The 244243-nt window shown below is 41.3% G+C and overlaps 2 protein-coding genes and 1 pseudogene across 8 annotated transcripts in view; 2 read left to right on the top strand and 1 right to left on the bottom strand.

Moving 5' to 3' along the window:
• The first annotated feature begins 5425 nt into the window (after window positions 1-5425).
• Window positions 5426-5544, top strand: LOC145342769 (U6atac minor spliceosomal RNA; annotated as a pseudogene).
• A 115-nt stretch (window positions 5545-5659) lies between these two features.
• thoc2 (THO complex 2) lies at window positions 5660-138914 on the top strand. 3 transcript variants are annotated; one of them, XM_080187410.1, is made up of 39 exons: window positions 5660-5765; window positions 24285-24343; window positions 29295-29386; window positions 34054-34105; window positions 34535-34605; window positions 46241-46362; window positions 48459-48592; window positions 49286-49452; window positions 50832-50924; window positions 57354-57509; window positions 59913-60085; window positions 67135-67330; window positions 69793-69834; window positions 71132-71262; window positions 71350-71451; window positions 77264-77348; window positions 78519-78612; window positions 80048-80128; window positions 80741-80837; window positions 81654-81771; window positions 82479-82658; window positions 83281-83445; window positions 86612-86887; window positions 87298-87439; window positions 90067-90224; window positions 90309-90437; window positions 90560-90691; window positions 93166-93350; window positions 97406-97587; window positions 101396-101498; window positions 105186-105640; window positions 107477-107535; window positions 108965-109000; window positions 128899-129048; window positions 129411-129477; window positions 131846-132015; window positions 133044-133114; window positions 133427-133475; window positions 138214-138914. In XM_080187410.1, exons 1-38 carry the CDS (start codon window positions 5701-5703, stop codon window positions 133452-133454), a joined length of 4818 nt encoding a protein of 1605 aa, XP_080043536.1. In that variant the 5' UTR covers window positions 5660-5700; the 3' UTR covers window positions 133455-133475; window positions 138214-138914. The 3 variants fall into 3 exon arrangements, 1 of the variants encoding a protein (XP_080043536.1); XR_013886515.1 differs by lacking the exons at window positions 129411-129477; window positions 131846-132015; window positions 133044-133114; window positions 133427-133475; window positions 138214-138914 and having other exon boundaries at window positions 107477-108352; window positions 128899-128953; XR_013886516.1 differs by lacking the exons at window positions 128899-129048; window positions 129411-129477; window positions 131846-132015; ... (1 more) ...; window positions 133427-133475; window positions 138214-138914 and having other exon boundaries at window positions 107477-108230; window positions 108965-108983.
• Window positions 138915-233462: 94548 nt separating this feature from the next.
• gria3b (glutamate receptor, ionotropic, AMPA 3b) overlaps window positions 233463-244243 on the bottom strand; it is a 374879-nt gene continuing 364098 nt past the window's right edge. For 2 of the 5 annotated variants that reach the window (XM_080187405.1, XM_080187406.1), the window contains exon 16: window positions 233463-234796. In XM_080187405.1, coding sequence (XP_080043531.1) covers window positions 234632-234796 — 165 coding nt within the window. In that variant the 3' untranslated portion in view covers window positions 233463-234631. The remainder of the gene's footprint in view (window positions 234797-244243) is intronic. The other 3 variants (XM_080187407.1, XM_080187409.1, XM_080187408.1) reach the window with 2 other exon arrangements.

Below are 244243 nucleotides of genomic sequence, written 5' to 3'. Positions count from 1 at the left end.
TTCTATTCTACATGTCTGCTGCCCTTGTAGTTCTAGATGGTACAGGTTGTGCATTTGGTACATGCAGTCTATGAAGCTTTAGTAGGATCCTACAGTGCATATTTATAGATGGCACACGCCCCTGTGCATTTGAAGTGGAGGGAGTGGATGTTTGTGGATGTAGTGTCAATCATGCTGTCTGTTTGTCCTGGATGGTGTCAAGCTTCTTGAGTGTTGAAACTGCACTCGTCCAGGCAAGCGGAGAGTATTTCAGCACACTCTTTTCCTCATATCACTTTTGCATTTTTTTGAATGACTTTAAATCTGTGCCCTCACGTTCATGATCCTTTCACGATTGTGAACAGTTTCTCCCTATCTACTTTATCCAGACCTCTCCACTCACTTGATGAAGGAGCAGTACTCCAAAAGCTCATGATTCCAAATAAATCTGTTGGACTTTAACCTGGTGTTGTGAGACTTCTTACTGCACTCACCCTCGTCCAATGCTGGCAAATCCATATCATCTCATGATTTTGAATAGCTCTGTCAAATCTTCTTTCAGTCTTCTTTTCTCTAAGGAAAGCTGTCCTAACTTCTCCAAACTATTTTCCAACTGAATTCCTCATTCCTGGAGTCATTATCATGAGTCTTTTCTGCATGATCTTTGATGCCATCACATCCTTCCTAATGAGTGGTGTCCAGTACTGGACACAATACTCTAGCTGAGGCCAACTGATGACTTACACAAGTTCAACATATTTCTACTTCATGCCCCTATTAATAGAGCCCAGAATACTGCATGCTATATTTACTGCTCTCTCAACATGTCCTGTCACCTTTAGTGATTTATGCACATTTATACACAGGCCTCTATGCCTCTGCACCCCTTTTAGAGTTGTACCCTGTATTTTATATTGTTTCTCCAATCACTTCACATTTCTCTGCACTGAACTTCATCTGCCATTAGTCAGCCCATTTCACTAACTTGTCTGTGTTCTTTTGAAACTCGACATTATCCTCCTCACAGTCTAAAATTCTTCCATGGTTTGTATCATCTGCAAAATTTGAAATTATGCACAGTGGCACAGTGATTAGCACTGCTGCCTCACAGTGCCAGGAACCTGGGTTCGATCATGGCTTGGGTCACTGTATGTGCAGAGTCTGCACATTCTCCCTGCGTCTGCATGGGTCTCCTCTGGGTGCTCTGGTTTCCTCCAAAAGTCTGAAAGACATGCTGGTTAGGTGCATTGGCCATGCTAAATTCTCCCTCAGTGTACCCAAACAAACACAGGAGTGTGGCGATTAGGGGGTCTTCTGTTAATGTAAGCCTACTTGTGACACAAATAAATAAAACAAATAATATACATCAGGAAAAGCAAGAGACCAGCACTGACCTCAGGGGAACTCCACTACAAACCTTCCTCCAGCACTGAAAACATACATTAACCACTACACTTTGTTTTCTTTTGCTCATCCAATTTTGTACCAATGTTGCTACTGTTACTTTTATTTCATAAGCTTCAATTTTGCCCACAAAACTGTTGTGTGGCACTGTGACAAACACTTTTTGGATCAATGTACACATTCATAGCATTGTCCTCATCCACCCTCTTTGTTACTTCTTCAAAGAATTTCCAGCAAGATTTTTTTTCATTCATTCAAACGACATGGGCATCGCTACCAGCCAACATTTATTGCCCATCACTAGTTGCCCTTGAGAAGATGGTGGTGAGCTGCCTTCTTTAATCACTGCAGTCCATGTTTTGTGGGTTGACCCATAATACCATTGGGGAGGGAATTCCAGGATTTTGACCCAGCGAATGTGAAGGAATTGCAATGTATTTCCAAGTCAGGATGGAGAGTGGCTTGGAGGGGAACTTTCAGGTCGTGGTATTCCCTTGTCCTTCAAGATGGAAGTGGCCGTGAGTTTGGAAGGTGAAGTCTAAGGATCTTTGGTGAATTGCTGCAGTGCATCTTGTAGATAATACATACTACTGCTTTGAGCGTTGGTGGTGGAGGGAGTGGATGTGGTGCCAATTAAGCAGGCTGCTTTGTCCTGGATCGTGTCAAGCTTCTTGCGTATTGTTGGAGCTGCACCCATTCAAGTAAGTGGGGAATATTCCATCACACTCCTAACCTGTGCCTTGTAGATGGTGGATAGGCTTTGAGGAGTCAGGAAGTGAGTTACTTGCCGCAGTATTTTTAGCCTCTGACCTGCTCTTGTAACCACTGTGTTTGGTTGGTGAGTTTCTGGTCAATGGTAACCCCAAGGATGTTGACAGTGGGGGATTCAGTGATGGTAACACCATTGAATGTCAAGAGGTGGTGGTTAGAGTGTCTCTTATTGATGATGGTCATTGCCTGGCATTTGTGTGGCATGAATGTTACTTGCAACTTGTCAGTCCAAGCCTGAGTATTGTCCAGATCTTGTTGCATTAGAATGTTGACCGTTTTAGTATCTGAGGAATCATGAATGGTGCTGAACATCGTGCAATCATTGGCAAACATCCCCACTTCAGACATATGACGGACAGAAGGTCATTGATGAAGCAGCTGAAGATTATTGGGCTTAGGGCACTACCCTGAGGGACTCCTGCGGAGATGTCCTGGAGCTGAGATGACTGATCCTCCACAACCACAACTATGTTCCTATGTACCAGGTATGACTTCAAGCAGCAGAGAATTTTCCGCCTGATACCCACTGATTTCAGTTTTGCTAGGGCTCCTTAATGCCACACTCAGTAGAATGCAGCCTTGATGTCAAAGGTTGTCATTCTCACCTCACCTCACCTCTAGAATTTAGCTCTTTCGTCCATTTTACTTAAACATGATTTTTTCTTAAGAAATTCATGCTGGCTTTCATTAATTAACTCACATTTGTCAAGGTGACTGTTAATTTTGTCCCAAAATATGATTTCTATAAGGTTCCCCAGTACAAAGTTCACCTTTATAAGGGCAAAATGCTGCCGATGCTGGAAATTGGAAATAAAAACAAAAATGCGGGATGAACCGCAGATTTCTCTCCCATGTACTTTTAACCATAGTTTGAAAATAAAGAAACATCTTTAACCAGAGAACTGTCTCCATGACAAACTGTATTTATGTTAGCTAAGCTGTAATTTTGTGAAATGCAGCTTAATACGTGGTCTCTGATGTGTTTCTCTCTTCACAGATGCTGCCAGACTATATGATCCTTTGTCAGAGCTGTCGAGGGGTCCTCTCTACTCGAAGTGTTGGCTCTATTCTCTCCCCACGGATGCTGTCAGATCTGCTAAGATTTTCCAGATTATTCTGTTTTTGCTTGGGAAGTGAATATTCTGTTCATTAGAATCATCTAGAGACACCAATAAGAATTGATTTTCCTTTCACTCAGTAGCTGCATTGTTCTGAGGAATGTGGTTCTTTCTACTTGACTACATTTCATCATGCCTTAGAGGTGCTACTGACCAAGGTATACACTTTTAACACAGGATATTGAAAAATACATGTCTAAATTCTCTAATGATATGGAGATGCCGATGTTGGACTGGAGCGGGCACATGTCTCACAACACCAGGTTAAAGTCCAACAGGTTTATTTGGTATCATGAGCTTTCAGAGCGCTGCTCTTTCATCAGGTGAGTGATGGACTCACCTGATGAAGGAGCAGTGCTCCAAAAGCTCATCATACCAAATAAACCTGTTGGACTTTAACCTGCTGTTGTGAGACTTCTTCTTATTAAATTGTCTAACATTGGTTATATGTGTCTCTATGCAAATAGTACCTTTGTAAACTATATTCCAGGCACCTTGTGACTTTTCTATCATCTATTCACTCTAATATGTTAGTCTTTCAGCCCGAGTCATTCTAAACTCCCTTTTACAATAACTCTTCTACAATTCTGTAGAATTCTGTTGAAGGGCCATTTGGGCTTCAAATGTGAACTCTGTTTCTCTCTCCAGAGATGCTACCAGACCTGCTGGGTGTATCCCGCATTTTCTATTTTTATTTCAGATTTATCAGACCTTGATAACCTCATCTCTCACATACAACAAAAGTTGGGCAAATATAGAAACTCCCCTGAGAAATTAGTTTGATTCACCTCGAAATGTGCTGACTTACTTCTTTTCCCAAAAAGAGAATATCTTTGAAATGATGCAGTTAAATACAGGTTTATCTCTTTTTGCAGGATCCCAAACTGCACCCCTCTCAACAAAGCCTGGAGAACTGAAAAATATACTGCAGTTTTGCTGCTGACTAAAGTTGTCAACTGTAATTAATATATATACAATAGGTAACTCATGACTTGCCTCCACACTCCAGCCATCAGTCTGCCAACACATATTTATGATGCACTGTCTCCTTACGCCAACTGGAAAGCAAAATATCAGCAGGTCTGACATCATCTGTGGAGAGAATAGAACCAAGAGTCATCCAAACTTAGAACAGTGACCCTATTCTCTCCCCACAGACACTGTCAGATCAGTTGAGTTTTTCCAGCATTTTCTATTTTTGTTTCAGATTCTGGTATCCTCAGTATTTTGCCTTTATCTGAGGAAAAAGACTCATTGCCCAATTGGATTACGCTTGGCCAACAGCCAGCATTTTACTTCCCACCCCTTCCCCCCTTCCATTTTCAAATCTTAGGGAGGCACAGTTAGCATTGCTGCCTCCCAGTACCAGGGACCCAGGTTCGATTCCCGGCTTGGGTTAGTTTGTGGGGAGTCTGTACCTTCTCCCCTTTTAAAGTTTATTAATGTCACAATCAGGCTTACATTGACACTGCAATGAAGTTACTGTGAAAATTTAGCATGGCCAATGCACTTAACCAGCACGTCTTTCAGACTGTGGGAGGAAACCGGAGCACCCATAGGAAACTCACAGATATGGGAGAATGTGCAAACTCCACACAGTTACTGTCTTCCAACACCAACTGGAAAGCAAATTGCCCAATTGGATTATGCTTGGCCAAGAGCTGAACAGCCTTTTACTCTTTGCACCTCCATTTTCAATACTTTTACATTTAGTTAAAAAAAAGCATCGAACGAAACAAAAACAAATATTTTGTTTTTAAATGTGCAGGTAATTTTTTCACAGGATTGCACCAAAGTGACTGATCTTCAAGTGTAAGAGGCTCTGGAGGCCCAATCTTGTGGGATGAGTGGTTAGCACTGCTGCCTCACAGTGTCAGGGATTTGGGTTCGATTCCCGGCTTGGGTGACGTCTGTGTGGGAGTGTGCTCGCTCCCCCGTACGTGCGTGGGTTTCCTCCGGGAGCTCCGAGTGCACTGGCCATCTCCCTCACCGTACCCCGAACAGGTAAAAGTCCCGGAGTGTGGTGACTCGGGGATTTTCACAGTAGCTTCATTGCAGTGTGAATGTAAGCCTACTTGTGACACCTAATAAATCAACTCAAAAAAAAGTAGACAACCCTGCCACTGGCCTGTGGACATCTCCCAACGCTGCTAGTTCCGTATGAAAGGAGAGAAGGTTAGCACTCCCCTTGATAAGGATGGCAGGTGGCTTTACAACGCGCAAATGGTTAAGGCATTGCCATCTACGTGGTGGCATCTGACCATGTTTTTCTCCAAGCACTCTCCCCATCACTACCGCCAACAACCACAACGACAATGGGCCTGCCCTCACCCTCCCGGCATGCAGCGGGCAGCATTGACCTCTGAACCGCAGGCGGCTCACCGGGCGACACATCCGGGCTCTGAGTGCAGAATGGTGTGCAGCTAAGATGGCGGTGATGGTGTTCAATGGCGACTGGTTGAAGAACTGGGAGAAAGGGGGCAAATCCGACTTGTAAGTTCTGACGCGTCGGAGAAAAATAAAAGACAGAGTCCCCACGAGCGGCGCACTCGGTGCCGGAATATTTATATTTTTTGAGCGGAGCGTGTGTGGAAGCCGATCGGCCCGCGTAGCGTCTTGTGTGTGTGAGCTTTGTGTAATTTTACATCATGTCAAAAACGTGGTGCTGTTTAATTCGGCGGCGGCCTAATTTTTTAATCCAGAAAAGGTTTCCCAGCAAACTTGACTGTTTCTCGTCCGAAATCTTGTGGCCCTTTGTACCACAGCTTTATTGTAAGCTGCCCCCTTTTTTGCCGGAAAAGTCACCAGACAAATGTGTTATTTTGAATAGTAAATAGACTTCTAATATTCCTTTTTTTCTTATAAAACTACTATTTGTCGTTCATTGTCCTCACAGTGGAGTCTAAATTTAGGTTGAAAGCGACAATACAACGTCTCTCTTACAGTTTAGCTCATGATCAATTTATCAAGGAAAAGTAGTGATTGGTGTTAAATTATTTTGCAGCAGATTGCCATATTTTACAAAGTAGTATTATGGCTATATTAAAATGTATTGAACTGCCCAATTTTAAATCTCAACACCATAAAATGTCGGCACCGAATTAGGCCATTTGGTCCTTTGAGTCTGTTCCACCATTCATTTATGGCTAATACAATTCTCATCCCCATACTCCTGTCTTTTTCCCCCATAATCCTTGATCCCTTTATTGATGAAGAACCTATCCATTAAAGACACTCTATGACCTGGCCTCCACAGCCCTCTGTGACAATGAGTTCCACAGATTCACCACCCTCTGGCTGAAGAAATGCTGCCTTGTCTTAGTTGTAAAGCAGCATCCCTTCACTCTAACGTTGTGCTCTCGAGTTCTGGAGTGTCCCACTAGTGGAAACATCCTCTCCACGTCCACTCCATCTAGGCCTCTCAGTATTCTGTAAGTTTCAATTAGATCTCTCTTCCCCCCCCCCCCCCCCCCCACACACACACACACACACACACACACACCTCCATCTAAACTCAATCGAGTATAGACCCAAACCATTCCTCATAAGTCAGACCTGGGATCATTCTTGTGAATCTCCTCTGGACCCTCTCCAAGGCCAGCAAATCCTGCTAAAATTTATGTTATGCACCCAAACCTGCATAGTGTAAATGGATGAGTAGAGCCCAAACTGATTTCAGAGTCGTATGGAGCAAGATTTCTTCCTCCAGAAAGTTGTGATCTGTTTTGCTGTATTGTCAGGCTGGTTACGCTAACTGCACTACTGTAGCAAAGCAACAGCTCTTTACATCCTGTCTTGGTTACAGTGTAAATGGATTACTTACATTTTACATCTCAATTTGTTTATTTTGTAGTTGAACAATTATGAAGTATCTTATTTATAAAATCCTTGCTGTAAAGTTATTAAAATACTGTACTTCATCAAATCAGAAACTGAAGCACAAGTATTCTGAAATTTCAATTGTCATAGGAGAGAATCTTTGAATGAACTGTTTTTAAAAAATAGTCAATACAATCTGATAAAGCATTGGTAGCATTGTTATAACAATTAGATTTCTGTGTAATATTATTGAAAACTTCAAGTTTAGAATGGTGCCGAATAGAATTTTGCTTTAATTTGTGTTTTCTTCAGACCATTAAGTACACGAATAAAATACACGTCAGCTTTCCACAAGAAAGCTTATGCTATGGTTGTGGTAACATCACTACCAACTTATGCAGTGCCTTTAATGTGACAGAACATCCCAAGGTGCTTCACAAGAGTCTTATGAAACAATATCACAGAAACGCATTAGGCAATGTTAGGTCAAAAGCCCAAAGCTTGGTCAAATATATGCATTTTTAATAGTGTCTTAAAGGAGCTAAATGAAGTGGACTGGTGTTGGGAGGGAATTTCAGATATTGAGGCCTGGAGATCTGAAGATATGGCCACCAATTGTGGAACAATTATGTTAGGGAAAACACGAGGGGTCAGAATTAGATAAGCATACATATCTTGTCACCTGGTTGAGGAGGTGGAGAGGGGCAAGGCTGTTGAGAGATTTGAAGACAAGGTGAGAATTTTAAAATCAAAACATTGCTTGACCTAAGGTAACGGGAATTGTGGCACATTAAGACATGGGCAGAAAAGTTTTGGGTGACCTCAAGTTCATGGATTATTGAAGATGGGAATATATTGAAGCCAGTGGTGTGGTGGGATGTCAAGGTTAGTGATAATAAAGGCATGGATGAAAGTTCCAGAAAAGATGAGCTGAGACAGAGGTAAAGTCGAGTGATGTAACAGACATGAAAATAGTATCAGAGATGACACATGTGAGTTTGAAGCTCATCTCAGGATCAAATGTGACACCACATTGGTTCTTGGAAATATGGGACAGGATTTGGGAGGTGACAACATCTTTAAGGAAGAAGAGGTTGGAGACAGGATGATAGTGTGCAAGGATAGAGAAATCAAGGTTTCTTTAAGTGGAAAGGTGATGTCAGATTTAAAGAAGATAGGGACAACATCTGAGGACAGAACCATTCACAACATTGGCTAAAATATAATCATAGAATCATAGAACCTTGCAGTGCAGAAAGAGGCCCTTCGGCCTATCGAGTCTGCACCGAACACAATCCCACCCTGCCCTACCCCCATATCCCTACATATTATACCCACTAATCCCTCTAACCTACGCATCCCTGGACACTAAGGGGGCAATTTCTTAGCATAGCCAATCAACCTAACCCGCACATCTTTGGACTGTGGGAGGAAACCAGAGTACCCAGAGGAAACCCACGCAGACATGAGGAGAATGTGCAAACCCCCAGTAGACAGTGACCTGAGCCGGGAATTGAACCCAGGACCCTGGAGCTGTGAAGTAGCAGTGCTAACCACTGTGCTATTGTGCTGCCCAAATAGGGACCTAGTAAGGAGGTTCAGTGATCAGTTTAGTCGGTATAGGATTGAGGGAGCAGGAGATGGGTCTCGTAGACAAGATAAATTCAGAGAGGACATGGGGGAAGTTGGGAGAGAAATTAGAGAAAGTTAAGAGTTTAGGGCTTGGACAAAGAGGAGCATTAAAGGAAGTTTGGCCATGATTTAGAGCTCTGTTAAGAACATGAGATTTGGCCTTTTACAAAATAAGGCGGTCATGATATCTATGCATTTTAGCAATTGCATTTTTACTTTTGCAATAAATGAAATACCTTTTTCATAGGTATGTATTTATACAGTCATAACATTTTACAACATGGGACGTCATTCTGTATTTTTTTGAAAGAGCAGCCCAATGTAATGTCTTACCCCAGCTTTTCTCTATAGCTTTGCAAGTTAGACTTTTTCAACTATATGTCAAAATTTAAAAGCTCTTATGGAATCCACTTCCACTGCCCTTTCAGGTGATGCATTCCAAATCATAACCCTCCTTTTGGGGAAAAATACTCCTAATTTCACCTCTATTTCAGTTTCCAATTATTTTAAATCAGTGCCCTTTGGTTACACGGCGGAGAAAATAGTTTCCTCCTATGTACTCTTTGTAAAAACTCACATCTATTCGGTCCCCGTTAGCACTCTGCTTCAAGAGTACGTAGTTGAATGGTTATGTTATTGGACTAGTAATCTAAGCACCTGGACTGATTCAAAGCTGCGAGTTTAAATTCCACCGTGGCAGCTGCATGATTTAAATTCAATGAATTAAGTTAGTCTCGAATTAAAAAGCAAATGTCAGGGTGACTCAAGAACTACAGGATGGTTGTATTAAAAAAATACGGTTCACTAGTGTTCTTTAGCGAAGGAAATCTATTGATCTTACCGGTTTGACCTTTGCATATTTTCAGATCCACAACAACGTAGTTGATTCTTAACTGCCCTCTGAAATAAGAAATTAAGAATAAGAACCGCAAACAGGAGTAGACAGCATAACCTGTCCAGCTTGCTCCATCATTCAATATGTTCATGGCTTATCCTTGGCTTCGACTATTTCTTGCCCTCTCTCCATATGCCTTGATTCCCTGAGACACCAAATGTCTCTGTCCTAGCCTTAATGATATTCAATGATGGATCATCCACAGCCCTCTGGATTAGAGAATTCCAAAAATTCACAACCACCCGAGTGAAGAAATTTCTCCACGTTGCATCCCAGTCCTAAATGATTGGCTACATTTCTGAAGACTGTGGTCCTGTGTCCTTGATTCCCCAGCCAAGGGAAACAACATTTTAATATCTACCCCTCAAGTATCTTCACAGTTTGTACGTTTCATTGAAATCGCTCCTCATTCTTTTAAAGTTCACGGAATGTAGACCCAATTTACTCGACCTGACAGCATAAGACAACCCCCTCATCCCAGAGACCAACTGAGTGAACCTTTGCTGTACCATCTCCAATGCAAGTATATCCTTCCTTAAATATGGAGACCAAAACTGCACACACAATTCCAGTTGTTTTCTCCTCAAAGCCTGTAATTGTTGCTTGATCAGCCACTTGTTTGTAATCAATAGTTGGCTCACAACCAACTTCTCGGGCAGTTTTCGATTGGCAGTAAATCTTCCCTGAGCCAGCAACACCCACATCCTATGAATGAATAAATAAAAAAGTCCCAGTTTCTCCAATCTCTCCACCTAACTGACTGCTCATCCCTGTGAAATGTTCTTGTTCCCTTCTGTTGTCCAAATGTCCAAAGAGGTAAACTCATTAAATAGATGATTTCTTATAGGAAGAAGTCTGACAACACCAGGTTTAAGTACAACCGATTTCCCGATTACAGACGCTTAGTCATCAAAATTTGGACTAGATGATAATCCATCAATCACATAAACGTGCTAATTTGTAATTAAATGCAGATGTGAACCACCTGCAAAATTGATAACTGATAGCTTACAGTACTTAAATTCAGAAGATAACATTTGAGATACTACTGAAAGACTCAAGCAAAGGATTCTGCATTGTTAAATATCACAACAAACAGAAATATTTCAATTTTGGTGACAATTTTAAAAACAAATACACATATTCTCATGTAGTTTAAAGTGAGAGGGGAGAGATACAGAAGGGTCCAGAGGGGCAATTTTTTCACAGAGGGTGGTGAGCAACTGGAACAAGCTGCCAGAGGTAGAAGAGGCGGGTACAATTTTGGCTTTTAAAAAGCATTTAGACAGTTGCATGGTTAAGATGGATATAAAGGGACATGGGCCAAGCGCAGGCAATTGGAACTAGCTTAGGGATTTAAAAAAAGGGTGGTATGGACAAGTTGGGCCGCAGAGATTTACGCATTGAAACAGGCTCTTCGGCCCAACTTGTCCATACCACCCTTTTTTTAAATCCCTAAGCTAGTTCCAATTGCCTGCGCTTGGCCCATGTCCCTTTATATCCATCTTAACCATGCAACTGTCTAAATGCTTTTTAAAAGCCAAAATTGTACCCGCCTCTTCTACCTCTGGCAGCTTGTTCCAGTTGCTCACCACCCTCTGTGAAAAAATTGCCCCTCTGGACCCTTCTGTATCTCTCCCCTCTCACTTTAAACTACATGAGAATATGTGTATTTGTTTTTAAAATTGTCACCAAAATTGAAATATTTCTGTTTGTTGTGATATTTAACAATGCAGAATCCTTTGCTTGAGTCTTTCAGTAGTATCTCAAATGTTGTTTTCTGAATTTAAGTATTGTAGCTATCAGTTATCAGTTTTGCAGGTGGTTCACATCTGCATTTAATTATAAATTAGCATGTTTATATGATTGATGGATTATCATCTAGTCCAAATTTTGATGACTAAGCGTCTGTACACAGTTTAATTTCAATACCAGTATCAGCTTGTCTTCTAGTACCAAAATTAACTCTCAAAGAAATTGCCTCCTGTTAGATTTGCTATAGCTTTTTGATAGTACTTCTGAGTATTGAGGGGAAGCAGGTGCCGCTTGGTGAGTACTTTTTACTCCTGGTTCTCGTTTTTCAAAATGGGAAAAAAATGTTTTTTTATTCAGTTGAATGCCAATGAAATCACACTCTTGCATCTATTAAGTATTTTCTGAGATCTTGTTGAATGTAATAGTTTTCTGATATATGATGTGAAGGCAGGCCTAGTCTTGCATGCTGGAAGAGTCAAATATAAACATTGGTTGATGTTTTATCTTTCTGAAATACATGAGTTGTGTGTGTGAGAAATAATCTTTCCTGCAGTTATCTTTTTTTCCTGGATTTGTTATCTCCCCAAACCAGAACAAAAGTGATTGCACACTGAACACCCTACATGCACTTGCTTCCGTCTTTAAACGTAATTTTTCTGGCATTATGTTACTCAAAAGTTCAACAGAGAAACTGTGGCAAGTTCAAAATAGGATAATTTGTTCATACAATTCTTGTCCCATAAGGCAAGCTGATACTTGAATTGAAATTGATTCCTCTCAGTTTGTGCAAGGTTGAATCTGCTTCCAGTCGGCAAGATTAGGATTGGAGGATAATCCATTGATATTATACACATTGCTCATCATCTTTCCATTTTAAAAATCTGAATATTTTCTCCACGATTGAATTGTTTTAATGGTTTATTTCTGCAGCAGCAATCAGCCAAGACATAATGTTTAGCCTGCTGGAAACAGTCTTACAAAAAATGCCAGAAAAATAACTTGAAACTTGCATGACCTTTGGTACAATTTATTAAAATAAACAATTGCTCAGTCCTGACACAAAATTCATGTACAACGAGTGCTGCGGTAGCAAATTTTCATTTATGTCTTGATAAGCCATGTCTCTTAAGTTTATGTTTTCCTCTCATAATCCAACAGTGGTAGATTTCTAGTTAAATCCTCATGAGAACAGAAGTAAAGAAATAGCTTGAAGCAAGGTGCAGGAGGGAGGGCAACAGAGTCTTTGGGTGTTCATACAAGTTCTGGACAGGTGGCAGACATTTAAAAGGGACAGGCTGTACCTCAACAAGATTGGGACCAGTGATGTTATAGGAGGTTGGAAGGGTTTGAACTAAGTTAATAGAGGATGGACACCAGCATAAACAAGTAGAAAAAAAGAATAAGATACATAAGATGAGAATGTTGGACAGGATAGAAAAGGAGTAGTTCCAAGTTCGATAGAAGTGAATGAAGAAGGTCTGCAAGGAATCTAAAGACAGTTTATAATGCATTCTGTAAATGCGCGAAGTGTGGTGAATAAGGTTCATGAGCTATAAGCACAAACAGCCACGTGAGAATCTTATGATGTGGTAATCTTGGAAGTATTCCTTAAAAATGGCAAGAACTGAGCAGTTAAGATTGAAGGATGGAAGGTGTTCAGAAAACATAGCAAAAGGAAAAAGGGATTTGGAGTTACAGGACTGACCAGAGAAGACATTGTAGTGTTTGAAAGTGGGAATGTCCTTGGGCAAGGACAGAATTCACGTGCTCTGAGTTCAGAGGCAAAAAGAATGTGATCATGCTACAAGGGTATTCTGTCTGCTTTAAAATAGTGTGAGAGAGATAGCTAGACAAGCAAATCTGCAGGAAAATCACGGAGATGGACAAGAGCTATAAAGTGGCAAACTTTAATTACCCAAGATGGACAAGAGCTATAAAGTGGCAAACTTTAATTACCCAAATGTTAATTGGGAAAGTGTTTAAAAAGTAAGGAGGGGGATGAATTTCTGAAATGTGTTCAGGAAAACTTACTCGATGAGTACATTCTTGGTTCAACTGGAAAACAGACGTTGTGAGATATGGTGCGAGGAATGGGGTAGCCGAGTGAATCAAGTGCATTTGGTTGTGAGTTCACGTCACATCCCAAGGTTTAGAATACTATACAGAAGGCAAGGAACAATTTAGCCAGGGAAAAGTTGAACCCAAATTATAGAATCCCTACAGTGCAGAAGGATACCATTCGGCCCACCAAGTATGCACCGACACTCCCAACAGAGCATGTTATGCAAGCCCTATCCCTGTAACTCCATGTATTTATCCCAATAATCCCTCTACTCTCCAATTTTTGTGTAACAGTAAGAGGCAATTTAGCATGGCCAGTCCACCTAACCTGCACATCTTTGGATGAGGGGAGGAAACTGGAGCACCTGGAGGAAGCTCACACAGACATGGGGAGAACATGCAAACTCCATGTGGACAGTCACGCTAAGCTAGAATCAAACACTGGTGCTGTCAGGCAGCAGTGCTAAACACTATGTCACCAAGCCACCCTATTGACAGGAAAAACCATAGAACGTTGGATTATCTTAAAGGCGGAGACACTTCATTTACAGGTTGGGTATGTTCCAACAAGGGCACAAGTAGGGCAACCAAAACCAGAACTCCTTAGATGATAAGTGTGATTATAAAATGTGCTGATGCAAAAGGTGGCTGATGCGTGCCAGGTGAATTCTTCAAGGGAATACCAAATCAAATATAGTAGGTTGAGCGGGGAAGTGAAGAGGGAAAAAAAAACTGACAGACAGAATAGCAGTTAACATGAAGGGGAATGCAAAAATGATGTTTTTTTTTGTTCCTTCGTGGGACATGGGCATTGTTGGTTGGCCAGCATTTATTGCCCATTCCTAGTTGCCCTTGGAGAGCATTTGAGAGTCAGCCACATTGCTGTGGCTCTGGAGTCACATATAGGCCAGACCAGATAAGGACAGCAGATTTCCTTCCCTTAAGGACTTGAGTGAACTCGATGGGTTTTTCTAACTATGAACAATGGTTGCATGGTCGTCAGTAGATTATTAATTCCAGACATCTTTTATTGCTTTGAATTTCCACCATCCGCCGTGGCAGGATTTGAACCCGTCCCCAGAATGTTAGCTGATGTTCTGGATTTGTAGTCTAGATAATAGCATTAGGCCACCACCTCCCCTAACTGACAAGTATTAGAAAGTGGCTTAGGCCTTATGAAGGACAAAGAGGATGACTTATGCTAAGAGTCATAGGGCCAAGGCTAAAATACTTAAATACTTTATATTAGTGTTTCTGAACAAAGAGGAATCTGACCAACATTAGTAGGAGTAGAGGTGGCAGAGCTAATCAATGAGGTAAAAATAAAGAGGTGGAGGCATGTGAAAGGCTGTCTGTGCTAAGAGTGGACAAATTTCTTGTTATAGATGGCTTGTGTTGCAGGTTGCTTAAGGAACTGGGAGTGGTGATGAGGAAGAACTTGGTATAATCTTTAAAACTTTCCTGGCTATCAACTGAGCCCCTACAGCACAGAAGGATGCCATTCGGCCCATCAAGTCTTTACTGACCACAATTCCACCCAGGCCCTATTCTCATAGTTCCACATATTTGGCCTGCTAATCCCCATAATAAGCATGGCCAATCAACCTAATCCTCACCTTCCCTGTGGGAAGAATCTGGAGTACCGGTGGAAGCCCAAGCAGACCCAGGGAGAAAGTGCAAACTCCACATGAACAGTGACCCGAGGTTGGCATTGAACCTGGGTCCCTGGTGCTGAGAGGCAGTAGCGCTCACAACTGTGCCATTGTGCCAGTATTGTGGGATGGTGCCAGAGGAATGGCCAGTGGCAAATTACACCATTATTTATGATGGCACAGTGTGGAGTTTGCACATTCTGCCTGTATCTGCGAGGCTTTCCTCTGTATGCTTTGGTTTCCTCCCACAGACCAAAAGACTTGCTGGTTAGGTGCATTGGCCATGCTAAATTCTCCCTGAGTGTACCCGTACAGGTGTCGGAGTATGGTACTCAGGGATTTTCACAGTAACTTGATTGCAGTGTTAATTTCAGCTTAGTTGTGACACTAATAAATTTTAAACTTTAAATGTTATTCTAAGAAGGGTATAAAGACAGTCCTAGCAACTGCGGGCCAGTTTAACGTAAGTGGTGAGAAGGTTTTAGAAACAATAATCTTGACTTGGAGAGGTTTAACTTATTAAAAATAGTCAACATGGTCTTCTAAAAGACGGATCACGCTTATGTCATATATTAATTTTTTGTGGAAGTACCAATATATATTGATTAATGATGTTTATATGGATTTTCAGGAAGTTTTGACCAAGCACTACTTAAAAGGCTGGCTAACAGAATTGTAGCTCATTGGAGAGGAGGGTCAATACCAACTTCAATTTCAAAGAAAGGCTCAAGGGCAGCAAACAATGAATTATATTTAGTGGTTGTTTTTCAAACTGGAGGATCGTATGTAGTGGTGTTTCGGATTGGTCAGTGCTCACATTTTTTTTTGACGTATAAATGCCTTGGATCGAATCGTGAAATGCAGAGTAAAACTTCGAAATTTTCCAATGAAAACAAACTTCAAGGAGTGGCAAACTGTAGGATGGTGTGAATCAACTGCAACAGAACATCGGCTTGTAGGATGGACAAGCAAGTGGTAGATGGAATTGAGCACAGAGAAGTGTAAAGTGGCGCATTTTAACGTAAGGAATAAGGAAAGGCAAAATAGACTTATATTTTTACAGGAAGTGCAGGGACAGAGGGACCTTGGAATGCACATGCAGAGAAATCTTTGAAAGTGGCTGGACATTTTGAGAGTAGTTAGCAAAGCATAGGGGATCATGGCTTAATAAGGTGACATGGTGGCACAGTGGTTAGCCCTGCAGCCCCTCAGCTCCAGGGATCCAGGTTCAATTCCCACTTGTCTGTGTGGAGTTTGCATATTCTCCCCGTGTCTGTGTGGGTTTCCTCTGGGTACTGTTGTTTCCTCCCACAGTCCAAAGATGAGCATGTTAAGTTGATTGGTCATGGCAAGTTGTCCTTAACGTCCTGGGATGTGTAAGTGAAAGGGATTAGCGGGGTAAATGTGTGGAGTTGATGGGATAGGACCTGGGTGGGTTCTTACCAATACAGACTCGATGTCCCGAATGGCCTCCTTCCGCACTGTCGGGTTTCTATGATTCCATAATTCTATTTATAAGTAGAGATTTCAAGTGCAAAAGGAGAGAACTTACACTGAACCATAAACTTCAGGCCTTGTCAGTCTTTGAGTCTTATGTTCAGTTCTGTTCACCACACTTTGGGAAAGAGGGGCCTTTAAGAGGGTGCAGAGGAGGTTTACCGAAATGGTTTCAGAAATGAGGGATCTCAGCTATAAAGCTGCTGGTGTTCTCCTTGGAGCATAAGAGACTGAAGGGAGAGGTTCTAGAGGTATGCAAAATTATGATAGGTTTTGACCAGGAAAAACTGTTCCCATTAGCTGATGGTACAAGGCGAGCGAGAGATGCAGAAAGAATATGACAAATGACTTTTTTTACACTCTCTAGTGATGACCTTGAACTCGTTGCCTGTGCGGATGATGGAAATTGAGTTCAGTCAATGATTGTTACAGGAAAATGGCTCAGTATTTGAACTTGTGGGCTTCTGGGGATGGACTTGAGGAGACTAACTGCTTTGCTCCAAGGAGAGTGAGCATAGACTCAAAAGGTCCAAATGGGCACCTCCTGTGTCATAAATATATATGTTATGTGTATTAAATGTTTCTGCATATAATAACAGTACCTTTGCTGTGCAGTCATTGATATTATCTTCATGTTAAAGTTGTTTCAGCTATTGTTTGAAGTAGAAATGAACAAAATTAAAGCAAAGCTAATCTTTTTGCATCTTGAGATTTAAAACCATGTTTTGAACTTGAATTATTTAAAATTTGTTTATTAGTGTTTTAACACTGCAGTGAAGTTACTGTGAAAATCCTCTAGACGTCACACACTCCTACTGAGAGAGAATTTAGCCTGCCCAGTGCACTGAACCACCACATATTTGGACTTGAAGCCTTGAATCCATCAGTCTTACTTTTTAAGCCTCATACTATAGCTTATTTGAATCTATGACACATTTGGGAAAATCTAAGCGGTTAAAAACTAGGTACGATATGAAAACCCCTTGGTCTTTGGATACAGTTGTTATTTCAACAACAATTTAGACTGTATATTCGGTGCAATGCAGTTTTCAGTTTGATAAATGGCTTGCACCAGAGATTTATTCAAAAACTTATCTGGGCGTTGGACCTTGCTGAAAACTTTGTGCTTTGAAGCTAAGTTCTTAAATTGTGTCAACTTTTGATTCTTTCAAACATGTCTTCATAGATTATTTCTGTAGGTATCAAATACAGCAACACTGACACTTCATTCTGAGCAAACAGTAGAGCATTGACAGCTAGATTTGCAAACATTCTGTTGTTTCTTTTCAACTATATAAGGCTGAAGGGATACAGACGTTAGTGGAAGTAACTGAAGGACAGATGTTCTTGCATGGGTTAACTTTACTTTCATCAGTGAGTTATTTGATGAGCTGAAGCTCGTGAAAGATTACCTAGTGCATGTGAAAATTATGCTTTGTGTCATTATATCTGAAAACAAACTGATCGTGTTCAAAAATGACCTGTTGCTGTTACTACTAATTTTTTTCTTAGTTTGGTCAAGAATTGTGACATACTTATCAGTGTGTTGCTTTCAACTTGCTATTTTGCTGAAATCTGTTTTGCTTCCTTTTTTGTGTAACCGTAAGGAATATAAGAGTTGGTTAAGCTTAACAATTGAAAAGCACATTCATTGTCATTGCTTTTCCAATGTGTTGATTGAAATGCCTTTTCCTGGTGCAGTGATTTAGTACAGTCTGTACTCTGCCTATTATGAACGGAAGGAACATGCTGTTTGATATGATCAGCCAATTGTTGGGATCTATGACCTACCAATCTGGCAAGTCACTGCCACTAAAATTCATAGACAATGTTGCTCAATAGTATGCTAGGTAGAGCATCTTGTTGGACTGACTGCAGCATCATGCTGGTGGAAAATACCAGTTGAGTCGAAGCCACTGCATAGTCGCAGTGTGAAATGACTTGCTCAATCTGTTCAAATTCTTAAGTTGCAATGGGGGTGTTTTGGCTTTTTACCTATTTGCGAGTTTAAATGATAACAGTGAACAGCGATCCTATCAGGACAACAATTGTCCCACAAAATACTCTGATGCACTCTGTTTCTGTGGCAAGCTTGCAAGGTGAGCAAATGGCTGTGGCCAATCTTATAGCGCATGGAGTTATATGAATTCCAGTATCGATATTGATCGGCGAAGTGGCTCGTTTCTGCTTAGTAGAAATGACGTCCATTCGTAGACTGGGACTAGTTCTTCGCAAACAAAAGGAATATGTTCACGTTTTTAATTACTTGGGGTGCTTGTAGTTTTCTTCATGGTAAGCCATGCCAATTAACACCCTCTTATCCTTTTGTTTGAATTTTGGCATTTATAGTCTGTATCTAACTGACTTGTTTGAGCCCTGACACAAGATATTTTCTCATATTTGGTTGTACTGCTCACTTGCGCCCATGATCATCTGAAGTGTATGATAAATGTAGTGGTTTTGACCATTTGAGATTTTGAATTTATATAAAGGAAATCTGAAAATAAAAATCTGGTACCGAACAAGTGACCATGGATTGTTGTAAAAACCTAATTGCTTCATTAATGAGTCCTTTTAGAAAAAAAGTGACTCTGCTTCCACATTGCTGTGATAGTTGAATCTTCACTGTTAACCAAGGCACTGAGTATGGCAGACTTAAAGAAAGGAATATAATAAAACTGTTGGGGCTAGTTGCTGCATTCTAGATGCACCCAGTTTGGTTAACTCTCAAGTCCTCACTTATATTTGAGGACAGTGCCAAAGTTGGGATATCTGCCTGAGACCAGTCAAATAGCAGTTTGAAACAGTCTTGTTAACAGAATCATCTCATGTAATGTCCCAGACATGACCATTATCATCCCTGAGTATGACTCATTCTGTGCTATCAGATCCACTTGGTAAACGGTAACCCGGATTCAGCAGTGTTAACGCCATTGAATGTTAAGGGATGATGGTCATTGTGTGGCGCAAATGTTACTTGCCACTTGTCAGTTCAAGCTTGGATATTGTCCAGGCCTTGCTGCATTTATGCATGGACTGCTTCAGTATTTGAGGAGTCACAAATTGTACTGAACGTTGTGCAGTCATTGGCGAATATCATACACACGTGCATGTGCACCCTGCCATTGCAAAGGCTGTTTAATGTGATATGGATGTCACATGCAGTCATTCTAGCCTCACCTCTGGAATTCAGTTCTTTTGTCCATGTTTGAATCAAGGCTGTAATAGGTCAGGAACCGAGTGCTCCTTGGAATCTAAACTGAGTGAGTGAGCAGATTATTGCTAAGCATGTGCTGCTTGTTAGTTCTGTGGATGACCCCTTCCATCACTTTATTGATGATTTGAGAATACACCAAAGAGGCATAAATTGACTGGGTTGGATTTGCTTTATTTTTTGTATACAGGCCATACCTGGGCAACTTTTTACATTCGGCAGATGCTTGTTGTAGCTGTACTGGAGCAGCTTAGCATGGAGCACAGCAAGTTCTCGAATGCAAGCCTTTGATACTATTGCCAGAATGCTGTCGGGTTCCACAGCTTTTGCAGTATCCAGTGCTTTCCTATGGAGAGAATTGAATTGACAGAAGATTGAGATCCGCGATGCTCGGGACCTCTGGAGGAGGCCCAGATGGATCATCCACTCAACAATTATGGTCAAAGACTGTTGCGAATGCCTTAGATTCGTTGGTTGTGGAATTGCTTAGCTATTTCTGTTACTTGATACTCGTGCTGTTTGGCATGCAATTAGTCATGTGTTGTAGCTTCATTCAGGTTGACATTTCATTTTCAGTTGTGCCTGGTTTTGCTCCTTGCATGGCCTCCTGAGCACTTCATTGAACCAGGATTGGTTGCCTGACTTGGTGGTAATACTGGAGTGAGGGATATGCTGGGTCATGAGATTACAGATTGTGGTTAAGTACAGTTCTGTTGCTGATGATGGTGCACTGTGCCTCAGGGATACCCAGTCTTTAGTTGCTGGATCTGTTCCAAGTCTATCCCATTTAGCATGGGTGATAGTGTCACACAGCATAACGGAGGGTATTCGCAATGTGAAGATGGATCTTTCTTTCCATAAAGTTTCTGCGAAGGTTATTCCTGCCGATACTGTCATGGACAGATGCGTCTGCAGCAGGCAAGTTGGTAAGGACGTTTCTCCTGTTTATTGGTGTTCTCACCACCTGCAGACCCAGTCCAGCCCCTGTATTTAGAGGACCCAGTCAGCTCTATTTGTACTTGTGCTACCGAGCCATTCTTGGTGATGGACATTGAAGTTCCTGACCCGAAGTATGCTTCTGTACCTTGCCACTCTGTGCTTCCTCCAAATTGTGCCTGATTCATTAGCTGATGGGGGATAGTTTCCTTGCCCATGTTTGACCTGGGGCTGAGAGAGTTCATGAGGTTCAGATTCGATATTGAGGACTCCGAGGGCAACTTACCCAGCAGACGTGATGGCAAGAGTATTTTCTGTCCCACTAATAGGACGGAGTGTTTTTAAAAATATCTTTCCACGTGTTCCTTGCTCTATAAAGTACAATTGTGTCTGATATAATTTGTAAAAAATTTCCCACTGTTAAGGTTAAACTGACTGGCCTGTAATTTGTGGATTTATCCTTGTATCCCTTCTGAACGTGCGTGAGATGTTTTCAATACTCCAGCCCTCTGGCATCAGCCTTGTGTTGAAGGAGGTTTGAATGCTTCTGCAACTTTTGCTGTTACTTCTCCCTCAAAAGACAGATGTAAAATACTTGGTGTTCTGTGGTACTTCACTGTTCTTGGATTGGAAACCATTTCTTCCATCTGCTTGGGCTCCTCATGTTTTTAAACACTTTCTCCTCGCAACCTTTTTGAAGCAGAGCTTCTGCAGCTTCTTCAATCTGTTCATTCAATTGAAATGCCGAACCCCTGGATTGATTTTTTTTGTTTGTAAACTTTTCCTGTGCCCTCTCTGAAGCTTTCACTTTCTTCTGAAAATATGGTACCTAGAATTGAACACTGTTCCAATTGAAACAGTGTTTAATCAAGGGTTTTTGTGACTTCCTTTGTTTTTGTACTGTGCACCACTATTTTTAACATCCAGGATCCCATACATTTTTTAACTATTTCCTCAACCTGCCCTGCCATCTTCACTGATTTATGGACATAACTGCTAGGTCTCTTTTCCTGCATTATTTTAGAATTGTACCCTTGGTTTTATATTGTTTCTCCTTGTTCTGCCTACTAAAATACATCACTTCATACTTCACACAGCATTAAATTTGACCTATGTGTCCACCTTTTCAACTAGCCTAAGTTGTATTCAAGGGTAACAATGTCGTCCTTGCAGTTTGTGGTGCTTCCATGTGTTATCTTGAAATTGTTCACTGAATATCAAATCTAAACCATGCATAAATATCAAAAAACAGTTACCCCAATAGGACCCTGGGGAACTCCATTAAATACTGTACTCCCATTCGATAAACAACCGATCACTGATGTTTTCTATTTATTTGCAGTCAGGTAATTTCATATCCACACTGCCACTTTCCATTTTATTCCATGAGCTTCAACTTTGGTGATAAGCTGTTTGTTGTGTGGCACATACCAAATGCCACATCAACTGCATTATCCTCATTAACCCTCTTGAGCTTACTTGTCAAATCAGTTACCATGGAAATCATCAAAATCCGACTGCAGAAGGAGGCCATTCGGCCCATTGAGTCTGCACCAACAACAGTCCCACCCAGGTCCAATCCCTGTAACCCTGCATGTTTACCCCGCTAATCGCTCTAACCTATGCATCCTGGGACTCTAGGGGGGGAAAGTTGGCGTGGCCAGTGCACCTAACCCGCACTTCTTTGGATTGTGGGAAGAAAATGGAGCACTGGGAGAAACACAGAGCCACAGGGAGAATGTGCACATTTCTCGCAGACAGTGACCCAAGCCGTGAATCAAACCAAAATCTCTGGAGCTGTGAGGTGGCAGTGCTAACCACTGTGCCACCCTCAACATTAAACATTATATTTATCTTTACCAAACTGATTTTTGGCTCTCCTTAATCCACACTCGTCCAAGTGACAATTGTGTCTGATATAATTTCTAAAAGATTTCCCACTGTTAAGGCCTGTAATTTCTGGATTTACCCTTGTGCCCTTTCTGAACATGGGTGTGATGTTTTCAATCGCCCAGCTCTCTGGCATTAACTTTGTATTGAAGGAGATTTGAATGGTTATGGTCAATGCTTCTGCACTTTATGCTGTTACTTCTCCCTCAGAAGACAAATGTAAAGTATTCATTTGGTAACTAAGCCATGCACAGATTCCCTTTTTGGCCTTTTAATTGGTTCCACATCTTCTTGCAATCTTTTCTCCTACATGAATCAATTTCAAACATTTAGATAAGTTTGGAGCATGTTGGGTTGCAGGGTTAGTAGGATGATTGTGGGATGGGGAGTGTTGCATGGTCCGGAGGGTTAGCTCTATTAAGGGGTTAGGGGTCAGTGAGGTGGAGGAGTTAGTTCTCTTGTTACCAAAGAGTTCGACTCAGATTTATCTGTCCAGGTAAGTATGTCAGAAGTGTTTCAAGTCTCAAACTTTAATTCAGTGTTAGGGACACTCATGGAGTGCCCATCAGAAATGCAAACTTTCCATTTAATTCCTCCACAGGTCCCAGGCCTTGGTTGTAGGCCCGGATTGTGTCCAGAAGATTTGAATGTTTATTGTTGAATGTGAACTTAGTACTGCCAGATTAGTTTTGTCAAAACAAAAGCAAAACTGACCTGGCAGTCAGTTCATTTAACCAGTTGTCATGTTTCAAAAATATTAGCTAAGAAAGCTGAATAATGTTTCACAATTCTTGCTCTTCAGTCTGTAATAATGTGTTTCAAAATTGCTTTCATTCAGCCACTATTTGGAGTTATATGGCTATTTTTTCTAATCACAATTCATCAAGCTCTTGCATTGTAATTTGATGCCAAATTGCATTGTTTTCTTTGTCAGTATTTCCCATTAGTGAGAGGCATCCAATCTGTCTTCTAGATGTTGTTTTTGTGAGAAAGGTAAGTATACATAGGCTTGAGAAGAACTGGGTCACATTGTTTCTCCAAAGGATTTCTTAACTATTTCTCTTTGATTAAATCTCCTGAGTTTTAGTTGCCTCAATATCCATAGTCTTGCATTGCAATTGACTGTAGTTCTCATTTCCAGTGATGTTTTTAAAGAAAGGAATTTCCTGGTGGTAATTATTGCACCATACAGTGTTAGCAATTATTGCACTGTGTAGATAGCAGAAGCTTGAGGAGTGAACCTCATGGCAAATTCAAATTTTTATGTATTTTCTTTGGTTTGGAACATTTGGGACTCACTCTGCCATTTTATAGAGAGGGGTTAATAGTAACATGATTCCTAACCAAACAAAATGTTTATAAAACTTGTTACTGATCAGCGATGGGATTTGTCAAGATTTTTGTTATTTTGTTACAAGTGTGCAAGTCATTATTGGAAGGAATACACGAATATTAGTTTCAGCTTGGCTGCACTAGTAATTATAAATAGGAGCCCAGCTAATGGAATAATATATGTAAAGTAAGCAGCCATATTATTTTCAATAAAAATATGTACTTCTTTAGAAAATAATTCTGCACGTGGAAATGCATGCAATTGTGATTTTACTTTTTTTTTACTAGCTAGTTCTTTTAAAATTTCCAATATCTCTTTTTTCTTACAGTATACAATTATGCCGCAGTCTTAGTGAAAAGAGAGGGTACAATGATGTAACGTTTAAAGGTAAGATTTTCTTCAGTTTGAATATATATTGAGAAGATAAATTTTAACAGGTTACTCTGAATCCTTATTCCAACTGAAATGATTTTGTGACTAAATTGCTGTGTGGAGAACCAGCATGAACATGGGCTGAATGCCTTCCTTCTATGCCACTTATGACTCGTTTGAGTTCTGTTCAAGATGCTGTTCTTGCCATGTGCAGCTTTTAGAATTCAACAGCACAAGGCTAGGATCAACCTTTGCGCTGAATAAGGAGCAAGAATGAGTATCTGAGCCATTTGAAGACCATTGCTTGACTCGTTTAATTGTCTGTTTCGGTTTAGATTTGAAGGTCAACCCTCGTTTCCAGCTTTCAATCCATTGAAAGGAAAGTTGTTTTCTTGGTGCAGATTTGAACATTGACAAAAGCATGATTACTTCAACTAGCTGGACTGCAAAGGATTAGAATCAGAGAAACCCTACAGTGCAGAAAGAGGCCGTTCAGCCCATAGAGTCTGTACCAACCACAATCTCACCCAGGCCCTACCCCCATATCCCTTTTACCTTTAATTTTAAAATTAGTATTTTACCCACTAATTCTTCTAACCTATGTGTCTCAGGACACTAAAGGGCAATTTTCGCATGGCCAATCAACCTAACCCGCACATCTTTGGACTGTGGGAGGAGATCAGAGTACCTGGAGGAAACCCACGCAGACATGATGAGAATGTGCAAACTCCACACAGACAGTGACCCGAGCCGGGAATCGAACCCAGGTCCCTGGAGGTGTGAAGCAGCAGTGCTAACCACTGTGCTGCCCTGCTGCCGCATATATTTATGCTTTATGTGTTGATGTATTTTTATTGTAATTATCAGGTCCAGCACTTGCCTGTTTTATCCACAGGGTTTAGTAGTTACCTCAGAAATCAGATAAATTATTAATGAGTACTTGCTAACATTCATATGAAGACTGTGGGAACTTCTTTTGTGGATTTCTGGCACCATTTTTATAGGAATAGAAAATTGTTGTTTATGGGCACGTGGTTAGCACTGCTTACTTGCAGTGTCAGGGATCTGGGTTCAGTTCCAGCCTCTGGTGACTGTGGAGTTTGCTTGTTCTCCCTGTGTCTGCATGGGTTTCCTCCGGGTACTCCGGTTTCCTCCCACAGTCCAAAGCTGGGTGGGTTGGGTTAATTCTGCTAAATTGACCCTTGGTGTCAAGGAGATTAGCCGGGTAAAATACGTGGGATTATGGGGGACAGTGTTTGGATGGGTTTGTTGTCAGTGCAGGCTGAACAGGCCAAATGGCCTCATTCTGCACTATAGGGATCCTGTGTTTCTATGATGATTCTTTGAAAATCATTTGTCTTAAGACTGTGAATATTTCTGTTAAAAACAGGATTGCGTGAATTTTCAAATATTTTCCATTAGCTGCCTATTATTTCAATGGTTTCTGTAGAAATGTGCAGAAAATTGATTTTCTTTCTCCTTGTAATTGAGGCATTAAGAACTTAGTTTCTTTGGTAGCAGCAATGTTTGCGCACACTTCTTTAACATAAAAGAAGAACTTGCATTTATTTAGCTTTTATAACCTTTAAGCATCCAAAATAACTTGCAGCAAAGAAGTATTTATGAGCTGCTATTGCTGTTGTAATGTAGGAAACCTGTCAATGTTAACAAAACTGCTATATGTGGAATACAAAGGAAGGTTGCTGATATAGCCTTGGCGATGTTAGCAAAAATTAAGCCACTTTTACTTTCAAGCCCTCACTTAGGAATGGTCCAGGTTCATAAATGTTTGCCCACACTCAACTGATGATGTAAAGCCTTTAAAATTCTGCTCAATTCTGAACTGAGCTTTGAACGCCAAACCTTGAAGATGTTTTAATATTTTCCTTTTGGCCCCTTGAATTACTTGCTCTTTGTGAGAAAACCGCAGCTTGATGCCATTCCTTATCCCATTGCTCCTTAGAAATTCTGTCACACAATTCTCAGACCTTATTCTTTACCAGCTCTGCAAATGTTAAGAAATTGTTTTAGTTTTGTAAAATTTCTTTTTGTTCTGGATCTCATGTGATTGTAAATTCCCATTTTTTTTCTGTTTTCTCTCCCTGAGTAGTTTATAATTAGAGGAGGATGTGTTGCCTCCTTATATTGAGGATGGTACTTTACCACTGAGTTAAGAATTTCCCTGGATGTTCTTGGTAGCACAGTCATTAGCATTGTTGCCTTACAACGCCAGGGACCCAGCTTGGGTCACTGTCTGAGTGGAATTTGCACATTCTCCCCATGTCTGCATAGGTTTCCTCCCACTGTCCAAAGATGTGCTGGTTAAGTGGATTGAACATGTTAAGTTCTCCCTCCGTGCACCCGAGCAGGTGCCAGAATGTGGCGAATAGGGGATTTTCACAGTAACTTCATTGCAATGTTAATGTAAGCCTACTTGTGACTAATAAATTTACTTACTTAGTTCTTCCTTTTTGGCTTTTTGTCAATAATAACCTCTGTGAAAGGGCCATGAAAACTCTGGGGAATTTATGTTTTGCAGTTTTTTGGAATTTTCACTATTTCACATGTAAAGGAGAATCCATGTGAAAATTTAACTCTAACTCTGGAGGATTGAGCAGTCCACAACTGTGACCATACAAATCTGGTTTCTTGTATTAAATATGGGATGTAGGTGTCACTGGTTAGACCACCATTTATTGCTGATCCCTAATTGCACTTGAGAAGGTGGTAGTGAGCTGTCTTCTTGAATCACCACAGTCAATGTGATGTAGGATATGGGTATTGCTGTCAAGGCAGCATTTTGTTCTAACCCTTATTAGGTCTTTAATAATTAAGTCTGGTGGTGTGAGACTCCCTTGAACCACTGCAATCCATGCGTTGATGTTTCTCTCACAGTGTTGTTAAAGGGTCTCCAGGATTTTGATACAGCCACGATGAAAGAATGGCAACTATATATTCAGGTCATGATGTTGTGCAACTTGGAGAGATGATGTTCAGACATGCCTGCTGACATTGTCCTTCCAAGTGGTGGCAGTCACAGGTTTGGGAGCTGTTGGTGAGATACATTTTGACTTGTTGCAATATGTCCTATGGATAATAAAGACAATAAGAAGTCTCACAACGCCAGGTTAAAGTCCAGCACGTTTATTTGGAAGTACAGGCTTCATCAGGTGAAGTGCAGGGGCAGTGCCCTGAAAGCTTGTGGCTTGTGCTACCAAATAAACTTGTTGGACTTTAAACTGGTGTTGTGAGACTTCCTACTGTGCTTCCCCCAGTCCAATGCAGGCATCTCCACATCATAAAGATTGCAGCTACATAATGCTGGTGGTAAAGAGTGTGTTCCATCACCCTCCACAGTCATGCCTGATGGAAAGATTTTGGGGGATTGGGGTGAGATACACATGTCAGAATAGCCAAGCTGTGACCTGCATTTTCAGCGCACCACATGTGTGGGTTCCTGGTTATAGTAAGAGGAGACTAGCCACTTCTTTCTGACATTCAATTGTAATATTATTGCCAAATCCACCCCCCACCCAGCTCTGGCGGGGGGGTGGGGGGAGGACATTGAATATGGTATTGGTGCAGGTAATACAATTGAAGGTCAGAAGACAATAATTAGTCTTTCTCTTGTGGGGAGTGACTGTTCCACAGCATGTGTGATGCAACTGTCATTTGACATTGCCAGGACATTGTTCAAGTCTTGTTGCATACAGCTGTAGATGAATTTATTATCGCTGAACTATCAATAGAGTTCTAAACTCTGCAAACATCCCACTCTGACATTATGATGGAGGGAAGGTGATCGATGAAAAAGTTGGGCCCAGAATCCTGCCTTGAAGAACTGGTGCATTGATGTTGCGCAGCTGAGATGATCGGGTACGTGTCCCCTTCTCCGCATTGTCCCACAACCTGGTCTGTGCAGAATGACTGCACAAACTCGGTTTTCAAGTTTGCTGACGACACCACCATAATGGCTCAAGTCACAAACAATGATGAGGTAGAGAATCTAATGAACTGGTGTGGTGATACTAATCTTTCCCTCAATGTCAACAAACGAAGGAGATTGTCATTGATTTAGGAAGCGTAGAGACGAACATGCAGCAGTGCTAGCCACCATGCCATTATTTGATTTTGGACCCTAAAACCCCTTGAAAAAAGATTTTCTCTACGGTCGTTACACTAAATTTTCTTTCTTTATTCCCTTTCTTTACTGTTTTGAGTGTTTTTAAGTTTGCACAAATAAATTGACCTCGAGTTCATCATCTCTCCAGCTTGCTGCGGGGTTAAGAAGAGAACATTTTAGCGCAACAAAACACAGGGGTTGGGAAATACGCTACCGCTCATCAGGAGGGAACAAATTATAATACATTTTTTTGTTTATGGATGAGTGATGCCAGGAGAAATTAGTGCTGTATAAATTAACCCTCCTGTCTCAAACAATATTCTGTATTGAACTGGAGCAATACTGGTTCACCAGTGAGGCAAGCAAAATCTTGGTAGATTGATTTGGTTCTGGCAGATATATTTTGATGCAAAGAATGTGCTGGTGCAGTGTTTGAAGTAAATTTTGCACACTCTTACTAGCCTATGTACGTTATAGTGATTAGAGAAAATACTAGTTTTAATCTTTATGTTGAAGGCATTCTAAGTGTTACTTGGATGCTTTACAATGCTTTTGCAATGTTGGCTATTGGAGAGAGGTAGATTGACTTCATTGCATCCATTGTAACATTGGTTGCTAACTGCAAATACTCTGGGGGTGAATTTAGTTTTATTTTAGTTGCTAACTTGTGTTAATATTTTAGTGATTGAAATTTGATTTAAAATTTCAGAACAAATTTCCAATATCTTTTTTAATTGCTGATAGCTAATTTCTTTGATTTCCTGTTTTTCCTACAATGCTGTTTGATGTTGCTGTTTATTAACTCCCCTTTATTAACATTGATTTAATTTAATTGCCTAACAGATATCCAACAAGCTTTATACGAGTTGGCGTGGCATGTTATAAAAGGCAATCTAAAACAGGAACAAGCTGCCAGTGCTCTCAGTGATGTAATGGTAAGTGATTCATTGCTGAAAAGGTTGTTTATGTGCATGCATAGCAATTGAGTGCACCAAATCTATTCTTCACATGAGCTTATTTTGCAGGGTGGGGGTATAGATTTGTGAATGAAGTGGACACATCATCACTCAAAAAAAGGGAAATACTTGCAGTTTGAAGGTCATACCCACGTCATATTTTTTAAAATATGCTGGCCTCTTATAAAGTAGTCGTTTCTCACTTTGGGTTGACTACCAGTCCAGGACAATTTTACTTTTGGCCGACCTGATAGTGAAGAGGTCAAAGTTGCTTTAAAAGATTCAGGTTGGCAGTGTCACTTATTGCAATAGCAACCTGCAGATCGATCCATCAACTTGGCCTTTTGGCTAAGATCAAGCTGAAGGTGGGGTGAATGCCTGATCCTGTCAGTTTGGATTTTTTGTCTCTCTTGTGAGGATGTTGAATTGGATTCAGTTAGAATTTGAATTTGTCTTTTGGAGCGAGCAAGAAATGGATTCGGGTTTGTCCGGTCCATTCTGAGCATTGGCTTTGTAACTTTAAGAATGGTGTAAACTTTTTTAAAGAAGTTCAGTGCACCTTTTTCAGGTGTATTAAAAATAGTTGGCTTTGGAAGAGATTGCTTTTTGTTAACCACAAAATGATGCAGTTTTTTAAAGGTGGACAGTTGTAATGCATTAAATTTGCATTGGTTGCTGGACACTTCTGCAATCACTAACAAGTACCACAAGGTGGAGCTATATATGCTGCAGAAACTGCAAACCATCATTCTTAAATCTGCAGTGGCATTATTTAAATTGTCCCATACTTCAGAACACCACCAACATTACTTACCTTCTTTCTAAATAACAGCAAGTTTGTAACAACTATTCAGTTTTTACTTCCTTAGTTCAGATTCTTTTTTATTAAATATTTTGTGAGACTGTTAATAATGAGATTTATTATGTTGACACTTTTTGCTACCTTCCTCATCCCCCAACTCAAAGGACTTGTTTCCACCTTTCCAGAGTTCTTGTGGTCTTGGCCTTTTCAAATGCTTGTCCTGCGATAACTATCTTCGGTGTCATGACTCTTTCCGGTACTGATTGTACATGCTTTTGTTATCACTCCTCCTCACTTGCTGCTGCATACCTTTGCCACAAGATGAAGTTTCAGAAGCTCGAGCCCCTTGCATGATTGATAATACAAGCTGAAGAAAAACTGCTTTTTCCTCCTGCAGACAATGCAATGACCAATATGTTGATTTGGAATATGTATTTCTAGAAAAAACCCTTTGTTGAGGACGGGTGAATGGCCTAGAAAGGTATTTTACATTAGTAGTACTCATTGTGGCCCTTCCTTAAAGGAATCTTAAGTAAGCTTCAAACCTTTCATAACATAGCTCCTTAATTATAATTGGTGAGAACCTCTTATTTAACTTTTGGAAATAGAGTCCAGTATGTGAAACTGTGATGTATACATTTAGAAATGCACCCAGCAGCATATTTCAGAATCAGATTTGCACACTTATGAAAGGTTGCATTGTTGTAGCTACTGTCAGAAGATGTCCTCCAGTATCTATGTGATGATGAGTTGGCTAGTTAATTTATCTTTTTGTTAATGGAAGGATTTGTTATGATGTTACCAGTACTGTGTGCAGTTTTGGGCGCCGCACCTGCGCAAGGATATTTTGGCCCTGGAGGGAGTGCAGAGGAGGTTTACTAGGCTGATACGGGAGTTGAGGGGATTGAGCTATGAGGAGAGGCTGAATAAACTAGGCTTGTACTCGTTAGAGTTTAGAAGAATGAGGGGAGATCTCATTGAGACGTATAAGATGATGAATGGGATGGATAGGATAGAGGTGGAGAGACTCTTCCCGCTCAAAAAAGACAGTAGGACTAGGGGGCACAGCCTCAAGATAAAGGGGAGGCGGTTTAGAACGGAGTTGAGGAGGAACTTCTTCACTCAAAGGGTGGTGAATCTCTGGAATTCTCTGCCCGTTGAAGTGGTGGAGGCTGCCTCGCTAAATATTTTTAAGAAGCGGGTTGATGGGTTCTTGATAAGAGAGGGGATTAAGGGTTATGGGGAGAGGGCGGGAAAGTGGAACTGAGCCACAACAGATCAGCCATGATCTTATTGAATGGCGGGGCAGGCTCGAAGGGCTAGATGGCCTACTCCTGCTCCTATTTCTTATGTTCTTATGTTCTTTTAGCTTAATACAATATCCATTATTCTGCCTCTGATCAGAAGAACACAAAGCCTTAATGAAAATTTAAAAGCAAATTGTTTTCTGCTGTCATTTGGAATTTTCATGTTTTCCATGCACAACCAATTTTGTTTAGAATTGGCATATACAGTATTTTATCACCACTGGAAATAACTAGTCTCTTCTCAACCAGTATTGATTAATTTTTAGTCATGCTAATTGATTACATTAATTGAATCCTAATTAAGCGTATCACACTTTGGAGACCATGTGCTAAGTTTGCACACAACCTGTATGATGCAATTATTGATGTATGCGCATTGTTGAGTGCATAATTCTGAAAGAGCAACAATTTCAGCTGAATTATTTGACAATGCTCACAGACTGCATTGATTTTTCTCACGATTTTAGTAGCAAAAATTTGGAAAAGTGAAACATAATTTTCTTTGAGTAAATAGTTTTACTGCTAGCTACTGACCCATGGAATTGAGACTACTGTGAATTTGCACCTTCATGAATATGTCCTGGACCTTCCAGTGTGTAATTATAGAGTTTTAATTTGTGGTGGGATTAGACCTGCATCATTGGCTTCATGAAATGCAAAATCACAAACTCCAAAGCCTGAATAAATATAAATGCTTGGGTTTGTCCCTTCTTCTTACACACTTGAGTATTTAATGGTCCACTCTGCTTAATTGTACAGTACAGACCTTTTGATCCTTCTGCTGATTTAATATTCAAAAACAGGAGCTAAGTTTTTAGTTTCTCCAAACTTAGAGTAGCTTTTGGTTTTTCGAGTTGTATTTGTTAAGTTCTGAATTTCTTATTTTTATATTGACAATGAAAACTGGCTTTGGAGGCGCTTAAACCGCTTGTTTGGAAGCAAAACTCCAGGCCTGCATACTGTCTTTTCAATATCTTTGGATGGAGTAGGCAAAACTTATCAGCTTATTTTGAATGGAGGTTTAGAATAGACTTTGCTCATAGAGTGCCATAAATTACAATGGGTACTTGTTAGTTTGAAGTTGATGGAATTTAGTGAATAATCCCTTGTTGTAAGAAATTTCTTAGAGCAAAGATGGACATCAGTTTTGTCATTCAGGCCAGTTAGTTGTGAAAGCAAGAAAATTACTAGTTCTAGTAGTTATCTAAAATTTAAATTCGAGTTTTGGAAATGCGTTAAACGGATACGAGTGAAACCGAAGTTTTTTCCACTTCAAATGGAGATGGAACAAACAGTCGTGGGTTTAAACTAACAAAAAGGTAGACTTGGAATTTAGGTCAGGAATTTCTTTTACTAAGAGCCATCAACATGAAACGTGATGGATGAACCAAAAAACATTCAAAAAATTGATTGGATGTCGCAATCAGTGAATTTGAGGGTTGGCTGGCTGGGTTAACGTGGGTTGAACAGCCTTGCTTCTCCATGATTATATTATGACCCCATTGTGTATGTTTCAATTGGATAAGTCTTTCATCTCTACAAGGAAACTAAAATCTATAAGCTTAATATTTTTGGTCATGCTTGTACTTTGCTAATATTTTAACTTGATCACACTCTTGAACATCACTGAAGGCAATTACTTAATTTTATGGCCTTTGTGTGTTATCCTTGAACATAAAACATCCCAAAGTGCCTCGCACGATTGTTGACAAACAAAATTTGACACATAGTCACGTAAGGGATATTAGTTGATCAGAAACTTAGTCAAAGAGGCAGGTTGTAAGGACCTCATGAAGGCTGAGAAGCAGAGGTTGAGGGAGGAATGTTCAGAGCTATGTGCCCTGTCAGCTGAAATCAGAGCTACTAAACTGATGATGCACAAGTTAACTTGGATTGGAGAAACACAGATATCTGCGAGGTCCTTACAAAAGGTGGCGAGGGGGCAGGCAACAAATTAATTTAAAAAGGTGGATGAAAATTTTATAATGCAGGTAATGGCTCCAGCTGGGACAATATACAAGTCAGTAAACACGGAGATGATTGGTGAATGGATCTGAGTGTGATTAAGGACATGGGTAGCAGAGTCTTTGAGGGTTGTGCTTGGGATGTCAGTTAAGTGTGCATTGGAAAGGTCAAGCATAGAGAGAACAAGGCATGAATGGAGTTTGCAGCAGCAGCTGAACTGTGTCAGGGGCAGAAGTTGAAATAGGTGGTTTTGGTTTATCTCCATGTCAAAACTGACAACAAGGTTGTTAACAATCTTGCTCAACTTGACAATGGCCAGGGAGAAAAGGTGTAATAGGTGTTTTCTTTTGTTATAAATATCTCCCACCTTGAAATTTTATGGTTTTCGCTCATTTAATCTTAAGGCTGGTGGGTTTAAAAAAAACTTGGCTAGGTCAGGATGGTGTCCTATTTTTCCCTCCTTGCATGTGCATCCACACCCCACCACCAATCCAGCTATGGAAAAGTTATTACTTTGTTACAGAAAAGGCAGTATTCATGTTAATGAGTTGTTTTTCCTCTTGTATTTTCAGGAACTTCGGGATGATATGTCATCCATCCTGGCTGATGTTTTCTGTGTTCTAGGTGAGAAATAAAGATATTCTTTGTAGTTTTTGTTTCTTTTACTGCATCGAATGGTTCAAAGGCAGACTTTCATCTGATCCCACTGCAACGTTTTTCCTGAACAGGCCGCTTGCCTGTCACCAGCAGCTTGTAGCTTGAGAGACACCACATCAAGCCTGGCTGACCAGGAGTTTCCCACTCTTACAACCTATCACTGGCCTGTGTTGGAAGGTTTCTACAGGTTCATACTCAATCTGTTGGCTGTATTATAAATGCACCTTCCTTGGGCATCAAGTCCTGGGATGGGACTCTAACCCAGAACTTGTGACTTGGAGACAGATACACAACCCATGATGCCAGAGGATGACTTCGTATGCAGCAATTAATGAGTACTAATTTTGTGTAATGGCATTAAAAGGTCATTAGATTAATGACAAATGTTAATTTCAGATATTGAAACAAGTTGCATGGAAGAAAAAAGTAAACGAGATCATTTTACTCAACTGGTTTTAGCATGTTTGGTGAGTATTCTTGATACATATTGAAAAATGTAAAGCTTTGGATGTTTTACTTCTGTTTCAACTGAATGTATTATTGCATGCAGACTTGGCATATAATGCCTTCTATCTTATTACTTGGATCACCACAATGCAGGGCCATCCAGATAACTTAGTAGATATAATTCAGTGTCATGTGATATACTTTGCGTCCAGAGGATATTTGACATTGTTCCCAAGTCCAGAGAGATGGAAGATTTTGAGCTGCATTGCTCCTGCATGCTGGAAAATACTTGAAAGACATTCAGATATGAAATGACCATTGAATCCTGGATAACAGTACAGTTAAATACACAATAGTAGTTTTTAGGTGGATCAGTTTCCAATTTTTCTCATCAACAAGTAAGGAAAAGCCCAAGGCATGGGTACAGTTAAGTGGTTAAAGGTGAGGGGTACTCATTGGGCAGTGACTTGCCAACATGTAAAGAGGCACTCTATGAGACAGGCTATGTTCGTGCCTACGTGTCCCTGCAGAAGGAGCATGCAGTGCACGTGGGTATGCTTGATATTTTCCAAGATCATGGCTTTTGGGGTATGACCATTCTGGACATAATTCAACATCACTTCAAAGACAAAGAAGAGAGAAGGACATCATCGTGCTGACAACGCCAATGATTCCGAGGTCTTGAGAAATGAGAAGCTTCCATGTTGTCTTCACTGCTTCTTGTTAAGTATATGTAAAATCTTGTTTAATGATTCCACAGTGATTCATAAATACTGTTTTCTTGTGTCTTGTAGATCAAGCACAACTAAAGAACCAAGTGTTAGAAATTAAAAATTCAGAACTTCTGAGTTTTAAAAAAATTAGATGGATTTGAATTCGAGGGGCACATATTACTGGAAACAGTAACAACAAAAATTGAATGCATGTCTTTCAGGCCACAAGGCTACCACTGAATGCATCATTCAAAAAAAGTGCATGCTAAAGATCTCCCATTTGGAAACAGCATTAAAAAAAGGGCCAAATCTTTTGGTCTCTAGATCATGGGAGTGTGGACATATAACTAAAGATGCATGTCAGGACCCTGTGCAATTCTTGATCTACAGATGAGAAATGTAGACTTCCAATCTGCTTCGAGGACTCTGTGCGAAAGTTGCCGCCTCTGAGCTACAATTGGAGACTTCGTGAAGTTCAGTGGTACTTAGCTGGATAGAAAAGATTAAAATCTAGTCTAACACTTGAATGCAGGGAGGGATAGTCCTGACAACTGACATCAGGTTGGGAACCTGAAGTGGGCTCCGAAGAGAGCGGGGAACTCTCTTGGATCTAGTTGGTATGGAATTAAGTGCTTGTGCAGCGATTGTTTGGGATCTGGAATGCGTTATCTGAGAGGGTGGTGCAGACGTATAAGATTGTGGCTTTCAAAAGGGAATCGGATGAGCACCCAGAGAGAAAATTTGCAGAAGTACATGGTAAGGGCAGGGGAGTGGCACTAGTTGAGATGCTCACGCAGAGAATCAGCAAGGGAAACATGGGCTGATTAACCACCTTCTGTGCTGTAACCATTCTACAAAGGAAACAACAGAATTTACAGAAAAATAATACAGTGAACAATGCATATTAATGTGAAAATCATCCAATAACTTGTCATGAGGAAGAGAGACACCCATGGAGTGCCTAAATTAGTGGCCAATTTCTATCATTAGTTTTCAAAGATTGTGGCCGGGATTCTCACAGCTGTCAGTGGAGATTTGGCGGGGATTTTCCATTCTAGCTGGCAGTGGTAGTGGAAATTACGGCCAGCATCTCACTCTTAATATGATTTTTGAGGTGGTGCTGCTGCATTTATGCACTAATTGTCCATTAATCTCACTACAAAAAGCTAATTGCAGTAATTAATAGTGTAAATACATTTGTAATTCCAAGATAATCTTTACTGTCAATCAATCTCTTGCCGAGAAAGTGACCAGTTTTAAGTATGGAGATTCAGTTCTTCACATGGTGAGTTGTTGGAGATTTTTAAAATGCACTTTTTCCCTTTTTCTGCCTCTCTCTTATTTGAGGTGGAATTCACCGAATCTAATTCACCCGCCTTCTCTGTCTTTACTGTTTATTTCTTGGTCCTTAAATCTCTTAGGTTTCATCAGTGCACTGTTGGTCCCATCATTCACCACTTTTAATGGAAGGCAAAATATTTTCGAACTTAAGTTTCAGGAACAACTCAGAAATATCCCTGACTTGAGGATTTCTGGGTTAATGTACTGCAATGTTTCTCATCAGTTATAAATCCAGTTAGCTGCAACACTAAGATTCCACTAGGGGGTGAAATTGCTCTGTGAGTATTCTATGTTTGTTTCTCATTAAAATTTGCCATGTAGAATCATACCTGCGTTTGGAGAGAAGGCCCATTCACAGAAACTGACACTACCTTAAATAAGTTGCAATACTGACCATTGCGAATCAGTTTGATTTAACTGTCAGTTTCATTAGTAAACATCCTTCTTGGTGCAAAGAATTAATGGTAAAGCAGCACATATTCAAAGCTTTTGTGTTTTATTTAAAATCAGTGAGGGTATTTTTGCTTGCATTGGCAAACAGTTTGAAAGAGGGAAAATTCCAAAAACGTGTTTTGGTTTTGAGGATCCTTTTTGAAAGAGCCGGGAATGCCTTACGGGTTGCAGTTGTGAATGTGCGCTGTGATGTTGCTTTATGAACTGGAGAATGCAATGTTAGCTAGGGAACTGAACAATAGCTAAATATATAACATTGTGTTCCCCCAGCATGGCACCTTATGGCATAGATGGGTTGGTGGGAAATACTATTTCATGAAGAGAAGTGTGCGTTAATGTATTGTGGGAAGAAAAATAAAATGAAAGTCTTTACTCAGTGCAACAATAGAAAAGCAATTTCAGCTAGATAAAGTAATAAAAGGAAGAGCAATATTTTGTAAATAGAGGCACCACATACAGGAGATTAGAAGTAATAATTTCTGTTGAGATGCTAATTAGAATGAAGTTAGTGCAATTTGCCCATCTATAATGAGAAATGCAATAGCACAGAAACCAGAACTGTGAGGACAAATTTGCATACTGAGGCTTGTGATTTTGTTAGTCCATTGTTGAAAAAAGGAGGGAGAGACAAGTAACTACAGGGCAGTTAGCTTAACCTGTGGTGCAGGGAAATTACTAGAATCCATTATTAAGGAGATGATAGCAGAGAAAATATCTACAAACAGGCAGAGACAGCATTGTTTTGTTAAAGGGAAAAAGCATTTGACTAATTTATTAGAGCTCTTTGAGTAAGTGACAAGCAATATGGATAAATGGGAGCTTGTAGACGTGCTTAACTTAAATTTCTAGAAGGCACTTACCAGGTATCACACCAAAGAGTACTATGCAATATTAGAGCTCATGGTGTAGGAGCTAACTGGCAGAAGATTGATTAACCCGAAACAGAGTAGGCATGTGGGCCACTGTTAGGTTGGCATGATGTGATGCATGGCATGCCATAAGGGTCAATTCCGAGGCCTCAGCTATTTACAACTGATATAAATGAATTGGATGAAGGGACTGTATGTCTGTGTGCTAAATTTTCTGGTGACAAAGGAGGGAATCTAAGTGGTGAAGAAGATGTAAGAAGTCTGCAAAGGAACATGGATAGGTGAAGTGAATGGGCAAAATTTTGACAGATGGAGTATATTGTGAAGGAAATGAGAATTTGTCCACTTTGATTTGATTTATTGTCACATGTATTATGGAGTGAATTATTGTTCTTTATGCGCTATACAGTCAAAGCGTACCATTCATAGAGAAGGATACGAGAGAGTGCAGAACATAGATTGAATGTAGTGTTTGGCAGAAATAATGGAGGAGCAGCCTATTATTTAAATTGAGTGAGATTGCAAAGGAAGTACAGAGTGATCTGGGCGTCCTGGTACATGAATCAGGAAACTTGGTTTGCAGGTACATCAAGTGATAAGGATGGCAAATGGGATGTTATTTCTTGTAAGGGGAATTGAATTTAAAAGTTGGGATGTTTTGCTACAGTTATGCAGGGCATTGGTGAGACCATGTCTCGACACACTTCATCACCTCATTTATGTTCTTTGTTAAAACATAAATGCACCAAAAACAGTTCAAAGAAGGTTCACTTGATTAACCTAAGATAGGTGAGTTATCTAATGAGGAGTGATTGTGTTGGCTGGGTCTGTATCCATCAGAGTATAGGAGATTGTGAGGTGGTCTTATTGAAATACGTGAGATCCTAAGGGGAATTGACAGGATGGATGCTTGTGGGGGAGTTTAGAACTCGAGGACAAAGTTATAAAGTATGGCATCGCCCATCTAAGACTGATATGAGAAGATTTTTTTCTGAAAGTTGTCAATCTTTGGAGCTCTTCTTCAGAGTGAGGCAGGATCATTAAATATTTTTAAAGTAGAGATAGATTTTTGACTTAACAAGGAACCCAAATGTTATTGGGGGAAGATGGAATGTAGAGTTATTGAATGTTGGAACAGAATTGAGGTACCGAGTGGCTTGCTGCTCTTAATTTATTCATTTGTATTTCCATAGAATCATAGATATTTAAGAAGAATTCAATAAAATATTTTAAAATTGTGAAAGATTTTGGAAATGTCAATTGAACATTTTAATACTGTCATCTCGGATCTGATACCGGGTCATCAACCGATAATTTTAGAAATAAATATATTGTGAGACAGAGATTATTGCATCACTTCAGGAAATAACAGACATCTTTGAAGCAGATGATAATATCGTGCATTGGTGGGGTGTCAGTGATGCAGTGTATTGAATTTGTTTTTGGATTGATCCATAGAATACAGACCAGATGGACTGCATGTTTTAAATAATGTGGGACTGTTAACAATTCTTTGGAATTCAAGTTGTGATTTAGCAGAAATTATGAACGTTGGTTGGCAGGAGAATTGACATATGGGGTACTGTTAAAATGTGTTACCTGACTTTATTTATCTTGCTTGTTACACCCTTGAAGAGCTCTAATAAATTTGGCAAACCTGACTTCCTTATTATGAAATCATGTTGATTTTGCCTGATGGTGTTATAATTTTGCAAGTGTCCTGATGCTACAGCTTTAATGAATTCTAGCATTGTCCGGAGGACCTTTATTAGGTTAATTGGCCTTTAGATTTTTGTTTTCTATCTTTTCCTTCCTTGAATTGTGGCGTTACATTTGTGGCTTTTTAATCTGCCGGGACCTTTCCAGAATTTCAGGAATTTTGGAAGATTGCATGCATCCACTGTCTCTTTGTTACAACCAGTCCCTGGGTAAGGTTGTCCGATTTGTTATGATGCTGGATGATATAGCTTCTAATTGTTATACTCCTGGGTGAGGAGGGATGAACTGGCTCCCCTTCTTTATTCAACCCCTTTGGCTTCTGACAAGAAGGTTACTTAATAAAATCCCATCCCTCGTGGATACCAGTTCTTAATCCAAATGTACGTGTTTTTTTAAAGAAGGTAAGAAGTCTCACAACACCAGGTTAAAGTCCAACAGGTTTATTTGGTAGCACAAGCCACAAGCTTTCGGATCGCTGCTCCTTCATCAGGTGAGTGGGAGTTCTGTTCACAAACAGGGCATATAAAGACACAAACTCAATTTACAAAATAATGGATGGAATGGGAGTCGTTACAGGTAATCAAGTCTTGAAAGTACAGACAGAGAGTTAAGCACAGATTACGTTGTCTACCTGATTCGCTGCAGGAAAGGATGTCCCAAGGCATGGTACATTGAGGAGACCATGCAGATGCTATGACAATGGATGAATGAACACCGCTCCACAATCACCCGGCAAGAATATTCTCTTCCTGTTGGGGAACACTTCAGCAGTCATGGGCATTCAGCCTCTGATCTTTGGGTAAGCGTTTTCCAAGGCAGCCTTTATGACACACAACAAAGCAGAATCGCTGAGCAGAAACTGATAGCCAAGTTCCGCACACGTGAGAATGGCCTCAGTCGGGATCTTGGGTTCATGTCACACTATCTGTAACCTCCACAACTTGCCTGGGTTTGTGAAATCTCACGAACTGTCCCGGCTGGAGACAATACACATCTCTTTAACCTGTGCTTAACCCTCTCTTCACTCACGTTGTCTATATCTTTAAAACTTAATTACCTGTAAAGACATGCATTCCAACTATTATTTTGTAAATTGAGTTTGTGTCTTTATATGCCCTGTTTGTGAACAGAACTCCCAATGACCTGATGAAGGAGCGGCACACTGAAAGCTTGTGACTTGTGCTACCAAATAAACCTGTTCGACTTTAACCTGGTATTGTGAGTCGACTTACTGTGCTTACCCCAGTCCAATGCCGGCATCTCTATGTCATTTTTTAAAGAAGCCAATTTAGCCAATCTTTCTTGAGTTAAAGGAAGAGTGAATCTATTAGTTAGGAAAATACAGGAAAGAAATAATAAAATGTAACACATAAACACTGATTAAAAATTAAAAGTGAGTTCAAAAGTAAAAATTAAGATGTGCAATTCGGTGTTTGGCTTGACTGTGAGGAGTAGATGGTGAAATGTTGTAGCTGTTAAGTTGGCTGATTCCAGTGACGCTGACTTTGACAGTTGGTTTAGAGATTTTTGATTCTGCAGATTAGCTGTATGGAATTGTCCTTTTCGACTGTGACTTTGCTGACTTGCAACTTTCTTCCGCCAATCAGAGAGAAAGAAATGACTTTTTGCCTGCAAGAGCAGAGAGCCCTCGTGGATGTTCTAAAGCTGTAACCTTCACAGCACACATTAGCACAGTAGAGGGAGAACAAGCAGACTTATACGCAGAGACCAGGATTGCAGTTGGTTTTTAACTCCTTTTTATGTGTATTTGTGGAAGGGGAAAAGCAAAAACATGTCTCGCCCACAACTGTTTTCTTTCAAATCACATCATATTTACAATCTGAATATAAGTCACAGGACATTGTTTCTGCTGAGATAGCAATTGGTCTCCATTATCTCTGCAGGAGATGATCAGTTTTTGCACTGCATCACTTCCTTTGAAGTGTCTCTGTCCAAAAAAAAGAGATTCTCTTTGGGCTAGTTGGTCAAGTATAATCCACTTCAGAATGTGGTTGTTTTACACTTTCGGTCAGTTTTTGCATGCATGTCTTTTTTTAAAAAAAACATGTTTGCAAGTAATGGGAGGCTATGATCCGTTGCCATGACATATCCAGCCACTTCTTTCAAGATCATTGGATGCAAGCCATATGCCCAGGAGACACTTCTGGCTTTATAATCCCACCGTGCAGAAAGCCCATTGTGTTTGCACTATCAGAAAGAGCATCCTAGCTAGCCCTCAGCCATGATAACCCTATTCCTGTAACCATGTGCATTTACCATGGCTAATCCACCTAAATGACATCTTTGATCTGTGGGTGGAAAACTGAACACCTGCAGGAATCCCACATTCGTCCCATTAATATTCCTAGTACTACTTGTCTCGTGATCGTGAGTATTTTAAGTTTCTTCCTACCTTTTTGACCTCCCTTTCGTCCCTTGCTTTTCTACAATTCTTGGGTTGCCTTTTGTGTCTTATACTATGAAGACTAATCCAGATTGCTTGCCCAAAGACTCTTGTTTTCCATTTTAATTCCCCTGTTTCTTCCTCCAAGGAGTCAATGCTGACTGTCACTTCTCGTTACGGTACTGTACTTTGCATCAGTATTCACCAAAGGGAAGGACTTAGTGGATGATGAGTCTGGGAAAGGATGTGTAGATTGTTTGAGTCATGTTGAAACCAAAAAGGAGGTGATATTGGGGTTCTTGAGAAACATTCAGGTAGACAAGTCTCCAGGGCCTGATGGGATATACCCCAGAATACTGAGAGAGGCAAGAGAGGAAATTGCTGGGGCTTTGAGAGAAATTTTTATATCCTCGCTGGCCACAGGTCCCAGAGGATTGGAGAATAGCCAATATTGTTCCTTGTTTAAGAAGGGTAGCAAGAATAATCCAGATAATTGCAAGCTGGTGAGCCTTACATCAGTGGTAGGGAAATTATTGGAGAGGATTCTTCAAGACAGGCTTTATTTCCACTTGGAAATCAGTGGATGTATTAGTGAGAGGTAACATGGTTTTGTGAAGGGGAAGTTGTATCTTATGAACTCGATTGAGTTTTTCGAGGAAGTGACGAAGATGATTGATGAGGAAAGGACAGTGGATGTTGTCTACATAGACTTCAGTAGGGCCTTTGACAAGGTCCCTCACAGCAGACTCGTGCAGAAGGTGAAGTCGCATGGGATCAGAGGTGAGCTGACAAAGTGGATACAAAACTGGCTCGTTCAAAGAAGACAGAGGCTAGCAATGGACGGGTGTGTTTCTGAATGGAGACGCAAGGGGCAAGGTTTAAAGGAGATGTACGAGGCAGATTTTTTTACACAGAGAGCAGTGGTTGCCTGGAACTCATGGGGAGGGCGGGGGAGAAGAGAGAGGAGGAGGTAGTGGAAGCGGATACGGTGGTGACTTCTAAGGGGCATCATGGTTAGCGAATGTTGTCCCATTGTTTAAGAAGGGGAACAGAGACTTCCCTGGGAATTATAGACCGGTGAGTCTCACTTCTGTTGTGGGCAAGGTTTTAGAAAAAATTATTAGGGATAGGATTTATAGTTATTTGGAGAGTAATGAATTGATTGGAGATAGTCAGCATGGTTTTGTAGTGGGTAGGTCGTGCCTTACTAACCTTATTGAGTTTTTTGAAAAAGTGACCAAAGAGGTGGATGGGGGTAAGGCAGTTGACGTATATATGGATTTTAGTAAGGCGTTTGACAAGGTTCACCATGGTAGGCTTCTGCAGAAAATGCAGATGTATGGGATTGAGGGTAATCTAGGAAATTGGATCAGGAATTGGCTAGCAGATAGGAGACAGAGGGTGGTGGTTGATGGTAAATATTTGTCATGGAGTTCGGTTACGAGTGGTGTGCCTCAGGGATCTGTTTTGGGGCCACTGCTGTTTGTAATTTTTATTAATGATCTGGATGAGGGTACAGTTGGGTGGATTAGTAAATTTGCTGATGACACCAAAGTCGGAGGTGTGGTAGATTGTGAGGAAGGGTGTCATAGTTTGCAGGAAGACTTGGACAGGTTGCAGAGCTGGGCTGAGAGGTGATGGAGTTTAATGCGGAGAAGTGTGAGGTAATTCACTTTGGTAGGAATAACAGATGTGTTGAGTATAGGGCTAACGGGAGGACTTTTGAATAGTGTGGATGAACAGAGGGATCTAGGCGTATGTGTACATAGATCCCTGAAAGTTGGGAATCAAGTAGATAGGGTTGTTAAGAAGGCATACGGTGTCTTGGCGTTTATTGGTAGGGGGATTGAATTTAGGAGTCGCAGCGTCATGTTGCAACTGTACACAACTCTGGTGCGGCCGCACTTGGAGTACTGTGTGCAGTTCTGGTCCCCACATTACAGGAAGGATGTGGAGGCTTTGGAGAGGGTGCAGAGGAGGTTTACCAGGATGTTGCCTGGTATGGAGGGGAGGTCCTATGAGGAGAGACTGAGGGATTTGGGGTTGTTTTCGCTGGAAAGAAGGCGGCTAAGAGGGGATCTTATTGAAACATATAAGATGATTAGAGGTTTAGATAGGGTGGACAGTGATAGCCTTTTTCCTCGGATGGAGAAAGCTAGCACGAGGGGGTATGGCTTTAAATTAAGGGGGGGTAGTTATAGGACGGATGTCAGGGGTAGGTTCTTTACCCAGAGGGTGGTGAGAGATTGGAATGCCCTGCCTGCTGCGGTTGTAAATGCGCCTAGTTTGGGGGCGTTTAAGAGATCCGTGGATAGGTTTATGGACGAAAAGGGATTGGTTTAGGTTAGAGGGTCATTGTTTTTTTTAACTGGTCGGCGCAACATCGTGGGCCGAAGGGCCTGTTCTGCGCTGTAATGTGCTATGTTCTATGTTAACAAGTATATGAGTAGGATGGGAATAGATGGATATAGTCCCCAGAAAGGTAGGGGGTTTTAGTTAAGTCAGGCAGCACGGTCAGTGCAGACTTGGAGGGCCGAAGGGCCTGTTCCTGTGCTGTAACTGTTCTTTGTTTTCCCTTATATACTTGTAAAAGCTTTTATTGTTTGTTTTTGTATTTCTTGCTAGTTTTCTGTCTTACATTGATTTTCTTTTTTTTCTGTCATTCTTTGCTGCTTTCTAAAATGTTTCCCAATCTGCTGGCCTTTCACTAATCTTTACAGAATTATGCATCTTTTCTTTCAATTTGTTATCATTCCTAACTTGCTTAGTTTGCCAAAGATGATGCATCCTTCATGTTAAGTATTTCTTTCTTAATGGAATATAATTTTTATAGAAGGTTATAAAATATCTGCTTAAACACTAACATGTTGCTTTTTCACCTCTTTTCCCATTCAACTTTAGTCAACTTTGTCTTCATGGATGTAATTATCTGTTTGAGACATTAGTTTTAGTCCCAGATTTTTCGCCCTCCAACTGCATGTGAAATTCTCTCATCTTATGATAACTCATACCTACAGAATCCTTCACTGAGGTTATTTAATCCTGTCTCATTACACATGCGCAGATTTAAAATAGCCTGTTCCTGATTCCAGAATGTCTTGTTCTCAGGACCTCCCCGAATGGACTCTATGAACTCATCCTTCAAGTTAACTTCACCAATTGACTTCGTCTAGTCAAGCTGAAAATTAAAATCTCCCATGCTTATTGTAGTACCTTTCTTCTAAGTTCCAATATTTCTTGATTTATGCTCTGTAAATCGATAGTGTAGCAACTGTTGGGGGCTGATAAACCTTTCCTTTGCTATTTCTTACCTCCACCCAAATTGATTTTACATTTGAACTTCTGAGTCAAGTTCATTTCTCACTGTTAATCTCTGATTAACAGAGCTACTCCTTTTCCTTTCTTCCTATCTTTAAAAAAATATTGAGGCCTATTGGTACCATGTCTCTTTAGTGGTAATCATATTACATTAATTTATTTCTGTTGTGCTTTCAGTTCATCCATCATATTATAACTGCTGCATACATTCAGATGAAAGCTTTTTATTCTGTTGGCGGGGCAGGCTCGAAGGGCTAGATGGCCTACTCCTGCTCCTATTTCTTATGTTCTTATGTTCTTTTGCTATTTTCCTCCGTCCTGACCTTATTTCCAAATGGTCTATTATGTTTCTATGCTGTTGTCTCTTGCAACAACACCCTGGTTATCACCTGTGTCTTAACCATGCATTGTTAACTCCTCTTTTTTCTTTTACTTGAACCTTTCTGCTCCTCCCCTTAAAATGATGGTGCATGGCTTATTAACCAGGGGATGGCTAGTCAACAGTTTGAATCAGCCGCGTATTGGGCTCGGTGGATGTGCTGATGGTCAAACTATAGTTGCAGGTAGTTGGTAGAACTATAGTTGCATGTAGAAAATCTCACCAACCATACCCTTGGTTTGCATTTTCATGTTTTTCTTTAAAAGTTTGGCTGTGTCATATACCTGTGCTCAAGAATTCATTCTTTCATGTGTGTTTACACACTGAACTGTTGTGAAGCTTTTTTTTACTTGAATCTGCAACGTTATCTTGCAGTCTGGAACAAACTGTAAAATTAATCAGTGCAATAGTGATATATAAGTAGTACCAAAAGAATAATTTGTTGCAATGTTTTTACAGTTTTTGGTTTCGGATACAGTTCTCAAGGAACGACTGGATCCAGAGACACTGGAATCTCTTGGACTTGTAAAGCAATCGCAGCAGTTCAATCAGAAATCTGTTAAAATCAAAACCAAACTATTGTAAGTCATCCTTTTTTCCCCTAAAAGGTTGGAAAAATGTAAGCTGCAATTATAATAATGGACATATTACTGTTACTCAACTTTCTGGAGGTTCTAATTTATTCTTATTACATATCAGTTCAGGGAGGATACTTGTCCAGAAGTATTCCAATAAATGTATGTAATTTGAACGTTGTATCTGAAGCAACTTTTTTTAAATAAGAGAAGTTAGTTCAAGTCTTCATGTGTTGTGAAAATTTCTAAAATAAGACGCACCTGGAGTTGATGTTCCATTTACAACCGGTCAGACCTTTTCAACGGAAGGGCCTAAATTCAGAGGAGATGAATTGTTCACATCCCAATTCTGGAATGTTTAAACCAGCTGTTAAGCTGTCCTTCTACTGTAATCCAACATGTTAATTTTTAGATTACTCCGTCTGGAAATATTAACAAAATTTTGTATTAAACTTGGGAAATTGACAAGGATTAACATCATTCATGCTTTGATCAGAAATCCAAACAAGTTTAGAAGTTAGTCATTTGAAGTTTTAATGTTTAAATGACTTAATATTTAATGTTTAAATGCTTAATAAAGTGTTTTTTTAATGGTGATCCAACATGAGCCGATAGTTAATGCAAATCATTGTGTTGCATTTTTCAACCAGTATGTTTTCCAACTATCAAGTTAAGGAATTGAGATATAGGTATTTCAACTTTAGATTTACATTATTAACATGTTTATCATCTGTACAGGAACATGGTTCATTCAGTTAATCTATCAATGTGTCTTGGTAATTTTACACTCCTGTCAACAATGCACCTATGCTTGTGCCCTCTCTCTCGTCTCAGTCACATAACTGCAGTTTTTTGATTTCACCCCTTGGAATTGTAACTTTTTACGCTTGCCACTCCTACATTCTATCCTGGCAGAACAGTCTTGACCTGCATTGTGCCCCATGCCACCTCAGTAGCACGCCACATTATTGAAAATTGGCCAGCACAACCGAATGACAATTTTTTATAAATACTTTATGTGCTATGAATAGAATCTTACATAACATTCTTTTTGTAGAACTGTAAAAATAAATTAATGAAAAGTTAAGAAATCAGTTTACTCAGACCAGTGAGTAAGAAGGTTGCACTTCAAGGATTGCGAGGGGTTTGGTTCAGGGCAGCGGAGGTCTTTACTAGTGAGACCCTGAAGCTTATTGAGATAGTTGGAACAAACAAAATAACAACAGTAATTAACAAAGTCTAAATTTTATTAAACTCAACTAATACTATATACAGAAATGAAACAAGGGGACAAATCTTACAGAAGTTGTGGTGCCACTTAATGTTGGAAGATCTTGTAGATAAGTATCAATAATTGAGGAATATTTGATTCTGAACACAGGTAGCGTGTACTGCTTCATACTATTGAAGTAGATGTATTATGGATGTGCATAAAATATATCGACAAAGGTAGATGAGGTCAACTTGTGTGCTAGTGCTCATTCTAGGCTCAAGTATGAGGCCTGTTGGTTATCAGAGCAATTGGCATCCACCAGCTGAATTGCTGCAAGAGTTCATGTAGAGGAAAGAAAGATTGAGAAAGCTGGCAACAAAATATTGAATTCCCCAAAATGTTGGGTTGTCAAAGAATCCACAACTGATTTGTTAAATTTAATACTCATTACCCATTTGAAATTGTGTCTTTAATTATTAAATAAGGAACAATATCAGTATTTGCTTAACCATTTCAATTTCTTTATGATTGGTACAGATACAAATATGATTTGAAGCACTTTGTTCAGTGTACCAATTTGTATAACAGGTTTATAACCTCATGTGTTACATACTGTGATTTTTGAATTTAGCTGACTGTTAGGACACATTAGGTGAAGCTAAAATATTCTCCTATGGCATGGGAGCAAAAGCAAAATGGTCATTCATGATGTTAGTTGGTGTTAACCAACAGCTGGTTATGGAGATTAATGAGTCCAAGTCTTTACATCTCTAACTTGATTGAGATTTAAGTGTATGCATGAATCTGAGTAGGACTGAAGGTTAAGAAGAAATGCCTGTGATAATGTGTGGAGTTTTATAATAACTTATTCACATACTTTCTTTCTTAGTTATAAACAACAAAAATTTAATTTGTTACGGGAAGAAAACGAAGGTTATGGAAAGCTTTTTACAGAGTTGGGCCAAGACTTATCTGGGAATCTCACAAGTGACTTAATACTAGAAAACATCAAATCACTTATAGGTAATGTAGCACAATTAAAAGACACGTCGGAAATAGATTGTTCATTGTGATCGTGAATCTATGGTTTACTTGTGCATATAGCCAGTGGATAGTTTGCTCTATGGATTGTACTATCTTTGTTCTCCATATTTAGGGTATTGATACATCAATACAATTTGGACCAGAGATTTGGGATTTTTGATTGAGAGCATTGGTTATCCACCCTGGGTCACTGTGTAACAACTGATAATAGAGGATCAGCCATGTCATGTACCAGAGAATTGTTTGTTTTGGTTCTAACCATTTTTCCTTTTTTAATTTAAGAATGCCTGCTTTTATCATTAAACATGTATAATTGTAGCTGTTACTTGATGACCCAAAAGGATCCCTCATGAATGATGGCATCGCCTTTGAGGCCTAGATTTTTGCTTAGCCTATAAATAATTCTAACTCCACAAGCATCTATGTATAACAAGAAAAATCAAGGTGCTTGTTACGCTGAAAAATGTAATTTTATCAGGTTGGATTTGCTTTAGATTTTAGTTTTCAATTTTGTGACCATCCTTAAAGTAACCCAGTCGTTCCTTTTTATGAGGAACTAAACTTTTACCACTTACAACACGTTCATTTCAAAGTAAAACTTGATATTTAGATGTAGCAGTATTACAATAACTTTTGCTGAACAAACGAAATTTTCCTCTTTTTGTTTTGAAGGTTGCTTTAATCTGGATCCCAACCGAGTTTTGGACATTATCCTAGAAGTTTATGAATGTAGGCCAGAACACGATGATTTTTTTGTACCTTTGATAGAATCTTACATGTACATGTGTGAATTGCAGACTCTCTGTCATATCTTGGGCTTCAAATTTAAATTTTATCAGGTACTGTAGAAAGATGTTCCTTTATTTTGAAGCATTTCAGTTGATTTGCTTAAATGATCTGTAACAGTGGTCTGTAGCGTGAGTTAATTGTTGGCTCCCAAGCATTAGCACTGAATCGCGATGAACTCAGTACTAACAATGAGCCTTATGTAGGAATGTTTTAACTTGTAATTGTTTGTTGTGTGTATTTTTTTTTTATGGCCATTTAAGATTTTTAACAAGTTAATTGATGTTGACTGGAGGTACTGATTGTTTTGATGGTATATTCTCTCACCTCCCTCCTGCACTGTAGAACTGCTCAGCTGATGCCTTTTAGTTCTAGACTGTGGGAAAAGGTGTTGAGAAGACAGCCTCTCAAAACTGAGGTAAGTACCTGCATTCAACGATATAAACATGTCTCGCTAACAGGTTTATCGTGTTTAACTGAATTTTCAGTTGTGTTGCATTATTTTATATTTTTTCCATTGGTCAGCATAGATATGTTTTCCTTTAAGACGATTTACATAATATCACTGGAACTTAATTTTTCATGGTGTTATTTAGTTATGTAGTTATATGTATTAATTTGTCAGCGTTGCAATTTTATTGTTTGTTCCTTAAATTTGTTTTTACCAAGTCAGTGAAGTTCAAATATATCACTTTTAAGTTTAAAACCATGCGCTTAATGACAATGCTAAGCACCTTCCAATCTCACAACCTCTAGTACCTAAAGGCCAAGAGCAACAGATGCATGGGAACACTTCAACTTGTGAGCTCCCCTCCAAGTTGCACGTCACCCTGACTTGAAACTATCCTGCCATTACGTAATTGTCACTGGATCAAAGCTCTGGGATGTTCTTTCCAACAGCATTGTGGGTGTTTCTGTAACACATGGATTGCAGCACACCACCATCTTTTCAGGGCAATTAAAGATGGGCAATAGATACAGGCCTAGCCAATGATGCTCGCGTCACATGAACAAATTAAAAAAAAACTACTTGGTTTATAAGCTACTTTTCTTTTTTATTCATTAATGTTGTGCATGTCAAGAGAAATCTGATAAGAAAAATCAAGGCACTTGACAAGACCTGAACCAAAACAGTGTTCTAAATGAATGTGAAATTGCAGTTTACAATTTGTTTCTGTGATCTAAAACTAGACTTTAACAGTGCTGTTTGGTCTTTGTAATTGATGTGGAAATTCACTTTAAAACAGGAGTTGAATAAATGTGTTGAATTTATTGTTGACTTGAGAAGTGGTTGAACGTGGCTTCTTTTTTCTGCATTTGGTGAATTAATGGAAAGCAAATATTACATTTTGTATGACTTAATAAAAAAAATCGAAGTGCTGTGAACAAACAAGTTTGTCCTGCTGAATCAAACTTTTTTCTTAAATTTAAGGAACCAAATGGGGAGACGCCATCTTCGCTTTATCGGGTAGCTGCGATACTACTACAAAACAATTTGATAGAACTTGATGATCTTTATGTGCATGTAAGTGAATTAATTGTTGAGTATGTCATAAATTTTTGCTGACTTTATAAAATCCAAATTAGGGTGGAGTTTTATTTTATGCCAAAATTAATGTCAATAATTCTTTTCTTCACTTCAGCTACAAAAATTAATTCTCAGGTTTGTGATGTATTGATGTCCCAACCAGATATTGTGACAGCAAGATAGATAACAATGCCTCATCACGACCCCTTAAGAATACAAAAACTTGAGGCATTCTTATGAACTTTAAGTCACGTCGACAAGCAATTTCACTCAGTAAGGAGGATAATCTCTGGAATGTTGAAGATCAACTCCAGTTCAGAATACAGGTCCTCTCAAATATCGCCCCACCCTCAAGTGAAGGGAAGAGCAACATGCAGGTCAATCTTGTATCAGCTGCAACTGATTCATAGAAACCTTCAAGAGCTCCCAACTTTCCATACATCCAGATGCCATTTCACAATATTGTGAATTGAATAATTCCAGCGCCATAGCACTGTTAAACCTGGAACAAAGTTTGGGCAGAAAATAGTATCACAAATACGCACATTTTTGTCTTGGATCCGGCATCTGATGAACCAAGGTTTAATCTTTCCCGAAGCTTGTGGACAACCCTCAGTAGAATGTGCATTAGACATGGCCAATGTGGCCACCTGATGTACATGTGACGCTCAAAATTTTGCAAGATGATGTGTGCAGTTCAGTAGGTCTCACGAAGGGGTTCTAAATCTTATTCAGTTTAACAGTTAGTGCTTATTGACTGCTCGTAACTATAATAAAGTCTAAGCTACAAACTGTCTCTATGCTTGCCTTCACACATATCCCTGTCCAATCCAAGACTGCCTTCTAGAGTAGGGTCATGTGTTCCTTTACATCACAGTGTGGATGGCACTGTACCCAGTCCCTTGGTAACTCCTATATACACACACACACACACACACACACCCCCCGCCCCCCAAGTCTTTATCCAGGATATCGCAATGCATATTGCATTATTTCTCCTGCCCCTATCCTTTCCCCTTCAAGTCTTTGTGTTTGCAGGTTCAGGTAACGTGTGTGGGAATTTCTGTTTTGGTGGCTGGATTACTTTAGATATACCAAAAAAAATGCTGTTTAATAACTTTCACAAAGGAAATTGAAACTCAGAGTTAAAGCATAATAAATTTATTTCCAAAACTAGTTTTGTTATAAAACACATAGATAACAAAGGACATTCATTAGACAAATATAATACTTCGGCCAAAGGGGGATCTGGTGAAGCGGCAGCACCTCGCGTTTCCTCTGCACATCTCGACTTTTGTGCCAAAAACTTGAACAATTACACAGTTCAGTTATCTTAGATACAGCCCAGCAATTAACGTAACATGATCTCATTTGATATACAAGTTGTCAATCTATTCATGACAACATTCTCAAATCGAATTACAATCTGATAACCTTAGATAATGGTTTGTCATTCGTTCATTCAACTATTGCAAGCATATTTCTCAGTAAAGATGGCTTCCTTGTTACTTAGCTATACAAAGCTATATTTTTAACTAATTCAGTCCTTTGTGGGATAGTCAGAGCTGGTTTTCTACTGGATGAGAGCCGAGTCATCTGGCAGAATTACTAGATTGAATTCCCTGTTCTCAAATACAAATTTATGTAATTTCTTTCAAACAGTGCATAGCTTCATTACTACCATATTCATGTTACATTGTAATCGAGTTTTCACGTTTTGATCAATTTTACTGAAACAATTAGTCCTTAAATTATACAGTCAATTACTGGCAAACTTAAAAGCTTTAGATTTATGATTGAAATACCTGTTTTATTTCCAAAACCTTGTCTTAAAACTTGTTGCTTGATATCCCTATGTTGGGTATTATATGATTAATATTCCCTTCAGGTGGACTAGAGGCTTTACAATTCTTCCAAATCGTCTCTTTATGACAGTTAATGGAGTGGCAGACTCTGTGGTACTCGGCAAACATTGTTTAATAGGAGGTTGCTTTGAATGTAGTCGTTTTGGTTGGTTGATCTTAATTCTCTTTGAGTTCAACTACTCCTTCTCAGCTCCCCATCTGGCATTATTGATGGTCATTGGTTTATCCTGCTCCTTACAGGGAGAACAAACTGATAGGTCATCTATGATGTCTGTTTTCTTTTTGTCCTGCTTGCGGTTTGCTGTGATGCATGTGGGAATTTACGTTTCTCCAATGGAACTTTCATTCCTGCTTGTTTCACAGCTGTAGCCAAAAATCTGATTATTCATTTTCAGTTTTTTGAAGTTAGGAATCTTTTCATTCAGCTCTGCATCCACTCTGTTAAGTTCAGATATCTTTGTTTTGCAGTTATCTATAGCACTTATATAAGCTGAACAACTTCACCTGGGCATTCAGTTTTATTTAGAACTCTTCTTCCATGGTCACTGGCGTCTCAAACCCTTTCAATTCATTTGTTAGACCTTTAGTGTGCTTAGTAAAATTGCCTATCTGCTTTCAAAGTCTGGATTTGTTCTGCCATTCTGTACATTTGATCCATGTTTAGATTGGATTGAAGTTGAAAAACTTCGATCACTTTGGGTTGTTAATTCTGATTTCAAGCAACTGTTCTGATGCATCAGCAATTCTTGCTGCAGATTCAGGCATTTTCCATGATGCTTTGTAGAGACTGCTGATGCTTGAGGCTCATTAGGTTTTAATTGAAAATCTACCTTTGTTAAAAGCTCCTACAAAGTTATAGCTGTTTCAAGTCCTCTTTCAAATGTGTGATGAACATTGGGAGCAGGAATAGGCCAATTGGTCCCTCGAGCCTGCTCCACTGTTCAGTATAATCACGCTGATCTGACTGTAATCTAAATACCACATTTCTGCCTATCCTGAGAATCTTTCATCCTTTTGTTAATGAAGATTCAATCTAGCTCTGCGCGTGCAGAGAGCGACAACTTCAAGGAGTCCTTGAAACATTTGGGGGCTTTGTCTTCCATTTACCAGTTTTCAGCTCTCCATGCAGCACAATCTTGGATAGGCAACTGATGGCTTCACAAACCCAGGAGCGCTTAACGTTGTGCTTCTGACTCAGTTTGAAGAAAATGTCCCGCAGTTACACTTCCTCTCCAGCAGGGCAGTGGTTCGAAAACTTGACATTATAACTGTGATGATAGCTTCTGCTCCTAAAGTCGAAGGGTACATAGAAACATAGAAAATAGGAGCAAGAATAGGTAATTGAGTTGTTTGAGCCTGCTCTGCCAATCATTATTGATCATTAAATTCACTCTGGCTGAAGGAATTTCTCCTCCTCTCAGGTCTATGTAGTCTACCCCTCACACTGTGACCTTTGGTTCTGGACTCCTTCGCAGTTACGAGCATCCTTCCTGCATCTACCCTGTCTAGTCCTTTTTGAGATTTCTGTGAGGGATCAAACCGCGGCCCCCCCACCCCCCCATTCTTCCAGACGGAAGAGAATGTAATCCTAACTGACTCAATCTCTCAGCATATATCAATTCTGGCATCCCAAGAATCAGTCTAGTAAATCTTTGCTGCACTCCCTCCATGCAAAAATACCCTTCCTCCGAAAAGGAAACCAAAACTGCGCACGCCATTCCAGATGTGGTCTTAACAGGACCCTGTATAACTACTACCTTGTATGAATCCTCTTGCTATTACAGCCAACATTCCATTTACCTTCTCTACCACCTGCTGCATCTGCATCCTTACTTTCAGTGCCAGTGTGCAAGGACACCCAGGTCAGGTTGCACATTCCCCTTTCTCAATCTACAGCCATTCAGATAATCTGCTTTCCTGTTTTTGCTACCAAGTGGATAACCTCACGTTTATCCACATGATACTGCAGCTGCCATTCACTTGCTCACTGACTGAGCTTGTCCCAATCACACTGAAGCGTCTCTGCATTCTCATGGCTTTTTGTTTCCTATCTGCTAGCCAGTTTTCTATACATCATGCACAGCCCACAATCCCATGTACTTCAATTTTACATGCTAATCTCTTAGGTGGTACCTTATCGAAAGCCTTCTGAAAGTCCAAATAAGCCACACTTTCTGGCTACCCCTTATCAACTTTACTAGTGACATCCTCAAAGAATTCCAGTAAATTTGTCGAGCATCAGTTCCCATTTGTTAATCCGTGCTGACTTTGTTGGATGGGATGGGATTGAAGTTGCTGATAACCAAAATGTAATTGATATTACATTGCTTCCTGTGAGAATGCACCCCAGAAGATGTTATAGTGTTGCCATCGTAGAAAAATTTGTAATGTTTTTGACATCATTTGCAAGGACTTCCAAGGCAGAGTCAAAATCAATTAATATGGACAAAAATGAATTTTAGAAGTAAGGTGCAAGTGACGCCCTTGTCATCAAGGCAGCATTTGACTGAGTATGCCATTAAGTAATCCCAGATAATTTGAAATCAACAGGTTGGAGTCCTACCTAGCACAGCCAGGAAGATGGTTGTGATTGTGGTTGCTGGAATCCAATCATATTATACTCAGGATGTCACTGCAGGTGCTTCTCAGGGCAGTGGCTTAGGCCCAGCCATCTTCAGCTGCTTCCATGGTGCCCTTCCTTTTATCATAAAGTGAGAAGTGGAAATGTTTGATTGTACATTGTTTCAGTTGTATTTGCAAACTCATCAGACACTGAAGAAGTCTATACCCACATGCAGCATGGCCTGGGCAAACTTCTGGCTTGAGCCAATAAGTGACAAGTAATATGTGCATACCAATGCCATGTGATGGCCATTTCCAGTGAGAATGAATCTGAACATCTCCTTTTAGTGTTCAGTAGCATTACTATTTCTGAATTGCTCCACCAACAACATCCTAGGGGTTATTATCAAACAGAAACTTACCTGACGGGCCCTATATAAACAGTGTTGGCATCAGAGCAGGTCAGAGGCTGGGAATTCTGCAGCAAACTTGCCTCGTGACTCCTCCAAGCATTTCTACCAGTTACAAGGCACAAGTCAGGAGCCTACTTGCCTGTACGTATGCAGCTCCAACAACACTCAAGAAACTGGACACCATCCAGGACAAAGCAGCCCATTAGATTGAAAACCCGCATTCACTGCAGTGGCAGCAGTGTGCACCCCATGCATCTTGTGCATCTTCTCTTAAAGAGAGAATATACAGTTTCCATTTATAGACTTGATACAAAGAAAGAAATACATATTAGTTAAATAGGAGTAACTAAAACTGAGTTTTGTAGTTTCCATTTACTGGTGCAACAATGCTTTCTGGTGTTGTAGGCTTTTAATCTATTCTGCACTTGGACAAAGTTACCATTTGTTAAATGCAATGATTTTGCAGAACTGCATTCAGTTTTGACGGTTCTAGTTTGAAGTATATATGTCATCTTTGAGAGCTGTAATTTTAATTGTGTACGTATGATGTGAAATTACACGTACCTCAATTTAGGTACAGATTATCCATGGTCGAGTTGTTGTGTCACCTTCAACTATAACCTAAATTATTCATGTCATTGCTTCATGTTTTTCTCCTTCGTGTGTTTAATAGCACTGTAACAGCTAGCTGTTTCATTTTGCGTTTTAATATAACTGAGCAGTTGAACATCTTACTTGGATGTAGCATGGATATCCAGGTCTCAAGTTGGTAATGTTTGCACTGGCATTTGTGCATCCTTCTGCTGAAAATGCTGTCTGTTTGTTGGGAAGTGGGCTAATGAGTCATTTGAGTTACCTAGTAACCTCACTTCTTCCTCACCCCATCACTGCCCACCCTGCTCCACTCGTCACTACCCATACCGCCATCCTTTAGTCAATGTTCACTCCCTTACACCCAATCAATGCCCACTCACCACCCCCTGTCAATACCCCCCCTCCCCAAAAACACTCCCCAATGCTCATTGCACCCCCTGACTTGATGGCTTTTGCGGTATTGGCTGGACAGGAGCCAGGGAGTCTAGAAAATAATTTAGAAGAGAATCATGAGCATTGCGGAGGGTGATGAAGGGGAGGTACGTCAGGAAAATTGAATGGGGAGATGGTGTACACTGTCTGGAGGAGGGAGATGCAGGTTTTGGTGAACATTGTTGGTTTGGGGTGTAATGCTGGCACATTGATGCCTTATTCTCATGAGAATAACAGTGGTATGATAATTTTCCTGCAATAGGCATTACCGATTTGGCTCCTGTCTCTCAGCATCCACACTTGTATGGCCTACAGTCCTTAGTAAAGTGTGAACACGGACCCGATCTAATTTTCCCCTTCCTTAATTGGGATATTGTTGCTGAATTCTATTTATAGTGCCTCAAACTACATGAATGGGATCGGCAAAATAGATGTAGATGTTGAATTCCACCAGGACCTTCGTGTCCCTCTGGTTTGATGTACACCTGGTGCTTCTTTTGATAAGCAATTCAGTGAAACAACTCTAACTTCAATTGTCTGTCTTTTTTTTGCTCTTCCAGCTCCTTCCATTAGATGCCACCATTTTAGAGCACCATAAACGTGAAATAGTTGAAGCAAAGCAAATTGCACGAAAGCTTACTTTGGTGGTACTCTCTGCAGATAAACCAGATGAAAAAGAGAAGGAAAAGGAAAAAGAGGAAGAAAAAAATGAAAAAGTGAGTTTAAAAAATAAATTAATCTTTGTTCAGATAATTAGTTGTCTACCCTTGTTATTAGACTAATTCTCCCCCTTTTCATGATTTTTCCAGTGCACATATGAAGTACTCAGCAAGGCTTCAAATGTTTGGTCTGAAATTTGATTTTGCTTTGATTTATTATGGTCATGTATATTGGTATACAGTGAAAAGCATTGTTTCTTTCGCACCTTACAGACCGAGCATACCATTAATAGAGCACATAGTGGAGAAGGAAAATATGTAGTGTTATAATCATAGCTAGGGTGTAGAGAAATTTCAACTTAGCATAAAGGGAGATCCATTCAAAAGTTTGGTAGCAGGGAAGAAGCTGTTTTTGAGTCAGTTGGTATATGACCTCAGACTTTTGTATCTTTTTCCTGATGGAGGAAGGTGGAAGAGAGAATGTCTGGGTGTGTGGGGTTCTTAATTATGCTGGCAGCTTTTACGAAGCAGCGGGAAGTATAGATGGAATCAGTGGCTGGGAGGCTGGTTTGTATGATGAACTGGGCTACCCTTGCATTTTCTTGTGGCTTTGGCCAAGTAGGAGCCATACCAAGCTGTGAAACATCCAGAAAAGATGCTTTCTATGGTGCATCTGTAAAGATTAGTGAAAGTAGTGGATATGCTGAATTTCCTTTGCTGCCTGAGAAAATAAAGGTGCTAGTGGCCTTTCTTAACTGTAGTATTGGCTTGGAGGGGCGAGGACAGGTTGTTGGTGATCTGGGCACCTGGAAAATTGAGGCTCTCAACCATTTCCACTTCACCAATTGATTGATGATGGATACATTACCTAAAAAAAATGTTGTGGTCAGAGTTCATGCATTTTAAAATCGCATAATTTATCTTTTCAGGGTATTCACTGTTGTGTACTTGATTTAATTCCACTAATCAGATATTCATTGAGGTTCAAGGAAGTATATTAAAGCTGTGCCTTTAAGAAATGTATTTTTAATCATGTTCTCTGCAGTTTGTCAGCATGCCTGTGTTTTTTGTTTTTGTTATTGGCACCATGAGGTTTGTAGTGGCATTTTTTATTGCTGCTTAAATGGTTTAAATGGGGTTTTGTTTACTTTTCATCAGGGTCTAATGCATTCTGGGAGTTTACAACCTTTTTTGAATTTTGTGGGAAGATTGATTGACAGGTCAAGTGGGATAGTTTTTTTTCTCTCCCACGTGTTTTCATTTTCAATTTTGGCTGTTGGCTAGTTAGAAGATGTTGGACTGCAGACTGAAAAGCAGTATTTATGTCTGTCTCCCTGGTTTTGGCAACTTAGCTCTCAGTGGCTGGATTGCTTGTAACTTAAGGCAAGTATTGCTTCTGTTTCTTGAAGTGGTTTGCAGACTAAAAGCTAGAGGCCAGGAGTGGCTTTATCTCTACCTCAAGGTCTCCTGGAAGTTATAGGGCTATGAAGTCAGTTTCGATGATCTTTCTGAAGGATTAATTCACGGCAGCTGTTGCAGAGCTCAGAAAATCCAGCATCATGTAAGCATCCTTGTTTTCTGGGACAGATATACGTTTGTAAGGAGGCTTATTTGGTTGGAACAGAGCATTTAGTTGTTTAGGTTCATGCAATATCATAGTCTTTTTTTTCTTGTTTGTAATTGGTAAGTTATTGCTAACTTTCTTTGTATATATTAACTGTATTCTTAAATAAACTTTGATAAAAACTCCCGAGTGGGATTTGAATCATATCTGGAGTGAGATATTTCATGTTTACCCTAGCCAAATTCGAACTGCAAAACTTGTGGTCTAGTCTGACTTCATAACATACCTTGGACTTTCTGACCTGGATAATTACAGTATTAATTTTGATTTGCAAGGTGACTTTACTGACCCAACGACCTTAGCTCAGTGTTGCAAATTAGAATCATTTTTGGCTGAGAGTTCAGGATACAATAGAAATAAGTGTTCATAAGATAAACACAGAAGAGGATCACAGGATGTTGCTTTCTATTAGCTGTTGGGTAGATGATCGTGGCTGAATGAGGAGCCCTACCTCATTTTCTATTCCTTTCACTTGATTGGGCAATAGTTGACACTGCTACATGCTGTATAACTGAAATCAGGAGTTGGATGGATTACATCTTCAGTAAGTATCCCCCATCTTTGACATGCTTGTATTAATGCTTCAGTCTGCAGAAACAGTGCACCAGTCTTGGAATTACTTTACTTCAGGTATCCTGGAAGACTTGTCAATAGCATGTAGAAGATGAAACTGTGAAATCTTTACTCTGTTTCACTTGAGAATCTTTATAATTTGCTCAGTGGTTACTTTTTTATTCTTCACTTGTGAAGCAAATCTAGAGCAGCTATAATTGAGGTTCGAACGGTTTGTATGACTTTTCCCTTGGCGTTAAATTAAAATGATTGATGCCTTTCAGCCTCCTGACAATCAGAAGCTTGGATTATTAGAAGCTCTTTTGAAGATTGGTGATTGGTATCATGCACAGTGTATCATGGATCAGATACCACCTTTCTATGCCACCTCACACAAATCCATAGCACTTGCTCTCTGCCAGTTGGTTCACGTCATTACAGAACCCTTGTATAGAAGGTAAAGGCATTTTGTAGTTCTGATTTAGTTCAATTTACTTTATGCTGTTTAATTAGTGTTTTAACTGATGGATGTTGTTTGTCTTTTAAAAAAAGAGTCCTGTAATTGTCTACAGTTCCAAAAGCACCTTGTAATGCTTGGGTAAAGTTCTGTGAGAAGTCTCACAACACCAGGTTGAAGTCCAACAGGTTTATTTGATAGTAAATGCCACAAACTTTTGGAACACACTGTTCATTTGTCAGGTGAGTGGCCACTCACCTGAAAAAGGAACAGCGTGTTCTGAAAGCTTGTGGCATTTACAATCAAATAAACCTGTTGGACTTTAACCGGGTGCTGTGAGACTTCTTAATCTGTTTACCGCAGTCCAACACCAGCATCTCCACATCATGGGTAAAATTCCACCAGCTCTCGTTGCCTTCTGGCAACTTTTCCCAGTGTTTTGTCCTTGTACCTGAAATGAGATGGTGTTGATGGATTGTTTGGCCACAGGAGCAACACAACATGGCAAGTTTGCACAACAGAAATGTACACGAGTTTACATTAGAAATAAGAATCACATGTGTAACTTCAGAAATTCTGCGTCCCTGATTATTTTGTTTCGTGACTTGTAATGTTACTGTACTTGAAGACTGCATCAGCCTTCTCCCACTGCAAAATGTCACAGGAAAGCAACTGGTATCTGCAACGTTTGAACAGTCACACTTGTTTTTCTTTCTTTGCTGAAAACTGCAACCACATTGAGGGTAAAAGAATATCAGAGAATTGCCTTTTCTTTACTTGTTGTCTTAAGTTATACTGTGACCTCTCAATGCAACAAATGCCATCATTTTCTCTGGCTGTTTTGCTAATCACATCTGTCATACCCATCTGTAAAAAATATGCTATTTTTAGCCTTCCATTTTCATTGGCTGCTTTAGTAGGTAATGTTACTAGCTCCTTCTCCATTGGTTTCTCTGGGTGACCTCTCCTCGGTTCGTTTTTCTTCAGCCTGCCAGCCCTGGCTGTAGTCAGAACTTAAGTGGTTGCTGAAACTCCTGACTTTTTTTTTCAGTCGTAATCAATTGATTAATACTGGCTCACTCCAGCAATTTCTTTCCCCGTGTTCTTGGCTGACTCCTTCAACTCAGCTTACCCATTAGACCCAGTTGTTACTTCTTGGGTCCCATTCTCACGAAACTGTTGAGCACGCAAGTTATTTTACTAATCACCATGTTTACTATCATTGTAGATAGTTTTCTCCTCTCGCGTACTGTCTTACTCCCTTTACAAAGCATTGCTGTCACTCCATATTTGGGGATAAAAGTCCTGTATTTCTGATTTTGCAAACAACAATCTTTTCTCTAACCCCCTTTTCTCCAAAGCCCTATGATATGTTGTGACCTTCCACGTTTGAATTTCTTTAATCCATCCCTGCCAAAGTACAGAATAGCCCCGTTTAAAACCTCTGACTGTGACTTATTATACACCACTGGTGTTTATCCTCACAGACCTCCCTGCAGCTTTTTATATGGCTGAACATACACCCTCCTCCAGTGTTTCTCTGTTATCCAGCAATGTGACCTTGCTGCACTCCAATTTTAACTATTTGATTATAGTCAAAGCATCTCCACCAATGGTTTCTCTCCTCTTTCTCCTGCACCTTTATTCACTTCTAGAATTCACTTGCCTCCTCCTTACTCATCTAACTGCTGCTCTTTGAACATAAGAAATAGGAGCAGGAGTAGGCCATCGAGCCCCTCAAGCCTGCCCCGCCATTCAATAAGATCATGGCTGATCTGAAGTGGCTCAGTTCCACTTTCCCGCTTTCTCCCCATAACCCTTAATCCCCTTGCCTACCAAAAACCCATCTACCCGTGTCCTAAATATATTTCGCGAGGTAGCCTCCACCACTTCAACGGGCAGAGAATTCCAGAGATTCAGCACCCTTTGAGTGAAGAAGTTCCTCCTCAGCTCCGTTCTAAACTGCCGCATCGAGAAACACCACATCCACCGGTTCCCCTCTGTCCACCGCACTAGTCACATCCTCATAGAATTCCAATAAATTTGTCAGACACAACTTCCCCTTAACGAATCCGTACTGCATTGATGAGATCACTTGAAGGCATGGGTCTTCCACATGCATGCTGCTGGCATACCTCTTCTCAAATCAAATTATCAACCTCCTATTTTGTTCCCTCCATGGTCTTCACTTTTCCTATGTCTGGAACTTTCTTCCCTCTGACCCCTTTCATCCAAGAGCTCCAAAATCTTTTTGACTCTAACTGCTTCCCATGTGTCTTGTCATGTCATGGATAGCGTGTTTTGCTCTCTGGGCCCACAACCTAGAATTCCCATTATAAATCCCTGTGCCCTCATTTCATCTCTCCTTTTGGATCCTTCTTGAACTCCATTTCTTTGACCAGTGTTTTGGGTGCTATTCGGATTGGCGGTTGGTGACTAGTGGAGTGCCCCAGGGGTCGGCGCTGGGGCCTCAGCTACTTACCATTTATATAGATGATCTGGAGGAGGGAACCGAGTGTATGGTGTCAAAATTTGCTGATGACACCAAGATTGGTGGAACGGCAAATTGCACGGAGGGTGTGGAGCGTCTGCAGAAGGATCTAGATAGGCTGGGCGAATGGGCCAGGAAATGGCAAATGGAATTTAATGTTGGCAAGTGCGAGGTGGTCCACTTTGGTAGGAATAATGGTAGGAAGGATTATTACTTACGTGGAGAAAAACTGCAGCAGGCAACGGTGCAGAGGGACCTCGGGGTCCTTGTGCATAAGTCGCAAAAACCCAACCTGCAGGTGCAGCAGGTGGTCAGGAAGGCTAATGGGATGCTGGCCTTCATAGCGAGGGGGATTGAATATAAAAGTAGGGAGGTCTTGCTGCGGCTGTATAGGGCATTGGTGAGGCCGCAGCTGGAGTACTGTGTGCAGTTTTGGTCGCCGTACTTACGCAAGGATATTTTGGCCTTGGAGGGAGTGCAGAGGAGGTTTACCATGCTGATACCGGAGTTGAGGGGGTTGAGCTATGAGGAGAGGCTGAATAAACTAGGCTTGTACTCGTTAGAGTTTAGAAGAATGAGGGGAGATCTCACTGAGACGTATAAGATGATGAATGGGATGGATAGGATAGAGGTGGAGAGACTCTTCCTGCTCAGAAAGGACAATAGGACTAGGGGGCACAGCCTCAAGATAAGGGGGGGCGCGGTTTAGAACGGAGTTGAGGAGGAACTTCTTCACTCAAAGGGTGGTGAATCTCTGGAATTCTTTGCCCGTTGAGGTGGTGGAGGCTGCCTCGCTAAATATTTTTGAGACGCGGGTTGTTGGGTTTTTGATAAGCGAGGGGATTAAGGGTTATGGGGAGAGGGCGGGAATGTGGAACTGAGCCACGACAGATCAGCCATGATCTTATTGAATGGCGGGGCAGGCTCGAGGGGCTGGATGGCTTACTCCTGCTCCTATTTCTTATGTTCTTATGTTTTCGCCATTTCTTTCTGATCCTTTCTGTATTGACTTGGCATCCATTTTAAATTAATTATTCTTTTCTGAACCGTCTTAATATCTTTCTACACAAAGATTACGTCTCTTGTATACTTCGTATGTTTGGATATGGCCGTAAATAATAGGTAAGTGATAAGTTAACAGCTCTACATAAATGCAACAGAAACAGAAAATGTTGGAGAAACTCAAAAGGTCAGATAACCTCTGTGGAGAGAAAATAGAACTGATTTGAAATATTGTCTTTATTTTCTTTCCACTCAGTTTCTCCAGCATTTTCTGTTTTGTTTGAGTCCAGCATCTGCAGTCTTTTGCCTTTATTTATATCAATGCAAGTTGTCGTTGATGCTTAGTAACCACCTTCTTTAATGACTCTCTTCAGATGAGACAAACGTATGTTGAGCTGGTGGGTTAAAAAAAACTTGTCATCAAACCTCCACCTCAGATGTCCGAATTTTATTTTGTTCTTCCACATCCACTTTTTTGCATGGACACATGAGTTGACCTTTCGTCTGACTAAGGTTCATACCATAGACTTTGGATTTGCTCTGATGCATTATACTTTATATGCTTGAACACGCTTAGCTTTGTAATGTATTTTCCGACTCAGCAAAAGCAGTGTCACGCAAAATACATTTTTACTTTTGACTTCAATTAGTAAATGTAGGCACACTGAGCATTAGCTTTGAAAACTAATAAATTTTAATACATTTTTAGTGCTGACTGCAAACCATTTATTGGACTTCCATAAGTCACTCATATCCACAGGCGCAATAGTTTGTATTTATGTGGGTAATAACTGCTAATTTCATGAGAAATACAAATATTGCCAAAGTCTGTCTTAGAACTCTAATTAGACCTGGATGGACAATTGTCCTGAATCAGCATCGAAGCATTAGCAGAGGAAGGTACAATTCTTAATCAAAATTTCATCTGTTCTGTAGTTCTTGATACATTTTATTTATAGCTTTTTTTTATGAAGAATCATAAAATCCTACAGTGCAGAAAGAGGCTATTCAGCCCATTGAGACTGCACTGACCACAATCCCACCCAGGCCCTATCCCTATAGTGCCATGTACTTACCCCTAGCTAGTTCCCTGATGCAAAGGGGTAGTTTAGCATGGCCAATCCACCTAACCCGCATATCTTTGGACTGAGAGAGAAAACCTGAGCATCTGGAGGAAGTCCGCGCAGACATGGGGAGAATACAGACTCCATGCAGGCAGTTACCGAAACTGGTAATCGAACTCAGGTTCCTGGTGCTGTGAGGCAGCAGTGCTCACCTATTGCCACCATGTCGCCCATAAATGAATGTACAGAAAAAACGGAAAATTCTGACTACAGTGTTTTCATGTAAGCAGTGGAGTTGCACCAACTAGTGAGGCTTTTGGAGAAATTGTAAGAGAAAAAAGTTCAGAGGATTTAAAAGTCTTCAAAATCCAAATAGGCAGAGCTGATTTGCTGTAGAAGCTTGATGTCAAGTTTGTTCCCCTAAACTAGCTGATAGATAACAAAATATTTGGTTGAATGTTAAAAACTTCTCCTAGTAAATGCATCTTCTGAAGAATTAAATCATTTGATATTTGTTAAATAGAAGTTCTGTGATTACGTGGAGAGGATTGTGAAAACTACAGTTCTGTAAGTAATATTTGAAAAATTGGAGAAAAACCCAAGGGATTAGCCACGGAAACTTTTTGTGTCTTGGAGCTGTAGAATGTTACTGTGCAGAAACCATATGTCGGTGGTTTTCTTTCCCTACATTAGTGCCGGAAGATTGGAAAATGGCTAATGTTACGCCGCTGTTTAAAAAGGGTAGCAGGCAAAAGGCAGGGAATTAAAGGCCGGTTAGTTTAACGTCTGTTGTAGTTAAAATGCTAGAATCCGTAATCAAGGAGAAAATAGCGAGGCATTGTTTGATAGAGCAGACGCAGCACGGTTTCGTTCAGGGGAAGTCGTGTCTGACGAATTTATTGGAATTCTATGAGGATGTGTCTAGTGCGATGGATAGAGGGGAACCGGTGGATGTGGTGTTTCTCGATTTTCAGAAGGCGTTTGATAAGGTGCCGCACAAAAGGTTGTTACAGAAGGTTAGGGGGCATGGAGTTGGGGGTAGGGTGTTAGCATGGATAGGGGATTGGCTGTCAAATAGGAGGCAGAGAGTGGGTGTCAATGGGTACTATTCGGATTGGCGGTTGGTGACTAGTGGAGTGTCCCCCAGGGATCGGTGCTGGGGCTTCAGCTATTTACCATTTATATAGATGATCTGGAGGAGGGAGCCGAGTGTAAGGTGTCGAAATTTGCTGATGACACAAAGATTGGTGGAACGGCAAATTGTGCGGAGGGTGTGGAAAGTCTGCAGAGGGATTTAGATAGGCTGAGCGAGTGGGCAAGGACCTGGCAGATGGAATACAATGTTAGCAAGTGTGAGGTTATCCACTTTGGTAGGAATAATGGTAGGAAGGACTACTACTTAAAGGGCGAAAAGCTGCAGCATGCTACGGTGCAGAGGGACCTGGGGGTCCTTGTGCATGAGTCGCAAAAACCCAGCCTGCAGGTGCAGCAGGTGATCAGGAAGGCAAATGGGATGCTGGCCTTCATAGCGAGGGGGATTGAATATAAAAGTAGGGAGGTCTTGCTGCAACTGTACAGGGCACTGGTGAGGCCGCAGCTGGAGTACTGTGTGCAGTTTTGGTCGCTGCACTTGTGCAAGGATATTTTGGCCTTGGAGGGAGTGCAGAGGAGGTTCACTAGGCTGATACCGGAATTATAGGGGGTTGAGCTGTGTGGAGAGGCTGAATAAACTGGGCTTGTACTCGTTAGAGTTTAGAAGGATGAGGGGAGATCTCATTGAGACGTATAAGATGATGAAAGGGATGGATAGGGTAGAGGTGGAGAGGTTCTTCCTGCTCAGAAAGGACAGCAGGACTAGAGGGCACAGCCTCAAGATAAGGGGGTGGGGGGGGGCAGTTTAGAACGGAGTTGAGGAGGAACTTCTTCATTCAAAGGGTGCTGAATCTCTGGAATTCTCTGCCCGTTGAAGTGGTGGAGGCTTCCTCGCTAAATATATTTAAGACGCGCGTAGATAGGTTTTTGGTAGGCAAGGGGAATTAAGGGTTATGGGGAGAAAGCGGTAAAGTGGAACTGAGCCACTTCAGATCAGCCACGATCTTATTGAATGGCGGGGCAGGCTCGAGGGGCTAGATGGCCTACTCCTGCTCCTATTTCTTATGTACATTAACCACAAATCTAAATTCATTGTTGTGATTGATCTCAATTAGTTTTTGATATTCTTCCATTTTAAGCAGTTATCTAATTTTTTAAAAAATAGTTTACAGACTCTGTTTCAACAATAATTATTCTAATGAAACCTGGATACATCAAATCAGATTCTTCACTTTGCAAAATATTTGATTGGCATCAACCTAATACTGATATTTACACAAGTTCATAAAAGTATTCCTATCTTTCTGTGGGTTTTGTTAATGTCAAGCATTTTATCTGTTCTGACCTTTCTCAATCAAGTTGGCTTATATTTGTATAAAAGCTTAATATTTTGTTTGCAGAGTTGGTGTACCAAAGGGTGCCAAGGGAGCTGTCATTCCATTGCTTAGAAATGAAAGGGCTCCAAAACCAATAGAAACATTTGAAGACTTAAGAAAAGAAGTCTTCAGCATGCTGTGCTACCTTGGCCCTCACCTGTGGCATGATCCCATTTTGTTTGCTAAAGTGGTTCGTATAGGAAAGGCATTTATGAAAGAGGTTGGTATGAGCTTTATTCAAATTCCAAGCGACATGTGTATCTGTATGTCATTGTTCTAAAAATTTTTATGTGTTGCAGTCTTGTATCTGTTTTAATGCTCTTTCAATCTAGAAGAATGATATGTTTACCAGTTGACCAGAAAGTTTTCATTTTTCATCAGAATGTTGGAATCTTTTATGGTGATTAATAAAAGAAGGAACGATAGCATGAGGAAAATCTTCTACACACAATTGAGTGGTTAAGATCTGAATTAGAGTGAATGATTCCCTATATCTTAGAATTATAGAATCCCTACAATGCAGAAGAAGGCCATTTAGCCAACTGACCACAATTCCACCAAGCCCGTAGCCCCACCTATTTACCCTACTAGTCTTCTGACACAAATGGCCAATTTACCATGGCCAATCAACCGATATGACTCTGCTTTACTTTTTTTAAAAAAAATGTGGTGCAAGGTTGAATGGGTTTATTGACCATGGAAGTGATGACGAGAACATGTACACATCGAAATTGTGAAAAGGTAAAAATTTGGCCATTAAGGAACTATTAATGTAAATTCTGTACGATGTATATTACTTAACATTTTGGGTGAGTGGTGGGAGTGTATGGGGAATACTTAAATTAAAACTGAGAGCGAGACGACGATGTTTGAAAAGCAAAAATGCAAGGTCAAGGAGACCAGTGCATTGCATGCAGCAGTCACAATGAGTATGAAATGTGAGGAGTCTTTTGACTAATACCGAGCCTTGAAACTACTGTCAGGTTTACTGAAACTAATAGCTTTCTGACTGGTTTCTCACAATTCAGCTCACAGACCATGACATCAACAACAAATCGTTTTATTATTGTAATGCTACTCAAATGTCAGTTCAGTTTATTGCTTAATATTTATTCAGTCTTGCCCTATTAAACACAAAACAAGAGTGAATGGTTTGCGTTAACAATAAATATTAAAGAGTAATTGCTGCACTGCACAGGTCATCCAGCTATCTGCAGGTTTAATTCACTTGTACCTTGTCAAAGCATTAACTTGGTGTGGAAGACAAATTAACAACTCTTTTTTATTTTAGAATAGAATAGTTTGCTGTTTATGAAGGATTAAAGCATATACAAATTTAGCATTTGATCTTTCTGGCCTGCGCTAATCGACCACACAGTGGGCAGGGAAGATAGTGCATGAGGCTGAAAATCCGTTTTGCACTGCTTTAACGCCAAATCCCACCCTCTTGGCCCCTTTTTTGCTAGTGGGATCGGCTTCATGTGCATGCCCTGTATGACATTAACAGCCACCTGGAATCTTCTGGCAGGGGTGGGGAGGGTGTCACTGTCATTGATGATGATGGGAGTGGTAGGGGTGAAGTCCATGGTGGGCAGGGGTGTACCACTGATGATTATGGGGGCCAATCCATGGTTAGAGGGGTGAGGGGGTTGGTTGTGGTTGTGTAAGGAAATCTCCCGGTGCACTGAAAGATTGGGGCTCCTGGACAATGGCACTGGTGCGCTCTACAGCCAGCTTCTCTGGCAAGCTTAGGCTCCATTGCCCCCTACCAGCATGAATCTCCCAACTGCCAAAAAAAAGTGGGGCGATTGCGTGCTAAAAAAATCCAAAGTGAAACATAGTGATTTTAAAGTTTTTATGATGCTTTGAATTTTTTTGAGGAAGATTGTGCCAAAGTCTATTTGTAGACAAACCAGTTTGGGTGGTAACTCCCAAGATTTATTCAGTTTGTTGTGTCATACTTTAAATGATGAGTGCGGCCAAGATGGTTTGTCAGTAGAAGGTCTTTTTGCTCAAAGATCAACAGTTGTATGAAATTTTCATTTCTGAATATATCACCTTGTAAAAAGGTTTGTTTTTAGATACCGTCCCTATTCTTCGTAGTTTGTGATATTGTTTCATTGTGGTGGAGTGAATAATGCAGCTTTGCTCCAAGACCTACTTGTTGGACTATCAATAAGCCCCCTCAAGCACTGGTTGCTTGTCATGTTTGAAAACCTTTGATTTATAGTCATGCTGTTAAACGAAGTTAGCTTACTGAGATCATCTGTACATACAGTAAGTTGTTAGTTTTCTGGTGCTCACTATTAGTTGTCAATGTAGTTAGGAAGCTTCAATAAGAGCAAAACTTGGTGCTGTTCCTTGTTTTGTTCTGAAATGTATTGGTTGCTAAAGATTTGGCTTTTCAAAGAATAGAAGACTAAAATCGTTTGAGAATTTTGAGAAGATTTGTGTTTGAGAATCAGTGGAGAAATTTATTTTTTATTAACTAGAAGGACATGTTAATCAATATGATGAACTTGAACCTATTGTACTTGCTGTTAAATGCAGGTTTGTCATTGTGTTTCTGACTTGATCTGCAAAGCCAGTAATTGGACTGTTGTGGCAACTGAGACTGACCATGTCATTTTTTAAACTTTTCATTAAATAATGGAGCTAACAAATACTTTTATGCATTCACAGCATACATCAGATGGCGGTAAACCAGATGACAAGGAAAGAACGGTAAGTTATTATAATTCTTTGGAGATCAAATTACTGAAATGTATACATTATCCACACACAATGCAATATCATAGAATCAGAACATTTTACAGCACAGAAGGGGGCTGTTCAGCCCATCATGTCCACACCTGTTCCTGAAATAGCTGCCCAGCTAGTCCCATTGTCCAGCCCTATCTGCATAGCCTTCTAAATGCATTACTTTCAAATACGTATCCAGCTCTCTTTTGAAACCTCTTATGAAACCTGTCTCTACCACTCTCTTCAGCAGCCCATTCCAAATCCCAACTACTCTGAATAAAGAAGTTTCTCCTCACCTTACTGCAAGCTCCCTTGCTGACATCTTGAAATTGTGACCCCTAATCGCTGACATACAAACTAGTGGAAACAGAACATCCTCCTTTACCTTGTCAGAATTGTTCATAATCTAAGACCTCAAAAAGGTTATCTTTTCTCTGCTCCAAAGAGAACAAGCTCAAGTTCTTAAATTTTTCTTTGCATCTAAAATTCCTTATTCCTGGTATCATTCCAGTATATCACCGTTACACACATTCTCGCGCTTTAGCATCCTTTGTTAAATAAAGTGCTCAGAACTGAACACAGTGCTCCAAATGTGATCTGACTAATGATTTGTTGAGGTGTAGCAGGTCTTCCTTGCTTTTATACTCTATGCATCTATTTATAAACCAGATGATCATATAAGTCTTAACAAAGTGTTTCAACTTGCCTGGCCACCTTGAGAGAATTATGCACTTAGAATCATAGAATCGTACAGTGCAGAAAGAGGCCCTTCGGCCCATCAAGTCTGCACCAAACACAATCCCACCCAGGCCCTTTCCCCATATCCCTACATATTTTACCCATTAATCCCACTCGCCTACGCATCCCCGGACACTAAGGGGCAATTTTTTAGCATGGCCAATCAACCTAACCCGCACATCTTTGGACTGGACATCACTTACATTGGAAGAATAAAGTATTTCTCGCAAATATTCAGAGGTACTCAGACAATTGTTAAAGAGCATTGTGAAATATCTCAACTTTCAAGATTTGACAACTTGTTTAAATTTTTCTGATGCTGGCGACTTAGATCTCTACTTTAATTTAGTGAGGTACCTTACGTCATTATGAGGGTTTCAACATTGCTGACATGTTCAGTTTTTCTGATCATTGTTGAAAATGCCATTTGATGTTGATCAGCAAAATGAATGTTGACTGTGTTGTATATTAAAGTGAAGAAGCATGAACTTGAGCTTAAACTATTCTTGAGCACTAATTGTGTGATGATTTAATTCTACAGGAGTCACTCGTGAGTTGTTTTCTCAGTATTGCAGATCAGGTATTGCTGCCTTCCCTTACTTTAATGGACTCCAATGCGTGCATGTCCGAAGAGCTTTGGGGAATGTTGAAAACGTTCCCGTACCAGTATAGGTGATTATCATAGAGGAACATTCAAAAATATTGATTTATTATTGTGTAGTTGCATTGTGGATTAATCTTCAAATATATTGTTTTAAGGTATCGTTTGTATGGACAGTGGAAAAATGACACCTATAGCAGTCACCCTCTTCTGGTTAAAGTCAAAGCTCAGACAATTGACAGGGCCAAATATATTATGAAGTAAGTTTTTATAACTTATATTCAAATAAATCCGCTGGAACAAAGATCATTACAGAATGTCCTATTACTTTCATGATATAGTGATGAGAAAAGTTAATGCTTTTTTTCCCCCTTGGAAAACATGCCATTTTTAAATTCATAGTTTATTGCTAACTGCTTTATGGGAACAGATGATTGTCTGGTAACTCGCATGTCGGAAATAAAAAATCAATGTTGCTTAAGCCACACTACTTCATTTTTTTGTGGTAAGATTATTAAATGATGATTAAAATACTTGTATTTCCCCCTCCACGTTTTTGGAGAGTTGCAAGCATTCTTTTCTTAAAACTTGAAATTTCTTTTTGATTTCAAATACCAATGCTGTTCTGTTTGAGTGGTGTCTTGGTTGAAGAGTTTTATGATCGATGTGGCAGTAGCGTATACGAGGCCTCATTTTGTGGAAGTGAGCATAAAAATCCCAAAGGACTAATTGATTAAAGTTGGTGGAATTCTTCTGGGATCCCATTCTCTTGCACCCAACATGTCAAAACAGATTAAATGGTTATCTTAAATAGTTATCTAATTGCTGCATGTGGGGCAATGCTCCATGAAAATTTGTCTCCGTAAGCTTACATAATAATGCCAACAATTTATAAGTGAACAGTTGTCTTTGTGATGTTGTGAATGTGCAAGATTGTATGTACAAATTCTTCTCTCTCTTCCACCTCTGATTTAATGTATTTAATTATTTTTGCTTGATTTATCATGGTTAGTAGCAGATCGTTAGAGTAGCAATACTAATTATAGTTCAGGTTTTATTACAATTTAGTACAGTGCTAAAACTAAAACAAGGCTTTCAAAATGTGTTGAGAAAATGTAATCTTTAAACTGAATTTGTTTCAACTATTCTGTGTAATAGCAAGTATGTGGAGATGTATAAAGCTGCGGGAATTCTTCCACAAACCCCAAGAGGCCAACAGTGAACACAATGAGACAGTCAATGAACCGGAACAGCCGACAGAGGGATCCGCAGTGCAGCAATCGAATTGGACTCCTCCGCAAGGCTGCTGCCCTTGACTTGACATGTATGCCCAAGCCGTTAGGAGGTGTGACAACACCAGATTCATCAGCCATACTCACCAGACATCCCTGAACATCACCCAAGCACAATGCAATGCCATCTGCGCTCTGAACACCAACCATAACATTGACATCTAACCAGCAGACAAAGGAGGGGCCATCGTCATACTGGACAGAACGGATTACTGCAAAGAAGTGTACTGACAGCTAAACAATGAGGAATGCTACTGTCAGATAGTTAGCCGCAGATCCGACCAAAGAACACACCCGTAACTCAATAGGCTGATCAAGACTTTTGATCCGGACCTTTGGAGCACACTTCCGTGCTCTCACCCCACACACTTCCTGTGTTGGAGATTTTTACTGCCTCCTGAAGATACATAAGGCAAACATATCCAGCTGTCCCATGGTATCGAGCAACGGGACCCTGTGCGAGAACCTCTCTGGGTACGTCAAGGGCATCCTGAAACCCATTGTACAAAGAACCCCCAGCTTTTGTCGCAACACTACGGACTTCTTGCAGAAACTCAGCACACGTAGAGCACTTGAACCAGGGGCACTCCTTGTCACAGTGGATGTCTTGGCACTGTACACCAGCATCCCCAGTGACGATGGCATTGCTGCAACTGCCTCAGTACACAACGCCGACAACTGCCAATTCCCACATGTGATTTTACAAGTCATCCACTTCATCCTGGACCACAATGTCACCTTCAACAACCAGTTCTTCATCCAGACACCTGGAACAGCCATGGAGACCAAATTCGCACCTCAATATGCCAACATCTTCATGCACTGGTTCGAACAAGACCCCTTCACCACACAGGACCTTCAACCGATGCTATAAACTAGATACATCGATATTTTTTTCCTTTGAACAATCGGTGAAACAACTATATGATGACATCAACAAGTTCCATCCCACCATCAGACTTGGAATCAGTTACATTCTTGGCTACACACATCTCCATCAAGGATAGTCACCTCAGCACTTGACTGTACCGCAAGCCCACGGATAACCTCACTATACTCCACTTCTCCAGCTTCCACCCTAAACACGTTGAAGAAGCCATCCCCTGTGGACAAGCCCTCCATATACACAGGATCTGCTCAGATGAGGAGGATCGCAACAGACACCTCCAGACGCTGAAAGATGCCCTCGTAACAGGATATGGCACTCGACTCATTGATCAACAGTTCCGATGCGCCACAGTGAAAAACCGCACTGACCTCCTCAGAAGACAAACATGGGACATGGCGGACAGAGTACCCTTCGTCGTACAGTACCTCCCCTGAGCGGAGAAACTACGACATCTCTGGAGCTTCAACTTGGAGACAATCTCGCCAAGGCCATCCCCACAACCCCACCTCTTGCCTTCAAACAATCGCACAACCTCAAACAGATCATTGTCCACCGCAAACTATCCAGCCTTCAGGAGAACAGTGACCACGACACCACACAACCCTGCCCCAGCAACCTCTGCAATATGTGCCGGATCATCGACATGGATGCCATCATCTCACGTGAGAACACCATTTATCAGGTGTACATGCTACATTCTCTTGCAACTCGGCCAACATTGTCTACCTGATACACTGCAGGAAAGGATGTTCCAAGGCATAATACGCTGGGGAGACCATGCAGATGCTACGACAATGGATGAATGAACACTGCTCGACAATCACCAGGCAAGAATGTTCTCTTTCTATTGGTGAACACTTCAGCCGTCACGGGCATTCAGCATCTGATCTTAGGGTGAGCATTCTCTAAGGTGGCCTTCGTGACACACGACAATGCAGAGTTGCTGAGCAGGGAGTGATAGCCAAGTTCTGCATACATGAGGACAGCCTCAACTGGGATCTTGGGTTCATGTCACACTATCTGTAACCCCCATGATTTGCCTGGGTTTGCAAAATCTCACTAACTGTCCTGGCTGAAGACAATAGACATCTCTTTAACCTGTGCTTAACCCTCTCTCCACTCACGTTGTCTGTACCTTTAAAACTTGACTATCTGTAAAGACCCGTACTCCAACCATGATTTTGTAAATTGAGTTTGTGTCTTTATATGCCCTGTTTGTGAACAGAACTCCCACTTACCTGACGAAGGAGCAGCGCTCCAGAAGCTCGTGGCTTTTGCTCCCAAATAAACCTGTTGGACTTTAACCTGGTGTTGTGAGACTTCTTACTAGTATCAATTAAACAGTTTTAAGCAAAGGAAATGAAAAATGGCAGTCGTGAACTATTGCCGTAATCTTATAATGTGTTTACTGAAGTAGAAATGAAGCCCCATGCCCATGAGAGTTATGAATTGTGCACTGGTAACAGTAAAGGCATTTTCTTGCTGCATAGGAAATTAAAAATATTGTTTAACTATATTATTCTGATTGTGGTAAAATCTATTTATTGCGATATTGTACACGTGAATTTTCTGCAAATAGCTGATGTCTTATAATTCAGGTTGCGGTTTCCAGACCCTGACTGCCCTGCAATTCAGAACAGCACTATTTTCTGCCATTTGACTTCATATTTTAAGTGAACTTTTGCAATATTATTCAATGAATAATATACGTATGAAATAATTTTCAGATAGCAATGGGATCGAAGTTCTTACCTGGAATGTAGGATGCATTGATGGGGTCAGTGGGATTTTTGAAACAGAACCTGGTTTGAGATTTTGAGACTGCCATTTTTACATTATTAGATTAGATCTCGTAATTTACCAGGGCAATATTGAATTGGTTGCACTTTTATCAGTTGCATCAGAATAAGGCATTGGCGGAACCCTTTTCAGCCTTTTGATTCTGAAAAAGTTTGATTATCTTTTTGGTGGTGGTTATACCTTTCTGCAATTAGAGCTAAACATCTTGGGCCTCAGGAGACCTTAGTTTGAGTGGTAATAGGACACTTGTAGGGGTAAATCATGATGAGAGACGGTGCTGATTATGAAGCGCTTTTGCAGCTGGCCTGTCCTGGGCATGTAAATGAACCCATCTACAAAATTGTGAATGTTTTCCACGGGTGGGATTTTCCAGCCTGAAAATCCTGCCTGAGGTCAACAGAGCTTTGCATGGTCCTGTCTACGATTCCTGTGATGGGCTGGATGGTAAAATTCCACTCCACAGATCTGAACAAGGTTAGCAACAGTTGTGCCGTATTCTGCTTGTGCTGGAAAAGTAAGTCAATGGGTCTAATTTCACCATTTTGATTATAAGTACCAGGAGTATTTCAGATCTGACTTTTAGACCTGTTCTGGGCGCCCCCATATGCATTCTGCTCACAAAAATTTCGGCGAGTCCAAATCGTGCTGCACGCACTTGTGGGTGTGGCTTAACATACCCAAAACTCTGTAACTCCGATTGGCACTTCCAACTGCGCATGCACAGGAAAAAAAAAGATAGAATGCTGCTCCCCTGCCATATGCCACAACCCTCTGGCCTCCACAGACATACCTCCCCTTGCTCCACTGATCACAGGCAGATTGATCCTCACCCCAGCTGATCTCAGGCAGAGTGGCAGTGGACCCCCTTCCCCTTACTGATCACAGGCAGAGTGGCAGCGGAGCCCCCTCCCCATACTGATCAAGGCAGAGTGGCAACAGACCCCCTTCCACCCTCACTGACACCTGTAGAGTGGCAGCAGATCCCCTTTCACCCACCACTGATTGCAGGCAGAGTGGCAGCGGACCCCCTCTCCCCCACTGATCTCAAACAGAGAGGCAGCGGACGTCCCCCATTGATTTCGAGAAGAGGGAGCCATTGGACGCAAGTCTGTTACCTCCTCATTAACCCTCACTGATGGAATGCCCGGAACGGACTTGTATGGAGCATGTTTGTTTCGCGCTGATTCCGGATGGGTGAACGCAGTGGTAAATGGGGAAGTGCCAGTAAAGTTGGGCGTGCAACCTAGTCAGTCAACTTAAATGCATGTAAATGCATTTAAATGGCCATTGTCCCTGTTTTGGGCGTGGTCCCGTTCATGGCCATTTTTGGGCCTTGGTAGATGGGGAACCGGCACAGAGGTAGCCACGGATGCACTAGTCGCCTCATGCCTCTTTACCAAGTTTTTGTGCCTAAAAATGGGTGCAATATGATGGTAAAATCGGGCTCAGTGTCTCTGGTATCCATTGGTCCTTTTTGTTGGCTGAATGTATTGAATCAGTGAAAGAGTAATACTCTGATTTTTGGATCATATGGACATGTCCTTTTACCTATGGTGTTGGTCAAATTTGTTTTTGTTCAAGATGCTTTTGATTTAGCAAATTTGATAATGTGGGAATTTATAGGAATAGAAAAAGACCATTAGGTCCTGCCCAGTGTCAGAAATTAAGCATTTTTTGGGGAACGTTGTGCACATTTTAATGGTAGTGTGAAACACCCTGAAATGTTTTCCATGCACATTGAAGGAAATTAGGATGATATAGTTATATTCACTGTTGATGGTTTCTACATTTAATTGAATTTTGTAGTTATGGTGTAAACCACTTTGTAATGGTTGCATGTTAGGGTTGATTGATTTCCCATCAACTACCAAACAAAGAAATATGCTTTCTTAATGAGCTTTCTCTTTCTCCTTTTTATTAAGCTTCTAGTCAGTCCTGCAAATCACCGTCTCCATGATGTGGAAGTTTTAATGAAAATGTTGTTTAATTCTGACTTTTAATACGTTTACAATTTATTGATGCACTTTCAAACTTCAAATGTAAAAATAATACGAAAACCATGTTTTCATTTTCTGTTGTTCTCTTTTCCAGGCGATTGACTAAGGAAAATGTAAAGCCTTCTGGAAGACAAATTGGAAAGCTGAGTCACAGCAATCCAACAATTTTGTTTGATTATGTACGCATTCTTTTGCCATCACTTATGTACAAGTGAAAATTATATGATCCAGATGAAAATATAATGGTTTATTTTGGGCGATCTACGTGTACTTTAAATGAGATAACTTATTATTCTAGAATCTGGATTTGAATGTTGGCCATATCTAAGAGATGAAACAATCCCCCTCACTGCTAGCTATAAGCATCTGGTTTGCTGAGACTCAATCCAATTCCTAATGTTTCCAGCATTATGTAAAATTCTTCACTTCACATCTGTCTGAACTAAGAGTTCATTGCTGTCACAGATTTGACTTGTCCATCACAGCATGGTGTTACACTGTGTTGAGCACAAAGGCCACTGATAATTGCAAATATTTTGGAATTCAATTTTGAAAAGGGCAAGATTTTAAAAAAAAAGCTGGTAAATGCACTACATTGTTTAATACAATGAAATGGTGATTGTGCTTTCAACTCATTACCAGATTGCTGTATTTTTATTGTATAAGCTTAACTTAAAGAATGACAGTCAAAAAGCTGAAAATTATTTCTTCATTCCTTCCATCTTCAATTTCAGTTCCAATATCTGCCAGAAATTAATTAAATGAGCAGAGTTTAAATATACAGGTCATGTATATTTAATTTGCTTAAAGATATTTGCCATGGCATAGGGATAGCATGCTTATCTTTCAGTCAGAAGTCATGGGTTCAAACCCAGTCTCGAGGTTTGAGCCATGTATTCAGATAATTTAATGGGGCAGAATACTTGCTGATTATCTCAGTGATTTCCTGTGTGCTATTTAGCTGCTGCCTTTGTCTGCATTACGTTGCAAATGGCATTTGTGTGAGAGGTACTTTAGGGTTTGAGAATGTGAAAGGCACAATATAAATGGAAGGGTAACTCTTTCTTTATGTTCAACACAGTTCAACAGTCGATTACCTACTTCCACATCTGTAATTTAATTTGTTGCCTTTTACTATACTTGCATGTAAAATTAGTTTTAATGCATTTTTTTTAATATAAGACAAATATCCAATGATTCAACGATGACTCTTTCTTATGTTGTGGTATGTAATGAAAAAACTAAACAGTAACCAGTTTGCAGTGTAATAGGTTCTCTTATAATGGTCAGTCATTCTTATTCCAGTCACCATATTGAGTGTGTCTCTTTTACACGTGTTCATTTTTCAGATTTTATCACAGATTCAGAAATATGACAACCTAATTACTCCTGTTGTGGATTCTTTGAAATACCTCACTTCCTTGAACTATGATGTCTTAGCTTGTATCCTTTAAAGAAGTTGTTTAGTTATATTAATTTAACATCATTAGGTATGTCATGATGTCCCATACACTGGATTCATTTATTAGTCAAAAATAATACATAGTAATTAAGAGCTAATCAGAAATTATTTTGCATTTGAATTTTCCCTGGTAACTGAAAAGCACTGCTTATGTTCGTCAATCTTAATAGGGCTGTTTATATTTAAAATGCATTCAGTATTGGATGATTAATTGTTTCAGGCTGTGCTCTTAAGATGTGGTAATCAAGCATGCCTATGAACAAAAGTTTTTGTGAGCATCTTTTAAAAAAATGTCTTGGTATGACGTGTCTAAAGGGCAAAATATCACCCTTATCTGATGCTATTTAAACTTCCTTTGAAACAGAAGCAATGTTCGGAAGAAGATTGAGGCAGGTGTTTTTGGCACAACTTGCCATGCTGAAAGAAATGATGTTCTTTCTTGGTTGTGCTGATGATGTCAATTGCAGGAGTCATTGCTGTGCACCATAAGGTGCTTCAATAGCAAACAGAGGGGGAGTGAGATTTCAACACGAGCCAAGAGTTGATCTGGAAATGCTTCAGCTTCGCAAATCACCTTGCAAAAATTTTTACTATCCCTTAGCTGAACCACGGGCAAATGCCTTTTTCCAAATACAGAGAAGATACAGAACCCAAGATATTCTGAGTTTCAGTGGTGTGAAGTAACTGAAACACACTCTATCTCCCTGACCCCATTGTGTTTAGGTTCAGATCAATTGGACTTTTTTTAAGTTAATGAAAGTATTTTAGGGCTATTTAGTGGCATTGATGAGGTGCAGTGATGGAATGTAACTGCTGAGAAAAATTTATGTAATGTGGTTGGATAATATTCACCAATTGAAAAGGTAGAATTTTGAACACTTAGGCAGTAATTTTTTAAGAACTCCCTCTTTGACACTGACACAATAAATAATAGACCCAGCAGGCATGTAGAGACAAAAATTATAAAAGTGCACAACTGTCCTTCGATTAACTTTGGTGGCATGTTGGGCTGAAAAATTGAAATACTGTTTTGATGACCCATTATCGCTTTCCAAAACTAAAGATTGAGAATCTCCACAGCTTTTAATTTTTTTTCACTTTGTGTTATTGCGTTAAAATAGAAACTAATTCTTATATTTGTATTGGAAATTCAACCAGTTTTCTGTTTTGCATTTTTAATTAAAACTTGTTTAAAATTACTATACTTAGTGGAAAAATATAAACAAAATAAGACCAAAAAATGTTTTTCTGTCATATGTTAAAATCGAAAGTAAAATGCTAGCTTTCTGAGTTTAAAGCTGAGAAATAGCTTTGAGAGAGTTCAATATTGCGTGCAGTTGCCCAATGTGTTTTTGTCAGGAGCAATCAGTCATTGCTTCATTTCAAGTTGATAGTTTTCCTTTAACTTCTGAAAAGATTGCATCATTGAAGCTCTGGCTAATCCCGAAAAGGAGAGGATGAAACATGATGACACCACCATTTCAACCTGGTTGCAGAGTCAGTGGAATTTTTATTCAGTTTTGCTATTTTGCAGTAACTTTAATGATTTACCTTTTCATTTTAATAATATATTTGTCTAGAATTCAGCAAAGTTGAGAGATTATAAAAATTATTAGAAATACAGGACTGTTGTCTTGAAAAGAAAGTTTAGAGTTTGTCTCAAGTAAGGCTAACATTAACATTGCAATGAAGTTGCTGTGAAATTTCCCTAATTGCCACAGAATGGCGTCTGTTTGGCTCAATGCACCTGACCAGCATGTTTTTCAGAATGTGGGAGGAAACCTACACAGACACAGGGAGAACGTGCAAACTTCACTCAGACAGCGACCCAAGCCGGGAATTGAACCCAGGTCTCTGGCGCTGTGAAACAGCAGTACTGACTATTGTGTTACCATGCTGGATAAAGCCCCTACCTTCGAGCATAAATTCTATTTAAGATGGTTTTTTTTTTAAGTTCACATGGTTATATTTCCAGCATATTTTTCATTCAAACTTCCAAGATTCATTGGAAGTTTATTTATTTAAAGAAATATTTCACTATTATCATACTAAGATTGCTTTGAATTTTGTAGTGGTATGAAGAAAACAATTATTTATTTCTATGAACAGGCCTGGCAAGTTTTTGTGGTGCAATTTTCAGAAAATATCCCATAGAACTTACCGGTCTTCTGCAGTATGTGGCAAACCAACTGAAAGCTGGGAAAAGGTACGGTTATTGTATGCCCAGGAAATGTTAGGGTTATAACTTGAAGTTTGGGTATCATTCGACAAGTATGATTTCTGAGCAAACCAACATCCACAAACTGTGTACTCTGTAATCTGGTTTCTGCAAGTTTTAACCTTGATTAAAATAATAGCTGTAACTTGTATAATTAATGAAATAAATCTTGTTAACTTTAGTTGCTACTTTTTTTGTCAAATACTAATTTCAGCAGAAACCTTTATTTTGCACCTCTTCGAAGCACTGACCTACAGTTTACCAGTTGCCTTGTATGTGTATGGTTGCATCACTCCTGTTTGTTTTTGATGTGGAGATGCCAACTTTGGACTGTGGTGGGCATAATTAGAAGTCTCACAACCCTAGGTTGAAGTCCAACAGTTTATTTGGAATTACGAGCTTTCAGAGCGCTGCTTATGATGCTCCTCAGACTCACCTGATGAAGCAGCAGCGCTCTGAAAACTCGTGATTCTGAATAAACCTGTTGGACTTTAACCTGGTATTGTGAGACTTTTTAATGATCCTTTTGCGGGAAGGGGGCATACCCACATGGAGACAAATTTGAGATTAGGAGATTAAGGCACGGTTTTTGCCTCCACAATCGTGTCTAAATCTTAGTAATTTTAACCTTTTCTGAATCAATTACTAGAATGTAAGGAGCAAACAATTTTGGAGTTCAAGTTAATTTATGCAGTAAATATCCTGTCTTCAGTTTTAGTGGTCTGTGGGCAGCAAAAAACTTTTTGTCATCCTTGCGGTCAATGTGATTTTCCGTTCAACTTATTGTTTAATTGTTCAATGCAGCTTTGATTTGCTGATCCTAAAAGAAGTGGTGCAGAAGATGGCTGGTATTGAAATTACAGAGGAAATGACAACAGAGCAATTGGAAGCCATGACTGGTGGAGAACAGTTAAAAGCTGAGGCAATACATTTTTGCATGCTATGACATTTGTAAAAGGTTATGGAGGGCAACTGACCAAACATTGGCAAATTTGCTTTAAAAATCTGCTGTAACTTGGGTTATAGAAAATAAAATCCATTTAGATGTGTGGATTCCAGTCTGCTGGTCTCTGCTTTGAAATAAATGGGAATCATGAACTTGGCATTTCTGAAACATAGGTGCTTGGAATTTCACAAAGCACCTTTTTCTCTCAGGTCTAATCAGGTTGCAAAATTGTCTTAACGTTGGGTGGGTTGTAACATTTGCCAATTTAAGTTGCATTCTTGATTGGCTTAAGCAGTAGTAGCAAGAGGAAATATCTTCATTTTTTATGATTGTTTCCTTAATAGAATTAACTTGTGTTCTGTAGTAGGTTATCAAGTTGGTCCAAAAATATTTGGTACGTGTCACTTTTCCAATTTGTACTATGTGAAAACCATAACTTTTATCATCATGGTAAATTTCAATTATTATTTTGGATTGGACAGAGAAGAGGAAATAGTTTATGATGTGCATTCCTCTTATGGCCTTATATTCTGTTTTGTTATTGGATGCCAATGCTGAGATTAGCTATTAAACTACAGGATATAATTTTGTTGAGATCTCTTCTGTAACATTAAAAGGTGTAAAGCTCTTCATTGGTGAAAAACTTGCTCATTATGGTAAAATGTTTTTGATTCTGTTTTAAGGGTGGCTACTTTGGACAGATTAGGAACACAAAGAAGTCATCTCAGCGGCTAAAAGATGCACTGCTGGACCATGATCTGGCACTTCCACTTTGTCTCCTGATGGCTCAGCAGAGAAATGGTGTAATTTTCCAGGAGGGAGGTGAGAAGCACCTCAAATTAGTTGGAAAATTGTACGATCAGGTAAATGTTGCATATATACAAGGAATTTGTTTAATGATCGTTTAGTAATTTTTGTGGGTAGTGGGATTATAAAATTGCTTGACGGTTATTTCAAGAATTCTACTTATCAAGTTTGTTAGTTCACATTGACAGATACTGTGTATTTTCTGGATGAATTATCTGATTGGTGAACACACTGTCTAGTAGCTTAAATGTTAATCCCCTCCACCAACAGCATGTCCTGGTTACCTTGTGTACTGTTAAGAGAATGCACTGCAGTAACTCGTCAAGACTTATTTTGTAGCATCTTCCAAATCTGTACTGCCTGTATGGACAAGAGAAGGAGGTGCATTAAAACTTCATCTCCATTACTTTGAGATTACTTTTGCCATGACCTTGAAGAAAAGTAAAGCATGCTGTGCTCTAATATTAATCTGTAGATTTTTTTTCATTTCTTCCTTTTCGGTTTGAATAGTTTGTTTTACAACTTAAACCTAGTTGCACAAGCACAGGTGCAACACTGTCAAATTAATATTGTCTACACTTTCAAACATTCTCTTAGTCCACTCAGATTTATGAAATAATGTACAAAATGCTTATAAATCCAATTTATATACTAAATATATCCTACTTGCTTTCGTAGTGCCATGATACCCTGGTGCAATTTGGAGGATTTTTAGCTTCAAACCTAAGTACAGAAGACTATATCAAACGAGTGCCTTCGATTGATGTTCTTTGTAATCAGTTTCACACACCTCATGATGCTGCATTTTTCTTATCTCGTCCTATGTATGCACACCACATTTCGGTAAGTTCAGTGCAGTCTTTGGCAGCTACTTTCCAGTTGATGTGAAAGGTTACTATGCTGGTGATATTTTTTCCCTTATTTTATATATTTCTTTAAGAAGACCAATCTATCAGCAGTACAGGTCGCATAAAATGGGACTTCAAACATTGGCTAGCCAATAAATTGATGGAAGTGCAAACTTAAACTTTCTGAACCATGTTTAAAATGTCTTTAATCTAACTCTCTATAAATCAGTTTGGTTTCTAAAGTAATGCTTGAGCTATTTAATAGCTTCAGAAGAATGGGGCTCAGGTGGAGACGTTTTCTTATTCATTTATTCCTTTTGCAGTGTGATGATATTTGTGCTTGTGTAACTGCCAATCTGGACAGGGGCCCATGTTATATGGAGTTCCTGAAAACAAAACTTAGAGCCTCAGCCCAAGAAAATTCAGCACTTCGATGTATTGCAAACAACAGTTGGGTTGTTTCATAATGGGCTAGTTCTATTGGCAGAGACAATGCAGCGTAGGTACTGAAAGCTGAAAATAAGGAAGGTAAAATCACCAAAATATTGATGCATTTTGGGCAATTCTGAACTTTGTTCAATATCACATGTGTTCCCTTAATTCAATTGTGCCTGAAATCCTGTCAATTTTCACTGCAAAATACACAATTTATATTATTGAAATATGGAAAAAATTTGAATGATGAGAATCTGTTAGATCCATCCTAGACCAGGCCCATCAGAATCTGTAGTTTGCCTTTTAAAAAATTTTTTCCTATTTTAAATTGATTTTACTTGCTGTTTTGCTTAATGCTACAGTGGACAAAGAATACACGTTTCCACTTCTGAGCTTTTTACTGATTATTTAATAGTTTTTGTACTTGAACTCGTTTTGTGACTAATTGTTTTGCTGGTCCTGGAGGTTCTGTCATCTCGGGTAGATATCCAGATCGTACACTGGTTGATTTCAACTCTGAATTTTGATCCCTGAGAGAAGAATGAACAGAGATTTGACCCCAGTTTGGTAATTCTCCAAAGTTGTTAATTATTGTTCAAACCTCAAAAAGTTCCAGATACCCTGATAATTTTGGGAACAAAGGGAGAGTAGACTATTCAGCCCATTCTGTCAGCCAATTAGTTCATGGCTGATCATCTACCTGAACCCCCAGTGATGTAGAGATTAGGGGAGGGACCAACCAGACTGGAGGCCAGAGGTAATTCTGAAGGAGAGGGTGGTATTTACCGGGGGCAGTCAAATGATGAAGTTTGGAAGGGCACCAGCTATGTGGGTGAGTGGTAGCTAGCGGATAAGGTGTAGGACTACCTGCTTCCAGGACCAGAGGTTATAAAGGTTTACAAGATCCAGGTATCCTTTATGAAGCTGTCAGTCAAGATGTGCCACAATAGACTCTGCTTCAGCAGGGAGATACTTGTTCCCTGTGCAACGTTCCTGCTGACTTGGTGCCACGTGTATTAAGAGGGTACCTGCTCCATGTGGCTGTGAAGGTCGTGGCAGCCCTGAATGCCACCGGGTTGTTCCAGGGTTCAATGAGTGACGTACATGGCATTTCGCAGTCATCTACCCATGAATGTATCCTTGAGGTCACAAATGCATTCTATGTGGGGCATCGGACTTCATTAATTTCGACCTAGACTAGGACAAGGGCTATGGGATTTGGCATCATGGCTGGTGTGCCACAGGTGCAGAAGACTTATTGATTGAACTACACTCAGTGACATCAGGCAGTCCCATTTATAAACAGGAAGGGGTTTCACTTTCCTCATGTCCAGATGGTCTGTGATCGCCAGATGAGGATAATGCGTGTTTTCCAGGAAGTGTGCATGATAGCTTCATCCATGGGCAATTTCAAATCTCTGCAATATTCTAAGGTCACCCAAAGCTGCAGGGATGGCTCACTGGGGACAAGGGATGCTCACTGGGGACAAGGGATACCCACTGAGATCATGGCTTATGACTGCAGTTTGGAGGTCTGAGACTGAAGCAGAGGGCCACTACACCAAAGGTCTCAGTGCCACCTGGCACTGATTGAGTGGTGTCGCTTAAAATACACTGTTGTCTTGACTGGTCAAGTGTGACCCTCCACAACATCCCTATTGTGTTTCCTGCATCATGGCAGTACGCTGTGCCTTCTGTAATTTGACACAGCAGCGTCTTTGATGATGGTGACCAAGAGGAGTGAACGTCTCCTCTGATGAAAAAGAAGTCAAGGAGGGAGAGGCCAAAGAGAAACTAGAGGAGGGAGACCAGGTGGGGGCAAGGGCTTGCGTGTGCAGAGATGCCCTCATTTCTTCCTGTTTCGCACAGTCAGAACATCATGTTGTTTGACAGTTCTATAGCCACTTCCATAAAGGAATAATTAAATGCAAGAGATTTAGAATTTATTACACAGGGAATTAAGAGGCAATGGAAATCATCAGATGAGAAAACATGGAAACAAAATTGGTAAATGTCAGTTGGTGTGGCTTCTTGTGTGGATGCTAAATGCCATCATGGACTCCATTGGTTTGAATGACCTATCTTGTGTGCAGTAAGAAGTCTCACAACCTGAGATTAAACTCCAACAGGTTTATTTGGAATCAAGTTTATTTTGGAGCATTGCTCCATCATCAGGTAAGTTTCAAGGTTTTGATACTAAGAACCAAGCTTGTGTTTGCTGTCTGTAATTATGAATTTGTTGGTCCAGATCTTGCGGCCGGTGGTGAGGTTGAGATAGTCACTGCTGACTGTGTGAAGAAGCATGATCCTACCTTGGTAATAGGCTGCAGTGGGAACTTAATATCCGCCTGCATCATGGGTCCAACAGTCACCTACTGTCGTGCTGGTGAAATCATGCCTCCTTTTGACATGACAAGTTGAGAAAGCAGTCCTCAGGGTCTGTGTTCAGCTCAATGACAACTAGGGTTTCTTTGCCATCATCAAATCAAAAATCCCAATGTGGCTGAGCAGACATTTTTAATTACAGCATCCTCCACACAGGCTGCTCCTGGGACTTTAAGATCTGGACCATTAAATAAATAAGAAAGCAGAAGTATGGAATGTAAGTAAATAGCTCTTGCAGGGGACAAGTTCAGTGGACTAATTTGTTTCTTTCTGTAGCAAAATTATTATATCTTAGTGCTGAAGTGTTGACAAAATGTAAATATTCGTTTGTTTCTTTCTAGTCCAAATACGATGAACTGAAGAAAGCTGAAAAGGGGAACAAACAGCAACAAAAAGTTCACAAATACATCAATGCATGTGAATTAGTGATGGCACCTGTCCATGATGCTGTAGTTTCACTTCATCCTCCAAAAGTATGGGATGACATCAGCCCCCAGTTCTATGCCACATTTTGGTCTCTCTCTATGTATGACCTTGCTGTCCCCAGCACAAGTTATGATCGAGAAGTGAACAAATTGAAGGTCCAAATGAAAGCAATTGATGACAATCAGGAAATGGTAAGAAAACAGAAATTAAACTTGTGGTTTCAATTGGATTTGTTGCATTTGTTTTCAGTGTTAGCTGCCTTAAAAATGGTTCATGTCAAATGTCAGTAATTTATGTTGTAGCATTTGTATCAAGTACTAAATATTAAATATTGAGAGTGCCAATTACAATTGATTATTGTGATTACAGATGTGCTTATAGGCTTGAAGACCAAATCACTGAACCAATTTAACTTGTTAGGATCACAGTTTTAATGAAAGCAAATTCGTAAAGTCTGATGTTGCATGTGTTCAAGTGAATGCAAAAAAAAAATCACATTCTGAAACTCTAATGTTGGATTTGAAGAAATGTTTTAAGTGTTCAGTTTCAGCTTTTATCTATCTGCTGCAAGGCTGCATTAACAGTTTTCTAATTTTTTAAGCCGCTAAATAAGAAAAAGAAGGAAAAGGAGCGCTGCACAGCTTTACAAGATAAACTCCAGGAAGAAGAAAAGAAGCAGTTAGAGCATGCCCACAGGGTTCTACAGAGATTAAAGCTGGAAAAGGACAACTGGCTACTTGCAAGTGAGTAGCAGCTAATTAACTGAGCATTTTTGAGAAATCAAGAATTATTAAAGCATAAATAGGCACCTTAATAGTTGGTATTATGCATCTAAACAGTCAGCGCTCTATACCTTTTTAAAAATTTGGTGTAGTATCATGCTTATGATTCTCAGCTGGAGCTCCCAATCTCAATATTGTGGATATCAAGGCCACCTCCCATCATTGCGTTATGACCTGGGTATGCGGACTGTAACTGCCACTTTCCTTTAATTTTGTTCTGTTTTTGCATCCATTTTTCCACATCTCTTTTCCAGAGAAATTGCAATATAGTTTGGCATGCAACAATCACCTTTTGGTCCTTCAGGGCTTAATTTCCATTTGTGAGCCCATACGTAAAGCATGCGACTATTGTGGGAAAGTGTCGTTTCCTTCTCTTAATGTCTACTATTTGCATTAGCTGCCAATTAATTACAACATGTTGTGTAAAACAAAATCTACTTTAAGCTGACCATGAGCCTTAATCTCCAATACAGAGGGTACACTGCAGCAATGCAACCATTTATGTCTCTTGTATCTGTAATTTTTATGATCTCTGTGCATGTGGTCGGCGAGTACAATTGGCAGACACGTGTCTGCTCAGATTCCAAAATCTCAGATCATATTGGCTTCTTAAATGTGATTAAGAAGAGGAAGCCTTTATTTATTTCTCTTCCAACCCTTGGCTCACAGATCTGATCAACATACTGCATGCAGTACTGCATTTCTATTTAATATACTTCTCCAAAATCATTTGATCTGTATGTGTTGCTACGGATGGTTCCATCATATTTGCAATGTTGTTTAAGCAGGAGGCAATGTAGACAGCATGATGGTACAGTGGTTAGCTCTGCTGACTCACAGTGCCAAGGACCTGGGTTCAATTCCTTGCTTAGGCCATTGTTTGTGCAGAGTCTGCACGTTCTTCACGTTTCTGTGTGAGTTTTCTCTGAGTGCTCTGGTTTTCACTCTCAGTCCAAAGAGTGCGCTGGTTAGTTGCATTGACCATGCTAAATTATCCCTTTCTGTACCCGAACAGGCACCGGAGTGTGGTGAGGGGATTTTTATAGTAACATCGTTGTGATGCTAATGTAAGCCTACTTGTGACACCAATAAACAAACTTGAACTTTAAATCAGCAAATATGAGATTTGGTGCAAATCCAGACATGGCTGGCAGAGTTTTGAATGATTGCACTGTCGCTGCGGGTAGAACATGGGAAGTCAGTCAAGAGTGTACTTGTAGAGTCAAGATTATAGAGGTAACAATGCTGTGCCATAAGGGTTTCATTAAAAAAAACTGATAACATCTAAATGACTGTGACAAAGGTAAACAATCCCCTTCTCATCCCCAATCAGTTTGCAGACTTGGACACCCTTGATCACACACACATGGTTGATCACACCATTCTCCTCCAACTCTCCATTGTCATCTAGCTGGATGGAGTTACTTTCAATTGGTTCCTTTCTTGTTCAGGCACTTCTTAAAACTTATTTCTTTGATCAAGAATTTGGCCATCTGCCCCAATTTCTCCGTATACGGTTCATTGAAAAGTTTTGTTTCGTAATGCCGCTATGAAGCACTTGGGATGCTTTATTACATTAAAGGCAATTTATGAAATAAACTGTGGTTGACATTTGATTAACATAACAAAAATGTAATTAGTGTTTCCATTGTATGTTTTGCTCGGATTTTAGTTTTATCATCAAATAGTTTTTCAGCTATAAACCAGTTGTTACTTGTTCCTGTAAGAATGTATTTCTTTGCACAATTCCTTTTTCTTCATGCCTCTCATCTGGGGAGTTTAGGTTGGATTTTCAATACTGCAGCAAGCAACTGGACTCAAGACATTTTCTCACTTGCTGGACCCATTTCATTGAAAAGTGCCTTTGTATGCATCATTTTCACTTGAGGGTTGCAGGAATGGGATTGAGTTGGGCCTGCTGACCTCATAAGCAGTGCAGAGGTGGCCATAGAAATGTGCAAGTGCCAAGGCATTCCGATTGAACAGCCAGCTCTGTTCTCTTGGACTTGGTTCTGGTTTTTTGATTTGATTTATTATTGTCACATGTATTAGCATACAGTGAAAAGCATTGTTTCTTGTGCACTATACAGACAAAGCGTAATGTTCATAGAAAAGGAAGCAAGAGTGAAATGTAATGTTCCGGTTCTGGTTGTTTTACAGCCGATAAACTCTGTTCACCGTGTTGCCCTCACCCCTCAACCCCCTACTCCTCATGGCCTTGAATGGCTCCCTATGTCAACTCAGTGCCAGACCTGCTGTTGTGCATGCACATGCCCGCTTTCACGTACTCAAGCCCATTCTTGCATGCACTTGCTCTTGAGTAGGAATCAATGCAGAAATGGTAGCTGATTTTCCTACCCCTTTTCTTGTTTCAAGATTTTCAAGCCACTTCTGGCATAACTTGGCTTACACTGGGAATTCAACTTGACTTGCTGGTGCTGCTACATATGGCACCATTCAGAGAGATTTCACCATTAAAGGATAAAGCATTAAAATGTTGGTTAAAAATGTATATTTCTCTCAGCGTAAGTGTCATTGTTTTGGTTAATTGCACCTATTTAATTATATTGTGTTCTCCTTTCTCCTAGAATCCACCAAAAATGAGACCATTACAAAATTCCTCCAACTGTGCATCTTCCCAAGGTGCATCTTCTCAGCCATAGATGCAGTTTACTGTGCTAAGTTTGTGGAATTAGTTCATCAGCTGAAGACACCTAACTTTTCTACGCTTCTGTGTTATGATCGGGTAAAAAGAAGCTGCTTTGTTTTTTAAAATAAAACTTTTTTTTTTAAGTATTGTTAATTTTAATGTACAAGTTTTTGTGTTTAGGTCTTTTCTGACATCATTTACACTGTTGCGAGCTGCACAGAAAATGAGGCCAGTCGCTATGGTAGATTTCTCTGCAGCATGTTGGAGACAGTAACCAGGTGGCACAGTGACAGGACTATATATGATAAGGTAATCTTCTAATAATGTCTTTGACACATTTTATTTCTTCTATTATTTGTGTTGTATTATTTTAACACTTAATGAATGAGGAGTTTTTCCTGCTTTTTGAGCTCTTTCCATTTTTAACTTAGGAATGTGGCAATTACCCAGGGTTTCTCACAATTTTACGAGCAAGTGGATTTGATGGCGGAAACAAGGCTGACCAGTTAGACTATGAAAATTTCAGACATGTTGTACATAAATGGCATTACAAATTGACCAAAGTAAGTTTTTTGCCTCTTTTTCAATGTTGTGTTAGAACTGATAAAATTTCTTTGCCACTGCTGGCATTGCCTGGCCTGGGTGTAGGCTGGGAGAGATGTGCAAAGGTTGATCTGTTTTTTATTCAAGGTATGCTTTGGTATATGATAAAATGTATAGTTTATCTTTCTGTCAATTTAATGTGCAAGTCTACAAGTTGGGCCATTCATTTAACCTTTTGTTAATGTTTTAATATTTTAAAATCTGAAGCCAGTTCTGGGGAGTTGATCATATTTTTGTTTTAATGAGTTATTATGAATTCAAGTTAATGACCCAGATCTTGCAATTGTGATGATGGTGAAACTTCAGCACTTGCTGTCATTAATCTTTGAAACTGACAGCAATTTCTGCTATCCCTACCTATGTAGTTAAACACTGGAACCCAGAAGTTGCTGTTAGTGATCCCCTTCGGTATATGTTGTTGAAATCCTGGCAAATGGAATTTGATTAAAAATCACTAAATTGACAGACTCTTCCACTTTTTACGTTGTTATTCTGATTGTAAAAATCCTTGGAAAAATTACACCTTGTTGAATGCGATGTAACTGTTTTCAGTGGTGTGCTAAATCATAATCCTTTTGGCCCTAAAAAAGGAATTGTATGTTTATGGAACATCAGACTTCCAGAGTGGTAAACTTCAATAGATTTTCCATTGGAATAGTTTGATATTTATTAACTTCCATCATGATCCCATATGTTTGTCCCAATTTTGATTTTACTTTCTGTAAAATTATCAAAAGCGAATGGCCAAGCCAACTTGTTATTTTGCTAATTGAATTTCTCAATGTGATTGACTGCTTAGCTTGCCTGATGGCATCATCATTGCTGAATGCCAGAGAATCCCTATAGATGGCAGTAGAACAAAATTAATGTCTAGAAAAATGAAATTGATGCTACAGAGCTCGCCCGATCTTAGTAGGCAGTTTTCTGTTTGTGTTGAGGCTCGCACTTCGCCACTGACCATGACATCTGGGAATGTTCCTTAATGCAATAGAGGTGACCTTAAATGCAATAGACCTTAAATAATTTTAAACATTCTGCAGGAATAAGAGGACTGTGAAGGTCAAATTTAATTCAGATGTTGGGATGCTTGTCCTTGCATCGCTATTATTCAGCAGCCTGAATGAATTCCTGGTAAAATTGGTTCTGATCAGGATTGTCAACTCACTTAGCAAGAAAATGATGTTATTCTGGGAAGGGGGCATATTTGGTATTTTACAGATATGAGATGAAGAAGACCGGTGAACTTTACTCATCTATGTTTTAGGAATTAGTTATTTGTTAAGAAGGGACTTTGCTGCAGTGATTTGTACCTGATTTGTTAAAAGGTTTTCCTCTTTCAACACCTCCAGTGTGCTTAATTGCCGTATAGCAATTAAGTTTATGCTTTGGTTGGGCTTATGCATTTCAACACCACTGTGGCTTGCAAGACAGTATCAGGTGTCTCACACCACAGGTAGAATGCGTACATATTAATTTGAGCTTTTAAACTTGTATCTATGAATGCAGGCTATTAAGCAATGTGTTGTAAATGCTTATCAATGCATACAAATCAAATATTTTTTTCTTTGAACGTGTTAATGGCAGGATTTCTAGCAAAATAGGTATAAGATGTGGGGCTGTGGATTGTTTCCTTCTAAGGGTCTGGACCATTACTTTGCATCTGTAAATATTAATCTTGTCTTTGCATGATTGACAACCGTGTTTTGTTCCAGAATTATGCTGAAAAATTTTAGTGTTCAAAATTATATTGAATGTGAACAAAAAATTGTTGAATGAAAATTTAGACGTTCATCAGTTCAGCTAAGCCATAACTTCATTTTGTGCCTGTTTTATTATTCCTACAAAGCATGATAATTAGAGATGAATAAATTGAGATTGTGTTTTTCACATCTTTTAATTATATCAGGTAATATGTAATTGATATACGGAAGACAAGACTTGCATTTGGTTTATAATCTTTGCATGTTTCCCAGCTGACTGAGGCACCACAGCCATTGTTGCATATCCAGAAGTTTGGTTTGTGATCTAGAGCTTTAACTCCCCATTTTCTTTCTTAGCCTTGATGTGGTATGCATGTTTGCAATACCCCGATTTCCACTTGAACTGAAATAGGCAAACTTAATGTTAACTGGGAATTTAGACTGGGAGCCATTCACCAAGCACCACACTGGTAAACCAGTAATGGAATTGGTTGTCAGTTGCAAGATTCCTAAAAGTTAAAACTACCTTCCTGTGCTTACTCCCTTAAGTTTATTAACCTGATGCAATTCAAATTATATATTGTAATAAACTGACCCTTTTGGCAGGGATTGAAGTTTGTGTATTGCATGTGGCCAAAGATTGACCTTGCTGTATATGTAAATACATTAAAATATTGCATATAATCTAAACCATTTGCAGAAGTTTCTGACTTAATTATTGCATTTTCTTTCAGGCATCTGTGCACTGCCTTGAAACTGGCGAGTATGTACATATCCGGAACATATTGATCGTGTTGACTAAAGTGCTCCCTTGGTATCCTAAAGTACTGAATCTAGGTCAAGCACTGGAGCGAAGAGTTCATAAAATTTGCCAAGAAGAAAAGGAGAAAAGACCTGATCTATATGCTCTGGCTATGGGGTAACAAAGTGAAATCAAATGAATGTGATTTAATGCAAAGTAGTTTAAGGAAATATATCTATTTTGTGTTTTTAGTGACTAGATTTACCAGCAGTGATTATAATGGCCCCCAAATTTTAAAAATAATAACTAAACTAATGGCACTCATTGTTATGTGTAAATGCCACAGCAACTTTAGGTAAGGACAAATGTGCAATTAAATGCTGGAATTACTAAGTTACTGTCAAAAACGCGCCCTTTCTCTGTTGTTTTATGCAAGGAGCCTCTTACTGTCTGGGTCTTAGAAACATGGAAAATAGAAGCAGGAATGGGCCATTTGACCCTTTGAGCCTGCCCCATCATTCACTATGATCATGGCTGGCCATCTAACTCAGTAATCTGTTCCCGCTCCCCCTCTCACCCCCAATATACTTTGACCCCTTGAGACCCAAGAGCAGTATCTAACTCCTTTTTGAAAACATACAATGTTTTGACCTTAACTGTTTCTGTGGTAGAGAATTCCACGGGCTCACTTGCTGAGCGAAGAAATTTCTGTTCATCTCAGTCCTACGTGGTCTACCCCAGAACCTCAGACTGTAATCCCTGCTTCTGCTCCACATCCTGCCCCTTCCTCCCCAAATTAGGAAATTCCTTCCTGCATCTACATGACACCTCCCCACCACGCCACATTCTTTTGAGCACTAGCAAATATCTCCTAACTGACTTAATCTTGGTAAACCTTCATTGCACTTCCTCTGTAGCAAGAACATTCTTCCTCAGATAAGGAGACCAAAACTGCACACAATATTCCACATGTGATTTCACCAAGACCCTATATAATTACAGCAAGACATCTCTGGTCCTGTACTCAAACTCTTGGAGTGAAGGACAGTGTACCATTTGCCGACTTCACCGCCTGCTGCACTTGCACGCTTAAATTCAGTCATTGGCTTACAAGGACTCCAAGGTCTTGTCGCACATCCTCCTCTCTGTCAATAGCCATTCAGATAATAATTTGCCTTTCGGCTTTTGCTGCAAAAGTGGATAAACTCGCGTTTATCCACATTATACTGCATCTGTCATTCATTTGACTACCTACTCAACTTGTCCAAATGACACTGAAGCATCTCTGCATCCTCTTCACGCTGCCACCCAGCTTTCATCTGCAAATGTGGAAATATTACATTTAGTTCCCTTCATGATTTAGACAAGGGAACTAATTGTAATATTTCCACATTTGCAGATGAAATCTGGGTGGCAGCGTGAAGAGGATGCAGAGATGCTTCAGTGTCATTTGGACAAGTTGAGTAGCCAAAAGTAATGAGTCTTCACATTTGGGATAGTTCATTCTTAGTGATATGGAGGTTCATTAACAGTTATAAAATGGTGCTGGGACCTCAGCTATTCATAATGTATGTCTAAATCATGAATATACATTATGAATAGCTGAGGTCCCAGCACCATTTTATAACTGTTAATGAACCTCCATATCACTAAGAATGAACTATCCCAAATGTGAAGACTCATTACTTTTGGCTATCGTTTTTTAGTGTGAAATTTGATAAGTTATATATTTGTTGTTCTCTCTTACCTAGAAATGATTTAACTTTATATTCATGCATTCTAATTTACAATCACTTGTCTATCCTTGAAAAATTCTGAAATTAACAGTATAATCTTCTTGCTGAAAATAGTATCCAGTCACTTTCCATGCCCTGTAGGGGCTGGAGTGCATCTTCCAGTAACTTGCATCTCAAAATACCCCAACATTAAACGGGCACAGATGAGTCTAGGCAACAGTGGATGCCACTTTGTGGGCTGTCACAGCAATTTTAGGGCCTTGTCTTTATTCAGTCTATTGAAGCTGTAATTTAAGTGAAGACCCTAGTGTCCACAGCTTTTGAAGAAAACAAGTGCTCTCACTTAATGTGCGTGCAGCATTAATTGTTTGAATTTTTTCTTAAGGCAATAAAAAGTAGGTAAATGTAATTTTACCTCTTTGAAAAGATATTTTGAAAGAATTTACATGAAGATTGAAGGTCACTGAGCAAACAAATATACTCATATTTATAGTTGTTGAATTACTAAGACAACAGAACAGGCAATATGAATTTGAAATCAAATGTTTATATATGGAATGACTGCTTAAAATGGAGGGCCAAGTAAAATTACTGCAGTTGGTGGGGTGCAGGGTAGTGATGCATTTTTGTAAGTTTTCCCTTCGCCTTCAAGGTGAAGCAAGCCCCATTTTTGGAAAAAATCTTTGAAATCTCTTAACTTGCCATGTACCAGAGATTGAATCTGCAGCCCATTTCTCATCGTTGAATAATTCTTGAGCTGGGAGAGCTGGATTATTAATGTAAAGATAGACATTCATGTGCGTGGAGATCATCTTCTGCAATCCAAATTAAAAAGGACTGCAATAGTCATTGCTTTTTCCCAACTTTATCTTTTAATCTTTTTAACATTTGTAACATCATGTATGATGCATCTTGCCCTTTAGTTTGTAAGTGGTTTAAAAAATGGACTTACTGGATTACTGAGAGGCTACTGTTACGTTTTAATGCATTTGTTTTCGGTTCTTATGAGAGTTAAGCTTTTGAAATTTTACATTGTGAAGCAAGAGTTTCAAGGTTAAGACTAACTGTAACTGCAATTGCAAATAGTAACTGTGACCCAGAGAAAACTGAAAATATAACATTTAAGGATTATATGTATGCTGTGCCTTTTATAACTTTAGATGCTCCAAAACATTTCCCAAGCAGTAAATAAATGTTTAAGTGTAGGCAGTGATATAATCTAGAAGAATGTATCTACTTCCTGAATGCAAAGCACCACGACAGCAAGGATTGTTGATCGAATCAATGCAGTGCTGAATGAGCAGCTTCCACAATTCCAGTTAATGATTTGTCTGGAATGCTCACTGGTGTTGTGGGTAACAGAACTGGTTGGCATGAAGGCATGCAAACCAGATGGACCCATATTTGTTGCAGGTTAATGTTGAATTAGCAAATCTCGGCACTGCCACAGTTAGGGTGTAAGGAGAAAATTCAGCGAGGCTTGGTGCACTAAGTGTGATGGGATTCATGATTGTATAGTCTGCTGCTATTGCCTAAACTTAGATATAAAGAATGATCAGTTAAGTGAGTTACTGGAGGTCTGCTGGAATTGTTAGATCCGCATCCTGGTACATTAGCAACTTCAGGAGAGGAAATGGGGAAGACAGTCTGAGGCAGAAAAATTCTAAATAAGATATGTTTATCATTACGTGGCTCTGTTATTCCATATAATGGAGAAATATGGCACTGTGAATGGGTCCACATAATCGTACTCTGTCAAAAGGTTGTAACATTTTCAGTATGCTTCAAATGTCTGGATAGTTTTAAAATTCATTGATCTTCAGTCAAATAGCCTATATAGTTTTGATTTTTGTGTTAATTTTCCTTGAGCAATCCCACATTTCTTAGTTTTATTTCTTAGCTGAATGTAACAATTAGGCAGTTATAATAAGGTCACTGCAATTTGTTTTCCAGCAGCCTAATTGGTTATATTTTTTGTGTGCACAGTGACCTGTTCTGAGCTATTCCAATTTGAGAGATTTGAATTTTCACCTAGCCTTTATTCAGTTATCTGATAAGCTTAATGCACTTTAAACAAGTTGAGAACATAAACAGCGAATTACACGTTTTGGAATTTCAGACGCAGGAATACAAACAGCACAGAATGTTTAGGTCTCTTTGTTAATAACATGAGTTTTTGCACATATGACTGCAAAATTTTGATGTAACTGTGAGTGCAGACAGCTATGCGGCAGCTACATCACAGAGCCTCTGGGAATTCTGGAAAAGTTGAAAGCTGTTCCATTTTCATTGAAAAATAACTATGGCTGGGTTTCAAGTATAATTCATTGAAGTGCTGTGAGAGACTCCACGTTGTGGAATAAAGTCGTCAAGTCTCAAATTATGTATATTTTTAGGGAAAACAAAATGAGTAGTCATTAGTTACTTTGTAACTGTTTGATAGCTGTCTTCCACAATTTTTTTCTCTGCTTGTTTAACACTCTGTGCGACTTGCAGCTATTCTGGCCAGTTGAAAAGTAGGAAACCATACATGGTTCCTGAAAACGAATTCCACCATAAGGATCCCCCAGCAAGGAGTGCAACACCTGCAACAGTTCAGAATGGACCAGGCTCAGTCACACCTGCTGCAGCAACCATTAATGCAGCTAAAGCGGAAGAAGGCACAAATGAGGAGACAGGTATTAACAATTGCTTGACTGTTTGTACCAGTCAAAGCTCAACATAGCAAATCACCTTTTCTCAGGGCTCCTTTATATTTGTTGATTAGGAATTCAGCAGATGAAGAATGTATATATGGGGTGAGGAAGACCAGAAACTCCATGTTGAATTCTTCATCTGTTTTGCATTATTGATCTCAGCAATTTGGGTACCATAGGGACAATTCCTCAACTTTGCTGCACCTTTAGCAGAATGCGCTGATCCCAGAGAATAACGCGTGGGCTGAAAATCAGCTTTGCACTTGGTGTCAAACAACTTGCAATTCTTCCGGCCTCTCTTTAATGACATGCCCAAGAAAGGCATGAGACCAATTAGCATATTTAAAGTAACATTTAAATATGCATTGCCCATTCGAATCCCAGTACACAATTCACCAGACTTCAGGCTCAGTGCAATAATAGATTTGCGACTGGTCACCACAAGCAAGGATCTGGCGCAGTGGCCACACTGGGGGGTGGCGGGGGGGGGGGGCTCAGAGGCCATTGAAGCCCTGAGATAATCAGAAGCATGGGCACTCAGTGGCCACTGGACTGTCCAGCAGTGGCAGGGGTGAATTGTGAAGGCAGTCTTGATGGAGGGGTATGTTGGAGGTTGGACAGGGGGACCCATCTTTTGGGCCCGGATGCTAGTGATCAATGAGGTAGAGGTGGGGGATCGTCCTGGTGCACCTTGAGATCAGGATGCCCTTGTGAAATGCCACCTGAGAGCTCTGAAGCTAGGCTCAGTTGGATGCTGCCTGCTTGGATGCCACTGTAGCTGTAAGGCACCTTCTGGAAGAATTCTGGCCCCTATCTCCACAGCTGTAATACTGCTGCTGATGCCATTTAAAAAAAATAAGTTGGAGACAAGGTACCTCTATTTTGAAGCCATGACATCTTGCTGTTACTTTCAAGTTGAAAGACCCTTGATCGGTGATCCAGCTTTGAAAGTTTACTGACTCTCCTTAATTGGACAGTAAATCTACCTCTGGTCATTAATTCGTTGCTCCAGCGGTAATAACATTGTTCCCCACACAAACCAGGTTTCTAAACCTAATTTGAACCTTTCAGAGGGGTTCAGATGCCCACAGAGGAAATGCAGCCTATATTCTCTCACTTGTCATTCTATTATTAATCTTGCATTCACCGTCTTGCTCTACCATTAAAGTGTTGCAGCAAATTGCTGCTTACTCATTTGTATGAAAAACATGTATTTTAATAGGTAATTGAATCATCAGAAAGATGATTTACAATAACATTTAAACTCTGAAGCGAAGTTATAAGTATTGCAAGCTGGAGGGGGAGCTATTTTTGATAGGATATTTATTTCAGGAATTTGGTTAAAATTCAAAGCCCAGACTATCTTTAGCAATCTTTTGTATTCACTTCTTTTTGTCCAAGTCCAGATTATTTCTCTAATTAGAGAGCGGAAGTGGCCTTTGATTTATAGGATTCCAAGGAAATTCCATCAGTTAGTCGTTTTCAGGCCAATGTAGATACACAAGAGTTTTTCTTCACGTAATCACAATATTGGGATCAACTTTACCATCAAGTTGTGCCTGTTTTCGGGCATGAAGGCTTGGTCAAGTTGGGCATGAGACGAGTAGTGTGATGTGTGCCTGCCCCTGCACCTGTTCCCCCTTTACCAAGGCCCGAAAATGGATGCTATCAGCACTGTGCCTGAAATGGGTGTGGCAGATATTGATTTGGTTGTATTTAAATTGAATTAATGGACTGTACGCCCAACTTTACCAGCACTTTCCCCTTTGCCACCGCATTCGCCACGCCTGAATTGGCGCGAAACAGAAATGCTCTCTCAAAGCCTGATTCGGGCGCTCCATCAGTGAGGGTTAGTGAGGAGGTAAGTGCGTAGCGTATGACGGCTCTCTGCTGCTCATGGGTGTCGTTTCGTTGCAGCCATTTCTTTCTTGGGTCAGTGACTGCTCTGCGAGTGTGCCGGGGGGTAAGGGGCTGTTGCTCAGTAGGGTTTTTGATGTCCTACTTTAAGTGCTGACCCAGGTTTCAGCACTGACCTTGGGCCTTGTAGTGCTGCTGGGTCCTAATGCAGTCAGCACACTTCCAGCTGAAGGATGTGCACAAAGCCCTTGCAAATTGCACTGCTGCAGCCTCTCAACTTTTCAAGCTGTGATTTTAGGGAGCATGTGGCTGGGGGAATTGGGAGAGGGCTGTGATTGTGGGGAGCATGTGGCTCATGTGGGAATTGTGGGGTATGGGCAGTAATGGTTAATGTGCTGGGGAAAGCAGTGTTCCTTAACCTCTCATGCCTTCCTTGCCACCACCACCACCACCACCACCACCCCCCCCCCCCCCCCCCCCCCCCCCCCCCCCCCCCCCCCCCCCCCCGGTGAGTGACGAGATGACTTTTGCCAGACAACCGATCGATCTTGCTGTTCTTTTGGTTGCTGCTGGAGCTGAGGAGGGGAGGTTAGAGGAGGAATTGCAGCCATGATGTTAAAGAATTGCAGGCAGGAGGCCCCGGCCTTGCCACTTGCAGGAGTAGAGGGAGACGACCACCAGAGACAGGAGGTGGCTGCCATTCACCCGGAGGGTCTGTGTGTGTGTGTGATGTGGCAAGGAGGAAGTACAAGAGAACCCATAGTTCCGTGCATGAGTGTCATTTGAACAGATGTTGGACACCGTGTGCTACCGATGTTTCCGACTCTGAAAGAAGACACTGCAACATCTGTTGGGGAGAGAGAAAGCACCCACTCTCAGTGGCTATCAAATTGATGGCTGCTCTGAACTTCTATGCAACTGGCTTCTTCCAGACCCCTAGTGGAGATGTATGTGGCATCTCCCAATCAGCTGTGTACGCCTGGGTTAAGTAGGTCTGTATATCTTGGCTGTCAGAATTTAACCTGGACCAAATGCATGGGGAAGCCTGGGCTGCAGTCTTCGCAACCATTGCGGGAATGCCTAACGTACAGGGGGCCATGCATACTCGTCACCCTCAAGGTCCCATTACAGAATCTGCGAAGATTCATCAGCAGAAAGGGGTTTCACTCCCTGAATGTTCAACTGATATGTAACCATAAAATGAACATTATGCATGTCTGCACAAGACACCCAGGTAATGTGCACACCTTCATTGTCAGGAGCTCGGAGGAGCCCAGGCTGCTCCTCAAATGCTCCACAATCTGCCTGTACAGAGAGGTGACATATTGGAGGAGGAGGACATGGAGGCTGATCCACAGGAGGAGATCAGTGGGCGGGAGAGGGTCAGCTGCCACCCTGCCTGAGATCAATGGAGGGAAGGAGGAGGGGCCTGCAAACAGTCTGGGTGATGGGGTTGTGGGGTGTAAGGAGGTCAATGATGTTGTAGGAGTGGTGCGATGACTGTGGGAGCCAGAGGGAGGCATTATTTGGCCTGGGAGGGATGAGGCAGCAGAGCGTTATTCTATCTTTATTCTGCACATGTGCATTTGGAGGTGCCGATCGGGTTTGAAGCACGTTAAGCCACACCCACAGACTTGTGCAGCGCAATGTGGAATCTCTGATATTTTTGCAAGAAGAGTGCATATGGGGGTGCCTGAGGTCAGGTCTAAAAGTCAGATCTGAAACACTCCCAGTTTCAAGTCCGCCCAGCACTTAGAATCAAGATGGTAAAATAGGGCCCATTGACTTGGTCATGATTAATTAGATGTTGATGTGTAGTAAATCTGCTTGATTTTCATCTTTTCTGAAAAATCTTCAGTGTTCTTAGAAAAAAATTGCAAAAAATGTCTTGAATGTAATGAACTAAAATATTTGTGTTCTGTTCTTTTAACAGATAAATTGAAGGAGAAATCTCAGAGTGCCATTAAAGTTACTAACAAAGCTGCTAATGTAACACCCAAAGTCACAGCCAGTAATGGAAGCAGTGCTGTAAATAGGTAACAGTTTGTCTAAGTTGCTGAAATACACTCATTGATGATGTCTTATCACATTGAAATCTCAAAGTACTCCATGTGATGAATTACTTTTGAAGTAAGGGGTCCATGATTTATGACCAGAGTGGGGAGAGAAAGAGAAATTCAATCATTCAGCGGTTTGTAAATCTTTGAAAATCACTGTACTGTTGTGGCTGTTCCATCATTGGAAGTTCAAAGTTCAGATAGATTGATTTTTGATCTTGAGGAATAAAGGCAGAAGGTGGGAAAGTAGAGTTAAGGTTAAAAGTCAGCAATGATCATATTAAATGCCCGTGGAGGCTCAAGTTGATTCACCCCAAAAAAATGCTGTCGAATTTGCCCCTGTTGTAGCTAAAATAGTACCTCGAAGACTATTAGTGAGTCAAAATACAGTGGTTTTTATTTCAAAGCTCTGGTGTTCATTCAAGAGCTTTGGGAGAAGCAGGGACTACCAAACTTCTCAGAACACAAACACAAGTGGGTATTTATACATCATGAGTCTTAGTGTCAGTCATGATTCAAAGTTCCAATTCCTGCCAGACCTCCAGGTCTTCCTTCCTTGGTCATGATACAGCCCCATATTTAATCAGAAATTAACCCCAAAGATGTGCTCTTAGGCTGATTGGTTTTACCAAATTGACACTATTCTCCCCTGAATCTGGCTAAGTCAGGGGTTCTATTCGTAGACACGCAGGGTAGAATAGGTGTAGGGTGATGCGGCGGCGCGGGCTTGCTGGGCTGAAGGGCCTGTTTCCCGTGCTGGGTTGTTCTTTGTTTAAATCACAATCCAGCTGGCAGCTGCAGTCATGACATAGGCTTCAATCCGATCATGATTCAAATCCCTTCTGCAGCACTACCGGCATCCCTGTCTTCGAAGTTACTTGTGCGATCGCAGCTGTCCCAGCAGGTCTCTTCCTGTTAAAAGCCGGTATCGCGATCTGCCATCAGCAGTTGTCAAAAACCAGTATCATAAACTACCATCTGTGTAACAATGTCCAACTAACACAAATAGCTAAGATTTGCAAAGTCTATAAAATAACAGCCACATTTAAACTGTCTGTCTTTATAAAAATGAGAGTTAAAGCATGTAATACATGAACAAATAACTTCTATTACTCCCAGTATAAGCTTGAGAAGATTAGTCACGATGAAAGGTTATGTTTGTGACATATTCTAGGTACAAAATGCATTAACCCTTTCCCTTCAGGTACAAAATGCGTTCACCTTTTCCCTACTTCACTCCCCACGCAAACTGATCACTGCCCTCTCTCCCTCTATCACTGCCAAATGCAGATTGGCAGTGGGACGCCCCCGCGCCCCAATCATTCTGTCCTGCTTAAACCTTGCTCCCTTGGCAGTGCCTGATGCCTGGTGGGCAGTACCAAGGTGCCTCCTGGACATTGTCACTTCACTCCAGGGCAGTGCCACACTGGCACTGCCCAGGGGGCACCCCCACCCCACTCCACTCCATCAGAGTCAGCCTGCCAGCTTTCTGCTAGTGGGGAGCGATTATAACCCCGCTAAAGTGAAACACTCCTGGCAGCAAGGGGAGACTCTAGCGGGCCCAGAGACTTCAGTTCCAGGCCTGCTAATGAGATTTAAATCAGCATTAGAACAATTTATGCCGCTATGTGCCGATTTCTGGCACGGAGTTGATGGCATCGGAGATGGGCTGAGGCCGTGGCACCTAACAGGAAGCCCGCTGAAACTTAGGCAAATGTGGCAACCGTCCTTTTAATGTCAACTATTAATAGCCATGAAATGGAATACCAGCAGATTTTGTGATTGGACAGCACTTGCTAAACAATCCTGATTATGCTGAGAATTGCACTGACAACCAATTTAAGATGACTAGTCAGGCTTGCAGTTTCTGCTGGAAGCAACATACATTTATACACAGGGCCCTGTCATTTGCAAATAGAACATGTCCAAACATCCATACGTTGTCTTTTTCAAACAGACTTGGGAATAGCCATTCCCTGGTTCATACCTCATGACAGTGCCTCTATCAATCAGATTTCACTTTGCAAACCAATCCATCCATACTCTCTTCTCAAACGGTATAAATTGTTCCTTTGATATTCTTATGAATCTGTCCAGATGAATACACTACAAAAACTTAGACAGCATCTAGTTTCTTTTTAGCAATACCAGTTGACTTGTTTTATGTGGTGCTGGCCAGAAGGCCTGCAGAACTTTGTTCTTAAAATAGTACAATTTTATCTTTAATGTCCACCTAAGCTATCTCTCTATCATAGGAACATTTATTATCTCACATTAATGCCAACCTCTCAGTGCCATCTAAGTTTTAGCTTAGAATAGACTCCTGTCCTTTTGTTTTTGACTCAGGACAAGAATACTCAATGTAACATAAATCTCTTGATAGTGAATTCTATACAGACATCTGGATATTTTTTATTCATTCTCAGGATGTAGCCATCGCGGTTGCTCATCCATAATTGCATTTGACTCAGTTTATACAGACTGCCTTCTGAATCACAAAGGTTCTGGGTTTAAGTCCCATTCCAGAGCTTGAACACAAAACTAAGACTAGTCATTCCAGTGCTAATGGAAAGAGTATTGTATCAGAGGTACCTTCTTTCGAGTGGCAGGTTAAACCAGCCTTATCTGCCTGCTTGGATGGATGCAAGAAATCCCATAGCACTATTTTGAAGTATAGCAGAAGTTGTTATCCCCAGTGTCCTAGCCAATATTTATATCTTAATCAACACCCCAAAAACAGATTTTCTGGCTCTTTTTGCATTGGTGTACATGTGGGAACTTGGGTGTGCATGTTGGCTAGCATTGACTACAATTTAAAAAGTTCTTCATTATAAAGCGCTTTGAGAGGTCCAATGGTACGAAAAGTGCTATATAAATGGTGGTCTATCCTTCATTAACAAGATGATGATGAACTGCCTTCTTGAATAAGAATTAGAGTATCTTGTTGGGCCATTGTGGAGGGCAGTTAAAGTTAACCACTTTGTGACAGTAGATTTGCATGTAGGCCAGACCAATGAAGAGTGGCAGATTTTCTTCCTGAAGGGGCATTAGTGAACCAGGTGAGTTTGTATGACAGTCCAGTGGTTTTGTGGACATAACTGATTACGAACTTTTAATTCCATATTTATTTTGATGAATTTAAATTCCCCAGGAATCTGACCGAGTGTCACTGCATCATTAGTAAAGGCCTTTGGATTACCAGTCCACTAATGTGACCACAGCATCTCCTTTATGATTTTGAGTATTGTATTGATATCTACTTTGTGGAATTAAGTTTCCATGTGTTTTTGTAAGGACTTGATTGATTTGTTGACAGAGCTTTTATGTGAATATAAGTGACTGCTGTTTACATTCAGTGAATAGTGAGAAATTTATAATTCAAATGCAGTTATCATCAGTTGACAATGCTGAATATGACCATCATAAATGCAGTTGTTGATTTAAGAAATTATTACCTTTTCACAATATAGGAAAATGAGAATGTTTTCTTGGCTTTGCATATTTATAAAAATACTTAATTGTCCAATGCTTTCTGTGGAGAGTAACTCATCAAGCAATATTATTTCAAATTGAGTTTAGCCAAAACAGTCTGAACCATCCAGTACTGCACATTGTGTTAAACTACAAGTAATCTGGGAAAATTTGATGATGAACTTTATTTTTCAGCAACAAAATAACAAAAGAAAAAGAAGAGAAAGAGAAAAGTGGAAAAGAAAAAGACAAGGAGAAGAAAGAGAAGACAACCCCAGCTGTCCCTCCAGAGGCAAAAGCAATGGCTAAAGATGCAAAGGAGAAATCAAAAGAAGAACGAACAAACAAAGATGAAAAAGTACGGGAGACCAAGGAAAAAACACCAAAAGCTGACAAAGAGAAGGAGAAAGAGAAAATCAGGAAGGAAGAGAAGACAGCAAAGGATGATAAATCCAGATCGACATCTAGCTGTGCTGAAGCAAAACCACACTCGGAAAAGGAGAAAGAAAAGGAACCATCGAAGGAGAGAGATGCACTGAAGGATGCCAAATCCAAAGAAAGTCACACAGGCACGAAGGGAGAAAAATCAGCTGTTGCTGGGTCCTTGAAGTCCCCAGTTCCACGATCAGAATCTTCAGAGTCTGATAGGGGTGAGTTAATATGGTGCTGCAATCTGCTTTATTTTTATATTGCTTAAAGAACTTGCAGCAGTAAACAGGATTAATTTAGCATAGATCTAGTGGCAAATATCTCTAGTACTTGTTTTGTAACATAGCTTTATTTTATGACTTGCTGCAGGCTTTTGGTTGTAGAGGAAACAAGATTTGAAGTGAGATATTTCACTTGATGAAGAAGTGTTCTTCTAGAAAAGATTGCAAAATGTTTATCAGCAAGAATTGTCACTCAGTGAAAGCCTAATAATTTTTAGTTCAAACCTGTTTGTAAGTTGTTTGAAAATATGCAAAATTAACGGTGAGAAAGTTGAATAAGTTAGACACACCTCATTCCTGAGATGATGAAATCAGGTTCTATAAACCTATACCAAGAAAGGGGAGTGTGCTTTTATGTTGCACCTTTTATGGCCTCATAATGTCCAAAGCAATTCACAGCCAATCAAGTGCATATGAACTGTAATTACTGTTATAGTCAAACATGGCAACCTTACTTTGCTGTGTAGTAAAGGAAAACTTGGCAATCAGACCTAAATTGCACCAAGAGGAATAAAATAACATGGACAAGATTGCAGGTTTTTGAGGTGCGAGGTGAGGGATCAGTGTTGGCTAGAGGTCTGACAGAAAACCGTTGCTCTTTGAACTGTGTCAAAAGATGCTCTGCGTCCACCAGGAAAAGCACAACCTCTTGTTTAACATCTCATCTGAAACATAGTGCACCAAAACTATTATGGCAGCGTGCTGTAACTAAGTCATGGCCAACATGACTAATGTCAAAGCTAAAGCAATCTCCTGGGGTTAGGTGCACACAGGAAAAACCTGAGAAGTTCGTCCTCAGCTACAGAAGGCAATTAAACTTCCAGGAGACTATGATTGCTGATGACATATCATTTAGATATTTATATCTGATTTGATATTGTCACACGTATCGGCATACAGTAAAAAGCCATCCCCCTACTCCTCTCCCCGATATGGCACACTGTTATCCTTACCCAGTAACATCTCTTCTGAAAAGTTTATAGTGCCATTGCTTGCATTTTTCCAAAGTCAATAACTAAGACAATAAACCTATTCACACACTATGACTGAATCACTGACAGGCAGGTCTAATGAGCAATTCCTATCATTAGCACTATCTACTAGCATTTTAGTTATATAATGGATTTCCTCCAAGAAGCAACCTTCACATAAATTTTTTTTGTACAAGGGATGATGTTTAATCAATCTAGTATATAATGACATGCACACCAGATAGAAATAATATTTATTTTAACAAATAGAGAAGTAAATTGGGTGTTTGATCAAATAGTCGTAAATATAGGCTATTTGATTCTTTTCTTCAGTAGTCTTTCATAGGTTGAATGGTTGGATGGGGAAATGGTTCACGAAATGAGAATTTCTTGGGGATGCTTTTGAAATCTTTCAACATTGCAGCAAAACCAAAAAGAGGGCAAAGGCTTTGAAAGTTTAGTCATCCCTATTTTGTTTGAAAGTTGTGCAGAATAAATTTTTATTAACCGATAACAATATTGAGTTATTGTCTTATTCCAGAACTTACTTTAAAATAAATAATTCACGTGTGAAGGTAACTACTGCTTTGTTGTGATGTCACATTACATGTAGGAAATATCTTTAGGCCCTGTATCTTGTTTGCAGACAATTAATTTGTATTGCTGGCAATAAATATTATGTATTTGAAATACAGCTGAGGAGAATTGTATGAAGAATGACTGGTCAAATATTATGTCTATTCATTTCATGCTTGGAATATGCTACAAGCAGCAACTAGAATGTTCAATACTTCTTCTGTTCCAGAACAAAAACGGCGCAAGCTTGATTCCCACTCTTCGCCATCACATTCCGCTACAGTAAAGGTTAGTATAGCCTAAGGAAGGCACCGTCAATATTAGGCTGTCCTGTTTGGAATACCGGTTTTCTGGAAATATTCGTCTTCCTTCGAGTGATACAAGGTGCACAATGGAGCCTCTGGAGGTTTCTTTTAAATAGAAAATGCATTCGTTTTCTTTATTGGACTTTTTGTAAGCAAATTTTATATAAAAAGGCTTCAAGGACCTAGCGAAAATTATAAATAGTAAGAGGAAAATGCAAGAGATTTTTCTTCGAAGTGCCTCAAATTATATTAAGTGGTCAGTTTTTGGAGTGCAATAATGCTTCAAGCAAAATAGCTTCAAAGTGGAGTCGCAAAAAAGGTGGTCAGCGCTGAGAGTGAAGAGTGTTTCAGCACTGAAGAATATTGAAGTTGTTCAGAATTACCGGAAACCTCTGGATTCATCAGGCCCGCTGATGAGCATACTACCAATTCGTACCTTCTAGGAAGGAAGTAATGGAGGGGATTCCATTAAAGTCTTTAATATCTCCTTGGTGATCAGATCTCCTGTAGTTGTGTAAATTCTGTCAGCATGCAGCTGTTGTTAGTATCTTCCCTTCATGGGTTTGTTTTCCCTTGGGGGTGCCAGCCTTTTGAATCCTGCCTTAGGAAAAAGCAGATATGGCAGCAAAGCCCGCCTTCCAGCCAAGCGGGCCGATGGCATTCTACGCAGCACGAAACGTGGGTGTATCCTAATAGAAGAATCAGGGCAGATGCTACCTTGCACCGTTTGCTGTATTTATTTTAATGTAGATGAACCCCTCACGAATCCTTGAGTTTGCAGTGGGTTGAAACTTCGAGCTGTAAGTTCCAAATCCTGGATGCAGTGCACTGGAAGGGAGGTTAAAGAGCCCATTGTGGTTTGTTCAGCTGCACCTCTTTACAAAATTAACATAATTTGCATTGAAGTTAATTGTTCACTTAGTATACTTACACGGGAAACAGTATTCTATAACATAATCAGATTTAAAGACATAGTTTAACTTATGTGACATTTAATTGTGTATATTTATTATTTGTTAGTAATTTTTTACATTAAATGTAATCATGCAATTTAGGGAGTTTTATGCTGTAATTGGTTTGTAAATTGCTGTAAATTAGCAAGTTTGTTAATATATACACTACAGTTGTGAACGACTGCAGCATCAGACACGGATTTAAATAGTATATCTAAATGAGTTTGAGAAGACATTCTTATCATAGTAAACTGTTTCCCGATACACACATTTAAAATGCATTATTGTCAAGCTTTCTATTTTGTCCAGTAAGCATTAACAGTTCCTAAAGCCTAGTTCCTAAAGGTGTAACTGCATGTCAGAAGCAAGACTTTAGAATGGTCGTCAACTTGCATCCCAAAGTCCTCTGGTATCTGAGAAGCGCCGCAGCTCATCTGTCATCTCCATTCATTCCTACAGGATGGTCTCGGTGATCACAAGGAATCATCAGCAAAGGTTTGACATTTGAGCGTTATTTTGATACTTGAGTCATTTTTTGACTGCATTATTTTTATTGGTGAATTTTGTGAGAAACAGAGCATTTGTAATCCTTTTATTGGCTGGAATTTTCAAAATGTTATTGCTGTTACCTAGTTTATAAATATGCAGTAGGTATTTTTTCCTGGCAGTTGCAAAACAAATTGCCCAAATTTTCTGTTCTTTTCGCATTTTAGGTGGCAGAGATAATGAACAAAGCTGTCATGGATTAACTGGTTGTTATATTCATTTGTTTAGTCTAAAATTGAACCTCAATCTTTGTGGATTTGTGCTGTAACAATATTTGTAAGCAGCTATAAAATAAAGGGAAATAATGTACTTTTATCATGATTTTGATGCACTTTTGGGGAAATACTCAAAACCTTTTGAATAACGGCTTTTTTGCTCAAATTATGCAAACTGGATAAGTGTACAGAAAACCTTGCAAAGTGTGAGATTAACTTTATAATTATGATTGCAAATTCTGTGATACAATGCGCTTTCAATTTGTATTCATGCTGCTTAAAATATACAGATAAAATAAGACAAATGTCAAGTTGATTTAGTAAAATCTGGTTTTATTAATGAAGTACACTTGCTTGTTAGCTTGAATTAGATTTAATGCACACAGAAGCCTTTCTAAATACAGCCCATTTTTCCAATGGTAAATGTCCTTCAGTGGATTGTTAAAACTTGGCTTCACATGATTAGTAAGTCAGTAGGGATTATTTTAAGTTTAATTTGACTGAAATGTAACTAGTCTGGTTGACATAAATGTTCCTTACAATACCGTTAACACATTTTTTACATGTGTTTTTTTAGTTTCCTAAATTCAGTGACTTTATAGTCTACACCTTTATCAAGCATTAATTTTCTTAGTCTGTTAGCTGGGATACTATTGTCAAAGCAGATTGATGACATTCTTGAAAACCTCAAGGTAATGTTTCTCCCCTCATCTGGTTGCTGAAAGCATCTGGATCAATATACAAATTAAAATCTCCTATAAACTAATCTTTCTCATGTTACTGTATAGTTTGTCAGAAGATACATGACAATATTTTCCCTTATATTACATATCCCACTAACCGTTTTTATTTAGCAGCAGAGTGACTTCCAGTAAATTTGCTGTAATTTTCTGTTGTCTGAATTTGCTTGGCTAATGCGGAAATAGTGCTGGCTTTGTTATGATCTTCATTGAGACTGATAACTTGTAAAGAGACTTGACCTTCCAGTTACTAGCCAAATGAATGATACAAGATTTTGCATTTTTAAAACTTCTTTACTGTAAAAAATTGCTTTTGACTAAACATTTTTTTCTTTCTGTAGGAAGCTTCTATCTTAATTACAGAATGGATGGTTTCCCTTTTATACTTATCACATAACATACACCCCACAGAATTATAGTCCTTTTAGCAAACAGTCCACAGTTGCTGTTGGCTTCCAGCAGATTGCCATATCCCTGTTTCACCAGGCATTAATTTCAAGTGACTATTTCCATGCACTTTCCTCAGTTTTCAGAGTTTCTACACCTACTGCCATTAGTAAAGCCTGCTGTGATAATTCTTTCCTGGTGTAGAAATGCTGGTGTCGTACTGGGGTAAACACAGTAAGAAATCTCTCAAAACCAGGGTAAAGTCCAATCAGTTTGTTTGATAGTAAACCCAAGCTTTCGGAAATGGCGTTCCTTCGTCAGGTCTGTGGAAGCTTTGATCAGAGAAGGGCACATAAAGTCACACACAGTTTACAGAATACTGACTAGAATGCAAGTCTTTACAGCTAACCTGCTATTCAAGTCTTAAAGATGCAGACAATGTGAGTGGAGATGGCATTAGCATAGGTTTAAGAGATGTCTCCAGACAGGACAGTAAGTGTGATTTTACAAGCCCAGGCAAATCATGGGGGTTACATATAGTGTGACATGAACCCAAGACCCTGGTTGAGATGGTCCTCATGTATGCGGAACTTGGCTATCAGTCTCTGCCAAGCTCCGCACACACGAGGATGGTGTTCACATTCAAAGGTGTAGGGTGATGCGGCGGCACGGGCTTGTTGGGCCGAAGGGTCTGTTTCCTGTGCTGGGTTGTTCTTTGTTCTTTGATTATCTTTTGCCATTTCCACCAACTCCAGCATGATGTCACTACTCAGTGCATCTTCAGTCCCCTGTCAGCATTCCGCAGGGACCATTTTCTCCAGGACACTTTGGTCCACACTCCTCCATCACACCCAGTATATCGTCACCTGTCCACGACACCTTCCCATGAAATTGTAGGAGGTGCATCACTTGCCCCCTTTACCTCCCCCCTGCTCACCATCCCAGGTCTTAAACATCCTTTTCAGATGAAGCAATGCACCTCTTTCAATCTGCTCTATTTGTCCAATTAAGCAAACCCTTGCCCCACCCCCCCAACCTCATAGTATAAATCTCTGCAGGTTTTCTTTACTCTTAGCTTTGACGAAGGATCATCCTGACTCAAAGCATTGGCTCTATTCCCTTTTCACAGATGCTGTCAGACCTGCTGAGATTTTCCAGCACTTTTTTGTTTTAGTTTTAGATTTCAGCATCCACAGTATTTTGCTTTTAGCCTTTTCTTTCTGTTGCCCACACAAAACTGCCTTCTCTCTGTGATGTTCATTGATTGGCTTATTCTACCTTGTAACTAGATAGAAATGCTAACTTTCTCTTTGATCTCAACTACCTTTCATCTTAAAAATAAGTGGACAGTTTACTGCATGACTGCTCACACCTGGCACCTTCAGTATTTTTCTGGAACTTTGGGAAACAGAGAATACCCTTACTGTAAAATCAAAGTGCTTTCACTGTCTCCAATCACAAATATCTTGCACCTCCTTCTCAGTAAAACAATCTAATCCTTCTCCTTTGATCTCTAACAATCAAGCCTACTAGACAAATTTCAGAACAGGTCACATGATCCCCTTCTTTCAGCAAAAATTTAAGGATACTCTCAAAACACAAAAATCTTAAGCTCATAATTGTGACAGTTCACAGTACTCAATTTGTGCCTCATTCAATGAATTATTTTCATATTTCATTCAGTTAATTTCTTTCATAAATCCTCCAGCTTCTCTCTGGTATCCTTTACAAGGAATGGTTGTGTGGTGTGAGCAGCAGTTGTACCCACGATTGCATTCAATACAGCTTTCTGTTTGCTTAATTGTTATTTTTATGGATTTATAATTTGCTTTAGTGTTCGTATGAATCCTTTGGATAGATTACAAGAGAAGAAAGTTGGAGCAGTTCACTTGTATCAATTTAAATTGATGCAATTTTGTCCATTTTTCATTTGGTTATATTTCCATTACAAGAGTTAAAATGCTATGTTAAAATTTGACTCGCTCTTCAAGATGTTATGTGTGTTTTAGACAAATGTGCCGTTTTGAACGTCTTCGAAGAGTATTCGTTGAATTTTTATCACCGAAGTATTCATATAATGCAATGTGACTGGAAGAATGGAAAATTTCTGGGATTGGCATACTATTCAGTTTGAAACTGTAGTGTTAGTGAAAATAATACTATATGCATGGTTTTTGAATGGTGCTTAATTTAAATGGTTCATTAAGAAAGTTTTTCTTAATTATCATTATTCAGTTTGAAGATTATTTTCACTCAAGTTGCTATTTTTGGCAGTTCACTATTCACTATTGACTCCTGTGGGACAGTTCTTTTTCAGTTGCAGTCTTCTCTAGTGCAACACTCAGCATTCATTAAATCAAACAGTAAATCTCGATCAAGAAAATATGTTTCTGAATTATGTTTAGCCCATTATCGGTTCTTTGCTGCACTCTGCTTCTGCAAAGCAGCATGCGTTACTCACTGAATTGCTGATCGTTGCTCCTTCATAATTGTAGTTGCCTTGTTGGATGGTTGCCAAATGTTTGAGTGAATTAATTAGGAAACTGCCTTAATGGAAGGCACTTGATTGGTCAGTGATGATAATGACCATACCAATTGCAACTGCTGCACTCACCTGCTGAGAAACTCAGCTGCAGTGACTTGCGTCTGCAAGCGATACTTTGCATTTATTTGCTATTGGATTTGATTGTTTTTAGATTCTCTGGCTTAATCCTCTTGCTGCTTTTGGAGGAAGCATTGTTATCAACAAATCTGTTAGCATCATAACAATCAAGACATCAAACCTCATGGTAATGTGGGCAGTACTACACGCAATATAAATATGAATAAAGCATCATCTTTGAGAAAATAAGTCCATGTAATGAGGGAGCTGGAATTTGTTCTCAAATGATCCATTTTAGTAAATCGAATTGTAAAGCAATTAAATTACTACTCTACTGGGATTTCTTTAATAGGGTGTGGTTCTAAGTTATAATGATTGCAGTGATGGATGGTAGCTCTACAAACACAAGAACATAAGAAAAGGAACAGGAGCAAGCCACATGAACCCTTGTGCCAGTTCCACCTTCAGTAAGGTTATGGCTGATCTGATCTTGGTTTCAACTCTATTTTCCTGCCTGTACCACATAATCTTTGACTGCACCATAGTTCAAAAATCTCAGTCTTGAAAAAATTCAATAACTTACTCTCCACAGTTCTCTGCGTTAGTGAATTCTGAGGATCTTTGATCCTCTGAGAGAGGAACTACTCCTCATTTCTGTCTTAATGAATGACTCATTATTCTGAACAAGTACCAGGTTCCCTATGAAGGGAACTTCCTCTCTGCATCTACCCTGTCAAGCCCCCTCAGAAAGTTTCAATAAGATCACCCTGTACCTTTGTGAACTCCCATGTGTATCAATCATTCTTGCTGAATATCATGCCTCTTGAGGCAGAAAACATAAAATGTCTAGGTCAGAACAGGCCATAAGGTTTATTGGCTGACACCCGTGTTTATGCTCCATTTATATCTCCCCATTCTTCCAACAGCATAGCTTTAGGTTCCTTTCCTTGTGTGCTTTTCTAGCTTAGCCTTAAGAAAAGAATTTAAACAAGGAGTTAGGAAGGCTAAAAAAGAACCACGAAATGTCCATGGCAAACAGAATTAAGGAAAATCCCAAGGCATTTTATACGTATATAAGGAGCAAGAGAGTAGCTAGGGAAAAGATAGGTCCACTCAAGGACAGAAGAGGGAGTTTATGCATGGAATCGGATAAAGTGGATGAGGTCCTTAGTAAATACTTCACTTTGGTATGCAGAAAGGAGAAGGACATGATGGATGGTGAATCTAGAGAGGGGTATGTTGATTTTCTTGGGCATGTTGAGGTATTGAATGTTTTGAAAAGCATCAAGTTAGGACCTGATGGGATCTATCCCAGAATAGAGGCAGGTGAGGAAGGAAATTGTTGGGGCCTTGTACAAAATCTTTATATCCTCTTTAGTCACAGGAGAGGTCCCAGAGTTCAGGAGAATAGCCAATGTTGTTCCTTTGCTGAAGAAAGGCAACAAGGATAATCTGGGAAATTACAGGCCAATGAGCCTTACGTCAGTGGTAGGGAGATTATTGGAGAAGATTCTTAAGGTCAGGATTTACTTACATTTGGATAAATATGGACTCATCTGTGATAGACAGCATGGCTTTGTGCGGGAGAAGTCATGTCTCACAAACTGGAATTTTTTGAGGAAATGATAAAGATAATTGAGGGCAAGAGGGGTGGACGTTGTCTACATTGACTTTAGCAAGGTTTATACGGTGTATAAGAGTTTTAGGCAAGACAGGAGGGACTAGAAGAGATGGGGGAGTAGCAGTACAGGTTAGGGAGCGTATTACAGCAGTGCAGAGGGTGGGTAATTTGGAAGGATCATGTGATGAGACACTGTGGGTCGAGGTCAGAAACAGGAAGGACGCAGTCACTATGCTGGGGGTATACTGCGGGCCTCCCAACAGTCCACGGGAAGCTGAGGAACGGATATGGAAGGAGATTCTGGATAGGTGTAGAAAAAATAGGGTTGTTGTAGTGGGAGACTTTAATTTCCCTCGTAAAGACTGGAAATCCCTTAGAGCCGGAGGTGCGGATGGAGAGGCATTTGTAAAATGTGTCCAGGAAGGTTCTTTGGAACAATATGTTGATAGTCCAACTAGAGAGGGGGCTATACTGGACCTCGTACTGGGAAATGAGGCCAGTCAGGTCATCAAAGTTTCAGTGGGGGAACATGTGGTGAACAGTGACCACAATTCTCTAAACTTGCAGATAGTCATGGAAAAGAATGAGTGTTGCCCTCTGGGTAAGGTGCTGAATTGGAGGAAGGCTAACTGCAACCGGATTAGGCAGGATTTGGTGGCTGTTGATTGGGAGAGGCTGTTCGAGGATAAATCCACACCTGGCATGTGGGAGTCTTTTAAGGAACTGTTGATAGGAGTGCAGGACAGGCATGTGCCTGTAAAAAAGGAAGGCCAGGAAAGGTAGGATTCAAGAGCCGTGGATAACCAGACAAATTGTGGGTCTAATCAAAAAGGAAAAAGAGACATACGTAAGGTCCAGGCAGCTAAAAACAGATGAGGCAGTGGAAGAATACAGAGAAAGTAGAAAAGAACTCAAACAGGGAGTTAGAAGGGCAAAAGGGAGTCACAAAATGTTCTTGGTAGACAAGATTAAGAATTCCAAGGCATTTTATACATGTGTTAGAAACAAGAAGAGAGAGTTGGATCTCTCAAGAACAAAGGAGGGGACTTATGCTTAGAACCCAAGTAGGTGAGATCCTAAACTAATACTTTGCATCAGTATTCACAAAGGAGAGGGACACCTTGATTGGTAGTGTCTCAGGGATGTGTAGATCAGTTAGAACAAGTTGCAATTACAAGGGAGGAAGTATTAGGTCTTTTAGGAAGCATTAAGATAGACAGATCCCCAGGGCCAGATGGCACCTGTCCTAGATTACTGAGAGAGACAAGAGATGAAATTGATGGGCCTCTAACAGAAATCTTTGTTTCTTCATTGAACACAGGTGAGGTCCCAGAGGATTGGAGGATAGCAAATCTGGTCCCGTTATTTAAGAAGGGTAGCAAGGATAACCTGGGTAATTATAGGCCAGTGAGCTTGACGTTCGTGGTAGGGAAATTGTTGGAGAAGATTCTTAGGATCTATGCACACTTAGAACTGAATGGTCTCATTAGCAATAGACAACATGGTTTTGTATGAGGGAGGTCATGCCTCAAAAATTTGATTGAGTTTTTTGAGGATCTGACAAAAGTGATTGACGAGGGAAGGACCATGGATCTTAGTAAAGCCTTTAACAAGGTCCCTTGTGGCAGGCTGGTGCAAAAGGTTAAATCTCACAGGATCAAAGGTGAACTAGCTCGATGGGTACAGAATTGTCTTGGCCATAGAAGACAAAGTGTAGCAGTGGAGTAGTCTTTTTCTGATTGGAGATCTGTGACTAGTGGTGTTCCCCAGGGCTCTGTACTGCGACCTCTGCTGTTTGTGATATATATAAATGATTTGGAAGATGATGTAGCTGGTCTGATTAACGGACAACACAAAGATTGCTGGAGTTACAGATAGTGATGAACATTGTCAGAGATTACAGCAGAATATAGATAGGCTAGAAAATTGGGCGGAGAAATGGCAGATAGAATTCAATGCAGATAAATGTGAAGTGATGCGTTTTGGTAGATCTAATGCAGGGGGAGCTATACAGTAAATGGCAGACCCATCAGGAGTATAGATATACAGAGGGATCTGGGTGTGCAAGTCCACATATCCTTAAAGGTAGCAGCACAGGTGGAAAAGATGGTGAAGGAGGCATGTGGCATGCTTGCCTTTATTGGATGGGGCATAGAGTATAAAAATTGGCATATGATGTTGCCGTTATATAGAACATTGGTTCGGCCACATTTGGAATACTGTGTCCAGTTCTGATTGCCACATTACCAGAAGGACGTGGAGGCTTTGGAGAGAATGCAGAAAAAGTTTACCAGGATGTTGCCCAGAATGGAGGATATTAGCGATGAGGTAAGATTGGGTAAACTAGGGTTGATCTTCCTGGAAAGATGGAGGTTGAGGGGCGACCTAATAGAAGTTTATAAAATTATGAAGGACATAGGGTGAACAGTTGGAAGCTTTTTCCCAGGTCAGAAATAACAAACACAAGGGGTCACAAGTTCAAGGTAAGGGGGACAAGGTTGAATACAGATACACAGGGGATGTTTTTTCCACAGTGCGTGGTGGGGGCCTGGAATGCACTACCAAACAAGGTGGTTGAGGCAGACACATGAGGATCATTTAAGACTTATCTAGATAGCCACATGAACAGAATGAGAATAGAAAAATACAAACAGATGGTCCAGTTAGGAACACATGATTGGTGCAGGCTTGGAGAGCCTGTTCCTGTGCTGTATTATTCTTTGTTCTTTGATAAGGTCCTCATGGCAGGCTGATAAAGTGAAGGCGCATAGGATTCGCAGTGAGTTTTTAAGAAGGATGCAGAACTGGCTTGGTCAGAGAAGACAGGGTAGTATTGGAAGGGTATTCTTATGACTGGAGATCTATGATAGTGTTCCTTAGGGATCAGTGCTCAGATGCTTATTGTTTGTAATATAAATGATTTGGAGGAGAATGTAAGTGGCTTGATTAGTAGGTTTGCTTACTAATGGCACTGTAATTTCAGGCAGCCCAGTGATCAAAATCTCCATTCCTGCCTGTTGCTGTTACAATTTTGAAGTACCCGGTCACTTTAATCTCCGTGCTCATGGTCATCTGGCAGGCTTTTAACTGCACTTTATTCTACAGTAGGGATTTCCCTTTCTCCTTGTCAGAAGCTGCATGTGTGAGGAGATCCCTTTGAAGCCCTTCACTGGAGAAGAAGTCAATTTTACTTGGCAGGGTTAGTGGAGGGGGACTCCATTTTCTACATCAGTGCACTCAGCCCCAGTGAATTCATATAACTTTGATTTGAAGTCTCTGGGCCTTCTTAGCAAGCTGAAACATTTGAAACACTCTCTTGTTGCATTGAAAACCTTTGATCTCTGTCAATTTCCAAGTGAGGTGCTTTGAAAAAGGCTTTCATTGACAGCTTAATGAATTCCTACTCAGCCACCAGTCAGCTGTGTTTATTTATGTTTCATTTCAAGCTTGAATGCATCTCGAGCACCTCAGTTGTTCTTAACTACAATGTTTATATAAACTCTAAACCTGAAATTAAATCACTTAACCCCTTTGATGAAACCAAGCTGGCCATTACCAGCACCAAAGCTTGCCTGGTGAACTTGCCGCTGGAGAGGATGGTGAAAGGGCCTTCACATAGGAACCCAATCTGGCTCGGTGGAACGGATGGGGTGAATCCCAACAGTCCTCAAGCACAGTGGGAATCCCACTTTTTGGCCAAAGCATTCAGTGGGGCATCAGGATTCCCGTTGGCCATCTGACGTGGTTAGTGAATCCCCCCTTCGCCTGATACATTTTTACTGGTAACATGTGTCATCTTGGACAATGAAGACTTAGACTTTGTAATTTGAACTACAATAATAGGTTTTATCACCGTTAATGTTGCACATTGCACCACGCACATGCATAAAATTTTAGTGCATTTTACACATGCAATTTTCAAAACAGCTTTTCTGCTTACACATATGAAAACCTTTTAGTTGGATGTGAAGTAAACATTTATATGTTAAATACGTAGTTCAGTATCTTTATATTCTCAGCGTATCAAGTAATCGTCCTTTCATTATGTTAGTTTAAATTATATAATGATGCAAATTGATTTTGTTAAATACTCTCACACTGAGAGTAACTATACTAACCAGTCTATTAAAATTGTGAACTTTTAGTAAGCATATTCTGATATCTTTTTATTCCCTTTAAATTTTCCTTCTACCTTCTAAAGTTGCTTTCAGTTTATTCTGCTTCTGTTGTCACAGACCCTACTCACTGAAGTCACCATTCTTCATTTGTGAGCCACAGGAAAATGGTAACCTATTAGCAGTCAGTTTAAAGCTGTCCCTTTCTGATATTTGTATGCTTGTATTTCCAGTGGGAGAATAAACGTAGCTAAGTTTTTTCTTTCGGAAACCTGAATGTACAGTCCTGCATTTGTATTGCACACTAGCTCTTGCTGGTTAAGTCAGCACAGACTAATGATAGGTCTCCAGTCTGTATGGCTTTGTACTGAACACGTACTGTACTTTCCCTGTTGGCTTTTTTTTATAAATCTATTGTTAGTCAGTGCAGGCTGACTTATTGTATGATCAATAGAAAAGAGCTGTTATTGAGCATAATTTTATTCAAGAACTAATGCCTAATGGTGTGTTGTAAAATTAAACGAGCACATAATTACATTGCATAGGCATCTTCAAAAATGTTTACTTTGTATATGCACAACGGAATTTTTTAAAATTTCGCTTTTATTCCACATTGAGTAAATTTATAATGACATCAGTTGAGAGATTCAGAGGAATATATATAGAATCATAGAACCCCTACAGTGGATTTAACATGGCCAATGTCTATCTAAGAAACTTTCACACCATTCTAAATTTATCATTGTATTGCTAACACATAACCTTTTATACTATCAGTATATACTACAGCGAATGAAAAACCAGCAAGCTTACGAAAGATAACGTCTTTCTTTTTCAACAAAGATGGTTGAAGGGTCAGTGTTTTGGAAAAAAGCATTTGACAGTTTCTCCTGTTATGCATTGTGTAGGTTGCTTGGGTGCCTTTCACTTTTTCTGATAGTTAGACTGATAAAAATCTGCTGAAACACCCTGGCAACTCAGCAAGATCCTTCAAGTAGATCATCCTCATGTTGTGGTCATAGCTAATTTTCAAAAGCGGTCAACAATGAATTCAATTTCAAGTTATCATTAAGTGTGACAATTACTGATGCTGCACTTAGTCTTTGAGCTTTTTTCAGCTAATCGTTCTAAACAATGCATTATGGTGGTTATTTGGAAAAGGAGCAGCAATGTTTCTGCTATTTTGTTGGAATGTTAAAGAAAAAATCTCATTTAATTTCTCACTTTAGCAATAATTCCTGAGTAGAATCTCTCAGAAATTAAAAAGCACTAAACCAATTTTATTTTCTCAATTTTCTCTTTATTTCCTTTTTTTCCATTTTCCTAATTTATTTCTGTCTCTAAAACCAATTTCTCTACCCCTCTCTCTTCATTGCCCCACTCTCTCTCTTTTGCCCTCAAATCTCTGGCCTACATGAAAAATAACTACAGTAAAAAAGGAACTGTGACTTTTTATTTACCCAATATTTCACTCTGCCCTGAATTAAAGCTGCTAGAATCCGTAGAAAATATTGTTCAAAATGTTGCAAAACCTATTATAACCACCCATAATTTGAAGGTGGTACTTTACTGATGACTTGAACTAGCAGAAAAATTGAACCAGGGTTCAGGCTCTAGGGTTTGTCACTCAAATTGAATAGTTATGGGCCCAGTTGTTGTGTTTGGGTAGTACTGTTGAGATGGGCATGTTGGGAGCTTTCACTCTGACTCTGCATGCACAGCACACATATATTAGCCTTTTCAAGATAGATCCAACATCCATTATTTTTCCGTGTAACTGTAGCAATGACCTTTGAATGAGAAGTTATGATTGTGAGTGTCTACTGTTCAAACTGGCTCAGGAGCATTTATTTTCTGTCATTTTATCAAAGTGTTGCACTCTGACCATTGTGTGCTCCTATAATATGATATGGAGATGCTGGCGTTGGACTGGGCTGGGCACAGTAAGAAGTCTGTCAACATCAGGTTAAAGTCCAATAGGTTTATTTGGGCCACTCACCTAATAAAGGAGCAGTGCCCAAAAGCTCGTGATCCCAAATAAACCTGTTGGACATTAACCTGGTGTTGTGAGACTTCTTATTGTACTCCTATAGTACATCATGGGCTACATTTTCATGTTGTGGGGCATTAGTGAGCCTGCCTCTATTTCATAAAACTTTAAAAAAATGTTACTCATGAAGTTGCCGAACAAGGCACCCATTAAGGGAAATGGTACCTGGGGCTTGTGCATTTTTTAAAAATTATTTCATGGTATGTGGGCATTTCTGACTAGGCTATCATTTGTTGCCCATCCCTAATTGCTCTTGAATGAACAGGCAACCAAAAACCAAATAACCAATGCATTTTAATAATTGGAAAATAAATAGTAGAAAGGCTGAGAATTGGGTGGATTAAAAGGGTTGAGTTCAATTTCAAATTGGGTGAACAGAGAGAGAAGAAGCAGCAAAGGAAAAGCAAGACAAAATATAATTTACATTTGACATTTTAAATTTTGCTGATTTTGAAAGCCTAAATATTACATAGGCTCTTTGGCATCGAAAATGAACTAATTAGCAGCCATTAACACATCACAGTATTAAAAAGGAGACTTGTGCTTGTAATTGCTATCCAGAAATATCTGCAACAAGTTTAATTTGTAAGCAATGTGTAAGTACAGCAACTTTATAATATTCAGTGCATATGAGGCAGGTGTCGTTTTCATAAATATAATCATTTAACTATCAGTCCAGCACAGACACCAACTTTTGGATATTAGCTTTTAACTGCACGTTTAATCCTTGTCTGACTTTGCTGCCTCATTTATGCATAAATGATGCCAATTGCCATTAACCGCTTGACAGAGCATTCTCACTGAATGCTGGCTACAGTATGGAGTACAAATAGTTCAAATTGAATTTTCTTAGCTATTTCCTGGGATCTTGTAATCTGGTTGCGAAGAATGGGCATCAGTGTAAATTTCACTGTGACAGAAGTGCCAAGGCTTATATTCACTCCCTGGTTTAAACTTCAACAGAGTACTAAGATGGCTGTCTTCTGGCACAGTGGCTAACATCCCTGTCTGTGAACCAGAAGTTCCACTCCAGGATCAATAACTAAGGAAGGTGCGTTCATAACCCGGTCAAACAGATTGAGTGCTGACATGCAAATTCTTCCAAACGCACAAATGGTTGTGGTAAGATAGGGAGAAATTCTGGTCAGCCACACTTGATATGGAGTGGCACGCTTCAGGCTATAAGCCCCAGGCACCAGAGTAGCGCAGTAGTTTTCAACTGATGTGCCACTGCGTGAAGTATGCAAGTCTGCCCTCACTGTCAGCACTCCTGCACATGTGCCCTTGCAACAAACTCCAACCATCACTGCAAGACATCTTCAATCAGGGAAGCAGTCAAATCAGTTATTTCTCCCCATTCAGAGAGGCATCACAGAAACTTCTTTTATTTTTCTTTTAAAGAAATATCCAAAAGTCAAAAGGGATTGACAGGTTGCAGTTTGCACTGTGAGGCTGTGGGTTTATGTTCAGACCGCTGTTCTGGCCCAGTCGGGAGGCCCGGGAAATAATGGGACTGGCCAGGGTTGTGCCAGGGAGCCAGAGATGTTGGGTGAGGCGGCCAAGTTCTCCACGGAGAAAGTCCCCAGCGAGAAGCTGAGGCTGCTGTCCTGCTTCCTGGGAGTCTTTGTTTGTTATTTCTACTACGGGATATTACAGACTATGTGAGTATTTCAAGTCCAAGATAGAGGATTTTCCTGAATGAAAAGGTGGTGCACCCTGTTCTTGGACTATCACTATTGAGGGGGAATTGATGAAGTGCATTTGCAGCATCAGTGGGACTGACCGATCCCTGGAGTTGTTTCCTCCCTCCCTGACCCCGCAAACAAGCTTGTTTCAATTACAGCTATATAATCAGATGAAATAATACACTCATGATTGTATGATATAGAGCTACCGAGACATGGGTCTCTTATAACATGCCAGTGAAAGCCGATTTAAGAATACTGGATCAGCTTCGTCTCCCCACAACTCCTTATGCCTTTATCTTGTGTGACATCTTATTTGAATGTCGTTTTGGAAATCCGTTTACTGGTTCCGCTTTATCCACCCTACTAGTTACATCCTCAAAAACACTCCAAGAAATTTGTCAAATTTAATTTCTTTTTCCTAAAACCATGCCTGCTCTGACAGAAGTAAAAACTTTGCAGAGCATTTTTTTAAATGGATGTTGGGTTATGATGGCAGGGGAACTGAGAAGGTAGCTTTTAAGATAAAGATCTGAGCTTGCTTGACTTAATTAGCAGTACAGTTATTACTGAAGCTATAAATTATAGATTCCACTCCCAAATCTACAATTTGGATTTACAATCTGAGTTGGCACTTCAGTGCAGTGTTGAATTATTTAAGGAACATTGTTCAGATGAGATGTTAAATGAGACTTTATCAGCTTGCTGAATACGTAACAGAACCCATTCCATCATATAGGTAGGGAGTTTTCTCAGTACCATAACTGACCTTCCTACTTCAAGCAATGGCATCAAAAACAGTTTCAACTTTTTTAATCCTGAGCAGCATCATCAAAAATGCACAATCATAGTTTGCATGTATCTTAGTGACAAACAGCCCTACATTCCCACTACCCCTCTCAACTCCTCCACTGTTGATATTTTGTCACACTGCTTGTCTGACATCCAGTGCTGGTCAGTTGAAATCAATTCCAACTAAATTCAAAGACCAGAGTTATTGTCTTCATTCCCTACCATATACTCCATTCCCTACCATATACTCCATTTGTTAGTTATCAATTCCATCCCATTCTCTCAACCAGACCTTTCACAATTTGGACTCTGACCCTGAGATAAGTTTCCAACCATGAATCACTCCAAGCCCAGAACAAGCTCCTCAGCAGCATTTTCTGCCTCTGCTTCCATTTATCTGCTGTTAGAATCCACGTCATGCCCTCTTTTTAAATTTTACAACTTGACTGTTCCAATCATCTTCTGGCTGACCTTTCAGTTTTCATAAACTTGAGCTGAACCAAATTTCTGCTACTCAGATCCTAAATAACAACACACCCTGGTCATCCAAGGGCTCTGTGTTCACTGATCTACATTGCTCCCCATTCCAGCAATGCCTTGGATTTTAAAGTTGAAAGACCTCACCCTTCCCTAGCTCTGTAGTCTCCTTCAATCCTGTAACCCTATGAAATCTCTCTGCTCTGAGTCCTGACTTCTCATGTATCCCAATTTTAATTGCTTCGCCATTCGTGACTGTGTCATGTACACTTCAACCTCTTCACCTCTCTACCTCTCTTGTGTTAAGATGCTTCTTGAAACCTACCTCTTTGACCTGTCTTAATATTCCCTTTAGTTGTTCTGTGTCAAGTTTTCATTTGCCAGTGCTCCTGTGACACACTTTGTGGTTTCTATTATTACTAAAGATGCTTTATACATGCCAGTTACTTGAGTTTTTAGGGGCTTCCTGAGCTCAGATAGCTTGCTGCATTTATCTCTGTCACAATAATAACTATTTCAAGTAATTGGATCAATGTCATTTCAGAATTGATAAGAATGTAGTCTTTTCGGTTTTTTTTTAAAGGCGTTGAGATGAGAAGGGTGCGGTAAAACATGTTTGAAAAATTGGGCAGATGTAGGCTTTGTTGCAGTTCCTGGTCTAAAATGAGAAGAGTGCTGGGTGACCATGGATAGAAGGTTTAAGGATATGCTCAGAGGATATAAGCCAATATTAGGTTGCCATTGGGAATTTGGTAACGTGCATGGATAAATTTGAGGATTTATAATCATTATTTTGAAGGATGGATAACCAGTGTTGATTTGTAAGGATGCCGTGATGCCCGAGGACAAGGTCGTGTGTTTATATTTTATTCATGAGTATCAATGGCAAAGTAAACGTTGTGCCCTACCTGAATTTTCCTTGAGAAAGTTGTGGTGAGCCACCATCTTGAACTGCTGCAGTTTGTGTGGTGTAGGTACACACATGATGATGCTGTTAAGAAGGGAATTCTGGTTTTTGATTCAACCACAATGAACGAAAATGGTTCCAAGCCATACTGGTATGTGGTTTGTAGCAAAATTTGCAGTTAGTGTAATTCTTGTGTGTCATCCTTGTCCTTCTTGATGATAGCGATCACGGAGGATTCTCAACAAATTGCTGCAGTGTGGAGAGTTGTGCCATGTAAATGGTTGGCAGACTTCAGGGAATCGGGAGCTGAGTTACTCGGCACAGACTTCCCAGCTTCTGACCTGCACATGTGGCCACAATAGAACATAGAACATTACAGCGCAGAACAGGCCCTTCGGCCCACAATGTTGTGCCGACCAGTTAAAAAACAATGACCCACTAACCTAAACCAATCCCTTTTCGTCCATAAACCTATCCACGGATCTCTTAAACGCCCCCAAACTAGGCGCATTTACAACCGCAGCAGGCAGGGCATTCCAATCCCTCACCACCCTCTGGATAAAGAACCTACCCCTGACATCCGTCCTATAACTACCCCCCCTTAATTTAAAGCCATGCCCCCTCGTGCTAGCTTTCTCCATCCGAGGAAAAAGGCTATCACTGTCCACCCTATCTAAACCTCTAATCATCTTATATATTTCAATAAGATCCCCTCTTAGCCGCCGCCTTTCCAGCGAAAACAACCCCAAATCCCTCAGTCTCTCCTCATAGGACCTCCCCTCCATACCAGGCAACATCCTGGTAAACCTCCTCTGCACCCTCTCCAAAGCCTCCACATCCTTCCTGTAATGTGGGGACCAGAACTGCACACAGTACTCCAAGTGCGGCCGCACCAGAGTTGTGTACAGTTGCAACATGACGCTGCGACTCCTAAATTCAATACCCCTACCAATATTTATAAGGTTTGCACAGTTCAGTTGCTAGTCGATGATAAATCACAGGATTCAGCTATGGTAATGACATTGAATGTCAAGGAGTGATGATTAGGTTATCTTGTTGAAGTTGATTATTGCCTGCCACTTAGATGGTACAAATGTTTATTGCCATTTACAAGCCCAGACCTGATTTTTACAAGCCCAGACCTGATTTCCAGTGAATATCTCTACTTTTGACCTTACTTTGGAGGGAAGGTCATTGATGAAATAACTGAAGATAGTTGGGCCTATGCATTACCGTAAGGAACAGCTAGTCTTATATCCTGGGGCTGAGATGATAGGTCTTCGATAATCAACCTTTGTATTGATGTGGCTCCAACCAGTGACGAATTTTCCCCGGCCCTCATTGTGTTCAATTTTGCTAGGGCTCCTTGATACTATACTCTGTCAATGCTGCCTTGATGTTGGGGGCAGTCACTCTCTCATGTGTCTGGAGTTCAGCTCTTTTAGCCATGTTTGCACCAAGGCAGTGATGATATCTGGAACCATGTGCCCCAGTGGGACCTAAACTGATCATCAGTGAGCAGGTCATTGCTGATTTAAATGTTGTTTGATACCAGTGTCAGTAGCACGTTCATCACTTTGAGTTTAAACTGATGGGATGGTAATTGATCAGGATGGACTTGTCCTACCTTTTGTGGCAGTGGCATTCCTGGAGAACTTACTTCAATGTTGGGATGATGCCAATGTTCTGGCTGTACTGGAATCAAAATGGCGGCTAATTCCAAAGCAAAAGTATTCAGAATGATGGCCAGAGCCCATAACCTTTGTTGTATCAGTATTTTCAGTTATTATCTGATGTCACTTAGAGTGAATCACATTGGCTGAAGATTGGCATATGAGCTTATGAGGATCTTGGGAGGAGTCCAAACTGGATTATCCATTTGGCACTTCTGGTTGAAGATGATTGCAAATGTTTCAGTCTTGTCATTTGCATTCATATGCTGGACTCCAGCAATATTGCTGCAGTTTTTTAATTGTTCACAATTCATTACTGGATGTGGTAGGACAAGAGTTTTGATCTGATCCATTGGTTGTGCAATCACTTTGCTCTATCGCATGCATTTAGTCCTGTATTGTAACTTCACCAATTTGGCACCACATTTTTAGGTTTGGCTGGTGATGCTCTTGGCATGCTCTCCTGCACACATTGAATGAGGTTTGATCCCTGGCTTGGTCCTTGGTGATGGTCGAGTGAGAGATATGCCAGCCCATTAAATTGCAGATTGTGATTGAGTGCAATTCTGCTGATCACCCACAGCACCTCATGGATGCCAAAGCAATGTGCACAAGCAGATTTGAAGATTTTAAATTTATTGTTTTGTGGGATTGGTAGGCAGTATTAATTTGTGAGAGCACAAGTGGGATTTGCTGCAGGACAAAATGCAAGTGACTGTATTTTGGACAAGTTGGAATTGATTATGGAGAATCACAGTTGGTAAGGAAGATCTTGTTAAAATAGAACTGGAAGTGACAAAGCAAACTTTTTTGTTATTGTAAATATGGGGTAGAGAGCATATGTGAGGCATATTCCAGAGCTGAGTTGAAGCAATTTTGGTAATGAATAGGATATGTAGGGTATGAAATACAACTTGGGGCGAACAGGATGCTGAAACTGATTTTGCTACAGTGCATGTTTGAAAGCAATCGTTTCAGTCAAATCAGTTGCAAGAAGTTTTTGCTCACTGTGTCTTGGTTGCAGCATAAATATCAACGCTTCCTTAATTTTTCATTGAGTTTGATATTGGAAACATATTTGGTATATAAATCTTGTATGTAAATTGTGCTTTAATGAAATTCTCATTTGTTTGTGTTTGTACAGTATGCAATACAAAGGGGATGAAGACACAAGAGTACATTGCTGTTTAGTGAAATTTAATTTGTTTATTTCTTCAGCTTCTGTTCACCTTGAGCTTTGATTTTAGATGCTTACATACCAGATTTTTCCTCTATCTGCAGTGGACAACACATGATGTACTTTTAAGCCATGGTAACTGTAAGATTTCCATTTCGGTTCTCTGTCTGCACTGCATTTGATGAATTGATACAGGGCCCAACAGTTGGGTTCACATTTTCCTCCCTTCCCCCACCATGCCCTCAGGCTAGGAAAGGGAAAAGTATGCCTGGTTACATGGTAGAGAGAATTGGGCTGGCATAGCTGTGATGACTTTTGTGATCAGACATCCTGCCAACACTGCTTGAACTCTCAAAGAATGGCCCCCTGGGCAAAGTATGTACTTCATAAATCTGAATAGTTACAATTTCTTCTGGGTTAACATGTACTGAGGTTTGTTACTTATAAACCAATATCAAATATATTGTTTTAGTTTTTTAAAGTGTAATAATATAGAAATGGAGTATTGTAGCTTGAATTGCTGCATTTACGTTTGCAGTGAACTCATGATAAGTCTTCTGAAAATAGCTATAGGTTTTCAATATTTTATCAGGGATGCTGCAGTTCATTATTCTGGTGAAAATCAATGTGATCCCCAGAACATGTAAAAATTATTGGCATGCCATATAATAAATATAGAATTTGCCTTTGGTTACCTGATGCACATTGCAGTTCAAAAAGCTTATAATCAGCATGAGGACCCTTTCGCCTTTTAATAGATATTTAATCAGAAATTTCCTGAGTCAGTTTGAGTAATCTTTCTAATAACCTACTGCATTAAAAACTACTACTGGGAGTTTGGATTTGTACTCAATACTGCCGGGTGTAGGGACAAGTAAAAATTAATAACACTATATTGAAAAAAACATGCTAATTGGTAGGATGTGCTGTGAAACTTAATGTTTATTCTTTGGTTTTCAGTAGATTTGGTTGCGGCTGGGACAACTTTGTGCCACTGTCTTTGGCAGCTTAATAAATTGCTTTGATTTAAGATCAAAGTGAAGTTCTTTTTCACAGATTTTAGCCTTGATTAGAAAAAAAAACTTGGTTTATTTTTAACTAGCTGATTATGAGTTATCAATTGCAATTTCATTATTCTTATTGAATTTTACACTCATCTCTAAAATGGTTTAGAACTACCTTTATTCCCTCCTTCATACTTTAAAGATTTTGGATGCAGACCTGATTGGAATTGCTTTGGTTTACAGAGGTGTGTTTATAATCTAAAGATGGCTAACAAGCAAATGTATTCTGCACTGAAATTGTCTCAGTATTAAAACAAAACGTTTCATTTGACCTTAATGGAATGCCATTTAATTCAGTTGAGACATTGTGATCATAAGTATGCATTGCATCATTTTCAACAGCACCATAGCCCTCATCACACCAACCATAGTACAGGCACACAGTCAAAGAGTAAAGAAAGGGAGGTGGAGAAGAAAGAGGTGGAGAAGTTGAGGGATCGATCAAGAGAGAGGGAAAAGAAAGAAGAAAAAGAAAGAAAAGATCGCAAAAGGGTAAGAGAAAAAAGCTTGAAAAAGCAGATGCGAGACAAACCTGATTCATGTTTTGCAGCTTGTAGGTTTCTGCTGACAGCAGCATCTCAGTTAGTGCAAATCTGTTACTTTCATACTTACATAGAGATGATACCAGTTGTGTTGAGTGTTCTTGCTTTTTTCTGGTTTTTGTCTTGGGCTATGCTTAATGTTTGAAGAAGCTTTTGTATTAATAGATATGCATATTGTACGTTTAATTTGATTGATCTATCAGGTAGATCTTAAATTATCTGAGATCTACAAATATGCTCAGATTGGGGTTTCCTCTTAAATCTTTTTTTAATTATTCCCAGTTAGAGATTTTTATCTTCCCCTCCCCCCAGGATCATTCAAACAGTGATCGAGAGAACATACAAGAATCAAAAAGGCGTAAAGATGAAAATGGGACAGGTAAGTGCTAATTTTTTGTTGCTGTTCAAATTTCAAACACAGTTTAACAGACCCAGGGTGTCTGAATGAGTCAACAGTGGAGTGAGTACAGCAAGCTTCCTATTGTTTCAACATCGAAAAATGGACCAGAGTGCTGAACAGTGAAATGAAAATGGACAATGAATTTACATGGGAGAATTAGGTGATGTGACCAAAGGTATGGTCCAATAACTTTTTTGAAGGCTTTTAAATAGAGAAAGAGAAATGGTTTAAAAAGAAGTTCCAGCATATATACTAAAGCAGCTGGAAGCTCTACTACGGTAATAGATTGGACAAGAGGGCGTTACAGTTGATTGCTTGTTCCAGCTCCTTTCCTAGGAGTTGAAAGAGAAATCTTAGGTGTCAAGATTCCTTTTTTAAAAGGTTCATCTGTTAAAATTAAGATTTGACTGGGCATTCTGCTTTCTATCACCCCTTGCCAACCAACAATGAAATTTCCAGTAGGGCGAGCTGAGTTTGTATAGTGATTCCTAAGTAACCATTTAGAAAACGGCTGGGAAATTTATTTAATGATATAGAACTCTCAAAAATAGGTCTAGCGTCCTGGATTAATAATGTCAGTTGATGCTCCACCCATTCCCATCAACTCCTACATGCAGGTCTTGAACAGTTGACGATTACAAATGTTTATCGGCTAGTTTGCATGAAATTCACATAGCGTTTGTGCTCTGATTTAGAACCTTCCTGTTCCTTAAATAGGCCAAGCATTTTGATATAGGCATCCTTACTCATCTCATTGTTTTTTTTCCTTAGCTGGATTTATCTTCTACGTATGTACAGGACAACAGATGTCAGAATTCAAGCATGTTTAATGTATTGGATCTTGAGGAGGCTTTTTACAGTGGAGTTGAAAGGTCGAGTGCTTTCAGTGTTTGGACATGAGGAGGATTCAGCCTCTGATGGCAAAGCAGACTGAGAGAGCTGTATTCAATATCATACAGTCAAGGGCTGTAGGTACGAATGCAGGACTAGAGAAGGTTGCATGGATGGAACAAAGTAAATCCATGAATGGATTTACAAATTAGAAATATAGTTTTGAAATTTAGGTGCAGGGCATTGTGAGCTAGTTATAGGTCAGAGAAAGCAGAGTTAAATATGTGGACCGTGGTTGCATAGAGTGCAAGTAATGAATTTTTGACTGAGTTGTGGTTTTTAACTTGTTGACCATGTGAATAATTGCATGCAGTAATCAGCTCAATTCAGCTAATATTTTGCTCTGCACATGCGATGAAGAGGGCTAGCTCCCATTCGTCTCTAATTTTAATATTTAGTTGACTGAAATAAATTGAAATGAATAAATATCATCTCTAAACGGTGCACTTGTTGACATTTGGTTAATCTGTAAACTTGTTCTTTTTTAACATGGTCAAAGTCACATGAAGTTTATAAAATACCTAGCATCTCTCTCTCTCTCTTACCATGGTCTAAGCTCAGCTTGTCTCTGCTAATTATGTCCAAACAGTTGTGTGTTGTAGCAAATCTTAACCTGGCCCCATTACCCAAATCTAACCCAGTCTGTTATATTGCCATCTAAAAATAGTAAACATTCAGTAAAGGCAACATATGTGAGTTCTATACAGAGATGCAGGATAGATGAAACTTCTTTCAGATAATGACATTTCCTGAATGACATGCTGTTAATCGTGTTCAATAATTTATTAAATTTTTCTTTATAACCTGTAATCCCATTTCTCCTCATAAATTTTATTCTTGAAGAAAACATGCTTGGGGAATGTTCTAAGATTTAAAAGAAACTGTCCAGTAGAACCTCAAAATTATTTTAAATTAACATTCAAAGAATAATTTACAGGGAATTAAACTGAACTTATGGCTGGTTATGTTGGTTTACAGAAAATCTTCTGAGCTTTAGTGACTAATTTATCTCTCTGCTCCTCAATTAGACCTCATAATAAACAAGGTACATTAAAATGAGTGAGAGTCAAATCAGTACATTAAATTGGTAGGCAATATTATGTGATGTTATTGTTACAATAGAAGAAAATGTGACAGTAGTAGGATAATGAGCAGATATTGTTTTATGGAGTTCAAGATATCAGGCAATCTTGACTACTCTCTTTGGTATTTTAAGCAAGCCTGAGGGCCTTAAATCATTGGTTTATTGACATCTCCAACTGTGCAGTAGCCCATCAGTATTGCACAGAAGTGACGTCCCACATTATGTGCTCAAGTATCTGGAGCGGGATTTGAATCTGTTACCTTCTGACTCGAGGCAAGAATGTTAGTTGAAGCAAGCCTCGCAGCAGTATGACTTTTTGTCCATTTTTTGTGTACTGCAAAAAGAAATGAGGATTCAATGTTTATTTAACAGGTGGCTCTGGAAAAAGGAGTAAAAGTGCAAGCCCAGCAGATTCCCCACGCTCAAATGAGAAGGAAAAGGAGAAAAATAAGAGTTCAAAATCTAGCTCTGGTAAAGACAGGGATAAAAATGATTCCATCAAATTAGAAAAAATGGAAAAAAGTTCAACAACAAGCAAAAAGGTATAGTACTGTTGATGTAAGTTTTTATATCCTTGCTAATTGACCATAGAGCAGAAATGAAAATGGAAGTCAGACGTAAGAGAAATTTACAAAGCCTTTTTGAAGGCAGGCATCAGTTTTTGATCCAGTCTTGATGTTAAATTTTATTTTCCACTTTTCATGTTGTATGAATTTTATGTGAGCTAGGCATATATGCAATTGTATGCCTATAATGGGCAAAGCAAGTTCAAGTTATGTACCTGTCGGCATACTAAGCGTAGTTGTATTAATTTCTCAATGAGTGAGTCTAAAGTTGATTGCAGCTTTATCATGGATAAAATAGATATTAGGAAAGGAGGTGGAATTGCAATCCAGTTTGAATGGTGCGAATTTGTTTCTTAGACCCTCGTTTGTTTGTCTCTGTGCATGTTCCAGCTGTGCTTGTTCTGCCCCATTGAGTTTTCCACCTTTGGCTCAAGTTCCTCTGATTTACGAAATCCCATCCTGTGTTCCAGCTTAACTCACCCACTCGAATTTGTTCCCTCGCCCTTCCCTGGGCTGCATAACCAATCGCCAAGTCCAAGATGTAGGATTAAAATGATGCTTCATAACAAAAGAGCATTTTTAATCTGGTGACACATTGGCAAGTTGCCTAATTTTCTGTGAAAGTAGGTTATGTTTTACATTTTTACCATCATACATGAGGTGCTAGCATGGAGTGAGCAGAGCTGGAACATTGTGAGCTGTTGGTGGAATCCTGTGGCGATACTGAATAGAAGAGATAAAGTGGAACACTAACTGCAAAACTCTGGTAGTCTTGGAAACGATGCAGAATAGCTGTGCTGAACTACATGAGCAAAACTTGGAAGAATTGCAGGCTCGCAAACGTTAAACTGTCTCAGTGGCATTGTTGGATCTGTTTGTTTACAGAAAAACAATTTTGCTTGTGGTGAAATGTTTTGTTTCTCCCTTAGAGGAATGCAATTAGTGTGATCTAGATCTGTTCAACATGTAACACATTTTATTTTCTTAATTGTTACATCTTATAGGAATCCAGACATGATAAAGGAGAGAAAAAAGAGAAGCGCGAGGGTGGAGGGCTGAAAGAAGACAAAAAACAATATCCTTTTTATTGATCATGACAATTGAAACATACAAATTTCTAACTGAAAATTAGATTGAACATTTTTGTGTAAAATTAATGCCCTTTGAATATTGTCTATCATATAAAATCAGTAAAGCTAACCACATGTTATACAATGCAGATACCTTGTATAGATTTGAATTGTCAACTTTCTAAAAGGGTCAGGCATGTTCCATGGTCTGATGGAAACAATTTATAGCACTTATACAGGGTTCAGAACAACATCTATTTTGTATTAGAAAGTCTGCACAAGTAATGTAGATTTGCTGTTTTTCTTAATAGTCATACTCATAAATCATCAGAAAAACATAGATAATGAAGAATGACACAACTAATGGTAAGATTCTGATTTCAGTTACGTTTAAAATCAATTCAATACTCTTATTTTAGCAGTTGTCTAAGAATGTAGTTCTGTTAGTGTCACTCTGTTGCTTTTCAATAGCTTTTCCCTTCTCAGGATGCTCACACAGTTTGATGGATGCAGCATTGGGTCATTGTGCTAAATAAGAATTCGATGAGAGGGGCATTGAAGTACAGAGGAAGAAGGGGATGCTAAGTAATTTAAACTAAGGAGCACCAATAAATCTATAAGTAATCATGATTTGTTGGTGGGCATACTATTGGAATTGATTCTGAGAGACCAGAGCAGCTGCCACTTAGAAAGGCACAGATTGATTTGAGATAATTGTCATGGTTTTATTAGGGAGAAGAACATGTCTTGCTAGCTTAATTGAAATTTTGAGCAAGTAACAAGGAGGATTGATAAGGTTAGTGTAGTAGATGTTGTCTACATGGATTTTAGCAAGGCATTTCACAGACTGGTCAGAAAAGTAAAATTCAATGGGAAAGAGGGGAAGGTGGTAAGCTGGATCCAAAAGTAGCAAAGAGTAGTGGTGGATAGATGTTTCGGCGCATTCCATTAGACCCAATGTTGGGATCTTGCTTTTTGCTTTAAATATAAATAATTTCGACTCAAATTTAGAGACATGATTGGGAAATTTGCAGAAGATACAAAATTGTGTAGTTGATGGTGAAGAGAATAACTGTCAACTCCAGAATTATGTTGATGGCTTGGTTGAGAGAGCAGAAAAGTGATTAATGGAATTCAATCTGGAAGAGTAACAGATAATGCATTTGAGGAGGGAAAACAAGCAAGGGAATAAACATGGGATGATATTGAGAAGGGTAGAGCAAGTGAGAAACCAGTGAGTAAATGTCCACAGGTCCTTGAAATTGGCAGGACAGGTGGACAAGTTGGTGAATAAACAGATGCTTTCCTTTATCAGACAAGATATTGAATACCAAAGTCGTGATGTAATGATTGGGATATTTGCAGATGGCACAAAAATTGGTGTCTGGTTGATGGTAAAGAGATTAACTGTCATCTCCAAAATTATATTGATGGTTTGGTTGAAGAGCCAACATGTAATGTTGGAACTGTATAAAACACTGGTTAGGCCACGGCTAGAATTTTGTGTGCAGGTCTGGTCACCACATGACAGGAAGGATATAATTGATTTGGAGAGAGTACAGAGGAGAATTACAAATATATTGCCAGGGCTTGGAAATTTCAGCTCAGAGGAGTGATTGGATAGGCTAGGGTTGTTTTCCTTAAAACAGAGGAGGCTTAAGGGGTGACCAAATTGAGCTGTGCAAAATTGAGGGGCCAAGATCAGGTAGACTGGCAAGACCTGTTTCCTCTAGCTGAGGGAGTCCGTTACCAAGAGACATAGACTTAAGATGATTGATAGAGTAGAAAGGACATGAGGGGAAACTTTTCACCCAGAGGGTGATGGGTATCTGGAATTCACTGCCTGAATTGATGATTGAGGCTGAAATGCTCAATTTATTTAAAAAGGTACCTGGATTGGCTCTTAAAGTGCTGTAACCTTCAAGGCTACAGCCAGGAGCTGGAAAGTGGGATTCCCTTTGGCAGGCACAGATGTAATGGACTGAATAGCTTCTTTCTGTGCCATAACTTTTCAATGGTTCAAGATCTATGAGGATTAAATTGGAATCAATTAGGGATGTCAATAATAAAGGGATCCAAATTGTATTCAATAAAACATTGTTATGCATCAATAATTAAGTAACAATTCAAAGTAAGGCGATACTCAATTGTAAACATTAACATAAGTTGAACAAAATATAAGGCATCTGAAGCCCATTATCTGTCTGGCGCCTTGTGGGAACTTCAGGATGCTTCATATGTCTTGGATATTCATGTATGCAGGAAGTTCCTCCAGTTGCTGAAACTTAAGCTCAGGATTTTTGAGCATGATTAACTGGAATGTTTTGCAAAAGATGCAGAAGTTTCTTCCAGTGCACTTTCCAGAAGATGATTATCCTACAAACTGCAGAGCCCAGGAAGAGAGTAAAGGATGGCTATCTAACAGTATGAAGAGGCAAGCAATGCTACTCAAACTGTGCTGAATGCTGATGAGGGTGTAGGTATCAAGGAGAGTATGGATCAGAGCTGTTTCATAGCACAATGGGCAAATGACTGCATAGGATAGGATGGCATAGTGGTTAGCACTGCTGCCTCACAGCGCCAGGGATCCACGTCCCGTTCCCGGCTTGGATCACTGTCTGTGCAGAGTTTGCACATTCTCCCCGTGTCTGTGTGCGTTTCCTCTGGGTGCTCTGGTTTTGTCCCACAGTCTGAAAGATGTTCTGGTTTGTTGCATTGACCTGAACAGGTACTGGACTATGGCAACTAGGGGAATTTAACAGTAACTTCTTGTAGTGTTAATTTAGCCTTACTTGTGACTATTCAGTAAATAAATTTAAACTTAAGGATGGTCATGGGGGTTCAACCAGATTTTCTGTACTATCGATGCACATTTGGCAGGCTGAATGTTGCCTGCCTTCTGGTGCCAGGGTAAAGGACATCACTGAACAGGTGCAGAATATTTTGTGCTGGAAAGGAGAATGGCCATAAGTCAAAATCCATGTTAGAACCACTGCTGTCATTTGGAAAGGATTGAGGTTCAGTGCTGAAATCAGCTTTCTGCATACAAATAGCAAAACAGTAGTTAGAGGGAGGGGGGAAGCCATTAAAGACTGAAAAGGAGATTCTGAATGAAGGCAGAGGGTATGACTGAGGTACAAAATGAGTACATTTGTTTTTGCCGAGGAAGAATGTGTCAAAGTCTTAGTGAATAAGCTGGTGGTTGAGATTCTGGATGGGTTAAAAATTGATAGAGGATGTATTAGAGTACTTAAAGTGACAAGTCAACTGGACTGGATGGGATGCAACTGAAGATGCTGGGGAAAATTAGAGTGAAAATTGTGAAGGTGTTGTCCATAATCTTCCAGTGCTCCTTAAATAAGAAGGTAGTGCCTGAGGGCTGAGAACTGCAAGTGTTATCCCTTTGTTCCGAAACGGGTGTAAGGATAAACCCAGAAACTACAGGCCAGTGAGTTTAACATTGGTGATAAGAAAGCTTTTAAAAAGATAACCCAGGCCAAAATTTAACAGTGGCTTGGACAATGTAGATTAATTAAGGAAATTCAGCATGGAATTGAAGAAGTCAGATTGTGTTTGAGTAATTTGCTTGAATGTTTTGATGAGGTAACAGAATTGATATGGGTAATGTGGTTTGCTTGGACTTGCAAAAGTGTTAAATTGCCATGTCATGGGCTGGCCAGCAAAGTTGAGACCCACAGGATTAAAAGGTACAGTGTCAACATAGATATGAAGTTGGCTGAGTGACAGAAAAATGTTCCTTTTTAATTGGAGGATTGAGTGATCAGTGGGATACTCCACTGATTGAGACTGAGGCGAAGTCCATAAAACAATCGATGACGTCACAAACTATATATGAGATTAGACGCTAAGTGACCATGCAACAACACAACAAGAATCCCAAATATATAACAATTGGCGTCAGGGGGCATGTTTGGGGTAAACTTCCCCAGGGAATGCTGCCCTTTACACCTTTCATGGGTCCAAGTAGATCTTGAGTCAACTCAAACATTTAAAACATTTCCTAAACTTTAGTAAGAAAGTGTAATTGGTCCAGGAAAGGATTAAGTATATGTTTTTAAAAAGCATGTTTTCTCCATTTGAATCTATAGGGCCTCCCCTTCCCCTCATTGGAGGGGCATAGTGTTACTCTAATACACATTAACAGTTTGGTCGATGCTACTGACAGGCCAACTCAATCTTGCGGAGAAACAATTTTAATTTACTTGATGATTTTAGCATAAAACATCCTATGGTGTTCCCAGGTAAAGCCAAGTTCAAGAAAGAATAAAGAAGAAAATGACAATGTTGGAAGTAGTTTTAAATTTAGAATTTTGAAGGCGGCATAACGAAGTGGATGAATTTAGGGAGAACCTTCCAGAATGTGTTGAAAAGCCTAGGAAGGAGAAACTACAGGCAAAAATAAAAAGAAGGGAAGTAAACTCAATGTGGGATTTGAAGAAGTTGGCTAGAATAAGCATTTTGTAGATGAGGCCAACAGTTTTGAAGTGGCATGTCAGAAGAACTGAAGTACAAGGAACCAGTGGAGCTTCCCAAGGCAAGTGATGGATGAGTGCAGATTTGTATAAGGTGGAATGCAAGGGTTGAAGGTGAGTGTGATCTGAATTTGGTATTTGGAAACAGAAGCAGGCAACCTTTCTTTTAGATCATGAAATTTAATTGTTTGCTTAAAGTGATTAAGTTAAAAACTTGAAAAACTTGCCTGTTATTTTTATGGCCACATTTAAAGTTGCAGATCAGGAGGGTTCACCATTTCCAGAAAGAACAGGCAACATGTCATCAAACTGTAAATGTGTGAACAAGAGGATAATGAGTTAACTGCCTCCCCAGGTTTCCCTTTGATCCTGTGAAAAAGTACTCTGCCTTGCCCAGGCTTTTCTCTATTGTTTCACTTCAGAAACAGTTCAATTTGTCTCACTGTGACAAATTAAATATGAACTCATGATTTGCACTGACAAACTTGCAGTCGTTTTAATTCCAACCAATTAAAAGTGCTGACGCACCAAATTCTAGTGCTGTGCAGAAGTCTGCATTTGTGGTTTTTGATATTTTAGAAAACATTTAATTTTTCTTGAATGTTTTGCAGGTCTCTTCCCCCCCTGCCCCCACATTGGATTACAAGCTGCTGCCATGGATTTACTTGTGCTACTGAACTTTGGATACACAGACTTCATTTTTGTGAGGATGGCAAATCAAGACAGAGGACCTAACCGAAGCCTATTAAAGCATTTTGTTGAATTCCTTTCACTCCATTTCTGTTGGCCATCGTTTAAAAGTTGAGTTGTGTTGTCTTTTAACTTGATGTTTTGTCTGTATGCATGTCATTTTCAGTATAATACTAGCAAGTGGTTTGCTCTTAAATATAAGCACAATGTGCTGTACGCAGCAAAACCACAGAGTACATTTTGTAGTCACTTTGAGAACAGATTGGAGTCTGCTGCAGACTGTCTACAACCTTCTGTCTTCACCTTTATGGCAATGAAGATATTTGTATATTATGTATACACTAGTATAGTGATTGTGTGTAATTAAAATCAGCCGTTGTTTAATTTACTGATTAAAACTATCCTGTGCAGCATCTTGTGTTTATTCCATGATTTTAAAACAAATTGCAAGAATTGTCCTTTAAAAGATGAAATTAGGTTTAAATTGTACAACTACAGGAGATTTCTATTTCCATGAATACCTATGTTTGGTCATAAATTTTCAAGATTGCATTTGAATTTTTTATCTGCTGTATTCTACCAGTGTAATCTTTTTCTAAATAAATGGATAGTTTTCTCAGTCGGTATTTGTTGTAGTGGGGATTTTGCTCATTCTTTCAGTGCCGTGATTTTGAATTTGCAATTGCCACTTATACTATTGGCACCTTTAATGAAGATAGACATAAAATAAAAACTATCCTGACCGCTTTGAAGTTGCAACGAGTAAAAAAAAAGTTTAGGCATACGATCAAAATGTTTGAAATAATCGGAATGTCAGCTTTATTTATAGATCTGAAAGCACTATGTATTTTTGTTTTCTAAAGGTTCTTGGATGCCAATAAGAATCTTTGTCAATATAAAATAGCCTTTAGGTGATAGCAAGTACTAAGCGATCCCACAACCAATGGGTCAAATCTAAACTCTGCAGCCCTGCCATATCCAGGAATGTATGGTGGTGGACATCTGAACGACTAACTCACAATTGCCATCCTCCATAAATATCCCATCCTCAATGATGGGAGGAGAGTCTAAAGCATCAGTGCCATAGACAGGCCTGAAGCCTTTATGAAGGCTTTATAACCATCTTCAACCAGAAATGTTGAATGAGCGATCCATCTTGTGCTCTGCCTGATGTCCCCCATTTCACAGATACTAGTCTTCAACCAATTCAATTCACTCCACGTGATTTAAGAAATGACTGACAGTGCTGGATACTATGAAGGCCTGACAATGCTCTAGCAATAGTACTAAGGACTTATACTTCAGAGTTAGCTGTGCACTGAGCTAAGCTTTTCCAGTAAAACTACAGCATTAGCATCTACCTGGCAATATGGAAAATTGTGCAGGTATGTCCTGTGCACAAAAAGCAGGACAAATCCATTCTGGCCTAATACTACCTCATCAGTCTCCTTTCAATTATCATGAAAATGATGCAAGAATGTCGACAGTGCTATTAAGCAGCACTTAGACAGCAGTAAATTGTTCATTCATGTTTAGTTTGGGTTCCACCGGGTCTACTCAGCTCCTGACCTCATTACAGCCTTGGTCCAGACATGGACAGAAGGGCTGAGCTTGAAGTGAGAGTGGCTGCCCTTGATATCAAGGAAACATTTGACCGAGTGTGATATCACAAGGGCCCTAGCAAAACTGAAGTCCATGGGAATCAAGGGGAAAACTTTCCCATGGACTTGCCCTAATTGGAAGATGATAATGGTTATTGGAGGTTAATCATAGTTCCAGAACTGAGACTTTCAAAATTAAGGGAGATGGGATTGGGCAGTATATTGGCAGGGATTGAGAATTAGCAGACAGGAAACGGTAGGAATAAATGGGTCTTTATTGGAGTGGCAGGTGGTAAGCAATGGGGTATCACAGGACTCAATGCCCCAGCTATTCACAATATATATCAGGGATTTGAATGAGGGAACCAAATGTCATATTTCTGTGTTTGCTGATGACATAAGACTAGTGGGAATGCGAGTGGTGAGAAGGATGTTAAGCAGCTTCAATGTGATTTAGACAAATGAGTGAGTGGGCAGAGATGCAGTGTAAGATGATGCAGTGTAATGTGGATAAGTGTGAAGTTATCCAATAAGGAAAATAGAATGCCAAGAGTATTTACTTACTTAAGGGATGAGGGGCTTCACTGGCCAGGCCAGCATTCATTGTCCATCTTTGCCCTTGAGAAGGTGACGTTGAGCTGCCTTCTTCAACCACTGTAGTCCATGTGGCGTCGGTACACCCAGTACTATTAGGGAGGGAGTTCCCAATTTTTGATCCAGTGAAAGGATGATGGTCTATTTTCAAGTCAGGATGATGGTCTATTTTCAAGTCAGTATGATGAGAAATTTAGAACTGAACTTCCAGATGATAACGTTACCATGTATCTGCTGTCCTTGTTTTCCGGGGTGTTTACGGGTTTCAGAGGTGCTATATAAGGAACCTTGGTGAGTTCCTACAGTGCGTCTTGTGGGTAGTACACACTGCTGCTCGTATTCTTCAATGCTGAAGAGAGTCAATGCTTGATGAAGAGGTGTCAATCAAGCAGGCTGGAGATTGGGTGGTGGGGTTTGGGCCATGGAATGGTCAGGGAGCCAGCGATTGGGCCATGGGGGAGACGGAGAGCTGGCATTGTGGGGATCACAGGGCTGGCCGGTGATCAAGCTGGCCAGCAATTGGGAAGCCGGCAACGTGGGGCCACTGCACATGTGCCGATCTCAGCATTGATAGATCAGCACATGTACAATGGCCCACACTGTGCGCTGATTTCTGCCTCTCCAGTGGGAATAGGTTCTGCCTCCTAGTTTTAATATTCACATTGGTGGCCTCTGCACTGCAGTTCGTGGGAAATTCTTCTCTGCGCTCCCACTGAAAGAAAGTGTGAATTATGCCAGCTTTCACACAAATTTGACACTTAGAATTTTTTTGGGAGAATTTGAGCCCAGCCCTTTTGTCCATGTTTGACCCAAGGCGGTGATGAGGTCAGTAGCCGTAGAAGGCGCTGGCTCCCATATAACCATCCTGTTAATTCGTGATTTTAGTATTTTGCAAAGGACAAACTTAACATAGGCACAGTTTTAAGCTTGACCACAAACTTATTTATTAACAATATTTTGAATGCCCCAATACAAAAGCTCTAAATTGGTATAATGACGCTGCGCAGCACTGAAAACCACAACTTATTAATAAAACCGTCCAATGGAAAACCATGGGCAAATCTCCATATTTCTGCCCCTGATTTTATTCGATCCAACTCAAACCACCTCAGGATTTGGTTGCTACCTTTAAACTATCCTTAAACATTAGCCCTCATATCCCTCAGATCTGGCTGGTAAAGCTCCCCAAACAGTTAACTGTTCTGCTACAAGCTGAAGGGCTGTGAATCATGTTGACCATTCCTGACTCTCCATTGATGGCTGCAGTGTCAGACCCTACAGTTTTGACCTTTATATTACTAAACTGTGTCAAAAATATTAAAACACATTTCCTGGAGACATTTTGTTTGGCTGGTTGATGCTTAGCAACTTTCTAATCTCTTTAGGCTGGTTCCTGACTTGGTCCAAACAAAACCATTCATTATGATGTTGTTTCGTTGATCGAAACAACGGGGCCCATTCAGGTAAGACGTCTCTGGCTTTCAAGCTGCGATGCATGTGATGAAGTCCATTTCTCCTTTGCTGTCATCAACATTTGTTTGTATGATAGCTGTTGTCAGGGGCCATCTGCTATGCTGATCTCCCAATTCTTTAATTGGATTGTCTGATAGCAACTGTTCCATGTCTACATAGTATCAACTTGGTTTCAGTATGCTTTGAAGATTACTCCCTGACTGTACAGGTGCTGGAATGTGGTGAACTAGGGAATTTTCAAGGTAGCTTTACTGCAGTGTTAATGTAAGCCTACTTGTGACACTAACAAATAAACTATTTAAACATACTCTATTTAAATTAATGCCTAAACTGACCCTACACTAGAATCCTCATTAATCACCCAGATTTTTATACACCAACATTTTATTTAATTCTCACTCTAGCTAATAGATTCCATGCTCATAAATTAATTTGAGGATCAGTGTCTCAGCCTTTACTAATACATGTAAAATGAGTTTGAGCTGTTTTAGACAAACCACTAAACTACAAGTTTTAAACAAAACTCCTCAAATTATTTGAAAGCCCCAGTTGGTTAGACAAACAGAGCATCAGGTTGGTTTGGTCAGGTAAAGTTTGATTAAAGTGAGAATAAAAATGTCATCATAATGTGCCGAGGGGTGGCTACAGTGCATTAGATTGGTGCACAAGACCGACAGTTGGATGTGAACTCAATACAAGGGGCAGATTCTCCAATTCTGTAACCAAGTGCGATGCTGCTCTGAAGCAAGATTGGAAGGCCTTATGGGATGCCAGTGGGGCAGCTGTTAATGGATGAGCAACCCTCCATTAACTTGCCACTGGGAGAATTGCAATGGGATTTTCCACTGGCAAAGACTTTTGTTTCTCTCCAGACTCTGCACCCGCCCACCACCAAACCTGCCATGGGAGGGTTGGGAGAATTCTGCCCAGTGAATCTTATCAGTAACGTGGAGCTTCATTTTGATCTGCATTCAACAAATGCAAATTGCTGAGACATCTTCTGTTCTTCACACAACTGGTGGCATTTTGTCAGTAAATAGGATTTACAAAATCAGCATTTCAAAACCATTTCTTTGCATTGATATTTGTAAAGTAATATTGCTTTTCTATCCAGTTGATGGGGTGGAGTAATATTATTGTCTCTATGGCATTTCTTTAGGCCAATTCTTGTTAATGACAAATGAAATAAATGTTTAACTTTTGTGAAAAGCCAGAGCCACAGGAGCTGGCAAAAAATCCATCCATCTGTATTCCATTCCTGACAGCATTCTAATCCTCAATATTTAACATGATGTTTCTTTTTGCAGCTATTTATTTAATTTAAATTTATTTTAAAATGTCATATCTTCCAATTATTATGCACCACTGTGACACAAATGTAAAGTTGATAGAGCCTGAAGGAAAAGGGAGAAGAACTGTGTCCATCACTGCGCACATACTTAGTAGCTAAATTTTACAATTTAAACTAGAACATGTTATCAGCATGACAAAAGATGTCATGCTGACCAAAGATGTGTGGGTTAGGTTGATGGGCCATGTTAAATTGTTTTAGTGTCAGGGAGACTAGCAGATTAAATATGTGGGGTTATGGGAATAGAGTCTACGTGGGGATGTTGTCAGTTGAAGCTCAATGGGCTGAATGGCCTCCTGCACTGTAGGGATTCTATGACATGGTGTGGGGGGGATGGGAAGGAAGTATTGTTGCATTGCATTTGATTGTATTACTGGACCTGAGACTGGATGTGATGTAGGTACAAAGATTTATTTTCCCAGTTATCTGGACATATTGAAGTATTGACTTTCAAGATGCAGAATAATGCAATGTATTTTACTTTACGATGTAAAATAATTATACTTTATGATGTATACATGTCAAATTTTACAATGTATACAAAGTACTTTACGATGTAGACGTGTCAAAATCATCATCTAGCCATTTAGAAAACATAGTACCTTCCAACTCGCCCTCCTATCCAGCCAGGTTATTTCCCAGATGCTAGAAATCTGAAAGAATAATAAATTAAACAATGATTTATTTTGGTTTATTTACTATTGTAACAAGTTAGGCTTATATTAACACTGTAATGCAGTTACTGTGAAAATGCACTAGTCGGCACACTCCAGTGCCTGAGTACACTGAGGGAGAACGTAGTGTGTCCAATGATCCTAACTAGCATGTCTTTCTGACTGTGGGAGGAAACTGGAGCACCCGGAGGAAGCCCACGTGGAGAATGTGCAGATTCTGCACAGACAGTAACCCAAGCTGGGAATCAAATTTGGGTCCCAGGCACTGTGACACAGCAGTGCTCACCACTGTGCACCATGCCGCCCCATTTATTTTCCTTCGTGTTTGTTCCCATATTTATCAACTTGCCTGGATTTCATTCATTAATGTTTGCTTTCTCACCCTTGATTTCAGGCAAACTTACTGTAAAAACTCTCCTTTTGAGTATTTACTTTTTGGAAATGTTATGTTAGTGCTAGGATTGCATAAAAAGTCAATTTTGAGCATTCAGTGCACCATTTATAAATCAGAGCTACGCAGAGACCACATTAGTTTCTATCTGTGTAACATTACAGCGCTTTAAAGTGTTCCTTGTTTTCAAATGTCTTCTCCATGCTGACAACTCTCGCTTCCAGCAAGTGCTACAATCTGCCTATTTTTTCTCTCAGCTCACACCCAGGCTTAACTAATCAAGCACAGTGAGCATCGATAGTACAGAGGCTTTGCCCAACAACATGTTTCAACTCTACCTTCAGATCTGCACCGTCCCATGATATTCATCTCGCACAGAGATTTCTGGATTGATTTTCCCAATCGCCTACAAATAGTTTGATAGAAATTTTGATGAAAAAGCAATATCAATGGCTGTACACTATTTCTCCATGGATCCTGCATTTAGTTAACAGTGTGAAACTGGAAAAATCCTCCCCAAGAGTCATTAACTGAGGTTGCCAAATCTGTCATTTTAGGAGTATTTTACTATTGGCCCATGATATGACCAAACTAATCTCATAAGGCATCCTTGCAAGCAGCAACAAAGATCATTTAAATTTTATCACCTGCAATTAAACTCAAGTAGTATCTAACCTATTACACCAACAAGCCCTACATGCGTCAATCATCTTAAAGTCTCTAACTCTGTTCATACCACTGGTTAGATGCACCTACATAATTGGAGTCAGATTATCAGAACGCTGAAGAGGCTGTGACCAAAAAGGCAAATCTTGCACCTCATTCGGGGGAAAGCTACAGAGAGCATGACAAACTTCACAATCCTTGTATATCTATGCAGGCCTCCAGGAAAATGCACCTCTTCAGCAATGTGCACAGATGTTGAGTGTAGCAATAAGAGACTGACTCGCCACTGTACTGGACAAATGGTAGCCAGAGCTCGGATCATGGAAAACACCAGACTGACAGTGTGGTACACTTTCCTGGAAATCCACTTAATGTAGGCATTGGAAAACTTGTTCAAATTCCTCTTGTTACCCTAAACAATAGATGACACAAAAAAATTTTGGAACAATGCAGTAACATGTTTTTAGTGACCTACTGATTGCTGTATGAATATTCTATACAGTGATTCACTCATTTATTTTCTATTCTTACCATTGGTTGCTAATTTGATGTATACTATTAATAAATCAAAGTGAAACAAACATATGTAATAATACATGACAGCATGAAGCCAGCAAAATCTCTTAATTTCTTCCAACCATCTTCTTACCATATTTACATTTGCCCTCAAACTTAGTTCCATTCCTCATAAACACAAGCGACCAAGCTGACATATTACATTACATCTGCAGAGATTCCCTAATCTTAAAACTATATAAACAATAAATGTCATACAATCTTATGCTCAGCAGAAAAAAATATTTTAGCTGATTGTGTGCTGCTCTTGCAGGCTGCCCAGGACATTGAAGAACAGTGATAGCGTGGACAATCAGTCCCATATCAGGCCTCTTTCACACAGGCACATAATGGCCAGGAATCCTAGGATGACGGGATTTTCCTTTTCACCATCCAAGGAGTTGGCGATGAATGCCCCTTGCTGATACTCGCTGCCCCACAGCCTTTCCAATCTCCATCAAGGGTTACTTGACTGGTGATGGGACTTGTTCCCCTCCCTCGGGAGGGACCCTGCAATTGAGAGCTGCCAGCCATTCACAGGAGTCAGATCTTGTAAATTGGCAGGTGATGGACTACTGGTATTGTCGCTAGACTATTATTCCAGAAACTCAGCTAATGTTTTGAGAACCCGGCCATGGCAGGTGGTGGAATTTGAATTTGATAAAAAATATCTGGAATTAAGAATCTACTGATGACCATGAAACCATTGTCGATTGTCGGAAAAGCCCATTTGATTCAGAAATGTCCTTGAGGGAAGGAAATCTGCCATCCTTATCTGGTCTGGCCTACATGTGACTCCAGAGCCACAGCAATGTGGTTGACTCTCAATTGCCCTCCAAGGGCATGGGATGGGATGGGCAATAAATGATGGCTAGCCAACAATGCCCATGTCCCATGAATCAATAACAAAAATGCTGTGGCAATCTGCGTAATATTATGTCAGTATTTCTTTCTTGAGGAGAATTAATTTACTGTAAGAAATTTTGTGTAACATGACCAAATGTATAACCACCCCATTTCATTATTTTGATTTGATTTATTATTGTCACATGTATTGGGATGCAGTGAAAAGTATTGTTTCTTGTGTGCTATGTTCTTAAAGCATATGTTCATTGGGTGCATAGGGGAGAAGGAAAGAAGAGGGTGCAGAATATGGTGTTACAGTCATTGGGCATTGTTAGTTTAAACGAGTTAGAGTACAGTTTTGAAAGCTTAGAATGAGAGTGAAAGATAGAATTAGAGAATATCCTGGGGACAACTCACAAAAGTCATTATGCTCTGATGCCACCTTAAATGTGCTTACTATATTTGAATTTTCAACTACATAGTCCAAGGTTAAGGCATTATGCATTGGTCGATAAATCAATCACTAAAAACTGGCTAACCTAATAAAATGGGCATTAATTGTAAAATTATTTTTTAAAAAATGGAGTGATTACATTCAGTTTTAATATTTATCTCGCAGTAGCATATCTCAATGATATTCAAGTTAAAATACGATGCATGCGAAGGGACAGTGCAGTGGAATTTGATCCTGAAAGCAGAAAGACAGGAAAACATAGTACCATGGGGCAATCATCAGTCTGCCTGATTTAACAGCCATAAAGTGGAACAGCCAGCAAGGGACTTCTGGCATCACAAGAGAGGGTAGTAGTTAGTACAATCTTTTGGAATAGAGTGAACTGCGGAGAAGACTCGGGGAGCATTTCATGTCGCTAATATGCCACACTTATGTGCTTTATCCTGCCCAGCTGGCAACACTTTTATGCTTTGACTGGCATTGATCATTCAAAGCTAGCCACGTCCATGAATGTGGACAGTAAACCTTTGCACAGCACGTTACTGGCAGATAATACCAGGGCCTTGATTTCTATTGTCGTGTGTGATGACTGTGAAAGGTTGTTCAGAAATAAATGCTTTCATCTTAAAACAGGAGTTTATTAAAGGGAAAGGGACAGGCTGCACTGAAGATGGAATTGTTTAAAAAATGGTCAGACAAGTTAAGAAGTTAATTGTATTATCTTCAGTTATTTTTCAAAGTACATTGCACAATTAATACCATAGCCTTAATTATTGAATCATTCTAGGTTTTGTAATTTTAATAATCCCCTAACTTCCTTCCAAAGCAACGATAGAAAGGAAAACTTGCAATTTATGATCATTGTTTTGACAAATGTTGGAGTTTAGTGATGAGTCTCAGATGAATAATCTATTGAGCTGTTTCTGGTAGTATTGGGTGAAAAAGGATGTTGCTTATGAAATTGGAACAGTTCGTTTGTTGTCTCTTAATGCTGCTATGTCAGTCCAGATTTCTGCAGCCCAATTCAGGCTGGAATGTAGGGGAGCAGTCTGAAAAGATGGTGGCGATGTTGTACAGCAACCTCCGAACTCACCTCCAGTCCCAAACAGGCCTACTAAATTAATTAGGGCCTTGTTGAAAGCCTATCTTTGTTTTGAATTTTCCAAGGGGCGAACAACATTTTGGGGTTGACTGTCTCGACGTTTTCGGGCAGCACGGTGGCACAGTGGTTAGCACTGCTGTCTCACAGTGCCAGGGACCCGGGTTCGATTCCCAACTTGAGTCACTGTCTGCGTGGGTTTCCCCCAGGCGCTCTGCTTTCCTCCCACAGTCCAAAGATGTGCAGATTAGGTGGATTGGCCATGCTTCATTGCCCCTTAGTATCAGGGGGACTAGCTAGGATAAATGCATGAGTTGTGGGGATAGAGCCTAGATGGGATTGTGTTTAGTGCAGACTTGATGGACCAAATGGCCTCCTTCTGCATTGTAGGGTTGTATGATTCTATGGCCAATTCAATTAAGGCAGCTGAGACTGTGTCAGGACAAGCAAGCTTCAAAAGGTGAGTTTTTCATGCTTTCCATCAGTTATGGGGCTAATTCTTTGAGGTTAAATTGGCAACAGTCCATCCCAGGTCGGGGGGAAACTAGTAGTAAGAACCTTTCCATGTGGGGTCATCACCCTCCCGACATCACATGGACATCTGAGCAGTGGGCAAAGCTGTTTGGATTCCACCTGTACACCGGGATGAGTGTAAGTGGGTGCTGCACTCTCAGAATTGAGGCCAGTGGAGATGAGGCGCAGCAACCTACACAAGATGGGCAGAAGAAAGGGACGAAGGTCACTAAATCTACAGAGAGGCAAAGATATCTGTAGATAACTGAGAACTGTGCTAAAGGAAACTGGTCATCTAGACAGATTGTCACAGATACCTGTGTTCTATGATGTTTCACAGGGGGCTGCATACTAGTGGATCACCCACATGATAGAAGGTCTCTGCAAGGCTGGGCAACATAGCAGATTCATAACTGATGGGCATCTTAATTTCAGAGAGCATTGAGTTCAGTGCCTGGATAGGTCATGTGGTGGCTTCCCCTACTCTATTCAGGTGGTCTGCTATGCTCATCATGATATGCGAGATGTGATGGTAGTGTGTATTTAAGAAATGTATTTTTTTAAATCATGTTTTCTGCAGTTATAAGCAACTTTGTTTTTTCTCATTGTTGCTGAGCTGTCTGCTTAGAAGTCCTTTCATTGTTGCTTCAATGGTTGAAGTGGAGTTTTGTTTACTTTTACTCTGGGCTTCATGCTGTGTCTGGAAATTGATGGGCTTTTGCATTGTTAGGGGGAGGAATGATTGACAGGTCAGGTGACAGGAGTTCTTTCATTTTCAGTTTGGAGCTGCTGGCTGCTGTTTTAGTTTAGAAGGTGTTTGGACATCAGACTGAAAAGCAGTGTTTCAATGTTTCTCCCTCCCTGGTATTGTAAATTCTGCTGGCTAGCTGGGATAAGGTCTTCTTGCATTCCTGATGTGAAAATTCTGCAGTTGGTTTGCTAGCAAGTAACTAGAGTCTCTCTCCCTGGTGTTTTGGGAAGCTGTTCTGATTTCAAGCTGTGTATATACCATGTATCCAACCAAAGGACTAAGTTCCAGCATCACGTGAGCATTCTTATTTTCTGGTTAAACCCATGGCAGCGTAGAGAGAGAGGTTTGTTTGGTTGGAACATTTCATATAGTTGTTAAGATTTATAGAATATCTTTTTTTCTTGTTTGTAATTGGTAAAAGTTATTGCTATATGTTAACTGTATTCTTAAATAAACTTTGTTTAATAAAAGCTCCCCAGTGGGTCATTTAAATCATACCTGAAGTGAAACATCTCATGCTTACCCTAGCCAAATTCAAATAGCAAAACTTACAACACAGATGGGCTTCATAAAACTCTGTGGAGTTTCTGCCTGAATTATAACAGAGTTGTGAACTTTGAGGACAGTGAGGCCCTGAAAGGGACAGCTCACTGGGGGAAGGCACTGGATACTGCAAAGACTATGGGACCTGACAATATTCCAGCAATAGTGCTGAAGACATGCTTCAGAACATGCAGCAGCCCTAGCCAAGCTATAGCTACAACACTAGCATCCATCCGGGAATGTACACAGGAAACAGGACAAATCCAATCTGGCCAATTATCGCCCCATCAGTCTACTCTTGATCATGAGTAAAGTGATGGAAGGCATCATCGACAGTGCTATGAAGTGGCACTTGCTTTGAAATAATCTGCTCAGTGACGCCCAGTTTGGTTTCCACCAAGGTCACTCAGTTCCTGAACACATTGCAAGCTTAGTTCAAACATGGACTATAGAACTGAATGCCAGACATGAGTGAGAGTGACAGCCCTTGACGTCAGAGCAGCATTTGATCAAGTATGACATCAAGAAGTCTTAGCAAAACTTATTCAAATGAGAGGGAGACAGAGAGCAGGAGGCTACAGGCCAGTTAGCCTAATATCTGTCGCAGGGAAAATGTTAGAAACAATTATTGAGGGTGTTACAGCAGGACACTTTTACAAGTGCCCAGCTACAACATTTGGTTTTATGAAAGGGAAATTATACTTAGCCAATTTATTAGAGATTTTTGAAGAAATCACATGTGCTGTGGATAAAAGGAAACAGGTTGGTATACTGTACTTAGATTTCCAGATACATTTAATAAGGTGTCTCAAAGGTTATTGCATAAAATAAAAGCTCATGGTGTAGGGGGTAACAAACTTGCTTAGATAGAAGATTGATTAGCTAACAGGAAACAGAGAGTTGGCATAAATGGGTCATTTTCTGATTGTTTTGTGGTTTGCCACAGGCATCAATGCTAGGGTCTCAACAGTTTACAATCTATATAAATTACTTGGACAAAGGCACTGAAGGTATGGTTGTTTAATTTGTTGACAACACAAAGCCTGTAGGAAAGTAAATTGTAAAGAAGATTTAAAGAGGCTATAAAGGCACATACGTAGATTAAGTGAGTGGGCAAAAAATTTGCCAGATGGGTTATAAGAACATAAGAACATAAGAACATAAGAAATAGGAGCAGGAGTAGGCCATCTAGCCCTTCGAGCCTGCCCCGCCATTCAATAAGATCATGGCTGATCTGTTGTGGCTCAGTTCCACTTTCCCGCCCTCTCCCCATAACCCTTAATCCCCTCTCTTATCAAGAACCCATCAACCCGCTTCTTAAAAATATTTAGCGAGGCAGCCTCCACCACTTCAACGGGCAGAGAATTCCAGAGATTCACCACCCTTTGAGTGAAGAAGTTCCTCCTCAACTCCGTTCTAAACAGCCTCCCCTTTATCTTGAGGCTGTGCCCCCTAGTCCTACTGTCTTTTTTGAGCGGGAAGAGTCTCTCCACCTCTATCCTATCCATCCCATTCATCATCTTATACGTCTCAATGAGATCTCCCCTCATTCTTCTAAACTCTAACGAGTACAAGCCTAGTTTATTCAGCCTCTCCTCATAGCTCAATCCCCTCAACTCCGGTATCAGCCTAGTAAACCTCCTCTGCACTCCCTCCAGGGCCAAAATATCCTTGCGCAGGTGCGGCGCCCAAAACTGCACACAGTACTCCAGCTGCGGCCTCACCAATGCCCTATACAGCTGCAGCAAGACCTCCCTACTTTTATATTCAATCCCCCTCGCTATGAAGGCCAGCATCCCATTTGCCTTCCTGACCACCTGCTGCACCTGCAAGCTGGGTTTTTGCGACTCATGCACAAGGACCCCGAGGTCCCTCTGCACCGTCGCCTGCTGCAGTTTTTCGCCACGTAAGTAATAGTCCTTCCTACCATTCTTCCTACCAAAGTGGACCACCTCACACTTGCCAACATTAAATTCCATTTGCCATTTCCTGGCCCATTCGCCCAGCCTATCTAGATCCTTCTGCAGACTCTCCACACCCTCCGCACAATTTGCCTTTCCCCCAATCTTGGTGTCATCAGCAAATTTCGACACCCTGCACTCGGTTCCCTCCTATAATGTGAGAAAATATGAAATTGTCCATTTTGGTAGGATGAGTAAAAGAGAAGCATATCATCCAGATGATGAGAGATTGCAGAGCTCTGAGGTGCAGAGGGATCTGGGTGTTTTAGTGCATGAATCACAGATAGCTAGTGTGCAGGGACAGCAAGTAATTTGAAAAGCTAACAGAATATTATAATTTATTACGAGGGGAATTGAACACAAAAGTGGAGAGATTGTGCTTCATTGTACAGGGTATTGCTGAGACCACATTTGGATTATTGCGTATAGTTCTGGTCTCCTTATCTGAGAAAATAGGTAAAAGCTTTAGACACAGTTCAGAGGAGATTTACTAGGCTAATAAGTTGTCTTATGAGGAAAAGTTGGAGAGATTAGGTTTGTATCCACTAGAGTTTAGAAGAGCAAGAGGCAACTTGATCAAAACCTTTAAAATCCTGAGAGGTATTGACAGGGTAGATGTGGAAAGGATATTTCCTCTTGTGGGTCATTTTTGGAAAATAAGGAATCGGTTATATCAGACGGAGCTGAAGAGAGTTTTTTTCTGTCAGAGGGTCATGAATCTCTGGAATTCTCTTCCACGAAAGGCAATGGAAACAGAGTCTTTGAATATTTTTAAGGCAGCGCTCGATCGATTCTTGATTTACAAGGGGGTGTAAGGTTTTCAGGGGAAGGAGAGACGGAATGTGGGATTGAAGTTGCAGTCAGATTAATCATGACCTTATTGAATGGTGGAGCAGGCTCGAGGAGCCGGGAGGCCTACTCCTGCTCCTCCTTTGTATATTCGTATCTTCATATCCTGTTCTCCAGAGGGAGGAGATGGATGTAGGCCTAACTGAGGCAAAAGAAAAATTAGAGGGAAATTGAAAAATAGTTTTGAAAAAACCTTATTCAACTTTTCATTAAAAGAGACTGCTACATGGCTTTCTCATCACAAATTTATTGTATGGTAACATTCATTGGTACCTTAAGCAAAAACAAATCAACCTCTGTATCAACCGTACTACAGATTTTGTAGCTGCGGCCAATTACTATATGCAGGATATTTAGCAAATAATGTAGCATATGTGCTTTGTGCTGATAATGGTGCTGGCAAGACATTATATGGAAGGACACCCTTTCTGTTCTTGTAATGTGTTTGTGAATAATAGGCAATCGGCTGATTGTATAATGAGGTTATTAACAGGGAGAAAATGTGTACTATATTGAATTTTGTGGTAGTAAACAAAGCTTGTATGATAAAAGAGAGAAATGATACAACATTGGGACACTGTAAATAATTTTAAGCTTATAGTAGCTATTCAATTTGCTAACAATTTAATCACAATGTCAGTACACCCCATTCTGTTTCAACAGAATGCCTCAGGGATGCTATTGACCTATATTAAATAGCTCTGCTAACGTTACACAGTAGTTTTGCACAGATTTTCAGTAGCAAATTGACAAATTAGAAAAAGTTTTAACATTTTAACATGATCATTAGTAATAAGAAAGGCAAAAAGCAACACTCAGAGATGAACTAAATAATAATTAGAAGGGTGCAATCAAAGGAATTCCTGGTTCCCTTAAATATTGTAAGCAAATTTACTGATGACGTGTTCAATAACCCTTAACGGATTAATTTGGACATATAGGTTGCACACACCAGAATCCCTACAGTGCAGAAGGAGAGGATTTAGCCCATCGAGTCTGCACTGACAGCAATCCACCCAGGCCTATCCCTGTATCATAGAATCCCTACGTGCAGAATGAGGCCATTCGGCCCATCAAGTCTGCACTGACAACAATCCCACCCTAGGCTCTATCCCCAAAACTCACAATTTATCCCACTAATCCATCTAATTACACATCCTGGGACACTAAGGGGCAATTTAGCATGGCCAATCAACCTAACCTGCACATCTTTGGACTATGGGAAGAAACCAGAGCACCCAGAGGAAACCCACGCAGACATGGGGAGAACGTGCAAACTCCTCACAGTTGCCTGAGGATGGAATCGAACCCAGGTCTGTGGCGCTGTGAGACAGCAGTACTAACCACTGTGCCACTGTGCTGCCCAATCATTCATGATTTTTTCAAACTTGCTCATGAAATAAACTCCTTTAGCAAAATGAAGTTGATTTCTTTTCCATTTTCAAAGTTAATTAATGTAGATTAATAAGATAATTTCCCAATAAATCTATTTAAATATTTAATCAATAACTAATACTTTAGGAGGAAGAAATATTTATCAAATAGGATGAACAGTTTAACAACTTCTACAATTCTTCAGTACCTAAGCCCACAAGATTCAATGTTAAAAATCACTTTATAGAGGTATATATTTTTATTCTGGCACCAAAAAGCAGAATTAGTTAGCCTTTCAGTTGGTTTGATTTCAAATGTCACAGTTATTTTGGAATAGGAGACTGTAAATCTGAACAATATAAGAAAATAAAATATTAGGTATAAAATATTGAAAAATGTATTTATTTCTTCTAACCTTAATCTCACGTGACTAATGATGAAATTATTTTCCAGGTTTCAGCCAATTTTTTTGTACATTCACAGAGAAATGGCAACCAGGCTCCAGAATCAGGTTCTGATTCCCTATGCCAGAAAACCATTCTGAATCTTCTGAACTTTCTAAATGGCACCAGGACTTCTTGAAGGGCTGTGCATCTTACAGCAAAAACTATTCGGCTACTTATGAGGGCAGAACGGATGACAGGGTCACAAGTCAGAAGTGTTCCAGTAAACAAAGCAGCTTAACAAGTGAAGAGCAATGTCAGCTTCATCTGCGCATGATTCCAGGCAGGATCCAGGAAGAAATTTGCCAATTCCAGGAAGTTTGTCAAATAAGTGGGCTCATGGATTGACCAATGCAAATTGATTGCCCCTTAGTATCCAAAGTTGTTAAGGTTAGATGGATTAGCCATGGTGAATGTATGGGGTCACAGGGATAGGGTGGGAGAGTGGGCTTGGGTAAAATAGTCTGTCAGTGCAGACTTGATGGGCCAAACAGCCTCCTTCGGCACAGTAGGGATTTTATGACTCAGTGATTTATTAACGTGTTATGTTTCCTCACCATTTGTTTTAACGGCCACTGACTGCCAGTGTAGTGGATGATCAAACATGTTGTGAATTTTAGCTATGTACATGCTTCATGTTCACACACACATAGGAAGTTGCTGCAGTGAGCATATGGTTGACACACACTGAATTGATTTTTATGTGGAAGCAGGTCTGGAGGTGGTGGTGGAATGGGGAGGTAAATTCCATCAGATGGAACCACAACAAGTCTCTGCTTCCATGGGATGATGCAGGAGTCGAAGTGACAACTGGAATGGTGGAGGGTTTAACTAAGGGCTCTCTCCCAACACCAAGCTGCTGTTCCAGCAGACTCATTGCATCAGGTGGTCATCCGTACAATCATGACAGCCTCTTAGTGGCAGCTTGAGTTAACATCACAGGCTCCATTCAATGTGGAAGGATTGTTCCAAACTCCATGGTAAACATGGAGTGCCTGTTACTGTGTGTAGGGGGTGGGCGGGCTTTCTCCCTTCTTTCCAATAGCCATATTCTTTTTGGCCCCCCTTTCTTTTACCTCTTTTTGTGCAGCAGCCAGGATTGGATATACCTCAGCAGAGCCCATTGTGGTTGCAGATCTATACTTGCTATATGTCTCCTATTGACCCTCCAAACCTGAGAGCATTAATTGATCTCCCTCTGGGCCCTACCTCTGATATTTGTGGATTCCAGAACTACATTTCATCCTGATAGTGGGATCAGGACTTGGGAGTTACAACGCTGCCCATGTTCTCTTATATTTCTTGTAGCAAAGTATGTTTTGTTATCTGTTTGTGGGAGAAGGCTGTATAACAGGTGCAGTTGTGCTTGTTGCACAATTGTACAGAAAGAGTTATAGACAGAAGGAATGAACATGAATATACTCCCAACAAATCTGGATATGGAGATGGAATTGAAGCTGAAATAGTGGGTGAATGAACCACAGGAAGGTCTGGGGAACAGTCTATAGTTGATTCAGATTTGATGCAAAATATCATAATAAACTGTGATAAGCTGCCCAAAACAAAAAGGCAGGATTCTTGAAGTGATGCGTAAAACAAACAGCATGGGTGGCTATCGACAGGACAGCTGAAAATCATTCAGCAGTAGCCTCTGTTGGCGGAATCACACAATGATTGATGTAATGCTGAATAGCATCTTAATGAAAAACTGCAAGGTGATAATTGCTCTTTCATGAGCTATTCAATTTGCTTCAGATGTCTGAGGATACAATCCCTAGCAATTGATTCGTGGGAGGAACCCTGTTACCTATGGTTCCTGTTTCCAAGAGGGGCTACGATTAGTTCCATTTTTTTCTGCACATTTAAATGTTTTACATGCAGTGAGAAGGTTCTGAGGTCTTAGAGAAAATTTGGAAAGCTCTAAGGTATCATATAAAACAATAGTTATTCAATATTGCAATCAAGCTGTTAAGGTTCATTCCTCATAGTTAATAAGAATTAATTACAAGCTCTCAGAATTTGAGCAGCTGTCAGAGGTGATGAGGCATCCATTACCTCAAATTCTCATATATTTTGTGAGGACAGTCCTGAGAAACAGACCATAATAGATGAGGGGCTGAATGGTAATAGGTAGAGTGATTGTGATGTACAAGGCAAGACTATCATACCCAATGGCTAAGTGACTGAAATATGGACTTGGATGAAATATATTCCAGAAGGTTCCAGTGGAGAGAGGAAACTATTGTGGAATGTGTAGGAAAAGCTACTGGCAAGTTTAAATATCAGTTTAATGTTCAAGATGATGGCTAAGAACAGAAGTCCATGGAATGGCAGAATGGGGTATAAAGGAATGGAAAGTAAGGGAGGGAATAGAGACATTGCTACTTATTTGGGATAAAATAATCTAGTTTAGGTGGGGTAGAGGAACAAAGGGATCTCGGATTACAACTACATCAATCACTAAAAATTGCACCACAGGTTAGCAAGGCCCGAAAAGAAACCGAACAAAACATGACTTCATTTCCAGTGGGATAGAATTGAACACAAGGGAAGTTATGCCAAATATATATTAACTTTACCCCATTCTAGTCACCAGATTACAAAGAAGATGCAGATGCGCTGGAGAAGGTGCAGAGAAGATTTTCCAACATCATACTAGAAATGTGTATGTAGACATGATGACTTGGAATTGGTGAGAAATCTCACCATTGTTCAGGACAAGTATGAGCATACTGACATATGTGGGACTATGATGTGGAGATGCTGGTGTTGCACTGGAGTAAGCACAGTTTAAAAAGTCTCGCAACACCAGGTTAAAGTCCAACAGTTTTATTTGGCAGCACTAGCTTTCAGAGTCTGAAACCTGTTGGACTTTAACCTGGTGTTGTGAGACTTAATATGTGGAACTGCCAAATTATTGTGAACAATTTCTCAGGGCAACATAATTTCTTCATTTTGAAAAGATTCCCTAAATGATAGGAGTAGCTGGGAGGTGAACTTTGCCATTCCATAAGACTTATGATCAGTGTAGACAGCTGGCTTAATATAACAGATATCAGATTCTGTGAGGGAAAACAGTGTGTTCTGACCAATAAACTTCGAAACCATGATCAATGCTATGCTCCATCATGTCCTCTGATGCTGAAGTCTGTGCTTCTGTGTAAGCACTGACTGGTCCTGGCCAATTCCTAGCTGATGATCTATTGCAATTTCCAATGAAGTTGCCACAAACTCCATTGATTGCTGCAATGAAGAGAAACCCTCTGGGACGTGGCCACAAATTGAGAAACACACCCATCTTTAGAGATTGACTTCAGAGTCTGCAAGTGTAATGTTACTTTAATATTCTTTGTTTCAAGGAATGAGTCCACAATATATTACCCATTTTGTATGGTGAATCAACGTTTATATCATTTATAGTTGAAGTGCTGGAAATTTATTATGTGACAATCATGTAATTTGCATCATATGTGTTGCCCTAGTAAATCTCATATATATCTGACATACTGACTCTGAGTATCGCAGGTATGTCTCCAGCAGATTATTGCATATCCTTAAAATCATGGTGCTTGATAATATAGGTCACCTGATTCTGATGCACATAGAATAATTTGAATCCCTACAGTGCAGCAGGAGGCCATTTGGCCCATCATGTCTGCACCAACTACAATCCCACCCAGCCACCAGCCCTTAGCCCCATCCATTTACTCTGCTAGTCCCCCTAACACTAAGGGGCAATTTAGCATGGCTAATCAGCTTAACCTGCACATCTTTGGAGTGTGGGAGAAAACTGGAGCACCCAGAGGAGACCCATGCAGTCATGGAGAGAATGTGCAAGCTCCACATAGATAGTGACCCAAGGCTGGAATTGAACCCAGGACTCTGGTGCTATGAGTGCTTGCCACTGTGCCACCCCACCAATGCTGCATTTAAACAAAATTTAATTGTTAGTCTGTATTATTGCAATGCAATTGTGGCCAGATCATCAAATGTGCTCAGTCTTTCTGTTAATCTTCTGAGCACGTTATAAACAATCTTCAAAATACTTTGAACAGGCAGATTCTCCTGACTGTGCACTTAAAGTATTAAAAATTTACCAGCCAGGGGCACAGCACTGACACACACGCACAAATCTCTATCTTAACAGACTAGCAGTGTTTCACAGGGAGATACCATAACTGGTGAATTAGCAGCTATGTTTCACACTTTACAGTGTCTGATCTGAAACCTGTAGTGGAATATAACGGCAGCTTAAAATTGGTATGCATTATATTCCAATTACATTATAAATGTCAGCTTCCGGCCATGTGGACAATTGGTAAAATGGTACATGCCAACTAGTTTCACTTGAATGGTCCAAGTCAATTTAGGCATGTTCTCGCTGCCTACTGTGAAATGTATCACATCCTTAGAACCTATTATTATCTCATGTTCAGATTAAACAGAATGAAGGTATTTTCTAGGTAACCCTATTGACTCCAGTAATAATTTTGGATTTGGATTTTTATGTGGTATTTTTCACCACCATTTTACTCTTTTAAGTTATTTTAATTGTGAATGTAATGTGAATATTGCATCTTCTTACATTCATAGTCTACCATGTTAGAAATTAGCTATCTGTATTAGCCACATATATATAAAATCAACTTAAGATAGATAAAGTAGTAGGCTGGTGTTGTCGGTTTAGTTTAACGAGAAACTGATTAAACTGTTGTTTCACATCTTAGAAACAAATCTGTGAAATAATTATTCTTAGGTGATGATAGCTGTAGTTAGTCTGAGAAGCACCACGTTCAGATGAGGCCTCTCCAATTGGGGGAGAGTAGCTGCCTGTTATGGACAGGAGGGGTGTCAATTTAAGCTGCCCCTGTTCTTTATCCATCCATAAACAGAAAGGTGTTTTATTATTTCAATTTCGCCCTTTATAAATGGTGTGTTTTCCCCAATCCTCAAACTTGGAAATGTTCCAGTCTTCTTTTAGTAACTAGCACAGGAATCCTGAGGTGAAGTGAAATAAAAAGGGTTGGTTGATCAATGTCTATCCTTTTTTACATTCACACAATAAATGGGGATAAAGAAAAAGGAAGGGGGTTCAGGGCATGACCACAATAAAATACAGGTTGGGGTTATCTCACGTGTCCAGAGTGCAGGATCAGATTCAATTGGAATATTCCTTTCGAGGGGAGGTTAACTGATTGCAGAGTGCTCCATCTTTTCAGAGCGAGACTTCTACACTGGGAAAATGTGAATGCATCTGGTGGTGCGAGTTCCAAGGTTCTAGCAATTGGCAGGTTTGATGAGAGTCAGAGTTCTTTCTGCTGCCATCAGTTTGATAGTAGACAGCACAGGCAGCTGCCTGGAGTAACTGGTGAAATTCAGTTCCATTGGATGGTAAGACAATGCAGTTTGTGGGAAATCATGTCCTGAACATTGGACATGGGATGTATTTTCCCAAGGATGGAATGTAGGTAGCTAATTGGAGTCAGGATTCTTTTGTCATAAGAGACACTGATTTCAGGTTGGTAAATGAGGACCGCTGGGTGGGGGGAGCGAGGGCCGGGGGGGATAGTGTGGGGGTGAATGTGTGTGGATCATGCAAAGGTCCATTGACCTCGGATTGGATTTTCTGGTTTCGGGCTGATCATGGCTGGCATCCAGCCTTTATAAGACCATAATCCTATAAATAGTACATTCTGGCATCCATCACTAAGAAAACATATAAAAATAGGAGATTTTCAGTGTGGTAGGTGGTAGAGAAAAAAATAGATCCACGATAATGCTCTTGTATGGTTTCAGAATTGTGTAAATGTGAGGCATCAAAATTAAAAGAAAAATGAGTTATTGACGCATGTCACCTCAGCTGCCTGATCTGAATCAGTATTTGCTGCTTGAAATGATCATGTATTTTTTGCAATATAATTAATGTGCTATAATCCCAGCTGATTCAACATACTCACCAAATTGGTTGCATTCAATCCTGATTGATCGGATTACTGATAACAACGGCAAATTGCACAAAAATAAAATACCAACAAATCAGAAAGATGAAGAAACCAAAATCATGTGTTCAGTGCATTAAACACTGGTGTTTCCATTGGTTTGCACTCTTTTTCAACACAAAACTAATTAAAGGTGGAAGAAATTTAAGTGCAAATTAGATCCAGTGCAAGTAAAGTTCTTGTGAGCAGTCTCCACCCTCAAAACTAGGAAGCTCCTACTAATTGTGGACTCGATTCTCTCTAGTGCTGAATTGACAGGAAAGCTGATGTAAATTACAATTGCTTTTGCAGAGGGAGTTCAGACTTGAATCTCTCACACTATGCAATGTAGAGGTCACAATTGTGAATCTCATTAAGAGCTTGGAAGGCAGGGTCTAGTCATGCTGAAGCCTGACTGTTCCTGGCCTCCGCACATGCATTGCGGTCCCACGCTGTCAAACACCCATTTGTTGGTCTGCTCGATCATTGGCCATTCCGGGACCCTCTCAATGTTGCCCCTCCAGCTACCCCTCCAATGGCCTGATCATGGCCCCCACGACCATTCCCTGGTCTCTCGACTGTGCCTACTCTCCGGTGATGGAAGACGTGCATGCATCAGGAATGCATGCGTGAATCCTGTGAAATGGCCAGCCTCACCCGCCCCCGCCACCAACTCCCCCCCCCAACCCAATCTTCAACACCACATCACCCACCACCCCCCAGCGGTGATGATCCTCCTCCGCACTCCACTAGTGTGTCGCAATGGGAGAATCGGGCCCTGTGACTCTGAGGACCTTTGAGGAGATTCTTAAAATCAATCTTTTTTGGATGCAAGGACACTAAAACGCACATTTTAAAAAGGTTTTATTTAAAAACAATATTAGGAAACTGATTGCATTTTGTCAAAGGATTTAGTAAGTAGTCTAACTGGCTTTTTAAGAACATCATGAGAAGTAGGTCACCTACTCATCTGCCCTCTCTGTAAGGATGCAATACTCACTAGCAATTTCAGGAACTTAACACAACATCTACAAAAAACATTCCAGTATTCGTAGATACTTTGCAGTCGCAGAGGTTCTTCAAAACTGTAATGCCTGCAATTTGGATGCCTAGCCCTTTAAGAAGTATGAGCTTAGGGCCCAACTTGCAACCCAGCATACGTTTTTTTGTGAATGATGTGCAAATTTATAGCCCAGACCCGTGAGGTCTAAATGAGACATTCTGATATAACACCAGCAGGTTGGGCTGAGAGGATGGTGCTCTTTCTCAGGCTAGTGGTGCATGGTGGCACAGTGGTTAGCACTGCTGTTTCACAGTCCCAGGGTCCCACGTTCAACTTTGGCCTCAGGTCACTGTGTGGAGTTTGGTTTACAGGTTTTCCCCATGTCTGCGTGGGTTTCCTCTGGGTGCTCTAGTTTCTTCACAGACTCCAAAGATGTGCAAGTTAGTTTGATTGGCCATGCTAAATTGCTCCTTCGTGTCAGGGTGATTAGCAGGATAAATATATGGGGTGCAAGGATAGGGTCTGGGTGGGATTGTTGTCAGTGCAGACTCAATGAGCCAACTTGGCCTCCTTCACTGTAAGGATTCTATGATTGTGATACCCATATGGGTGTCCTACTCAAGAGGGCTCTTCACTCCAAATGTAACTGGCTGTGCAGCGCTGCACACCAAATGAGTGCTAGGCTGGAGGCTTTGCTACCGAGATAAAAGTTCACACTCTGTAATACCTGTAAGGGAGCTCAGTGATTTGGAAGTTGGGGTATCAAGAACATCATATAAGTTTTGTTTCACTGGATACTTACAATATCTTATTCATTTTCTTGCAAGATTTCCAAAGTTGAGATTTTTTCCCCCCACAAGGATCTTGCGACATTTGTGGAATCTTCTGATCCTAGATGGGAATTTACTCGATCAGTTTGGGCCAATGTCATGGTTGTATTGTTCTCTGCCCTGTTCAGGGCTATATTCCCCAAGCTGCTCACTCCAGCTATTCTACTTCCTTTGCTGGGGATTTGCCTAATGCACTAGGTATCTCTGCATTGCCACTGGCTTAGGTTGTCCACCACACAGGGATCTTTCCTGTAATCTCTTTCTTGCGTCTAGGGTGTCCTTTAGGCATTCTTGTAAGAACCCAATTTACTGTCCTTACTTGTTGATCATGTGCCTGCGTGTCTCCATCTTTCAAACTCTACTACTTCTGTGAATTTATTCTGCCTCTCTTTTAGCCACAATCAAACTGCCAGACCAGGTCCAGGTCTAGCTTACTACAAGTTGCTATCCCAGGTGCTTGCTGTCTTGTGCTGAACCTCTCATGCTCAGTTTCTGATCTTTCTCTTCCGTTTCTGCTCTGTTACACTTGGCTTGCTTCCTTGGGTTCCCTCTTGCACTTGTGTATTTCTGAATGATCTCCTGCCTTTCCTGAACATTAATTTCTTCAGCTTTCTCCACTGCCCTCTCTTCCTCACACTTATTTCTCACTTTCTGCCCCTTTGGTTTTCACACATTCTAAAGATATGCAACAACTGGCTTAGCAGAGGGCTGCAATCTTCCCATCAGCTGGCTTTTTCTCGTCAGCTTTCCTCACATTAATTTACACATTCACCTACTGAGTGCACAGAACTAACATTATAATTTATCAAACCGGGGGAGAAATCAGAGGGAACCCATTTGGTTAAAATCCCATTGCTATGAAGGAACTCCTTCCAATATGACATGCAGCAGATCTGGAGACTGATGAAACACTGGAGCATTTACTGCAGTGTAACATCAGCGAGTGCTCAGTTTGCATTTGTGGAGTTATGATTCTGGTCACAAAACTAAATGGATGTTCGGGAAAGTGATGGGGATGTGGCACCATTGACCTGTGTGAAAGTCTGTTCAATTTACATTCACTATCAGCTTTAATTTGCCCTCCCACCTCCAAGCATAAAACAAAACAACATTAGGAGTTGATGTCTCAGCCTCTGTGGGTATGAATTAATTGCAGTGCTGCATCTAAAGGCACTGTGACCTTTATAAATGGGATATCAGAGACATTTTTTGTCATCCCTTTGTTTGCTCTCCGTTCAGCTTTCTTTGCTGAGTATTTTTTTTAAATCCAATGTTATAGTTGCTAAATATTTCATATTATGAAAATCTCTGATCTGCTCAGCTGATTTCATTGCTATTTACACAGATCGCCATAACAAGCTTTGTGATTAAAAAATACAGTTTTGAAAATATCATGTACTTTCAAATAATATTTTCCTCCCAAAATTTGTGAAGGTTTCGTCCAACTTAGTGTAAATCATTCAGCAGGTAGAAATAACAAGCACTATGCATGGTAAGCCCCTTCATCATAGGCAAGTAAGAATGTCTTTTTATGATTTGATTTATTATTGTCAAATGTATTGGGATACAATGAAAGTATTGTCTCTGGTATGCCATGAGCACACCATTCGTGGACTACATGGAGGAGAAGGAAAGGAGAGAGAATGTAGTGTTACAATCAGAACTAGGGTGTAGAGAAATATCAACTTAATATAAGGAGAGTCCATTCAAAAGTCTGATGGCAGGAGGGAAGAAGCTGTTCTTGAGTCTGTTAGTATGTGATCTCAGACTTTTGCATCTTTTTCCCGATAGAAGAAGGTGGAACAGAGAATGTCCGAGGTGTACGGGGTCCTCAATTATGCTGGCTGCTTTGTCGAGGTAGAGGTAAGTGTAAGCAGAGTTGATGGACTTAGCTTTGTAAGTCAACATAGACTCCCATTGTTTGTTACAATGTCTACCCAGCCATTGCTTCTGATTTCATGCCCAATCTTACTTTACTATCAGCTACCGATTGCCCGAGGGTAACATAATTGTTGTAAAACAGCTGTTTTATGAGCTTATTTGTGTCACGTTTGCAAGATCCCATTTTTGTAGAGTTCAAGCTTTATTTTACTACATTGCCTTGTGAGACTAAACAATATGTAAATATATTTATAGGCAGAAGCTCTAAGTTTGCAAAAATCTTTATATTTAAATTGCCACTGTGTCAGTATATTTTTACAAATGTACTTCTTAATGATCTCTGCGCATTTAAAAAAAAGTGCCTGTCATCACTTGCTGGACTCATAAAAATCCTCCATTTGTCTGTTGGTTGCTTGATGTGGAACTATGGTTTTATATACATAAAGCTCATAAAATGCAGGTTGTTAATAGTTAAGGCATGTAAAAGCACCAGAGATAAAAATTGCAGAAATACTTAATATTTATTTCTTTGGGTTGGCCTGTCAGGTGTTAGCAAATGTGTTGTAACATCACCGCTTAGCAGAAAATACATTAAGAAAGGCATTGAAAACATTAGCAAAATAGCTGTAAGGCAGACCTGCTATGTATGCATTCATCCTGCCAACTTTCTGTTCTAAATTTATATATTTGTAGTTATAATTCTGAAATGCCACTACTAGGAGGAATTTTTTAATTACGCTGTGATAAGTTAACACAAGTAACTTCCACTGTAAATGTAAACATTGGAATTTGTGTATTGATATGCAAGTAAGGACAGAATGAATTGCAGTAATTTTATATGGGAACTGACTCACATTGTTATTTTCTAGTTCAATTATCCCTGTCCTTCTGAACCTTTTTCACCTGCGTATGGCATTTAAATTTTGACCCTTTGTGCATTTCCATTAGTGCTTGATTAGGAATAGGTTAAAAAACCTTATGGTTGTACGCTCTTTCTGTCAACGGTTCGCATTATAAATTCTACTGTGCCTAATTATAATGGAGAACACCTAATGCATTTGTCGCCGTGCAGTTCCACTCTCCGTCCTGTAGAGATGCTGCAGTGCTACCATCGCTGAGATAGTGTGATTACACTGTGCCAATTTACAGACCCACTTTTCATTATACATGTGATAATAGAAAATTGGTATGTGAATCAGGACAGAATGTACAACCCAGATTTCTGATAGGAGCCAAAGCTGAATGGTCTTAGGTCTGAGGTGGCATGGTGGCACAGTGGTTAGCACTGCCGTCCCACAGTGCCAGGAACCCAGGTTCGATTCTCAGCTTGGGCCACTGTCTGTGTGGAGTCTGCGAGTTCTCCCTGTGTCTGTTTGGGTTTCCTCTGGGTGCTCAGGTTCCCTTCCACAGTTGGAAAGCTGGGCTAGTCAGGTGTATTGGCCATGCTAAATTTTTCCCTCAATGTACCCAAACAGATGCGAGAGTGTGGCAATTAGGGGATTTTCACAGTAACTTCATTGCAGTGATAATGTAAGCCTACTTGTGACACTAATAAATAAACTTAAACTCTTCCTTGGGTTGTCTTCTGTTGCCTTAGCTCATCACATGTTCTTTGTTTCTCTAATGTCTTCTTTTTATAGTGGAATGTATAAAATATGTCAGCCATCTAACAATTTCCCATTTTTATTTTAAGCAGGTTATAGTTCATTCCTCTCTTGATGCCACCCCGCAAGCTTTGTTCCGATTTATAAAAACACTCCGTTAACTCTCTTTCTTTCTGATCTCAAATTTCAAGTGTGGTATACTCGTAACATAAACTTAACTATTTGTCTTAGATGTTGACTAACCAGCTTAGTGTTTTTATCCCACTCATTTACTCCTCCTTTCTTCCCACCTTGAACGTGCTCTCATTAGCACCTCCTTGGCTTTCCATTTAAAACTAATTGTCACTTTAAGACCAGCTTTATTGAGAAAGCGTCATGTGGTCTGAACAAAAATATCAATAACTGGTGGAGGAACCTCTCTAAGGGGATGAGATTTCCTAGTGAGGAAGTGTGTCCTATGGATTAGCTCGAAGCAAGCAGCTAAATAATGTCTGTTCAACTTAAGAAGCCTCTGGGAGTACATCTTCACCATAATAGATCCCCCAAACAGTTGGTTAACACAATATGCTATGTATAATATAATCCAGCGTTGGACTGGGGTAAACACAGTAAGAAGTCTCACAACACCAGGTTAAAGTCCAACAGGTTTATTTGATAGTAAACACCACTAGCTTTTGGAGCGCTGCTCCTTCATCAGGTGAGTGGGGAGTTCTGATCACAAACAGGGCATATAAAGGCGCACACAGTTTACAGAATACTGATTAGAATGAGAGTCTTAAAGATGCAGACAATGTGAGTGGAGGTAGCATTAAGCATAAGTTAAAGAAATGTGTATTGTTTCCAGATAGGACAGTAAGTGAGATGTTGCAAGTTCAGGCAAGTCATGGGGGTTACAGATAGTGTGACATGAACCTAAGGTCCCAATTGAGGCCCTCCTCATGTGCGCGGAACTTGGCTATCAGTCTCTGCTCAGCGACTCTGCGCTGTCATATGTCGTGAAGGCCAACTTGGAGAATGTTTACCCAAAGATCAGAGGCTGAATGCCCATGACCACTGAAGTGTTTGCCAACAGGAAGGGAACACTCCTGCCTGATGATTGTTGAGCGGTGTTCATTCATCCGTTGTCATAGCGTATGCATGGTCTCCCCAATGTACCATGCTTTGGGACATCCTTTCCTGCAGCGTATTAGGTAGACAGCATTGGCCGAGTTGCAAGAGTATGTACCGTGTACCTGACGGATGGTGTTCTCACGAGAGATGATGGCATCGTATCGATGATCTGGCATGTCTTGCAGAGGTTGCTATGGCAGGGTTGTGTGGTGTTGTGGTCACTGTTCTCCTGAAGGTTGGGTAGTTTGCTGCAGACAATGGTCTGTTTGAGGTTGTGTGGTTGTTTGCAGGCAAGAAGTGGATGTGTGGGGATGGCCTTAGCGAGATGTTCGTCTTCATCAATGACATGTTGAAGACTCCAGAGAAAATGTTGTAGCTTCTCTGCTCTGGGGAAGTACTGGATGACGAAGGGTACTCTGTCCACCGTGTCCTGTGTTTGTCTTCTGAGGAGGTCGGTGCAGTTTTTCGCTGTCAATCCATGAGTCGAGCGCCATATCCTGTTTTTGAGGGCATCTTTTAGCGTCTGGAGGTGTCGGTTGCGATCCTCCTCATCTGAGCAGTTCCTGTGTATATGGAGGGCTTGTCCGTAGGGGATGGCTTCTTTAACATGTTTAGGGTGGAAGCTGGAGAAGTGGAGCATTGTGAGATTGTCTGTGGGCTTGCGGTACAGTGAGGTGCTGAGGTGACTGTCCTTAATGGAGATGTGTGTGTCCAAGAATGCAACCGATTCCGGAGAATAGTTCATGGTGAGTCTGATGGTGGGGTGGAATTTGTTGATATCATATAGTTGTTTCAGTGATTGTTCACCATGAGGCCAAAGGGAGAAAATGTCATTGATGTATCTGGTGTATAGCATTGGTTGAAGGTCCTGTGCAGTGAAGAAGTCTTGTTCAAACCTGTGCATGAAGATGTTGGCATATTGAGGTGCGAATTTGGTCCCCATGGCTGTTCCATGTGTCTGGATGAAGAACTGGTTGTTGAATGTGAAGACATTGTGGTCCAGGATGAAGCAGATGAGCTGTAAAATTTCATCTGCAAACTGGCAGTTGTTGGCGTTGAGTGCTGACGCAGTTGCAGCAATGCCGTCATCGTGCGGGATGTTGGTGTAGAGTGCCAAGACATCCATTGTGATGAGGAGTGCTCCTGGTTCAACTGCTCCGTGTGTGCTGAGTTTCTGTAGGAAGTCCGTAGTGTCGTGACAAAAGCTGGGGTTTCTTCGTACAATGGGTTTCAGGATGCCCTCGACGTAGCCGGAGTGGTTCTTGCACAGGGTCCCATTGCCCAATATGATGGGACGGCCAGGTGTGTTTGCCTTGTGTATCTTTTGGAGGCAGTAGAGATCTCCAATGCGGGGAGTACGTGGGATGAGAGCACAGGGTGCTCTGAAGGTTCGGATCAAAGGTCTCGATCAGAGTGTTGACTTGACGGGTGTGTTCTTTGGTCGGATCTGCGGGTAACCGTCTGTAGAGTTCCTTGTTGTTCAGTTGTCGGTACACTTCTTTGCAGTAATCCGTTCTGTTCAGTATGACTATGGATCCTTCATTGTCATCAAACCAGCAGACAATGTTGCGGTCGCTCTTGAGAGTGTGGATGGCGTTGTGTTGTACTTGGCTGATGTTCGGGGCTGTCTTGTGAATGCTGTTGATGAATCTGGTGTTGATGCACCTCTTGATGGCTTGGGCATACATGTTAAGTCGAGGGCAACGGCCTTCTGGAGGAGTCCAACTGGACTTTTTCCTCTTCGGTTGCTGCACTGTGGATCTCTCTGTCGGCTGTTCTGGTTCATCGGCTGTCTCAGAGGCCAACAGTGAACACAATCAAACAGCCAGTGAACTGGAACAGCCGACAGAGATCTGCAGTGCGGCAACCGAAGAGGAATGAGTCCAATTGGACCCCTCCTACTTCCTACAGAAACTCAGCACACACGGAGCAGTTGAATCAGGGACACTCCTCGTCACAGTGGATGTCTCGGCACTCTACACCAGCATCCCCCATGACGATGGCATTGTTGCAACTGCCTCAGTACTCAACGCCGACAACTGCCTGTTTCCAGATGCAATTTTACGACTCATCCACTTCATCCTGGACCACAATGTCTTCACCTTCGACAATCAGTTTTTCATCCAGACATACGGAACAGCCATGTGGACCAAATTCACACCTCAATATGCCAATATCTTCATGCACAGGTTCGAACAAGACTTCTTCACTGCACAGGACCTTCAAACGATGCTATACACCAGATACATCAATGACACTTTTTTCCTTTGGACTCATGGTGAACAATCACTGAAACAACTATATGATGCTATCAACAAGTTCCATCCCACTATCAGACTCGCCATGGACTATTTTCCAGAATCAGTTGCATTCTTGGACACACGCATCTCCATCAAGGACGGTCACCTCAGCACCTCACTGTACTGCAAGCCCATGGATAACCTCGCGATTCTCCACTTCTCCAGCTTCCACCCTAAACATGTTAAAGAAGCCTTCCCCTATGGACAAGCCCTCCGTATACACAGGATCTGCTCAGATGAGGAGCATCGCAACAGACACCTCCAGACACTGGAAGATGCCCTTTATAAGAAAAGCATTTGGCACTCGACTCATCGATTGACAGCGAAAAACTGCACCAACCTTCTCAGAAGACAAACACAGGATACGGTGGACAGAGTACCCTTCTTCGTCCAGTAGTTCCCTGGAGCGGAGAAGTTACAACATCTTCTCTGGAGTCTTCAACATATCATCGATGAAGACAAACATTTTGCCAAGGCCATCCCCATACCCCCACTTCTTGCCTGCAAACAACCTCACAACCTCAAACAGACCATTGTCTGCAGCAAACTACCCAGCCTTCAGGAGAACAGTGACCACAACACCCACACAACCCTGCCACAGCAACCTCTGCAAGACATGCCGGATCATCGATACAGATGCCATCATCGCACATGAGGACACCGTCCACCAGGTACATGGCACATACTCTTGCAACTTGGCCAACGTTGTCTACCTGATACGCTGCAGGAAAGGATGTCCCGAAGCATGGTACATTGGGGAGACCAAGCATAAACTACAACAACGGATGAATGAACACCACTCGACAATCACCAGGCAAGACTGTTCCCTTCCTGTTGGGGAACACTTCAGTGGTCATGGGCATTTGATGTTTGGGTAAACGTTCTCCAAGGCAGCCTTCACAACACACGACAGCGCAGAGTTGCTGAGCAGAAACTGATAGCCAAGTTCCGCAGACATGAGGACGGCATCAGTCGGGATCTTGGGTTCATGTCGCACTATCTGTAACCCCCATGACTTGCCTGAACTTGCAACATCTCACTTACTGTTCTGTCTGGAGACAATTCACATCTCTTTAACCTATGCTTAATGCTATCTCCACTCGCGTTGTCTGCATCTTTAAGACTTGATTAGCTGTAAAGACTCTCATTCTAATCAGTATTCTGTAAACTGTGTGTGCCTTTATATGCCCTGTTTGTGATCAGAACTCTCCACTCACCTGATGAAGGAGCAGCATTCTGAAAGCTAGTGGCGTTTGCTATCAAATAAACCTGTTGGACTTTAACCTGGTGTTATGAGGCTTCTTACTGGGTAATATAATCCTGCCATCCTAAACCGCTTCTATGGACAGTGGCACCGTGGTTAGCACTGCTGCCTCACAGCACAAAGGACCTGGGTTCAATTCCTGGCTTGGGTCACTGTGTCTGTGCAGAGTCTGCATGTTCTCCCTGTGTCTGCGTGTGTTTTCTCTAGGTGTTCTGGTTTCCTCCCACAGTCTAAAAGATGTGCTAGTTAAATGCATTGGCCATACTAAATTCTCCCTCAGTTTATCCGATTTCCTTAGTTGCCAGAATGTGGCGACTGAGAAACACTTCATTGCAGTGTTAATGTAAGCCTACTTGTGACACTAATAGAATAAACTTCCTCTAACTAGGCAATGCCATAGGAAATCCAAAGATCATTAAGATATATGTTTAATACAGCCAATCTCAGCTTGGATAGCAGTTGGAAATTACAAATGGCTTTAAACCCATCTCCCCCGCTTACCACCATGGTGATGGATGAAACGTGGCGGGGAGGGGTGAGGTGAATGGGGAGAGGTGGTTGAGCAGGCAGGAATCAGACAGAATTGCTTCTCCTGATTATTATCCAGTGCTTAAAGCTACAAGGTATGGGTGGACTTCAGATGAAGACAAATTTGGATTTTGTCTCCTTTGGTTTCCATGAGGAAAATAACACATGGACCTGCAGTTTCCAGACTCACACCTGAAGAATAGACACTTGTTGGAAAAATGCCAGAAAAAATAAAACTCTGATACCATGTAAAAGAAAGCCCTGCGCAGTGATGTGGACCCTGGAGGCTGGATGGAGCTAAGATAGAGAATAGTCTTCCTCATCTATGATCCATCAATGTATTAATGATCTCTTTACTGCTATTATTTCACTGCGAAATGTAATCCTGCATTGTCTATCAAAAAAATTGGTTTGCATATTAAAGAATAAACATTAGCGCTGATGTATAAGAATTATCTGCATTCACATTTGCTGTAACTTGCACTGAATTATTCATCCTCTGATGTTAGCATATTTCATCGGCCTGCTGTTAAATTATGATGAACACTGTGACTTAAAGAATAATTATTTTCAATTCTTATTTTCTTTTAACTTTTCATAGAGCAGTTATTGCAGGCTGGTGATTTGAGCTGTAAACTCAAGCTACTTTTCCATTGTCTGGGATCTGTGCTAATGATGCCCACAGCTGATGTATGGCATTAATCCAGAAATGATCTTGACAGCCTAGGCAAATCTGGCATACCTACATTAGGGTAGCAGTCAGCTGCATATGATTTCTGTGTGGGACTTTACACAATATATTTTTCTTTATTCGTTCATGGGATGTGGGCATCGCTGGCTGGCCAGCATTCAGTACCCACCCTTGAGGGCAGATGCTGGAATTTGAATTCAATAAAAAATATCTGGAATTAAGGATCTACTAATGACCACAAAACAATTGTCGGAAAAACTCATCTGGTTCACTAATGTCTTTTAGAGATAGAAATCTGTCATTCTTGCTTTGTCTGACCTACACCTGACTCCAGACCCACAGTTTGTTCTCAACTGCCCTCTGAGGAAGGACATCTACAAATGGACAATAAGTACTGGCCAGCCAGTGACACCCATCTCTCAGGAATGAATAAAAACATTAAGAGGGACAAACACAGAACAAACCTGAATTAGCTGATACAGTCAAAAGTTTAGAAGTATATAGTAAAAAACATGTAGAGAAAATAAACTCCCAGATGCAAGTGCTGTGAGTTTGTGTTTAAGGAAAAGTGAAATTTAAGTTTGACAAAAAGGTGAAAAAATTGCTGCAAGTTCTTTTTTCTTGAAAAAAGAAGTAAAAAGAACGCAAAGGTGTTTTGGGTTGAAATAAAACAAATGCTCCAAGGAGTTGTAGTTCGGTCTCCAGAGAGTAGGAAAGTGAAGAGGCTGAGATTGCTGAGCTTCTGATCCAAACAGAGCCTGCGGTGGTGTGGGGGAGGGGGTTCAAGCTATTGAACGTAAAGAGGGATCAGCAAAAAAAATCAAAGCTCGAGAGAAGAGATTAAAACAACAAAATGAAATGACTGACAAGAACCTTGGAAAAACAAGTTTGCAAAAAATGTACAAAATGAAGTGAAGCAGAAGGAGAAACTAATGAGGCAGTGGAGAATAAATGGACCTCCGTGACAAGCAAGTAGAAAATAAGAACAAGTTGCGTGAAGAATGGAATCAGGAGAATATAATTCTGAAGAAAGAAAGCTTGACAATGAGAAATTAACTGAAAAGATGAAAGCATTGAAATTGACAGCAGATTCAGCAATTCAGACAGAGAAGCTCAGATTGCAGCCAGAACAAGATTGCTGAATCAGTCACTGAATAGCAAAACAGTAAGCCCGCCTGGAAGAGCTCTGTGAAAGAACATATCTGGAACTGTACATAGTTAAAGCCTACCAATAAAAGTGTTTATTTTTGGATTTACAAGCTTCAAGATCTCAGCAATGAGCTGTCAATAATTGTTTTTGAACCAGGAAGCACTGAATCATCTCAGTAACTAATTGACTTGTTATAAACAGAACAGATGTCTCCATGAAGCAAATACTAATTGAGGGGGGAATAGTATTCATACTAATAATTATGGGAGAGAATAGTGACCATATCATATTAAGTAACTATGGATAGTGAAAGGATTAAAAACAAACCTATATATCTCTGTGCACATCTAGCTAACAAGCTGATTCACAAAGACTGTCTGTTCAGATAAGTACAGCAAGAAGTCTCACAACGCCAGGTTAAAGTCCGACAGGTTTATTTGGCAGCACAAGCTTTCGGAGTCTCAAGCTGCTTCATCAGGTGAGTGAGGATTTGTGTTCACAAACTGGGCATATGTGCCAAACGAGCGTGAAAACAGGAGAGTTTCAGACCCATTTTTCCAGCAAGAGTAAAAATCAAATCATACTTAGATAAAAAAAAGAGGCATAGTGTGATTCTTGCTTTTAGAGAGAGTGGACAAAGTCTCTTCACCCAGGAAACCCGGCTGTTGATTACTAAAGGACATTATTGTATATGTGCTTTGATCTGCCACTGCATTATGTTCATAGTGTATTAGGAAATTGTCATCCCTCCATTCACCCCCCTGGATATCACTTCCCCAGACCCCCTGACTGCTGTCCCGCCAATTGCTGCCCGCATTCACCTCCCTCCCACTGATCACCATTCCATTACCCTCCCCAAATCATTGCCCCCATCAGTCCCTATGATCACAGCCCCCCCAATTACCACCCTGTTCACCCCCCAAGGTCAATTGCTGCCACTGTTCATTCCCCCACCCCCCCAGTCAATCACTGCCCTGGCGATCACTGTCTGTAGCTCACGTGCTGCCCACTCCTTTAGGCGCTGTCCCTTCAGGCCCTGCCCCACCCCTTAGGCTCTGCTCCTTAGTATCACCTGGTCTCCAGTGGGCAAGCCAGCTCCCAGGCTGGTAGTGTCAGACTGGCACTGGCCAAAGTGCACTACCAGCCCCCACCCATGACCACCTGGAGGGCCTTAATGGCCTCCTGTCCCACCAGCAAGGCCATGACATCATCTCCCCATTAGTGGGGGGGCGGGGGAGGCATACGTGATTCTCAGCGGTGAAGACCTCCATCTGCAAGGCCATTAAGGCAAGTGAACCCTGACAATTGCATCCCGGGCTCACTAATAATATCAAAAGCAGATGATGAATATGAAACTCAGCACGCCCTTCCTGGTTGCGAGGCTGAACGCTGGCAATTCAGTGCTGGTATCATTACAAGAACCCAATTTTTCACCCCAATCTTACCGGTTTACCACATCAATCAATTGCACGATGAGCCAATAAGACCGTCCCCATAGTTTTTACAGGAAGCAGGATTTGAAGAAATGTAAGGACTCCATTCCATTCTCCCAGTTTTTCCATCTCCATCACATTTGTTCTGATGATACCTTACATATCAGCATTTCCAATATGTTTTCCCTTTTCCTAAACTGAGGCTTCCATTCCACTGTGGTTGGTAGGACCCTCGACTGTGTCTGTCGCGTTGTGTGCACTCCAGCTCTCACCCCTTCCCCACCCTTTCGGAACGATGATAGGGTCCTCTTGTCATCGTCTTCCACCACCAGCCGTCATTTAATATATTTTATTCTCTGCCAGTTCTTTCACCTCCTGCGTGATGTCACCACAAAACACATCCTGCCCTCCCCTCTCCTTTCAGTGTTGCCTCCATGATCATCTCCAACATCCTTTCTTATTCCCCTGGCACCTTCCCATTCAAGAACAGCAGATGTAACAACTGGATAAAAGTAAAATACTCCAGATGCTGGAATCTGAAACAAAAACAGAAAATGCTGGAAAATCTCAGCCTGCCTGACAATAGAAACAATGTTTTGAGTCAGGGTGACCCTTCATCAGAGCTCTGACGAAGGTGTAACTATTAATATTTTGCTTCCTCTATCCTCGCCATCCATGGCACTTTGCATGTATTTCTCACCACTCAGAATGCAGGCAATCCTTTATGACATTCAAGTTACAACGAACAACACTTTTATGTTTAGAAATTGACACCTCATTTCGACTCTCAGTGTTTGCTTTAACTTTACAACACTGCAGCCGAAGGTTCATATGTACGCATTGACATTCTGATCCACCCATCCGTATGACTGGATCGGTCAAACCATTTTTATTAGATTAGAGAAGTACTCCTTGTTCTAATATAAAAGCAAAATAGTGCGGATGTTGGAATCTGAAACAGAAATAGAAAAATGCTGGAAAATCTCAGAGGCCTGACAGCATCTGTGGAAAGGGAAAAGAACCAAGGTTTCAAGTCAGGATGACCATTCTTCATAGCTGTATTTTGTTCTGTTTATTTTGGCATGACTGTCCTGATTTTAATGCATCTATTTGCTTACGTTGCATTTAATTTGTGCTCAGACATGTAGGGATTCAAGGTGAACCAGACAACCAGCAATGATTAAATGGCTTCATTATATCTCCAAACAAACCAGGGAACGTGTGTAGACATCAACAGTTGTTTCACAACTCTACAAGGCAAGAATTCAGAGCATTTGCCACTGTTGTACCCCCTCCTCCCATGAATGACTTACGGCCTTGGTTCAGGAACCAATCCCTCACTTATACCATCATTCCCATGGGAAAATTGATTCTGGATTATGACATTTCAATTTACAACATGGTTTTCAGGGAGCAATTGTATCTTAAGTCTGAGGACTGCCTGTACAAGTATTCACTGCTCTCAATGTGGACTGCTCCAAAGTGGAGAGACCAAACACAGATTGGATGAAAGCAAATTACTGCGATGCTGGAATCTGAAACCAAAAGAGAAAATGCTGGAAAATCACAGCAGGTCTAGCAGCATCTGTAAGGAGAGAAAAGAACTGACGTTTCGAATCCAGGTCACCCTTTGTCAAAGCTTAGATTGCGAGACTGCTTTTCAGAACACCTCTGTTCAGTCTACAAGCACGATCCCGAGCTTCGGGTCACCTGTCATTTTAATTCTCCACCTTCATCTCATGCTGACTTCTTTGTCCTTGAGCTGCTGCACTGTCCCAGTGAAGTTCCAGGAATAGCCCTTCACCTTTTGATGATGTTCTCCACAACCATTTGCACTCAACAGTGAGTTCAACAATTTTGGACTTAAACTCTGCCCTCATTTGTTTCCTTTTCAGTTGTGGGCTTTAGTTTTGGTCTAAATTTTTTCACTGCTTCTTGCCTTTGGACATCAGTTGTTCATCAGTCAACCATTCACTCCTCTGGACATGTATTTTATTCTTTTATTTCTCCCATCTCTATTGTGTCCTTCTACCACAGACTCTCAGCGTTTTGGAAGGTCTAGTAAAGATAGGAAACATAGTAAATGGCAGAACCCTTAAGAGTATCGATAGGCAGAGGGATCTGGGTGTACAGGTACACAGGTCACTGAAAGTGGCAACGCAGGTGGAGAAGGTAGTCAAGAAGTCATACAGCATGCCTGCCTTCATTGGCCGGAGCATTGAGTTTAAAAATTGGCAAATCATGTTGCAGCTTTATAGAACCTTAATTAGGCCACACTTGTATTACAGTGTTCAGTTCTGGTTGCCACGCTACCAGAAGGATGTGGAGGCTTTGGAGACAGTACAGAAAAGATTTACCAGAATGTTGCCTGGCATGGAGGGCATTAGTTATGAGAAGAGGTTGGAGAAACTTGGTTTGTTCTAACTGGAAGGATGGAGGTTGAGGGGTGACTTGATAGAAGTCTATAAGATTATGAGAGGCATGGACAGACTGGATAGTGAGAAGCTTTTTCCCAGGGTGGAAGAGTCAATTACTAGGGGCCATAGGTTTAAGGTGCAAGGGATAAGGTTTAAAGGAGATGTATGAGGCAAGTTTTTACACAGAGGGTGGTGGGTGCCTGGAACTCGTTGCCAGGGGAAGTAGTGGAAGCAGATACGATAGTGAGTTTTAAGGAGCGTCTGGACAAATATATGGATGGGATGGGAATAGAGGGATATGGTTCCCGGAAGGGTAGTGGGTTTTAGTTCAGTCAGGCAGCATGATCGGTGCAGCTTGAAGAGCTGAGGGGCCTGTTCCTGTGCTGTAATTTTCTTTGTTCTTTGTTTTTTTTTGTCAATTAAGCTCTACTGTCTCTCTCTCTCCCTCTCTCTGCAGGTATTGGCAGCTCTCACCTTGGGCTGGAGTGGCAGACTGGCCCTCCAGTCTTGGGAACCTACTTGTCGTCATTAATCGGACAGCAAGTACACCTTCCCGATTATTAACTGACCAGCTTGCCAAAAGGGCAACACGGTGACACAGTGGTTATCATTGCTGCCTCACAGTACCAGGGACCTGGGTTCAATTCCTGCTTGGGTCACAGTCTGTGCAGGGTTTGCACATTTTCCCATGTCTGTGTACGTTTCCTCCGGGAGTTCTGGTTTCCTCCCATGGTTTGAAAGACATGCTTGGTAAGTGCACTGGCCGTGTTAAATTCTCCCTCAGTGTACCTGAATAGGTGCTAGGGTATGGCGACCAGGAGACTTGCACAGTAATTTCATTGCTATGTTAATGTAAGCCTACTTGTGACCCTAATAAACTTTAAATCAATATCATGTTAGTATTCTCCAAATAGAGTAGGATTGAAACCTACATTTCTTCCTGATTCTTGGGTCCCAAGCAAAAAACTGAACGCATTAACTCTCTCCAAAGACACTGCCCGATCTGCTGAGTATTTCCAGCATTTTCTACAGTTATGGCAAAACTTTATAAATCTCGGCTCAGAGGTCAGCTGGAATATTTTGTCTGTTCTGAGGAGTACACTTCATTGAAGGCACAGAGGGGATATGAGACTTCATTTATGTGGAGATACTAGAGAAGCTGGGTGTGTTCCCCAGGGAAGATATGAGGAAATTTAATAAAACTGTTTAGATTAGGAAGCATTTTGTTAGATTTGATGGGGAGAAACTGTCAGATAGATTAATAATGATGTGGAAATGCCAGTATTGGACTGGGGTAAACACAGTAAGAAATCTCGCAACACCAGGTTAAAGTCCAACAGGTTTATTTGGTAGCAAACACCACTAGCTTTCAGAGCGCTGCTCCTTCGTCAGGTAAGTGGGAGCTCTGTTCACAAACAGGGCATATAAAGACACAAATTCAATTTACAAAATAATATCTTGCATCTTTGTAGAAACTTGATGTCTGTGTCGATACTGTCAGATAGATTAATAGCCAGAGGACACAGATTTACGATAAATTGGCAAAAATCCAGTGGGAAGGGAGAAAAATAATGCAATGGACTAGTTTGGGGCTGAATGGCCTGTTTCTATGTTGTAATATTCTATCCAGTGTAATTTTATAACCATAAACTTGCTTTCACAGTAACTGTTTCATTTCCACTAGCAACTCGAGCTAAGTTTCATTTCCTACTCATGTCGCTGGGGTCGACCTTGTTCTGGTGAAAGGTTATCAACCTGAAAATCTGAGCCAACAATTCTCTTACCTCAGTTTGCTGAGTATTACCAGCATTGTTTTTGTTACAGTGCTTCCAAAATTGTTTGCGGTAACATCACTTTCTGTGACAGTATGACAAATTGTTTAACTAGTAGAGTACTGTTTACACTGTCAGTTGCTTGACAGTTTAAATTCATTTCTCTTCCAAGGGTACTTAGCAATTTTCTCATAATTATGGTATGCCTTTGTGCATTTAGCTTCAAAAAAACTCACACCTCAAAAATGATTTTATTCTCAATAGCAATGTAATCCTATTCGCACTGATTACATCTCCAGCTCCCTTTGAAACAGTTGGTGATATGGAACACAATTTCTATGATGGCTTTACTTCAATTATATTCCTTTATTCATGTGTATATCAAAGTCAATTTCCTGTGAGCCATTTACTGTTTCATTTTGCACCTGTTGTTATGTCAGGTATTTTCCAAATCTGTCTTGGCAAGAATTTGTAAGTAATACAAAGCTCTGCTGCTGTCTTTCAATCTCAATTGCAAGAGAGTACCCCATAGCATAAGTCTGATATTGTCATTTTTCATTGTTTATGACCCTTTATCTCCCCAACCAAGACTGAGAACTGAACAGATCATGCTGCTGTGAACTGATGCCTATTGGGAACATCACCAAAACTCCTGGCATCCATTTTGTTCACAAGGCTGAAAATCGTTGGAACAATAGTTCCTTGGAAAATGAATTCCCAGAAGCAGTATAATAGTTTTTTTAATTCCACATACAATCCATAAAATCTCTGGCTATACCCTTTCATCAAAATGTCTTGCTGCAGAAATAGCCGTTTATTTTGACTTGTGGTACAATTATATACACCCATTGGCTTTCAAATTGTGGTTGTCCTGTCAAGTGAATAGCTGATTTTGATTCATGTTCTCAGGAACAAAGAACAATACAGCACAGGACACAGGCCCTTTGGCCCTCCAAGCCTGCGCCACTCATTGGTCCAACCAGACCATTCTTTTGTATCCCTCCATTCCCAGTCTGCTCATGTGACTATCCAGATAAGTTTTAAACAATCTCAGTGTGTCTGCCTCCACCACCCTGCTTGGCAGTGCATTCCAGGCCCCCACCACCCTCTGTGTAAAATAAGTCCCTCTGATATCTGAGTTAAACCTCACCCCCCCCCCCCCCCCACCTTGAACCTGTGACCCCTTGTGTTTGTCACCTCCGACCTGGGAAAAAGCTTCCCACTGTTCACCCTATTATACCCAAATATGAGTAGAACTCATGTAACATATCCCATACCTGATGTGAATGTGCACAAGAGAGATGTGGATTGAGACTCTGTGAGTGTACTGTGGAAAATATGGCGATTCTCCTAGAAGTGCTGAATTGGTGGCGAACTGTTCTAGATCCCAATTGTTTTCTCAATTCAGCTTCTCACCTGAATCTTCCCACTCTGTGCACTGCAGAGGTCCCATGGGGGGGGGGGGGGGAGGGTGGGCAGGGTGGGCAGTGCCTACTCATGCCCGACTCTGACAGTTCTGGAACTCTGTGCATGTGCAGTTGTCCTGCTGCCAGACTCCCCATTTGCTGGCCAGCTCAATTGCTGGCCAACCCATGATCCCCGCAATGCTGCCCCTCTAGCCCCCACCTCCACCAACGGCCTCATCGTGGCCCCCACAACAGTTTCTGAGCCAGCCCTGACCCCGTGCCTTCCCCCCCGCCCTGGAGTGCCCCGGTGTACAGAGAAAGATCCCGATAATGAGCTAATAAACATATTTCAAATACATGCAAAAAAGATTCAAATGTCTGACCTGCCTTCTGGCCGGTTTCCAGCATGGTCCGACCGGTGTCTGTTCGCTGGCTCTGGGAGATGCGCATGGGTTCCTGGTGTTTGTGCAAATCCCTGTTCAAGCCTGGAGATGTGCCCCCCACCGCAAACCAACAGGAAAGTTGTGGGTCACAATGGGAGAATTGCCGCCTGTATCTCTAACAAGTCCAAAGTGTGGGGATGAGGAGATGAAGAGAATGTTTTTCTCTCTGAGGGTTTTGAGAGTTTGGAACTCTCTGCTTCAGAAGCTGATGTAGGTGGAATCATTGAATATTTTTAAGATGGAGGTAAGTAGATTCTTGTTAGGCAAGAGAATCAAAGGGTTGTCGGGGTACATGGAACTGTGGAATTCAAACATATAATCTTATTGAATGGACAGCAGGCAAGTGGGGCCGAATGACTAACTTCTGCTTCTAATTCATATATTTGTATTTCATTTGATTATTTCATCATGCCGAAGTTGATGCCTTTGAATCCTGATAATATTTTTAGTTGATGATTTTTCTGATGAGATGTGGCCGAGAAACTCTTCATTAGTCATTTCAGGGAACATAACTGAAATAACTCCTCAGTAGTCTTCTTCAGATTCTCCTCATTTACAAACTCTATTCCACTCCTAGAGTGCTTCAGGTACACATGCCAGAAGACCTGACACTCCCATTTTTATACTCTGGTGAGACTCCCAGATAGGTCAGGCAATTATAACCTCAATCAGGGAATTTATATGCCAAGAGGCCAACCTCGGTGACGTCATTACGGTAACTGAGTTTGCCTTTCTGCTGGGCAGGCAAACAGGGAGACCTGGGGTTGGCCAGGATATCAGATCTCATTATAATCCTACCAGAGAGCTATGAGCATTGAACATGCCTTTAGAGGCACATCATCAGTCTCCATGGCCGCCTTACCTGTAAATATGCACGGGTAAATCCTTAAGGTAGGGTGGAAGCAGAGCAGTGGGGGTGTTAAATTTGGTTGAACACTGTCAGCAGTTGTGCAATGGAGCCAGTGCAAACAATCCTGGCAAAAAAATATTTACCCTTTTTGGTAGCCCTCTGATCTCCTTAAGGTGAGACCAATGTAGACGCGTCAAAACAAGTCAATGGATACACGGCATGAACTACTCCTAGTTTTTCACCCATTTCTGGGAGGAGCTAAAACTGGCTGATCTGTAAATGCACGAATTTTAACACTTGTTTCTGGCATGCACCTTGGAGATCTAGGAACTCATTTCAACAAAGAACAATGCTAGTAACCGTGATAAAAACTGGGTATGGGACCTTGCATCCCAGCATTTGACCTTGTTGGAACATTTTACATTCAAAAGCCAGATGCAGCGATCACCAGTTGTCATCCAAACATAACTTAGATTAATGGGATGGGAAAAAATATTTATTTATTTTTTGACAAACTATATTAAATAATAACGCTTGCAAACGTAGATAACTGAAGTCATATGTGCACATGAAATAGGAGCAGGAGTAGGCCATCTAGCCCCTTGAGCCTGCCCGCCATTCAATAAGATCACGGCTGATCTGAAGTGGATGAGTTCCACTTTCCCACCTGCTCTTCATAACTCTTAATTCCCTTATCTATCAGAAATCTATCTACCCATGACTTAAACATGTTCAATGAGGTAGCCTCCACCATTTCAATGGGCAGAGAAGAAGTCCCTCCTCAACTCTGTTCTAAACTGCCCCCCCCCCCTCTTATTTTGAGGCTGTGCCCTCTAGTTCTGGTTTCCTTTCTAAGCGGAAAGAATCTCTCTACCTCTACCCTATCTAGCCCCTTCATTATCTTATAAATCTCTATAAAATCCCCCCTCAGCCTTCTAAACTCCAACGAGTACAGGCCCAGTCTATTTAATCTCTCCTCATAAGCTAACCCCCTCATCTCTGGTATCAGCCTGGTGAACCTTCTCTGTACTCCCTCTAAGGCCAATATACCCTTTCGCAAATAAGAGGACCAAAATTGCACACAGTACTCCAGTTGCGGCCTCACCAGTACCCTGTACAGTTGCAGCAACACCTCCCTGCTTTTATATTCTATCCCCCTCGCTATAAAGGCCAGCATTCCATTCGCCTTCTTGATCACCTGCTGCAAATGCAGACTGGGTTCTTCAATTCGTGCATAAGGACCCCCAGGTCCCTCTGCACCGTAGCATGCTGCAATTTTTCACCATTTAAATAATATTCCATCCCACTATTATTTCTTCCAAGTGGATAATGGCAAGAAGATTTTGGCAAGTAAAATTATACTTTAGTTTGGACAATGTTAAATGGTGATAGTAGTGAGCCATAATTCATGTGGGAACATAGGCATCTCTCTCTGTTGGAAACAATTGGTTATATAGCTTGAAGGACACCACTCTGTATCAAACATAGGACAAGGCAAAAAGGCAACTCTCCAAGAACTACCACAGCCATATGATGGATTGAACCTGTTCCGTTACCTACATCCCACTCTCACCATTTGAGCCAATTGACCTCCATCACTAATTAAATACATAACAAAATTGAGATAGTTTTGGCGACTGGAATTCCATGCCATAAGACTATCTGGAATACATTTAACCTGATATTAGATGGGACTCTTTTAGAGGTGGCTGGAGCAATTACCTGAATCATGTAAATAAGGGGCTTGGTTGTTGTCATGCCACAGCAGTGCACAGCAATGTGATTGGCTCCCTCCCTCTGTCATTGCCCCATGCCTCGTGCCCCCCCACACCCCTGAACCCCTGACCATTCGAAGAAGCTGCTGGTGAGATAGGCACCACAAAGTGCAATGCTATAGAAGGACGAATTATCAGCGGAGGTGAGATAGGTTCGTAGTGACTATTTATATGAAATCTAAGCCTGGCCTCACACTACCTAATCTAGAATTACAAGATCTCGACAAAGCACAAGAAGGCCATTCAGCCCATTGAGCTTGCTCCAACAACAAGACCACCTCAGGCATTTACTCTGCTAATCTCCTTGACACTGAGGGTCAATTTAGCATGACCAATCAACCTATGCTGCACACCTTTGGACTGTAGGAGCAAACCAGAGCATCTGGAGGAAATCCCCGGGGAGAATGTGCAAACTCTACACAGACAGTCACCAGAGTCCGGTACTGAACTTATGTCCCTGAGTACTGCGAGGCAGCAGTGCCAATCACTGTGCTTTCAGGACCAAATTAAAGTTAGAGAAATAATTCAATCATTTTTGTAAATAAGGGGGCTGATTGAAGAATTTCATCTGACTTCCAATGAGCCAAAGAGGTGCTTAAATTGTTAATCTTTCCAGCGCATTACACAGTGAAATTGTAAATTAATTTTGTAATTTGAAAATGTGAAATAAGAACAAAATGACCTTTTAATTTTATAGTTTAGGAATGCAAACTTGATGTTTCCCCAGGACATTAAGTCTGAGTGAAATCTGTATCTTTATCATTGTTATTTGCTCCATTAATTTCTGATGGATGGGAATTCACTAATTTATCTTGAAGGAGGACAGAATCACCATTGTTCCTGGAGAATGTCTTGCTGCACAATGGGAGCATCCCTGCCTCTGAGCCAAATGGTAAGAAGAAAATTCCAATTTTGCCCTTTCTTTGGTGGTCTATCTGTGTTGGGAAAGATCCAAATTATTTACTTTGAATGTTGACCCCTAACTCTTCCTGTGAAGTATTAGATGTAGTTAGTATACCAGCCTTTCTAATGATTGGTTATCTTTTAATATATGAGAGAGGTCTTGTGGTGTCCCTGCCTCTGAGTCAGAAGTTCTGGGTTCAAATCCCACAGCAGAACTTGATGGTCAATGAAGGTGCTTTCATAATGTGGTCAAACAGATTGTGTGTCAACCTGCAAATCCTTCTAAACATGCCAATGACTCGCGGTAGGAGTCAGAGAGACTCCTTTTAAAATTTAAACTTTATTTATTATTGTCACATTAACACTACAATGAAGTTACTATGAAATACCCCCTAGTCGCCACACTCTGGTGCCTGTTTGGGTACACTGAGGGAGAATTTAGTATAACCAATGCACCTAAACAGCATTGATGTGAAGTGGTGCCCCTCAAGGTACATGCAACAGACTAGCAACCTATACCAATAAAATTCATTATAAAAAGAAACAACATGAGGGGCATTGTTTTGATGGGGATTAAAATCTGCCAGTATGCAAACCAAGCCTACAATCTTTATAAGCCCAGGCTTCTGGTTTACGACAGTGCGTTTGGAACATCCAAGTATCTTGTTCTTGACAAGCGGGACGCGTCAGTCACTATAATATGTTAAGGAGACTCTATTCCGAAGATTTTGGTGCCTATTTGAATTTAATGCTGGCTGGCCAGGTTTGATGTGGAGATGCTGGCGTTGGACTGGGGTAAACACAGTAAGAAGTCTGACAACATCAGGTTTAAGTCCAACTGATTTATTTGATAGTTAACTTGCAAGCTTTCGGGGTTTGCCCTGACGATTTGCCTGACGAAGGGTCAAACCCCGAAAGCTTGCGAGTTTACTATCAAATAAATTGGTTGGACTTAAACCTGGTGTTATCAGACTTCTTACTGTGGCCAGGTTTCCCAGAGTTTGTGAAACTCAGCAACTAAATCGAAATGGGGCTGGCTAGATTCAGCAGATGAGCTTTTTCAACCACAATTTGATGGAAGAGCAGGAGTGCTTTTCCACCTGATCCCTTAAAAAGAAACTTCTTTTGTTAACAGCTGAGCCCCCCCAACCCCACATCTCTTCTGATCACTTGTCCCTTCCTGTTGCTGGTTCAGGTGTAACTCTGCATCATTATAACCATAAGAAGCCCCCATCATGTATTCATTCTACAAGACAAAGCTGCTAACACGTGAAAGGTGCTTTTGTTATTATAAACACAATTCTACAATGATCTGGCTCTTGCTTTAAAGGCATCAGTAGTTGGGTGTATGATGAAGACTATAATTACACGTTATCAATGCCTGACTGTTTGGAATAGTTTCAAACCACAATTAGCACAACCCATCCACAATTGGTTCTCTTTTATTTATAGATGATTGTTTCTGGTGATTTTGTTGAAACTTATTAAGTTCTTTCACAGTGTGACAGGTTGGATATAAATAAGATGTTACCCCAGGCTGGTGTGTCTCAGATAAGGACAGGGATAAGGACAGAATAAGGGACAGACAATTCAAGCCTGAGATGAAGAGGAATTTCTTCACTTAAAGGGTGGTGAATATTTGGAATTCTCTACTCCGGAGGGCTGTGAAAGCTCAATCATTGAGCATGATCTCCACAGAAATCAATAGATCTCTAGAAGCCAATGACATCAAGGGATATGGAGATATGGTTATCGACCATTGGATAAAAGCAAATTACTGTGGATGCTGGAATCTGAAATTAAAAGAGAAAATGCTGCAAAATCTCAACAGGTCTGGCAGCATCTATAAGGAGAGCAAAGAGCTGATGTTTCAAGTCCAGATGAGCCAGGATTGGTAAGGAAAGGTCGGGTGGTTGTGGGGGAGAGATTAGGATCTTGAGGGATAGGGCTGGGGGGGTGGGGGAGGTTCAGAGGTCACCGAGCCCTAAAAGGAGGAAGACCATTCTGATGATGAAAGCTTTCTAGCCCGGGACCTAACTTTATTCAATTTTGGTCTTTCTTGTCAATATAAAAATGAGGCTGAATGGGAATAATCCATTATGTCACTGTTAAATGGCCACTTAAGCACCTTATTTTGGGCAAGGGAAACCTGTGCTTGGATTCCAAACAATGGCTTATGTTCCTGTACGCAAACAGCCTTCATCCTATAGAGATATCCAAGTGGGATTGTATGTAACGTCACTGATATACATCATCCATCAAAAGATTAGTAATACTCTATCTCCTTCAAAGAGTTACGTGATACTAAACTGGACACTTTAGTTTATATCTTCCACTTGGAAATGATGGAATTTTTTTATTCTTTGAGGGATGTAGTCTTCACTGGCTAGCGAGTGTTTATTTCTCATCCTCAATTGCCCTTGAGAAGTTGTTGGTGAGCTGTCTTCTTGAACTGCTGCAATCCAGGTGGTGTAGGTACCCTCACAATGCTGCTTGGGAGGGTGTTCCAGGACTTTGTCACAGTGACAAGTGAAGAAATGGCAATATATTTCCAAATCAGGATTGTGAATGGGTTGGAGGGGATCTTCCAGATAGGTGGTGTTCTTTTGTGTGTGCTGTCCTTACCCTCCAAGATGGCAGTAGCCACGGGCTTGAAAGGTGTTGTATAAAGAGCCTTGGTAAGTTCCTGAAATGCATCTCGTAGATGGTATATTCTGCTGCTGCTGTACACCTGTGGTGGAGGGAGTGAATGTTTGTGGGGGAGCAAGCTGCTTTGTCCTGGATGGTGTGGAGCTTTTCGCATGTAATTGGAGTTGCACCCATCGAGGCAGGTGGAGTATTCCATTACACTTCTGATTTGTGCCTTGTGAATTGTGGACAGGCTTTGGGGAGACAGGAAGTGAGTAATCCACCACAGGATTTCTAGCTTTTGTAACCATAGTACTTATATGGCTAGTCCAGCTGAGCTTCTGGTCAATGGCAGCCCTCAGGATGATGATAGTGGGACATTTGTGATGGTAATGGCATTGAATGTTGAGCAGAGATGGTTATGTACTTTATTGTTGGAGACACTTGATTGCCAGACACTTATATGGCATGAATGTTACTTGCTACCTATCATCTCAAGCCTGAATATTGTCCAGGCCTTGCTGCATTTGGACATGGACTGCTTCAGCATCTGAAGAGTTGCAAATGGGGCATAACATTATTCGATCGTCAGCAAATATTCCCATTTCTGACCTTATGTTGGAAGGAAGGTCATGAATGAAGCAACTGAAGTTAATTGGGCCTCAGACAATGTCCTGAAGAACTCCTGCAACGATATTCTGGGACTGAGATAACTGACCACCAATAACCATAACAATTTTGTTTTGTGTTATATCTGACTCTGACCAATGGAGACTTTCATGTCTGATTCCCATGGACTCCAGTTTTGCTGGGGCTCCTCGGTGCCACACTCAGTCAATTACTGCTTTGGTGTCAGGGGCGCTCACTCTCACTTCGTCTCTAGGGTTCAGCTCTTTGTTTCAACCAAGGCTGCAATAAGGTCAGGAGCTGAGTGGCCCTGGCAGAACCAAAACTGTACACCAGTGAGTGAGCACGTTATTACAGAGTATGTGCTGCTTGGTAGCATGGCTGATGACCCGTTCCATCATATTACTGATGATCGTGACTGATGGGATGATAAATGGCCAGGATGGTTTTGTCCTGTTTGTGTACAGGATATAACCTGGCAATTTCACACATTGCCAGGTAGATGCCAGTGTTGTAGCTGTTATGGTGCAGCCTGGATAGGGCCACAGCAAGTTCTGGAGCACAAGTCTGCAGTAGTATTGTTGGAATACTGTCAGTGTTCAAAGAAGTATCAAGTGTCAAAGAACAAAGAACAACCCGGCACGGGAAACAGGCCCTTCGGCCCAACGAGCCCGCGCCGCCATTTTAAAGCCTTTTCATACACCTACCTTGCCTTGTGTGTATGCGAATGGTACCCCTACTGTAGCCAGATTCAGGGGAGAATAGTGCAGGGTCAATTTGGTACACCAATCAGCGTAAGAGCGCATCTTTGGGGTGTGGGAGGAAACCGGAGCACCCGGAGGAAACCCACGCAACCACAGGGAGAATGTGCAAACTCCCACAGACACAGGCCCAAATCCATGTATCTGCACAGCCAGCAGTGATAGTCACTGAGCTGTTGTGGTGCCCATCTGCTGGTCCAGGTTTAAGCACACACCACAACGCGAAGTACTAGGCCACTCTCGAAACATCCAAGAGCAGCCCACGCACGACCCACCGTGTGCATGCCCCTCGTTTGACAACAAGGTGGACCGACACCTGTGGATTAAAAGAGACAAAAACATTAACATGTACTATTACATTTCCAGTATCAACCCGAGGCTCTGACCCTTTTTAAAACCGTCTTATATAACCCTCCATCCCTGTTTCACTCATGTGCCTATCTAAGTAAACCTTAAACAAGTCCAGCATGCCTGCCTCCACCACCTTACTTGGTAGCACGTTCCATACCCCCACGACCCTCTGTGTGAAAAACCTTCCTCTAGTATCCAAATTATACTTCTCCCCCCTCGCCCTTAGATCGTGACCTCTCATAATAGTTGTCCCCAATCTAGGGAAAAGCCTACCACTGTTGACTTTATCTATTCCCTTCATTATTTTATACACCCCTATCAGATGCCCCCTTAATCTCCATCTTTCTAAGGAGAAGAGCCCCAGTTTTCCCAATCTTTCCTCATAACTCAGTCCTTCCATGCCAGGCAGCATCCTGGTAAACCTCCTCTGCACCCTCTCCAGGGTCTCCACGTCCTTCCGGTAGTAAGGTGACCAGAACTGGACGCAGTACTCCAAATGCGGTCTAACCAACGTTCTGTACAACTGAAGCATTAGACGACAGCTCTTATACTCTATACCCCTTCCTATAAAGGCTAGCATTCCATAAGCTTTCTTTGCAACCTTCTCCACCTGTGTTGACACCTTCAGAGACTTGTGCACTTGCACTCCCAGGTCCCTCTGCATTTCTATACTCTTAATTGGTCTACCTTTTATCATGTAACTCCTCCCTGCATTATTCCTTCCAAAATGCATCACCTCGCATTTGTCACGATTAAGTTCCATCTGCCATCTATCTGCCCAGTATACCAACCTATCTATGTCCTGCTGTGTCACCTGACAATCTTCCTCAGTATCCGCCAATCCTGCCATCTTGGTGTCATCTGCAAACTTGCTGATCACACCACGTACGCCCTCTTCCAAGTCGTTTATATATATTACAAAAAGAAGCGGTCCCAGCACTGAGCCCTGCGGCACACCACTGGTGACAGACCTCCACAGTAAAAAGTCTGACAACACCAGGTTTTAGTCCAACCGATTTATTTGATAATACTCACAAGCTTTCGAGGTTTCCCTCTTCGTCAGGTGACCTCACCTTCACTCATCTTTGCTGATTCCCCATTAACCATTTTCATTCCCACATTTGTCTCTGCTCCGGTTTTCACGGTCATCGTACTTTCCTCAGTCATTTTTTGATATCATGTGGAGTGAATCGAATTTGCTGAAGACTGACATCTGTGGTGCTGAGGATCTACAGCACAATAAAATATTGTGCAGCTGAGTGCAAGATTTGACTCCAACTGTCTTTGCTCTCAGCTTACAAATTCCTCCCTATGCCTCTCCAGATTTGTGCAATTGACTCCACAGGTTTTTTGACCTGGTAACCTTTCACTCTATTTTTGCTATGTTCAGTAATGACCTCCTTTCTCCCAGTGTAACTATAAATGTCCAGGTGGAATGGTGAAAAATGAGTAGAATGTGACATTTCTGTCATTTGATAAATGGATGGATGCTTCATACAACCTATGCCACTTTCAGCATTATGTTGAATGATTATAAGAGCAGGGCAGAGAGTTTGGTGTAATGTGTCCCTGACTGGTTTATTGTTCTTATCCACTTCCATTCCCCTGAAAAGTCAGCCAAGGATCGAAAAATTCAGGTTGCTGATGCTTTTGTGAAGTAGTTTAAAATTACTATTCAAGTGTAAGCAAGATCAAGAAACGTCATGGACAAAAATGAAGTTGAAACTGAGGAAATGGTTCTACTGAGCATAACTTAATTTCAAAAGCCCCTGTTTACATATGAATTGTGGACAATATCTATTTTTGTATAATGATGGAGTGCTTTCTTTGGGTTTAAATTTGCTTGTGAAATTAATAGATTGAGTGGATTGCAGGTCAGTGATTTGTTGTGGGTTACAGCTACAATTTTTATCTGTGATTTGTAAATATTGGATTAGGTTTAACCACACTCAGTATGATGCACACAAACTCCAATGGGAAGAGACAACACGAGAGTCTGCAATGTGCAAAGTGTTGAGACTGTACTAGTAATTCGGTGGCTTTAGCAAGAAATTATTTGTCAGAATGTTTTGCCCACCACTAACCTTTAAAACAGAAGTTTGTCTTCTATATTCATTCTCCACCTCTACAGTGGGTCACGCCTCTCCCCGTCGATGGCTTTTGTGCCTGTGTCGACCAGTCAGAATTACTGACCTACAAATCCCAAAATTACCAGGGTAACTGAAGCTTGGCATAACCGTGATTCATGTTACATTATGCATGAAGTGGGATGAGAAAATGAGAGAAGCTTGCCCTGTTTATTTTCAGAAACTGTTTGGCTGCAGAACTATCAGAAACATCAAAGTAGGCCAGAGTGGTAACCTAACATGTTAATGAGAGTAATATCATCCAGCACTTGCAATATCTACAAAATGCTAATGCTGACACAGTGTAAACCTATCGTGTCAGAAAATCGCATTTTCTTATTCTGTCTGTTACCGAGCCAAACAATACAGATTGCTTCCTTGCACAAACCTGACCCCACGTTCAGCTGAGTCAAGAAAAGGGGGAGCATTATTTTATATTTTAAAAAAATATAACCAATGAAAACAGGAATGAGTGTAAAATGCACCATAATTATAATTAGATGCTTCATCAGAGGCCCTTCAATTGAATTTGAATGCAGGTTAGGAGACAATTGGGGTGAAGTAACTGACAGAAACAATCTGATTTGCCAACTTGTGATCTTTAGCGATCATGTCCAAAATAATACTGATGGCTGACGGTGGATATGTTTTCTTTTCGACTCCTTGAAGTCTTCTGTCTTTATAAATATATTTGAAGAAAATCAGTAGAATAACTGGAGGGAATGGTGCAATGAAAATAACAGAGTTCTTCTGTTTTAAATTGCCATGCTCTTGACAGATTCAAATTTGAATATATTACATTAAGTAAAGGTTATGGTTTGCTGCTTTCCCTTACTTCTCTTTGCTCATGTGAATAACTTGACAACAGTTTCTGTTAAGACTGAGTTACAGCTGTGGAGTGCAAGTTTTCCAATTAACTCTGTTCGTAGTAAATTGATTAGTGGAGATCACCTGTAATGCTCACAATATCTGGGCAAGCTTTTCAATGAACCGTGAAAGTGAAGTCAGAAAATAGTGTGCTTGGTTGGCACGTCAATCTTCTGTCTCCATGTGACAGTGGCATTTTTAAAGAGAGGTAGCTGGGGAAAGCTGGCAACCCATGCCTCCAATTAACTGGATATTGGAGAGCTTGTTAAGAGACTGGAAAGGGAGAGGATCAAACTTTCCAAAGTTGATAACAGGAAGAGTAAATTGTCCAGGACATGTTAGTGCACAGCTGTCAGTAGCATGTTGAGCACATGCCTGGCTGCTGATGAAAAAGCTTACCTAAAAGCAGAATAATTAAACTGAGCAGCCTGTGTCGTGGCACAAAGTTGTTTCATACTTGAGGAGTGAGTGAGAAGTTTGAGTCTGCTGGGTCATTGCTCTCCTGTCTACTCCATTCCCCCAGGCAGCAGCAAGCGCAGCTCCACTTGCCTTTTACAGTTGCCCTGTGGAACTAGCTCCCCCTGCCTCACTGCAGCCCCTAATTGGACACACAACCTTCCTCTGAGCCAATTAGGGTCTTTTTCATTGAAAATGACATTGCATGGCTGAAGCCAAAATGTGTGTGTTTGGAGGATTGGCCATGCTAAATTGCGTCTTTGTGTCAGGGAGATTAGCAGAGTAAATACATGGGGTTATGAAGATAGAACCTGGGTGGGATTGTTGTTGGTGCAGGCTTGATGGGCTGAAGGCCTCCTTCTGCAGTGTAGGGATTCTATGATTCTATGACGTTCACATGGTGTGGCTTTGTGACCTGGAAATACTCCTGATGTAGGATTTCTGAAAATTCAGCCTGAGGCTCTTGCCAGTTTGAAAGAAGGAAATTATGAAAATGTTAAACTGTTTTGTTGAATATCTAGATTTATCTTTGCAAAAATAATGTAAACACAATCAAGAATATAAATTCTATGCAAATATGTGGGCCATTTAAAAGTATCATGTCTCACCCAAACACCCTTAGCTCTTAGAATGACAATCTCTAGCAGACACAATGGGGTGAATGCATCCTCGATCTATACCAGCTAGAAGGGTATTCTTTGTAAGCTATTTGGAGAATCTGAATCTCAGCACAAAATTTCACATGATTTAGCTTAAATTGGTAATCCCATGCCAAGAGGACACAGATTGTCTTGTGTGGAATATTCTGATGTGAGTAAAGGAATGAGTAAGAGGTCTTCTGATTTGATAAGTAGTCAGGGACAGGAGAGTGTGACCGCAAGTGTGGCAAGGAAGGGAATCGAGAAGATAGGAGTGGGAGCCTCACCTCTGGCAATTGTCCAACATGTTCTAGGTTTTGTAGCTTGTACAGATGAGAGTGGGGGTTGTAAGGCGAATGAGTGAACTAACCAGGGAACAGTGGTACAGGAAGCCATTCAAGTGCAGGGAGTAAATAAAAATATTATTGCAGTAGAGGACAGTATAGTTCTCTGTAGCTAAACTTGTAGTTTGGGACATATACTCTGGCCTGGAGCAGCATTTGCAATGGGAGATTATGGATACCAACAACATAGGAAGGACTAGGAATGCTGTTCTGCTTATGGATTATGAGCAGCTAGAATCTAAATTAGAACTATTCTTACCTCAGCCATGGGCAAATTGGCATTGGGTAGATAAGATTGAGGAGATGATTGCACATCTCAAAGATTGGTTTGGGAGAAATGGGCTTCAATTCATGGGGAACTGGCACTGGGGAAAATGGGAGCTGCACCATTGCCTGAACTGTGTTGGAACCAGTGTTCTAGTGAGTCATAATAACAAGGGCAGTAGATAGAGCTTTACATTAAATAGTGGGGAGAGATGTGGTAAATAAAGAGGAGTGACAACTACAATATATAGCAGGGCAACTATTTGGGTAAAGATGGCCAGAGTGTGGCAGGAAGGAACAGACCAAACAAATCCAAGGGTGCAGCAAAAATGGTAGAATGACAGTTAAAGGCTCTGCATCTGAATGCATGCGGCATTTGTAACAAAATGGATGAATTGTTAGAACAATTAGGCATAAATATGTATAATTTGATATAACATGGTGACCAAGTCTAGAACCTGAATATTAAAGGATTTGACATTTTGGAAAGATAGAAAACTATGGAAAGGTGGTGAGGTAGATTTGTAATTATGGGTGTCATTAGTGCAGCAAGGAGAGGTGACCTTAGCTCCAAAGAGCAAGGTATAGTATCAATTGGGTTGCCTCTTCAAAGGTTGCTACACAAATTAAGAGTTTATGGGTGGCATGGAGTATAATGTAGGAAAATGTGACTTTGCTCACTTTGGCAGCAAGAATGGACTAGCAGTATACTATTCAAATTGAGAGAGATTGCAGATTGATGGTACAGGAATATCTGACTGTTCTGATACATGAATCATAAGAAGTTAGTCTGCAAGTGATTAGGAAGGAAATGGAATGTTGATCCTTATTGCAAGGGGAATGGAATATAAAACTAATGAAATATTACTGCAGTTATACAGCGCCTTGGTAAGACCACATCTGAAGTACCATGTACAATTTTGATCTCCTTATTGGAAAAGGCATGTAATTGAGTTAGAAGCAGTTTAGAGAAGGTTCAATCTACTCATTCCTGGGATGAAGGACTTATCTTGTGAAGAATGGCTGAACAGGTTTGGCCTTTACCCGTTGGAGTTTAGAAGAATGTGAGGTAACCTTACATATAAGATCCTGGACGGCTGTGTACAGGGAAAATGTTCGCTCTCGCAGGGGAGATGAAAACTAGGGGACAAAGTTTAAAATGAGAGATTTCCTTTTATGATGGTGATGAGCAGAATTGTTTAATTAAAGTTTGATTAAATTGTTTGATTAATTAAAGTTTATTTATTTAGTACTGTCACCAATAGGCTTATATTAACACAGCAATTAAGTTACTATGAAAATACCCCAGTCATCATACTCTGGCGCCTGAGGGAGAGTTTAGCACGGCCAATGCACCTGACCAGCACGTCTTTCAGACTATGAGAGGAAACTGGAGCGCACAGAGGAAACCCATGCAGACACTGGGAGAATGTGCAGGCTCCACATAGACAGTGACCCAAGCTCCACATAGACAGTGCTAACCACTGTGCCACCATGCCACCCATAATTAGTCTGTGGAATTCTCTTCCACAGAAAATAGGGAGGCTGGGTCATTGAATTTATTCGAAGCTGAGTGTGATGGATTTTTGATAGAAAAGGGGAGTCAAGGGTTGATGCGGGGGAAGTGATGTTAAGATCAGACCAATCATGATCTTATCAAATGGTGGCGCAGGCTTGAAGAGCTGAATGACCTACTCCTGATACTAAGTCCTATATTCCTAAGTACACTTTTTGGCTGTGCAACAATACTTATAAGTAGTCTATGATCCTTATTACCTGTAAGCCTGTACAACTTCCATCAGACTGCAGAACTGGAAAAGTTCATGTTCTTATTGTGGGGGGAGATAGGATCAGGATACTGAATTTGTTGATCAGCCATGTTCAAAATGAATGGCAGAGCAGGCTCGAAGGGCCAAATGGCCTACTCCTGCTTCTAGTTTCTATGTTTCTATTCATGCAAACTCACTTGAAATCAACCAAAGTTCAACTGAATATGACACGAGCACAGATCACCCATACCTTTAACAAGAAAGCTAGCCAGTCAGGCAAAATCTGAAGCAATCACAAGTAGAGATAAATCACCAGCAATTAATGATATTGCATTTCAAGCATGTAAGTGGGTTTCTGTGGAACAATAACCTTTCAACAAAGCCAAAATACATTTTTGTCTGTAAACTCAATTTTCCTTAAATGTTGCCAAACGTAATAACTAATCAGTAGTCTTGAAAATGATGGCATGTGTTTCTCAGTGTATTAGTAATTTAAAATAACAAACAAAATATTTCATAGGAATACAGGACACTTTCCATTTCAAAAGGTTTCATTATTTTCAAAAGAAAAAGAGCAAAACCATGAATTTGCAGTGTAAAATAGCATGGACAGGATTCACTCTGGGATCTCAGGGATCCCGCCCATCCCGACCCTGACATGGCTTTACAGTGCGGCAGGCAGGGCCTCCAAAGGGAAGCCTGTGCGTTCTCCAATTCAGACCCTTGTGGTCACTTATTGGCCACTTGAAGGCCTGTTCTCACTTGACCTCAATTTTCAGGCTGGCGGGTGCCCAATGACTGAATGTTTGAAACAGAAAATGTTCTCAAACTTGATGTCAGTGGGAATGTGATACGTCCCATCAGAAGCCCCCTTCAGACTTGGGGGGGGGGGCCGGCATCCTACCCTTATGAACCGTTGACCTCTGACCCTCCTGACCTCCCCCCATCTACCTCCTCAAACAGCAAAATAACACTCCAGTGTATCCCCTACCCTTTCCCCACCTGGGAACCCTGCTACTCACCATTCCTGTGGTTCCTGGGACTTCATCTCAGGTATGACACTGTGGCATCTCTTCTGGCCACCTGTGTCTGGATGGGCTTGGGGAGCTGTCGCCCAATCTGATTGATTAATAGCTCTTCAAGATGGGGCAGAAATCCCTTCTGCTGCTAATTAATGCTCATTTGGGTGTGAAGTAGCCATGGGGCCTATTGGATCCCCCCGACTCTCTGGATGATGGGCACCAAATGCTCAGACAACATGAAAATGCCGCCCACAGAATCAGCAATTTCAGCACTTGTGGCAGATAACAATGTACGAGCATCAAAAAACCTGGGCCCTGAGGTTGTGCTCCATGACAAAGAACGGGTGCTTGTTGCTGACCACAGAGTAAATCTCACTGAGGGATTGAGTGCCACAGCAACTTCAGGAAATCAGGGCTGATATCAGCATGCCTAACATCCTGAAATTGTGATCCATTTCAGAGGGTGAATAATAGAGAACGCTAACCGTTCATCAAGTGTACCCTGCAAATATCTGGGCCAATAATGATGGACAATGCTAAAATTATGACATTTTTATTTAAGGAAAAGAAGGTCATAAAGATTATTTAATAAGAGATCCAGAGTTCTATGTATCTATTTCTTTAAAAAAACTGAGGTAATAAAGGTAGCTGAAAGTCTTTAATGTTTAATTTTGAATGATCATGAATTTGGATCCTGACATTCAGATTCACATTTCTGTCTTTTACTTCAATTGTATAGGGCATTGGTAAGGCCACACCTGGAGTATTGTGTGCAGTTTTTGTGTCCTTATCTGAGGAAGGATGTCCTTGTTGTAGAGGGAGTACGGCGAAGGTTCACCAGGATGATTCCTGGGATGGCAGGTCTATCATATGAGGAGAGATTAAGTCGGTTAGGATTGTATTCCTTGGAGTTTAGAAAAGTGGGAGGGAATCTCATAGAAACTTATAAAATTCTAACAGGATTAGACAGGGTGGATTCATAAAGAATGTTCCCACTAGTGGGGGAGTCTAGAACTACGGGTCATAATTTAAGAATAAGAAGTAAATCTTTTAGAACTGAGGTGAAGAGAAATTTCTTCACCCAGAGGGTGGTGAATGTGTGGAATTCACTACCACAGAATATAGTTGAGGCCAAAACATTGCCTGATTTCAAGAAGAAATTAGATATAGTTCTTGGGGCTGAAGGAATCAAGAGATTTGGGAGGAAAGAGGGGGCCAGAATATTGAATTTGATGATCAGCCATGATCATAATCAATGGCGGAGCAGGTTCAAAGGGCCAAATGGCCTACTCCTGCTTCTATTTTCAATGTTTCTATGATTTTCTTCAGTTCTCAGCTGAGCTCCAGTAAGGCCTTCAACTTCAGGGGAGTAACGGTTTGAGTTATCTGGCCCCTGCTGGTGTTGTGTAAGGCGCTACCAAATCAGACACAGTTCCGGCTTTTCTCTATTGTCTAGTGATCCACGGTCAGAATATGGGCATCTTCTCGGCTGAGAGAGAGACAGAGAAAATATAAAGAGAAAATCTCCCCATCTGCACAAACATATCCCCCCTACCCTCACCCACCCGAGATTGTTCAAATGACCTGCAGAAATTGTAGCTCCTATAAGATAATAATTGAGCAGGATTTCCAGCAGCCACCGGGAGGTAAACACCTTCTCTGTGGTACCATTCTAAGGACGATTCAATGAAAGGCACTAAATATAGAGAGAAAGAGAAAGATTTGGAAAGCTGCTTTTGATATACTGATTATGTGTTCCTTAAAATGTTTGGAGTTTCCAAATCTACTGCATCTCAATTGTTTTTTTACAGCTTTGGTTGTATTTGTTTTGCCCAATGCATGTTCAAAGATGTCACAAGTTGTTTTACTTAGCAGCCTGCTGGATCAGCTTGTTCAGATTCGTTGCAAAGCTAAAAATGACCCATTTATCCCAACATTATTGTTCAGCAACTGGCTTTTTGATGAATATAAAACAAGACCAATGCACCATGCACAGCAAGTTTTAGGCAGGCAGGATGTAGAATAGGCATCAAGCCTTTCCAGCATAATTGATTTGATGTCTAGGACATTTTAACTCAGGCTCAATTTGCATCTTGCCAGCCAACTGTCTGAATGAAGTGGACAGAAAGAGGGTAGAGTCTGGCATTGGATGGGTCAAAGTTCAAGTTCCCTGAGGACAATGAAGGCAGTGGAGTGTGGGTGCCTTGGAGAGAAATCATTAAGACTGTTATGTGGGTGGTAAGTGGTGGGGAGTGTGGTATTGTAACCCAGATCAGCACAGGATCAGGAGGATACTGTGCCTCCTCCTGGCCTTACGAAGGACACTTCTTGACTTACCTTAGAGGACCACCTCTTCTTCCTTTCCAGGTATTAATGAAAGTGTCACATACAGTTTAGCAGACAGCAAAATACCATCGAGAGCCCTAACGGATGTGTATATTAATGAGGCTTCTGTTTAAAGCAGACAGGCACCTTAGTTGTCCAAACTATGAAGGGCTCAGTTGAAATAGTGGCAGGTGAGAATCAGGCAGGAACTCAGTTATGACTAAATTAGAATACATATGTTCCCAGCCTGCCACCGACTCTTTAGATAACCCTCTCATCCACTGCTCAATCTCAGTCAGGAATTAAGTTGTTGGGAAATGTGTGATTTTAGAAGTTAGCTAAGGATGGGACATTTTACTGTCATGTTCTCTGTGGTTGAATAGTCTGCTGATACTCAAATATTCAGGTCAATGTAAAAAATATGGCTGACTGTTTGTTGTAAGTTCCTGAAACACTGCTGATGAAAATATTGTACTGCAAGAAACATTACCAACATGTAGAATCATTTAGGACATTACAGCAGAGAAAGAGGCTATTAGGCCACCATGTTCAGTTTTAGTTTATTTATTAGTATAACAAGTAGGCTTACATTAATATTGTAATGAAGTTACTGTGAAAATCCCCTCGTCGCCACACTCTGACACCTGTTTGGGTACACTGAGGGAGAATTTAGCACGGCCAATGCACCTAACCAGTATACCTTTTTGACTGTCGGAGAGAACTGGAGCACCTGGATGAAACCCATGCAAACATGGGGAGAACGTACAAACTGCACAGACACTGACTGAAGTCAGGAGTCAAACTTGGGTTCCTGGCACTGTGAGGCAGCAGTGCTAAACATTGTGCCACTGTGCCACCCATGCCAGTTCTCTGCAAGAGACTCAGCTGACTCACTCGCCATACCCTGCACCCCCCCCCCCATCCCCACCTCCTCATACCCTTGCCATCCTTTCCCTGCAGATCACCCAATTATTTATCTTTCAATGCTTATCCAATTCCCATTGGAAAGCCACATTTGACTGTTCATCTCTTTCACATTGTGCTTTGATGTGTTCTGAAGAGAATAAAGATGAAAGACAGATGGGTATAAATACAGAGCAGATTTTCCAGCCAAATTACATTGAAAAAGATTAGAAATTAAAATATGCACAATATAGGTTCCCATCATTTTCAAACATAAGGGAATATTTCCATTGGTTCATGTTCAAATGCACTGCATTGCCTGACTGTAGCAGACATCAAAAAATTCGACCAGTTGGAATGCAGACTGGTAAAAGTATCCAAATCAAAAGTCGATTTTCTGACATTTATGGTGAAGATTCAGGGACATAGCTCTTGTGATTTTTAATGCAATTTCTGTGAATGAAATCCTTATTCTATTCTGAATTTTTTGAAGAAAATTGTGAGTTGCATTCAAAAGTGGAGGAGTTAAAACAAGTCGCAGAATAAAGTGAATTTGGGTATTGACATGGGGTTAATCAAATGCGTGCATTTATTTATCCGATTGTTGAGAGACTTTGACCTTTCCACAATGAAACTCCAAAAGCACAGTGAAATGGATGACACTGAGTAATGATGCAAAAGTTTGCAATATGTGTTGTGATGCTTGTTGACTGTGTGATATTGAATCTTACTTTGGTGTTACCACAGAGCTTCAAATCAAGAAGGCTTGACATTATCCAAGTAACACTTTACAGGCAACTTGACATTTCTGCACAAAATGATCACTTGGATCTTAATGTTACTGAATTCATTTAATCCTGCGGATGTGCTACTAATCTGATTTAATTCACAATCCTTTTCTTAGCTCAGTTTCTGAACTTTGGATTAAGTTCAGATACTGAAATTGTCAGCAGGGCAGGTGGAATTATTGCAAAAACCAGGGTGTTGGCCTTCCGTGTCCTGGTAGGCTGTATGCCGGGGGTACACACAGTAAAAAGTCTGACGACACCAGGTTTTAGTCCAACCTATTTATTTGATAATATACTCACAAGCTTTCGGGGTTAGCCCCTTCATCAGGTAATGGAGAGTTCTGGCCTCAGACAGAGCATATAAAGCACAGACAGTTTAGAGATTACTGATTAGAATGCGAATCCTTACACCTAACCTGCTGTTCAAGACCTGAAGTGGCTGATAATGTGAGTGGAAGGAGCACTGATCACAGTTTAAAGAGATGTGTATTGTCTCCAGACAGTACAGTAAGTGAGGTTTTGCAAACCCAGGCAAGTCACGGGGGTTACAGATAGTGCGACATGAACCCAAGATCCCTGTTGAGACCGTCCTCATGTGTGCGGAACTTGGCTATCAGTCTCTGTTCAGCGACTCTGCGCTGTCGTGTGTCGTGAAGGCCGCCTTGGAGAATGCTTACCCGAAGGTCAGAGGCTGAATGCCCGTGACCACTGAAGTGTTCGCCAACAGGAAGGGAACAGTCTTGCCTGGTGACTGTTGAGCGGTGTTCATTCATCCGTTGTCGTAGCGTCTGCATGGTCTCCCCAATGTACCGTGCTTCGGGACATCCTTTCTTCCAACGTATCAGGTAGACAATGTTGGCCGAGTTGCAAGAGTATTTACCATGTACCTGGTGGATGCCATTCTCACGTGTGATGATGGTATCCATGTCGATGATCCGGCATGTCTTGCAGAGGTTGCTGTGGCAGGGTTGTGTGGTATTGTGGTCACTGTTCTCCTGAAGGCTGGGTAGTTTGTTGCGAACAATGGTCTGTTTGAGGTTGTGTGGTTGTCTGAAAGCAAGAAGTGGGGGTGTGGGGATAGCCCTGGCGAGATGTTCGTCTTCATCAATGATATGTTGAAGACTCCGGCGAAGATGTCGTAGCTTCTCCGCTCCGGGGAAGTACTGGACGACGAAGGGTACTCTGTCCACTGTGTCCTGTGTTTGCCTTCTGAGGAGATCGGTGCGGTTTTTCGCTGTGGCGCATCGGAACTGCCGATCTATGAGTCGAGCACCATATCCTGTTCTTATGAGGGCATCTTTCAGGGTCTGGAGGTGTCTGTCACGATCCTCCTCATCGATGACATTTTCTTCCTTTGGCCTCGTGGTGAGCAATCACTGAAACAACTATATGATGATATCAACAAATTCCACCCCACCATCAGACTCACCATGGACTATTCCCCAGAATCAGTTGCATTCTTGGACACACGCATCTCCATTAAGGACGGTCACCTCAGCACCTCACTGTACCGCAAGCCCACAATCTCACAATGCTCCACTTCTCCAGTTTCCACCCTAAACATGTTAAAGAAGCCATTCCCTATGGACAAGCCCTCCGTATACACAGGATTTGCTCAGATGAGGAGGATCGTGACAGACACCTCCAGACCTTGAAAGATGCCCTCATAAGAACAGGATATGGTGCTCGACTCATAGATCGGCAGTTCCGATGCGCCACAGCGAAAAACCGCACCGATCTCCTCAGAAGGCAAACACAGGACACAGTGGGCAGAGTACCCTTCGTCGTCCAGTACTTCCCCGGAGCGGAGAAGCTACGACATCTTCTCCGGAGTCTTCAACATATCATTGATGAAGACGAACATCTCGCCAGGGCTATCCCCACACCCCCACTTCTTGCTTTCAGACAACCACACAACCTCAAACAGACCATTGTTCGCAACAAACTACCCAGCCTTCAGGAGAACAGTGACCACAATACCACACAACCCTGCCACAGCAACCTCTGCAAGACATGCCAGATCATCGACATGGATACCATCATCACACGTGAGAATACCATCCACCAGGTACATGGTAAATACTCTTGCAACTCGGCCAACATTGTCTACCTGATACGTTGCAAGAAAGGATGTCCCGAAGCATGGTACATTGGGGAGACCATGCAGACGCTACGACAACGGATGAATGAACATCGCTCAACAGTCACCAGGCAAGACTGTTCCCTTCCTGTTGGCGAACACTTCAGTGGTCACGGGCATTCAGCCTCTGACCTTCGGGTAAGCATTCTCCAAGGCGGCCTTCACGACACATGACAGCGCAGAGTCGCTGAACAGAGACTGATAGCCAAGTTCCGCACACATGAGGACGGTCTCAACAGGGATCTTGGGTTCATGTCGCACTATCTGTAACCCCCGTGACTTGCCTGGGTTTGCAAAACCTCACTTACTGTACTGTCTGGAGACAATACACATCTCTTTAACCTGTGATCAGTGCTCCTTCCACTCACATTATCAGCCACTTCAGGTCTTGAACAGCAGGTTAGGTGTAAGGATTCGCATTCTAATCAGTAATCTGTAAACTGTCTGTGCTTTATATGCTCTGTCTGAGGCCAGAACTCTCCATTCACCTGACGAAGGGGCTAACCCGAAAGCTTGCGAGTATATTATCAAATAAATAGGTTGGACTAAAACCTGGTGTTGTCAGACTTTTTACTGTTGTTTACGCCAGTCCAACGCCGGCATACCCACATCATGCCGGGGGTACCCCAGAAGACATGCTGGGGGAGCCCCTCAGAAGTCCACATGCAAGAATCCCCCAGGAAGTTTAAACTGCGTCTGGAACCTTCCAAAACTTCAGTTTGGATCAGAGACTTTTGAAGGTTCTGACTGTCTTAGCAGAATAGTTATATAGGGAATGTTAGGAGGCACCACCAACTCCTCCAATCCCCAGTACCTCAGGATATTGATAATCGGGGCCTTATTGATGATGACACCATTGAAGATTGAGAGAAAATGGTTTGGCCTTTTCTTCTTAGAGATGATCATTACCTGGCATCTATGTAGCATAAATACTATCTATCAATTGCCATTCTAAGCTTTGTTATTCAATGTAGTGCGTAATATATTTTCACTATCACAATTTTAGTGATTGAATAGGTCAAATTGCATTTTCAAATAACGGTGTCCTGGGATTTTTGCTGATATTTAGATGATTGATTTTCTTTTCTATCTATTTTTTGTTTAAACTACAAATCAGTTCCCTTGAATGCTATTATTATGTTTACTTTGGTCTCTCACTAAGTGAAGATACACTGCAGGATAGAGGGAGGTTGCTGCAAGTTGGTGCTTGGAATTCGGCATTACAGTTGAGTATGTGCAACACCAGGAACATGTCTTTGGGACTGGCAAAACTAAGGGGTTTTTGGAGCACCATGCTGAAGCCCATGTGATGTGACAGAACTGATCAATGATGGGGGTGGGATGCTTGGGGGAAGTGGCAGTGTTTGGCTAGGATATGGCAGATAGAGAGTCCAAGGATCTGGCATCATTAGAGATGGGAGGAATCCAAGGGGATAGCTGAGTGGAGGAAAGGTTGACTTGGGACCGAAGGACTAGTGTTTCAGAGTCTGTCAACACTAGAGCAAGGCAAACTTGGAATCACTGACTTGAGCCATTGTTCTGCCTCTGATTCATTCCTCAGGGACTTGGGTACAATTCCAGTCTCGAATGACTATCAGTGTGGAGTTTGCATGTTCTCCCTGCGTCTGCTTGGATTTCCTTCAGGTGCTTCGGTTTCCTCCCACACTCCAAAGATGTGGGGGTTAGGTTGATTGGCCATGCTAAATTGTCCTTTAGTGTTGGGGGATTAGTAGGGTAAATACACAGGATTATGGGGATAGGGCCTGGATGGGTTGGTTGTCAGTGTAGGCTAGATGGGCCAAATAGTCTGGTTCTGCACTGTAGGCATTCTCAACATTTTGGTTCTTGGAAAATAAATACATTGGTGTTATTGGAGAAAACCTGACAGTAGCTCTGTGACATAACGCCAGGGGCAAGAGAGCAACTGTCTCGACTTAGTCCAATTCAACAAATGTCACGATTACAGTTTTTAATTTATTCCTTGTCTACTATGATAGAATAACTGCACAGCTCTCTGATAATATCTGACATGAGTTACTTTTTAAAGTATCATTCTGGAAAATGTTTCCTGTAAGACAAAAAGCAACTATCCTAAATCAGGTATGGAAAAGGAATGAACAAATTTTCAGTAATGTGCAAATGAATTACTGTCTGTCACATGGAAAGTGATTAAACACATATAAGTTGATTAAATTGTAATCCTTGTATAACTCCCAGCTCATAATGTTTGTTCATTGTTCGCGACTGTTTAATTACTTTATCATTTAGCATGTCTCTGTTCTTTTGTTAGTCATTTTGAACCATTTGTCTCTAGTCAGGAGGAGCAGACACACTGGCAGCACACGCTTCTAATGTCAGTACACATCCAGTTCAGCTGGAAATCAGACTGATTATTCGGAGTGTGTTGTGTCCAACTGAAAATTCACAATATTCACTAAAGGGGAGGTTAAAAGACAGTTTAGGTCTTGCTGTTTTGGATAATGGATAAAGTGAGCATGGAGTGGACAGTCTGGGAAGGCAATGGCTTAGATGAAGGGACCAATTGTAACATCTCCTAATTTGTTGATGATACAAAGCTAGGTGGGAAGGTAAGCAATGAGGAGGATACAAAGATGAAAAATTGATCAGGCCAGAAATAAATGTGGGGATGTAGTCCCCATGTAGTCACGAAGGTTAACCCACAGAAAGCGACTGGCCTGGATGGGGTACCCGGACGAGCACTCGGATCCTGCATGGATCAGCTGGTGGTGGTATTCACAGATATCTTCAATCTTCCTTTACAACAATCTGAGGTCCCATGTGCTTCAAGAAGATGACCATCATCGTGGTACCTAATCAAAATCAAGCAGCGTGCCTTAATGACAATCAGTCAGTGGCTCTGACATCCATTATTATGAAGTACTTCTAAAGGTTAGTCATGGCACGAATCAATTCCAGGCTCCCAGACTACTTGGATCCACTACAGTTTGCCTACTGCCACACCAGGTCCACAGCAGATGCCATTTCCCTGACCCTGCACTCAACGCTGGAACACTGAGCTAACAGGATACCTATGTCAGACTCCTATTTATTGACTACAGCTCAGCCTTCAACACCATTATTCGCATGAAACTCATCTCCAAACTCCTGGGCCTCAGCACCTCCCTCTGCGATTGGACGCTGAACTTCTTAACTTACAGACCACAACCAGTAAAGATAGGCAACAACACCTCCTCCATGATCATCCTCAACACAGGTTCTCAGCCCCCTACTATACTCCTTATACACCGATAACTGTGTGGCCAAATTCCCCTCTAATTTGATTTTCAAATTTGTTGACGACACCACCATAGTGGGTCGGATCTCAAACAATGACGAGACAGAGCACAGAAATAAGATAATCTGGTGAATTGGTGCACCAACAATAATCTTTCCCTCAATGTCAACAAAATGAAAGAGATTGTCATTGACTTCAGGAAGTGTAAAGGAGAACATGCCCCTGTCTGCATCAATGGGGACGAAGTAGAAAGGGTCAAGAGCTTCAGGTTTTTAGGTATCCAGGTCACCAACAACCTGTCCTGGTCCTCCCATGCCGTCACTATTGTTAAGAAAGCCCACCAACGCCTCTACTTTCTCAGAAGATGAAGGAAATTTGGCATGTCAGCTATGACTCTCACCAACTTTTACGGATGCACCACAGTACGCATTCATCACAGCTTGGTATGGCTCCTGCTCTGCCCAAGACCACAAGGAACTACAAAAGATCGTGAATGTAAGCCAATTCATCATGCAAACTAACCTTCCATCCATTGATTCTATCTACACTTCCCACTGCCTCGCCGAAGTAGCCAGCATAATTAAGGACCTCACGCACCCTAGATATTCTCTTCCACCTTCTTCCTTCAGGAAAAAAATATAAATTCTGAGGTCACGTCCCAATGTCAAAAGCAGCTTCTTCCCTGCTGCTGTCAGACTTTTGCATGGACTTACCTTGTATTAAGTTAATCTTTCTCTACACCCTAGCTATGACAGTAACACTACGTTCTGCACTCTCTCCTTTCCTTCTCTATGAGCGGTATGTTTTTGTCTGTATATCTCTCAAGAAATAATACTTTTCACTTTATGCTAATACATGTGACAATAATAAATCAAATAAAAAAAATCAGCACAGAAACAGTCCCTGTGGCCCACTCTGTCTATGCTGACCATCAAGCACCAATCTATACTAATCTCATTTACCAGCATTTGGACAGAACCTACAGTGCCTTGATGGTTTAAGTGCTTGCCCAAATACTTCTTAGAAGTTGCCAGAGTACCTTACCCGACTATCCTCCCAAGCAGCACGTTCCACATTTCCACCACTCTCTAGGTGAAAAAATATTTCCTCAGATCCCCTCTAAACCACTTACTCCTCACCTTAAACCTATGCCCTCTGGTCTCAGACACCTCTGCCATGAAGAAAGGATTCTTATGCTCTATCCTATTTATGCGTCTCAGAATTTAGTATACCTCTATCAGATCCCCCCGTCAGCCTCCTCTACTCCAGGGAAAATAAACTCAGCCTGTCCAGCCTCTGCTCTTAGCTGAAACTCTTCATCCCGGGCAACATCCTGGTGAATTTCCCCCACACAGTCTCCAGTGCAATCACATCCTTCCAATAGTGTGGCGGCCAGAACTGCACACAGTACTCCATCTGTGGTCTAACCAATGTTTGATAAAGTTGTGACAAGACCTCCCTGCTCCTATATTCCATGCCTCAGCTAATAAGACAAGCATTTAATTTGCTTTCTTCACCACACTATCTACCTGTGCTAACACCTTCAGGGATCTATAGACTTGTACACAAAAGTCCTTTTGTCCCTCAATGCTCCCTAGGAACCTACCGTACATTGTGTATATCCTCCCAAAATGCATCACCTCACACTTATCAGTGTTAAATTCCATCTGTCATGGCTCTGCCCAACTTGCCAGCTGATCAATATCAGTCTGCAGCAGTCTGAGGCTATCCTCCTCACTATCAACAACATCACAAATTTGCGTGTCAGCTGCAAACTTACCAATTATACCTTCTACATTCACATCTAATTTGTGCATGTATATAACAAACCGTAAGGATCCCAGCACCAATCCCTGTAGTACACTGCTGGTCAAGGCTTTCAATCCTGAAAGCAGCCCTCCACCATCATCCTTTGCCTCCTACTAACAAGCCAACTTTGGATCCAATTTGCCAACTTGCCTTGGATCCCTTGGACTCTAACCTTTTTTACCAGCCTTCCAATATGGGAATTGGTCAAAGGCCTTACTGAAGCCCATGTACACCACATCAACTGCGCTACCCTCATCAATATATTTACTTACCATTCGTAAAACTCAATTAGAGAAGAGCAAATCCATGTTGACTATCCCTGATGAATCCCTGCCTTTCTAAGTGTTGATTAATCATGTTCCTCAGAATGTTTCCATTCATTTCCCTGTCACTGACATTAGACTAACTGGCCAGTAATTACCTGGCTTATTCCTGCTACCCTTCTTGATTAAAAATACCACATTCACCATCCTTCAGTCATCTGGCATTTCACCTGTGGCCAGAGAAGATTTAAATACCTTTTTCAAGGCCCCTGCAATCTCCTCTCTTGCCTCCCATAATAGCCTGGGATACATCACATCAGGCTTGGGGGATTTATGCACCTTTATACCTGCCAAAATATCTAATAGCTCCTCCTTATTAATCTTAAAAAGCTCCAGAACTTCACCGTCCCAACTGAAATCTTCAACTACAACGTCTTTCTCCTTAGTGAATACAGATGAAAAATATTCATTTAAGACCTCGTCCACCTCCTCTGGTTCCATGCACAGATTGCGTCTTTGGTTTCTAATGGGTCTCATTATTCTCCTGTTTGTCCTCTTGCTCTTAAAACACTTATAAAATACCTTGGCGATTTCCTTACTCTTATCTGCCAATAATATCTTGTGCCCCCTCGTTGCCCTCCTGGTTTATTTTTTAAGCACTCCCCCTATACTCTCTCTACTCCTGAAGGGCCTCCCCCAGTTTTAGTGCTCTATTCCTACCATATGCTTCCCTTTTTATCAAATCCTTGATATTCCTTGACATCCAGGTTTCCCTGGATTTGCCACTCCTGCCTTTCATTCTTAGGGGAACATGTTGGCTCTGAACTCTCACTATTTTACTTTTAAAAGGCTCTCATTTTCCAAATGTAGATTACCTGCAAGTAGCTGCTCTCAGTCTATGTTTGCAGATCCTGCCTAATGATATTGAAATAGGCCTTCCCCCAATTCAGACATTTGGTCAGAGGTCGGGGGGAGGAATTGGGGCCCTGCCAGGGGTCAACTGGCGGGGGTGTTACCCCCTGGGCATTGGCACCCTGGCAGTGCAGCCTGTGCCCTCTGGCACTGCTCAAGAGGCAAAGTGCCCATGCATAGGGTGCACCTTGGCACTGCCCACTGGGCATCAGGCAGTGCCAAGAGGGCAGGGTCCATTGTGGGCAGGCCCTGGGGTGATTGGTGGGGTGGGGAGGGGTGTCCCACTGTCACTTTGCATGGGGATCGGTCTAGGCTGGAGAGAGGGCAGTGATTATGTGGGCTGAGAGAGGTGTGGTGGTCTGTTGAGGGGGGGGGTGCCTGCCTCCTGGGGGGTGGGTCTGACCTCAGGGGGGAGTCAGTGGCTGAGGTCTGCAGGGGTGAGGGGTGTGGGGGGAATCGCCACTGCTGGTGTGGGGGGAGATGGACTGGACATCGGGATGCTCTGGAGCGGGCGTTGTTGGGGCTGGCCTGGAATTGTCGTAGAGGCTGCAATCAGTCTGTGGGAGCCACACGGTGGGGGTCCCAGGCTGGCCAGTGATCGAGCTGGTAAGCAAATAGGGGGACTGCCAGATCGGGACCACTGTGCGTGCATAGAGTTCCGGAGCTGTCAGACTCCAGCGTGAATTGTCCTCGCCTCCCACGTTTTCAATGATATTCACAATTGTGATCCCTATAATTACACAGAGTGGGGAGATTTGAGTGTAAAGTTGCACTGAAGAAACAGTCGTGATCTAGAACAATTTTCCCACCAATTTTGGGAGAACCTCCTCCTTGATTTCTGGACTATCCTTATCCCTTTCCATAATGACTTTGGAACTTGCAGATTTATGCAGTGGGATTTTCCAGCCTTGGGGTGAGTGCAGCTGGAAAATCCCCAAAATGCTCACTCACTGACGCTTTGACCATGTGCCACTTCATTCCTTCGAACTAGGTTTAACACTGTCCCATCCCTGGTCGGACAATCCACGTACCAGCATAAAAAGCTCTCCAAGATGCACTTTAAAAATTCCACCCCATCTAATCCTTCCACACTAAAGCGATTCCATTTAATATTGGCAAAATTGAAATCCCCTACTACTATAACCCTATTCCTCTCTTGTCTCTCAGTGATTTGCCTACACATCTGCTCCTCTATCTCCCTCTGACTGTTGGGAGACATTGGTACAATCCCAGTTAAGTGATCATCCCTTTTTATTTCTAAGCTCTACCCATTTGGCTTCAATTGAAGAGTTTCTGAGACATCCTCCCTCATTCTGCAGTGATGGTCTCTGTTATCAATGACGTAATTCCCCCTCCTCTCTTCCATCCCCCCATCATGCCTGGAATGTGGAGCTCTGTATTTCTTTCAAACATGTCTCAGTGATTGCAACAATATTATATTTCCATGCGCTGATTAACGCTCTATGTTCATCTGCCTTGCAGACAGGCTCCTTGCACTAAAATAGATGCAATTTACTCTTCCAATCCTCCCATGTGCCTCATTATGCCCATGTCTTCTCTGCCTGTCCATGCCCATTCATTGTGTTGCGGCCCAATGTTAATTGTGTTGCGGAGTGGCTTCATACCTTACTCAGGCACTCAGGTTCGTGCAAGGCTAGCACCATTTTAAACGAGCCTGCATCAATTAACAACAGCCTGCATTTCTCTTAAAGGGAAAGTATGTATCATGATGAAGGGAGGTATATCCATTCTGTAATCTCTCTTGTAAATAATGTTAATAAACTAGCTTGAAGCAACCTAGTCAAGTCACACAATTGTGGCACAGTGATTAGCACTGCTGCCTCATAGCACCAAGGACCTGGGTTCAGTTCCTGCCTCGGGTCACTGTCTGTGTGAAGTTTGCACGTTCTCCCTGTGTCTGTGTGGGTTTCCTCTGGGTGCTCCAGTTTCCTTCCACAGTCCAAAGATGTGTGAGTTAGGTTGATTGGGCATGTTAAATTGACTCTAATAGTCAGGGGATTAGCAGGGTAAATATGTGGGGTTACGGGAATAGGACCCAGGTGGGATTGTGGTCAGTGCCGACTCAATGGGCTGAAAAGCCTCCTCCTGCACTGTAGAGTTTCTATGAAGATAAAGTAGCCCATGCTCCCATTGCCTTGTCAGTGCCTGTCTGGAGGATCTCCTGTATCTCTAGACAGAGGACTTCTCCCCATTTATCTCCTGTGCCAAGATACTCATTTCAAAATGTTAAGTATTTTACTATGACAGGTGCATCACCCAAACACAGTATGCCACACTCATTGGCGCACTATCTTCCTTCTTGCTGGACAAGGTGGAGCAAATCATTAGTAACACAAAACTGGTGGGGGAGCAGGCATGATTATAGAGATGACATTCAACAATAGCGGCAGTCACCTCCCTTAAACTGGAGTGAATGGTGAAGTGAGAGATTTTGGGAATGTTCTACTGCTACAGCCTGGAAGGAGTTGACCTGAAAAGGTTCATGGTCACTGTCTCCTTCACAACACTGGTAGACATTCTGCCAGCTCTGAGTCTTTGCTTGCCTGAGGATCTGCCATTTATTTTCCTAATTGCTTCCTGTAGCTTTCTGGTTTGTGCACAAGGATGCCAAATTCCCACAGAGCAGCAATATTTCCCAATTTTTCACTATTTAATAATGACACTGCTCTTCTATTTTATCTTTCAAGGTGTGGAACTTTACAAGTCCTTGCATTTGCTGTGTTCTTGTCCACTTATTGAACATGTCTATTTCCCTTTGCACCCGCCTTGCACCCAATAGTTTTTTCCCAATCTAACTTTGCATTACTAATAAAACTGGATACCTTACATCAGTCCCTTCATCTAAGGGCAGAATTTTCCCACCCTTTCTGCTGATGGGATCTTCTAGTCCCACCAAAGTTTATCTCTGTGGTGGGGTCCTGCAAAAGGCAAAAGCCCTTGACTCTGGTGAGCCTAGTTTTCCTGCATCTGCCATGGGAAAATCCACCATGGGAGACCAAAAAATCCCAGCCCAAATGGATTATAAATAGCTGAGGCTCAAGCGTCTATCCTTGCCTTATTTCACTGGTTACAGCCTAGCAACTTGAAAATGACCCATCTATTCCTGCTTTTTGCTTGCTGTCAATTCATGATCATTTATTACCCTGGTCCTAGGAATCCTAATTTTGTGTAATACTTTGAGTGTTATACCTTAATGAATGCCTTTTGAAAATCTAAGTGCACTCCCTTGTGTACCCTATTTGTTATAACTTATAAAAAGCTTAACAGATTTGGCAAGCATGATTGCCTCTTTATACGTGTGTAACCCTGTCTAATTGTATTATGTTTTTCCCAGTCCCTAATAATAGATTTTAAAATTTTCCCTGTAAATGTAACTGAAATATTGGATGGAATTTTCCCATCCCACCTGCCACGGGAATCGTAGCAGGTAGGACACAGACCATGCAAAGGTCACTTGACCTTGGGTGGGTTTTCCAGTCTTGGGGCGAGTGTGGCTGGAAAATCATGCTCATTATTTCTTGTTTTCGCCTTCCCTCCTTAATTGAACAGTTGGATTTCAATTTCCACCTTCCAATCCATGGGAACTGTTCTAAGATCTAAGGAATCTTGAAAAAGCAAAACCGATGCAATCACTGGGGGCGATTCCCCCAAATAAGTTCTAAGTGTCGAATTTGCATAAAATCAGAGTAAATCCCACTTTTTTTTTCAATGGGATTTTCAAAATGAATTTCCCACACCCTGTGCGCTGCAGAGTGCACCAGTGTAAATCCAGTTGAAAATCCAGCAGCGAGGCCTATTCCTGCTGGAGAGGCTAGCAGCATAGTACAGAGCGGACCACTGTGAATGCACCGATCTGTCAGTGCCGAGATTAGCGTATGCACAATAGCCTGCACTGCTGGCCTCCTGATTGCTGGCCAGCCCTGTGACCCCTTATGGCCGGCAGTGTGACCCCACATGGCCAGATTGTTGCCCCACCCAACCATGTTTGGTCCTGCCTGGACCCAACACCCTCCGCCTGCCTCAATCTCTGCCTCTCTCCACTCCCAGCCCCAAATCCTCCACTTCTCCTCCATCCGGTCTGGCCTCCCACCCTCTGTTATTCAGTCCAAATGCAGTGGCAGAGGGACCCCCCCATCCCAACCCCCAAAAGATCACCACCAGAGGGTCTTTCTCCCATCCTTACTGGGCACCATCTCCTTGACACCAGCCTTGCCTGATGGACATTCCCAAGATTTCCTGGGCATTGGCACTTTGCCCCTTGGGCAGTGCCAAGAGCCCCAGGCTGGCACTGTCAAGGGGGCAATTCACATTGGGCACCCCCCACACCCAACCCTCTGGGGGGGGGCCTCGATTGCCCTGTCTTCACTCCAGTGGAGTCAAGCCACAAGCTACCCACAAGTGGAGAGCTGTACTAAATTCTGTTGGAGTGAAATAGTCCTGGTGGTGGGGGGAGAGGCTCGCATGCCCAAAGATTTCAGTCCCGGGCCCACTAATGATATTTGAAATATATTAAAATTCTGATTTCCATAATTTATTCAGCCCTGCACAGATTTCTGGCACGGAGCTGATGGTGCCAGAAATCTGGCTCTCGGAGACTCACGGAAGGCATGGCGCCCAGTGGGGTCCTCACAAAATGGCCTCTGTTTGAGTGTCCCAGCCATCTGTGCTAGAAAAGTAGCGCAGCAGGATGGGAGAATTACCCCCATTATCTTTTGGTAGCTGCCTCTTTCAGAGTCATAGATATGGACAAGTATGTCCAGGGTACCTGTTGACCTTTGCTCCCATCAATTTATCCTGTGCTATTTTATTACTAATACTAATTTTGTTAAGTTATTCATTCTCACTAGACCATCCGTTGCACATTATTTCCAGATTTTCTTTGTGTTCTCTACCATCTAGAAATGAAATGTATCATTTAGTGTCTCTGCGATTCTCTTACTATAAATTCATATGTCACCTCCTCTGAGAAACCCACACTTACTTTTGCTAACTCTTTCCTTTTCACTTACCTATTGTAACATTTACAGTCTGTTTTACACCTCTAGCGAGCTTACTTTCATATTCTCTGCATGTAAAATCCTCCCAGTTACCCAGTTTACAACTCTTTTTAACAACATTACAAGTCTTCTCTTTTAATCTGGTAATAACCTATCCTTTGCACTACATTTGAATCCCTTGTCCTGTGGGGAATTTAGTCTTCAAGGGAATGTATATTTGTTGCAAATTATGTGTTAGTTATTTAACTTGTTCCTTTGTTTATCTACTGCCGTATATTTTAATTAAGTGTTCCAATCTATTTTAGTCAACTTTCTCCTCATACCTTTCAGGTTTGGTTTGTTTAGATTAAGAGTCTAATTTTGGACCTAACTAAATCACTCTCAAAATAAATGCTAACATATGATCACTATTCCCTAAAGACTCATTTACTACAGGGTTATTAATTCACCCTTTCTCGTTGAACAGTACAGTATTTAAATGAACAATTTGCTATTTGGTTCCTTGGCATATTAACATAGATACTTACCTTGTAAATATCCCATGAATTTATTCTTCACACAATTAAGGCAATTATGGTTTGCCTAGATTAAAGTCCCTCATGATTACTGCCTCATCCTTGGTAAATTCATCCCTCACTCCCTGATGTTTTCAATAAGCAGAGTTAATTTTAAGGATCTATATTTGTATTGTTAAATAATAGAAATAAGGTATAGATTTAAGTGAGTATAATTTAGTGTTTATGGATAACAAAAGTTAAAACTCCAGTTCGATTCATGTTAGACCAAGGTGCTTGTGTGTATGGAATTTTTTTGGTGTCAGCTTAAACTATGTTTCTATTGTGCTGAGAAAGAGTTTATGATGTCTAAAGTGAAGAAGGACTTGAAGAAAGAATGAGATGTTACTTAGCAACCAGAAGCCATAGTCAGGGAGAAGACCTTTTGAGTTGTTTTTAATCGAATCTATAGCAGAAAGAGCTTAGCAGCCGGAGAGAGAACATCACTCTCAGCTCTGCCAGAGACAGAAGTAAAACAATGGAGTAATGGGAAGAAAGGCAAATCTCAGAGAAAACTGAAAAGCAGTTAGTTCTGGAAACCACGGAATGAAAGATGCATTCCAGAAGTTTTGAAGTCAAGAAAACAAACAGAAACTGGAATTGGAACAGAGTAATATTCATTAAAGTTAAGACAGATCTGAAAGGAGTGAGACCTGATAAAGTTGGCTAGAAAGAAGCCAGAAATATCTGAGGTGATATTTTACTACTGCCTTTGAAGTAATTGCAAAGCCATTGGTAGTTGAATCTGAGAGATTGTGTGGAAGCTGCACATGGCAATGTCAGACAAAGGAACACTGAAAGAAGAGTTGGAAAGCCTGGAAGTGGATTCTTGCTGGGAGCAGCTAAGGGAAAGCACTGTTTGAAAGAATATCCTAAGACATATCTGTTCGAGAGTGGAGTTTGAAAACACTCATGTGGAAGCTGGAGTCCAGGGAGATTGGTTGGGTCACGATGTAATAATCATCTGGCATGATTTGAAGAGATATCGACAGATGATCTGTTGGGCTCCAGAGTGCGGGTGTTGTCTGACTACAGTTAGAACATAAGAACATAAGAAATAGGAGCAGGAGTAGGCCAACTAGCCCTTCGAGCCTGCCCCGCCATTCAATAAGATCATGGCTGATCTGTCGTGGCTCAGTTCCACATTCCCGCCCTCTCCCCATAACCCTTAATCCCCTCTCTCATCAAAAACCCATCAACCCGCGTCTTAAAAATATTTAGCGAGGCAGCCTCCACCACTTCAACGGGCAGAGAATTCCAGAGATTCACCACCCTTTGAGTGAAGATGTTCCTCTTCAACTCTGTTCTAAACCGCCCCCCTTTATCTTGAGGCTATGCCCCCTAGTCCTACTATCCTTTCCGAGCGGGAAGAGTCTCTCCACCTCTATCCTATCCATCCCATTCATCATCTTATACGTCTCAATGAGATCTCCCCTCATTCTTCTAAACTCTAATGAGTACAAGCCTAATCTATTCAGCCTCTCCTCATAGCTCAACCCCCTCAACTCTGGCATCAGCCTAGTAAACCTCCTCTGCACTCCCTCCAAGGCCAAAATATCCTTACGTAAGTACGGCGCCCAAAACTGCACACAGTACTCCAGCTGCGGCCTCACCAATGCCCTATACAGCCGCAGCAAGACCTCCCTACTTTTATATTCAATCCCCCTCGTGATGAAGGCCAGCATCCCATTCGCCTTCCTGACCACCTGCTGCACCTGCAAGCTGGGTTTTTGCGACTCATGCACAAGGACCCCGAGGTCCCTCTACACCGTCGCCTGCTGCAGTTTTTCTCCACGTAAGTAATAATCCTTCCTACCATTATTCCTACCAAAGTGGACCACCTCGCACTTGCCAACATTAAATTCCATTTGCCATTTCCTGGCCCATTCGCCCAGCCTATCTAGATCCTTCTGTAAACTCTCCCCACCCTCCGCACAATTTGCCTTTCCACCAATTTTGGTGTCATCAGCAAATTTCGACACCCTATACTCGGTTCCCTCCTCCAGATCATCTATATAAATGGTAAAAAGCTGAGGCCCCAGCACCGACTCCTGGGGCACTCCACTAGTCACCATCCGCCAATCCGAATAGCACCCATTGACCCTCACTCTCTGCCTCCTATTTGACAACCAGTCCTCTATCCACGCTAACACCCTACCCCCAACTCCATGCCCCCTGACCTTCTGTAATAACCTCTTGTGAGGTACCTTGTCAAACGCCTTCTGAAAATCCAGAAAGACCACATCCACCGGCTCTCCTCTATCCACCGCCCTAGACACATCCTCATAGAACTCCAGTAAATTTGTCAGACACGACTTCCCTTTAAGGAAACATAAGAACATAAGAACATAAGAAATAGGAGCAGGAGTAGGCCATCTAGCCCTTCGAGCCTGCCCCGCCATTCAATAAGATCATGGCTGATCTGTTGTGGCTCAGTTCCACTTTCCCGCCCTCTCCCCATAACCCTTAATCCCCTCTCTTATCAAGAACCCATCAACCCGCTTCTTAAAAATATTTAGCGAGGCAGCCTCCACCACTTCAACGGTCAGAGAATTCCAGAGATTCACCACCCTTTGAGTGAAGAAGTTCCTCCTCAACTCCGTTCTAAACCGCCTCCCCTTTATCTTGAGGCTGTGCCCCCTAGTCCTACTGTCTTTTTTGAGCGGGAAGAGTCTCTCCACCTCTATCCTATCCATCCCATTCATCATCTTGTACGTCTCAATGAGATCTCCCCTCATTCTTCTAAACTCTAACGAGTACAAGCCTAGTTTATTCCCCATGCTGCGTCTGCTCTATCAAGCAGTTTCCCTCAAGATGCCTCGCTATTTCCTCCTTGATGACGGATTCTAACATTTTACCTACAACAGACGTTAAATTAACCGGCCTATAATTCCCCGCTTTTTGCCTGGCACCCTTCTTAAACAATGGCGTAACATTAGCCGTTTTCCAATCTTCCGGCACTTACCCGGAATCCAGTTAGCCTGTTGGGTTACAGGGATTGGGTGTTTACCAAGAACGTTATAACATAAGATGCTTTGTGTAACCAATGCTATCCTTGAAATCTGTGTACATATGTGAAGATAATTATTGTAGTCAAACTTTTAATTTATTTTGCTGTTAAAAGGTAACAGGCAGTCCTCTGATTCTGTTCATTTAAATTATCTAAAAATATACTAAAAATCACAAATGGAGCCAGGGTTCCATTCTGGGGTCTTCCTGTTAGTATGTACACCAACTGGGTTTGTAACAATGTACACACTCTTCTACACGAGTGCAGGGGAGGGTGGGGGGCTATAAAACCTCCCACCAGCGTTTCATTTCCTCTTGTTGTTTCCGAGCTTCACTCAAACTGTTTTACCTACTGTTTTTATCCCATCTCTTTATTATCAAGGCTAGTTCCGAAACTTGGTCATTTTGCAACTAAATGTGAATATGCGTAATCGCTATAAATTAAATCTGTTAATTTCTATCTGTGCTATTAATTATCATCTGCTACTCCCCAGCTGTCACATACCATGCCAACCAACACTACCCCTCTCCAGTTATTCTAGATTCATCTGAAGGCCTGCAGCCTGCAGAGCAATACACATAGGAAGAAGCATTGGCATTCTTTCATTCATTCCTCACAAGGCAGAAATTGGTGCTCTGTTGGGATAAATAACAGGTTACACGGTTCTGCATAAACACACCACAAGAGGAAGGAACTAATAGAGCAAACAGTCCAGGAGACGGCTCAGATCCTAGCTTCAATGAAGCAAAAAACACTGAGGAAGAAAGAAACAGCCAAGTTGAGAAATCTATTCTGCATAAGAGGAGCTGCAGTGGTTGTTGGACAGTTGACAATTCATATCTGATAATATAGAGGAGTCTACTTCCAGCTGGCATTGCATTCTGGCCCAAGACATTAGCAACCTGCAATGTGCCATGGAGTATGTGACTATCCCTATGGACGCTGTGGCTAGGCCCTCATACTAAATTTCTGCATTGCCAGCTCTTGCAGTATTGATTATATTTCAAAGTGCTGCCATTCAAGATATTGAGTTTCCCTCGATTTGAAATGGAGTCAAGTGGTGTGCGAATCATAGACTTCTAGCAGTGAAACATCAGTCCAAACATTTTAACACCAGGATATCAGCAGTTACTCAATTAACAGAAATCACCCCATTTCAGAACTATCCACCCATGGTTTTAGTTATTGGTATCTATGGGCTTGGTCTACAACTGCTCCAACAATAGCTACAGCTTTGAATATCATCAGTACAGGGTATTTATATTTTATTATTCATTCAAGGAATGTGGGTTTCACTGCCCTTGAAGAGGTGGTGGTGAGCTAACTTCTTGATCCACTGCAGTCCACATGGGGTATGTAGACCCGCAGTGCTGTGGTGGAGTTAGGATTTTTGACCCAGTGACAGTAAAGGATCAGCAATATAGCTCCAAGTCAGGATGGGGTGTGGATGGTGGCATTCCCATATATTTGCTGCCTTTCTCCTTCTAGATTGAAGTGGTCATGGATTGTCTAAGAAGCATTGGTGAGCTCCTGTGGTGCATTTTGTAAATGGTACATATCGCTATAATAATGCTTCGGTAGTGGAAGAAGTGAATGTTTTTTGTAGATGAGGTGCCAATCAAGCAGGTTGTTTTGTCCTGGATGGTGTCAAGCTTCCTGAGTGCTGTTGGAGCTGCACTCATCCAGGCAAGTTGAGAATATTCCATCACACTCCTGACTTGTGCCTTGTATATGTGGGCAGGCTTTGGGGAAATTAGGTGAGTTATGCACCGCAGGATTCTTAGCCTCCGACCTGCTCTTGTAGCCATTGTATTTCTGTGGCTAGTCCAATTCAGTTTCTGGTCAATGGTAACTCCCAGGGTGTTGATAGTGAGGAATTCTGTGATGGTAATGACATTGAATGTCAAGGGCTTGAGGGTTAGATTCTCTTTTGTTGGTCATGGCCATTGCCTGGCACTTGTGTGGTGCAAATGTTACTTGCAACTGATCAGCCTGGATATTCTCCAGCTCTTGTTGCATTTGGACACAGGTCTACTTCAGTCTCGAATGGTGCAGAACATGGCAGCGAACATCCCGACTTCTGACCTTATGATGGAAGGAAGGTCATTGATGAAGCAGCTGAAGATGGTTGTGCTAAGGACTCTACCCTCTGCAGTGATGTCCTGAAGCTGTGATAACTAAGCTCCGAGAGCCACCTTCCATTGTGCTCAGTATGACTCCAATCAGTGAAGAGTTTTCCCCGAGTTGACGCCACACTCGGTCAAATGCAGCCTTGATGTCAAGACTAGTCACTCTCACCTGACCGCTGGAGTTCAACTGTTTTATCCATGTTTGAAACAATGCTGTAATGAGGTCAAATGCTGAGTGGCCCTGACGGAACCGAAACTGAGCATTAGTGAGCAGGTTATTGCTAAGCAAGTGTCAGTTGATAGCACTGTTGATGACCCCTTCCATTAGTTTGCAGTCAGTCTGCTAATCTTCAATGTTAGAGAATTATTACAAGAACTATCATGAAGGGCATCTTAAAAGCCCTTATCAATTTGCAGTCATATATCTCAGGCACATTCTCTTCCCTTCACCATTACACAAACACTTCCACTTCCTGAATTCACAAATCATATTTTGTTTTCTGAAAGTGATAGTTAATATTAAAATTAATGCCCGAAGAATGATGTTAAAGAAAGGGCAGGGACTGCCTAACAGTGAATTTGGAACCAGTTTAAATACTTTACATAATTTCCATAACTTCCCCTGCACGGTTAGCGCTGCTGCCTCACAACGCCTAGGGGCCTGGGTTCGATTCTTGGCTTGAGTGCGAGGTCTGTGCATTCCCCCCGTGTCTGTGTGGGTTTCCTCCAGGTGGTCCGGTTTCCTCCCATAGTCCGAAGGACGTACTGGTTAGGTGCATTAGCCATGCTAAATTCTCCCTCAGTGTACCCGAGAGTGGTGCCAAGGGGATTTTCACAGTAACTTCATTGCAGTGTTAATGTAAGCCTACTTGTGACACTAATAAATAAACTTAAAAAACTTTGATAGTGGATCCCTGCAATTCTGATGACAGAACTCCAGCTGTGAACACTAAAATGGAAAATTTCAAGCTTTGAACTGATAAAGTAGGTAATGATCAGAATTGCTTTTGATTCCCCATTATCTGGAAATCCAGTTCAATCATTTTAATATTACAATATTTCTTTGTTTTAAGGAAGCCACTTGTACTATAGATTTGGTGTCATTGCCTTTTGTGTTTAAGTTTTAAATCTTTGTCCTATACTTATTAACAGATTTGATTAGTCTAATTCATTTCTATGTGGATGATGAAGAAATCTATTGATTTTGAACTTGAACCAAGATCCTCTCAGTCATGTGAGACACTTGTTAAGCGAATTACTATCTATTCAATTTTTTAAAATTATTTTACAGACATCCACAGGTAAAATTAGTGAATTACCCAGGACATGAACAAATTAATCAGCCTCAGCCAAGCATAGAAATAATGTTCCTGTGAGATCGCGCATCACTGCAGACTGACCTCATTTCCACAGTACACTCAATACAAGGACAAACTCATTATAAATTACACGTCACAGGAGGTTTGCATTTTATCAGAAGTCCTTCATTCCAGCTTTGAGATTCACTGCTTAAACATGAAGCAATAAAATTCAGCCTCGCTGTTGTTTTCTCGTAGCTGCTGCAGTGGATGTTTAGGAGTTTAATCTCTTTTAGACTAAGGCCTGGAAATCAGTTTGTAGTGTGCCTTTCTATTGCAGGTCAGAAGTTCTTCATCCACCATATTGGTAAATATATCCAGGGCCTGCACCTGAAGCAGGTGTGATACCCTCTTCATATGCAAATAAAGACCTCACGTCTCACTGCTTGAAGTTCCATGCCTAAAACTAAGTTGCCTGATAGCAGTTGGCATCATGCTCACTGTATTCAAGAAAACCAGTCTTACCTTTTGCCCAAATAGAGGTCTTTAAAGAGTCAATTGCAAACAAAGTGTTTAAAAGAATCTGCCTAAAAATGGAATCGAAAGGTGCAGGTGTACTCCCCCAAGCTCCTCTTTAATATCCCAAGTTGTAGCCGTTATTCCTCATCAACTCCTTCCCATTCCATCCTCAATGGCCTGCACTGACAGGCGGAGTTAGGTATTATGTGAATAATGCATATAATAATCCTGAGTGCATGAAAACCCCCTAGTGGAACCAGGGCTGCAATTCTCCCAAAAGTGCTGAATTGGTGGGAAAACTGTTCTAAATCCCGACTGTTTTGTCAGTTCAACTTCTCACCTGAATCTCCCCACCCTGTGCAATGCAGAAGTCACAATCATGAATTTCATTAAAAACCCAGGAGGCGGGGCATATTCATGCTGGAGTCTGACAGTTCTGGAACTCTGCACATGTGCAGTAGCCCCCATTTGTCAGTCTCCCGTTTGCTGGCCAGCTCGATCACTGGCCTACCTGGAGCACTGCAGTGATGCCTCTCCAGCACCCCGCCCCCCTCCCCCCCGCAGTGCTGCCCCTCCAGCACCACCCCCCCCCCCTACTGCAGTGCTGCCCCTCCAGCCTCCCACCCCTTAGCCCAATCACAGTCCCCACAGCAATTCACAGTCCAACCTTGAACTGCCCCCACCTTCCCAGAGTGCCCCAATGCACAGACCACCCTGCCCCCCGTGGTGATCCCTCCACCCTCCTCACCCTAGCAGATCCCCCCGCTGACCCCTCCGGATCAGACCTTCCCAGGAGGCAGGAGGCAGGCGCCCCCACCCCCCCACCCCCACCCCCCCACCCCCCCACCCCACCCCACCCACCCCCAACCCCCCCCCCCCCCCCCACCCCCAACCCCCCCCCCCCCCCCCCCACCCCCCTTCTGCAGCATTGGCATGTGAATCTTACAATTGTCTAAGGTCAAGAGGATCTAAATGCCTTACTTGATCCACTCCTGGGTCAAAGAATCCAGCTCCATCTGCCTGAAATATCTGGGAGTACAAAAGTCTCTCTTTGAGCAGAATTATATCTCATTTTAATTCATCCTAAATGGATTTAAGCTCACCAGGAATCATGCCTTTCAGGTGTGCTGCCTATTACTGTTGAAATAAAGTGGATAACCTAGCAATGAAATGTATTTGTGGCCCAAGTGTCAAAAATGTACAAGGGTCAGCCTGGGGGTATCAAGTGGATTCCTGATTGCCCCACAGAACCCATACCGGGAAAGTCAGCCTGGTTATGTCTTCTCAGTATAATTTCAATCATTTCTCTTTTTAACAGATGTAAAAATAGATATTTGCACAGGGCGGAATCTTCCCATAATTAGTCAGCAAGAAAACTGGCGTGCAGATCTCCAGCTGAGTTTTCTTCTCAGATTCTCTGGCACTCTGTGCACATAAAATCCAGGAGTGTGCTTTGTGCCGTCAGACTGGCAACAGAGATCTTTAAAGGGAACCCTGATCAATGTTTGAAAGAAATCACCCCACCCATCCCCCGGACCACAATCCCATCACCCCATGGACATGGAGGACCCCTCACAAGCATCAGGGCAGCACCTCCCCCTCCCCAATGAACTTCAGGGTTGCCAGGGCATTGCCTGGGTATGTCCCCCCTCCCCTGCTTAGCTGCTGTACTGGCCTCTGCACTCCAGGTGGGTTTTCCTTGACAGTTACACGTTTTGCAGAAGGTGTAAATATTGCCAACAAGACATCACATCAGAGAGTGAGAAATTCTCTCCCGGAGAGCGCGGGTGTTGGGGGAGGAAGTGGGGAGAACATATGTTGAGGAAGTCCTTCAAGTACATTTAAATGTATTTAAATATATTGCATCACCGGACAGGGGTGGGGAAAATCGGAGAATAAGATTTCACCGCTGGGATTCTCGTTCCTGTGGTCTCATGGGATTTTTCACTGGTGTCGTCATTTTTGCCCGTTGCAAGCGTCAGCTGAAAAATCTTTTCTATAAGTCTTTCAATATTTCGGCAGGTGTTTATTTCCCCTTTTTGTAAATGCCAAATTCCAACATCCCAGTCACAGTTGTTCTCAACTGCAAGATGCTCCATAGTGAAGGCACATTTGAACATAGCAAACCGATACAAATGTCATTAAGACAAGGATAATTGCCTTAGGATCGAGATTCACCACTTGTGGATAGAATGGTCTCACCAATGGTTCAATGGGAGGCAGAGCTCGGATTACTCGATGGGAGTCCATTGAATGATTTTATCCCCTGTGAGATCTTCTGCTGGTGTCCAGCATGGTGGATCAGCAAACCCACTGGTGAATTTTCAGCCCGCTAATGGGATGCAGATTGAGGCCTGACCAGAATCTTCTGCCCACACCCGATTCTCTAAATTGCCAATGGGAACACGTGGGCAACAATGTGGCACGTAGAAGTCAGGACTTACTTGAAAAATGCCTGGACTGCTTCTGGAGCTTAGGATGGAGACCATCCTGGACCCCAGAACAGTACAGCAGTGGGGGTGGGGAGCATCTATAGGTAGATCATTCCGTATTTTCAAGCAGATCCTTCTTCCAGATTCAGCATATTCCAGGAGATCCACCTTTTGTCAGGGGGTCCATCTTCTTTCTTCAACCCAGGCCAGTGATGTTGGGTGATTTTTCAATATGGCACCCAGCTATGATGGTGGGACTTACGTCAACATGCCCGTTCCACAGTGGAAATGATGCTAAATCCCCAGATGCATAATTAATGAGGTAGGCGCTGGAAGATATGATGCGCTTTCCTGTCAGCCTTTGGAATAGGGATCACTCCACATTCCTGCCCCTGCCACAGGACTTAGTCCCAGATGGTAGAATTCCACCTTATGTTTCCTTATTAACTCAGAACTGGTTGATTTGAGTCACTTTAGATGTGTCCCTAGCATATGACATTAGCATTCCTGGTAGCATTCCAGGAGCACAGAGTGGAGGAACAGTATCTGTGCCCTCCCAGGCCCTTGATCTAAGGGAAGGCTCACCACTGGACACTTAAGTGCCTGACTCTCACTTAGTATGGTGAGCTTTCCCTGAAGGACATGAGGCTCTCGCCAGTTTTCCAGCTGGTGAGTGAGACCCCTGTTCCTTGGATTAAGTTCCACCTGAGAACAAAAGTGAAGTGGCAAATCTAGCGCAAATCTGCTTATATCAGATTTTCACCAATCAACTCGTGTTACAAAATATTAACTGATTTAATTTGACATTTGTGTGACAACTAAGATTCCCAGCACAAAAGCTGCTCCTCGGGACAGCAGAATTAAGCCTTATAATTGTGTGGAACTGTGATGCTGTCACAGCCTGAATCAGAATTAAGCTGTGTTTGTGTCTGCACACAATAAATATTTCAAACATTGTACTTTATCTAAGGACAGTGTTTATCATTCCATTAGCTGCAACCGGGTTAGCTACAGATTACTCGACTGCTCATCGCTACTGAATCTACAAATGCTATGAAAATACATTCCCCATCTTGTACTGTTCAGTTCATATACATATTACCTATTTATGGTAGTATCAATAAAACAAAAGAAAAACACAGTGAAGCTTAATATTTCTCCATTTGCAACATTTGTTAAATTGTTGTAAAAGTCTTAATCATACTTATTGGTGATTTTCCATGTTGTAAATAAAAGATGTTACTGTTGTGGGAAGAAGGTGTGAGTGACCAGTATTCAGAATCTGCAAGATTAGTTGGGTGCAGGAATATGGTCATTTGCCTCTGCTTTAACAGTGTTTCTTAGTCCCACTTTCATTAGAGCACTCATCATTGTGCGGCCCTTTGAATGAGATTAATATATGATTCCAATTAATGTCCACTATGGATACCTGTTCTGTGGATTCACCCTCATTAGGAATGGATTGAGGTTAATGAGACTCTTTTCGTTTTCAATCCCTGCAGCTATATTGGAATTTTTCACCCCAGCAGTATGTAATGGATTTGAATCTTGTTCTGAGTTATGAAAGGACTGTGCATTTATTCGTTATAACACACATTTTCTTTCTTTGAGAAGGATTTTGCTATCATTCAGATATTTTGGGGCAGGATTTTATGGCCTTGCTCATCCCAAAACCATAACGTCCCACCTGAGGCCAACAGACCCTCCCAATTTCCACCCCTCACTCGCTCCAAAGTAAAATTCCAGCCTTTGAGATTTATCTAGATGTTATGTCAGTGAAGGGTTAGGTTGTAAACAGAATCAGAACAAAATGTAATCAATCTGTGGCTTAAAATAATTAATTTATGGGATGTGTGTGTCACTGGCTGGGCCAGCATTTGTTGCCTATCTCTAATTGCCCTTGAACTGAGTGGCTTGCTGGGCCATTTTGGAAGGTATTTTAAGAGCTAGTCACATTGTAGATCTGAGCACTTCCTCTGGAGGTCTCCAGAATAATATATCAGTCTTCATCCAATTCGATTCACTTCACATGACTAAAGGCACTGAATACTGCAAAATTTATGGATCCTGACAATATTCTGGCAATAGTACTAAAGAACTGTGCTCCAGGACTTGTTGCTTCCCTAACCCAATAGCTATCCCAGTACAGCTACAACTCTGGCATATACCCGGCAATTTTGGAAATCTTCCAGGCATGTCCTATACACATGAAACAGGACTAATCGACCCAATCAGTTACCATCCTGTGAGTCTACTTTCGGTCATCAGTAAAGTGATGGAAGGGGTTATTAACAGTGCTATCAAGGAGCACATACTCAGCAATAACCTGCTCACGGATGCTCAGTCTGTGTTCTGCCAGAGTCACTCAGCTCTTGACCTAATCACAGCCTTGCTTCAAATGTGGACAAAAGAGCTGAACTTCAGAGGTCAGGTGAGAGTGACTGCCCTTGACATCAAAGCAGCATTTGACTGAGTATGACATCAAAGATCCCTATCAAAACCGGGGTCAATGTAAATTAGGGAGAGAACCATTCACTGGTTAGAATCATGCCTAGCACAAGTTGTGGTTGTTGGAGGTCAATCGTCTCAGTTGCTGGCTTTCAATGGAAGAGTTCCTCAGGATAGTGTCCTAGGCCCAACCATCTTCAGCTGCTTCATCAATGACTTTCCTTCCATCATAACGTCAGAAATTGGGATGTTCAGCACCATTTGTGATTTCTCAGATACTAAAGCAGTCCATATCCAAATGCAACAAGACATGGACAACATCCAGGTTTGGGCTGACTCCACAATGTCTGTCCACCATCTACAAGCCAGGAGTATATTGGATTACTGTCCACTTGCCTGGATGAAAGCAACTCCAACAACACTCAAGAATCTTGACACCATCTAGGACAAAGCAGTCAGCTTGATACATCTCCCCTCTACATTCATTCTTTCCACCACTTCTCTGATGCAAGGCATCGTTGTGGCTTTCATTGCATCTTAGGACTACCCAGTGAGATCCATGAACAGAAAGGTTTCCCAGTCTCTCTACAGAACATAGAACATTACAGCACAGTACAGGCCCTTTGGCCCTCGATGTTACGCCGACCTCCGAAACCAATCTAAAGCCCATCTAACCTACACTATTCCAATATCATCCATATGTTTATCCAAAGACCATTTAAATGCCCTTAATGTTGGTGAGTCCACTACTGTTGCAGGCAGGGCATTTCACGCCCTTACTACTCTCTGAGTAAAGAAGCTACTTCTGACATCTGTCCTATATTTATCACCCCTCAATTTAAAGCTATGTCCCCTCGTGCTAGCCATCTCCATCTGAGGAAAAAGGCTTTCACTGTCCACCCTATCTAATCCTCTGATCATCTTATATGCCTCTATTAAGTCACCTTTTAACCTTCTTCTCTCTAACGAAAACAGCCTCAAATCCCTCAGCCGTTCCTCGTAAGACCTTCTCACCATAGCAGGCAACATCCTGGTAAATCTCCTCTGCACCCTTTCCAATGCTTCCACATCCTTCCTATAATGCGGTGATCTGACCTGTATGCAATATTCCAAGTGTGGCCGCGCTAGAGTTTTGTACAGCTGCAATATGACTTCATGCCTCCGAAACTCAAACCCTATATCAATAAAAGCTAACACACTGTACGCCTTCTTAACAACCCTATCAGTTTGGGTGCCAAATTTCAGGGATCTATGCACATGGACACCGAGATCTCTCTGCTCATCTACACTACGAAGTATCTTACCATTAGCCCAATACTCTGTAATCCTGTTACTCCTTCCAAAGTGAATTACCTCACACATTTCCGCATTCAACTCTATTTGCCACCTCTCAGCCCACCTCTGCAGCTTATCTCTATCCCTCTGAAATCTGTAACATCCTTCTGCACTGTCCACAACTGCACCGACTCTAGTGTCATCTGCAAATTTACTAACACATCCTTGTACGCCCTCATCCAGGTCATTTATAAAAATGACGAACAGCAGTGGCCCCAAAACAGATCCTTGCGGTACCACTAGTAACTGAACTCCAGGATGAACATTACCCATCAACCACCACCGTCTGTGTTCTTACAGCTAGCCAATTTCTGATCCAAACCACTAAATTACCCTCAATCCCATGTGTCCATATTTTCTGCATTGGCTTACCATGGGAAACCTTATCAAACACCATACTGAAATCTATATACACCACATCAACTGCTTTACCCTTATCCACCTCTTGGGGCACATTCTCAAAGAACTCAATAAGGTTTGTGAGGCATGACCTACCCTTCATAAAACCTGTTGACTATCCCTAATCAAATTATTCCTTCTTATATGACTATAAATCCTATCTCTTTTAATTCTTTCCAAAACTTTGCCCACAACAGGAGTAAGGCTCACTGGTCTATAATTACCAGGGTTGTCTCTACTCCCCTCCTTGAACAAGGGGACAACATTTGCTATCCTCCAGTCTTCTGGCACTATTCCTGTAGACAATGGCAACCTAAAGATCAAAGCCAAAGGCTCTGCAATCTCCTCTCTAACCTCCCAGATAATACTAGGATAAATCCCATCTGGCCTAGGGGACTTATCTATTTTCATACTTTCCAGAATTGCTTACACCTCCTCCTTATGAACCTCAATCTCGTCAAATCTAATAGCCTGTATCTCAGTATTCTCCTTGACAACATTGCCTTTATGTTCAACTGCTCTGTGATCACAACAAAAGCTTCCACTAAATGTACCCTAGCTTTCCTGGCAGCAGTCATAACACTTTCCTCCTCCTTTGCCAGTCAAAGCTGCCTCACTCCAAGTCCTAAAGGGCGGAATGGATCCTAAAGGATAAGGGATAGGGAACCATCTGTGGGATTTTTGATTTGATTTTTTATTGTCACATGTATTAGGATCCAGTGAAAAGTATTGTTTCTTGCGTGCTATATAAAGCATACTGTTCATAGAGAAGGAAACAAGCGAGTGCAGAATGTAGCGTTACAGTCATAGCTAGGATATAGAGAAAGATCAACTTAATGCAAGGTAGGTCCATTCAAAAATCTGATGGCAGCAGGGGAAAAGCTGTTCTTGAGTCGGTTGGTACATGACCTCAAACTTTTGTATCCTTTTCCTGGCAGAAGTTAGTGGAAGAAAGAATGTCCTGGGTGATTGTGGTCCTTAATTTTGCTGGCTTCTTTGCTGAGACAGTGGAAGTGTAGACAGTCAATGGATGGGAGGCTGGTTTGTGTGATGGATTGGGGTATACTCAGGACCTTTTGTAGTTTCTTGTGGTTTTGGCCAGAGCAGGAGCCATTCAAAGCTATGATAAAGCCAAAAAGAATGCTTTCTATGATGCATCTGTAAAAGTTGGTGAACCAGGGTCACCCGCTCAGTTGCAAAACCATTCAGCGGCCATCAGGCTTCTGAAGAATCATTTCTAGTGACAGGACCAGTTTGGTGATTCCCAATACTTTTCTGCAAGGCGCTCTCATTCATTGTGGTGGTTTGCTGCTCTCTCCATTACATGGCCTTCCTGAGGGTGGACCTTGAGTACATTGAGGCCCTGGAATGCATTGAACAGGGGCAGAAGGTGAGAGGAGGAAGAGGAGGCAGGAGGGGGATGATGCTGAACAGAGACATACTCCTGCCACATGACAAAGTGATTGCCTTCCTCTCCCTCATGGTCTCCAGCATTGGATCCAGATTCACATTGATGAAGCAAGGATATGTCCTGGCCCTGGTGCCAGGCTTCCAGATCTCCTGTGGCATTTTGCTTCCCTATGGAAGGCTTTGGCACCAACTGTAGATCACTTCCTCAGCCTCAGTGGAAGCTGCTGTGAATCCTACATTTCATCTGAACGACCCCCTTTTCTGTCTTTTCCCCCTCCTCCCCTGACTTGGAATGCATAGGGAACCTGCCTCTAAACCAATTAGGTCAACCACTTCCTCAAAAATCTTATCTTTAATCAGTTTCTCACTGAAGGCAGCTTTCTGACCAACTGTCTGTCTCTGTGGTAAAAATCCAGCTGTGTATTACTGCACCTGAAAGTATCTGTGACATGCATAATGTTCAGTGAAAATTCACCAAAATCGGCAAGACATTTACTACCAGTCTCCATTAAATGCACAGTGAGGCACATTTTTTCCAGCTGAGGCAGATCAGGTCAATTGTTTTTATGTTGACATTGCAAGTTGAAACTATTCTTTTAAATTCTGAGTAGAATATGTTTGAATGCAGGTGCAAATACCAGCACCTGCCTCCCTGGATTTATGTTCTTTATTCATTTGTGGGACCTGGCCACCTAATTGCCCAAGGGCAGTCAAGGGTCAACCACATTGCTGGCTCTGGATTCACATACAGTCATGATGTGGAGATGACGGCGTTGGCCTGGGGTAAACACAGTAAGAAGTCTCACAACACCCGATTAAAGTTCAACAGGTTTATTTGGTAGCAAAAGCCACTAGCTTTCGGAGCGCTGCTCCTTCATCAGGTAAGTGCATATAAAGACACAAACTCAATTTACAAAATAGTTGAAATGCGAGTCTTTACAGGTAATCAAGTCTTAAAGGTACAGACAATGTGAGTGGAGAGAGGGTTAAAATGATGTGTATTATCTCCAGCCAGGGCAGTTTGTGAGATTTTGCAAGCCCAGGCAAGTCATGGGCGTTACAGATAGTGTGACATGAACCCAAAATCCCGGTTGAGGCTGTCCTCATGTGTGTGGAACTTGGCTATCAGTCGATGCTCAGCGACTCTGCGCTGTCGTGTGTCATGAAGGCCGCCTTGGAGAACGCCTAACTGAAGATCAGAGGCTGAAGGCCTTTCAATTTGCATTCAGGACACAGACCAGCTGCGAAACTCTGCCAAGCAGACGAGACAAAGGAATTGTGCCATTTACATGCACACCAAGAACAGGAAACTTGAGAAACTTGGCATCACCACCAGCAGCAACCTTGGTACCATACTAGAAAACAATATCACTGCAGGAAAGCCCATTGTCAACTTGTCGGACTATATACTTCAACCAGATGAAATCAAAGTTCACAGCCGAGGGCTCAATTTCTGCCCCACTACTAAAATAGACCCCATCAGTGTCACAGCAGACACAGAGGAATTTATCAGGCAAATGAGGCTGCGGGAATTCTTCCATAAACCCCAAGAGGCCAACAACGAACACAATGAGACAGCCAATGAACCGGAACAGCCGACAGAGAGATCCGCAACGCAGCAACCAAAGAGCAAAGAGTTGAATTGGACTCCTCCAGAAGGTCGCTTCCCTCAATTTGACATGTATGCCCAAGCTGTCAGGAGGTGCGTCAACACCAGATTCATCAACTGCACTCACAAGACAGCCCTGAACATCACCCAAACAGAACGCAACACTGTCATCAAACCAGCAGACGAAGGAGGGGCCAACATCATACTGTTGTCAAACCTCGTTGTCAAACGAGGGGCATGCACACGGTGGGTCGTGCATGGGCTGCTCTTGGAGGTTCCGGGAGTGGCCTAGTACTTCGTGTCGGTGTGTGTGCTTGATCCTGGACCGGTAGACGGGCGCCGCAACAGCTCGGTGACTAGCACTGCTAGCTGAGCAGATACATGGATTTGGGCCTGTGTCTGTGGGAGTTTGTGCATTCTCCCTGTGGTTGCGTGGGTTTCCTCCGGGCGCTCCGGTTTCCTCCCACATCCCAAAGATGTGCTCTTAGGCTGATTGGTTTTACCAAATTGACACTATTCTCCCCTGAATCTGGCTAAGTTAGGGGTTCCATTCGTAGACACACAGGGTAGAATAGGTGTAGGGTGATGCGGCGGCGCGGGCTCATTGGGCCAAAGGGCCTGTTTCCTGTGCTGGGTTGTTCTTTGAACAGAATGGATTGCTGTGGGGAGGTGCGCCGACTGCTGAACAACAGGGAACACTACAGACAGTTGCCCATGGATCTGACCAGGGAGTGCACCCGTCAGCTCAGCTGACTGGTAGGGGCATTTGATCGTGACCTTCAGAGCACTCTCTGTGCTCTCGTTCCACGTACTCCACGCGTTGGAGATCTCTACTGTCTCCCAAAGATGCACGGGGCAGACACGCCTGGCCATCCCTTCGTGTCGGGTGGTGGAACCCTGTGTGGGAGCCATGCTGACTGTGTCGGGGACACCGTGGGGTCCATTGTGTGGGGGGGCCCTGGCTTTTGTCGTGGCACCGCAGACTTCCTGTAGATGCTCAGCACGCATGGAGTGGTTGGGCTGGGAGCACTCCTCTTCATGGTGAACGTGTTGGCGCTCTGCGCCAGTGTCCCCCGCAATGATGGCGTTGCTGCAGCTGCCTCAGTGCTCAGCGCCGACAGCTGCTGGTCTCCGGGTGCAGTTTTGCGGCTCGTCCGCTTCATCCTAGACCGTGGTTTTTTTGCCTGCGGCGGCTGGTTTCTCATCTGCTCGTATGGGGCAGCCATGTAGACCAAGTTTGCACCTCAATGTGCTGGCATCTTCATGCACGGGTTCAGGCAGGGCCTCTTCGCTGCACAGGACCTTTGGTCGATGCTGTGCACTGGATACATTGATGACATTTTTTTCCTTTGGGCTCATGGTGAACAATCACTGAAACAACTATATGATGACATCAACAAATTCCATCCCACCATCAGACTCACCATGGACTATTCTCCAGAATCGGTTGCATTCTTGGATACATGCATCTCCATCAAGGACGGTCACTTCAATGTTTCACTGTACCGTAAGCCCACGGATAATCCCATGATGTTCCACTTCTCCAGCTTCCACCCTAAACACGTTAAGGAAGCCATCCCCTATGGACAAGCCCTCCATATGCATAGGATCTGCTCAGATGAGGAGCATCGCAACAGACACCTACAGACGATGAAAGACATCCTCATAAGAACAGGATATGACACTCGACTCATCGATCGACAATTCCAACTTGCCACAGAGAAAACCGCATCGACCTCTTCAGAAGACAAACATGGGACATGGTGGACAGAGTACCCTTCATCGTCCGGTACTTCCAGTACTTCCCCGGAGAGGAGGGGCTAGACATCTTCTTTGGAGTCTTCAACATGTCATTGATGAAGACAAACATCTCGCCAACGCCGTTCCCACACCCCCACCTCTTGCCTTCAAACACACGCAACCTCAAACAGACATTGTCTGCAGCAAACTACCCAGCCTTCAGGAGAATAGTGACCATGACACCACACAACCCTTCCACAGCAACCTCTGCAAGATGTGCCGGATCATCGACACGGATGCCATCATCTCACGTGAGAACACCATCCACCAGGTACACAATACACATATTTACAACTTGGCCAACATTGTCTACCTAATATGCTGCAGGAAAGGATGTCCCGAAGCATGGTACATTGGGGAGACAATGCAGACGCTACGACAACGGATGAATGAACATCACTCGACAATCACCAGGCAGGACTGTTCTCTTCTTGTTCGGGAACACTTCAACGGTCACGGGCATTCGGCCTCTGACCTTTGGGTAAGCATTCTCTCTTCAGGCGGCCTTCACGACACACGACAACGCAGAGTCACTGAGCAGAGATTGATAGCCCAGTTTTGCATAAATGAGGACGGCCTTAACCACGATCTTGGGTTCATGTCACACTATTTGTAACCCCCACCACTTGTCTGGGCTTGTAAAATCTCCCTAACTGGCCTGGCTGGAGACAATACATGTCTCTCTAACCTGTGCTTAACCCTCTCTCCACTCACATTGTCTGTACCTTTGAGACTTGATTACCTGTTAAGACTTGCATTCCAACCATTATTTTGTAAATTGAGTTTGTGCCTTTATATGCCCTGTTTGTGAACTGAAATCCCACTCACCTGATGAAGGAGCAGCACTCTGAAATTTGTGGCTTATGCTACCAAATAAACCTGTTGGACTTTAACCTGGTGTTGTGAGACTTCTTACTGTGTTCCCATGTAGGCCAGACCAGGCAAGGGCAGCAGATTTCCTTCCCTAAAGGACAATTGTGAAGCAGATGGGTTTTTCCGACAATAGTCGACAATAGTTTCATGGTCACCAGTAGACGCTTAATTCCAGATTTTTTTTATTGAATTCAAATTCCCCCACCTGTTATGGGGACCCAGGTTCCTGTTATCGAACCCGGGTCCCCATAACATGAACTGAGTTTCTGGATTAATAGTTTAGCAATAATATCACTGGGCCATTGCCTTTCCCGCTCATCTTATGTGCTCTTATATCATGACATCAGTATCAGACACCCACATTGTGATGGCACTGTGATAAAGGGAGCCAGGCAGTTTCACAGTATTAAGTGCAACTGATGGAGGGAGGCTCTTACAACCACAGTCGACTACATACTGGTAAAGGGCAAAAACATAAAAGTATCAGGCCTCATTGCTTCAAAAAAATAAAAAACCACCCAACCATACAAGCTGTTAAGAAAAGAATACAGAGGCGTACACTGTGATTTGGTCAGACATTTGCAGACTCCTTTTTTCTATACAGTTTATTTACAAAATGTATTAAAATTCCTTTCTTTTACAACACCTCATTACTGAGACTCAGTAAATGATGTCCACTCATGCATCTTTATGCTTTAAATATTTGCTATTTTGCTTGTTTTGTTAACATTTCTGTGTTTGCTGATGTGCAATTTTAACAAAAGGAAATCTTTAAGTGACTACAGCTTAACTTCTATAGCTTGAAGTTAATAGCGGGAAGTGTAGGCAATCATTGTCTTACATGCAAGTTTAAAAAGAATGAAAAGAACTCAAATCCTTCACCTCTGTGAAGTCGATCACTCTTGAAAACTGACACAAGTTGATAAATCTACATTGGTTCTGTTCATATAATCCTTTAAAAAAATCATTTTTTTCCTATAGATACTTTATTTGTGGAGCACTGATTAACCCTTTCTCAACTGATCAGGTCATTCTCGATTCAGATTAAATCTTCTCAGTGATCAGACACTTGAACGTATTCAGAGAGGAATAGGTTAAACACGTTTGCTCCGATATAAAAGTAGGCCATTTCATTGTACATGATTGTTCACATTCTTTTTGACACCTTGACAGCACCTCCTTTGCTTCCTCACACATTGGATGTTAACCCACTGAATCCCCATCTTGCAATATTAACAGAGGTAATTAGTATGTAGGTACTTTACTGAACAGCCTGGATTTTATTTTTAAAAAAAACTTACAATTATGTTTGTTTTCTCTCACAGAAAAGATATCATGTAAGAATTTTGCCTCTGTATTTTGTGAGGAATATCTTGTTTTTAAAATTGCCATTATTTATTATGAGCCAATCAGTCATTCAAGGAACTGTTTTCAGAGATTTTATATTGCATATTTCCTTTGAGTGCTTTTCCAAATTTTCATTTATTTGGTACGAGGAGACTGCACTGGCACTCAAAGTAATAAATTCCAATGTTATTGTTCAGACGTTTTATACATGAAACCTTTTCTCTGCAGTAGTGGTGTTATCAAATGATGGCTTTTTGCTGAACTAAATTGATTTTATTCCAGTATATAATTTCACAGAGAAGCTTGATTCTTTTTTTTAACTCTGTCCTGTATTTTCAAGCAAGCTAGACTCTTATTGTGATTCAGAATGATGAGTTGCATTGTTGTGATTCTCCATTATGTTCCATAAGGCACTGAAGGAGTATTCAGTTTTTTATGAAAAGTCTGGTGCACCATCAGCCACTCTGGTACCATGTCTGACACCTGGTACAGCGTGCAGTGACCACAGGTAGTCAAGGGTCATGGCACGGCCGTTTTCTCCAACGCTCCCAAATATGGACAGTGTTCCTTTGTTTTGCGTGGCATCAGTGTAGGTGAGCTGTGTTACAAAGAAGGGAAAAAGAGCACATACTGTTAAAAACTGCAGCATCAAATACATTACCACAAAACTTATGGATTGACTGACAAATAGGTGCTCTGCCTGACACACTGATTATCAAAATATGGCACAGTTCTCACATTACAATGAAAATGTCTGATAAGCTAAAATAACGCACTGAAAAGGAGTCAAATTAAGTTAGCAAAATACTTGCGGATGCTGGATATTGGAAATAAAAACAGAAAATGTTGGGTAAACTCAGTGGGAATCTTTAGATCCAAAAACATTGGCCGGAGTTCTCCGGTCGTTCGCACTGGTGGGATTCTCCGGTCCCTCCGCCAGCGCTCTCCCATCTGCGGGTTTGCTGCCAGTATGGGGTGACATTAATGGGACTTCCCACCGATAGCAGCGGGACCAGAGAATCCTGCCGCTGGCAAACAATGCGCCACCTCCCACCAGCGGGAAACATGTGGCTAGGAGCTGGAGAATCTCGCAAGTTAAGTCTGCGTCTGACCACAGATGCTGCCAGACTGGCTGAGTTTTTCCAGCATTTTTTAATTTTATTTAAGTTAACAAAATGACCGTCCAAGATGTATGTATTTCCAATCATGTACTGTGAAATTTCCAAGAGGTACATGCATTTGCATGCTGTACTGACTGGATCAAAATAGTATAATTATAATAAATGTTATTATAGAACTGCTTACAGAATTGGACACAGAGATTTGGTAAATTTCACACATGCTGGGAAAATTATGATTAGCTAAATCTAGAGATTATTAATAACTTAATGTTTTGTATGACTCAGCTAACTTAAAGGTAATATACAAGCCCTAAAAATATTTAATTTGCTCATTCAGGTTCCATTCATGCTATATTTTAGTGTTCTGTGATTATTTCAGCTACTGTTAATGCTAGTCAATGCTACTCAGATGAGATGCTGCCCTGGATCTTGGTGACTAGTGGAGTGCCGCAGGGATCGGCGCTGGGGCCTCAGCTATTTACCATATATATAGATGATCTGGAGGAGGGGGCTGAGTGTGGGGTGATGAAATTTGCTGATGACACGAAGATGAGTGGAAAAGCAAATTGCACGGAGGATGTGGAAAGTCTGCAGAGGGATCTGGATAGGCTGAATGAGTGGGCGAGGACCTGGCAGATGGAGTATAATGTTAGCAAGTGTCAGGTTATCCACTTTGGCAGAAATAATAGTAGGAGGGATTACTATTTAAAGGGCGAAAAGCTGCAGCATGCTATGGTGCAGAAGGACCTGGGGGTCCTTGTGCATGAGTCGCAAAAACCCAGTCTGCAGGTGCAGCAGTTGATCAAGAAGGCAAATGGTATGCTGGTCTTCATAGCGACGGGGATAGAATATAAAAGCAAGGAGGTCTTGCTGCAACTGTACAGGGCACTGGTGAGGCCGCAGCTGGAGTACTGTGTGCAGTTTTGGTCGCCGCACTTGCGCAAGGATATATTGACCTTGGAGGGAGTGCAGAGGAGGTCCACTAGGCTGATACCAGAGATGAGGGGTTTGGACTATGAAGAGAGACTAAATAGACTGGGCTTGTACTCATTGGAGTTTAGAAGGATGAGGGGGGATGTTATAGAGACGTATAAGATAATGAAGGGGATGGATAGGGTAGAGGTAGAGAGATTCTTCCTGCTTACAAAGGATAGCAGGACTAGGGGACACAGCCTCAAGATAAGGGGGGGGGCGCAGTTTAGATCGGAGTTGAGGAGGAACTTTTTCACTCAAAGGGTGGTGAATCTCTGGAATTCTCTGCCCATTGAAGTGGTGGAGGCTACCTCGCTAAATATATTTAAGTTACGGGTAGATAGGTTTTTGACAGGCAAGGGAATTAAGGGTTATGGGGAGAGGGCGGGAATGTGGAACTGATCCACTTCAGATCAGCCATGATCTTATTGAATGGCAGGGCAGGCTCGAAGGGCAAGATGGCCTACTCCTGCTCCTATTTCTTATGTTCTTATGGATCACCACTGAGTTGAAATGGCAAGGGACTCACCCCTTGCAACTGGGTTCCAATTCCTGATCCTATACCTGGGGTTTCCAGGAGTGTAGTCTGGTTTGGGTTGTGAGCCCACACCTTGCACTCCTGATTTCATAGTCATAGAGGTTTACAGCATGGAAACAGACTCTTTGGCTCAACTTGTCCATGCCGTCCTTTTTTTTAAACCCCTAAGTTAATCCCAATTGCCTGCATTTGGCCCATATTCCTTTATACCCATCTTACCCATGTAACTGTCTAAATGCTTTTTAAAAGACAAAATTGTATCTGCCCCTACTACTACCTCTGGCACCTTGTTCCAGGTGCTCATCCCCCTCTGTGTGAAAAATTGCCCCTCTGTAACTTTTCCATCTCTCCCCTGTCACCTTAAACTTATGCCCTCTAGTTTTAGACTCTTGAGAAAAAATATTGACTGTCTAGCTGATCTGTGCCCCTCATTGTTTTACAGTCCTTTATAAGATCATCCCTCAGCCTTCTACGCTCAAGAGAAAAAAGTCCAGTCTATCCAGTCTCTCCTTATAACTCAAAGTCCCGGTAGCATCCTAGTACATCTTTTCTGCACTCTTTCGAGTTTAATAATGTCCTTTCTATAATAAGGTGACCAGAACTGTACACAATATTCCAAGTGTGGCCTTACCAATGTCTTGTACAACTTCAACAAGATGTCCCAACTCCTGTATTCAATGTTCCGACTAATGAAATCAAGCATGCCGAATGCATTCTTCACCACTCTGTCCACCTGTGACTCCACTATAAAAGAACTATGAACATGTACCCCTAGATCTCTTTGTTCTGTAACTTTTCCCAATGCTGTACCATTAACTGAGTAAGTCCTGTCCTAGTTTAATCTACCAAAATGCTTCACCTCACATTTATCTAAATTAAACTCCATCTGCCATTCAGCCCACTGGCCCAATTGATCAAGATCCCATTGCAATTGGAGATAACTTTTCTCACTGTCCGCTATGCCACTAATTTTGGTGTCATCTGCAAACTTACTAACCGTCCTCCTATATTCTCATCCAAATCATTAATATGAATAACAAATACCAGTGGATCCAGCACTGAGCCCTGAGGCACATAGGCCTCCAGTTTGAAAAACAACCACCTTCTCATCCGTCATCAAGCCAATTTTGTATCCATTTAGATACCTCACCCTTGATCCCATGAAAAAAAAACTTTTGAAAGTTTCTGCCTCATACCATCAAAATTGGCCTTGCCCCAATTTAGAATTTTAACTTTGGACCAGATCTATCATTCTCCAAGGTATCTTAAAACTAATAGAATTATGGTCACTGGCCCCAAAATGATCCCTCGCTAACACTTCCATCACCTGCCCTTCCTACTTTCCCAACAGGAGGTCAAGTTTTGCCCCCTCTCTAGTCGGGCCATCCATATACTGAATAAGAACTTCTTAACAAAGAACAAAGAACAACCCAGCATGGGAAACAGGCCCTTTGGCCCAACGAGCCCGCGCCGCCATTTCAACAAAGCATTTTCCTACACCTACCCTGCCCCATGTGTATGTGAATGGTGCCCCTATTGTAGCCAGATTCAGGGGACAATAGTGTAGGGTCAATTTGGTACACCAATCAGCCTAAGAGCACATCTTTGGGGTGTGGGAGGAAACCGGAGCACCCGGAGGAAACCCACGCAACCACAGGGAGAATGCGCAAACTCCCACAGACACAGGCCCAAATCCATGTATCTGCACAGCTAGCAGTGATAGTCACTGAGCTGTTGTGGTGCCTGTCTGCTGGTCCAGGATTAAGCACACACAACGACACAAAGTACTAGGCCACTCTCAAAACTTCCAAGAGCAGCCCATGCACGACCCACCGTGTGCATGCCCCTTGTTTCCTGAAAGACTCCATCCAACCCTCTAATTCTATGGCTGTCCTAGTCAATGTTGAGAAAGTTAAAATCTCCTACTATTACTACCCTATTTTTCTTGGAGCTATCTGCAATCTTCTTATATATTTGCTCCTCAATTTCCCGCCGACTATTTGGGGGCCTATAGTACAACCCTATCAAAGTGATTTCCCCCTTCTTATTTCTCAGTTCTACCCATATAGACTCAGTGGCCAAACCCTCGGGTATAACCCCTCTCGGTACTACCATAATGTTTCCCCTAAACAAAAGTGCAACTCTCCCTCGTCTCTTACCTCCTGTTCTATCTTTAACCTGGAACATTGAGCTGCCTCTCCCTCAGCCATGTCTCAGTCATTGCTATAATATCCCAGTCCCATGTACCCATCCATGCCCTGAGTTCATCTGCCTTGCCCATCAGGCCTCTTGCGTTGAAATAAATGCAGTTTAATCTGGGCTTCCCTTGCTCTCTGTCTTGCTTTTGCCTGGTCTGTCTGGTAGTAGGATTACTGACACTGCCTTTTCTACTTAATGTGTTCTCTTTAACTTCTGTCTGGCCTCAACCTTCTTTTCTGTCTCCCTATTTGCTGCCTCTGTTGTGGGAATAGGCTAAAGACATTTGCAACCATCTTCAGCCAGAAGTATTTAATCATCTCAGCTTTCTGTTGGGGTTCCCAGCATCACCTACGCTAGTTTTTTTCCAGTTCAATTCACTACACACGATATCAGGAATGGCTGAAGACACTGGATGCTGCAAATGCTATGGGCCCTGAAAACATTCCGGCAATTGTACTGGAGACTTGTGCTTCAAAACTAGCCACACCTCTGGCCAAGCCTTTCCAGTTCAGCCATAACACCGGCATCTATTTGGCAATGTGGAAAACTGCCCAGGTATCTCTCTCATTTTGGTTGTAATAATGTTAAAGCAAATTAATTTTCAAAGATGAAAAGCGTGTAATTGTTGATGCTCAAAGAGACTTGGGCTAGTTTTTCTGGAGTTTAGAACAATGAAGGCCTTTGATAAAGTTCCACATGGTAGGCTGCTCTGGAAGGTTAGATCACATGGAATCCAAGCAGAGCTGGGAAATTGGATATACGATTGGCTTGATGGTAGGAAGCAGCGTGTAGTGGTAGAAGGATGCTTGTCGTGCTGGAGGCCTGTGACTTGTGGTATGTGTCAGGGGTCAGTGTGGGGCCCATTGCTGTTTGTTATCTACATCAACGATTTGGATGAGAGTGTATATGGCATGAGCAATAAGTTTGCAGATGACACTAAAATACCTGATATTATACACAGTGAGGAAGGTTACGAAAAATTGCAACAGGATCTTGATCATTTGGGGAAGTGGGCCAAGAAATGGCAAAAGGAGTTCAATACACATAAGAGTGAGGTGTTGCACTTTGGAAAGTCAAATCAAGGTAGGATTTTCACAGTGAGTGACAGGACCTTAGGGAGTATTATGGAACAGAGGGATCTTGGAGTTCAGGTGCATGATTCTCTAAACGTGGGGTCACAGGTACATAGGGCAGTGAAGAAGCTTTTGGCATGCTGGCCTTTGTCAGGACATTGAGTATAGAAGTTGGGAAATTTATGTTACAGTTGTACAGGATGTTGGTGAGGCCACACCTGGAGTATTGTGTTCAGTTTTGGTCGCTTTGCTGTAGGAAAGGTGTTATTAAACTGAAGAGAGTGCAGAAGAGATTTACAAAGATGTTGCCAGGACTCAAGGGGCTGAGTTATTGGAAGAGATTGGACAGGCTAGAACATTTTTCTTTGGAGCGTAGGAAACTGAGGGGTGATCTTATAGGTATAAGATCATGAGAGGCAAGGATAGGGTGAATGCAGTCAGTCTTTTTCCCAGAGTTGGGGAATCGAGAACTGGAGGGCAAAGGTTTAAGAAGGGAAAGAATTAATGGGAACATGAGGAGCAACTTTTTTACACAGAGGGTGATACGTACATGGAATGAGCTGCCGGAGACAGTGGTTGAGACAGGGACATTGACAACATTTAAAAGGTATTTGGACAGATACATATTTAAGAAAGGTTTAAAGGCCTATGGACCAAATGCAGGCAAATGGGGTTGGCTTAGATGGGCATTTTGGTTGGCATGGACCAGTTTGGGATGAAGGACTGTCTCCATGCTGTTGATTCTATGAACGAGAAGTGATCTCATTGCAGCTAACAAAATAGTGAAGGGGTTTGATAGGGTGGATGCTGAGTGACCATTTCCGCTGATTGGGGAATCTAACACACGGAGCTATAATCTAGGGTTAAGTGAACTATCACTTAAATTGGTCTGAGATGAGGAGAAATGTCTTTACTGAAAAAGTTGTGAACCTTTGGAATTTTCTACCCCAGAGGGTTGTGATGCTCCATTATTGAATATATTTAGGGCTGGGACTGACAGATTTATGGTCTCTTAGGGAATTAAGGGATATGCAGGGTTGATTCGAAAGTGGAGTTGAAGCCAAAGATTAGCCAAGGTCATATTTAATGGTGCAGCAGGCTTGATGGGCCTTTCAGACTGTGGAACAGAGGGACATTGGATGGACCTTTCAGACAGTGGGAGGGAACTGGAGCACCCGGAGGAAACCCACACAGACATGGGGAGAACGTGCAAACTCCACACAGACACTCACCCAAGCTGTGAATCGAACCCGGGTCCCTGGCGCTGAGGCAGCAATGCTAATCATTGTGCCACCATGCCACTGTTGAAGTTAAACAGAATTGCAGACAAATACATTACATATTTACATATGTAATTTGCAGTGGATAATTTCAAATTGCGAATGAAGGAAATGGGAAGCCATGGGAAGATTATGGTACAATTATCAGAGGTTATCCTTTGTTCTCTTACTACTTTAGAAAGTGTCCTCTTTGAAAAAATTGGTACGCTGTCCTCCTGCTGCTACTTCCTATGTTCCTATGTAAAGTAGGACAAATCTAAGTGCCAGTTATCACCCTGTCAGTCTACTCTTGATCATCAGCACAGAGATGGAAGCTGATGTTGGGCACTCACTCAGCAATAACCTACTCACTGACCCTCAGCTTGAGCTCTGCCTGGGCCACTCAGCTCCTGACCTTACTCCAGTCTTAGAGCAAACGTTAACAAAATAGCTGAACAAGATTCACTAGCAAGATTCACCAGATCTCAAGTCCCCGCAGATGGTGAGAATGGGCTCGTGATCCTGTTCATAATCTTTGAACCTCATAAGAGTTTAATTCAAATTTTGTAACACCACTAAGATTATTTAAGGGACCACATGTTAATGTAATAACTAATAGTCATATATCTTAAGAATAAACTACTGATAGTCACAAGTGAATACTTAATACTTGTGTGAAGTTCCTTTGCCTACAATTTATTTATTTTGTTTATTCGTCACAAGTTTGCTTACATTAACATTGCAATGAAGTTATTGTGAAAATCCTCTCGTCGCCACACTATGGTGCCTGTTTGGATACACTGAGCATGGCCGGTGCACCTAACCAGCTGTCTTTCAGACAGTAGGAGGAAACTGGAGCACCCAGAGGAAACCCACACAGACATTGGGAGAACATGCAAACTCCACACAGTCACCCAAGCTGTGAATCGAACCCGGGTCCCTGGCGCTGAGGCAGCAATGCTAATCATTGTGCCACCGTGGCCCTGTTGAAGTTAAATAGAATTGCAGACAAATACATTACATATTTACATATGTAATTTGCGGTGGATAATTTCAAATTGCGAATGAAGGAAATGGGAAGCCATGGGAAGATTATGGTACAATTATCAGAGGCTATCCTTTGTTCTCTTACTACTTTAGAAAGTGTCCTTTTTGGGAAAAAATGGTACCCAGTACTGATTTCATTCTATATGAAACAAATACAATTTCTGTCATTGTAAATTCTCACCCTGTGTACAGATGAAAAGTCTACAATTGAAATGCATTTCAGATTTCCTAAATTCGGTTTTTCTTCTTATCTCCAAACTATTAGCAGCCTTGATTTGTTTTTGCAAAATTATTGTGTCAAATTCCTTCAGCTTATCTATAATGTAACATTCAGTTTATCTTTCAATATACCATATGGATCACAGAGTACACCTCAGAGATAGGAACCCTTTCTAGCCCAGGCAAATACAAACTTTTGGTTTGATAAGCTTTTTTTCTCTTTCTGAACCACTTCCTGATGGAAATATACTGTTGCAAATAGTAATGTTTACACTGGGTCAGTATATGATTCCTGGAATTTAATTATACTTTTCAGAAAATGGAATCTGGTGGCAATGCAGGGAAATTTACAGTCTTCAGTTAAATACAGTATGGAGGGCTTGTGAGTCCATCCTGTTAGAGGTCATATGAAAATAATTTATTTTTACAGGAATTTGTAGCATTGCCTGATATGGTAACATTGTGACAATTGTTACTAATACTTCTGTTCTAATTTTATTTCACATACACTTTTGATATTTACACATGAGGTGGAGATGCTGGCATTGGACTGGGATAGGCACAGTAAGAAGTCCCACAACACCAGGTTAAAGTCCAACAGGTTTATTTGGAATCACAAACTTTCGGGGTGCTACTCCTTCATTAGGTGAGTGATGAAGAGCACTTGCCATTCACCTGATGAAGGAAAAACATTCCGAAAGCTCATAATTTCAAATAAACCCATTGGACTCTAACCTGGTGTTGTGGGATATTTATACAGCTGCACATATTTACACGGTTTTGATAGAATAAATGAAAGATAACTTCTTGCAGAGGCAGAACTGTTGGAAGGCTGTGGAAACAGTTTTAAAGTGACTGGCAAAAGAATCAATGGTAACTCGAGGAAACATTTTTTATATGCAGTGAGTTGTTATCTGCAGTGCACAGCCCGAAAGGGCGATGGAGACAGATTCAGTAGCAATAGACAAAATAGAATCCTTTAAACTCTTGAAATGGGGAAAAAGAATGTAGAGCAATGGGGAAAGCACAGATGACTAATTGAACAGCCTTGCCAAAGAACAGTCACAGGCATTGGCTGAATGGTCTCTTCAGCGCTGTATCATTTTATGATTCCACATTACGTCTGCCCGAGACCCGAAATTCCCATCCGAGATCAACAGACCTTTCAATGGTCTGTCAAATTTCCATCCTGCCCACAATTCCCGCGATGGGTGGAACCAGAACATTTACCTTTAAATTCTACCCTGAGCTACAGAATTCACTTATGTGGCATTTTTGTTGTCTTAAAGGGATCTCTCGCACATTTTACACATTCTGCATTTTCCCTGAGCATGCCCCTAAGGCAGAGGGTTCTGTGTCCATCCTCTGGGATGACTATTTATTTATTTATTTGTTAGTGTCACAAATAGGTTTACATTAACACCACAATAAAGTTACTGTGAAAATCCCCCTAGTTGCCACACTCCGGCGCCTGTTTGGGTACACTGAAGGAGAATTTAGCATGGCCATTGCACCTAACCAGCATGTCTTTTGGACCGTGGTAGGAAAGCAGAGCACACAGAGGAAACCCCTGCACACATGGGGAGAATATGCAGACTCCACACAGATAGTGACCCA

Source organism: Carcharhinus amblyrhynchos, chromosome 4 (genome assembly GCF_965287045.1).
Source record: "Carcharhinus amblyrhynchos chromosome 4, sCarAmb.v2.hapA, whole genome shotgun sequence".
NCBI lineage: Eukaryota > Metazoa > Chordata > Chondrichthyes > Carcharhiniformes > Carcharhinidae > Carcharhinus > Carcharhinus amblyrhynchos.
Note: the sequence above shows the minus strand (reverse complement) of the source record. Positions and strands in the feature narration are given on the sequence as shown.

Bases quoted from the DNA above. Each gene is read 5' to 3' on its own strand.
- thoc2 (XM_080187410.1), top strand. From the start codon at position 5,701: ATGGCGGTGATGGTGTTCAATGGCGACTGGTTGAAGAACTGGGAGAAA. The intron at 29,387-34,053 runs GTAAGTGATTCA...TTGTATTTTCAG, and splicing joins GTGCTCTCAGTGATGTAATG to GAACTTCGGGATGATATGTC. The intron at 34,106-34,534 runs GTGAGAAATAAA...TGTTAATTTCAG, and splicing joins TGATGTTTTCTGTGTTCTAG to ATATTGAAACAAGTTGCATG.